This window comes from Lepus europaeus, chromosome 12 (assembly GCF_033115175.1).
Source record: "Lepus europaeus isolate LE1 chromosome 12, mLepTim1.pri, whole genome shotgun sequence".
Taxonomy (NCBI): Eukaryota; Metazoa; Chordata; class Mammalia; order Lagomorpha; family Leporidae; genus Lepus; species Lepus europaeus.
The window spans coordinates 99,205,989-99,490,231 of record NC_084838.1 but is presented as its reverse complement, the minus strand read 5'-3'; the positions used below and the strand labels follow the sequence as shown (position 1 = coordinate 99,490,231).

General features: G+C 54.5%; 1 long non-coding RNA gene, 1 other non-coding gene and 1 pseudogene across 2 annotated transcripts; 1 reads left to right on the top strand and 2 right to left on the bottom strand.

Moving 5' to 3' along the window:
• Positions 1-120,746: 120,746 nt before the first annotated feature.
• LOC133771080 (large ribosomal subunit protein uL10-like) lies at positions 120,747-244,300 on the bottom strand (annotated as a pseudogene).
• On the bottom strand, positions 236,293-236,394 carry LOC133772090 (U6 spliceosomal RNA). Its single transcript, XR_009867717.1, has one exon. It is a non-coding gene; the product is annotated as a U6 spliceosomal RNA (small nuclear RNA).
• Positions 244,301-265,021: 20,721 nt separating the features above from the next.
• LOC133771367 (uncharacterized) lies at positions 265,022-266,815 on the top strand. Its single transcript, XR_009867566.1, has 3 exons — positions 265,022-265,099; positions 265,653-265,799; positions 266,010-266,815. It is a non-coding gene; the product is annotated as an uncharacterized LOC133771367 (long non-coding RNA).
• The last annotated feature ends 17,428 nt before the right edge of the window (positions 266,816-284,243 follow it).

Sequence of the window (284,243 nt, the reverse complement as noted above, 5' to 3'; positions counted from 1 at the left end):
AAGGGCCTAAGTCAAAATGGATTTCCACATTAGTATCAAATCGGCAAGCTTGAAGTGATGGTAAGCATATCATGCAATAGTTTGTGGGTGTGTATTTCCTTGGAGGTACTAAATATTCCCTCCCTTCATGCGTAAACGTGCACTTCCAAGGGTTTTCACCTGCAGGCCACCTAGGCTTGTTCAGAATTAGAGAGTGGACGAGCACTCATCAAACTCAACTCCCAGCCTATCCAAGGTCACGTTCGTAGACAGCTGACAGCTGTCCATCACCATGTTTCAGCTGAAAAGCAGGAGGAAGATAAACATGCAAAATGCCCCATGGACCACAAGGAGTGAACTATTTTGCAGAGCTGGCCTGTGTAGTATTAGAACAGCCCAGTTAGATTTGCAGCCCCTTCAGTGGCCTTATGAAGAACCCTGATGGCAGAGGGGGGTTTTCACCGAGGTGTCGACAGCCTTGACCGCTTCAACAGGAGGCCTGGTTTTGTGCATTTTTGTACCTGACTGCACTGAGACGGATCTTGTTGGAATTAGTGGCTGCACGATGCACAATTTTTGTAAGTAGGTTAGGAGACGCTTGGAAAAATTGTACTACTATCCTCCAGAGAGGCAGTCCAAAAGCATGCCTGTGTATTTATTCTGAATTCCAAGATGGATCTTGGCTGTGTCCTTACCTCTGCTCAGTGCGAGGGGTTTGATTTAAGGTTTTTGTTGCGCAAACGCCATGCTGTGGATGCTTGAGTCTGCAAACAAGGGAATGGGAGCACAGCCATGCGCACTGTGTTTGGATCCTGAATGTTTAGGAGCTTAGGTTTTAATGTTCCTCATAGGAGTTAAGGTTTGCTTCCAAAGCCTTTGACACGTTGTGGGGTTGTGGGTTCCAAGTTTATGATCGTGTTTGCTAGCGTCTTCTGCGGGAGACGGATTCCTTTCTGGCTGGGGCTGGGAGCAGGCTGGGAGCTTTGCTGTTTGCAGAGAGAATGCTTGCTTGTCTCGAGCTCTGGAGGCGGGGGTGGTGGCAGTGATGTCGAGGAGGTTGCCTTGCCCCAACATTTCTTCTTCCTCCACCTCCCTTTCCACGATGTGGGAGTTGTAAAACCAGAGTTAAACACAGTGACAATGCAAAAGCCCACAGCCCGGGCAACAGGGTTTGGAGCAGTGGCTCTGAGACTTCCCTGAGACAGGTGGCCACAGGCCAGGACTTGAGGGGTGCACATGACCAGCGCAATCATTAGGCATGGTCCCCGATTCTGTGAGGGGTGGGGTGTCTTCTTGTCCAAGTGCTTTGTGGCTGCGAATCCTTGACTCTGCCCAACAGCTCAAGGTGCACAGAGGTAAGCCTTGGGCCAGCTGTCTGTGGCTCTGACACTGACTGGCTCCTTGGTTTAGGGGTTTGTTTATGTCTAGGAGACTGAAGCTCAGGTGGGTGGTTCTCAGATGAGGGGATGGAGGGACTTGGGGCGCACTACCCAGGGAAGAAGGCACGGAGGAGAGACTACCCACACCAAGCCCGGCCAGGCACCCTTCTCTTGTCGTCTTAGCCTGCTGTGTGCTGCTCTAACAGGGCATCTGAGGCTTGGGTAATTTACAAAGAACAGAGATTTCTTTCTTACCGTGTTGGAGGCTGGATGCCCAGCGTCCAAAGACAGGCGTCGGATGAGAGTCTCTGTGCGTGTCACCCCATGGCAGAAGGCGCAAGGGTGAGAGACGTGGGACTTGCAGCCCCAAGCCCTTTGATAACCAGCATTCATTCATTCATGAGGGTAGAGCTGAACTCCTTCCCAAAGGGCCCAGCTCCTGACACTGCTGTGTGGGGTTAATTTCCCAATGCTGTACTGTCATGCTAGACTTGCCACCCGCCTTCTACGTCATTCTGTGTGTACTTGTGGGACAACACAACCAGGCGGTCCGCACACGTGGTAGTGTTTGTCTGGGCTCTGTGCGGTCTCAGCCCATCCTGGGCCAGGAGGCGGCCCTGACCAGCGTTTTCCATGACCTGGTGATCCCTGGTTTGTGCTGGGAGCCTGGAGCCAGGCTGTCATACACGGGGTGGAGTGGTGCAGAGCTGAGGGCTTGGGCGCTTCTTCTAGGAAGAGGGAAGACACAGAGTTTAGGGCTCTGTGTGTGCCTCTGGCCCTGTGTCTGCTTTTATGGAATTTGGTATCACAGAGAACCAAGGAAGAAGTGAGCAGAATGTTCCCAAACACGAGGCAAACCAGGTGGAGGGACGTGGGGCGCAAGACGAGCTTGGAGCCGAGTCTGAGAAGGACTCCAAACGCTGGAGCCAAGATGGACCCTGAGGGGAACCAAAGGCAGCCCGAGAGTCTTCCCCCTTGGTCAGCACGTGGAAGCAAAGGCTGGTTATGGAGGCCATGCTGGATGAGACTACACTGTCCATGCAGTTCCTGGAGGCCAAGGGCCAGGGCCAGTGAGCAGGTGGGCAGAGGCAACCTGTGTGAAATGTTCTTCCCGGTACTGTGGCTTGTGTGGGATTCCCAGGAGCAGAGCCCGAGGCAAGCATTTAGCTGCAGGTGGTTTATTTGGGAGGTGACCTTGGGAAGTCCGAGTGGAGGCTGAGGGGAGAAAGCAGCAGGTGAAGAACAGAGCCAATCACAGTTCTGCACTTGAGACCGGGGTGCTGGGGACCTTGGCCAAGGGTGGCCTCTGCATTTGCCCTCCCAGCCCGTCCTGCACCTGCTCATGGCCACCCACGCTACTGCGGGAGGCTCAGCTGAGTCACGCGCCTGGGAGCGTGTGGGACTGTGACAAGGCCAGGTGCCCACGTGGCTGCTCCTGGGGGACTCAGGGCATCCAGAAGCCCCTCTGGGCCAAGACGGGAGACCACATCGTGTGCATTGTCTCCGGGTCTGCAAGGCAGGGAGGAAGGGGCTGATGGGGCGAGGCACTCTCTTCTCCATTTCTGCCTCCATGGTTACAGTCAGGAGGGCTCACGGACCAGGAGGAGGCAGCTCCCGGCTCTGGGCAGCCCCAGCTTGACCATCCCTCCTGAGGCCTGAGGAGATGTGTGGGTTCTGGGCTGCATCCTGCTGGGACCCTCCGGGAGGAAGTGCACAGTCTGCCCAGGATAACACCACCGGGCTTGGTGGCCAAGCAGGCAGGCACATTGCTCCAACAGCATCCTGCCCCACCACAGAGCTCCCGGACTCCCTCTGGAGGAATGCACAGCCGGTCTGGGAATCTCCGGAGCCCCTGAGGATTGTAGGTGTCAGCCGTCACCCGACAGGTGCAGCCTTGTGGGGGATCTGGGGGCAGCTCTGGCTTGGGAAAGGGACCTTGTCCCTCAGGCAACCTCTCATCCCCAAGCTGTACCCACCAGACCACTGCCAGCCTTGGGGACAGGCTCTGGCCAGCAAGGTGGCCTCAGCCAGAATGCCGGCGGGTCCTTTCCCGGCCCTAAATGGTCAACAGCCCAGTTCCCTGTTCCTGTCCTTGCCACTTCTCTGGCCCTGCATGGTTTAGAGCACTTTCCCATGACGTGGCTCAGGAGGGCGGCAGCCGGAGGTTGTAGGTGGGGGACTCGCTCGTTCATGGGAGCAGGTGGGGCGGGACTAGAGGCCTGCACGTTACGTCACTCACAAGACATTCCTGGTGCTCTCTGAATGTGTTGCCCAAAATAGAATCACAGAGGAGTGCTGAGCTGAGTTAGCGCTAGCTACGTCCCTGTGCTTAGGGTGAAGGCATCGACCTTGTCTGCAACTTTCTTTGAGATGAATGAGAAACACAGTGGAGAGGCAGACGGGTGAGGGCAGGGCGGCCTGGGGAATCCAGACACAGTCGGCTCTCTGTGTCCATAGTTCCCAGTGGACCCCTGAAGCCATGCATGTGCTGGATCCTATTTCTTTTTTAATACTTATTTTCTTTATTTGAAAGAAAGAGGTAGAGACAGAGAGAGAGGTCTTCCACCTGCTGGCTCACTCCCCAGATGGCTGCAACGGCCAGAGCTGTGCCGTTTTGAAGCCAAGAGCCAGGAGCTTCCTCTGGGTGTCCCACATGGGCACAGGAGCCCAAGGACTTGGGCCATCTTCCACTGCTATCCCAGGCCATAGCAGAGAGCTGGATCAGAAAAGGAGCAGCTGGGACTAGAACCGGTGCCCATATGGGATGCCAACGCTGCAGTCCAGGGATTTAACTCACTGTGCCACAGCGCTGGCCCCATGAATCCTATGTTTACACACTGTTTTTTCCTCTAGACGTAGACCTACGATAAGCTTTGGTTTATAAATTAGAGCACTCTAGGAGGTTCAGAACAATATGATTTGCTCTGATGATAAAGTAGACCAGTTATAACAATATCCTGTGGCAATCAACCTGGTGATTGGGATGGCTGCTAAGTGACCAGCAGGCGGGCAGTGCATATACTGCAAATACACTGGACAAAGGGATGATCCCCGGGCAGGACGGAGCAGGGCAGCGGGAGATTGCCTCGTGCCACTGCCAAGAGCATGCTGCTTATAACTTGAGAACTGTTGATTGCTGGAACTTTCCAGGTGATATTTTTAGTCTGTTTGTGCATGGGCAACTGAAAATGAAACTACAGAAACGGGAAGCATGGAGAAGGGGGGACGACTAGATAGTGAAATGTGGACAGTGGCCTTCAGGCCATGGGGGTCACTCTGCAGCCGTTGCCACTTCTCTGTAGGTTGGAAACACTCACAGGGACATGTGAGTCTCCCGGTCACCTGCCGCCTTCTGCATCCCGTTGGATGACGTCATCAGAGTGTTGTCCTGGAGGCAGGGCCTGAGTGCAGGCTGGGCCTGTTCTTTCTTTGGCAAGAGCAGCCACGCAGCGCACAGCGGCAGTTCTTTGCAGGGGTCCCACTCAACACGGCTACGTCCTCAGCACGGCTGTGGTGCTGAGTCTGCATACGGAGGGCAAAAAACCCATCCTGGTGTGTGTTGTGAAACTCGGTGCACCAGGGATAAGGAGGCGACAGGAGAGAGAGAGAGAAGAGGGGAAAGAGAGAGAGGAGAGAGGAGAGAGAGAGAGAGGAGAGAGATGTGTGCAAAAAATTTCCATGAATACACTCCCATAATCCCACACAGCCACTCTGGGTGTGGGATGACCATGGAGCGAATGATGGATGCCTGGCACACACCACGAGGGACATGACCTGCACCTAGGGTACTGTGTCCAGCCAAACCAACAGTCAGGTGAAAGCCCACGTGGCCAGTCTGCTGCCAGGAAACCTGGGTGGGTGCACACGAACACGCCCATGTTTCCCTTGTCGTAGGCAATGTGCAGCAGCCCCGGGGCTGCCCGTCCTGAACACGGACAGACTTTTCTCTTGCCCTTATTCCATGAACAGTACGGTATGACACCTGCCTGCATAGCATCGACACGGTAGCAGGGATGATCTCTGATTGAGAGGATGTGCATAGGTTCGGGTGCATTTCATGTAAGGGACTGGAGCGGCTGTAGGTTTTGGTACCTGTTGGTCAGGGAGGGGGCGGGGAGAAATGTCCAGAACCAATCCCCCACGTGGATACTGAGGGACAACTGTGTTTTGCTTTTTCCATGTTTGCAAGGATCTTTCCTCTCCCACCTCTGCTTTCCAAACTTCTTGAAAACACAATGCGCGCCAATGCTTCCAACTTCTTTGGGTCCCTGGGCCACTCTGGGTTGACGTAAGCTTAGAATCGCTTGTAAGGAGGAAAACTCCACGCACGCCTATGGATGTGAGATTTTGCAAAGAACCTCACGGAGGCTCACGGAGACCTGGGGTTACCTATCTGCCTTGCCGTGCTCACTCCCTCTCTTTATGTGCATTGTTTAACTGCTGGTATTAATAATAAGTATTATTATTTTAAAATTATTTTTCAAATTTTCTTTTTCCTTGGTTTTTGAAATTATGACACTGACACAACACAGGAAAATGAAGCAAAGAGGACAATCCCAGTTCATCCACATCCTGTGTGACACCCCCCTCCCCCCGATCTTAAGGGTGGGGTACGGTTGCTGTGGATCCTGCAGCTGTTTTTAATTAATTAATTAATTTATTTTTTGACAGGCAGAGTGGACAGTGAGAGAGAGAGACAGAGAGAAAGGTCTTCCTTTTTGCCGTTGGTTCACCCTCCAATGGCCGCTGCGGCCGGCGCATCGCGCTGATCCGAAGCCAGGAGCCAGGTGCCTCTCCTGGTCTCCCATGGGGTGCAGGGCCCAAGCACTTGGGCCATCCTCCATTGCCTTCCCGGGCCACAGCAGAGAGCTGGCCTGGAAGAGGGGCAACCGGGATAGAATCCGGCGCCCCGACCGGGACTAGAACCCGGTGTGCCGGCGCCGCAAGGCGGAGGATTAGCCTGTTAAGCCATGGCGCCGGCCGCAGCTGTTTTAAATACCGTAACTGCTTGTGTGTCTGTGAGTGCAGGCAGGGGCACGGGTGCACACAGAGTTGCGGACACAGAGTGTCTTAACAACCCTGCATATTTGGGATCATAATATAAATGCCCTGCTGAAGTTGGACATCCCATTTTGAGTGACATGTGCCACGGATGTCTAATGTGTAAGATTTCTTAAAAGGATTTCTATATTTGAGACACGGAGTGAGAATCTATCACGTAGCAATCATCTATTATATATCAGTTGTCTATATCATAGATCAATCATCTATTTCTATTATATTTCAATCATCTCTGTCTATCTTCTATCTAGCCAAATATGAGGGGCTTCAACAAATTCATGGAAAAACAAAATTAAAAGATAATTTTGGCACAAAAATTTTTGAAATCCATTGATATGAGGGATCTTTGAAGAGGTCATGAAAATGCATTTTATGAAAAAGCTATACATGGATTTCAAAAATCTCTTGAGAAGAAAATGTAACAAAAATAAAATAAGCATCTTTTAATTCTGTTTTCCACAAATTTTTTGAAGCACCCTGTACACACACACACACACACACAAAGATATATATGTTTACATCAGTAATAATGTGTCTGTAGAATTACTAATTCAAAGGTGCATGTATTTAAGTTTTACGTTATTCTCCAACAAGACAAAGCTAATTTATACCCATGTTCCCACCAATACTAGATGGTCACAATGCATTAAAAATATGGTGGACGGGACAGAAGCAGTGGCTTTAAATGTAGTTTTGATTGCTAGCAGAGTGAACTTCGTTTATGGCCAGTTCCTCTCCAGATTCACCCGGTGAATTAATGCTCGCTGATGCAATCAGCAGAATCCAGAATCGAGGGGCTGACACGACCATGCTTTACTTCCTCTAGCTCCAGGGTGCTGTGGGATGTGAGGTTGCTGCAGTGGGCACTGGGCACGGAGGGACACGGGGGGGAGGGGTGTCACACATCTCTGAACTGCCCCATGTCACCTGAGCCACAACTGGGTGGGCAGTCCGTGCCACCTTCCAGGAGGGCTGGGAAACACTGGCCACCACCAAAGTTTGTCTTTATTTTTCAGAAGGTTGCCCTGCCAACATTGCACCAAGTTTTGCAATGTTTGACAATTTTTTTTTTTTTTAAACTGGGCCGCCTGCCCTTTGCTTATTAATTCCTAAGGGCTGTTGATATATTGTGGACATTAACCCTTAGTCTGGTGGAGGAAGGTTTAAGTGTTTCCTCCCTCTTCATCGTGTTTTGTTTTACAACTCTGTGTCCTCCTTCGCCATGGAAACGTGCTCAGGTTTCTGCGCCTCGGGGATCAGCCTCTGCCCGGCAGGTGCTGGGTGTTTGGCTTCTGCCTGCGAAGGCAGAGGTTACCATCCACTCCTCCCGATTCCCTTTTGAATTTCCAGTTCTTCTGGCACTGGGTGTGTGTCATCCAACCAGCCTCCATCCCATGCACACCTCGAGGGACGCAGGATTTCGGCTGTCACTCTTTCTCTTCTGTTGTCCCTGCTCCTGGGCGCACTGCTGGCTTCTGAGTGCCCCAGTGCCAGGGGCCTGTGTGCACTGCCTGTGTACCCACTGGGGCATCTGGCTGTGATTAACCTGCTTCCTCACCCACTTCCTGGGCGTCAGCGCCAGGACCAAGCCCCATTGCTGTCCAGGGTCCTCCTCCGCGCCCCCCCACCGCCTCCGGAGGGTCCTATCTGCCTGCACCCCAGCTCACCTCTGCTTGCCCCACCTGCCCTGGCTGCAGTCCGACTCCAGAGGCCACAGTGAGTCCTTGCTGCAAGTGACCGTCCAGCTCCTGCCCTTCCCCTCTGCTCTGGGCCACTCACCCTTCCCAGCTCAGTGACTTTGCAAGGGCCATTCCTTCTGCTCAGCTCTCCCTTCCCCGATTTCTCGTCTGGTCAATGCCTGTTTCCCAGGAGAGCCCAGCGTGACACTACGTCTTCCACAGCGGCCCTTCCTCTCTGCCCCTCACTATCAGGCGGCACCTTTGCACATGGGAGCTCTGTGATGCGGCTTCCTGTATGAGACCTTGAGCTCCTGGGGATGGATGGACCTGGGGAGCTGTCAAGGCTGTGGGAGATGAGGACGGGTTCTGACCAACTTGGAAGGAGAGGAGTGGTCCGAGGTGGGACTGTCAGCCCTGGGTCTACAGCCTATCCACCTGCTGGGAGCCGGGCACTGCTGGAGGAGGTCGGGGCACCCTGCCCGCACTGGTCTCCACCCCGGGTCAACTAAAGGGTTGCAACCAGAACGCTCCTGCTGGCAGCCCTGCCCGGCCTGCTTGCAGCTGCCTTTTAAAATAACCCATTTATTCTTCAAATTCCAGAGCCTCACGCAGCCCTAAAGTCTGCCGTGGGCAGGGCGACCCTCTACTACGTGGAGGGGCCTGGGGGCTCCTGGTGGGAGGGCTGACTGCTGCCCCACTCAGAATCCCACGGCTGGACCCTCTCCACGAGTGCCTGGGAAGAAAGCAATACGACGCCTCCACCTCCTGCCGCGGGAGGTTTTGACTTCCGGCCCTGAGAGAGTGGAATCCCTCGGGGCTGGAGGCTAGCTTGGCCAGGCAGCACGCTGACCTGGTTGGAGGCCGGGGCTGGCTGCAGGCTGGGTCACCCTGGCCTCGGTCCTCCCAGTGCAGCGTGACTGAGGAGGGTCAGCTGCTTTCCAGTCTCATGCGCTGGCTGCTGGCTGGGACGTGCCGCAGGCCCTGTCCCTCGTGACGCGACTTCGCTGTAATGTTGCTGCGTGTCTGTCTCCCAGGGCCCTCCCCACCTCTGGCTTTCTATCAAGCCGGGACGGAAAACATCAGCATGTCAGCCGCCGGCGCTGCCTCGCTCCTGCGTGACAGATACCACTCACTCCCCCTGGGCTGTGTCAGGATGCAGCCAGGATCCCGCTCAACACCGGAGGAGATGCACGCTCTCCACACCTTCCCTGAGCTGCTGGGCTGGCAGTGAGACATCTTGAAAGGGGGCTATCCATGCTGGCCCTTGTCCGCTGCCTCAGTCACAGCCAGCACCAAGTTGGGGGGTCTGTGGATGAGGACATGGAAGCGTGGAGCAGGTGCGTGACGTGACGGCTGGTGGGACCCCGTGCCGTGTGTCAAAGCACACACTGTGGATCAGGGAGCCCTGCCAAGCCGTGGGGAGCACGTGCCCATTGGGGTTCCCTCTCGGGGAATGCTTCAGAGATTGGGGTTTAGGGCTCTGACAAACGTGGCTATGAGAAGCTGGTTTCTCTCTGCTTGAGGGCAGAGCAAGGTGCGGGAGCTGTGTGACAATGCACACTTCCCCGTGTGGTCCTGAGCCCTCAGGGGCCGGCCAAGCTGGTGCACCTGCTTCCTAGGCTGGGCCCCTGAGGCTTGCTCAGGTGATGTACAAAGCAGAAGTGGGCCAGCTCTTCTCTTTCTATAAGAACCACCCCAGGGTGGTAGAGCATAAGTCATCGGCTCATTAAAGAGAGAGAGAGGGATATCTCTTCCATTCACTGGTTCACTCCCCGAACGCCCACAGTGGCCAGGAGGCTGCAACCTGGGAGCCAGAAACACAATCCAGGTCTCCCACATGGTGGCAGGAATTCAATTACTTGTGTGTGCCGCTGGGTCTGCGTTGGCAGGAAGCTGCAGTCAGGAGCCAGAGCCTGGAACTGAACCCAGGAAGTCGGGCATCTTAATTGTTTTGCCAAATGCCCACCCCTGTTGAATCCTTTGAATCTGCTGTATCCACCACGCAGCTGCCAAGTCGTTTGTTTGTTTTCCATCAGAATCCTGCACTTGGGACCATAATGGTCCATGCCAGGTTCCCATTCGTCCCTGTGTGCTCTGGGACTGAAGAATGAGTAATCTCCCCTATGGGGAAAGGTTCTCGGTCATGAGTGAACCAGAGGCACTGCCTGACGCCTATCAAAGCCTCGGAGGTGACAGCTGAAATTTGCTGAAGTTGGATAAATCCACGTGTCGCTCACTGTGCCTCCTGGTCCAAGCCTGAGCCCCTCACCTGCGTGCACTGGGTGTGCGTGAGCACACATTGCACGCCGACACGCAGCCAGGCAGCTTTGCTCCTGCAAAGTCCCACAAGGACCCATGCACAGGTGGACTCGATGCGCCTGGCACCCTGGGCAGAAACTGCAAGCGAGACAGAGCTGTAGGTCCTGGCCACACTGAAGCAGACATCTCCCTGCCACCCTCCCACCTGGAGGTTTACAGACAGTGGCCATTTTATTCTGTCTCCCGATTTTGTGGCTCAGGAATTTGGGCAATGCCCGCCGCTCCTCCAGTGCTCGGAGGTCACTTGGTAAAGCCTGTCTGGCAGGAGGGGATCCCAGACAGTTTCACCCACAAGCCTGGGCCTTGATGAGGGCAGCCCCACAGGTGATTCAGCCAGACGTGTGTCTCTAGAGTGGCTGGCGGGGGGGCGGCCTGGGCTTTCTCTGGGGCTGCTCCCAGAGGGAGGAGGTTCCAGGAGAAGAGGTGGCAGTCTTGGGAGCCAGCCCCACGCCCACAGCAGTGTCTCTTGTTCATCGCCCAGGGAACAGCAGGAAGGAGTCTGGCTCTATGCAGGGGTGGGAAACGCCCGTCTTTGCCACAGGCCGCTGCAGTAGGCATTGGGCTGGAGTCACCCCGGTGCCGGGCACCCCCAGCAGTAGCCTCTTCCTCCCCTCCAGCCACTCCTGCTGGCTCCCGGCACCTCTACATCAGCCCCTTAACCCTTCCATGTGCCTTTCCGACAGGGCCCCACCCACGTGGCGCGTTTACAGAGGATTAAATGGTTCAGCTTTTTATGAGCGAACACAACCAAAACTGTTGAAGCCATCAGAAATAGAACTACTCATGCTAAAAGGGAGCGTGTGAGATTGGCCTCTGCTGGAATGCTGGGGAGGCGACCGGGGCCCCGGGGCAGCTGGGGACACTGGTGTGGGAGAGGTTGCTGTGTGCAAACCGCAGGTCCAGAAGAAGCCCCAGTGCCCAGCAGGAACGTGGCCCACTTGCACAGCTGCAGGTGGGGGGAAGCGCTCTGCTCGGCTCGCTTCCTGTGTGTGTCCTTCTCTGGGCGCTGCGCGTGCCCGTGCTTTCCGTGCACCCTGGGAGGCGTGTGCTTGGTAGACAGTGAGTTCTCCGTCAGCCCCTCGCTCTGAATGCCTGCTCCCCACCAGCACAGGGGAGGGGCTTCGGTGTACCCTCGGTGGTTAATAAGTGCCAGCTCCTCTCTGTGATTCTGTTGCTCCAGGCAGCGGGGGAGGCCAGGGTTCCTGGTTTCCAGGGCCTTGCAGATCACAACCCCTTAGAGCAAAACAGGGTGGGACGGGGGTGGAGCCCTGAGCCTGGGCTCCCCACGTGCAGGTGCAGTGGAGCCTGTGGTCTGATTTGACCCTCACAGCACCCGAGAGCAGGAGCAGCGACCTAGGGTGGATACCACCGCGTGTTTACAGTATAGGAAATGGAGACGCGGGCTGTGAAGCCTCCTGCCCAGAGCCCGCAGCTGGCCAGGGCGAGAACAGGCTGGCCTGAGTTCCTGCCCAGGACAGGCGGTGCTGCCCCCTGCTAACTTCCCCTTGGGCGGCGGAGGGGCTGGGGAGATCCGGGAGCGACTCTCGTGGGGACGTGGTCTGAGGCCCACGTGCTGGAAGCCTGGTCCCCACGGTGCATGTTGAGGTGCGGGACCTGGGAGATGTGGGCGCAGCAGAAGGTGGTTGGGTCCTTGGCAGCATTGATGCTGTCTACATGAGAGGTCTCACGGGAGGGGTCAGGCGCTCTTGGTTCTCACAAGGGCAGGTGGTTGTGAAAGAGCAGGTTGGGCCCTTCCCAAGCCTGGCTCTGTCTCTCGCCCTGTGACACCTATCTCTCTCTCTCTCTCTCTCTCTCTCTCTCTCTCTCTCTCTCTCGTGCTCTCCAGGCAGGCTGGGCAGGTGGGGCTGTCTGATCTTGGACTGAATACCGCTAAGAGCTTGAGCTACACAACCACCTGTTCTGTATAAGCTACCCACGTTGGGTATTTCATTACAGTCAGAGAAAACAGACTAAGGCAGAGGGCCAAGGTCCATCAAGAGAATGGGAATGACATTCCCACCTGGCCTCCCTCTGTTTCACCTCCCCCCACCCCCGGCACTGCAGCTGGCCACCGGACCAGGGGTGGCCTCAGAGCTGGTCAGTGTGCACCCCTGGAAATGCACCCATCTGCTGATTAACAGAGGCCTCGTGTTCAGGGCAGGGAAGTGGAAGCGAGGATTCCAGGATGGGAGGATGTGAGACAGAAGCAGAGCCGCTCCCTCCCCTCAGCCCCTGCAAAACAAAACAGAACCTGGGCTTCTCAGGTGGGTGTGGGGGGCAGCGCTGCCCCTGCTCCCTGCCTCAGGGGCCCTCCAGGCTCGGACAGGGCCAGGGCAGGCAGAGGGAAGCTGCAGGTGTTGCAGCTGGAGTGGTAAGGTGCCTATTTACTGTTCCAAGGTGGGTGGGAGGCCCCCCCCCCCCGGCCTTTGAGAATTTGGTGGGGGCCAGCGTTGTGGTGCAGCAGGTTAAGCCATCATCCGCTATGCCAGCATCCCAGGCAAGCACTGGTTTTTGAGTTTCTGGCTGCTTCGCTTTTGATCCAGCTCCCTGAGAGAGCAGCAAACATGGCCCAAGTGCTTGGATCCCTGCCACTCACGTGGGAGACTTGGATGGAGTTCAGCTTCAGGCTTCAACCTAGCCCAGGCCTGGCTTTGCAGCCATCTGGGGAGTGAACCACTGGATGAAAGATCTCTCTCTCCCTCCCTCCCTCCCTCCCTCTCTCTCTTTCTTCCTCGTTCCGTCACAAGAATTTGATGGACATTAGAAAAACCCCATTGGTTATTGTCTAACGGAATCATCCAAAAGTGATAGGAAGCCTTGTCTTTTCTAGCGACCCCTGGTTATGGTGGCTCTGGGATCTGACCCCTCCCCCCGCCCCCGCCAGCACTGTTCCTTTGGCCTGGCCTCAGGCTGGAAACCAGACTGGCCAGTGTGAGCACGAGGAATTCTTGCCGGCGTGCACGGCCAGCAGCCGTTAAGGCTTTCTTGTTCTGAGACTGCAGCATTGAGGGACGACATTTGGGGTCACAGTGCATAGTCAGATGGAAGTGAGCTGAGAAACATGGCCAGGAAGCGATCATTTCCTCCTTCAATGAGGAGGGCCCAGGCGTTGTGAGCTGCTGAGCCCAGCCGGGCAGCTCTGTCCACCCCAGGCCTCACAGCTGCTGTAGAAAAATCGTGGCCTTGTCCCCCCTCGGTGTGTGCCACGGAGCTTCGAGCACAGTCTGCACCTGGGGGACTCAGGATGGCCAGCATGTGGCCGGCCACCTCTCAGGGACACAATGTCCCCTTCTGCTCTGCTCATGGGCTGTGCAGGACAAAGTGACTTCTGGGTCCCTGGCCTCGTGGGTGGGACACCGTGTAATGCCCGCCCACTCTGGCAGGGCCCCTGCCTGCTCTGACCCCTGTTCATCATTTCCCTGTGCTAAGCCTGATGTTTGTCTTCAGCAAAGGGCTCTCTCGGCTGGCTCGTGTTTGCACATCTGAACAGTGTGCACCCGCCCGGCTGCCTCCTGCATTCCCAGGGGGACGCTGGTCCCGCCTGGCTCCAGGACGGCCCCGGAGTGCTGCTGAGCACCTGCCAAGTGGTGCTGGGCCGCGGCCCGGAGCTGAGAGGGGGCCGCCTGCTTGTGGGTGAGGGCTCGCCAATAACCCCGAGAGCGAGGGGGCGGGAGAGGCCGCTCCCCTGCAGCACCATCGCCTCACGCTAATTGAAAACAGAAAGGGAACGGGCTTGTGAAACCCTCACAGGTCCCAGTGCCACCTCCTGCTTGCTCTGGGGCTGCTCCCCACTGCCAAAGGCCCCCAGGAAAGCAGAGGCGGCCAGCATGGGCGGGAAAGCCATCTGGAGGTGCCCCGAGGTGCCCGCTGCTGCAGGCCTCAGTTTCCCCATCTGCCAGGGGGCCGGGGAGATAGATGGGCATGCCATGGTTAGTTGTCCCCGGAGCTGTCTGCTCTGCCCCGTGGTTTCAGCCACAAGTTTTCTCAACTTGTTCTATGATGGGATGGCATCTTGGAGGGGGGGGGTCCCCGACCGCACTCTGCTCATGGCTGTTCCAGCCACCAGCAGAGGCTGTGGCACGGAGGAGTAAGGGCCATTGAGAGACGCGTCCAGCGGGGCTGTGTGCTCAGATGCAGCAGCTTCGGAATGGGTCCCACCCAGTGCTGCCCTTGGCCTGGCTCCCGGTCCCAGAGCTCCCTGAACGGCTCCCCACCCCTCGCTCCCTCTTGGTACTTCAGCATGGTGACCTGGGGACCCAGGGCCCTGTCCCTGCACAGCCACTGGGCAAACTGTCAGCACTGTGGCTTCCTGCGGTGGTGGGGAACCCCATGTACATTCAAATATGATGATCCTTGCCCACGGAACTGTGCCGGATGTGGTCCCAGAGTGCTGGGAGTGGCGGTTGGGACAAGGAAAACGAGGCCCTCGTGCAACACTTGCAGAGGTGCAGAGACCCCAGGGACTGTCCCTCACTCCCTGAGACAGCACCAAGAGCATAGGCCCAGGGTTGCCCAACACAGGACTCGGACACCCACGCTGTCTCCCCAACCAGCCATGGCTGCAGCTCTGTCTCTTGGATCCACCCGTCACCATCTGGGCTTCCTGGGGCATGCCCCAGCCAAGGTCACCATCGCTACCCCCAGCCTCATGAGTTCCACCTGCTGGCTCAGCATGGCAGCTCCACGGTGCCACGCCCCTCTCCTGTGTGGGAGCCCCCCTGACTGCCTGCTTGGGCCTGGGGTGGGGGTGGGGGGCTCCAGGCCTGACGCCCTGCCCTGTGGCACAAGGCACTGAAGAGATGCGGATTTCTGAAAGCTGAACATTTCTCCTGAATTCCAGGGACCTTGGGTTAAGGACCCAGCTTGTCCGGGGCAGACTGGAGCTGTGTGACCCTGGGCAAAGCATCTGCCCTCTCTGGGCCTCACTCTCTCACTGTGATGACCACTCTCTCCACCTGTTTCATGGCTGTTGGGAGGGACAGCATCCATGAAAGCACCGAGCAGATGCAGGTGGCTTAAAGTACTCAGGTGAACAAGAGGGCGGTGCGGGACCCGAGAACCAGCCCCAGACACACGAGCACCCCCTCTTCCTTCCTCACCTCTGGCAGGTGGGCAGGGTGCTGGCTTCCAGACCAAACCCCCTTCCCCTGCTGCTTCGTGCAGAGTGATGGAACGCCTGGCTGGTTTCTAATTTCTAAATACAGGAATCGGGGTCGGGGTGGGGACCCGGGTGGAGCCAATTTGACTGGCGTGAGTGAGTGGCTTCCTGGGTTCAGGGACTGCCAGCATGGCGTGGCAAGGCAGAGGTGGCGGGGCATGAGCCGGGGCTAGCCCTTGCCAGCTGGCATCCCAGGGCGTGCACAGGCACGGGGAGGAGGATCTGAGAGGTTTGGCCAGAGAGCACTAGGAGATGCACCCTTTCTGCATTTGGCTCCAGAACTCTGTTGGCCAGAGTCAGTATGCAAATTCCCCAGGCTTTGGTTTCCCAGCCCTGGGAATCCCAGCCGGATTCCACGGCTGCTAGGTGTGGGTCCGAGGGGCTGCAGTACCAGAAGCCGCAGCTGCCTCTGATGAACGCAGAGATTCCTGGGATCCTCTGGCAGAGCCCTTGCTTGAGCCGGGGGCTGGGCATCTGCGTGAGCATTGCTGGAGACAGCAAAGCCCGGAGAGGGGCAAGGAGATCTTCTCTCCGCAAGTACTGGGGGCCCAGCTGTCGAGCCCCGTCCATCAGGTGGGGACCTGGGCCTCGTGCCCCTGCAGATGTGCAGGGAGAAGGAACACCTCTGGCCTTTCTCTCTGCTCTTCCTGCTCTGAAAACTCAGCCCCATTTGACCCAGGCAGAGGGTGACTTTCTCTCCAGGTCACGCTTGGGGACACAAGGATACCCCACCCACGCACGGAGCCCAGATCGTGCAGGCAGCCCTCCAGTGCGCTGCCTGGAACAAGCTGTTCCAGGCCCTGCACGCTCAGCTTCCAACACCTGGAGAACCTGTTTGGTCACTCCTGGCGCAGAGGACAGGAGCTGGCCTGGAACACCTTCCTGCTCCAGCGACCCCGGGAGGCCCTGCCTCGCACAGGTGCACCTGGGTGGCCTGCAGTGGCACCGAAGCTGCAGTCCCATGACGTGTCCGGGCCTGAGGGGTCCCACGGGAGAGTCACCTGACACCTCGCCTTCGCCATCCTCGCCTCCCCCCCGGGGGAGTGTGTCTACACTGCACTAATCTTGGTCTCCTGTGAAGACTGCGAAAATCAGATCTCAAAGAGGCACAGGGAGATGAATGTGCTTGCACTTGAGGATTGCTATCAGCAGCCATGGGGGCCAGGGGGCAGCAAGCCCTGGCCAGGTGCGTCAGTCACCAGGCCAGAACACACGCCTGCCGTGGTTCTCACAACCAGTTCTCACTCAGCCTGTCAAGGGGCAGCATTGGGGTGCGGCGGGCTAAGCCGCCCCTTGCGGGGTCTGTATCTCTTATCCGAGTTCCAGTTTACGTCCCCGCTACTCACTTCCGATCCAGCTCCGGCTCCCCGTGCATCCTGGGAGGCGGCGTGTGATGGCTCAAGTGTCTGGGCCCCTACCACCCTTGTGGGAGACCCAAATGGAGTTTCTGGGTCCTGGCTTCGGCTTGGCCCAGCTCTGGCGCTTGCAGGCATTTGGTGAGAAAAGTAGTAGATGGAGGATCTCTCTTTCTCTGCTTATCTCCCTCTCTCTGTCACTCTGCCTTTCTAGTAGATGAAAATAGTTTAAAAACAACAACAAATTTAAATGTTCCTATCTATAGTGTCTATGGAAACCTAGTACAATTTGTTATTTATTTATTTTTTTTTTTGGACAGGCAGAGTGGACAGTGAGAGAGAGACAAAGGTCTTCCTTTTGCCGGTGTTTCACCCTCCAATGGCTGCCGTGGCTGGCGCGCTGCGGCCGGCGCACTGCGCTGATCCGATGGCAGGAACCAGGTGCTTCTCCTGGTCTCCCATGCAGGTGCAGGGCCCAAACACTTGGGCCATCCTCCACTGCAGTCTCTGGCCACAGCAGAGAGCTGGCCTGGAAGAGGGGCAGCCGGGACAGAACCGGCGCCCCGACCGGGACTAGAACCCGGTGTGCCGGCGCTGCAAGGCGGAGGATTAGCCTAGTGAGCCGCGGCGCCGGCCGAAACCTAGTACAATTTGTTACTTGGTATCCTGGGGGGGGGGGGGGGGAGGATACCATACCCCCACACCAAATCCTCGGATGCTCAAGTCCCTGACAAATTGGCACAGTGTTTACAGAGAACCTGTGTCTGTAGATACCTGGTGCCAGGTAAAGCAATTTCTTTCTGGGTGCTTCTGATCTGTGGCTGGCTGAATGTGTGGATCCAGAGGGCTGACTCCACTCCTGTTTTCAGTGTTACGTTCATGGGCAGGTCAAAGGCTGGGCTGTCCCTGGTTCACTTGTCTGCTTTCTGTGTGGCAGGAGGCCTGTGTGCATACCCCGCAACGTGGTATTTCTGTCTGTGTGCTGAACTTGCTAAGGAAGGAGTTTGGATAAGGTTAAGAAGGGCCGGTGGATTGAGTGTATGATTCTGTCTCATAAAGATACCTTATTTGTCCACAGCTACAAGGATATTGACCCTTATTGTTCTTTCTTTTTTCAAGATTTATTTATTTATTTGAAAGGCATAGAGAGAGAGAGAAAATCTTCCATTCACTGGTTCACTCCCCAAATGGCTGCAATGGCTGGGGCTGGGTCAGGCAGAAGCCAGGAGCCAGGATCTTCCTCTGGGTCTCTATGTGGGTAGCAGGGTCCCAAGCACTTGGACCATCCTCCTCTGCTTTCTCTAGGTGAGTTAGCAGGGACCTTGATCAGAAGTGGAGCAGCCGGGACTCGAACCAGTGGTTACATGGGATGCCAGCATCGTTACACCACAGCGCCGGTCCCTGACCTTAATGTTCTCAAATGTGACTGCAATCTTTATTTGCGGGAGGGGTAGACAGAGCGATGGCTGGATTGTGGAAATGCAGGCTGCTTCGTTCCCTGTACAGCCGGAAGGGCTTTTCTTGTTGAAGTCATCAGGTCCTGGCGTTGCAGGGGACTCCAGGAAGGAGACACTCAGATCTGAGTGAGGACCTTGGCGAGGGTGTGAGAAGCTCCCGCAGAGCCGAGTAGAACGTCCCTGGGGAGGGGGTTCTGTCTCTGGAGTCTGACCCTTGTGGACGAGCAGGTGGCTGAGGTCCACGCAGAGCAGCTAGGGCAAGGTCACGGAAATGAGGTCAAGGAGGAGGGCGGGTCTTCTTCCTGCAGGTCTCGCCACCGAGTCAGAGTCAGCTTCTCTCTGCAGCCGAGGGTGGCTGGCGGAGAAGCCTGCAGAGGAGGTGGCCGCCACCATCAGGCCTTCTGCTGGGGTCTCAACTTGTCCTCAGAAGTTCTTTTTTTTTTTTTTTTTAAAGGTTTTATTTATTCATTTGAAAGTCAGAGTTACACAGAGAGAGGAGAGGAAGAGAGAGAGAGAGAGAGAAAGAGAGAGAGAGAGAGAGAGGTCTTCCATCCGCTGGTTCACTCCCTAATTGGCTACAACAGCCAGAGCTGTGCCAATCTGAAGTCAGGAGCCAGGAGCTTCTTCCAGGTCTCCCACAAGGGTGCAGGGGCCCAAGGACTTAGACCATCTTCTGCTGTTTTCCCAGGCCACAGCAGAGAGCTGGATTGGAAGTGGTGCAGCCAGGACTTGAACCAGCGCCCACATGGGATGCCGGCACTGCAGGAGCAGCTTTACCTGCTATGCCACAGTGCTGCCCCCCCCCCCAACCCCCGAAGTTCTCACAGGCGGGTGCTAATGGCTCCTGGAGATGAGACTTCTGGGGACTGATTAACTGAGGTCTTGAGAGTGGGGCCCCCGTGATGGCACTGGTGACCTTGTAACAGGAGGGAGAGAGCCCGGAGCTGGCACATGCTCTGTCTCAGCACGGGCACCCTTCTTGCCGTGAGATGGTGCCTCACATGGTGCGGGCGCCATACTTGGGGACTTCCCAGCCCCCAGATCCGCGAGCTAGATAAACCTGTCGTGTATGAATCACCGGGTCTCAGGGATACAGGTCTATAGTGGCGGGCAGACTCAGACAACCCTGCCATCTGCCAGGGGCCAGGGGCAGCCTGCGCACACAGGTGGCCTTTGGGTGTTACAGTGCAAACCAGTGTGCAGAGAAGGATGCTGGGGACAGGCTAGCTTTGCTCTGATCCCCACTTGTTGGGGCTGTGCTTGCTCACCTGGCTCTGCCCAACATGGCTTGTCCCCTGTGTGCAGTAAGCACCTGCGTGCCCACAGCCGCCCTGTGGTGGGGCGGTGGAATACTCCCTTTCTCATGCGGGGACAGTGTGCCTGAGAGGTGAGGAGGACCCAGGTCTCCTGACCAGCATCGCCAAAGACAAAGCCACAATTCACTTTCAAGGTCTCCACTGGCTTTTACGTGCACACCCGGAGGCAGGCAACACTTCGTTTCCTATCAGAGAGAGTGTGTGTTTCCCTGAGCTGGGTGGAGGAGCTTGGTTTTCTAGACAGGAAGGAGCTGAAGAAAGCAGAAACAAGAAGTGGAAAGCAGGGTGCTTGTTGTCGAGAGAGGGAACTTCCTCATCAGGTTGGCTCGGGGCGGTTGGACCCATCTGACTGGCTGCTGTGTGTCTCCTACTGCGTGGGAAACTGAGCCATCTCAGGGTCCTCCCAGCCTGGGGACCTGCATGCTGGCCTGGTCTGTGGGCCCTGGGGAAGGAGCTCTGTCCACTCCAATGGTCTCCCGGGAACTCTGTCTAATGTGAGGCAATGACAGAGATGGGACATCACGCAGGCCCTGTCTCACCTGCGGGCAAGGTGTGCTGACACCTGCCTCGTGCCTGCCTGGCTCCTGGCTCTTGAATGAGGCAGAGGGAGATGGCTGATGGGCAGGGGCAGGGTGCAGGCAGTGGGGCTTGGGAAGGGCCTCCTGGTTGAGACCCTTGTCGTCCAACGTGCAGCCCGTTGGCACCTAACCCAATGAAGGCAAGGCTGCTGGCTGACTGACAGGTCCTTGGCCGAGATGTGAGGGATTTCCCTGCATGAGATGAGCAGGCTGGAAGCCCCAGGGCTAGCCAAGGAAAGTGGTGCGTCCAGGTCAGGGGCTCACTCACCAGCTACCCACGTGGACTCCAGCCCCTGGGGGGTGTGTGGCCTGAGCATGTCCCCATGCTGGACCGGGGGTTGACAAAGGGGCCTCGGAGGGCGCATGGGAGACCCTGTCCCAGCAGTTCAGGCTTCTGTGTCACTGAAGATAGAGCCTCAAGGGTGGTGAAGGGCTGTGAATGGTGGGAAGCTCACTTGGAGCTTAGGAGTCCATTTCCTGTTACTCTAGCAAACTACCAGAGGCCGTGTGCTTATTGAACTCACAGTTTTGGAGGTCGACAGTTCAGAGAGCCTGGTGCCAACTCTGGCGAGGGCTGCCTGGCCTCATCTCATCATGGCCGATGGCTTCATGGCGGGGGCACCTGGGAGAGAGACTCGTGGGCTGAGACAGGAAGCCAGATGAGGGAAGAGCCTGGGCTCGCTCTGTTCCTGAGAACTAACTCGGGGTTCGTGAGAACCCCCTGAATCTCTTCAGTGAATGATGCCCCACATGACCTAAGCACCTGCTGCGAGGCCACACCTCTTAGAGGTTCTGCCGTCACACCCCCCCCCCCCCCCCCATGGCCACACTGCGGGCAGAGGCTCTGGTCCACGCATCCCCGGGGCACACTCACAGCACAGCCAAACCACAGCGGGGCTGGTCTCTGCTGGCACCATTGGTACTCACAGTGGCGAGTGGGCCTCAGAGGGGCCTGCTGGACATCTGTGGGGATGTTTCTCAGTTGAAAGAATAGGGACTAATGGCCCTGGTGGGAAAGGCCAGAGGAGAGGTTCCCCAAGGCTGAGAGAGAGACCTGTGCCAACAGACGGCACCCTATCACTCCATCAGCTGCTCACTGGGTGGAGGATCTGGGTGCGGGTTCTGCCTGCTCTCGTTCCTGTATCTGGTTACTGCAGTAGACACTGCATTCCTAGAAGTGCATCTATGCTATATATATATATATATATATATATATATATATATATATATATATGCTTATTTGAAAGTCAGAGATACAGAGAGAGAAGGAGAAACAGAGAGAGATTTGCTGGGTCACTCCCCAGATGGCCGCCATGGCCAGGGGTGGGCCAGACCAAAGCCAGGAGTCAGTAGCTTCATCCAGTTCTCCCTTGTGGGTGACAGGGGCCCAAATACTTAGGCCGTCTTCCACTGCTTTACCCAGGCCATTAGCAGGGAGCTGAAGTGAAGCAGCTGGGACACGAACCAGTACCTACACAGGATGCTGGCATCGCAGGAGGCGGCTTTACCCGCTATGCCCCAGAGCCGGCCCCAGCTGTGATGTATATGAAGGGAGGGGGTAGACTCCATGTTATTCAGAGGTTTGTCAAGCTTTGTTTATCACTTCAGAAAATCAGCACAGCAGGTTCCTAGAATCCCCTAGACAGTGCCCGTTGTCAGGGTGCGTCCTCAAATGCAGGTCCCATGAGGACCTACTTTGTCCTAGGGTCCTTGTGCATGGATATTCGCTATGGAAATAGCTGTTGTTGCTTGTCTTTGAGCCTTCGTCTGTGTCACCATTCAGGCACTGCATATACTACCTTTGTACACGTGCGTCCATCTGTCTGCCGTATCTGTCCATCAGCTGTCTTTCTCTACCTATCTGCCTGGCTATCTCTCGTCACCATCTGTCTGCTTGCCTGACTAGCTCTCAGCATTGATCTGTCATGTTGTTGTAGGTACATTATATTACCCAACAATTCCCTTTTGGTGTGGTAAGAGGAGTATTAGCATTACTTGTTACCCAAAGTGGCTGTCTGAGCCAATGCACCTACAAATCGCTAGGACATGGGTCCACAGCGTGACTGCCCTTGCCTAAGACTTCCCACATCCCTGGGCCTTTGGAAAGCTGTCTGGCAACAGACTACCCATGACTCTGCTGGTTGCACCTTGCGACCCCTCCCACCCCCAGGCCCTGAAATCACTGGCTCTGTCTGTGTCGCCTCTCAGCCCGTGGGCCCTTGGAGCCCCTGCACGGAGGCTGACTGCTGGCTTGGCAGGGGCGGCGGGGCCCTGGCCTGGGCGCCTGCTCCCCTTAGCCTCATGCCCAGCAATTTCCTGGAGATGGCTGAGTGTTTGCTTTCGGGACTCCTCTGAGTTCTTGGGCAATGCGTGTTGACACAGGCGATAAGACCGTAGTTCGGGAAATGGGGAACGAGGGCTGGCCCTGCTCAGCAGGTGGCTGAGAGACCTGTCCCCAGGTTTGGGGCTGGATCCACAGCTTCTTCTCAATATTGTGGGGGGAAAACACGAAGCGTGCCCTGAGCCACTCCCGAGGATTCTGGTATCTGTCCATGAAAGCAGGTGTCGCAACTCGGCTGGGATCTTGGATAGCGAAAGGCCAAGTTTCCAGTGCTCCCTTTTCCAGGGTCAGGGACCGTACACTTCCACCCACAGCATGGGGGAGGGGGAGGACACCCTCCCTGCTTTCCACAGAGGTGCCCCAGCCCAACGCAGTGGCCCCACTCCTGGGGATCCCGCTTGGCGAGGGGAGGGCTTTGATGTGTTAGATCTGACACGATCATTTTGGCACTTTGGCAACTGCTTCAAGTTCCTTGTGGCAGGTGCAACATGAGTCAGATTTTTCGTTGACTCCCCAAATGACTTTGAGAACGGTTCGAGAGTCTGCTTGGAGTAGAAGCCAGGAAGGAAGCGCAGGGCCCACCTTGGAGACCCCTGTGCCGGACAAGGCGCCTTTGGCTGTGTGAGTGCTGCTGTTGGGTTCGGGGAATGAGGACATCAAAGTCTGGGTGATGCCAAACTTACAGTCACACCAGGGTCACATGTTGGGCTGCTCTGAGCTGAGCCATGTGAGTGTGTGCTGTGGCTGGTTGCCACGGAGACCTGCAGACAGTTATCTTGGGAAAACATCTGATGTAGAGGATGTGTTTGTGTGAGTGCATGTACAGCTGTGTGCTTGCAGCTCTCCTGCCTGCCCAGGGCCCAGCATACCCAGGCAATGGTGTCTGGGCCGTGGGCCCACACTCAGCCCAGGCTGAGCCCGTGCCTTCCTGGGGAGTGCCATGGCGTGTGCTTTCTGTGCACACAGGATGTGAACACAGACCCAAGGCCTTTTACATACAACCCAGGAGCCACATTGGATCTGGGCTCAGGAGTGCTTTGGGTTGTGCATGCACCACATACCGCACACCACCCCAAGAGAGGCAGGAGCCCTGGCCATATGCAAATGTGGCTGTTTGAGCTCTACTCAAAAGTCACACACGGGGCTTTGCTGGCACACATGTCAGAACACACACATGTGCATGGGCGTCTGTGTGCTCACCAAAGTGTGCATGTGCCCTAGGCTGTGGTGTGGCAGTGAGGTCACAAGCTGAGCCCCTCCCCGGCCCGGCTAAGGTGGCAGCTGCTGCCCTACTTGCTCTCACGGCAGATGGGCCCTGAGGCTCAGGCGAGGGCTGGGTTGGGGGCTGGGAGGCCAGAGCAGGAGCTCTCCGCTCTCTGTCTGCCCACCCCCTCCATGTCCTCCCTCTGACTCCCTCTGGCTTCAAGTGCTCAGGAGCTGCGTCAGGGTAGGCAGGGGGGCAGGTGCCCCTGGGAAGGGGTCTGGGGTTGGGAGGGACCCAGGTGAGCCGGGGAGATGGGAACATGGGACATGCTCAGCTCCTCTCAGGGGTGGGGCACCAGGGCCAGGGAGCCCATGAATCCTCTGAAGCCCCCAGGAGGCCGGATGGCAGGAGGGGAATACATGAGGGAGGCCCAGGATGTGGGCCAGAGGGGACCAGCCTGGAGCAGACGCGCAGGCTCACCTGCACAGGTGCCGGCAAGCCTCTGAAGGATAGGAGTGGGGGCCTTCTTGTGGACAGGGCACAAAGGGGAGGCTGCTCCCCGCACACAGAGGGGTGGGCTGTTTGTCCTGCTCTGCTGGCTGCCCACTGGCTGCACGTCCTGAGTGTGGGTGCTGCAGCGAGTCCTTGTCCCAGCTGGGAGGAGCCGTGCAGGCCCGAGGCTGCTGGAGGCCCTGGTGCCTCTGAGATGCGGTTTCCTATGTGTCCACGTGACAGAGCCCTAGAGTTAGCTTTAAGAGAATTTATTTGTTTTCCAAAACAGCCAAGGCCTGGGCCAGGCCAAATTCAGGAGCCTGGGACTCGATCAGGGTCTGCCACCTGTGTGGCAGGGTCTCAGGAACTTGAGCCATCAGCTAATGCATCCTGTGCATTAGCAGGGCGCTGGGGCAGAAGTCGAGGTGGGCCTCGGCCCCAGACCCTGTGAAATGGGATGTGGGCTTTCCAAACGATGGCATCAAACACCTGCCCCTCTCTCAGTGAGGGTAAACAAAAATGATGAAACTGTACTTGTGGCCCCAGAAGTTTGGGCCCACTGTGGAGAGGAGGCAGAGGCACCCAGTGTCAGAACGTCATCTTGCTGGCTTGGAGCTGTAGGAAGAGCTTGGGATTTAAGACTCCCTCTCTGGCCGTGGTGGAAACATGGAGGGCATAGCAGCAGTAGGGGTGCACCAGCCAGAGGCAGCGCCAGCGACATTCTGCATCCATCCTGTTTTTCTTGTTGGAGATTAAAGCAATTAAAAAAGCAATTTCAAAATACACCAGACACACCAACGAGTATCCACAGTGTACAAGAAACTGCACTGGCCAATCAAGACACGCCCACGCTGCTAGAATGCTCCCCAGACCCCAGAAAGCCCCGGGCATTCGCCTTCCTCTCTCACCTCCACGCTGACAACCACCGGCCTGAGTTCTGCGTTAATGGTTACCGTGTCCCGTTTAAAGTTTTACATGTGAGTCACCAAGCCCTAGCTTGCTACCTTTCGCTTGTTTTTGAACTTTTATAAACACAGTCCCAGGGCTGTGACTTGCTCTTCTTTGCACCTGAGGTGCGTGCGGGTCATTTCACAGTGCTCCCCTGCAGGTGCTCAGCTGAACAGTCCCTTAAGGGCACAGAGCTCCGGCAGGTGTGGCCCTCAGGGCTCCAGGGTCCTCCTGTCGTAAAATGCGGATAATAATTGTGTGTGCATCTGTGGACTGTAGGGAGAACAAATGTGCTAATTTAGATAAAGCATTTAAAATGGCACCTGGGAAGGGGGCGGTTTAACACTTGGATGTAATGAGGGTTATGACGGGGATGGATGGGGATGGATGGTGATGGTGATGGTGGTGGTGATGGGACGCTGATCCTGATGGTGATGGCGTTCGACAGTGGTGATGGTGATGGTGACAGTGGTGACGGTGGTGAGGGTGACAGCTCTGCAGGCACTGATTTGGAAATAGGATGTTTATACACACAATCATGTTTTAAAATGAGATCATCAGGGCTGGTGTTGTGGTGCAGTGGGGTTAAAGCTGCCGCTGCTTATGACACCAGCATCCCATATCAGACAGGGCACAGTTGGAGTCCCAGCTTCTTTGCTGCCAATCCAGCTCCCTGCAAACATGTCTGGGAAAACAGTGGCAGATGGCCCAAGTGCTCGGGACCCTGCACTCATGTGGGAGACCCAGAAGAAGCTCCTGGCTCCTGGCTTTGGCCAGGCCCAGCCCTGACCATTGTGGCCATTTGGGGCGTGAACCATTGGATGGAAGCCTCTCTCTCTCTCTCTCTCTTTGCCTCTCCTTCTCTGTGATTCTGACTTTCAAATAAATAAATAAATAAATAAATAAATAAAATCTTTAAAAAAGAATGGGTTAATAGTGTTAAAAAGGGAGAATTCAGAAGAAATCGTTCTGGGTAGAATTTGAGGGGCAGAGAGCCTGGGCAGAGTTCATCTGGTTCTGTCTGGTGCATGTGGTAGCCCTGAAGTCATGGCACAGACATGGCACAACGGGCTGTCCATTGCCTCCTTTTGCATGGCTAGAGCGAGTAAGATGTCGGAGGACAGCAAGCTGGCTGTCCCCTGTGTTGCGTTTCTGTGGGCACTGAGCCAATGCTTATGGATATGCTGCTGTGTGCGCATAATGGCAGGTGCTGTACCTCGGAGAAGCGGTTCTAAAGCTCCCCCAGGCCGAAGTGCGGTCGGCCTTTGTCGAGAAGAGCACTATCAGTTCTCTGTGACGGCGCCAGCAGGTGTCCAGCGCCTGCGTTCAGCCTGTATCACTTCTTCTTCCTAAGCAACAGGCTGAAACACAACTGGGAAGTCTGCAGAGATGTTTTCTTGCGATGCTGTTTTCCCTGCATGGAGAAGGTGGAAGACTGGACGGCAGCCCTGGCTAGAAGCAGAGGAGCAGGGTGCACACCCTGGTGTGGGCTTGGCACTCCCACGTGGAAGAGGGACAGCTGAATGGAAGCTCAGCGGTGCAGGTCGAGGTGCCCCAATTCTACAAGGCACCCCTAGGTGCCACGGAGACCATCTGGCAGCCGGGACTAGAGAGGTGACTGAGATTTTGAGAGAAGGAAAGGGCTCCCAGCACCCTCCTCAAGCCAGCGCATCCCCCGCAGGGCTGAGGGAGGCTTTTCATGGATGGTGGTGGAGGTGTGCTGGGTGCTGATGGCCTAGCCCTGCATACAACACGGGGAACAGAAGTGGGTCAGCTAGTGCACCCATCTCGGTGTGCACGACCGTGGGGTGTTCACCTGAGTGTGCACGCACTGCCTTGTACGACATCCCCCGGGTGCACGCCTCCAGTGGCGCAGTCTCAGTGTGTGCATCCCCCGGTGTGCACACTTTCCAGTTTGGGTATTCCCAGCATGCACCTTCCCTCCGTATGCTCACACCTCCAATGTGTTCATGCAGTGCAAAGTGCAATGTTTTTTTTCTCCCCCCTTCCCACCCCCTCGCACCTCTCCCAGCACACACATCCTCTGGCTTGGCTGCTCCCCATGTACACACCCCCTCAGTGCACGCACCCTGTTCAAGCCCCCCAGCACGCACGGTCCTCGACTCGCACAATCCCGAGTGCGCATGCCTCCTGGCCAGCCTTTTCCAAAGCAAGTTCGCAGGGTCCACATACAGCAACTCAGCAGGATTAGGAGCTACTTGTGCTGAGGCCATGACAGAAGCGTGAGGGACGTGGCCCCTGCTGGAGTCCCTTCCCATCCGGGTGGTCAGAGCACTTGGGGAATCTCAGCTGAGTGACGAGGTCTTTACATCCACACGCTGAGACAGCACAGGTGCCCCTCTTTCCTGATCAAGGGCTCCTGTGAGTTTGCTGCCAGCCCCAGCCGTGGGTTACTGCTGGGAGGAGCCCTGGGCCACCAGCTCCCGCCTCCCCTGCCCGGCAGTGCGGGTTCTGCCTGGCAACCGGGCCACCCTCCATCTGCCATCTGGGGTAATGAGTGAAGCGGGGGCTGCTGGCACAAGCTGACTTTCCTGCTTCTATTCACTGGGATCGCCCTTTCAGCGCCCCATTGTTCTTTGCTAATGGCCTTAAAGCTTGCCTGCCTGTTACATCCTAACCCTGGCCGCTGGAGGAAAAGCCCTCCATCATCTCCAAGGGCCTCCTCCACTGCAGCCGGGGCTCTGGAGGGGTGGGAGGCTGGCCGCCTGGCCTGCAGCAAGGCCCCAAGTGTCGCAATATTTGATAGGATGCCTGCCCCCTCCCTCAGCACTCAGGGCCGCATGGCCTGTGATGCCCCTGGCTGTCCCTGTGCCTGGACAGATGGCTGAAGTGCTTGCAGTGGCTGGGAGGCGGATGGCCCCAGGGCCCTGGCTCATTCTGCTGTGATCACCGGGTCACCCTGCCGAGGGAAGAGGGGCCAGGCTGTGGTAGCTGGGTTGACTTTTAACCCTTTCTGGGGTTAAGGGCCAGATCTGTGTGTGTGTGTGGCGAGAATTCTTGCAACTTGACCCTTTGCACTTGCCCTGGAGCAGCGAAAGGCAAGCAGCAGGGCTCATAGCACTTCTGCTGCATCTGGTGAAAACCAGAGGTCCCTTCTCTGAGGGCCAAGGGCTGCGCGGTTGCATGAATTAGGGAGAAATGTCATTTGATGGCGTGGGCTGTACGTGCTGATGGTCATTCGCTTCCTGTTTGCTTAGCTACCGAGATGGATTAAGCCAAAGTGATTCTTTGGAAAGGAGCTACGGAAGAACCCGGCTTTTTCCGGGACACTTCTGCTTCTCTCGGGGCTGCAGGCACAGGCTGCCCCCTGGCCACTCTCCCTTGTGACCACCATGTTCCGGCCTTCCCATCGCCCTGGCCCGTGGAATGCACTCTGCGGGCAGTAGTTCACGTCGGGGCCTGCGTGTGCACAAGTGTGTGCCTGCTCCTGGGCGGGGGCCCAGCACGTGTCCCAGATGGGCGGCTGGCTTTGTTGTCTGGGGCGCAGCTTTCTCAGATTCGCTGAGCTTCAAAGCAGTGACATGCCGTGTCAGATCCGCCCGGAGCCCAGGCACGTGGCAGGCGGCCAGCATGCAAATGAGTTGGACGCTCTGCCCGTGGCCCCAAGCGCCCAAGCCAGCCGCCCCACGCCCCTGGGAGGCCCAGCAGGTGCCTGTGCGGGGCAGGTGTGCGCCTCGCCATATGTTCTGGCGAGCATCGGGTTTCTGCCAGCATCTTTCATTGCCCACCAGGTGAGATAAAGCGGGTGGAGAGACCCATGCCAACCTGTGGCTGCGCAAACCCCACCCCCCAACCACCACCACCACCACGGGAGGCAGAGGAGGGACAGATGTCAGTGTAGGGCGTGCCCAAGCGCAAGCCTGGCTCTCAGGAGTCCCCACACTGAGTAATTGATTTTAAAGCCCTCTGCACTTCAGAAAGAGGGAGTGTTGGTAGCTAAGCGGCTTCCAGACACACTGCAGAGCCTGCTGGGGGCCTGAACCTCCCCCACCCCACAAATTTAGACTGGAAAGAGAACCCAGCATCTGCATTTTTTGTTTCTTAAAACTCTGGGGTTTCCAACCTCCCAGTACGGCAGCCAGCAGCCACATGCGGATAATTAAGTTCATTGCAAATAAAGAAACTATTTGGTGGAGTTGCACGGGCTCCATTTCCCAAGCTCCACAGCTGTGTTGATGGTGCAGACGGAGGCCCTTGAACCATCACCGGAAGTTCCGGGCCTTGAAGAGGGCACCTTGGCAGCTCAGGGCATCCACTGGTCTCTCTTAGGTCCTCATTCCCCACTGTCTCAGACAGGTTCCCAAAATCAAGCCTGCACAGCTGTGCAGGCAAAGGTAAAGTGCAAGGACTTGGTGGAGCGCAGGGTCAGGCTAACCTTGGTTGGCCTCAGTAATGTGTATTTCCAGGGGGTCCCCTTGTTCCCCCAAGTCGTGCATGCCCAGGGAGATCCTTACCCTACATCATAGCTACTGCAGCAGTTCCCTGCCCTTCTCCACCCTCCCACCCCCACCGTGGAGGGCCCCCCTCCCAGCCCCATTTGGCACGTGCCAGCAGGCGCAGAGCCTCTGTCTGCCTGGCGGGTCTCACCCTGTAATTTATCAGATGATCGTTTTTGTAGCAAAGGCTCATGCCCCACGCTGGGGCTCTTTGCAAGGGAAAGATGGGTTCTCCGAGAGCCCAAGTGCAAACCCAAGGGTGAGTGGCAGCGAAGGGGTGTGGGTAAGAAGGGCCTGGCGGGGGCCTGCTCTCTGGCTGGACAGCATTTCACAGCACGTGCTGCCAACTGTTGCAAGGGGCGGGGGGAGCCCAGGAGCAGACAGGGGAGCTGAGCTCCGCCCTGCAGCCCTGCAAGCTCCCTGCTTTCTTCCTCATTGTTCTCCGGAGCCGGCAGCAGGCCCGGCCAACAGCTGTGCACTGCTTGGATCACCAACAGCTGCTTATTCCTGGGGTGAAATTAAAAGATTAGGGGGTATGGGCACGTGCTGGCCTCAGGAGCCCAAACAATGCTTGATTTAGGGTGAAACTTGTCTGGGGAAAGCTGACAAAGGAGGAGGCTCCGCGATGGCCAGGGGTCAGAGGGGGGAGCTGGCTTTGACGGAGACAAAAGGAGGGAGCGGGAGGGGGCTGAGGGGAGGGGGGAGCCGCCCCCGTGAAAGGAGGCCTCCGGCAGCAGCTGCTCCTGCCCAGAAATCGGAGACGGGTCTTTTCACCAACACAAATGCGGGAGAAGAATGGGGAGCCCGGCTTAGCTGAAATGGCTCGTTTGCAAATGAAAAGGAGATTGAGAGCCCTTCCATTTTCCAAGTTTTCACCTAAGAGGATGGAAAATGATTAGTGCAGCGAGAAGTGTGCCTCGGAGCAGATGGGCGAGCTGCCCCTGAGCCCCGCTCTGTGTTTACATAACAATCGTGGCCACGGCCAGGGGGGTGCAGGCCAGGGGGGTGCAGGAGCCGGGCTCCCCCGAAACACCCACGGGAGGGAGGTCTTGGCTGCGGCCGTGCAGATATTAATTTAGACGCTGGGCTAAATTAAATACCCTTCATGGTCATGAAGTGGTCGGGGGGGGGGGGGGGAGTGCCAGGAGGAGGCAGCAGGCCGGCGCTGCGCCCGTGCCGCCCTCTGTGTCTGGCTGTCCTGGCTTGGGGTCTTCTCTGGGCAATGGCTGGGAATGGAGATCGGCTCCTTAGGAAGGGGTCTTGTCTCACTTGCTCAGAGTGTGAGGAGACGGGTTTGAACCACTGGAGTACGCACTATGCCTGGCCAGGCCCTCAGGGGAGGTGCTGCCTATAATACAGGCACCTCAGGGAGCTTCCCTTGCACCTGGCCAGGCCCAGGCATTGCTGCCCCCAGGAGGGTGAGGCCTCTCTGCTGGAGGTATTCCTGCCCCAAATGGAAGCCTGAGCTAACAGCAAGGAAGCACCACCTGACCAAGCCACATGGTCCAGGCATGCCAGAAGGAGACAGAGAAGAGGCCGCGGGAGAGGGCTACAGCCTGGCACTCTTTAATTTTAAAGGGCATCCTGGAAACTGCCAGAAAGATCCGAACAGAGTGTGCGGATGGGAGGGTGGAGTTGCGTCCGTGTCAATGCTCGGGTTTTTATGACGGGGGTCAGAGAGTGTCCCTGATGCTGTCAGCATTCTGGAGGGCAAGGCTGTCATGGCTTGCTGGCGACTGATAGTCTGCTGGTTCTGACAAAATTGTTTGTCTGCACAGCTGTGCCCTGGTGCGCTTGGGTGTCTGGTTCCGAACCCCCAGTGGTCCCAATACCAGTGGATGCTCAAGTTCTTGATGTTAAACCGATGTAGCTGGGCACTGGTTCGAGTCCCGGGTGCTCCACTTCCGATCCACCTGGGAGAGCAGTAGAAGATGGCCCGAGTGCTTGGGCCCCTGCACCCATGTGGGAGACCCAGAGGAAGCTCCTGGCTCTGGATTGGCGCAGCTCCGGCCATTGCAGCCATTTGGGGAGAGAGGCAGCAGATGGGAGATGTTTCTCTCTGTCTCTCCCTCTCTCTGTTAACTCTGCCTCTTAAGAGAAAGAAAGAAAGAAAGAGAGAAAGAGGGCGGCACCGCGGCTCATTAGGCTAATCCTCTGCCTGCGGCGCTGGAACCCCAGTTCTAGTCCCGGTCGGGGTGCCGGATTCTGTCCCGGTTGCTCCTCTTCCAGTCCAGCTCTCTGCTGTGGCCCGGGAGGGTAGTGGAGGATGGCCAAGTCCTTGGGCCCTGCACCTGCATGGGAGACCAGGAGAAGCACCTGGCTCCTGGCTTCGGATCAGCGCGGTGCACTGGCTGCAGTGGCCATTGGGGGTGGGTGAACCAACAGAAAAGGAAGACCTTTCTCTCTGTCTCTCTCTCTCTCACTGTCCACTCTGCCTGTCAAAAAAAAGAAAGAAAGAAAGAAAGAAAGAAAGAAAGAAAGAAAGAAAACAGGCGTAGCTGCTGCAGAGCCGTGCACCCCGCCCCCTGCACCCTGAATCATCCCTAGGTGACTTATCCTACCTAACAGCGCACATACTGTGTAAATCAGTAAAATGCTGTACTGTTCAGGGAATAGTAACCAGCAAAAAAAAAAAAAAAAAAAAAAAAAAAAAAAAAAATCTCTGATTATGTTCAGTGTAGATGCGGGTGTTTTTAAAATCTGTGGTTGGCGAGAGAGGAAGGAGGAAGAGAGAGCAAAAGTGGTAAAGTGTTGTTATTTGGGAAATCTGGGTGAAGAATCTACGGTAATTGTATCATGTGTGCAGCTCTTCCCTTAAGTCTGAAATGACGTCAAAATACAAATGTTAAAGGGAAAATGGGGCCACCCCGGGTAGCACCTGAAGACTGCCAGTCCTGGGGCCCAGAGCTGCACTGACTGAGCCCCACAGCCTACCTGGCCCCTGGCACACCTGCTGTGGGGACAAGCTCTGGCCCTGGGGCTCTGTGGCCCTGGTGGGGTTGGGGGATAGGACACAGACACTCCCCAGCCTGAAGGGTGGGGCCCTGCAGAGAGGGCCGGGTTCTGACTGGCCAGGGGAAGTCACTGTGCGTGGGCTGGGTTCAGGGGGCCCACAGCTGCGCCGATGGCACAAAGAGGGTAGGGCTGGGCCAGCAGCCAGGAGGTTGGAGAGTCGGGGCTCAGAGGTGCTCCCAGCTACCCCCAGCAGCGGGCACAGCCTCTGGGTGTCCTTCCTTTACATCCCTGTGTCATCCTTCTGTCCTTGCGTGGAAGTCACCTCCGCTCCCTCGGAGTCTCCGCTGATGTGTTTGCTCTTTGGCTTCTCCCTTCTGCCCACACCTTGGCATCACTTGGAGAGATTACCAAGCGACCTCTGCCCATGCTGGACTCTAGCCTTCAGGACCACGCTGGGCAGGGATGCCATGGGCTGTGGCTCCAGGAGACACCGTGGCCACCCTGATGTTATTAGGTTGGCTTATTTCCCCTTCAAGAATTATTTTATTTATTTGAAAGGCAGAATTACAGAGAGAGGTAGAGACAGAGGGAGAGGTCTTCCATTCCGCTAGTTCACTTCCCAAATGACTGCAACAGCCAGAGCTGAGCTGATCCGAAGCCAGGAGCCAGGAGCTTCTTCCAGGTCTCCTATGTGTATGCAGGGCCCCAAGCACTTGGACCATTCTCTGCTGCTTTCTAGGCACATTAGCAGGGAGCTGGATCAGAAGTGGAGCAGCCAGGCCGGCGCTGCGGCTCAATAGGCTAATCCTCCGCCTGCGGCGCCGGCACACCGGGTTCTAGTCCTGGTCGGGGCGCCGGATTCTGTCCCCGTTGCCCCTCTTCCAGGCCAGCTCTCTGCTGTGGCCCGGGAAGGCAGTGGAGGATGGCCCAAGTGCTTGGGCCCTACACCCGCATGGGAAACCAGGAGAAGCACCTGGCTCCTGGCTTCAGATCAGCGTGATGTGCCGGCCGCAGCGGCCATTGGAGGGTGAACCAATGGCAAAGGAAGACCTTTCTCTCTGTCTCTCTCTCTCTGTCTCTCTCTCTCACTGATCACTCTGCCTGTCAAAAAAAAAAAAAAAAAAAAAGGAAGTGGAGCAGCCAGGACATGAACTGATGCCCATATGGGATGTCATGGTTGCAGGTGGTGGCATAATGTCGGTTCTGGCTACCCGTGGGAAGATGCACATGGATCCACGAATGGCAGGAAGGCGTTGTCTTCTTGGAGAGGAGGCGTGAAGGTGAGGACCCAGAGGTTTCCCAGGCCTCCCTGAGATGTGGGGGCCTCTGGCGAGGAGGGAGGAAGCTGTGGGACCTGTCTTTTGCAGGCGGCTCCCGCCGTCCCATTGCAGTCCCTGTCTTTCAGGATCTGGGGAGCATACCTGTGGCATCTTGGCTTTCTGTTCCCAGCATGTTGGGCTGTGTAAGAAGCCACCCTTGTCCCAAGGGGCAGGACTGATCCCCAGCCCCACACTGGTGCTGGGGGGTGAGGAGCTGGCCTGTCAGTTATTCTGCTCACGTTAGTGGGTGCACACGTCCCGCCCTGTGGAGGATACAAAAGGATGCCCGGGGTACTGGGGACAGCCGTGAGGGCACCACCGTAGAACAGATTATTTAGAAATGAACAGCTCTGCGGGCATCTACAAAAACTCTGCCCCTGATCTGGAACCACCTGTCCCTGGCTCGGAAACTTGCCTAAACGGGCTCCATCATGAGAAAGGACAGACCAGAGGGCCACAGACCCGGAGTGACTGGCACACGAAGACCTGCATCCGTCTTCTGCTTGCTTCCCAGTGGTTCTTTAGGCAAAGAATTTGTATGCGAGGGGTCTTCAAAAGGCTCGAGGAAAGTGTGCATGGTGAAAACATGATGCATGGATTTCAGCCTGGTTTGCAGCAAATTAAGGTTGTCTTTCAATTTCCTTTTCCACAAACTTTCTTTTCTTTTTTAAAAAGATTTATTTATTTATTTGAAAGGCAGAGTTACAGAAAGAGATAGAGAAAGATACAGAGAGAGAGGTCTTCCACCTGCTGGTTCACTCCCCAAGTGGCCACGATAGCTGGAGCTAAGCCAGTCCGAAGCCAGGAGCCAGGAGCTTCTTCTGGGTCTCCCACACAGGTGCAGGGACCTAAGCACTTGGACCATCCTCTGCTGCTTTCCCAGGCCATTAGCAGGGAGCTGGATCGGAAGAGGAGCAGCAAGGACCCGAACCTGCACCCATTTGGGATGCCGACCTTACAGGTGGAGGCTTTACCTGCTATGCCACAGCACAGACTCCTTCCACAGACGTTCTGCAGGCTGCCTGCCTGGTGCAGCCAGCTGCTGGCCCTGCTTTGGGGTCAGGGTGCGGAGGATGAGGGGTGGTAGCGTTTGAACAGGGTGAGGGGCTGACTTGCCCCACAGGACAAACTGCTGGGGTCGCTGTTACTGACCTGGAGATATTACCAAGCACTTGCATGGCTCCCCAGTAAGGTCATCTCCAACCTTCCACAGGACCTCCAACACCTGCCTTCCAATGTCCTAGCTGGCGTTGAGATCTTTGTGGGTTCTCTCGATGTCCCTAGCTTGAGGAAGCGGTGCCTACCCTGCTGGGGGTCCGTGTGACCCTGCAACCATCCACAGAAGGAAATCCTGCCATTTGTGACAACGTGGATGACCTTCCGGGTAAAATAAGCCAGACACAGACAAATCCTGCACTTACACACTCACATGTGCGGCGTAGAGGAGCCGAGATCACAGAAGCAGAGAAGTGTAGGTAGCCGGGGTCGAGGGACACAAACGATCGGTTCGGTGTGGGGCGTGCACTCAGCAGCTCTGTGGCACATCCCGGTGACTATAATTCACAGTAACATCCTGCTGATTGGAAACCCGCGGAGGGAGCAGGCTTCAAGTGTCCTCAATCCAAACTGTGCTGTATGCGAGGCTGCGTGTACGTCAGGGAGCTTCTCTCAGCCAATCTGCCGTGTGTCCGGGCATCACGACCTCACACTGTGCATCATGAATACACACAGTGTTACTGGTCAATTCCATAAATAGGTTAATTTTAAGAAAAGAAAGGGGGAGGGAGCGAGGTGGAAAACACCTTCCCTGGCCCTTCCGCAGGTTTCCGCAGACAGGGTGGCCACGGGGACTTCAAGGTAGCAGGCAGCCAGCTTCCTGGTCACTCAGCGCTAGGGTCTGCCTCCTGCTGGAGGAGTGGGGGAGGGGGAGGGAGGAGGGAGGCAGGGCAGCCTCGGGTCAGGGGCTTTTGCAGGTCGCAGGACACCAGGGGCCTCTGCACAAAGGCCCAGCTGCTGGAGACAGCATGGGCTTGTTAGCGAGGCTGGCTTCTGGCGTCCCCGGGGCAGGTGAAGCCGGCTGCCCCTGAGGCTGCCCTCCCCTGGGGACTGCAGGCAGCCCCAGTGGTGTGGGGCCTGGACCAGAGCACCTGCTTGCAATCCAGATGTGGCCCGGAGGGAGCACCTGTGCAGGGGCCTGTGTTTTCATCAGAGGCTATTTCTGTGCTAATTCTGCTTTTGTGCTGATAGCCTTGGAGCAGGTCTGAATGTGCCATACAGCAATCAAAACTGGAGCTCAGTGAAGAACTGAGAAATGGAGTACCGGCCCACCGGGTGGCCTGAGCAAGGCTGCCCAAGGCTGGGCGTGTGGGCTGACTTGGAGTACTGAAGATCCTTCTCTGAGCCCCACTTTCTTTGTCTTCCAGGAGTTGGGGAGCAGGAATGTCCTTGCCACTCTATGCGAGGAGTGGTGTGCAGGCTGTGTGGAGCCTTGCATAGCTCCCAGTGTCCTCACAGGCTCGTCCCTGCTGAATGTCATGGAAAGAGCTGACCAAAGTCAGCCATCTCCTCCCGGCACATTGCAAGGCGCTGGGGGTTTGCATGTGTGATTCCCTGCATGTAAGCAACTCTGCACCCAGGGGCCTGGGGAAAGCAAGTGAAACTAAGCCAAAAGTATTCTTTCCTGGGGCGCACCGGATGCCACACAGCCTGGAAGGCCCACGTGGCTTGCTCTATGCAGCTCAGTACTCTCGCAGTCCTCCAAATTTCAACCTGATGGGGTCAGCGCCGTAGCATGGTAGGCTAAGCCTCTGCCTACAGTGCCGGCATCCTATATGGGAGTCGGTTCATGTCCCGGCTGCTCTTCTTCCGATCCAGCTCTCTATGTATTGCCTGGGAAAACAGCAGAAAATGGCCCAAGTGCTTGGGTGCCTGCACCCATGTGGGAGACCCGGAAGAAGCTGCTGGTTCCTGGCTTTGGATGGTCCAGCCCCAGACCATTGCAGCCAGTTGGGGAGTGAACCAGCAGCTGGAAGATTTCTCTTTCTCTGTCTGCCCCTCAGTGAATAAATAAAATCTTTTTTTTTTTTAGTTTATTTATTTATTTATTATTTATTTGATAGTTAGAGTTATAGACAGTGAGAGAGAGAGGCAGAGAGAAAGGTCTTCGTTCCGTTGGTTCACTCCCCAAATGGCCGCCACGGCTGGCGTGCTGCGCCAATCTGAAGCCAGGAGCCAGGTGCTTCCTCCTGGTCTCCCACGTGCAGGGGCCCAAGCACTTGGGCCATCCTCCACTGCACTCCCGGGCCAGAGCAGAGGGCTGGCCTGGAAGAGGAGCAGCTGACACTCGAACCTGCTGCCCATATGGGATTCTGGCGCCGCAGGTGGAGGATTAACCAAGTGAGCCACGGCGCTGGCTCCAAAAGCTCTTTTTTTTTAAAAAAAGATTTGTTTTATTTATTTGAAAGACAGAGTTACAGAGAGAGGTAGAGACAGAGAGAGAGGTCTTCCATCTGATGGGTCACTCCCCAGATGGCTGCAACGGCTGGAGCTGTGCCGATCCGAAGCCAGGAGCCAGGAGCTTCTTCTGGGTCTCCTACGTGAATGCAGGGGCCCAAGGACTTGGGCCATCTTCTACTGCTTTCCCAGGCCATAGCAGAGAGCTGGATTGGAAGAGGAGCAGCCGGGACTAGAACCAGCGCCCATATGAGACACCGGCGCTTCAGGCCAGGGCGTTAACCTGCTGCACCACAGCGCTGGCCCCCGAATAAATAAAATCTTAAAAACAAACCCAAATTTCCACCTTCCTGGAGGAAGCAGGGGGCAGATTTGGCACAATGCCAGCGAGGGCCCTCCCAGCTCTGTCTTGGCATCACTCTGAGGTTTCACTTCCAGTTCTGCAGAGATTCAGAGCTGGAAAAACTGGAGTCCTCGCTCTGGACTCCCAGGGTCAGGGAAGTCGTGGGTGCGGGTCGTGGGGACAGGTAGGCTCCCCCTGACATGGAACAGGGAGACTGGGCTGAGATGGCTCTGATGGGGGCCCCCAGCATCACTCTGTTTTACTGCATAGGCCTGTAGCAGAGACCTCTCGGCTGCCGGCCCAGCCAGGCCCTGCAGGAGGTGCCTGGGCTCCCATCTCCACTGTGGGGCCTCACTGAGGCCTCAGGGTGTCGAAGTGAATCCTGCAAACCCAGAGGGCCAGCTGATTTTACGGCGGAGAGGGGCTGGAATGCAGAACGCACTCCCCCTCTCTTCAAACAGTTTATTTATTTATATATTTATACGAGAAAGCACATATTGTGCTGTCGCCTGGCCTCAGAGCCAGAGTCTAATTAGACTCCAGTGTCACCATTGTTCCCAGGGAAAGCAGAAGCCAAACTTGCTCCTGGCAGACGAGGGGCGGGTGGCCCGTTTCCTGGTGGCCCGGCGACGGCAGCCAGCAGCCTGGCATATGCTTGGCCCACGGTGGGGGTGCTGGCTGGGCTCTGGGTTGGGGGGGCTATTCTCACAGCGAGTGTGTATTTCTATTCCGGCTCTGCCCCCCCAAGGAGGCCCGCTTTGCTGGGCCTCGGGACCCGCTCCACCTGGACTGCGGGAGCCCTGGTCCTCCCAGCCAGGGCCTGGTTCCCTTCCAATTCCGGTGGGACCAGCGGTGTTCAGGGGCATGCACTGGGTCTTTAGCACCCTGCCCTCTGAGCACCAACACAGCACCCTCTGAGCCGTCTCCTCCCAGCCCCCTGGTTCCTCTCTCAGAACTGTGCAGCCAACGTGTCCAGCGGCAGGGGTGGTGCTTCCTGCTGGAGCCCTGAGCTAATGGGCTGCAAGTCTGATCCCTGTGAGGCTGCCCAGGCTAGCGTGGGGGGACAGAGGGACCCGAGGCCATGTGATAAGAGGCTGGCCAGTCCCTGGCAGCTGTGTGACCACTGCACAACATCTCAAGCCCTATCCAACCAGTGGAAACAGTGTGTGTATGTGTTCTTAAAACCGTCTTACCTGTGTTTGAAATTTAGAGAGCGAGCGAGCGAGCGAGCACAGGTGGTCTCATCTGCCGATTCACTCCTCACCTACCTATAATGGCTGGGACTGGCCCAGGCTCAGGCCCAAGAAGGGAGCTGAGAGCTCCATCGGGGTGTCCCACGTGGGCGGCAGGGACCCGATTACCTGATCCATCAGCTGTTGCCTCCCAGGGTGTGCGTGAGCAGGAAGCTGGAGTCAGGAGCCAGAGCCGGAACTCCAACCCAGCTACTCCGAATAAGGGTGCGGGTGTCTTAACTGCTAGGCCGAATGCCTGCCTGGGATGTGGTTAGCTTCAGACACGGTGTTTTGGCGTGACTGGCTACAAAGCAGCAGGTAACTGAAGCGCTTGGAGCCGTCTACTAGCACCAACCCTCTGCCATCTCCCCAGATAGCCCATGGGCCCTTGCGTGGTTCACCGCTGCTTCGGCCATTCCCAGCTCTCAGCTCTTGGTGGGGCAGCTTCAGAGTACCGGGAACAAATGCCAGCGCCACCCCACCCCATGCCTGCTCACGGACAAGGACCTATTTCTCATTAGAGATTTATTTATTTATTTAAGAGATAGAATTACAGAGAGAAAGAGGTCTTCCATCCACTAGCTTACTCCCCAAATAGCCACAACGGCTGGAACTGGGCTGATTAGGAGCCAGGAGCTTCTTCCAGGTCTCCCACGCAGGTGCAGGGGCCCAAGGACTTGGGCCATCTTCTACTGCTTTCCCAGGCCATAGCACAGAGCTGGATCGGAAGAGGAGCAGCTGGGACTCGAACCAGTGCCCATCTGGGATGCCAGCACTGCAGGGGAAGACTTAGCCCATAGCACCACAGCACTGGCCCCTCTCGTTTACTTTGAATTCTGCCTTCCGAGGGCTTGCAGGTGAGCTGGTGTGGTCACACACGAGGCTGAAGTGAAATCAAGGTCACTCGCAGACTGGAGCAGAAAAGAGGGACGAGAGCTGAGTACTGTACCCTGGGAGCCTGAGATAACGTGGAGGCTGGCATCAGGCTGACACTGAACTCCCATTTCTTGGCAGCAAAGGGCTGTTTTGAAAGTGCCAGTGGTGATTTGAAAAAGAGGCAAGGGGGGTTATTTTCCCGGCAGCTTCTTGTCTCAGAAAATTAAGTGTTTGAACATAAGGCACAGGAAATAAGACAATCTTTAATATTCTCAACAGCAGTTGCTTTTTTAAGAAGAGAAATCTTAAAAAAAAACACACACACACAGGGTAATTTTTAGAGTCATTGGCTAATAAAAGCCTTGGACAAAATGTTGACTCCCGCCCTGGGCACAGTGTATCTGTGGGCAGCTGGACAGAGCCCAGGAGAGCTGGGAGGCAGAGCGGGCCTGGGCGGGCGCGTCCCTGGTGGACCTCAGCAGTCCTCACTGTGCCTTGGCAGGAACAGGGTGATGTCCGGTGAGTGCCAGGGGCAGCTTTGCTGTGCTGTCGCTGGAGGCCAGGGCCACGTGCTTTGGAGCCGCCGGGGACAGTGGAAGGCTCACGTTCTGTTTGTCCCACAGGCTCCGTCTGGAGCTGGGGCTCAGGCACACGGCCCCTGTCACTGCCTGCTTCTCCTACGGCCTTCCTGGGCTGGAATGTGGAGATGGAGCTCTGTGGGCCTCTTCAGAGCGTGAGCTGGTGTGATCGGAATGGGTGGCTCCCCGAATCCCTGCCTGGGAACCGGGCCACCAGCTGAGGGTCCTGAGAGAGCCTGGCTGCTGTCCTGCCCCAGGCACTGGCCACCCCCACCCCCTACCCCATGGCAGGCCCCCAGGTGGTGACTTTGCATGCTTTTGGTCATGGCGCTGTTGTACTCGTTCCACACAAAGCACAGGCATGGTGGTGCACATGTTCTGGGGCCAGCACTGGGGGGCAGCCGGTTAAGCCATCACCTGCGATGCCAGCATCCCATATGGGCACTGCTTCAAGTCTGGGCTGCTCCATTTCCAGTCCTGCTCCCTGCTAATGCTCCTGGAAAAGCAGCAGAGGATGGCCCAAGTGCTGGGTCCCTGTACCCATGTGGGAGACCTGGAAAAAAACTCCTGGCTCCTGGCTTCAGCCTGGCCTAGCCCTGGCCATTGTGGGCCAAATGGGATGTGAACTCATGGATAGAAAATCTCTCTCTCTGTCTCTTCCTCTCTCTCTGTAACTCTGCCTTTTAAATAAATAAATACATCTTATACACAAATAGGTGGTCTTCCTTGGACCTGACTTCAAGGATGGGTGCAGGTCGGGGGCGTGGCTTGTCTGTGGGGATTTCACTGTGGGATTGATCACACCTGCCTTTGCCTCTGTCTCATTCCTCCCCTCCCGCCTGTCCCCACAGAGAGGGATTGCATGGGGTGACTTCCCGGGGACCCATGACAGGGGCGAGGGTTGTCTGTGTGTCTCCTCCCTCCCTGTCAGGAGGACTGGGCCCTGGCCCTCGGAGGCTCCACTGTGGGTCTCAGTGTCCTCGGAGAGGCTATGCTCACGGCAGAGAATCGGACTTGGGGGAGGGGACACGGGCTGCCCCTGTGACTCCTGGGCAGGTCGCCGTTGGCCTGGCTCTGCATAAGGCCCGGGAATGGGGACAAATTCTGGACAGAGCTGGGGGAGGCAGTTAACACCACCCACGTGGCGTGGAGCACCCGTCTCTTGATTCATGGGGAAGAGGAGGAAGGAGGTGTTTGCTCACCTGAGCTACACACCAGCCCCCAAGGGCGCTGCTGGACAATGAATGTGTCCCTACACGCCAGTTAACTCACACCAAGCTGGCTGCAGACTCGGGCTGCCTCCCACGATACCTGGTCACCCTCAGGTCCGGCCACGGCCTCCTTTCCGGGCCCTACCCCAGGGGGTCTTGCTCTTCCTGCTTTGCCATAAAGGGACGGGACGGCTGCAGGACCTCGGTCTCCCCTTCCTCCGTGCTGACTGGCAGCAGAGCTGGCCACTGCCCAACAGGGCGGACCTGCAGGGCATGCCGAGCTGGGCTTCTGGCTTGCATCTGCTGCCTCGGCTGTGGTCCCAGGGCGGGGCTTCCCCTAACCCTGGGTGCCAACGCTGCTAGCCCCAGAGCTCCCCCTCTGACTTCTCATTCCAGAAGAGGAAGAAGAGGAGCTGACGCTGGGCGTAGCCCTCCCTGCCTCTCGGGGCATCGCACGGTGGCCATGGCGAGCACGCTTGTTCTCCATTGCCGGAAGAAATTGATGGCCCGGGCACCACATCGCGTGCGTGTCACTGGAGTGAAAATACCAGATGGCTATGACGTTGACGGTGTCCAAGCAGAGAGCTGTGAGAAAGGGGTGTTTGGAAGAAGGGACAAAACAAGAGAATCACTGCTCTTGGGTTATAAAGCAAGATGTGAGCAATGCTTTTTGAGAGCCGATGAAAACAAAAGAATAGTCTCAGGGTTCTCAGAGTCATAGATAAAATATTTGCTAAAATCATATACACAGGGGTGGGCACTGAGGCACTTGAGAGGTGCACATCCTACCCCCGAGTACCTGGTTCGAATCCCAGCTACTCCACTCCCAATCCAGCTTCCTGCTGATGCAGGGTGAAAGGGCAATGGCTGATGCCCTATGTGCTGGGCTCCCCAGCACCCTCATGGGAGACCCAGATGGAGCTCCTGGCTTCTGGCTCTGTCCTGGACAAGCCTTGGCTGCTGTGGGCATTTGGGGAGTGAACCAGCTGATAGAAGGACTCTCTCTCTCTCTCTCTCTCTCTCTCACTCTGCATTTCAAATAAACACATGCATAAATAAATCTTTATAAAAATAAAATAAATACAAACACCAGACACTGGGAAGAGCTGGTAGTGTAAATTAGCAAAATCTTCATTTTTCACCTGGCAAGTCAACTGGCCTTGCCCAAAGCAGGTCCCTCGTGAGGACACATGTGCAAGTCATGGTGTTCATGGACACCAGGAGCCGGAAGCAGCTGGAAGGCTGTCCTGTGGTGAGGGAGTCTAGAGGGCTCGTGGCAGCTGCCTTGCTGGTGCAGGCTCTCCTGGGTTTTTGCTATTGAGTGATACATCACCTTGATGAAGGAGATGCAGAGTACTTGGGGAATACCGGAGAGCGCAAAGAGAAACATCCAAGTCATTCATAGCTCTCTGCTACTTGGGGAGAGCCCCTTACAAGGCTCACATGTGTCCTGTGCCACGGTGGGTGTTCTTAAATAATGCTGTGTGTCTATTTTAGGTGCTTTCTTTTCTGAATGCTAGGTCATATTACATGTGCTTGATGAAGACATCAGATTTCTTGTAATGAAATTTCAAACAACTGTATTATACTGCATTGCCTAATACACCATTGTTTATGTAGTTCCTCTACTATTGGGTATTAAGAGTGTTTCCAATATGTGGTGCTGTGACAAATTCCAAAGTAAATTTTTTTTTTACCCAAATATGTGCTATGATTTCCTTAGGGAAGGGATTATGTCAGCCTTGTGTAAACGTTCTTAACGCTCTGTTTTATAAAATTGCTTTCGAGCAGGAAGTTAATGTCCCCCTGCCCGTGCTCCTTTTGGGGGCCTGCTGTTCTCCCCTTGGTCGTGGTGGGCACCATCGGGACCTGTAGAACGCCCCGGAAGCCGATGGCATCCGTGTCTGAGATGCGAGGTTCAGCTGGGAGAAATCCCATTGGCGAGCCGCCGGGTTGGCACGCTGTCAACCCCGACCTTGGTAGCTAGGTGCGAAACCACAGGATGTGTGAATCCAAACCACTAATGAGTCCTGAAAGCAGCAACTCTCGGAGCTGAGTCTGGGGCGGGCTCTGCTCTGCAGACAGCGGGAGGAGAGGCACTGCTGGTGGCAAGCAGCCTGGGTGGCCGGTGCGGGGCCAGGAGCCCGTAGACTAACGCCAACCCCAGCCTGACCACCTCTCTGATTTCCTCCCTGCGTTCTCCCCTCCTCTCTCCCTCCCCTCCCCTCCCGCATCTCCTCCTCCTCCCCCAGCCCGCCCCGCCCCTCCTTCCCCCCCCTCCCGCCCATCCCTCCTCCCCTCCATCCGCTACCCACCCTCACATCAGTGCCCTGAGACTGAGCCCTCTGGGTCACACAATCCCAAAAGCAGTGGCACAAAGCCCACCCCAAGTCATCCGCGACACAGACCAGATTTGTGGGGGCCAGGGACATTCGCCCCACTTGGGAGCAAATTAGCAAAGATAGAATTCAATCCTGGGCGCTTAAGAGAACCATGCCCAGCAGATCTCTTTTTCAGCTTTTTGTGGAGAAGTCCAAGGCTTCTGGAAGCTTCCTACCACTGGGCAGAGCCGGCCTGGATGAAGCGGAAGTCAGCAGCACGGTCCTTCTCGGCCTGCAGCTGCTCCTCCTGGCTCTGGCTTCTCTCTCTCCCATCGCCGACAGCCCTATGGCGGCCATGGCTCCCTTCCCCATCCCGAGAAGGCAACCTCTGCACCGCGGCTGGTTGTTCTGGCAGCTTCATTCCTCTTTGCTTTTGCGAGTCTATCATCCACAGGGAATACTCAGGAGGTCGCTGCCAAGGCCCAGCTCTGCTGTCCTGTGATGAATCTCCCGGGATGTCCGTCCTCTGAATTTGGCACAGGCTCATCCGACATTTATAAACCCAGGGTCTGGTCCAACAGGGCACCTTGTGATTTCACGGTGTGTCCCATGCCTGGGAGGGTGTGCTGGTGCTGAGTCACCAGGACCTTGGAGCCCTTAGAGGTGACGAGATTCCTCGTGCAACGGATGCACGCAGGTGCACACACATAACAGTAGGTGAATCCTATTCCCCCTTCCCTTTGCGCGTAGGGGCCCAGCTGCAGGATGAGGTTCTGCTAGACGTGAGCCACAGGGAGTGTGGTCTGCTGGGATCCTGGGGCAGCACTTTGCTGGAGAGAAGGCGAAGTTCTGTCTGACACCAGGCCGATGGCTACTTCCTTTCTGGATTCCTAGGAAGAGAGGCTGAGATAAAATATCCCAGCACACCGACTGGCGCACAGCTTCATCTGATTGCAGCAGACGTGTGTCAGTGCTGCCAGCGAGGGGCTGCAAGGTCAGCGTGATGGCATGGCCGAGTTGAGCGGTCAGCTCCGCGCCGAGACTTGCAGCCCAGGAGGTCTGCTGGCCGAGCATCCTTTGGGGAGTTCCTTAGACATCTGTGGTCAAAACTGATGGAAAACCAAATAGGAATAAAATGGGCAGTGGCACAGGACAGTGGCCCCAGGGAAACACCCCATGGAGACGCTGGGGAAGGAGCAAGTGACAAAGGTGATGGGTTTGTTAAAAATGGAAAGAAATGGAGAATAAAACAAATGTGCAAGGTGAAGATTACAGGGGTGAAGCTGGAGAGACGTGGGTGCCGGAGGGGAACTGGGCTGGCTTCTCCCGGATCTGGAGCAGTCAGGGGAAAGGAGGGTGAGGAATGGGTGGAGGACTTGGGGGAAAATGAGGACTGGGGGAGAGAAGGGGTGGGGCGGGGGCGGGAGTGGAGCACACCTGGAGCAGCAGGTGTGCCCCGCTGCTGAGGGCCCTCTGTCTCTCCTGCTTCCTCCATCTGCCCAGCTCCAGGTGGCCGGGGAGAAAAGGTAGGGGACAGGGCTGTATCACAGGGAATTGTAGGGTTCAGGCGGTGGATCTGGAGTTGGGATGCTAGAGGGTACCGACAGGGCACCGGGCAACCTGGTGTGAGCTTGAACAGAAAACAAACCTTGAGATGTGAGAGACGTTCAGAAGGTTAATGAGCAGTCGAATGCAAAGATAGGTTGATTATGAAGCACAAGATTTTGAAATCCAGCCATAGTTTCTTTTCTTAAAAGATTTATTTATTTATTTGAAAGGCAGAGTTATAGAGAGAGAAGAGACAGAGAGAGAGAGAGAGAGAGAGAGAGAGAGAGATCTTCCATCTGCTGGTTCACTCCCCCGATGGCTGCAACAGCCAGGCCTGGGCCAGGCTGAAGCCAATGAGCCAGGAGCTCTGTTTCGTTTGCCAACATGCGTGGCAGGACTGAAGTCCTTGGGCCATCTTCTGCTGCTTTCCCAGGCACATTAGCAGGAAGCTGGATCAGAAGCTGAGCAGTGCTTCCATCTGGGATGCCGGCATCACAGGCAGTGGCTGAACCCGCTGCACCATGATGCTGGCCCTGTGTCATTCCTTCATAATACACGTTTTCCATGCAGACCCCTCCTTCGGCTACAGGTGCGTACCTTGGAGGTGCAGAGGGGTGACCTGTGACCAAGCATGGAAGGTCCCCCTCTCATGCTTTGCCAACTTCCTTGCTGGTCTTGGGGAGTGCTGTTTGCTTCAGCAGGAAGGTTGTGGGGCAGGGCAGCATGGGAAGGGTTGGGGTGCGCAACGGGCTGGAAGGAGGGAGAGGCTTCCGGGGTAGGAGTCAGAGGGGACCCCTTCCCGGGCTGTCTGAAGGCTGCAGGTGCCAGGCCCACCAGGCTGTGTGCTCTTCGGACTTTCCATCCCCGGTGAGGCACACACGTCATCACCTGCAGGGTGTTTGCCAATCAGGGACCCAGAATGGAGACTCTCTCGAACCGTCTTTAATGGTCTGCCATCAAAGGACTGGTTCACAGCCGTGCAGCTGGAAGATCTTCATTGGCTTCTTTCTGATTCCAGATTCAGGCCGCGCTCTGGTCCGTGAAACGGGACAAGTGTTCCAACAGACGAAGAAGGGCCATGGAAAACAGGAAGAAAAGGCTGAGTTTCCTTGTAGGGCGTGCACCGGGAGACAGAATGAGAGACAAATCGCCGATGGGTTAGCATCGGCTCGCTTTCCGGGTGAGGCTTCAAGCAGAGGACACTTCGTTATCCTGGGGTTGGCAGGGGCCTGCTAGGGGGATCTCCCACCTCGCCTGCTTTCTGGGCACGTCGGGTAACAGCAGAGGTCAGCTTGGTGACGCGGCACTCTGGTGTGAGTGACTCCGTTTTGACTTTTTGTCTGGTCTGTTGGGGCCCCGGGGCAGGAGTCTGGCTCAAAACTATGGCCTCCTATAATATGACATTTTAAAAAACATCTATTTCTGTGAGAGTCAGAGAGACAGAGATCTCCCATCCACCAGTTCACTCCCTATGCCTGCAATGGCTGGGGCTGAGGCAGGCTGACACTGGGAGCCAGGAATGCAACTGCTCCCATGGGTGGTGGGGACCCAAGTACTTGAGCCATCATCTGCTGTCTCCCAGGTGCTCCGGCAGGAAGCTGGGATGGGGAGTGGAGCTGAGAATTGAGTCCAGACACTGATATGGGGCGCCGGCTTCCTAGCCAGCATTTAACTGCTGCTCCTAATGCCGGCCCCAGCCTCCTTTAACATCAGCAATGCTGAAACTGGAAGAGGACAAGGAGGGCTCGGGAAGCCCTTTGTTGTGGGTCCCTGGGCAGTGAGGGGTGGTTTGTCCGCAGACGGACGTCCTTGACTTTCCTCCCACAGGGTAGCTGGAAGACCCTACAGAGTAAGTCAGATACACGGGTCAGTGGATCTGTTGGGCAGCTGACACAGAGATAGGCACGCTCATAGCTAGACGCTGGCATGGCAGGAGTGCTGGAGACACAGTCTGTCAAATGATCTTGACAGTAACCGGTGGTCACTGAGTACCTCCTCTGACACCATGCCCAGCACCGCACGTGTCACCAGCGTGGTAGCCCTGGGGGGCAGGGACCGTAAGCTGCTTGGTGGCAGGGCATCAGCACCTGCCAGGGTGAGGATGTGGCAGGAGCAGGGCTGAGATGCAGGCTGAGTGCCTGGAATCCGCTGTGCTGGAGCCTCCCCCAGACCAGATGTTGGTCACTTCCAAGGTCAATGCAAGGCCACCCAGGTGGATTGTCTTCAGGGCTAAGTGCAGGTGTGCTTCAGCCACTTGGGGCTCTTGCCACAGTGAGAGTCCTGGCCCCGCGGGTCTGCAGCAGGGAGGTTTTGCATGTCCACCTGGCTCCCTGAGAAGCCGCTGGCCTCCGAGCACAACTGGACTATGGCGATCTACAGGAAGCCCCTCATGACAGAGGCGGGCGCAGCTTTTGAGTTGTGGATGTAGATTACAGTAGCTTTCCAACTCCCATGTGACCAATTTTTATCTCTTTTGGAAAGATTATTTGTTTGAAAGGCAGAGAGAGAGAGAGAAAGAGAGAGAGAGAGAGAGAGAGCGAGCGAGCGCACTGCCATCCACTGGTTCACTCCCCAAATGCCCACGATGGCTAAGGGGGCTTGAAGCTGGGAGCTGGGAACTCAGTTCGGGTCTCCCATGTGGATGGCAGGGACTCAACTGCCGGAGCCATCGCTGCTGCCTCCCAGGGCCTGCTTGAGTTGGAAACTGGAGTCAGGAGCCAGAGCTCGTACCCAGCCCTGGGACTCTGGTATGGCACGTGGGCGTCGGAACCACCCAGCCAAGCATCTGCCCTTGATTATTTTCTTTTCGTGGCAAACGTGAATGTAAGTTGGTCACATCAAGGAGCTGCTGTGGAAATGGAGGGTTCACTGCCAAGTTCTTCACTGGCCCCGACCTGGGCGGCGGCCTGGGCTCCTGGGCTCCTAGGTTGGTTTCTGATAGATTTCCTGCAGTTTCAACATGCACCACACATTTAGCGAAATGAAAATCTACAGCAGTGAATGAGTTGGAAAAACGTTCCCGGTCTTGTGAGTGAAGACGTGTAACTCTGTGTGTGTGTGTGTGTGGGGGGGGTGCAGACATTCAACACGTATGTGGTACACATGACAGAGAAGATATTTCCTTCTTTGTAAGAAAAAAGGGTTTTCAGAGACACACATATGTGTTTTTTGAAATTAAAACGTCATTCCTGCCAAGGTTTTGGTTGCCTTGTTTTTCAGTGTTCCTGGAGCCATCTGGGGAGTGACAGACATTGCGTATTACAGAGGAGGCTCTGGGTGTACCTGTGGCCTGGGCCCCGGCACGGGTCTCCTGGAAGGCTCTGGCCAGCAGTCAGTGCTCTTGCCAGGTGGAAATGGGACTTCAGCCCGCCCTGTGAGTTGCCTCTGGTGTATGTTGGGTGGAATCTTCCTTCCCCAGGGAGGAACCATGGAGGGCAGAACTGGGAAGGGCATGGCAGGTTTCAGGAACGAAGGTGGCCAGGTCTGTGTGGGGCAGCGATGGGGGCGGGGTTGGTTCTGGGAACTCTACCTGCGATGCTTCTGCTCGTGGGTTGGACCCCACTCTCTTGTCAGCCCTGTCTCCTTAGTCCCCTCTGGGGCCAAAACAAAGGGGGACCCCTTGCTCCACCAGAAGGCTGTGACCAGGGCGGGACTCCTTTTTTTTTTAAGTTTATTTATTTATTTATTTGAGAGGTAGAGTTACAGACAGTGAGAGAGCGAGCGAGCAATCTTCCTTCCATTGGTTCACTCCCCAAATGGCCACTACGGCCAGAGCTGCACCCATCCGAAGCCAGGAGCCAGGTGCTTCCTCCTGGTCTCCCATGCGGGTGCAGGGCCCAAGCACTTGGGCCATCCTCCACTGCCTTCCCGGGCCACAGCAGAGAGCTGGACTGGAAGAGGGGCAATCGGGACTCAAACCTGGTGCCCATATGGGATGCCGGCGCTGCAGGCAGAGGAGTGGAGCTGCACTCTGCTGGGGTCACGTCATCTTTGTAGGCAATGGTCAGCAGAAATGTGGCCAGGACTCAGAATCAGCAGAGGCTGCGAAGAGCCTGTGTGATGGGCTGATCTGCTGGTGCCAAGTGTGTTTGTTCTGGGCCAATGCTGACTTCCTATTTCTAAGAAAAGGGCCCCTGGTGGATACAGCATTTCTTACAAAACGACTTTGAGCTGAGCTCAGGGCCTGCGACTCCATGCCTTGTGGATTGCATTTCCTACAGAATACTCCCGGCTGAAAGAGAATCAAGGGTAAAAGTGTTGGACGGAAGCATGGGAAGTGGTAGTCCCCGGTGCAGAGGGGGCAGTCCCCTCCCTGCTGTACAGATGGCGCGGCCAGGCTGAGGGAGCCTCAGTGGGGGTGGGGCAGGCGCCTCTCTCTGTGCCCTGGACTTGCGGGCATTGGCAACGGCCACAGTGCTTGCGTTGCTCTGCGAGGGAGGCCGAGGCAAAACCCTGCAACCTTGAACCATGACGTTGGTTGTCCCAGCTCTGGAGGCTGAAGTCCTAGGTCATAGCAGAGACAGGGTGGGCCCCCACGGAGGCAGCGGGCGCTGGGCATCTGCACGGGTCTCTGGCTTGTAGAAGGGGCCTCCGCCTTCACCTGGGGCTGGCCCTCTGGGTGGGTCTGTTTTGAGCCTGAATTCCCTCTCTGTTTTTGTGAGGATACCCCTGGAGGTCCCCCCTGAGCAACCACGCCCACACCCCTTTGCTGACAGCAGCAGGTGGGCCCAGTGCTGCCTGCAGTCAGGGGGGAGGGCGGCCGGCGCTGGCTTTCCCAGCCTGCAACTGTCTTTGGCACCACCAATCCCCTGTGAGTGGGCAGCATGCATAGAGCTGGGCCAGGATGGTTCTGCGGCCCCTGACCCCCAGCCCGGGGCTGGCTACAGAGGGACTGTCAGGGATAGAAGCTTCCCTGGTGTACCCCCTCCCCACTCTGTGGCTGCTGCTCGTGGCTTCCCCCTGTGGCCATCACCAGGGGAGCCACGGCTGCCTTGTGCATCCCCGTGGAGAGCTGCACGTGGCCAGAGCGGCCTGCAGCCCAAGACTGGCTGCTGTGGTGTCTGAGCCGCTTCCTCGATGGGAGCATGGTCAGCAGGGCGGGGCAGGGCCCAGCTGAAACTGGGGCTCTGCTCAATGGCACCTGGTGCTCCTTCCCCTGTGGCTGCCGCCCGCTAGAGCTGGCGCTTTGGACATCACACGAATCCACGCTGCAGCACAGGGTGAGCATGGAAGAAACGGGCCGAGGGCAGGGAGTCGTGTGGGTAGGCCATGCAGACCAGGGACCTTCAATCTGCACATTGTCCCCAGCTCTGTCCATGCGGGGAGGGACCTTACCTCCCTGTGCCTCAGCTGACACTGGCTGGAGGCAATGGCGTTCTTAAGACAGCTTTTGGCATTTGCCCAGGGTCCCAGGCTCTGAGAGCCCCAGGCCCACTCTGCTGGAGCTGCCTGTGGGAGCGCGCGTGGGACACCCGCACTGCTGTGCGCTGCGGTCCTTGCCCCACTGAAGGCCAACGGGCCAGCCCCTGGCCAGATGCAAGGGTTCCCCGGGGGCCCCGGTGTGGGGCTCTCTCCCCTCTGTGTCTCTCCCACGTGGACACCCCCTCTTTGGCTGGTTACGGGGATAATCGTCAAACACGTAGGAAAACGGCTCCAACCTAGGGATTTTCTAGGCCAGGGAGTGAAAGGCTTTGAGTCCTGCTGCGGCGTCTCAGGAGCTCTGGAGCAGGTGGAAGAACTTCAGCAGCTGCTCCCTCTGCCAGATACAGGTCGGTGCCCCCAACTTCCTGGCACAGACTTACTTTCCGAAACAGAGCCAGGGCAAAGGCTCTCTGGTGCACACACACAGATACATTTACACAGTATAGGGTACAAGATGTGCACAGATGCACACACACACACCACGTAGTACACGGTGCGCACAGATGCACACACACACACCACGTAGTACACGGTGTGCACAGATGCACACACACACAGAGACCACGTAGTACACGGTGCACACAGATGCACACACACACACACCACGTAGTACACGGTGTGCACAGATGCCACACACACACACCACGTAGTACACGGTGCACACAGATGCCACACACACAGAGACCATGTAGTACACGTGTGTACAGATGCCACACACACAGAGACCATGTAGTACACAGTGTGTACAGATGCACTCTCACACATCCACACACACCACGTAGTACACGGTGTGCACAGATGCCACACACACACACACCACGTAGTACACGGTGTGCACAGATGCACACACACACACCACATAGTACACGGTGTGCACAGATGCCACACACACAGAGACCACATAGTACACGGTGTGCACAGATGCACACACACACACCACGTAGTACACGGTGTGCACAGATGCACACACACACCACGTAGTACACGGTGTGCACAGATGCACACACACACACACCACGTAGTACATGGTGTGCACAGATGCACACACACCACGTAGTACACGGTGTGCACAGATGCACACACACACCACGTAGTACACGGTGTGCACAGATGCACACACACAGAGACCACATAGTACACGGTGTGCACAGATGCACACACACACCACGTAGTACACGGTGTGCACAGATGCACACACACACACCACGTAGTACATGGTGTGCACAGATGCACACACACACCACGTAGTACACGGTGTGCACAGATGCACACACACACCACGTAGTACACGGTGTGCACAGATGCACACACACACCACGTAGTACACGGTGTGCACAGATGCACACACACACAGAGACCACGTAGTACATGGTGTGCACAGATGCACACACACACCACGTAGTACACGGTGTGCACAGATGCCACACACACACCACGTAGTACACGGTGTGCACAGATGCACACACACACACACCACGAAGTGCTTGGTGCACACAGATGCACACACAGACACATGAACACACACCACGCAGTATGCCGTGACCACAGATGCATACACACATATGCAACATGCTTCAAAATGAGCATGGAAAATATAATTAAAAAGTGCTTATTTCTGTGTAAAAATTTTTGCAATCCATTCTTTTTTTCCCTCCCAGAAGATGAATTTTCGGTAAATGTGTTGAAGATCCATCATATGCATGGATTTCATTTTTTTCTTCACCAAAATGAATTTATTATTTTTGTTTCCTTTTCCACGAATGTTTTGCAGGCTGCACATACATTCATACATATTCACAGAGGATCCTGGGTGTGAATCCTGGAAGGTGAGAATCCCTGGAGCCTCCCTAGTTGGGAGTTTATGGGAGCAGGAAGCTTCTGGGGGGATGGAGGCCTCGCTGTGCCCGGGCAGCAGCTGTAGAGGCTTTGCAAGGCCTTAGTTCCAGGATGGTGCCCTGGAAGGCGGGGCTGTGGCTCAGGACTCTCCCTCACGTGCCTGGGCCTCTGTGAGCCTTGGACTTCTTCACACCATGGCTACTGGGTTCTCCAAGCATCTGAGCGTGGGAGCCGGGACCGTACCCTGGGAGGTGTGTGGATGAACTTCAGCAAACTCTTGGAATTCAGTTGAGTGCTGATTTTCTATTTTGTCCTTTTCTCTCATTAGCATGGCCTATGGGAAGGACTCTTAAAATCCCACTGGGCTCTGCAGTTCTCTTTGGTAAACTGAGACCACAGCAGGCCCTCTGCCTGCAGAGCTGTGTGGTCAGTGGCAAACCTTCGGTGCCGTGGACACAGTTCACAGTCAGAGCTGGGTATGTCTTAGTACATTTGCAGTTGATGCGGCAAAATACTTGTGGCTGGGTAGGTTATAAAGAAAAGTGGCTGATTTAGCTCCCAGCTTGGAGGCTGAAGTCCAAACAGCACAGTACAGGCTCTGGTGGGGGCCTCATAGCAGTTGGAACTGTGGTGGGACCCCAGGCAGAAGAGGTGAGACAGGAAGCCAGAGGGTAGGGAGGGGACCACTCCTGGGGGAACTAAGCAGGGTCCCCTGGGAGCTACCTTCATCCCAGTGGCAATCCTCCCCAGGACCTAACCACGCCCACCAGGTTCCCGTCTTAAAGGGACCAACACCTTAATACTGCCACACTGCAGCTCCAGCTTCCAGCATGCAAACCACATGGGACAAACCACATGAAAACCACAGCACTTGCCTAACTCCCATGGGGCCCACCCCCATGAAGCCAGCGGCTGCAAGGGCCGGGGAGGGCTGAACGCTGTTATTTCTGTACTTGGTGTGCTGCTGTGCCTCTGAGGCCTGACACCCCGGGCCAGACGTGGGAGCTATTTGGCTCTGTGAGCTTGGCCCACATCACTGTGACCACAGGCTCCTAGCCACCCGTGGGGGCTGCCTGTGAACCCCTCAACGGATGACTCCAGCACCTTACAAGCATTTCTGTCTCCACCAGGGAGCAGGAGGAGAGCAGGCTGCGGCTCAGGTGAACTTCAGGGATTATTGGTGGCAGCTCTTCCTGGGTGATGTGCCTAAGTCCCATGGCTTGCTCTGGCACCAGTCAGGGACAGGTGCTTTGACACAGCAGCTGAGGGGTTCTTCGTGTGGCCGAATCCCATCAGGACCTCCCAGGGGCTGCAGCTTGGGGTGTGCAGTTTTTCACTCTAAGATCCAGTGGACTGGGGCTTGTGCTGTGGTACAGCAGGCGTGTGGGGTACTGGCATCCTGTATAGTTGCTGGTTTGAGGGCCAGCTGCTCCACTTCTGATTCAGCTCCCTGCTAGTGGCCTGGAAAAGCAGTAGAAGATGGCCCAAGTGCTTGGGCCCCTGCATGCATGTGGGGGACCTGGAAGAAGCTCCTGGCTTCAGTGTGGTCCAGCCCTGGCCTTTGCAGAATGAACCAGCTGATGGAGGCTCTCTCTCTCTCTCTCTCTCTCTCCCTCTCTTTCTGCAATGCTTTCAAATAACTAAATATTTAAAACAATAGAACCAGTGGACCCCAAGCTCTGTTGAAGGCAAGTGTAACACGTGTCACACAGTTGCATTTTTCTAAATTATGGTGGAAAGTACATAAACTTGCCCCTCACCCGTTGTTAGGTGTGCGGCTCTGCCATGTACACGCGCACTGCTGTGAAAGAGATCGCTTTGCAAGTCTGGGACTCCACGCCCGTGAGACACAGCTCCCCTTTCTGTTTCCTGGCAGTCCTGGCTCGACTTTCTGTTTCTAGGCGTGTGACGAGTCTGGAGGCCTCCTCCAAGTGCAATTGCACTGCTTTGTTGTTTTGAGTCTGGCTTACCTCACTGGGCACTGGGCCCTGCAGGTTCACCCATGCTACAGGATTTCCTTCCTTTGGAAGGCTGAATAATAGTCTGGTGTGTGTGTGTGTATGTGTGTGCATGGAGGGGTCTTCTAAACATTCAGGGAGAGTGGATATCATGAACAAACCATGCATGTATTCCAAACTTTTTTTTTTCACCAAAATAAATTTATCTTTTCCATCCAATTTCCATGAGGTTTTTGAAATACACTTGTGTGCACCGTGTGTGTGTGTGTGCACACCCTGGGCGGCTTCACAGCTGTCACTTAACATTCATGTCACCTTTCAATTCCAGTTTCCAGCGCTCTTTGAAACCTCCTCCTGTGTACGAGCGTAAACCACATCTTCTTTATCTGTTGTGCTGGGGAACACTTGGCTCTGGTGAGTTACATTGTGGCGAGCCCGGGTATGCAAATGCAGCACATTTTTTTTCCTGCTCTTGTGGGGTATGGTGACGGTCCCTTTCCGCCTGGGCAGGCTCAAGGCACCCGGGCCCCCTAGGAGGACACTCCCGGCCCTCCCTACAGAATCCTGCCAGGGTCAGCATGCACCGGGCCCCTGACCTCCTCCCGGGGCCATCCTGAGCCACCTGGGCAGAAATCAGCTCCGGCAGCTGTCGGATTCCCTCACGTGCAAGGGGCCCAGGTGCCCCCAGATACAGCCCATGAATTCCCTTAACTAGTTTCCTGACAGCCACAGGCGGGGGGCCCACCTGTCGCTGAAAAGGAGTCTCAGGTTTCCCTGGCCAGTCAAGCCCGTGGGGATCCATCACAGCAGCCTGGTATGTGGGGGCCCCGTCTTGGCGTCTGCTACATCTGCCGGGCCAGACCCAGTGGATTTAAACCCCAAACGGAGTCGCCCGAGAGGACGGTGACTGAGGCTGAGTTTATAGCACACAGATAAGCAATCGCCATCCCTGGCCCCGCGGCGCGGCTGGGGCAGCGTTGAGCAGCGGGACCCGGGCTCCTCCGCGAAGAGCTGGTCGTAACATTTGACGGGCTAAGGGGGCTGGCTGGACAGATGGGCTGGGTGGGCTGGGGAAGGCGAGAGAATGGAAGCCAGAGGTCGTGACCTGCTGGCCTGCAGACCTCCCTGGGCAGTCTGCACAGTTGACACACGATAGCCACCCAGAAGTCCCTTCCAGAAAGACACAAAGGAAAAGCCGATGGCAGTGTGGCCGCCGCGATAAACAAGCAAGATGATGGCGAGAGGTTGTAAATCCTGGAGTTTAGGAGGTGTCAGGAGGCAAAGACCAGTGGGAAAGGGAGAAGAGTTTGATGGCATTGCCCGTAAAGGAGATTTTAGCTCCTGACTCAATCTTGCAACGTCTGTGTGTTTGCAATACTTGGGCCTGGAACAGACCCGGAGCCTCCAGGGCCATGGTACAACTGGGAGGTGAGACTCAAAGGCATCTCGGGAGGTGGAGGGAGTGTGTGTGTGTATTGTTGTGTGTATTGTGTGCTCGCGTGTATTTTTGCATGTACATGCATATATATGTGTGTTGCATGCATGTGTGTATTGTATGTGCATTGTGTGTATGGGTGTGTACTATAGATGTACATTTATTACTGTGCATGCACATGTGTATTGTTGCATGTATATGCATAGATTATTGCAGTACGTGTGTGTTGTATGTGTATTATGTATGTGTACATGTATTATTGCACATACATGTGTGTATTGTTGCATGTACATGTATATATCATTACACATGCATGTGTGTATTATGTGTATTGTGTACCTGTGCAGTATTGTTGTGTGTATATGTGTGTATTGTGTGCATGCATGTGTATGCGTGCATGTATTATTGTGTGTATATAGGTGTATTGCTGCATGTATGTGTAAATATTGTGTGTGCATGCATGTGTTGTGTGTGTACTGTGTATTTGTACATGTATTATTGTGTGTACACATGTGCATCATTGCATATATATTGTTGCGTGTACATGTGTATATTGTGTGTATGTCTGTGCTGTGTATATGTGCCTGTATTGTGTGTACATTTATGTATCATTGCATGTATTGTCGCATGTATATGTGTGTATTGTGTGCATGTGTGTGTACTGTGTGTATAGGTGCATGTATTATCACACGCATGTGTGTGTGCACCCACCCCAGCTCTGCCTGCTGCCCCTCACCCTGTGTTGTGTGTTGTGAGTGTCAGCAATACATGAGAGTGAAGAGGATGTGTCTGTGTGGTGCACGTGTGTGTGGGGTGTGAGCATGCTGTGTGTGCATGGTGTGGTGAGTGAGGTGCACATGTGTGTGGGGTGTGGAGCGTGTGGGGTGTGAGCGTGCTGTGTGTGTATGGTGTGGTGAGTGTGGTGCACGTGTATATGGGGTGTGAGCGTGCTGTGTGTGTATGGTGTGGTGAGCGTGGTGCACGTGTGTGTGTGGTGTGGTGTGTGTGGGGTGTGAGTGGCTGTGTGTGTGGGGTGTGGTGCGTGTGGGGTGTGAGCGTGCTGTGTGTGTATGGTGTGGCGCACGTGTGTGCGGGTGTGCACGGGCAGGGAGGAGGCGTGTCCACTGCTGCAGATGTCCAGAGCTCCCATGGCCTGGGAGCCCAGGTCAGGGCAGGTGCGGTGTTGTGTTTGCAGTTGTGTTCTCAGTGTGGCCTCTCAGTAGGGAGAACAAAAGCAGCCTGGACAGTGTTTACACAACAATCCCCTCTTCCAGGGCTTCTTCGAATTTGGGCAGTGGCAGCCGGTCTGGCTTCCTGTGATCTCGTGAGAAGCTGGGGATCTCAGGGTTCCAGCCCGCGTATGTTTATCCAGTGAGCGCGTTTGCACCGTTTGGTCCAGCAGCGGGGGCGTGGTTACGGCCCCCTCTGCGGTCTGGGCTCTGGGAGCAGAGGCCAGGACACTGTTTGCCCTGACCTGCTCCGTGTCAGCGTGGGGACCCTGGTCTGCTGCTGGCCCCCTGGCGAGCGCCTTGGGGGTGCGGAGCTGGGGTGGGGGAGCCCTGGGGAGTTCTTGTAGCCAGCATGTGTGCAGCTCTGGGCGCTGGCTCCTCGTGCCAGCAGCTCAAGTCTGCAACTCTCACCAGGAGCTCACTTATTTTCTCTTATGGTCTCATTTTAATCCATGAAAGTTCCAGTATTGGTGCTTAAGATAGTTTGGAAATTCACGTAAGCTTCATTGCGCAATATCTGAGTCTGCTGTGTTAGGGTTTGAGTTCAGCATCTTTGCATGAGAGAGGATCTCTTTTGTTGTGATATGTAGACACATACTTATAGATTTATTTATTATTCTGAGAAGCAGAGAGAGAAACAGAGAGCCAGAGAGCTCTCATTTGCTGCCTCACTCCCCAAATGCCCACAATGGCTGCAGGGGGAGGTGGGCAAAGCCTGGAGCTGGGGACGCAATCCAGGTTTCCCATGTGGGCGGCAGGAACCAAGTCACTGCAGCCATCACCTGCTGCCTCCCAGGGTCCGCAGTAGCCGGAAGCTGAAGCCGGGTGCCAGAGCTTACATCAAACCTAGGCACTCCACTGTGGGACCCAGGCATCTCTGTTAGGCTGAATGCTGGCTCTTCCTACCTTGACTGATAACATCTACCCATCTTACTGTCACAACCAATCCCCTGTCTTCTGTCTGTCTATCTATCTATCTATCCACCCATCTATCTATCCATATCTACCCATATCTATCTACCCATATCTATCTATCCATCTATCTACCTATCCCTATCTATCTATCTATCTATCTATCTATCTATCTATCTATCTATCTATCTACCTACCTATCTATCCCTATCTATCCACCCATCTATCTATCCATATCTACCCATATCTATCTACCCATATCTATCTATCCATCTATCTACCTATCCCTATCTATCTATCTATCTATCTACCCATATCTATCTATCTACCCATATCTATCTACCCATATCTATCTATCTATCTATCTATCTATCTATCTATCTATCTATCCATCTATCTACCCATATCTATCTATCTATCTATCCATCTATCTACCCATATCTATCTATCTATCTATCTATCTATCTACCTACCTATCCATCCATCTATGCATCTATCTTCCCATATCCGTGCCTAGGTAGACATAGATGATGTGTCAGGTAGGCTTGGTTCCCCAACTGGACATAAACTGAATAACCTGCTCTCTGCTCATTCCTCCATGAAGGTGTCTTCTCCATTTCCACTGTGAAGCCATTCTCATCTGTTCTTCTCACCACCCGATCAATGCTATGTTCCTGCAGCTCCTGTTTTTTTCCGTCTGCAGCGTCTGGTCACCCCCAGATCCCCCCGAACACTCCTTGGTGCCTTCCCCATCTTGTGACTTGGAGCCCAGGCAGGTCCCAGGGGTCCCCGAAGGCACCGTCCCCTCCTGCAGCCACCTGGCCTGTCCTCCTTCTCATGTGGCTGCTCCCCTTGCAGCTCAGCATCACTGTGCGTTCTCTGCTCGGGCCCCCTTCTGGGCTGCCTCTCTAGGAGACGAGGTCTCTTAGGTGGGGACTGACTCTGCAGGCCGGCTGGGCAGCTGCGCATGCCCACTCAGGCAACAGCGTGGAGAGAGTGAGCACACGCTGTGTTCATCTGGATGCTCCAAGAGCCCCCTCGCTCTCCCCACGCGGTGCTCGCCTGCGCCTGTGTCGGGCAGGAGCAGTCTTTGGTGAGCGCTGTGGACAACAGAGGAAGGCAGAGCAGCTGTGGACGTGGTGGGGCAGGTGCTCCCTGGTGGGCTCTGGAAGTTCCCACATCCCCCCCACCCCGTCGCCGCCCATAGCACCCCTCCAAGCAGCTTTGAGAAGGCCCTGTGGGTGGTGGCGTTGTGGCACAGCGGGTTAAAGCTGCCACGCTGGCATCCCATATGGAGTGCACTCACTCAGCTTCTGATCCAGCTCCCTTGGGGGAGCAGCAGAAGATGGTGCAAATGTCTGGGCCCCTGTCACCCAGGCGAGAGCTCCGGGTGGAGTTTCTGGTTCCTGGCCCAGCCCTGGCTGGTGTGGGCATGTGAGGAGTGAACCAGCAGATGGAAGTGCTCCTTCTCTCTCTGTCTCTACCCCTTTCTCTGTCATGCTGCCTTTCAATTATATAAATAAGTCTTTACAAAATGAAAAATGAGAACCCCTGGAAGCCATGGGGCCAGCAGCTTGCGTGAGGTCAGGACGAAGAGGCTCAGGAGCTGGCTCTCCTCTGGGGCTTCTGGAAGCCACTGTCGCACAAGGTTTCCGGTGGAGAAGAAGCGGTCCTGTAGTTCAAGTCTCTTTTCTTTGCCCTTCCTGCTCCCTGTGCTTCCAGGGAACGCAGACGAGAAAGGGATGGTCTTGCCCTGTTTGCCCAGGAAATCTCACTGTGCAGGTGGAGGAAGGCAGCTCCAGGAGCAGGCGGGGGTGTCAGTGGCGCCTGGGTCTGTAACTGAGCCATCTCGGGCTGGGCTCGGGGCTCTAGGCCCGCCTGCTCCAGCAACCAGAGGCTGCCCAATCTCATTTTGCTCCTGGAAATGTTGCAAAAGCAGCTCCTGATCATTTATCCTGCTTTCCCATGCAGCCTTTGGGAGAGGATGGGCGGGGCTTTCTTTGACCCGGATCGCGGCCGATGTGGGACAGGGGTAGTGTGCCAGCCCACTCTCAGGAGCCAGATATGGAGTGGGTGGGGCTCGGCTTCCTGTGAATGCTCCATGCAGGCCCGAGGCCATGCACCCAGGGAGGTCAGGGGGCTCTGCCCCAACCACCGCACAGCTCAGCCTGGCTACAGGCCAACAGCAGGAAAACAGCCGTCATTTATGGGAAAGGGCTGCGCTGTGTGACTGCTGTGTAGGTTGAAGGCAGAATCAGAGCAACATCCTATTTTTTTTTTTTTTTTCTTTCCTGAATCATTTCATGGGAATTTGTTTCCCAGATAGTCCTGCTGTCCTTGGGGCTTTGGGAACGAGGGGAGTAAGTTAGTGCCTTCCAGAGACTTCTCTCTTGTTCCCCGTTCGGGGCCACATTGTGTCTGTGGCTGCTTCCTCTGGCTCTGTGCAGAAAGGGTGGGTGCTGGGAGGAAGGCGGGGATGGCAGCCACTGTGGGCTTTGCGTGGGAACTCAGTCGGAGCTGGGCCGGGCAGGCACGTGGGGTTGCCGGGAGAACCCTGCAGACTTGCCCTCTGATGGTTTGGTGAGGGGTGGGTCCCAGGGCCCGAAGCATCACCAGGGAGGCCTCTGGTCCTGGAGTCTCTGTGGCTCTGCATGTCCTGGACCCGTCGGATCTCCCTTCCTGCTTCTTGATCTCTCATTTACCAAAGTGAGGAGGGGCGGGCTGACACCCTCCAAGGTCTTCCTCCCCCCTCCCCACCTGCCCTCTTCCTCTCTCCTCTGCCATGCGTACAAAGGTGCGTGCACATGGTAGGACTCCCAGTCTCTAGCTTCTCCAGGGGAAGCAGGTGCAGAGGCAGCTGGCCACAGAGCAGTGCCATCTGCTTGGGATGCAGACGAAGCGGGACCCTGGATAAAGCCCAGGGGCTGTGTGCACAAGCCTGGAGGGGATGGGCGTGTGCACCTTCATTTTCGCCAGCCACCACCGGCAGGTCCACATTTTCTTCCCTGGGACTGACCACGCCTCTGACCTCTGACCTCTGACCTGTGGTGGAGTCAAGGCTAACACTTGTCCTTTCAAGGGTGGTTGTTGCAAGGGGCTGGTGTTGTGGCTCAGCGGGTTAAGCTGCTGCCTGTGACCCTGGAATCCCATGCAAGCATTGGCTCAAGTGTTGTCCCTGAGCGCGTGCAGACAGAGGAGCACCACACACTGATAAAACGTGATGGTCCTTTTTTGCCAGCAGCCGAGAGTGGGCTCATGGCCCAAAGAACTCTGACCCTGAAGCCCAAAGCAACAGGGTTTAAAAAGGCAAAAACCACAAAATCGGGAGGGGAATACATGGTTGCTGGGATCCGGGGGGAATACATGGTTACCAGGGTCAAGCTGACCTAAAACCTATGCAAAACTAATATCAATTATAATCTTAACAATACCAGTTACAATCTTAACAATTTCAATTATATTCTTGACATTAATCCAGGTATTGGCTCAAATCATATGTAAGACATAGATAAATCGCATTTTTATCATTAACCCAAGTGCAGCCTATCCACTTCCAAGCGTGAGCTGTGCTAGGGGGGTTCTGTGCTCTGCCAAGTGTGACGTAGTGGACTGCTATTGTCCGACTGCTTTAGATCATAGTTTCAGACCAGAGTCTCACGGTGGGGGGAGGGGAGGTGCCTTCCCAGGATGGGGTCTCAGGTGCTCCAAAATGGAGTCCCGGCTGCTCCACTTTTGATCCAGGTCCCTGCTAATGCACCTGGGAGAGCAGCAGAGATGGCTCAAGTACTTGGGCCTCTGGTACCCACTTGGGAGACTGGGATGGAGTTCCAGGCTCTTGGCTTTGACCTCGCCCAGCCCGGGCCATTGTAGTCATTTGGTGAGTGAACCAGTGGATGGAAGATCTCTCTCCGTCTCTGTCTCTCCCTCTCTCTCTGTAACTCTGCCTTTCCAATAAATCAATAATCTTTGAAAAGGGATGGTTGCCGCAGGCATCTTGACATCTCATCGATGCTTAGCACGGCTTCAATATGGTGGTGTAGACGCTGGCTACGAGTTATTGTTTAGTGTCTTAATGAAGAAGAAGGTTTCCAATTAAAATATTTTTAAGAATTATTTATTGGGGAAGGAGGAAGTGGGGAGAGAGAGGGAGGGAGAGAGGGAGGGAGGGAGAGAGGGAGGGAGGGAGGGAGGGAGAGAAGGAGAGAGAGAGTGAGGGAAGGAGAGAGAGAAGGAGGGAGGGAGGGAGGGAGAGAAGGAGAGAGAGAGGGAGGGAGGGAGAGAGAGAGGGAGGGAGGGGGAGAGAGAGAGCGAGAGAGGGAGACTCCCAAAAGGCCCCAATGAGCAGGGCGCTCAGTGGGGGTCTCCCATGTGTGTGGCAGGGACCTAGCTCCCTGCATCATCAGCCCTCCCAGGGTGTGCACGAGCAGGAAGCCGGGGCTCCAACCCAGGCACCCTGACATGGGACTTGTGTCCTAACTGTCGTCTTAACCACCAGGCCAAAGGCCACTTCCAGACTTTGAATTTTTTTTTTTTTTTTTTTTTGCTCCATTCCTTCATAGTACTGCACATCTCAGTTATTTAAAAGCGTGATTCTCAAATGGGGTTCTTGGCTCTCCCCAGACTGCACTGAGAATCCAAGGCCCAGAAGCTGCTGGGAATCCCGTGGGCGGGACGTGCCAGTGAACAGGAGGAGAAAGTACCAGGTCTTGGGGGAGTTCTGGAAGTTCTATCTTTGCATCCATCTATGGGGCGTGAGGCGCAATTAGTGAGACGTGTACTTCTGTCTCTTTACACCAACACGTTGCCGCCATGGCTGGTGCCGAGCGTCCCTGGGCTTGCGGCTGCAGCAGTATGGCGTTTCTCAGGGGGTTGCCCCCCACTTTGCAAGGACGTAGGTGGTTAGGGGGCAAAGCCGAGTTCAGAATGTGCTTCAAAAGCCCTCATTTAAGACCTGCCTGGTTTGGGAGGCAGTGGAACACGTAGCACCTGTGGATAGGACTCTTTTTTGGTGGCCTGGCTGGTGTTCAAGCTCAGGTTGACCTCTCAGGAGCAGGGGCAGTTTCCTGCCGGAGCTGCTGCCTTGTGTAGTCTACAAGAGAAAGGCACACGCGGTCCCCGCCAGTGCCTGCACTGACCCAGGGCGAGAGCAGCAGGTGCCCTGGGAGGGTCTGCTCGGGGGGGGGGGGGAATCGGCTCCCTCAGGGGGCTCTGTTCCCGCAACAGCCAAAATTTCAGTTTCCGGGATAAAGAATGCTTATCATCTCGATCCTTTCAGATGCCCGTGAGACTGAGGAGCCCTGATCACAAAGTCTGAAATCCAAAACTTGTTAAAGCACCAGTGTGGAGCTCAAAAAAACATCATGTTTCAGAACATTTTGGATTGCAGATTCTCGGATCAGGGATGCTCAACTGGTAAATTCTATGCAAATATTCCACATTCTAACTCCACCCCCAGCAAAACAAGATGGTTCTGGCCCCAAGCATTTCATATGAGAGACACTCAACCTGTTTTATAGATTTTTCTAAAAAATATTTATTTTTATTCGAAAGGCAGAGAGCCAGAGAGAAAGAGATGGAAAGAGAGCAACACACTGAGAGATCTCTCATGCCCTGGCTCACTCCCCAGATACCTGCGACAGCCAGGACTGGAAAGGCTGAAGCCAGGAACCCAGTCTGTCTGGGTCTCCCACATGGGTGGCGTCCACTCAGCACTTGAGCCATCACCGTGTGTCCAGGGTGCACATTAGTAGGAAGCTGGAGTTGGGAGTGGAGCTGGGACTCAAACCCAGACAGGCGTCCCGAACGGTGTTGAGCTGCTCTGCCAGACGCCTGCCCTGTGGGCTTCAAATTGCGTAGCCAGAATGTGATGCACCTGATGTATCAGAAACTTCCGTGTAGCCAACAAGCACAGAGCCGCTTCACCTGCTATGTGACCCCCTCAAAAGCCAGTGTTGGGGGCGGGGACTGACAGGCACTGCCTCTTTTGTTATTTCCCAAGCCTGACAGCTTCTTCCAGGGACAGGGGAAACGAGGAAGGGTCTTGAACACTGCACGGGCCCCATACAAGGGCAGCACGGCATGGTGGCCCGTCCTCCCCACGTCCAGTGCCCTGGGCTGGCAGGTGGCACAGGTGGGTTCTGAGTTGCCCGTCTGCCTTCCCTGTCCTTTGGGAGGTGGCCTTGGCTTTGGAGATCTGCTCAGACATCTCTGGATAATTAACACTCTGCCCCCTGCCCCTTCCATGGCCAGGAGTGTACCTGGGAGCCCGACCCGGCAGGTTGTCCTAGGCTTCTGCAGGGTGCAAAATTGAACCTGGCCCAGAGCTTAGTGTGCTTCCGCTCCAAATCCAACCGCACTCCCATTTGACCTAGTGGGTGCTCAGCCTTTCTTCGTGCCTCTGAGATGCTTCGTTTTGTCTGTGATGGAGGGGACAGAAAGTTCCCGCAGATCAAAGGCAGGGAGGGAACAGAAGGACAAGGCTTGAGTCTGATTCTAGGCTCAGCAACCCGAGCGAAGTTGGACACCCCAGGGATGGAGGGAGGATGTGGTCGGGACACCCATCTGGGCTTGGGGGTGCAGGGGTACCCGTGGTGGTCCGCCACTTCCAACTGCATAGACCTGTGAGCCTGGAAACCACTTGGATCAGTCTGGATTCAACATGGGCTGCATCTGACATGATGAGTGGCAATAAAACAGCAGTGACCAGGGCCTGGCTGGTCTGAGGGTGCCTCTAGGGGCCCAGCACACTCCAGAAGCAACCCCCAGAGCTCCCTTTCTCCAGGGCAAGCTGGAGGCTTTGAGTAGTTACCTGGGCTAGGAAGAACCAGGTGCAATGCTAGATGATATCAACTTAGCAAAGCTGGAGCTAAGTTTTCCAGAAGGCCCTTGGATAGGAGTTTTTCTATTGCTGCAGAACAAAATTAATAGCACGGAGGTGGATCCATTTATAACCTGACAGTTTCCAGGAGTCCAGCATGGGCTTGGTAGGGTCAAGGCCATGACCCGAGTGTAGGCTGGTCTGTGGTCTCATCTGGGGAGTGACGCCTCACCTGGACAAGAGGTTGCTTCCAAGCTCATTCAGGCTGTGAGAGTCCACGGCCCCATGCTGTGGGACTGGCAGCCCCATGTTTTGCTGGCTTCCGGCTGGAGCTGCTCCCAGTTCATGAGGTTTCCTCGCCCATGGCCACCTCCAACCAACGCAGCTCCTTCTGCAAAACACGCAGCAGGGAGTGAGCTCTCTCATCAGGAAGGGGCCTTCTCCCCAGGGCTTTCATCTGCTTAGACAGTCTATTCTAGAATAATCTGTCTTGATAACACAAAACCAGCCCTGCACCGCAGCTCAATAGGCTAATCCTCTGCCTGCGGCGCCAGCACACTGGGTTCTAGTCCCAGTCGGGGCGCCAGATCCTGTCCCGGTTGCCCCTCTTCCAGGCCAGCTCTCTGTTGTGGCCCGGGAGTGCAGTGGAGGATGGCCCAAGTGCTTGGGTCCTGCACCTGCATGGGAGACCAGGAGAAGCACCTGGCCCCTGCCTTCGGATCAGCGCAGTGCGCTGGCTGCAGCAGCCATTGGGGGGTGAACCAACAGAAAAGGAAGACCTTTCTCTCTGTCTCTCTCTCTCTCCCTGATCACTCTGTCAAAAAAAAAAAAAAAAAAAAAAAAAAGATAACACAAAACCAACTGAATTGGGACTTCCATGACAGCTGAGGCCTTTCTTTATCATTGCTGCCTGCTGTTAGCCAGCAGCGAGTCCTGGGGGAAGGGCCCACAAAGGCCTGGACCCCCGAAGGCAGGAGTAAGGGGGGGCTCCCGCTCTGTCTGGTGTCCATTCCCTGGGAGGTACCAGGCTGCAGTTGTCCCCAAGAGAAGCTTATGCAGGATTTGCAGGGCGGCCGCTGTGCGTCGCCTGCCAGCTCCCATAGAGCTCTGGGGCTCGGAGGTTGTGCAAGTTCATGGTGAAGGTGACCTGCTCCTCTTGCAGGTCCCTCTCACCATCAAGGTTGGAGGTGAGGGAGCTGGACGTGGGTTCCTGTCAGTCTGTGTGTGTGGCCTTTTGGGGCATCCGTGGCTTGCTCTCCTCCCTCACGTCTGGGTGGTGGGCTTATGGTGACTCAGGCCCTACCATAGCGACAGGGGCCATAGCCTTGCCTGGATCTGTCAGCTCTCCTTGGTTGGTGGAAGCGCCCGGCCCCGTGTCTCTGGTCACCTTTATTCTCCACCACTCTCGGCCTGTCTCTGAGTGCATCACGCTGGACACACTGGGTCAGCAGGCCAAGGCCAGGGTCTCAGATGGCCAGGCCTGGAGCTGTGTCCTTGTCAGACTACCCTGTTGTCCGATGTCACTGCTGATCACTGCCTATCTTGGGGACCGGCTCTGCACCTGTCTTCTGGCTTCACCATCTGAGGGGAGGAGCTTGCTCCTGATGCTCCACCCAACGCGTGCAGACGCTGGAGCTAGGAGGTTTACGAGGGGGATGAGTGGCCATGTGGGCTGGCTTCACAACCCTTTGTGAGCTCAGGGAGAGACCCCCACCCCCCCACCCCAGGCCGGCGCTTAAGTGGCTGTGGCAAATGGAATCCCTGTGCTATCAATTGGAAGAGACCTTGCAGGCCCCTTCACTAAATACCCTCAGGGCTCCGTCCTCACAAAGACTCTGGATTTGGTCAGAGCTAAGGTTATGCTGTTTGTGCCACCAGCAGAGGTGTGGCCCTGACCTCCATCTGCTCTGCTCTCTGTAGGCCAAGGGCAAGCTGGCTGCTCCTCTGCTCCAGGGGACCTGGCGGGGGTTCAGGCCCCAGCTCCTCCTGTCGGGCTCCTCCTCGCTCCAGGCTGTGTGCTCAGGCACCATGGGGAAGCCACACTCAGGAAGGAAGATGGCGACACAGGTGCTAGCAGTGTAGGGCTGAGCAGCGCCGGCCAGGGGACTCTCAGACCAAGGGCAGCAGGAAGCCCATATTCCCTGCGGGAGTGATGGGGAATCGCAGGAGGAAAGAAAACCCAAAGCTGAAAGCCAGCTAAGTGGTGAGGATACAGATGGAGGGGGGAGTGAGGGCCCGGTGGGGGGGAGCCCAAAGGATGCTCAGCTCCCGCCTCCCCCTGCCACTCATGTATTTATAATCAAGCACAGCTAATCCCATGCTTATGCAACTGTTCCATCCCCAGAGGTCTTTCTCAACTTGAACTTTGCATGAAGGAAAAAAAAAAAAAAACTCTACTTTTTTTTAATGTTGCTTTGAATTTAAAGGTACAGACTCTTTGACGAGTGCACACCTCTGTGTCTGCAGCTCAGTCCTCTCCGTGCAGAACCCCGTTGAGCGAGGGCAGAGTGGGAGGGAGGGCCGGGCCTCGCTGGCCACGCTCTGATCTGCTTGCTTCACCGTCTAAGTCACCTCGTGCTGCCCCTCCCAGCTTTGTCCCTTCAGCCTGCAGAGCAGCCTGCACGCAGGTTCTTGTGGGCAGCGAGGACAGGGCTGGGGACAGATGAAGGAGCCCACAGAAGGGGCAGGCCTGCATTCGGGGAGCAGCTGCCTGCCCTGCTCCCTCTACAGCCACGTGGTCCCGGGGCTTGGTCCTTGGGGGGCTCCAGGGACACCCCCCGGGCTCGAGACTTGCCTGTGCATTGCACTGGGGTCTTGCTGTTTCCTCTTCAGGCCGAAGCTGTCCTGTTGCTGTGCCCCAGTGGCTGACGCCTATGGACTCTGCGGGATTGCTCCCCTACCTTGGCCTCCTTTAGGGGCTCTGCCCACGGGGCACCCCAGCAGCGCACAGGCAGGCTGGAGCATGAGGCTGGGTCCTGGGAGTGGCTGCCACTCTTCTTCACGCAGGTCCACATCCCCTGCTGGGCGGCGTCTCCAGGGCTCCCTGCTTTTCCTTTAGGTTATATTTTTGGTTCCCCTGTTCTCTGTCACCACTTGTCTGTGCTTTGGCAAATGCTGCCTTTGTCAGTCTGTGGCTGATGGGACCCCCACGTGCACTGGGTGTTCATTTGTGTATCAGGCATGCTAGCTTTATGAGACAAGCACAGAGCACCTGCATGAGCCCCAGCACTGTAAGCTGGTCAGTGTGTCTCCCGGGTCTGGTCTGGCCATGCTGCAGGCTCCAGTCCCTTCACTCCATCTCTCCGTGTAAGCGTCCCCCTCCCCCGCCCTTGGCACTTGCCGTTCCTTTCCCAGAAAACTCCCACAACCCCAACCCCGCCCTTACCGGCTCAGGTTGTCCCCAGCCATTTCTCACCTGGCATCGGCCCCATGCAAGCCTCTTTGCGCTCCCGGGAGCTCCATGGCCAGCCACGGGCATGGGGACAATGCCCTCTAGAACACGGGGTGCCCAAGTGACCTGCACGGCCACCAGGTGGCCCCTCCTCCCCCACGCGCATTCCCCTAACTGTGTTACTCTCTGAAATGCACATTCCTTATTGGAATCCCGTCACGTGGTTTGGCTCTTGTCACAGGTAAGGTCAGTGATGAGTGCCCACCCACGACTGGCGGTGCTGCGGCTCACTGAGCACCTGCCCTGGTGGTGAACGAGCAAGGTGCATGTCTTGTTCCACAAATGTGGAGGACGGCGGCCACTGAAGCCAGGGCGCTGGATAAGCAAGCACCACGCCAAGGGCCCTGCCCCTGGAAGTCGCCCCATTTCTGTGCACGTGAGGCCGCTTCCAAGAGCTTGAGTGAAAAGAACCTGTTACATATTTCCTCAGCAAATAGAAGAGAGGAGTTACAGGGTTCCAGTCCGAAAGTGGTGACAAAGAGAGAAAAACTGAGGGTCCGGAGCTGGCCACACCCACTGTGCACATGTAATGAAAACTCACCCTGCACCCCGCAAAAATACGTATGATGATTGTTCATAAAATTATAAATAATATTTGTGTATATATATATATGTAAAAAGAAAAAATATAACTATAAGGTAACTTTAGGGGCCAGTGCTGTGGTGTAGAGGGTAAAGCCACCGCATAGTGCTGGCATCCCATATGAGCAGCAGTTTGAGTCCCAGCTGCTCCACTTCCGATCCAGCTCTCTGCTATGGCCTGGGAAAGCAGTGGAAGATGGCCCAAGTCCTTGGGCCCCTGTACCCACGTGCGAGACCCGGAAGAAGCTCCTGGATCCTGGCTTCGGATCAGCACAGTTCTGGCAGTTTCGGCCACCTGGAGAGTGAACCAGCGGATGGAAGACCTCTCTCTCTCTGCCTCTTCTTCTCCCTCTGTGTAACTCTGACTTTCAAATAAATAAATATTTTTTTTTTACAAAGGTAAGTTCAGGGGCGGGTGTTGGCCTCCGTGGTGAGCACATGGCCGAGAGCGCTCACAGACCACGCTGGAGTACCTGGGTTCCACGCCTGTCTCTGGCTCCTGCCTGCAAGCTTCCTACCAGCGCACACCCTGGGAGGCCATGGTGGCGGCTCAGGTAGCTGGGGTCCTGCCACCCACGTGGGAGACCTGGACTGAGTCCCCGGCTCTCAATCGCTGCCTGGCCTGGCCCTGGCTACTTCGGACACTTTGGAATGAACCAGGAGATGGGATCTCTCTCTCTTTCTGTTTCTCAAATACATAAGCAAAAAAGTTTGTGTGTGTGTGTGTGCAAAAACATTTGGGATCCATGCACAGCGTTCTCACAGCATGCGCTTTCCATGAACGCCTTGAAAGCCCTGGGTGGCGGGGGGGTCTGTTTTTTCTGCTGGGCAAGGGGGTCGTCCCTGTCAGGCCTAAGGAGCAGGTGCAGAGACGCGGAAGGGAAGCGGAGGCCCGACGGCTCCACGGTGGCCAGCCCTGGCCCGCTGGGACCACAGGTTCTCGCCGCCTGGCCCGCTCAGGACACTCCTGTGCAGCGTAAGCACTCCCTCTTCTTCCGGCTTCCTGCTGGCCCCTGCCCCTCCGTGCCTGCCGTGTTCGTGTGTCGCTGGGCCCATGCCGAGTCAGCCGTGGCTTTCCTCCGCGTTTCTAGGATATGCTAATCACATGCACGTTTCTATATGCCGGCTTTTTTTTTTTTTTTTTTTTCAAATAATCTGAGAAAGATGGGAAAAAGCGGGCCATCTCTGTGGAAGCGCTGGTGGCCATTGCTGTCCTTACTGCCACGCGTTCTGACAAGGCGGCCTTGCTGATGCTCCCTGGGCGCGGGAGGACGATGGCGGCAGCTGGTGCTGACCTGCACCCGTGCCTGCGGTGCAGGGAGGCTGGGGACCCAGGCCGCAGGGGGCCCGTATTTTCAGCCTGTGACGGGTTTTACCTGTTGGCCTAGAGCGCAGAGGGCCCCTGCTCAGGGGTCCCTGCCTGCCCCTAAGCAGAGCTACACCACCACATCTTCGTCATTTTCCGCTACAGGAAAGAGAAGACGGCTGGGCGTGGCTATCAGTCTAGACACGAGATTCCTAAATCTTGTGAGCAGGAACATAGGACAAAATGGCCCAAGGGTGAGAATTGAGTGCTAAACACACTCATCTGGTTGACATGATTTCATGTAGCGATTCTTGATTTGTGTGCTACCTCCTTTATTGTTTCTGAAAGAAAAAAATTGGTTTTGAAGGGCATTTTATCTTACTTTTTAAAAAAGATTTATTTACTGAGGCCGGAACTGTGGCATAGTGGGTAAAGCTGCTGCCTTCAGTGCAGGCATCCCATATGGGCTCTGGTTGAGACCTGGCTGCTCCTCTTCTGATCCAGCTCTCTGCTGTGGCCTGGGAAGGCAGTGGAGGATGGCCCAAGTCCTTGGGCCCCTGCACCCGTGTGGGAGACCGGGAAGAAGCTCCTGGCTCCTGGCTTCGGATTTAGCACAGCTCCGACCATTGCAGCCAATTGGGGAGTGAACCAGCGGGTAGAAGATTCTCTCTCTCTCTCTCTCTGCTTTTGCCTCTCTGTAATTTTTCTTTCAATTAAATAAATAAATCTTTAAAAATGTTTTATTTTCTTGAAAGTCAGAATTACAGGGAGAGAGAGGGAGAGACAGAGAGAAATCTTCCAAATCTTCTATGCATTGGTTCACTCCCCAAATGGCCACAACAGCCAGGGTGGGGCCAGTCCAAAGTCAGGAGCCAAGAGCTTCTTCCAGGTCTCCCACATGGGTATAAGGGCCCAAGTACTTGGGCCATCCTCTGCTGATTTCCCAGGTGCATTAGCAGGGAGCTGGATTGGAAGTGGAGCAGCCTGGACTTGAACAGGTGTCCGTATAGGATGCCGGCATTGCAGGCAGCAGCTTAATTCAGTATACCACAATGCCAGCCCCTCAAACTGCATTTTAAAAATGACAAGGACTCAACAGACCCCGGCACGCTGATGTTTGTAGCAGCATTTTCTGTAATTGACCAAAGGCAGCAGCAGCGGGCCTGTCTGGGCACGACTGGACAGGCAAAGTGTGGTCTCCACACGTGCATTAATTGTGGTGGCTGTTTCCTGTATTTTCTGATGATCCGACAGCTGGGGCCTTGCTGCCCGTGGAGATATCACTCTTGCAAAGCTGGTCTTCTGCAAGTGTGCCTTTTGTAGCAAACCACCCAACCCTAGCTCACCCTCAACCCACCGTGGTCAGGCTCCCCAACTCCAGGCCACCATTCACCTGCCCACATGCCCTCAGCCCCAGGGAACAGACATCCAAGGCCCCTCATGCCCCAGAGCCTGAGCCAAAACCTGCTTACCCTGCCATACCTGTCCCTTCCCAGGGACACAACAATACAGGTGCTTGTGTTTTTCACTCTCTCTGCCTCCAAGCCTACTGCTTCCCGGTGTGGGCTTCAGGTGGCATGGCCTGCCAGCTGCTTTAAAACTGTGTGAGCACTGGAGCTGGCATTGTGGTGCCGTGGGTTAAGCCATCACTGTGATGCTGGCGTTCTCTATCAGAGTGCTGGTTCAAGTCCTGGCTGCTCTGCTTCTGGTTCTACTTCCTGCAAATGCACCTGGGAAAGCAGTGGAGGATGGCCGAGGGACTTGTGTCCCTGTGATCCATGTGCGAGACCCGGATGGGTTCAGGGCTCCTGACTTTGGCCTGGTCCAGTCCCCAGGGTCATTGCAGCAATCTGTCTCTACCTTTCAAATAAAACGACAAAAAGTTTTTCGAAAGCAACAACAACAAAAGTTTGTATCATCTTTCTCCATTTCTTTGTGTGTCTCACCCCACCTGATTAAAACAAACCCTGAGCACATTTTGAAACAATATAAAGTGGAGTCTTATTCAGCCATAAAAGGAACAAAGCTACAAAGCCACAACATAGAGGAAACTTGGGGACTTTACGCTAAGCAAAACAAGCCAGGCTCAAGGAGACAAATACTGCAGTTGGGAATACAGTGCGTTGTGTATTTTTTTTTTTTTAAAGAAATATGGCTGGCATAAAATTGTTCATCAACATCCTTAAAAAGATTAACAATAGAGCTACCCAACCATTGAGTAATCCCACTCCCTGGCTCAATTCTAAAAGATATAAAATCAATCTGCCAAAGACATACCTGCCCTCCCGTGTTTGTTGCTGCTCCCATCACCGCAGCCAGGGCAAGGAATCCATCCAGCCCTCACCTGGGGAATGGATGGAGACCAGGTGGTTGGACGTACTCACTCAGTGGAGCGTTGTTCAGCACAGAGGAACTGAAGTCCTGTTGTTTGCTCATCATGCATGAATCTAGAACATGTTGTGTTAGGTGAAGTAAGTCAGGCACAGAAAAACGGATAATGGGTGAGCTCATTCTGGTGTGGACTCTACAAACGTGGATCCCATGGGAGCTGAGATAGAGCAGGGAATGCCAGAGAGTGGAGGGAAGGCAGAGGGCCGAGTCTGTGCACAGCCTTACGGTTAGACGGGAGGAAACAGCTCTGTGTCCTAAGGCTCGAAGGGTGTTTAGTTAATGCTTCTGTATTGTGTATGCCTGACAGCTGGGAGCAGATTTCCGCTGTTCTGACTGTAAAGAAATGGTACGTGTTTGCAGTGGTGGACACGCTAGTCACTCACGTGTCCATGAATGGACATGTCACATTGTACCGGGTGAATACACACGTGTTACTGTGTCAACAATACGATCACGTGGTAAGAAAGAAGAAGCCGTGGGTTCATGCAGTAACTTGAATGATCCTCAAAGGCACCGCGTTGGGTGACAGACACCGGTCTCAAAGGGCTGCCTGCTCACAGCTCCACCTGTGTGAAGCTCCCGGAGAGGTGAGCTGTGGGGGCGAGAACTGTCAGTCATGCAAAGTGGAGCATGTGAATGAATACAAAGTGACAGTGCAGGGGGTGTTCTGGGGAGGCGGGGCCTTCCTCCGCCCCAGCCGCAGTGGTGGGGCCGCCAATCCATCCATAGCTTGCACCTTGCAGAATTGCACACTGAATTAATGATTTTTACTCTAGAGTTAATTGAAATATATAAAGTAAAAAATGTTTGCAACACTTTGTTTGAGATATCTTTAAAATAACCCATCTCAATGCCGCCCAACTGCGCCCTCAGAATTGGGGGAGATGATGCATTCCTGTGCGTTTGGCCGTGGCTACCCCGCCCCCCCAGGAGCACAGCTAGGCTGCAGGCGAGGCCGAGGCTCCCTGAGGGCAGGTGTTGCTGCCTTCCTGTCTCCCCACACTCCTAGTGGGTACCCTGTTTGTGGACAGGCATGAGCAGGGCTTGCCCAGAGACGCCAGCAGTCGGCGTGGCCCTCACGATGGCTGCAGGAGCCTGGGTTACCCAGGGCCCAGGGCTTCGCTGTGGTCCCCTGCGGCTGCTGAGAAGGCCTCCCTTGCACCGAACCAGGCAGCTTTCTGCAAGCAGCCGTGGGAGGGCGAGCGGTCCTAGAGGTGAGGGCAGCTTCCAGCACTCGGTCCCAGGGGGCCAGGCCCCTGCTTGTTAGGGGGTCAGGTCTACACTGGCTTGCTGCTCTCTGCATTTGAAGTCGCCCTCCTCGGAGGCTTCCCAGGCTCAGCTGTGGGACCCAGGAGGCCACACACACACACACACACACGTACACACATACACACAAACAGGCTGGGGGTGCCGGGTGCCTGTCCCGATGATCTGCAGCAGAGTGAGAGATTCGATTTCTAGCAGGCTCCAGATGAAATCAGGACACAGCCCTCCCCCCCTTGCAACCCCCAGGCCCGTGCCGAGCCTGCCCCGCCACATCACAGGCCAGGGGAGCCGGCAGACACCTGTGAGCTTCCTCTTGGGGGTTTGCGGTGGGCTTTTGTCCCCTCCCCAGCATTGCAGGCTCTTTTGAAAACCCCAGTCTCTGGCTTTCAACTCCTTCCTCTGGTCCCTGATAAAAGGCGTGCAGGAATCACTTCTAACAGCTTTCGCTGAGAGCTAAGGTTTGTCTGCAAGGCAGGACATCAAAGCACAGTGCTCAGGTGCACAGGCCCGAGACAGCGGGGGGCGGGGGCAGGTGGGAGCCAGCCCTGGTGGCCCCTGGGGTCCCAACCTTCCTGGGCTGCAGCCCCAGGCTTCCTGCCAATGGCCCAGCTACCTGAGGACAACGCCAAACTGCTGGTGGAGGGCAGTCTGGCTGGAGGGCCCCTCCACCCGGGGCAGGCGAGGTTGGAACTTCAAAGCAGGTCTCGCTGTTTCACAATGTTTACTGCAGCTCAGGAGGCACTGGGTGATCTCCTGTCCTCCAGTAGAGACCTGACAGGGCTCCTGACTCTGCTGCCGTCTCACGGCCCCAGGGGCCTCACGGTGTGTGGGACTCCCCCAGCGCAGCCCTCTCCACCCCAGAAGGCTGCCAGCTCCGCTCTAATGGCACCTGTGCCTCTGCTTCTGGCCCAGGGCGTGTGCTTTAGGGTGGGGTATGGCTGGGCTCGCTGAGCAGCCCCGGGTGCCCTGGGCCTCTGCCTGGTCATGGCTGTGGATGGTGAGCTTGCACCCAGCGGCTGGAAGCCTGGGAGAGCAGCGATGCCCGCAGGTGGAACCCAGGCGTGGATTTTCCCCGGTGCAGACCCACGGTCCCAGGGACCTGATACTGAGTCACCACCCGCGCACACGCAGGGGCAGGAGGCCAAGTCTGTCTCGCTGTGCTTGTGGGTTCTGTGGCTCAGGAGTTCAGGCAGGGACCCTGGAAGACTAGCCCTGAGCGGGGACGCTGGGGACAGGGCTGCCGTCTCCCCAACACAGCTTCCCTTGCACGTCCAGAGGCTGGGCTCAGCGGTGGGGAGTGGCTTGGGCTGCCTCCCAGCGTGGCGGCCTCAGGGTAGCCGACCTGCTTCTGTGGCAGCCTCGCGCTTTGGAGTGCGTGTGGAAGCTGCATGGCCCCTGGGACCCAGCACTCACACCCCTCAGTGACACACTTGCCGCATGTACCCCTGGTGGATGCCATCCACACGCCCCGGTTCCAGAGGAGCCTTGTAGACCCTGCTTGCCACGGGGCCTGGGGGCAGATCCCACCTTGACTCCAGAGGAAACCATTTTTATTCATTTTGTTTTTATTTCTCGAAGGTAGACACTGGGGGTGTGGAATGACACCTTGCTCACATGGCAGGAGACTTAAGTCCTACCGTCAGACCCTGGGGACTTGGGAGCCATTGGGGGTGGGGCAACCCAGGCTCTCAGCGCTGCGGGCACGTCCTGCCCCTTTAAGAAGCCTTCTGTAGGCTTGTGGAGCACGGAGCACCGGCTGTCTCTCCCCCAGGCTCCCGCAGAAAGGGCTTGTGATTTGGGTAAAGGGCACAGGGGAAGCAGCTGCCCGGGGACAGTGGGTCCGCACGGCCTCCAGCTATGACAGGAATGTCAGCGTGTGTGCTTTTGGCCGGGACTGGAGAAACAACCATTTTTAGCACCCGTGTGGCCCAGCCCCGCCTTGGCCAGCTGATGGGCTGATGGCTCCGCGCCACGCACGGGCCCTGGCCGTGACTCTGGAATTTGCTGGGCTCTGCAGGCGAGGGCAGGGGAGGGCTGCTGGCCTCTGCTGGAGAGGGGGCAGGGAGCGTGCACCGGCCTCTGGCTGCTGTCCCTGCCGTCCCAGGTGCGTGGGCCACGGCCAGACGGGTGTCTGGGTGCTATGGGTGGAGCACCCTGAAGCCTGTCCTGCCAGTGGCCTGCAGGGACTCCTGGGGCTGTTCAGGGGCCGAGTCTCCGAGCCGCAGGAGGAGCACCCTGGCGGCCAGCCCTCCCCAGTCCAGCCCGGACTCAGGCCGTGTCTGTGGTGAGCGGCACGAGAGCATTTTTACCTGTACACACAGGTATCCAGCCACATCTCCAGTGTCCTCGTGATTTTACTGTTTAAGAAGGGGCTGCCTGCCTCCCATGGGAAAGAAACCAAGGCAAACAGCTCACGGGTAGTGGGTGGGACCTTCTTGAAGAAGAGGAAGTGAGGGAAGCCGTGCCCTCTGTCCCCAAGGCTGCACATGGGTGCAGGTGCACAAGGACAACCACGTGCCCACAGCCCACACTCGGCTAGTGCAGACTTCTGCACGCACACCAGTATACACATGAGAACACACAGAGGCACACAGGATGGTGGTCTCAGGGGTCTTCTTGAGTCTCTAGGGCTCGAAGTCTCTGTTTTAAAAGGAAGGTGGGCAGGTGGGTGACAAGAAAACTGCAAGAGGACGGCGCCGCGGCTCACTAGGCTAATCCTCCGCCTGTGGTGCCGGCACACCGGGTCTAGTCCCAGTTGGGGCGTCGGATTCTGTCCCGGCTGCCCCTCTTCCAGGCCAGCTCTCTGCTGTGGCCCGGGAGTGCAGTGGAGGATGGCCCAAGTGCTTGGGCCCCTGCACCCACATGGGAGACCAGGAGGAAGCACCTGGCTCCTTGCTTTGGATCAGCGCGGTGCACCGGCCGCAGCGCACGGGCCACAGCGGCCATTAGAGGGTGAACCAATGGAAAAGGAAGACCTTTCTCTCTGTCTGTCTCTCTCACTGTCCACTTTGCCTGTCAAAAAATAAAAATAAAAAAAAATAATAAAAATAATAAAAAAGAAAACTTCAAGAGAGAAAAGGAAACTGCAGGAAGAAAATACACCCCAAAACCTTCTCACTGACAGGACAGGGAAAAAGCTCCAGCTGTTCACACTGTGAACCTGCACCACTGGCTGGGACGGAATCCACCTCCAGGCCCTCGCCCCAGGCCTGCCCTGTCTGCTCGAGCAGACAACAGATGGAAATCTTGGCAGCAGAAAACTCACAGAGGCGCACCTGAGTGTCTGTTGATGGGGTTCACTGTGCTCCCCCAGAAGTTCCCCCATCACCCCATCTTGGGCTGGCACTGCCCATCTGCAGAGTGCCTTGGCCCCCAGAGACACAAAGGCCTGTGGCCACAGGAGTCGGGCTGGGTTTGCCCTAGGAGGCTGCGGCTGGTGTTCCCAGTGCGAGGAAAGGTGGAGATGCTCCTCCTGGCAGACCCTCCTGGGCTGAGGGTGCTGTGAGGCTCACACGGCCCTTGGCCTGTACTGTAGGTGTCCCTGGGGTCATCTAGCCCAGGCCGGCAATGGATTGTCAGGCTGTGCACAGAATGGCTCACTGGGGACGAAGGGCCGTCTGGAAGGTTCTGGGGGCGGGACCACGTCTTTGAAAGCACCTTCAAGGGGGTGTCACCCAAAGTCCCTGCCCTACCATGGAGTTGATGGTCCTCCTGGGAGGGGTCCCGCTGAGGGCCCAGTGTAAGAGCCCAGTGCAGGGCTGATGGGGCCATCCTGACACATACACACACACATGTGCACACACTCACACGTGTGTGTACACACATACCAGGCCCGGTGTCCAGGCCAGCTGGGTACTCCACACATCAGTCACCTTCAGTCCTATGGTGGCCCCCCGGGCTGGTCGGAGCAGGTGCATCTTACAGGGACACGAAGTTTGGTAAGCCCATGTTCCATGAACCCAGACAGTGAGCGGTGGCATTCAGATGGCAAACCAGGTGGCCTTCTCCCCACTGGCTCCCCCAAGGGACATCAGGCTGGTCACTCACCCCTGTCTTCAGGTGAGGAGGCTGTAGCCTGGGACCCCAGGTCCCCTCTCCAGGGACTAGTGGGCTTCCTCACAGTGTGGTGGCTGGGTCTCCAGGATGGGGCCCCAGCTGCCTGCTGCTTCTGCTCTCACCTTGGCCATTCCACAGCACCCCCGCCCCCGCCCCACACTCTCCCCATCCAGACCGCTCAAGTCTGATGTCAGTGGTACTCAGCGGGCAGAAACGTAATCCAATGATGGCGGTTGGAGGCGGGGGCTTGGGGAGGGGATGGGATCGGATGGGGTCATCAGGGTGGTGCAGCTCCCTTAACTGACGCCTGTGACGTTGTGACACATGTGCACTCTCTCACGCCACGTGAGCCACTCCTGCCACCAAGGAGTCACCACCAGCAGGTGCACCACGAGGCTGCCCCCAGAACCGCAAGGCAAGCTCGCCCTCTGTCCTTCCTGTAAAATTAGGCTGCCTCGGGGTACTTCGTTATAGCGACAGAAAGCTGAGTGCTATGTCTGGAGTCCCTGGGTCCAGCGACCCATGACGAGAGACAGGTGTAGAGGATCTCGGGGGAGGGGCAGGGCCGGGCCTAGTCCGGATGCACTTTGCTTCTGCTCACATTGGGTTTGCCAGAATGTTCGCACGGCCCCATGTGCCTGTGCAGGAGGCTGGGAAATGTAGTCCCGTGGAGTGCGGAGGGGCTGGCATTGTCTGGGCCACACCTGGGAAAGCGCAAGGGGGTGAGATCATCGTGGCAGCCCCGCGTGGGTCCCACGAGGGTGCTGAGTCGACGCCCTCACAGGATGGCGCGCACCCTCAACACAGGTGCCTCCCGCTACCATCCCTGAGTCAGGGCACAATTTCCTCCAATGTAAAAATACTTACAAATTCGCACATTAACTCACACAGGGTTCCGTATGCAAAATAGGTTCTGGAAAGTGGTGTCCCACAGCCCACGGTCCCACCTGGAGAGATGCCTGGGGAAGTCCATCCGGGCCATCTGGGGCTGAGCCGCCAGCCAGGGCTCCGGGGCCTGTGTCTCCCCAGGTGGGGACTATGTAGCACTCTACAAACAAAGCTCTGCTGTGCTGTGTACCCCCCCCCCGTCCCCCCAACCCCCCGCCCGAGTCAGCCTGCAGAAAATACGGTCAAGAATCATTCTTAATGAAACAATGAACTTCACGAAGTCAAAGCTGCTCCTGGAAACCTGAGATGCGCAGTTTCTTTTTGTACCAGAGCGGAGGGATGAAGGGGGCGGGGGCCATTCCGTGGGAGAGGACCATTGGGCCTGGCTCAGGAAGGCGGAGCTGGGGCTTGGAGGTGAGGAGGAGTAGCAGATAGGGGCCGCTGGGACCACGGTGAGTTCTAATCAAATCATGGGGCACAGGGCCTACACCTGCGTCCGTGTTTCGCAGGTACGTGGGTTTTCGCTGCCACCAGGAAGTCCCGGAGGCTGGGCCACTGTAGAGGAAAGGTTGATTTAGCTCACGGTTCTGCAGGTTCAAGGGCACGGCGCTGGTGAGCCCTCGTGGCCGATGGTGTCTTGTGGGGGAAGTGAGAGAGACCCCATGGCGAGACAGGAAGCGGAGGGCAAGGAGGGGGCTAGGCCTGCCCGTCCCATAAAAACCCTTTCTGGAGTTTGGCTCACGGGTCCCTGAGCACCACCTTATCCTCTGAGGATTACCGAATGACCTAAGGACCCTGCTAGGCCCTGCCTGTGAAAAAACGCGCTCCCACCTCACAGCCTCCCACCGGGGACCAGGCCTCGAGCACAGGAACAGGACAAGCCACGTGCAAGCCCAGCAGCAGTGCCCTCTGCCCCACACCCCTCCCGCTGTGGGAGGTGGTCTCCGGCTGCGTCTATACCCGGATTCTCCCACGCCTGCCTAGGGCTCCAGGCAGCTTTTGCTCACGGAAAATCCGTAATTCCTTTAACATGGTGAATGATGGGAAAATGAGCAGAACGAAGGACAACTCACTCACATAAGTTTTTTTTTTTTTTTTTTTTTGAGCAGAGGTGATTAAAATGCCAATCATTACCAAAGTGAGCTACTTGCTTCATGAGAAATCTCAGAGATAGTCATTAACCAGCAAGTCCAGGTCTAGGGAAATTGAGGGCGCTTGGGAGACACTCACATACTTTACCTGGAAGGGCAAAGGACACCTTGGGCTGCTTTCTGGCCTCAAGAGGCTTTCTAGAACTTTCTGGAATTCCTTTGCCTTATAACATTCATGCTGAGGTCAGTCCTGCTAAGAGCCCAGTGAGCTTCCATTTGGGACTGAATGTCTGCTCACAGTAAAAAAAAAAAAAAAATCAAGTTGTTGATTCTGTACTCTGGACGTCTCTCGGGTGTCTGGCTCTTAGAGCAGCACGGCAGGTGCCAATCTGGGTGATGGTCGCTGTGTTACTTCCTCCACTTGTCCATGTGCCCAGAACAAAGACAGGTCAGCAGCCAGAACGCTCCCCACCGGCTCGGCAGGGACCAAAGCCTGTTGTGTTTACTTGGTGGCACTGTAATTATTATTTATTCCTTCTGTGCTCAAGGGCTGTGATGACACTTGAACATGGACCGAGAGCTGCATCTCCCGTGACCATCTCTCCACGAGCCAGTGGCCAAACACAAAGGCCGCACGCAGCCGAGCAGTCGTGGACAATCCGTGGCCGACAGCCACGAGGATGTCCACTGCCAGGGAGCAGCCTCAGGAAACGAGATCCCATTTACACCCAAACACTCGAGGTTTTACAGACACACGCTCCTTTTATGTTGGAGCGACCGAGCCAGCCTCTTTCTGGGGAAAGGACTTCAGGAATGAAAATGGCTGGGCAGGCCCCAACAGGGGCAGCAGAGCCCCGGCTGCATGGAGCTCACTGCAGAGTCTGTTGTGGGTTCACGGGTGAGGCCAGCACCCTAGGTGACTCAGGGGCTTAGAAACGAGGGGGCGTGTTATCAGCAGGGCGGCGGCAGCCACTTTTTTCTGCTCTCTGTTGTCCCTGAGGCGGGAGCAACAAGCCTCGGAGGCTGGTGGGTCACGGGGGGGATTGGGTAATCGTGTAGCACGTATTGATTTGGGATCTGCCCAGATCGAGGTTAATGAGTGCTTTGTCTCTTTCCAAAAGCAGTTGCCTTAATGCTGACAAAACAAAGAAAAAAATGATGTGCAACTCCCATGTCTGCAGGCCCTATCGGATGCTGAGTCGAAAGAGGTCGCTGTGACATGAACCCCAGAGCACCACCAGGAGGCTCGCGGGCCCCTGGCTCCACGGCGTCCAGTGTGGCTCTCTGCGGCTGTGAGGCCTCTGAAATGGTCCCTCCCTGGTGGTCCTGCTCCATGCGCTCCGCGGTGCAGCCTGCCTGCCCCCACTTCTCCGTGAGCCAACAGCTGCACAAATGCACAGGACAGATGCGCTGAATAGTAGTGGACAATGACCGACAGAACAGCACAAGGACTTCCGGTGTCTCCAGGCCCCATCTGAGTCCCTGAGTAGCACACCTTTCCCGTGCCAGGGAGCAATTCTGGCTGACGTGGCGTGTGCGAGAGGCACCTTCTTCCATCACACTCCTGTCCTTTGTCACACGGGCCCAGAGAGCTCCTGCACCTGTGGCTCTCGTCCTTTCTCTTTGCATAGAGCTTGGGAGCTGTCAGCCTCCTCCAACATCTCCCTGGGTTCTTGTCCCCAAGTTCCTTCTCCGTCCCATTGGGAGATGGACAAAACCATGCATGCAGAAGCCCCTTCCCACTCCTCCGCTGGCCAGAGTGCAAGTCCCAGTTTGGTTTCAGCTGAGAACCTGTTGGAACGACATCCTTTGACACAGATATCTCATTGCGTCGTCACGGCAATTCTATGAGGATGGTTTTGATTTTGCTCTGAGCACCATCCCCACCCCACATAGCTGAGAATCTGGAAGCATGGAGGGAGGCAAAGCCAAGTGCACATAGCGGTGGTCACAGCGTCCAGAGCTGGTCTGCATGCATCCCATGAACCTTGTTTTCTTTTGATTTTTTTTTTTTTTTTGACAGGCAGAGTGGACAGTGAGAGAGAGAGAGAGACAGAGAGAAAGGTCTTCCTTTTTGCCGTTGGTTCACCCTCCAATGGCCGCTGTGGCCGGTGCATCTCGCTGATCCGAAGCCAGGAGCCAGGTGCTTCTCCTGGTCTCCCATGCGGGTGCAGGGCCCAAGCACTTGGGCCATTCTCCACTGCACTCCCGGGCCACAGCAGAGAGCTGGCCTGGAAGAGAGGCAACCGGGACAGAATCCGGCGCCCCGACCGGGACTAGAACCTGGTGTGCCGGCGCTGCAAGGCGGAGGATTAGCCTGTTAAGCCATGGCGCCGACTTTCTTTGGATTTTTATTAAACGACCACAAGTAGCTCCTTAAGTAACTGTCTTCTGGAAGGGAGATATGTATCGCCTGGGTGGGAAGTCTGTGGCGCAGCTGATTAAGCTGCATGTTGGAATGCTCCCATCCCATAGCAGAGTGCTGGTTTGAGCCCCAGCTACTCCGCTTCTGATCTGGCCTCCTGCTAATGTGCACCCTAGGAGGCAGAAGCTGATGCCGAGTTGTTGGGTGTTTGCCACCCTGTGGAAGACCCAGGCTGAGTTTTAGGCTCTTGGCCTTGGCCTTGTCCAGCCCTGGATATTGCGGGCATTTAGGGAGTGAAGCAGCTGATGGAAGATTAGATGAAAAATAAGTAAATAAAGCTTCTTAAAGAGACTGTCTACTCCGTGATGAGTTTTTGTTCATATCTCCTTTCATAGTTCATCCAACAGAAGAGAAAGCACTGATCCTGCAGGGTTTGGCAAGTTGTCAGCTGCTTTGACCAAAGCACTTGTTGGACCCTGTTTACCCAAAAAGCTGAAATCTGAAATGTTCTAAAATCTGAACTATTTTGAGTGCCCACACGACACCACCAGTGGGAAATTCCACACCTGACTTCACGTGACAGACTGCTGGTCAAATAGCAGGTGCTCTAAAAATATTGCATACAATTATTTTCACCTTGCACGGAGAAGGTGAGTATAAAGTATAAATAAACTTTGTGTTTAGACTTGGGTCCTGTAACTGAGATATCTCATTGTAAAAGTCCCAAATCTGGAAAAATCCAAAATCCAAAGCCACTTCTGGCCCTGGGAATTTTGGATATGAGATTCTCTGGCTGTCTTTGTGAAGAGTCTTTCAGGGCTTCTTAGAAGTGTGAGACTTGAAATTTTTGAAAATGGAAGGAAGTAGATGCTTTGCCTGCTGACCCAACCCCTGCCTCTTTGGATTCCATGTGTGAAGTACTTGGATGTAAGCCCAAGTTAATTCCTCTTTTGATTATTTCCAGAAGCTTTAGAGAAAATCTTCCACTTTTTAAAAAAGATTTATTTATTTTACTTGAAAGTCACAGTTACACACACAGAGAGAAGGAGAGGCAGAGAGAGAGAGAGAGAGAGGGAGAGAGAGAGAGAGGACCTCTATCTGCTGGTTCACTCCCCAGTTGGCTGCAACAGCCGGAGCTGCTCTGATCCGAAGCCAGGAGTCAGGAGCTTCTTCCGGGTCTCCCATACAGGTGCAGGGGCCCAAGGACTTGGGGCGTCTTCTACTGCTTTCCCAGGCCATAGCAGAGAGCTGGATTGGAAGAGGAGCAGCAGGGACTAGAACCAGCGTCCATATGGGATGCCAGACTGCAGGCAGTGGCTTCACCCTCTACGCCATAGTGCAGGCCCCTATCCTCTACTTAAAGTCTTACAGGATAGCGCCCCTGAATGAGGGCCAGGGCCCAGTCCTTATCTGATGCTGAAAAGCCGCTTCTACTCAGGCTGGCCAAGTTTTCTCGCTTTTATCCACTCTCAGCATGCGTCAGCAAGGTCTCAGTTCCATCCACTCAGTCTACACATGTTGATGCCTACTGCATGCAGGCCCTGTGCCACAATGAGGCGACTGTGGTCCTCTCCGTGGACACACTGATGTGCCCGTGGGCCTTGGATGGCACAGAGACGCTCTGTGGGAAGAAACAGCATCGCTGATGCCAAACATGATCATTTGATGGGCAGTAAGAGGGACACACAAGACCAGGGCCTGGTGGTCACTGGATGGATCAGGGGCTATCTCTCTGAGAAGGGGCCGTGGAAATCAGGATGACGAGCCCAGGAGGGACACTCTAAGCAGAAAGACCAGCAGAGAAACAAGCCCCGAGGTGGGAAGGCCTTGCTGTCATCAAGGACCAAAAAGCCCAGGGTGGCAGGAGGCCAATCGTAGCATGGGAGGGTGGGGGCCAGGGCTTGACCTGCACTGGGGACTCGCAGGCCACCGGTGGACTGTAGGTAGGAATGGCCAGCTCTGATTCGCGTTTTAAAAACACTACTCACTGTTGGGTGGAGAATGGGCTGGAGAAAGGAGAGAGTCAACGGTAGGGAGAACAATTTGTCAGCTCCCGTGGGATTTCAGCGGAGACCACGGCCACTGGGCAAAGACAATGTCTGTGCAGGTAGATCCCGGGCTGTGTGTGCTGAAGGATGCGGAGTTGTAGGCTTGAGCCTCGGGAAACTGGGAGAACAGTTTCACTTACTGAGATGAGGATGTGGGGTTAACCGAAACGGGTTTGCAGGGGAAAATCAGGAGATCAGGTGTGGACATTTGCTTCTGGACGTTTGCTGATGCACTAAACAAACAAAAGGCAAACAAACAAACAGAACCCTACTTCAAACTTAGTGGCTCTTAGTGGCCAGCCGCTGCTGCCCCTGCCCGCTGGCACCTGCCGTGAGCCTGTCCGCGGAGTCCCAGGGCCTCCCTTCTGACAGCTCATTGCTCTCATGAGTGAGTGCCTTCATCCTGTTCTCCCCTCCGCTTTCTACAGAGGAACAGCTCCCTGCAGAGTGGCCTCCTTCCTGTAACGAATTCTGAACTTCCGCAGCAGGAAGGGCCGGGCCAGGCCATCTGGGTGTGGGGGTGGACGCGTCTCAGATTGCACCCTCCTCCCCCAACCCGCGGAAGTGCTCCTGCTGCATCCCATGGCTGGGAAGTGAGCTCTCCTTCCGGCCTGCTTCCCACCGTCTGTATCAGCCTCGCTGGTGGTGGTTAGCAGGCGTCATTATCCGGGGGAGAGATGTTGCTTTCTGGAAATCCAGTCCGACCCAGGTACTGGGGTCAGGGATCATTAACCCGTCTCATTCGTCGCCCACCTTCTCAGGTGTCCAAGGTCTCTGGTGATCTCTTGGCCCAAGCTAGTTCACAGCACGCATGGCCAAGCACTCGCAGGAAGGAGCAGAGTGCTGCTGTCAGCAGGTGGTTAGGAGAGATTTACCTGTGTTGGGATGCAGAGCGTGCATGCTCTCTCTGTAACGTAGGAGCCTGGCTTCCTCCTACCCAGAGAGACAACATGGTCATGGACTGCGCCTCTGCTGATGCCTGAGTCAATGTATCCTCCCCCAGAGCCACGGCTCCCACACCTTGGGAAGCAAACAAAACAGTTACAAAATATGAGGAATAGGGCCAGGGCCGTGGCACAGCTTGTGACCCTGGTGTCCCGTATGCGTGCTGGTTTGAGTCCCAGCTGCTCTACTTCTGATCTAGCTCCCTGCTAATGTGCCTTGGAAGGCAGCAGAAAATGGCCCAAGTCCTTGGGTCCCTGCCACCCACGTGGGAGACCCAGATGGAGTTCCAGGTTCCTGGCTTCAGCCTGGGCCAGCTCCAGCTGGTGCAGCCATGTAGGCTGTGAACCAGCGGATGGAAGATATCTCTTTCTCTCTCTCCCTCTTTCTCTGTCACTTTGCCTTTCAAATAAATAAGTAACTGTTCAAAAAATAGTTAAAAGGCCTGTACTGTGGCACAGTAGGTTAATCTTCCACCTGCAGCGCTAGCATCCCATATGAGTGCCTCTTCTGACCCAGCTCTCTGCTGTGGCCTGGGAAAGCAGTAGAAGATGGCCCAGGTCCTTGGGCCCCTGCATCCGCATGGGAGACCTGGAAGAAGCTCCTGGCTCCTGGCTTCGGATTGGAGCAGTTCTGGCCGACGCAGCCAATTAGAGAGTGAACCAGCCTCAGACAACGGAAACCCTATTGTAGTTATTATCTGTTGTGAGTTACTTGGTTCACATAGAATAATATCTTCAAGTTTCATCCATGAGAGAGCAGGTGTCAGAACTCCCTTCCTTTTGCAAGCTGAGTGATATTTCAGCGTATGGATGCTCCACCCCTTATTTACCCATTCATCTCTCAGGAGACCCTGGGGTTGGTTATTATGAATAAGCCTGCCATGAGCATGGGTGCCCAAATCTGTTAGAGTCCCTGACTTCATGTTTTATTTATTCATTTATCTATTTTCTAAGATTTATTTATTTATTTATTTGAAAGGCAGAGCTATAGAGAGATGGGGCTGGGGCGAAGGGGTCTTCCATCCCCTGGTTCACTCCCCAAATGGCCGCAATGGCCAGAGCTGTAAATCCAAAGCCAGGAGCCAGAAGCTTCTTCCAGGTCTCCCACACGGGTGCAGGGGCCCAAGGACTTGGGCCATCTTCTACTGCTTTCCCAGGCCATAGCAGAGAGCTGGATTGGAAGTGGAGTAGCCAGGACGCCAACCGGCGCCCATATGGGATGTCGGCACTGTAGGCAGCGGCTTTACCTGCTACGCCACAGCGCGCAGGCCCCTGGAGTCACTGAGTTTAATCCTCTTGAATACGCACACAGAAGTGGGCTTGCTGGGTCATAGAGTAATTCTATTGCTAATTTATTTTTATTTATTTTATTTTATTTATTTTATTTTATTTATTTTTGACAGGCAGAGTGGACAGTGAGAGAGAGACAGAGAGAAAGGTCTTCCTTTTGCCGCTGGTTCACCCCCCAGTGGCCGCTGCAGCCGGCGCACCGCACTGATCCGATGGCAGGAGCCAGGTGCTTCTCCTGGTCTCCCATGGGGTGCAGGGCCCAAGCACTATGGGCCATCCTCCACTGCACTCCCTGGCCACAGCAGAGAGCTGGCCTGGAAGAGGGGCAACCGGGACAGGATTGGTGCCCCGACCGGGACTAGAACCCGGTGTGCCGGCACCGCAAGGCGGAGGATTAGCCTAGTGAGCCGCGGCACCGGCTCTATTGCTAATTTTTGAGGAGCCAGTTTGGGATGGATTTGAGGGGAGGCTTCAATTTCTGATAGTTTTTTCTGACTGCATTTCCTTCCCATGGTGTGTACTCATTCCGGTACATCTGTACATTTAACCCTTAGAGGGACAACGCCCTCATCATTCTTTGTATTCGGTAGAAATTTTGGCAATGACTGCGGTGATAAATAACATGGGGCACCTGCCATCTCTTTTCCACAATAGTAATGCCTTAAGAAATTTCCTTCTTGGGGCCAGCGTTGTGTCATGGTGGGGAAAACTGCCACCCATGGTGCCGGCATACCGTACGGGCACCGGTTTATTTCTTGGCTGCTCCTCTTCCAGTCCAGCTCTCTGTGTGGCCCGGGAGGGCAGTGGAGGATGGCCCAAGTGCTTGGGCCCTGCACCTGCATGGGAGACCAGGAGGAAGCACCTGGCTCCTGGCTTCGGATCGGTGCAGCTCTGGCCACTGCAGCCATCTGGAAAGTGAATCAGCAGATGGAAGACCTCTCTCTCCCTCTCTCTCTCTGCCTCTCTCTCTGTAGCTCTGACTTTCAAAATAAATAAATAAATCTTTTTAAAAATGGCATTTCCCTCTTGCGGGGTTAAGAGAACATCGTGTTGTCATGCTCTCCTGGATGTCTGCCTTGCACGGCACAGGTGAGGGAGCGATCACAGCCCGGCTCTGGCCTCAATGCTTCTGGAAACCCTTAGGTCCTTGGGCCCAGCGCACGGCGTCCACTGCCGTCGGCATACATAACACCCAGAGAGATTCTCCGGGGCTAACCAAAGCATCTGGGAGCAGCAGGAACACACCTGCCACAGTACGCTGCGAACGTATGAAGCAGATTGAGGCCCGGGGATGTTTGTAAAGGCAGAATGAGGAGAATCAGAGAAATCATTTGGAGGGGCCAGCACTGCGGTGTGGTGGATTACGCTGCCTGCATCGCTGGCATCCATGCAAGCATGGGTTCAAGTCCTGGCTGTTCCACTCCCTCCTATCCAGAGTCTCCCAACACACCTGGGAAAGCAGCAGAAGATGGCCCCCATCTTGGGCCCCTGCCACCCACATGGGAGAGACCCGGATGGAACTCCAGGCTCCCAGCATCCAACTGGCGCAGCTGTGGCCACGGAGAATGAGCCAGTGGATGGAAGATCTCTCTGTCTCTGTCCTTCTCTCTGTAACTCGAACTTTCAAATAAATAAATCTTTGGGAAAAAAAAGTCATTTTGGAGCAGTTATGCTTGGCTATAGGTTCGCTAACAGAGGTGCCAGGCCAGCTGGGCAGTTGGTGGACATGGAGTGTCTCTGTGCCAGGTCATGGAGGAATCTGCAGAATCTCTAGTGACAGGAGCTATTACCAGGCCCGCGGGCGTGACAGCCCCTTCATCACTGCTTCTCTGGTTTGTTTCTCGTATGTGAGGGACTGACCCAGGGACTGCATTTCCATTCTGACAACTCTCCCACGGTGTTCCTGGCTACTTTAGTGTGGAAAGCGCTATGGGAGGCTTGGATCGACTGTCAGGCATGCTTCTCAGAGGGGGACGTGTGGCAGCTGCTAGCACACGCATCCTCCTGGGCCTAGGCTGGGGAGGGGGTGTGACAAGAGGAAGATGTCGTTAACTCGCCAGGAGTCACCGTGTGCTAACGGCAAGGGTTTCTTGACATGCTCCAGTTAACGGAGGCCACACTGTGTGACGACATCCTCTTCTGCTCTGATGGTTGGGGGGCCGAGCCCAGGAAGAGACACACCCCTGGGAAGGGGCACCTGTCTGTGCACTGCAGGTGCTGAGGTGGGAGTGATCCATGCACTCGTGGAGCCTGCACGTGCACAGGTGGACAGCCTGTGTGGCCGGAGCGTGGCTTCCACTTGAGACCATCTGTGCTCAGGTCCCTGGGAGGGCAAAGGTCATCTATGCCATGCCAAGGAGTGGGCAGCATTGCATGTGGTTGACACGCCCTCTCCTGGGTTGCTATGACAACAAAGGGAGTGCAGTGTGTATCAACCTGGCCAGGTGCCTGGGCCAGGCGTCCTTTGCAACTGTGGTCCCAGGCAGGATAGCTCTCTGGAGAGTGGAAGTGCCTGGACAGCTGAGCAGGGTGGGGCCGGAAGGGAGCTGGCAGGGGGCCCTTTGGCCTCTGTCAGCTGACTGCGGCACCTGCAGCATGGCTCAGTAGCATCAGTGCCACGGGGAAAGGCTGTGCACTGGGGCCGTTTTGCTCAGGGCCCACCTCCCTGTGACTGGCAAGTGGGCCTGAGGGTGGCCTTATTCAAGTGTGTATGTGTCTCTGTGTATGTGCAAGTGTAGTTGCGTTTGCAGGTGTCGTAGCTGTGTGGCACCGTGGTGCAGTAGGTTAATCCTCCACCTGTGGTGCTGGCATCCCATATCGGTGCTGGTTCATGCCCTGGCTGCTTCTCTTCCAATCCAGCTCTCTGTTAATGGCCTGGGAAAGCAGTAGAAGATGGCCCAAGTGCTTGGGCTACTGCACCTGCATGGGAGACCCGGAAGAAACTCCAGGCTCCTGGCTTCGGTTCGGCCCAGCTCTGGCAGTTGAGGCCATCTGGGGAGTGAACCAGTGGGTAGAAGATGTCTTTCACTTTCTCTTCCTGTAACTCCGTTTATTAAATAAATAAATAAAGTCTTTTAAAAAAATCTTTAAAAGGAGAACAGTGTGCATGCATGAGGTAGAGTGCACATTCAAGCAGCGTGTGTGAGTCTTGGTCAGGGCTGGAGGGGGCAAGGGAGCAAGCAGCAGGTGTGGACTTGGCCCTGGACACAACAGCTTCAGTCCTGGTAGTGGATGGCCGGGGTCAAGGCCAGGCGGGGGCGGGGCAGACACGCGGAGATCAGGCTAGGGGCAGAAGGCCAGGCTTGTGTACCCACGAGGTTATTGTGTCAGGTCATGCCTGGGGCCTTGCACTGTGGAGTGGGGGCTGAGGAAGCAGGGCGGAGGGCCCAGGGGACCAGCATCAGGCCTGAGGCATGTTTTGTGTCCACAGAGCTTGCTCACCAGCGTTGTCTTGAGAGTCAGGACCCGAGGCCAAAGAACATGGAACTGACTCTGCAAAGTCTCCAACCTCCAGCGTCACCAAGGCAGAGGCTGTGCTGGAAAACCAGTAGATACGTGAGGATGCTCATGGGAGTCTCCAGAGTTGTGCAAACAGCCTGTGACCCTCCCCAGACTCATCCACAGGTGACGTCACTGTGTCCTCTCAACCTCAGAGATGCAGGATCCTTGTTTACATCCCAACCTGCGCTTGGAAGTCAGAAATTCCTGCCCAGCTGTGTTGAGCAGCCATGGAACTCAAGGTCAACAATGGGGACCCTGAGTGACGCCAAGCTGTGCTGGAGTTCCTCCATGTCTGTCCTCACCTGGCAAGAAAAGAAGCGTGGATGGGGGAAGGGGTGCATGTTTGGTCCTCGTCCCACATCCATCAGAGCACCTGGGTTTGAATCCCAGCTCCTGACTCCAGCTTCCTGCTAATGAGAACAGTGGGAGGCGGTGGTAAGGCTGAGTCACTGCCATGCATGTGGGAGAATTGGATTGAGTTCCTAGCTCCTGGCTTTAGCCCTGGCCAAGCTCTGACTGTCGCTGTCATTTGGGAAATGGCCCAGCAGGTGGAAGCTCACTGTGTCAGTCTCTGACGCTCTGCCATTCATATTTTAAAAAGGAGAATTGCTGGAGCCAGCTCTGTGGCATAACAGGTTAAAGCCCTGGCCTGCAGCACCAGCATCCCATATGGGCACCAGTTTGAGTCCCAGCTGCTCCACTTCCGATCCAGCTCTCTGCTATGGCCTGGGAAAGCAGTAGAAGATGGCCAAGTCTTTGGGCCCCTGTACCTATGTTAGAGGACCTGGAAGAAGCCCCTGGCTCCTGGTTTCAGATAAGCACAGCTCCGTCCGTTGTAGCCAACTGGGGAGTGAACCAGCAGATGGAAGACCTCTCTCTCTCTCTCTGGCTCTACCTCTATCTGTAACTCTACCAAATAAATAAAATAAATCTTTCTTAAGAAAAGAGAATCGCCCCTTAGGTCACTGCAGTGGGAAGCAAGTGTGACCTGTGTGTAAGTTAGACAGCTCAGACGGGCAGTCAGGACAGACAGGAACCTGCCTCCCTCTGCGGCATCCCTGCCCAGAGACAGCTGCTTTCTCCCATTTCTTGTCCTTCCTCCTGGGAAATAAGGAGTCCTTTCACCCCACTCCTTGCAGCGCCCTCTCCTCCTGCTCTGTGAGTCTCCGCTGAGCTCCCCAGAGCTGCCTTCTGTCTCTTTTGCATGGGTTCTGTCCCCTCCAGAGCACATCTGTGCCAGAAAACATCCTGAGGACATCCCGCCTCCTCCTCAGCCAGGGCCATACCACGGAGACCTGGGTCCATTCGTGGCGGGGGCACCTTGCTCCCAAAGACGGCGACAGCTTCCTGGAAATCGGCCACTCTCCTGGGATGCCCTACCTGTTTCCTTCCCTTGGATCTGGGCTGTCATGTAAGTGTGGGCACATGGGGTTGTGTGTCTGCTAGGCTAGGTCTTGCTGGCTCTCCTCCGTGCCCCTGGGGTGCTGCCCTCCTGCAGGGAAAGATCACCTGGCAGGGAATGGAGACCTGCTGCCTAAGAAGCAGAATCCAAGCCCAGACGCGTGCGTGAGGCCACCTAGGACCACCCCAGTCTAACTGAGCTGCCCGCCTGAGCCATGTGGAGCAGGTGGCTGACAGGCCCAGCTCTGGGTGCGTCCCTGAGCCATGGCATTGCGTGTTTAGAAATCGCTGATTAAGTTATGTTTGTGACACAATGCTAGATGACTTAAACAACAATGCAGAGAATCCATGTCCAACCGCTGGTGGCCAGAGTCCCACAGACCTTGGGGGGTGTGTGCAAGTCCCTATTTTACATCAGACAGGAGACAGCAGGACGGGCCTGACGAGAGGAAGCATCGTTAGTTCCCTTAGCACAGGCATCAGTGACACAGGCCACCTGCTCCCTCAATGTCAACAGCAAGTTCTGAAAAGGGAAACTTCTCAAAACATCACTGGGATGAGGCCAGTGTTCAGTGTGCAGCTACTCCTTGACTTATGGTGGGGTTGCATCCTATTACACCCATGGGGGGGTTGAACCTTGCTGAGCAAACGCATGGACGACCTTGACCTCCTGCACATGTACGATCAGAGGTGCAGCGCTGTGCCCCGCCTCCTGGTCACTGCCGTTGCCAGAGAGGATGGGACCGAACAGCCCTACCCAGAAAGTTCCAAATCCAGCCTTGGAGGACAGCTGCTACTGAGTGCCTGTTTTTCTCAGGTCATTGTGGAGTTAGAAAATCGTAAATCCACCTGCCTTACGGTGGGGACTCTCTGCGTTGTTTGTTCCAAGTTAGAGGCAACGCTATTCCCTGGGGGCTGTGCTGGGCACTTTGTCTCAAGCCCACAATGCCACTGTAGTTACTATTATTTGCATTTCACAAATGAGAACAGCAAGATTCGGTCACCCACGTTATATTCAAGTCCACACGGCTGGGAGCACCTCGAGGAGGCAACAGTATCCAAACTGCCAACACCAGCATCCAGCACTCTTACCTCTTATACACCAAGGGCCTTCCAAGGGAGTTTGCAACTCGTCTTTTTAAAAAATATTTATTTAGTTTGAAATCAGAGTCTCTTTAAAAGAGAGAGAGATCAATCTTCTATCCGCTGGTTCACTCCCCAGACGGTCGCAATGGCCAGGGCTGGGCCAGGCCAAAGCCAGGAGCTAGGCGCTTCTTTCCGGTCGCCCATGTGGGTGGCGGGATGCTTTAAGGAAGTGTCACTAACACAGCAAGCGCTAGAACGAATGTCTCTGGCCTTGGTTTGGGGAGCCCACGTGGGCTTCCCCGGGGCAGGATGGCTTGGGTTACTCAAGGCGTCTTTTTTCCCAGCATCTGCAGCTTGGAGGGCTCCTGGGAGAGCAGGGAGGGCCCGGCCAGCTTCTGTCGCTGGCTCATTCTGCTGCTCCTCACCAAGTCACCTCCAAGCGTGGTGCCCTAGCTTCCCGCATTCCCAGCTGGCACCGCTGGGACGCCAGGCTGGGCTGCCTGCGTGGTGCGCTCGCAGCACTGTCTCTTTCCTAACATGGGCAGCTCTGGTTATTTTCAGAGCTTTCATTCCGATTTTGCCTGTAATTTTCCATTTTAAGAAGCCCTGGGTGGGTAGACCAGATGGTTCATTAGCCTCCGTTGTGTTTCCTTTTCTGGATGTCATGAGTGTTCAAACCGGCTGGAAGGAGCAACCACAGCCGTAACAGTATTGTTATTAATAAGCTTTTAAAAATTCATTAACTTGATTTATTTGCATGTCAGGGAGACCTCCCTGCATTCCCAGTCTGCCAGGTGTTCTCACCTGGTGTCTCTCCTCTTTCCCTAAGGAGCTCCTCTTAGCCAGAGGGCCTTAGCAAAGACATCGCCACCTTTTGATCTGGGCAGGTTGCAAGCCCTTCTGGTGTGCCAAGGCAACCTGAAATGTCACACACACTGCTTTGGGGGGGGGGCTTCTCCTGATCCCAGGACCAGGTGCCACTGGCTACCGGGGGTCCACTCTCTAGGACAGCAAGCAATCACAAAGGTGAGGGGGCAGCTTTTCCAGGTGGGCAAAAAGACCCTGAGTTTCCACCCCCAAAAAGTGTCAGTGGGTTTACTGGGAGTTTCTGGGAATGCCAGCTCCAGCCCTCGGGGCCCCAGTCGGGGGGTGGGTGCAGGCGGTGCTCTGAGGTCCCCTATCTACCATCTGGGAGAGGATCCAGCACCTGGGAGAGGGTTCCTGCCATTATTCATCATGCAACCGCCTTGAGCTTACCCCTTGCTGGCAAACAGCCTCTGCCTTCCACCCGGGTGCCACCCAGCCTCTCCGCCGGCCTGGATGGCTTTTGAACTCTGCTTTATGGTCCTGCTGCTTCCTGTACTCGCCAGGCTGCAGATTGTCAGAGCTTCTGAGTGAGGCTGGGAGTGTGAGTGAGGAGCCTCTGGGATGACAGGGGTGGCAAGGAGCTGCCTGGGCTCCTTACTCGGTCCCTGGGCATGGCGTTTATTATTGTTGAGCACCTGCTGGCCTGCATCCTGCCTGAGAACCAGGTGGGGCAAGCCGCAGGCTGGCGGGACTCCTGTGTGTGGGCAGGCTGGAGAATTGTGTGCCTCCTTCTCCAGCTGGCCTGCGTACGTGAGCAGAGGGGGGTCCATGTGCGTGTTCGTCGCTCTCTGCTGGTGATGTCCCCATCACGGAACAGGGAAACACACTGGAATTGGCATTCGATCTGGAGGCGCACTAACCCCAGGCTCAGTCTCAGAAGGCACGGGAATTACAGAAAACAGGTCCGTGTGAGGCAGCGACACCTGCCCTATGAGTGGGGCTCACGTACTGGGGTTTTGGGGAGCAGGCGGCTGTGATGTTGGTGCTGCTTGATGGAGCCTGGCAGTGGCGACCGGGCAGAGGCAGCTTTGGGGGGTCCCTCCCTGCTGTCTGGGAGCCCAGCCTCCTCCCTGCCCTCCTCCTGGGAGGGGTGGGAGCCCCCCTCCCCCAAGACACGCAGGAAAAGTCGCTCTGACCTCTCTGGGGTTTCCCCAAGACTTTGTCCAGGTGGGCTGCTTCTGCGCAGGTCCCTGGAGGAGACCTGAGCCGGGTACCCAGCAGGGAAGGGGCTGTGCGGCTGTGGGGGCCCACCTGGAAGGATGGCACCACTTGGGGACTGGCTGGTGGGACCACCTCCTGCCTTTCAGCCCCGGGCTTCGAAGGGCTGTTTGATTTTGTTCTCTGTTGAGAACATCTTTAGAAGGTGTTCAATGGGAAGGAACTCCAGGTAGAAAACAATGAATCACACTTCAATTGAACTTTATAAAGAAAACATGTCATTGCTTCACCAACTCACTCGCTTTCTTAAAAAGGAGCTTCAATGCTCTCCACTCTTAGATGTGCCCGTTCTTTCCACTTGGAGAGCTTTTCCTGCACGAGCCATGTGGGCTTCCCCTTGCACATAGGCTGATCTGTACACCAACTACCAGAACTGCTTTGTATCCCTTGCATATTTTTAAGCGATTTCAGTCTTTGGCTCTTTTACTTAGAGACAGAGAGACAAGCAGACAGACAGACAGACAGAAGAGAGAGCTCCTGTCTTTTGTTGGCTCCCCCAATGCCTGTGATGGCTGGAACTGGGCTGTGGTCCAAGCCAGGAGCTGGCAGCTCGATCCAGGTCTCCCCCGTGGGTGGTAGAACCATCACCTGCTACCTGCCGGGCTCTGCACAGGCAGGAAGTTGGAGTCAGGATTCCTGAGTGTTGAGGTCAGATGCTAGAATTTGGGACCTGGAAGTCTTCATCACCAGGCCAAATGCTAGAGCTGGTGCAGGGAAAGAGCCCTGTTCCTCGTCATGAAAACACTGATGCGCTCGGTTGCCGGTGAGCACCACGCACAGGAAGGAATCTCATGCGTGTGACACGCCAAGCGCTGCTCCCGTGTTCTGTTAAACATGCAAACGTCTCAGAGGATGGCAAGCTATGTCAGGACCGGCTCGAGAGGGTGTCTGCTGGCCACACGCGAGCCATCCACCGTCGTGGGGCTGGAGGCTCAGCCAGGAAGCTTCTCTCAGTCTCAGATACGCGAAAGAGGTGGTGACTGGGAGCCATGTACTGCTACCCAAGCTTACAGCTCGTTGTGATTGACCCAGGGCTCCACCGGCCACTGCTTTTGGAAAACTCAGGAGTGATTCTGAACATGCAGGGGTCCAAATGTGTACGCAGCAGTGCCTTGGAGCTAGGTGGACGGCTCTGTCATTTGACTGCTTTCTTGGGGACGAGCCAGTGTCTGTGCTGCTGCCACCAGGGTCTCACCTGGCAAGAGAATGGAAAGGAGAAACCTCTAGGGATCTGCACGTCCGTCCTGCGCCCCCTTCGCTAGTGCCTTAGGGCTGTACAGATGAGATTGCCAGGACTCTGGGAAAGCACCTCGCTCAGGGATTGGCCTAGGGGAGTCCTGAGGGGCCGAGCCACTGGGACCCACAGGCTCACGGGCAGGGTGCCGGTTGTGCCGCTGGTTGAAGGGCAAGGGATGTGGCTCCTCCTTCTCATTTCTCCAGACGGCGTGCGCAGCGACCAAGGACGTGATGGAAGCTGCGCCTCCCTGTAGACAGGTGGGGCTCGGAGCCAGATCTGATACACTTTGGGAAGGAGAAATCTGCCCTTCGTGCCGTGGACGCAGTGACTTGTTTGGATTTTTGGCGAACGCATGCGCTAGATAAATGGGCACTACAGCCCAACTACGGAGCTGGCTGGTGACCTCCCTAAGTTTCCTAGGTGCCAGGCTGGAAGAAGGGGAAGGGCTTAGCCTATGTCCATGCTTGTGTCGTTCCCTGTGTCTGGTCTGGGTGCTCTCACCGCCAGCCAGCCGGACACGCAGGGCTCCACCTGGGGGCACACCCCTTTCCCTTCTCTTCCCTCCGTCTTCCTGATTGGATCATGCCTCTGCCGTCTGGTGACCCAGCAGTGCCCCAGGATCATGGGGGGGAGGCACATTCTGGCTTTAAAGAGAGAGGTACAGGGTGGAGGTCCCCGATCGTCACTGAGCTGCCATCCAGGGATCGCACCTTGGTCCCAGCTTGGCTGAGGCTTAGGGGATCCCAGGCACGGCTGGTGGATCCGGGTTGTACCCAGGGCATGTGACTATGCAGGGCAAATGGGCGTGGTTATTTTTGGGCATGCTGTCCGCCAGGTTTCCTGCAGGGGCCAGAGCTGAGTGCATGAAGACCCATGATGGATACGCTGCTGTCTTCCATCTCCCTGAGGACTTGTTGTGCTCTGTCCATTCATGCTCTGCCTTGGGCCCCACCTCCATGCCCTTCCCCTGTGAGCTCCCAGAAATCTCTGGGCAGGGGCAGTCGCTGCTGATAACACCTGCCCACAGTCGGCCTTGGCTCCCCGCAGACCTGTCTGTGGGCTCTGCTCGACGGCCTCCCAGGCACACGGTGAACATCTGTGGTCATCAAGTGGCCCTGACCCGTGCAGTGCAGCTTCCGTAGCCACATGCACCCCATTCATCCAGAAACCGAAACTCCCCTTGGCTGGGTGCACAGCCTCGGCGCCTCCCTGTGCGGGGCATGCTTTGACATCCCTTGAAAGGAGAGTTCTCCTTGATCTCCAAGGTTTGTATCAGCCCAGAACGCCTTTGATCCTCAAAGCTGCTTTCAGACCTGCCAGCTGGAGGTGGGAGTGAGGGCAGGTGGAGAGGAGCTGTTGGGTGGGGGGCTTGGGGGAGGGGCCCTGACACCTCCCCAGGGCCCCTAACAGACAAGGAGCATGTCCATGCTTTAGGTTCTTGCACTGGCACCAGCAGGGTTAGGATACCCAGTCCAGGGTGGTTGGTGTGATAACAGCAGCGGGCCCCCGTGCGTGGCAAGATCCACGCCCACCAGGGACTCCCCACCTTGAGCACAAGCCAGGAAGCCCTGGGAAGAGAGGCTTTGCTGCAGGGAAGGGGCTTTCCTCCTCTTGGGAGTCTTAAGACAGTAACAGGTTAACACATCAAAGAGCAGCCACAGGGAGCAGCCCGGGCACCACACCCAGAGGGGGCCCTGGTTGCTTTGAGGTGTCCTAGAGCCTAAAGCAGCCACCTACAGACTGTGCAGGTCGGGGTGGGAGGGCAGCGGAGACCTCCGGGTGCAGGTCGGGTGGGAGGAGTTAGGGCGGGGGGGGACACTTGGTGTGGCTGTTGAGCCACTGCTTGGGAAGCCACCGTAGCAGAGTACCTGGATTCAAGTCCCAGCTCTGTTCCCGATTCCCGCTCCCCGCTAACCCACACCCTGGGAAGCAGCGGGTGACAGCTCCCAGCGCTTGGGTCCCTGTCACCCCCATGGGAGACCTGCGTTGAGTTCTAGGCTCCTGGCTTTGGCCTGGCCCAGCGTCAGTTGTTGTGGGCAGGTATGAGTGGAAGATCTGCCTCTGGCTGTCTTCTCTGTCTGAATTAAAGAATGAATAAATACATTAAAGAAAAGAGAAGTAGAGGAGCGAGGAGGCCGGGGGAGGAGGGACTCCAGGATGGCCATGGGAGGAGGACCTTGGGCTCCTGGTCTGAGTGGACAGATTATGTTCAGACTGGCCTGCTTCTCCCCACCCCCCGCCCCTGTGAGCAGGCCGGAGTGGCTCTCAGTATAATCTGATTGCTGGTGACAACCCCGCTTCTGACCTTGCCAAATGGTGTATCAGCCTAAGTGGGTAACAGATGTGTGCTAGAGACTTCTGGGAAAGCGGGGGGGGGGGGGGAGTTTATATCAGCACCCACCACAGGACTTCCTAAAGCTGTTAAACATGAGCGCACCGCAAAAAGTTCTTGGAAAGTGGAATAAAAATATAAACTTATTTTGGTGCAAAAATTTTTTTGAAATCCACACTCACTAGGATCTTCAGAAAATCCCCACAATGCGCATAGTATAAAAAAGCTACACACAGATTTCCATTTCTTTTTTACCAAAATAAACAGCTTTTTCTTTCGTTTTCCCACACATTTTTGAAGCACCCTCCCACTTCCGTTTTTCAGGAGAGAATTCTCTCTTGTGAGCAACTCTCTCTCTCCTGTCCACCGACACAGGCGCCTTATCTCCAGCCATCCGGAAGTGCTCAGACCCTGCCTTCAGCTTTGCACTCCAGTTGGCAAGACCCAGGGCCTGGGCTGGACAGAAGCCACACCCACGTGGGCTTCTCAAGGAGCTGGCCCAGGGAGACAGCGTCCTCCCCTAATTCAATGAGGTTGTCCTGTTTCTTGCCTGTCACCTTGCTGCATTAGACAATGTATTGGAATAGACATCAGGCACCATAGCTTGTTAATGGTCCCACAGCCCAGGGAGGTTGACCCAGAGGCAGACAGCTGAGGTTCAGAGTCACTAATGGTTGTGTCCAAAGTCACACAGTGCAGACAGCAGAGCCAGACTCAACTCATGTCTGGGCCAAAAGATCTTCACCGATCAGTCTCCTTCTACACTGTGTTCCTATGCGCAGGGTGTTGTTCTGTGCTTAGAACCTTGCATCTGTGAGGGTTCTCTGGTCCTATCTAAGATGCTGCCCACTGAAATGAATACTTCTTTGTGCCATGTCTGGGATGTGAATTAGTGTCATAGTATGCACCCATACACTGCTATAGATGGATTAGGTCTTTGAGCTGGACCATTAGCAGATTTTTAAGTAACTCGAGAAAAGGAGGTTGAACATGATTTCTAACGGCCACTGTTCGTCTCATCCCACATTTAGATATGGTGCTTAGGGCAGGTACTTGCTTCTGATCCAGTTCCCTGCTACCGTGCACCCTGGGGAGCAGCGGGTGATGTCTCACGTGCTTGCGCCCCTGCCGCCCACAAGGGAGACCCAGTCTGAGTTCTGGGCTCTTGGTTTCAGCTTGGCCCGGCTCTGGCTGCTGTTGGCATTTGCAGAGTGAACCAGTGATGGTATATCTCTCTCCGGTGTTCTGTCTATCTCTGTCTCTCTGCCTTTCGAATAACAATAAAAACAATCCCGGATCCTATGGCTCAAATGTGAGTATGTTTGAGAATCTCAACAGTGCCATGATCATATTGATATTTTAAAAAATAATTTTGTAGCCCTTTAAAGTCGCCTAACATTTGTTAGGGCTGGCGCCGCGGCTCACTAGGCTAATCCTCCGCCTATGGCGCCGGCACCCCGGGTTCTTGTCCTGGTTGGGGCACCGGACTCTGTCCCGGTTGCCCCTCTTCCAGGCCCGCTCTCTGCTGTGGCCCGGGAGTGCAGTGGAGGATGGCCCAAGTCCTTGGGCCCTGCACCCGCATGGAAGACCAGGAGAAGCACCTGGCTCCTGGCTTCAGATCAGCGCGGTGCACCAGCTGCAGCGGCCATTGGAGGGTGAACCAACAGTAAAGGAAGACCTTTCTCTCTCTCTCTCTTACTGTCCACTCTGCCTGTCAAAAAAAAATAAAGTGCATGTTAGAAATACGTTTGTACACACCACTGCAAGTTGATCGTGCATCTTGCAATGATACCACGACACGAGACACGAGGAAGTCGGCACTGCCACTCCCGCTGTGCGGCCCAGGCTCACGTATGTTACCAAACGTGCTTAGCATCCCAGCAGCTAAGAAATGAGCAGCGGTCCCCAGTCCTGCATCGCATTCTCCAGCTCGAGCACGCTCATCCATTTGTTCTTCTTCCCCATTTAGAGCACGCTGAGGCTGGCAGTGCTCTGCATCTTGGGTTTAACCAGCCTTGAACATAAAATACTAGGAAGAACAATGTTCACTATGTCCTTATTCTCCAATCAACCCAGTGCCGCACTATTTCATAGCATTTATTGTGTGAAGTCTCACAAATCATCTAAGGGGCTTTAAACTGTATGGAGGATGCATGTAGGCTTAATGCCAATGTTGTGCCATTTTAATTAAAGATTTATTTATTCAAAAATCAGAGTTAGAGAGAGAAGGAGAGGCAGAGAGAGAGAGAGAGAGGTGTCTTCCATCCGCTGGTTCACTCCCCAATTGGCCTCAATGGCTGGAGCTGCACTGATCTGTAGTCAGGAGCCAGGAGCTTCTTCTGGGCCTCCCACGTGGGTTCTTAGGCCCAAGGACTTGGGCCATCTTCTACTGCTTTCCCAGGCCATAGCTGAGAGCTGGATTGGAAGTGGAGCAGCCGGGTCTCGAACTGGTGCCCATATGGAGTGCCGGCACTGCCGGGGGCAGCTTTACCAGCTATGCCACAGAGCCAGCCACTATTGTGCCATTTTATCTAAGGGATTTGAGTGTCTGCAGATTTTAGCGTCTGTGGGGGATCCCGGAACCCATCCCCTTGGGTGCAGAGGGATGACTGGATTTCCTGTCATGTGCAGGCACTGAGAAAATAAAAGCCAAATAAGAAGTGGTTTCGTCCTGGACAGATCTGGCCTCCTAGAGAGAAGAAAGACCCAGGGCTAACCAGACACAGTAGCGGGGATGCTGGGACTGCGTGCGATGCAGCTGCTCCGGACGCAACCCAGAAACCCAGACACTGGGTGTCTCAGTGGGGCTGGGCAAAGGGGAGGGAAAGATCACTTAAAGAGACAGCGTCTACAAACGAACTGGTGGTTGGTGGCTTGGGAACTTTGCAGGAGACTAGACTGTGGATCTTTTCTGAGAGAGAGCGCATGGCCTGCCCTGCGTGGAGCACACCTGCTGACTGCTGACGCAGCGCTGGTGGCCTGGGGGCTGGGGGGAGGTGGGGCCAGGCCTGCATCACTTCCTGGCCCCACCGGGGTCTCTTGTTCTGCCCCTGGGGCCGTGTCAGCACCACGCGAACTGTAGCTCTTAGGAGCAGATCCCTCCACACAGCCTTTTGTCTAATTCAGTGCCCAAAACCACCTGTGAGGCTTCCCCGGTCCCAGAGAGGGCCAAGCTGTTGCGCACAGGTGGAGGCACCTGTCTGAGCTCCCACCTAATGTCTGCTGATCGGCCGGGGATCAGGGTCCAGGCCGGGGGGGGGGGGGGCTCTGAGGGGGCCTTGAGTGGACCCTGATCCAGCCCTGACAGGAGGAGCAGCTGTTCTGGGGGCAAGTGTCTGCGGTCCCAACCTCCTCCCCCATCATCCCCAGCTGCATCAGCACACGCCCCAGGGCACTGGGAGCCCCATCGCTCATGCCAAAATCTCAGGGGGTGTTCTCAATGGCTGGACACGGATCTCCCGCCTGTCCCCTCGCCAGGGGCAGCTCTGTTGTAGGTCAGGGCCAGGGCCAGGCCCCTGGAGGCACCAGGAAGCCCTGTGGCCCCGTCCTGTTCAGGAGCGAGTGTGCAGGGCTGCTTTTCCCACCCCCAGTGCCGGCGGCATGCACGCAGTCGCCAAACCGAGTGCATCCACGAGCTCACAGCAAACAGACTTTGAAAGCATGAGACACACGGCGACGGCATTCATCAAAGGTGGCAGAGGCGTGGTTTGCTGGCATGGGGTGGCAGGTGGTCACAGGGCCCCGGTGCCTCTGTGTGCCATTGTCCTGAGCTGACGAGGTTACGGCTTTGCACCCTAGAGGGGTGGCTCACGCCACTGACCAAGAGTCCTTTGGCCCGGGCAGTGAATGACAGGTCACTGACTTATCACCTTTGCCTCTGGTTCTGTTGACTGTGACCAAGAGTGCTTGTGTCACCTGAGAGTGAATCAGACACAAACACAAACACACCCTCACACAGTGCCCAGGGCTGCTCGCCGAGACCCCATCAAGAACAGGCCTTTAAAAATTTCCCTGTGGGGCTTCATAATTTAAACACTGTGGGGGCCGGTGCTGTGGCATAGCGGGTAAAGCCACCACCTGCAGTGCCAGCATCCCACGTGGGTGCCGATCAAGTCCTGGCTGTTCCACTTCTGATCCAGCTCTCTGCTATGGCCTGGGAAAGCAGTGGAGGATGGCCCAACTCCTTGGGCCTCTGCACCTGCTTGGGAGACCTGGAAAAAGCTCCTGGCTCCTGGCTTCGGATTGGCCCAGCTCCAGCTGTTACGGCCATCTGCGGAATGAACCAGCGGATGGAAGACCTCTCTCTCTCTGCCTCTCTGTAAGTCTGCCTTTCAAATAAACAAATAAATCTTTAATATATGTGTGTGTATGTGTGTGTGTGTACATATACATGTATGTATCCAACATTGGAGCACCTAAATATAAAAAAAAGTAAAATTCATGTAACATGGGAGGCACCGTCTTAACAGTTTTCCAGTGTGTGGATGAGTGGCACTCAGCGTGCACGCACACACACACACACACCTCAACGTCCACCTCCAGGACTTCTTCATCTTCTGGAAGAAGGCGTCCCAGTTCCCACTGAACGCCCGCCCTGGCCACGCCCACTCCCCTCTGCCAGCTCCAGGGACTTCCCAGTGAGTGGGACCAGGGAGCTCTTGTGCTGTGACCAGCTCCCTCGGGCAGCACAGTGTCCTCACCGCTCGTCTGTGTCACGACATGTGCCAGAATTTCCCTCCTTTTTAAGGATGAATAATGTTCCATTGCCTGTATGAGCGTATTTCAAAAAGCTTGCGGAGAATGGAATTAAAAGTATGAGTTTATTTTGGTGCCAAAAAAAATCTCTTGATTCAGTTTTCTTCATCAAGTGGGAAATGTGCATTGTGAAGAAACTGTAAGTGGGTTTCTGAATTTTTTTGCACCAAAGTCAATTCATACTTTTAATTCCATTTTCCCACACATTTTTCGAAGTACCATCGCCTGTATCAGATTTTCTTTAGCCGGTCATCTGTGGGTGCACACTTGGGTTGTTTCCCTATTTTGGCTGTTGTGGGCTGTGAAGCTATGAAAGGGGTGTGGGGGGGTGCAAATATATCTTTGAGACCCCTCCTTTCGATTCATTTGAGCATAGGCCTGGGAGAAGAATTGGGGGTCGTATGTTGACACAAGGCGCTTTTTTAAAAATTATTTTTTAAAGATTTATTTATTTATTTGAAGGTCAGAGTTAGAGAGAGAAAGAGAGGTAGAGAGAGAGAGATCTTCCATCCGTTGGTTCACTCCCCTCAGATGGCCCCAACGGCCGGAGCTGCGCCAATCCAAGCTAGGAGCTTCTTCTGGGTCTCCCATGTGGGAACAGCTGCCCAAGGACTTGGGCCATCTTCTACTGCTTTCCCAGGCCATAGCAGAGAGCTGGATCAGAAGAGGAGCAGCTGGGACTCGAACCAGTGTCCATATAGGATGCCGGCACTGCAGGTGGCGGCTTTACCCGCTACGCCACAACGACAAGGCTCTTGTAAACTTTAAAAATGACTCTCAGAGGAAAACAAATGAGCATTTGGAAAGCACCTGCTGGCTTTTGGGTTGTTTCTGCAGATCTGCAGAGCCAAGGCTGACGGGAGCGAGGGGTCTGTGTGGGGCAGAGGATGAGGCTCCTGGGGGAGGCCACGCTTCCCTCGGTGCCGTGTCCACAGCGCTGGCTAAGCTGTGCTAAGTTCTGCTCCTGCTCGGGGTGAACTGGTGGAGGCGCACGCCCAGGGTGTGGCGGGGCGGGGCTCTGCCTCCCCACGGGCAATGAGGATAGCACCAACCTGGTGTCTGCTGTCGGTTGTCGCTGTGCTTCTGTTGGTCTGAGCTGTACCCGCCGTACAATATCCCCCTCCTTGTCCCCGGAAAAGATACCTGTGTCCCAGACCATGGCTCCAAGGGTTATGGTGGGATTGTTGTAAGCCTCCAACTGACACCTGATGCAACTCACAAATGTTAGTTTGGGGACTATGGCTGATCGTTGGCGGCTGGCACCGTGGATGAGGGAGGTCTTCCGCCCAAGAAGTGAATCTGGAGAACTCCCTGGTGTGCGGCCAGCTGTCTCCAGACAGAGCTCAGAGTGGCCCCGGAGCCTCTCTGTCCACGTCGAGTGTGGTCTGGGACCCCGTCCAGGTCCATGCCTGTCCCTGGGTTTAAACAGGTGTTTTAAAATAGCCAGTGACAACTTGGTGGCTCTAAAGAGACACAGACCTTGAGTTATTGCCGTCCTGCCCTTGTGCAGGCTCTGAGCGGTGCACAGTGCACCCCTACCTTTGTGTGGTCAGTGCCAAGTTCAGACCACAGAGGAAACAGCTCTGTGTCCTTTCCCACTTCCTACCCACAGTTTTTATCCTTGAGGACAGAATCTAAACGTGTTCTGCTCACATCTGCCACATGTCCTCACCCTGGAAAGCGGCTCGTAGCCGTGTCCCCTGCCAGTGCACATGGAGGCCACACCCAGAGCGAGGCTGCTGCTACTGCCTGGAGAAGAGGATGCTGGACAGATTTCACGTGTCTGCCCTAGAGCTGTGGGTCTGACTGTGGAGATGGAGGAGGAGTGCCCGTCTCCGGTGGGTGGGGCCTGTGGGCAGTCTTTTCCATGGCTCAAATGTGGTCTGAGTGGCCATGGGTCTGGTGTACAGCCTCCATTGTGAGGTATTAGGAGGAAGGAAGCTTCATCCAACTGTGGCGCTCCCAGGTGAGGCCTTTGGGAGGGGATCAGGATTCTGTGCTGTCAGCACCACAGAGCCCCTGTGCCTGAATCCTGGTGACTGTGTAAGAAGAGACAGACCGGAAGACAAGTACAGGTGCACACACACACTTCCTGTGTGTCTCCCACAGCCACCTCAGGACTCGGCCACAAGAAAGCCACCACCAGATATGGCTCTGTGACCCTGGACCTGTGCCCTGTGCTGTAATTAACCTCTTTTATTTGCAACGTAGCTTGTCTTGGGCATGTCATTATAATACTGAAAACAGACTAATACACGTCCCCAGACATTTGAACTTGGAGGTGGCTTTTTTTGCACCTGACTTAACCCCAATGTCTTGTTTCTATGAGAATAAACTTCTTCCCTCTCTCAACCAATGTTTACTGAGCAAAGCCTTGTGTTTGCCATCACACCCCACATAAGTATAATGTGCATGTTTGCAATGGAAACACAACTTTATTTTTTCTCCACTGCCTGTTTAAATGTCCCTGTGTTGGGTCCTTCCCTGCTGGGAGGAAGCCACAAGTGCTGCCCCCCACCCTGGCCACCCCCCACCTGGCTGCACCTGCTTGGGTTACAAACAGTTGGCAGGGAGCTGGCACTGTGGTGTAGCAGGTGAAGCCTCCACCTGCAGCACTGGGTTCCCTTATGGGTGCCAGCTCAAGTCCTGGTCACTCCACTTCAGATCCAGCTTCCTGCTAATGCGCCTGGGAAAGCAGCAAAAGATGGTCCCTCAGCCGTTGCACCCGTGTGGGAGGCCTGGAAAAGCTCCTGGCTCCTGGCTTCAGCCCAGCCCAGCTCAGGCTGCTGCAGCCACTTGGGGAGGGAGCCAGCAGATGGAAGACCTCTCTGTCTCTCCCTCTCTCTCTCTAGCTCCGACTCTCAAATAAATAAATAAATCTTAAAAAAAAAAAGACACAAGGACAATCCATCCTGGTTTTCCAGCTGGAGATGGCAATGGGAACCTGGGGATGGGGGGAGAGGGAAGGGGACACCTTTTCTATTTTTCCTTCTTCCTCATCCCCAGCCCTGAGGTTTCCTGGAGAGTTTCGGGGTGGCCGGAGGAGGAGGAGTTGAATGGGAAACCCAGGGCTCTCCTGAGCGGAGCTACTGTCAGAGGCCCAGGCCACACTGGCTTGTGAACCCTGTCTGGTCGTCTGGAATGGCGTGTGGCTGATGCGTCTCTGTCTGATGCTTTGTGCGGGTGCTTCTGTGGCTCACTCTATACATCTCCCTTGGAAGGACGGGGAGTGTTAGCGAGCCTCTAGGCATTATAAGGAAATGCCAGAGATGGCTCCTTTATAAAGAAAGCAAGTTTATTTAGCTCACAGTGCTGGAGGGTCCAGGGTTTGCTGGTGAAGAGGTAGGGAGTGTGTGTGTGTGTGTGTGCACATGTCCTCTGGTCTTACATAAGCACCCGTACTCCATCACGGGACTTCGCCCTGCTGACCTGGTCTAGTCCTCATCACGTGCCAAAGGACCGGCTCCAACGCCACAGCTTGGGGAAGTCTCTTTCTCTTCATCCCACACAAAGGGGATTGCATTTCAGCTCAGGAGGCCCAGACTCAAGCTGCGTCCACACTGTGGCAGGGCGCCTCGTCCACTTAGGTCTGAGCGTTCAATTGGGGTGTGGAAGGAGATGTGGCTGGGTGAAAGGGAGCAGAATCCAGGGTGGACAATGGCCAGCGCCCGGAGGGAACAGTGTGGACACACAAGTATGCCTTCCCTCTGGTCACCAGTAGTGCGGGCCTCAGCATGCAGCTGCCTGTGGCGGGAATGGAAGGCAGCGCTGTGAGGACAAAGAACCCCCCGGGGCGTGCACAGGATCAGGGCTGGCCCCTGTGGCCCTGCTGGCTCCTGGTGTGGCAGAGAGAGAGAGAGACAGATGGAGAGAGAATGCGGGGCGGGGGGGTGGGGGGGAGAGAAGGAAAGAGAGAGGAGAGATATATCTTGCATCTGCTGGTTCACTTCCCAAATGGCCACAATGGTTGGGACTGGGCCAGGCAAAGCCAGAAGACAGGAGTGTTATCTAGGTCTCACATGTGGGTGGCAGCACCCCAAACACTTGGACATGTTCTGCTGCTTTTCTGGGCACAATAGCAGGGGGCTAGATCAGAAGTAGAGCAGCTGGGATTCGAACCGGCGCCTGTAAGAGATGCTGGCATTATAGGTGGCAGCTTAACCCACTATGCCACAATGCCAGCCCCTTTCTGCTCCCATTCTAAGCCTTGCCTTTCCTGAAGGAACAACTGCAACCAACCAACCACACCTTCCTGCCCTTGCAGTTTCCAGACCTGCTGAGCTCCTTGGAGTAGGGAGTTTAGGTAATCACACACAGATTCTGCCTTTATTAAAAGTGGAACAAGAAAGTTGCTTCCTGTGTGGACTCCCCAGAAGCCAGGACGGATCCGACTTCCACAATTTTAATGAAGTGCAACATTTTGCAAAGGAACAAACAAAACCCTTACTCTTGCTCCCCTCCCTCCTTATTCGGTATCCTTTTTATTTATTAATTTCTTTTGCAAAATGGCTTTGAAGTGTCTGGGAGCCTGGAGGTGGGAAGGGGGGAATTCCTGTGTGGGAGAGTGGTGGGTCTCTTGCCCGTGCAGCTGGAAGGAGGGCCTTGGTAACAAAGGCGACAAATGTAGCAGCACTGTGTGCTTTGATGTGTGAAGATTAAACATTGTGTCAAGTGCAAGCTTCCCAGCCAGCTCCACTGAAATGTGATCATATGGAAGCCTCAGACCTTTGTGGCCAAAACCCTATAAAGATAGAAATCAGGTTATTCATGACAGTTTCCAGTTGGGAGGAAAAAAAAAGTTCTAAGGTATGTTTGCTCGACCGCCTTGCACAGGCGCCCTGCTGGCAGACACCTGCACACCACATGCTTGCAAAGTGGGGTTCTGAGCTCTGCGTGAGAACAGAGGCTGTGGTAGCAGACCGGCCCCCCGGGGCTTAGTGTATGCAGACTTCCCACAAGGGGCACAGCCAGAAGCCAATGCCAGCTCCTCTGGGCTTCCCAACTTGTCTGTGTGTTCTGCACGGTGATTCTGCTCTGGCAAGCAGGAACCTGGATGTGAGGTCGGAGTCTGGCTTCAGCCCCTAGGTTGGAGGTTGTGGAGTCGGGGTGGGGAAGTGGCTCATCTCTCTCTCTTGTAGGGTGGGCAAGGGGCTTCAGAAACCACAGCTCCTCATCTGGGTGGGAGGCTGGTGAGTCCTGGTGGACTCATCTCTAGGTGGGGTGGAGAAATGAGGCTTGAGGGGTCCCCAGACTAGGGAGTTCCCATTCCAGATGCATCAGGGAGTGAGCTTTGTCTTCTAATGAGCCAGGTGCAGCCGGGGTGTCGGGCCATTTTCTGTTCCTATACTGAGGCTGGAACTTTACAAAGAAGAGAGGTTTATTGAGCACACAGTTCTACAGGTTCAAGGGCTTGGCACCTGCACGGGCTCAGCTCTGGGGAGGGCCCCAGGGCAGATAGCATCATGTCTCACCAACACCATCTCAACACCACCACACTGGGGACCAAGCTGCCAGCATGTGATGCCCTGGGGAGCATCTAACTACGCCATAGCAGCCAGGTGAAAAAGCAGGCTGGGAGGAGAAATGTCGCAGACGTGACGAGCGACAGATGGAAGGTGCAGCTGGGCATGGGACCGGGGACCAATGCCTTGGTGTTTGGGCCTCAGTCTCCTTAGCTGTAACTGGAGGAGGTGACATTTGACAACCACAGCCTCTGCAGCCTTCAGCCCCGTGTCCGCCGTTAGCACTGGAGTGCATGCAGCCCTGGGGCTCAGAGCGGACGGCAGAGACACAAGAAAGGATGGGAGGAGTTTCCACATTCAGGGTCTGCCTGGGCCAGGGGCTCTTTGGGAACCCAGGTCAGGCTGCAGGAGGGTGCTGAGGGCTTGGGACAGGAGAGGGGCTGGAAGAGACAGCACAGGGATGTGTGTGTGTGTGTGTGTGTGTGTGGTTGGGGAGCTGCAGGTGTCAGCTTTGTCACCATCCACCGGGGTGTTTCTCTGGGCCTTTGGGACATGCAGATCCTGTCTCCATTTGTGTCTGAGCCACAAGCTGAGGCTTCCAGAGGCGAGGATGTCCTAAGTCAGGATGTGGATCCAGGTGTCTTGGCCACAAGCTGGGTGTCGTGACCACGGAGTGTTTTTAATTTGCTACTTGCATGACCTTGACTGCAAAGCCCACCCCCAGCGCAGGGCTAGATGGAAAGGCAGCCCACTTAAGTAAGGGGTCTCTGAAGCTGATGAACAGCACGTTGACCCAGGAGTGATGTGCAGGCCCCCAAAGACACCTTCTGAGAGGCCAGGGACCCCAGCAGCAGCAGCGCAGGAGCTTTGAGGGCGGGTGCAAAGGGTGCTGGGGTTGGCATCAGCGGGGCAGCCTTGGAATCTCTCCCGCTCTCACTGGGGCTCATTGCCCTGTGACTCTGGTCCCCAGGGGTAGAGGGCAAGGACTCCATGTCCCCTGGGAGTCACCGGGTAGGCGAGCACCCTGCCTCGTCCCTGGCCCACAGGAAGTGCTTGCTCAGCGGCTCCTCCTCTCGTTCACGAGCACCCATTGTTGTGCGGTTTGCACGTGGGCCTGCTGCAGAGCCAGGGCAGAGGGTGGAGAAGGCGGAGCTGCTTCCTGAACACAAGGGCCCAGCCTCCTCGTCTCGGCTGTGGCTCTGCGCTGTGCAGGTGGAGCTGCGCACCGCTGAGGCGTAGGGACCCAGAGAGGCAGATCTGAGGCAGGCCTGGGCAGACGTGAGCTCCAGCAGCCGCCTCTCCGCCTCCTACCCCGGCCCACATTCCCAGAGGACAGGGCAGGTCCCCTAGGCAGTGAAGTGCCACTCACTGGGCAGCAGTGACTCATCTGAAGGAGGGAAGAGCCTGGGGGCTGGAGACAGGAAGTGCATCGTTTGTTTTCTCTGAATTGGAGTCCAGCTGGAGCGGAAGCCAGCCTGCTCCTGTCCACTTGCAGGCTGGGCTGGGGTCCCTAAAACCTCCCTGCTGGCGAGCAGTGCAGGTCTAAACGTCTGGCCGCTGGAGCTCCGGTTCACCGCCCAGCACAGCCCAGCACGGCCCCGCCGATTCCCATGTGAGCCGAGCTGGGGCGGCCTCGGCTCTAGACTGGGATCTCACTGTGGAGACACAAACCTCGGACAAGGCGGTTGTGCTAGGGCTGACACCAGTGCGGAGGCCCACGCTCCACGTCAGAGCGACAGGCTTCAGTTCTGCCTCCTGAGTGCGGCTTCCTGCCCGGGGACACGTGCCACACACACCGCACACACACAGCACATACACAGCACACACACAGCATACATACAGCATACATACACCACATACACACATACACACAGCATACACACCACACACACCGTACACACACAGCATACACATAGCATACACACCACACACACCGTACACACACAGCATACACACCACACACACTGTACACACTGTACACACAGCACACATCACATCACACCACACACACACCACACATACATCACACATACATCATACATGCATCACACACAAATCACACACATCACATACAGCATACACACCACACACATCACATACAGCATACACATACCACACACACTGTGCATACACCACACACACAGCATACACACACCGTACACACCACACACACATTGCGCACACCACACATGCAGCATACACACACCACACACACAGCATACATACCACACATATACCATACACATATCACACACATACACAGCACACATACACCATACCCATATCACACACATACACAGCACACATACACCATACCCATATCACACACATACACAGCACACACAGCATACATACACCATACACACCACACACATAGCATACACACACCGTACACACCACATACCACACACACATCACATCACATAGACACCACACATACCACACACACATCACACACCACACTCACACACCACACATACACCATATACACCACATACACATCACACACCACACACACATACAGCATACACACACCATAAACATTACACACACTTTCACACACCATGCACATACACACGCCACACACATCACACAGCACACACACATCATACATACGACACCCCCACACATCATACACATACACACATCACACACCACACAAACAGCATACACACACCACACATCATACATACCTCATACCTCTGCACCACATACCACATACACATACATCACACATCCCACACACATATACATCACACACACCACACACATACACCACACACCATACACACACATACCACATACACACTGCACACACACAGGCCGGCAAGGAGGTGACTGTCCCGCCTGTAGCACAGCGCTCCTTGAGCAGACATTGGTCTGCGAGAGCCGCACACTCCCCACTTGCAGGATGCTTTCCCGCGTCCCTGGGCACTCAGAGCAGAGCACCCCTCAGTCTCTGGCTGCTCATGGCAAATCCTACGTGATCATTCTTCACGGCCAGGAAAGGGCTGGGCTGCACAGCGTCGTCACGGTGTGGCCAGGCTGTGTGTGGATGGAAACGCGGCCGTGCTCGGCCCTGCACAGCTGCCTCGCTCAGCCTGGGCGACACTCGCACGCTGACACCCCACAGCACCCCCGCTGCCTCCTGCTCCGCCGCGTGCCTGTGAATTGCCTCCAGGATGCTCATCGGCAAAGCTGAGCTTCCAGAATTCAGGTCTCGTGGGGATTCTGTGTAGAGGAGCATCTGGAAGCATCCAGAACTCTATGTCCCCCCCAGTCCTCAGCCCCAGGCCTCTCCACTCAGTGCCGCAGCCTCCGTGGCCATCCCGGGGCCAGATCTCCTCGCAGCCATGGGAGAGACCTCCTGGCCCTGGGCTCTCCCCCTCTCCCTTCCCCAACGTGAGCCCAGTGAGTCTGTGGCATTGCCAGCATGGATTAAAAATTTCCCACTTGCCCTTGAACTGGGACAACCCCCTGCCCTAATTTTGGTTTGAAATCTTCTGGCTTTGGCCTTTAATAGTATTTGGTATCAGCCGTGGAACATACCACTTTACGAAAATAACATCCCACGCCCTCCTTTCAAAATAATCAGATTGGCTCTGCTCAGCCAGGTTTCGGGCCAGCTGTGGAACGCGGTCCCCTCTGCCAGGGCTGTCTGGCCCTTCCCTGAGGCAGTCCCCGGTGGTCTTCCTGCCATCATGTGCTGTGCTTTGCATGTGCGTGGGCTCCCATGGAGGCCCATGGCAGGCAGCCTCGCTTGCCATGCAGTCCGTGGTGGGCAGGGGAGATGGGTGGGGCTGGGATGGGTCTGCAGGTGACAGAGCCAAGGACACTGGCCCCAGCAGGGAGGGAGGACAGGGCGGGGGTCGGAATTCCAGGTGAGATGCCGGTGCTCCCCACTGACAGCCACATTTCCTCTCGGAACTCACCCAGGGCGTCCTCGGGCAGCCATACAGTTGGAACGAATGCAACACTGGCTGGAAGTGGACACTCAGGTCCATGCTGGAGTGCAGAGCCTGGGTGGGCACTGCGCAGTTCCTTCCTCTGGGCCATGCCCTGCGTCCTCTGAAAAGCCTGTTAGAGACGCCGGCCCGCTCTGAAAGGCACAGAGCTGTTCAGTGTGCCGTTTTCAATTTGTCCATGACGCTGCTCCGAAGAGCGAGTGCCTGCAAGCCGGTGTGCCCTGTGAAGCCAGAGTGTCCCTGCCTGCCCATCTGGGGACAGGCTCTCGCAGAGCCTGGCACAAAGGAGCCGGGCAGGGCAGGCACAGCAGGCAGACCCTGTTTTTAATCCTGACTTTGCATGTGAATGTGTGTGGCATAGCTCCTACTCTGGGAGGAATAGCAAAGGGCAATTTCGGCACTTTGATGTTGCTTCAAAACCTGGGAGGAGACAAGCAGTGGTGGCGGCCCCTGTGCGTGTGTGTGCATGTGTGTGTGTGCGTGCATGTGTGTGTGTGCATGCATTGTTTGGAGGTTTTGGAGAACACACTCTGGGAAGAGCCGTGATGTGAATATCCCTCGCCTTAAGCTGATTAACATCTCCCTCTCTGCTTCGGCACCAGAAACCCCAGTCTGGCATCTCCACAGCCCCGAGGCTAGGCCGTCTGGGGAGGTGTCTGCAGCTGGGGCTGCGAATTGGACTCCGTCCGTCCGTGTGTGAGTGGTGGAAACTCGGCTCGGCTCCCAGCTTCCCTTTCCCGCCCCCCTGGGGCTCTGACGAGGTGCTGGTGCGTCTGCTTACCTTGGCATCGCAACCACCCAGGCCCCATCTTCCCTGCGTGTGAAAACACTCCCGACAAGCTCCTGCCTGTTGCCACTCTCGGGGGTTGCTCTCGCTCGCCTCTTCTTGGAAAGCCAGAAGCAGTGGCTGTTTTGACCTCGGACAAAGACCTTTGTGCTGGCTGAGGCACGAGGGGACCTGCCAGTGACTGGTTGCATCATCATGTTTTGGGGGCACAGGATAAGCCTGGGAAGCTCCGAGGGGGGCAGGTTCCTAGGGAAAGGTACACAGAGCCGCTGCTGAGACAATACTCTTTTTAGCTCATACCCAGCTTGCACCAGGAGGAAAAAAAAAGGCGGTGCCAAAGAGGAGGAGTGGTGAACTTGGAGAGTGTCACCGCTCTGTGCAGGAGGTCGTAACCCCCAAGGCAGTCACGAGACCGCTGTGTCTCTGGGAATGCTGGCTCCAGAGGGTGGCACAGACTGACCAGGCTCGGCTGCTCCCCTGCTTGCTGTCCTAGTCCGTTTTCTGGTGCTGTAAGAAAGTATCTGAGGCTGGTGCTCTGTAGGGGAAAATGGTTTATTTCAGCTCATGGTGGCGGGGGCCCAAGAGCATGGTGCTGGTGTTGGCTTCTCATGAGGGCCTCACAGTAGACAGCACCATACTAGGGGAGCCTGGAGGAGAGAGAGAGAGAGAGAGAGAGAGAGAGAGAGAGAGAGAGAGAGAGAGATCCACAGTGAGACAGGCAAGACTTGAACTTGCTTTGTAGCTACCTGCCTTGTGGTCTCTAATCCATTCCTGCGAGACCTAATCCTGGGTTACAAGAGAAGTAACCCAGGCTCTGGAGGCAACCATGAACTCATTTATGCAGGCAGATCCTTCCAGAAGCCACAGTCCCCATCACCTGCATGCTGTGACCCGAGGCATGAGGCCTCAACACGCATTTTGGTGAAGACAAACCACGTTCCAAACATAGCTGTTGTCCAGTAAGTGGGGACAAATTAGGTGCCAGAACAGGGAGCCTGGGATGAGGGAGCTGGGGGTGCAGACCACGTGTCCTGGGAGCGAAGGAAGGGAGACAGGCCCTGCCAAAGCCGGTGTGAGTTGAGCAAGGCCACAGGGCCATCCTCTGGGAGAGAAGGGCCTTTAAAAACAGGCTTCCCTGAGGCAGCCTATCTTGTTCTCATTTCCACAGCCCCAGCCCCTGCATCTGGGTGCTGCTCAGGACGTACAACGCCAACGGGAGAGAACAATCGCATCCCTGCTCCTGTAGCTCTCGGACAGCTCCCGAGGCTCCCTGGCTGGACACCTGTCTGACCTCTGACCTGTCATACCTCTGACCCCACAGGTCAAGTGTCTCATGTCTCTCTGCCTGCCTATTTCAGTGTCTACCTTGGCAAGTTCAGGGCCAGTCTCTCCAACGAAGGACAGCTACTTTCATCTGGAAACAAACATTAAAGAATAAACAATGTCTCCATCAGCAGTTACCATTTCTTCCCCTTTACCCTGCGTAAATGCTTTTATCATTCTCTTCCTTGGTCACCCAGCTGTCCTATGGAAGCAGGTGTTCTTCTTAAACCCATTTAATGGGCAAATAAACGGAAGCAGAGAGGTGCACCACCCTCCTGAGCTCTGCCTCACCGTGAGTTTCTGGAAGAATCTGGACTCTAATCCAGAGCGTGCTCCATGCGTCCCAGGCTGGGAGGCTGAAGCTCCCAACAGTCCTTCTAACCGTGTCCTAGTGCTGAAAACAGGGCTCATCTATCCTCCCCCCTGTGCCATGGGCACTTTTTATTTCCATTTTATTTGAAAGGCAGAGAGACAAAGAGACACAGAAAGATCTCCACTCGTTGGTTCACTCCCCAAGTGCCTGCAACAGCCAGGGTTGAGCCAAGCTGAAACCCGGAACTCCATCCAGGTCTCCCGTGTGGGGGCAGGGACCCACGTCCTTGCGCTGTCATCGACTGCCTCCCAGGGTGTGCATTAACGGGCAGCTGGGTTGAAAGCAGAGGAGCCGGGACTCTAACCAGGCACTTGGATGGGGGATACCGGAGTCCCAAATGGCAACGTGACTGCTACCTCGGCTGCCCGTTGCGTTGGGTACTTTGATTAGGCGGTGATCCCAAGGCCTTCTCCCTGATCCTGCAATCCACAACAACCCAGGTAGCATCTGCTGTCAATCACCAGGCATCCCCAGTGGACCGAGGTGGCCTGTGCTGCCCCCACCATTTCAGGAGAGAAGTGAGAGGCAAAGAAGGCGGTCGCCCTAAGAAGAAGGGCCAGGACTGTCCTGAGATCTTGCATGCCCACCCTGACCCCTCAGAGGAGCTAGGGTTGCAAAGCGGGGCTTTGCTATGGCAGTGAAGATGCTGGGAGCCCCTGCCAGGTCTCTGGTGACTCACGGGACGTGTGTTCATTCTCAGAGTCCTCCGCTGGCGGCACACATATTTAATTTGTTATTTTTATTGACACAGAGCAATTATACATCTGAGTAGTTCCAGGGGGCACAGCGATGATGACCTCGATGAGCTTGGAGTTACTTTCAGTAACCAGCGTTGAAATGGAAGGTGTCTCTGCACACAGCTGGCCCTCTACCCCTGTGGGCTCTGCGCCTTGGATTCAACCGTGGATAGAAAGCATTTGGAAACGAAAGTGCGTCAGTACTGAACATGCACAGATCTTTATCTCTTTGGTATTCCCTAAGCAATATAGCACCACAATTACTTGCCTGAGCTTTCCATTGGGTTAACTATTATAGACAACAGAGATTCAAAGTCTACAGGATGGTGCCTGTAGGCTCCATGGAAATGCCATTGCTACCCATGAGGGGTCCATGCCGCGGCCTCTGCAGGTGTCAGGGAGCACTGTAACCACGAACCCCTTTATTTGCAGTTTGCAGGGCAACACATTGACCAGGCTTAGCAATGGCTTGCAGTTAGACTTGGCTCGGTATTGGGTCTCAGGGCACAGGTGTTCTGGGTGACAAGCACAGGGGGCGAGGGCAGACAGTTCGGGAGCCCACCATTTCCAAAACGGGCTGAGGTTGCTGTGTTCCTGCAGCCCGCTCCGCCGACCTGTAGTTCCATGGGTTTTCCAACCCTCGCCAGAGCACGTGGGCATTGCCCCAGGCTTGCTCTGCGGCACTGCCACGCGCTCACTAGACCAATGCACCATGGTGGGTGCCCTGGTAGCTGAAGCTGTTCAGATGCAAAGATCAGGCGGAGAGGCAGGTGCAACCTTACATACTAGAGCACCTGTTTGAGTCCCAGGTCCTCTAGCATCCAGCTTCTTGCTAACGTATCCTGGGAGGCAGCAAGCAGATGGTGACTCCAGTGCTTGAGCCCCTGCCACCCACATGGGAGATCGGATAGAGTTCCCGGCTCCTGCCTTTCAGATAAAATAAAAATAAATAAACATTTAAGAAAGGAGAGGGAATAAAAAAGATCTGGTGGAAAATTTACAGAACAACATATGACTTCTGGTTGATGGCATCTAATTTGAAATGTTGAATTTCATTCAGAGATTCATTGGTGGGAAAAAGTTTAAAAGATGTTTCGAGAAGAAACCGAGTGTCAAAAATAAAAGGAGCTTAAATATCCACCAGAATGAATACTAAGAGACACCTGACACTCTTGTCATGGGGGCAGTTCAATGAGATCATGGGAAAATGGAATTAAAAGATGTTTATTTTTTGCAAAAATGTTGAAGCCTAGGCAGACTGTTTTCCCAACTTGCATTTTCCATGATCCTTTCGAAGCCCTCACATGGATTTTAAAGCATCTCTACATCAGAATAATGTTTTGTTTTAGTGAATTTCCCATGATTTGATTGACATACCCCAGAATGATGTCTGTCACTTCACCCGAGTCTGAGTAACAAGACATGCATGGCACATCCACAGCCACGTAGTGCCACTAGGGAAAATGCCACTCCAGCTTAAGTCACACCCGTAGGTCTGTGTAGCCAGATTCCCCTTGTTTCATTATTTTGTTTCCCTGTCCTTTGGCGATGTTTAACCACAACACGAGGTGCTTCTGCAGCCCACTGAGAACAGATTCATCAATAGCTCCCTGAATGACTTGACCAGGACCCATAATTCAAATCTCATGTCACATCTTTGAGACGGAGGCAACCTTTTGCTCTATTTGATTTTTTGGAGGTGACCCTACTTTTAGGTAGAAACATCCCTAAAGTTCCGAAGAGACCTGGAGTTGTGTAGGAATAAAGAAGTGAGGTTGTCTACGACGTAAGAGCAGCTATCTGCTGAGAGTCACTCTTGGGTACCAGCAGTGTGGAAGGGACTTCCAAGCTAAGAACCGAGACTAACAGCACGTGGGAAGATACAACCTCGCTCTGATGAGATTTCACGAGGAGCTGGGCACTCCCCAGTGCATCCAGACTCCCAAGTGAGTAGGAGGACGCCCACCGCGTGGGGGTGGGGAGTGACTTCAGTGGAGAGAGGAGAGCAGAGGTGAAAGTCATTGAGGTGGGCGGGGCTCTGATGGCCAAACGAAGCCTTCCAGGAGGACTGAGAGAGGGAAGCAGTGACACATGGGTGTGTGTGTGTGGGGGGCGGTCAGTCAGGGCTGACCTCGGCGCCTGGGGGTGACTAAGGCAGAGACTCTGAGTCAGCCCCAGAGCAGGAGCAGAAGCGGGAGTCGCCTCTCAGGAGGTTGAATTTTTGGAAACGGGGGTGTGTGGGTCCAGTGCAGCTGTTTTAGAAGCAGAAGGCCTGGCTCTGGGGGCTGGCAGAGGAGCCCAGCTGTGGCTGTGTGGAGAGTTAGCAGCCACGTGTGACACTGGAGGGGAAGGAGTCAGGAGAGCCGGGGGAGCCCGATGAGAGCCGGCGCCCAGAGGAGTCCGGGAAATCCCCAGTGGGATCCTTCTTAGTGGTCACGGAAGGCGGAGACTGGGAGAGGCTGGGAGAGAAGACCGTGATGTTAGAAATCTCCGAGTCTGAGCCTTTGAGTGGCCTTTGTCTTGGGTTATTGAGAAGTATCTTCTAAATCCTTGGACTCTACTGAGTGATGGGGATAGGGGTGTCTTGGGGGCGGGGCGTTGATCGCACCTGAATTTATGCTGACACAGGAGACTCGGGATGGGGGCTGGTGATCAGCGGGTGGGCTAGTGCCACACCAAGGACCCAATCCAATCACTTCTCCAGGGCCACACCTCCAAACAGGGTAATTGGATTACATTTCTGCCTGATGAGCTCGTTAACATAAGACTTTGGGAACCAAAGCTGTAACACGTGGGCCTCTGCAGGACAGTCAACATCCAAGTTAATATGGAGAAACCCAAGCAGCAGAGGAAGGGCCGGGTTCACCAGTCGTGCCGACCCGTGAGACCCCAGTCGAAACTCGGGGCCCCCTGAAGCTCAGCCAAGCCTCCCCGGTCGGTCACACATCATCGAGCCAGGACACCAACTCATCCCGAGGACGTGGAGGCTTCGTCATTGCCTGGTCCAGAGCTGTGCCCTCGCTGTGGGACTCTGATTGTGAATATGGGGCTTTCCTGGACGCTGGGAGCTATCCTAGACAATGTTGAACCTGGCAGTTCAGAGATGCCCTTGCGTTTGCGGCCAGCTGCTCAGAAGTGCTGGTGACCTGGGGATGAGGGCGGCCCTGCCTCCACCGTGAGCCTGCCCTAACACTGCACCCAGGAGCTGTGGCTCAGTCGTCATGTGGCGCTTGCTCCTCCCTGGATCAGATTGCACGGGGTGCCCGAGGGAACGGGGCCTTCTCTGAGTCAAGCACCCACAGTCTGGTTCTGCTAAGTCTACCAAGGTTAAAAAGGAGTGATCGTGCCGGCGCCGTGGCTCACTAGGCTAATCCTCCGCCTTGCGGCGCCGGCACACCGGGTTCTAGTCCCGGTCAGGGCACCGGTTCAGTCCCGGCTGCCCCTCTTCCAGGCCAGCTCTCTGCTGTGGCCAGGGAGTGCAGTGGAGGATGGCCCAAGTCCTTGGGCCCTGCACCCCATGGGAGACCAGGAGAAGCACCTGGCTCCTGCCATCGGATCAGCGTGGTGCGCCGGCCGCAGTGTGCCTACCGCGGCGGCCATTGGAGGGTGAACCAACGGCAAAAGGAAGACCTTTCTCTCTGTCTCTCTCTCTCTCTCACTATCCACTCTGCCTGTCAAAAAAAAAAAAAGGAGTGATCGTGCAGAGGCCGGTGCTGTACCGCAGCAGGCTAAGCCGCCGTCGGCAGCGCCAGGGTCCCATATGGGCTGCCAGTTGGTGTCCAGCTGCTCCTCTTCCGATTCAGCTCTCTGTTATAGCCTGGGAAAGCAGCAGAAGATGGCCCAGATGCTTGGGCCCCTTCACTCACCTGGGAGAGCCGGTTGGAGCTCCTGGCTCCTGGCTTTGGCCTGGCCTTGTCCTGACCATTGTGGCCATCTGGGGAGTGAACCAGCGGATGCAAGGTCTCTGCTTTTTGAATAAATAAATAAATATTTTTTTTATTTAAATAAAAGAGTGATCGTGACAATAAATAACTAGGAGAAAGCACTGTGACCAAGAGCCATCTCTCTCTCATTCTTTGATGTGTCCAGCTATGTAGCATCAAGGACCAGGTGGCATTTGGGACAGAACTTAGCAAAGCCTCGACTGTTCCCGGTGGAGTTTATTTTCTTCTGCACTTTGCTCATCATACCTGTGTTGGGACACACACGTCACCTGCTCCTCTTAGGGGTTCCCGTTGTGCACAGTACTGGGGGAGGCAAGTCTTGTTTATGTTTGTGTCTCCCCACACCCCTCCACCCCCACAGCAATAAGCTGTGGTTTTCTAAAGACCCCACCCCCAAAGCAATGCCTCCCCAAACCCCTCCAAAGAGAAAAGAGCTGTCCCATCTATAGCAGTGGCGCGATGCAGCTTGTGGGACTTTCACCTGTGGGGGCGGCTCCAGCGTGCTGTCAGCCCCCTTCTCAGAACCCGAGACAGCAGTGGCTCAGCCCCACCGGCCTCTCTCCCCCTATCTCGAGCTTCTGGGTGGCTTTGTCTGCAGCCTGCCCGCATGGGTCCCTTCTGGACAGAGCGCCCAAGGGATTCGTCACTGTGCAGCGCCCGCCAGAACAGAGTGTCTCGGCCCAACCCTGCATCGAGTTCTTACTTCCCGGACTTGTGTTCCTATCAGCTCCGTGCAGAAGCTGAGCGTTCTGGAAGAGAGACGATTAGATAGAAATGTTTTTCCTGCTACTGCCTCTTGGGAAACACTCATGCGTAGCCCACGCCGGCTCACCTCCCTTCTCTGGCTGTGCGGGCTGTTATATTTCCCCAGCTGTAGGGGCTGCAGCTCAAAGCTGTCCTTGGGGGCTCTGCCTCAGGGCTGATGGATGCCTGGCAGCATGTGGGTTCCTCCGGGCGGCGGCCCTGCGGGTTCTTCAAGGTGAATAAGAATCTGCTGGAAAGAAGGCATAAATCCACCCTCGCGCTGTGCCGTCTGCCTCGGGTCTTGTAGACTTGCTTGTGCAGGGTGCAGAGAGTCAAATACTCAGAGTGTTTGGGTGCCCAGAGGGACATGCCTGTGTGATCTCCACAGAGGGGCGGCAGCCGGCTGGCCACCTCGTCATTCCGTGAGGACCCCCCCACCCCGCCCCGGGAAAGGGTCGTGAGCTGCGTGTCTGCGTTACCCGATCCCTCACACCGGTGGGCGAGACGTAAAGAATGACTCCCGTGTTGGAGCTGGGAGACACCGGGTAGTCTGTCTGGATGGAACGCTGCAGTTGTGGCCAGACACAGCTCACTGCACACTGCAATTAGTGGGTAGACACAGGAGCCTCGTCACCCGGGGCCTGGTGTTTTGGGGATTGACTGGGCTGTGCCCATCAGGCGCGGAACATCACAGAGGTATGCATGACTGGGGGCTTAGATCATGGCTGGACACCCACCTGAGGCCCGGCCGCCGGCGGGACAGCCACTGTCACAGCGTCTGGCGGGCTGTGGAGGGTGGCCGCGGGACTCTCCCGCTTGGCTGCAGAGGCGGCTGCCCTGGGCGGGCCGGCCTGCGGTATGCTAAGGCTGTGCTCCGTGGGTGACCCGTCATGAGCCGTCTGCAGCACGCAGACCTGGAGCACGGAGGAGGAGCAGCATGCCAGCGGTTACTCACAGCAGAGCCCGCCGTCTGCTCGGAGGAATTCCTTTTCCTCGTCAGCAGTCAGGAGCCGAGACACGTCTGGGTAACGTTTCAGGAAGGCGCCCCCCGGAAGGTACTGGATGTTTCCCTCCCTTTTAAACTCCTGGACGGGAATCCAAGGGAAAGCACCTGAACCCTGGCAGGAGAGGGCAGACTACACAGAAGCACAGCAGGAATGATTCTTGACACACAGCTGGACTTTGGGTAGAACTGAAGATGGGCAGGCAGTGCAGGGGCAGTGTTGAGTGCAGGGAATGGAGACGGTAGGACCTGCTCGTCCTTGTGGTAGGTGGTGTTTTCCAAAGACAGTCTCATCTCTACGCGTCCCATCTTCCACTGAAGGGGGAGGGGCTGTGTTCCTCCCCCTTGTAACTGTCTCACCCAACACATTAGAGGTGATGGAATGTGACTGCCATAGTCAGATTGTAAAAGTCATTACATGTGCTGCCTTGGTCTCCAGGTTTTCATCCTCTGGTCACTGGCTCTCTCTCTCTTTTTTTTTTTTTGACAGGCAGAATGGACAGTGAGAGAGAGAGACAGAGAGAAAGGTCTTCCTTTTGCCGTTGGTTCACCCTCCAATGGCCGCCGCGGTAGGCGCGCTGCTGCCGGCGCACCGCGCTGATCCGATGGCAGGAGCCAGGTGCCTCTCCTGGTCTCCCATGGAGTGCAGGGCCCAAGCACTTGGGCCATCCTCCACTGCACTCCCTGGCCACAGCAGAGAGCTGGCCTGGAAGAGGGGCAACCGGGACAGAATCCGGCGCCCCAACCGGGACTAGAACCCGGTGTGCCGGCGCTGCAAAGCGGAGGATTAGCCTGTTGAGCCATGGCGCCAGCCATGGTCACTGGCTCTCGAAACCCCTGTGCCGTTCTGTAAGGAAGCCCAGGCCACTAGCAGTAGCTGTGTGGGATGTTCCATCCGAGAGCCAACAGCCAGCATGGACCCCTGGACCTAAGAGGGAACCTTCGGATGGTTTCTATCACTGCTTCAAGTTGGCCAGCGGAGACCCCAGATCCCACGGGGCAGAGACAAGACCCTCTGCTGCTCCTTGTCTGGGTTCCTGCTCCACGGGAGCCGGGGCAGATGGTAAGGGCTGATGTGCCGTCTTAGGCCACTGAGTGTGTGACACAGATGAGATAAGCAAATCAACTGCCCTATCCTGTGAGTGCTGATGGAGCACGTGTCCCAAAGGGCTCCACTGCATGGGCTTTTAAAGGGCGCGTCCAGAACCTAGTGTCCAGCAGGGACCCGGGGAGCAGCAGCAACTGGAGAGCCAAGGTGGGGAGAGGTTGCCTCTGGGGCCGACTACTTTGGCTTGCCTCGGCTCTGTGCCTCCTTGTCAGAAGGTGCAAGGTCTCGGTAGAGACTGGGAAGAAAAAGCACAGGGCTGAAGTGGACAGTGCTGGAGGAAAACGCAGACGTCTGTGCTCCATGGTCACTCAGGAATAAAAGGATCTACGACCCCTCTGTCTCTCGAGTCACTTTCCCTGGGCCCTAGACGCTTCCTGGCTCAACACAGGGATGCAGGGACTGATCGCGCAGCTGCGTTTTCCATTGTTGGCTTTCTCCCCCAGGATGGAGACTGACAGTGCTTTGACATTCTAAGGAGGGCACTGTTGCCCGTGTCCTCTGGGCAGCATGGAGCTTCGTGACCCTCTGGGGTTTCCTTGGAGCGTGTCCTGGAAATTCAAGGAGGCATGTGGGGCAGGTGACTTCCCAGCACCCACAGCCACATGTGTTCCTGGCATTTGGTCCGGGTACCTCCATGTCATCACAGGGTGTGGAGACCAGCCAGGCGCAAAGAGATTAAGCTTTCTTCCCCACCCAGCTGCTGGGGATGTTGCTTGTCCCACGGGCCATGGAGAAAGCTACAACTGTGGAGTGTACTAAGAAATCTGACTTAAAAGAGAGCATCGACCAGGTGGGAGGATGGGGTGCAGGGGTGTGGAAGCCAAACCCAGCAGTGCAGGGGCCGTTCAGGGGCTCTGGGATTCAGCCACACCCGACCCGTCCTGCTGGAAGGAACTAGTGACTCTTGTTGAGCCCTGGGGAGACCTGGCTCTGTCGGGGGTTTTGAGAGATGCCTGCGTGGGCTGCTCTGCCCTCCCGTGCATGTGGTCTTGCCTTCATCTTTGCTGCTTTCTGGCTCTGGACTCCTGCACGCCAGGGGCTCAGTGAAGACTGGAACTGGCAGCTCCCCTCCGTCCGTCTTTATGTGGGAGGGGCTGAAATTCTCTGCAGGGGCAGATGGTCCCCTTGCTGGATGACATCTCCAGGAGCTGTGGGGTGGCAATGCCTGTGCCCAGCCCTGGCGGTCACGGTCAGTGCCTTGGGGAGGTGGCAGGAGCAAGGCGGGAGCAAGGGGCCTTGGAGGTTTCTGGCGGGGAGTCTGAGGGTTGAGAACACAGACAGGAGACACATTCAGGCTCTGGGGGAGCAGCAGCCGAGGCAGGGCAGTGGTCTCCCCAGGGAGGGGAGCCAGTGGCGACCACTGCAGAAGTCCCCAGCCTGTCACAGCCAGGGCTGTGGACACAGGACGGCAGGCAAGTCCAGGTGGCCGCAGGGAAGGCTCCGTTCTGCCCCGTCTCGGAGCACCGGCAAGGCTCGCCTGAGGACAGCCAGGGGCCCCGCGATGTGAGGTGTGGTGCAGTGAGCTTTCATGGCAGCTGCTCTGCTGTGGCTGGTGTGGGACCGAGCAGAGGGAGATGAGGAGGGGGGGTAGGGAAGCAGAAGTGAATGAGGGAAAGGAGCTGGGGGTGGGGCGCCTCTTGGGCCCCCAGTCCTGGGCCAGCCACCTCCGTCCCCCTGTGCACAGTGCTGAGGAGAGACAGCCACCAGCAGGCTGATGTAAAGCCCTCAGGACAATAGGCATGGCAACAAAGATGGGCATGCTGTGACACGGCTGTGTCCCCTCTCTGGGCGCCGCAGGAGGTGGAGGCCAGGTCAGCAGCCGGATGCCCTGGACACCCCACGCACACGCTGGGCTCCACGTGGGCCGGGCTGCACTTGATTTATGGAGGGACGCAGGGGGCTGTATCCCGGTTTTGTTGGCACATTGTTCCTTGTCCCACCCCTCTGTGCACAGGAAACCGTGGGAGGGCTCCTTCAGTTCGCATAATTCTCTCTGGCCATGAGACTTCCCCGCTGGGCGCCAGGGCACCTGCCGATTGTGACAGCCCACGCGTGGCCGGCTCCACCCCTTAGGGGGAAGAAGGGTTGTGCCTGGGCCTCTGATTGCTCCATTATCCAAACAGATGCCTGGGAGGGCCTGCGAAGTTAAGGTTGGGAGAGATCTGGGGAGAAAGGGCCAGGGTCTCAGACCTTCCCAGTCCTGCGGGGGGTGGGGTCTTGCCGACAGGTGGAGGGGCTTCGTGTCCTGCGAGGCTGACCCGTGTCGGGAAGCAGCCGCTAAGGTGGGAGCAGACATCTGACTGCCAAGGTGCGGCCCAGGCCAGGAGCTTGATGCTGACATGTGCTACACCCAGGCCAGACAGAGACTCGCCTCAGAGCATCCCATGGTACGGGCTTCCAGTTGTGCCAGGGCCGGTGCTGGGTGCCGTAGGCAGGCGAAGTTGCTTCCTCCTCAGAGCTTACAGTGTCCTGCTGCCCTGGTGACAGCCCCACGTAGGCACAGTGCTGGGGACATCTTGTGACATCTTACATACTCAGCGTGAGGGTGGGTCTTAGGTGTTGGCTTTACTGGGCCGCTTCATGGTCTTTGCCATCCCTGAGAGTTTTTTCTTTTTTAATTTTTTTTTTAAGATTTATTTATTTACTTGAAAGTTGGAGTTAGAGAGGTCTTCCATCTGCTGGTTCACTCCCCAGATGGCTGCAATGGCCAGAGCTGGACCAGGCTGAAGCCAGGAGCCAGGAGCTTCATCTGGATCTCCCATGTTGGTGGAAGGGGCCCAAAGACTTGGGCTGTTTTCTGCTGACTTCCAAAGCACATTAGCAGGGAGCTGGATCAGAAGTGGAGCAGCCAGGACTGAAACTGGCTCCCATATGGGATGCCGGCGCCGCAGGTGTCGACTTTACCCACTATATCACAGTGCCAGCTCCGCCTTGGACAATCTTAGCAATGTCACCTCTTGAGGCCTGGGGAAAGGACGGGAAGGGCTAGGAGTGGACAGAAATTTTATTTTAAAAGAGATGCTCGTGCACAGTGTGAAAGTGAGATACAAGATCTGTCCAAAGAAGCAAATGAAACGGGAGGAATTCATTACGGAACCCTGATGTTGGGGTGAAGCCACAGCAGACATTGGGGAAGAATGCTTGAAAATCTCTCAGAAGGGGTCACGTAAAAGGTTTACACACACACGACACACACACGTGCTGTCACGTGTTGGTACTAAATCCTTAAGAAGCTTTGGAATTCAGAGGCCTGTGATGTGGCCAGGCCCAGATTTCCGAGGCATCCCCTGGTGGAACCCTGCCTTGGGGTCACAGGCCCCTGAAAGACAAGACCTTGTGAGCTGAGGGTGGGGAGATAAGGGGAGGGACTCACTTAACAGCTGTGATCCACACCGACACAGGAGCGATCAGGGGCCCAGCGGGAAACCTTGACTCAAGCCTTGGCAGGCACCATTGCTTCCTGCTCTTACAACCCCACCAGCCCAGCAGCCCCAGCCTTTCCACGCCTTCCTGTTATCACACCCTCTTATCTGTGCCCAAGGCAGGTTCAGCGTAAACAGCTGCGCCTTCCTCCCCCCAGTTTTTGCTGTAAAAATGCTCTTAGCTTCACGTCTGGCCGATGCTATCTAGGCCTGTTGCTGGAGGGTTGTGGCCCTGTCGCAGGGTCTGGCTGCCATCTGCGACAGCTCAGTGAGCCCTTTTTATTTCCAAGTCCACCCCCACCCCACCCCACCCCCAAGGTTCTTTCCCACAGGGCTTTTGGGGAGAGGATGTGGCACTGGGACACTGGTGCAGGCCCACAGAGAGCCAGCTGCTTGCAATGTGGGATCTCACAGGGACAGCAGAAGGCGCTCCATGCCACCTACCTGCTGGAGGACAGACAGGTCCCAGGCCACCCCTGCCCTGGGCGCAGCCTCCCATCTCCTTGCCTTGTGCCTGGTTCTCTGTGGCTGCTCCAGGGTTGGTTAAAAGGTCTCCTTGCCTTGAACTATCACAAGAGAGAAACGTGACTGTGAACTTGCTTGTTCCCTTCCACCTGCCGCTCCTCACCGAGCCGATGGTTTCTGATCCGGCTGGGTCGCGCTGAGTAGTTGATGAGAAACGGCGGCTTTTATGTCAGCACAAGAGGCCAGTTCCTGGAAAGCTGAGGCCGCCCTTCCTGTCCGGTCATGCACCCTGGGAAACTGCCATGCTGCCCGCCACTGCGGCCACGGAGCCTCTGCCTACGAGGGTTCTGCGGGGACACGTGGCATGCAGAGCCTGGTGCTGGGAAGGGGTGAGCTCATCTCACATCCAGGGCTCCTGGTGCTGCCGTGCGTGGACTTGGGGTGAGGCCTGTTTGCAGCCCTGCCTGGGCCCAGAACAGCGCCCCCTCACCCTCACCTACTGACGGATTTCTGTAAGATGCTTCCATCTGAAGGGCTCTTCTCCCCGGGGTGGTCTTTCAGCACACCCTGTGCGTCCCAGATGGGATTTGTCACAATTTGCAAACATTTCATGTTAATTTCATCCTAGGTTAATATGTTAATTCTTTATGTGTTAATTTCTCCCCTACAGGATGGTCAGTTTCAAGGGCCCAAGGCTGTGTCTCCAGCCCACCAGGGGCAGATTTAGGGTCAATGTCTGCTTTTTGGTTATAAATGAGCCAACAGATTTTCTTCACTCTGAGGTTTCCTGCCTGTAGGCATTTGGAGATAGAAGCCGCTTGTGACCACGGGCAGGGTGTGCAATGTGCCTGGCCAATGTCAGTGTGGGGTCGTCCGTGTCTTCACCCATCCGGGAACACCCCATACCCCAATAATGATTGGGCCTATCTTTGCTTGAGTCATTGGACCATAACAGAGAGGGAAACTCAGAAACCTCCACAGGCAAAGCCACCCTGGGTGACTCTGGGTGGGAGGCGGGCACTTGCTTTTTTTTTTTTTTTTTTTGATTTATTTTATTTATTTGAAAGGCAGAGATACAGAGAGAGAGGGGGAGAGAGAGCTCTTCCATCTGCGGATTCACCCCCAAGATGGCCGCAATGACCAGGGCTAAGAGCCCAATCTCCATCTCCCACATGGGTGGCAGGGACTCGAGAGTCGTCACTGCTGCCTCCCAGGGTGTGCATTAGCAGAGAATCTAGCACTGAAAGCAGACTGACATGGACGTGGCTGTCCCCAGCCCTCTGCTGTGGCCTGGGAAAGCAGTGGAAGATGGCCCAAGGGCTTGGGGCTCTGCACTTCTGGCTCCTGGCTCCTGGCTTTGGATCAGCCCAGCTTTGGCCCTTATGACCATTTGGGGAGTGAGTCAACAGATGGAAGACCTCTCTCTCTCTCTCTCTCTCTCTCTAACTCTGCCTCTGAAATAAATAAATAAACTTAAACGAAACAAACAAAAAGAAGCAGCTGCTTGGGACATACCATGGCCCTTTGGGGAGTGACCCTGAAAATGGAGGATCTCTCTCTCTTTCTCTCTCTCTCTCTCTCTCATGTCTTCCCACCTTTCAGATACATAAATAAAAAAGAAATAATAAAGAATGACTGCATCACTTCCCAGTGACTGCTTCCGTGGCACTTGGCACCCACGCGAGGCACACACATACACACCTTCTTCCCACTGGCCAGGAGAGGGGCAAAGGCCACCACGGCATGAGGCTGCTCATGGCCGGGGCTCGTGGCGTGGTCTCCTGGGGCGCAGAGTGTTTCTTCAGGGGCCCAGAAATGCCAAAAGTTTGGGAGCTCGTACATGCACAGGCTGGTGCTGGCCTCCTGGCTACACAGGATGCTGGAACTTCTGTCCCATTGTCCCCGGTTCTGTAAGTGAGAGAGACCAGGGGCTGCAGCTGGCCACACTGGGGTGGTGGGACCTCGGTTAGGAGAATGCGAACGACAGAACACACACACACACAGTCACCCAGACACACATCCCTACCCACACGCCCCTACACACACACACACCCTGCAACACCCACTCATACTCACACACCCTCTCACCCCTTGGAAAGCAAGCAGCGGGTCCTCCCATGGGTGACAGCTGTGAGCAGTTCCTGGAAGGAGAAGCAGCAGGGGTCCTGGCAGGTGGCTCTGAGGGACTCCACTCTCCTACAGCCCACGTGCTGCCCGTCACCACGTATCTCAGACGTCATCCCCACATGCAGTCCGTTGCAACATTTACGCAGCACCTACATCGCACTGGGTACTGCAAGTCCTCCAGAGGCGACTCAAGCACTCAGAAGGAGTGCATGAAGAAACCAAACACTATGCCATTGCCATTAGGGATGGGAGCAGGTGGATTTTAGCATCCATGAGGGGTCCTGGGCCCCGCCTGAGGATAGCAATGGCCAGTTGCACTTCCAGCAATACTGCGTGGGAATTTGTGTCCCCCTTGTTCTCCTACATGTGGAATGACTATCAGCATTGTCATGCGTGCCACACCCGGTTCCAGCCCCTGGAGTCTCACGTGATTCTTACAACCACCGGGAGACAGGAGCTGTCATTGCCCCCTTCCCGGGGAGGAACTTGCCACTGGGAGAGGTTTGGCTCACACGCTCATGGAGGCTGAGAATGCCCCAATCTGATCAAGTCTGATGGGGTGCTGGAGGCCCAGCAAAGCCAGGGGATCGTGCCCAGTCCCACCCCGGGGGGCCTGAGCAATGGGGCAGCTGCAGCGTGGGTGCCAGGCTGGGTGGAAGGAATGGAGAACCGGAAGCTACAGTGTCCCGGTGCAGGAGGAATGGGGGTCTCAGCCCTGGCAGGAACGGGGACGTTGTCCCTCCTCCCTGGTTCTGTTCTGTGCCAGCAGCCCAGGACGTGGCAGCACCTGACCACACTGGGGAGGGCCGTGGGCTTTACGTCTGCTGACTTCAACGCTGATATCTTCCAGAAAGACCCCCACAGAAATCAGGCTCACCCACTCTCTGGCATCCCCTGGCCCCGGGTGAGAGGCACGGAAAGTTAACCATCACAAGGCAGCAGCCACGGTTTGTGCCAGCCACGTGCTCTCCGCCGTGTGTGTCTGCCGCCGCCGCTGTGCACGGCGGTGCTCACACGTGTGAGATGTGCTGTGCTCACTTGGCGGACGTCGAATATTTGTTCCTAAGTTTCTTGGTTTCCCTTTTCCCCTGAGTAGAACTCTTTGCTAAGTTCCCTGTTACATTCTAGGCTTTAAATTCTTACTGTGAGTATTTTTTCACTTTGTGTTGCTATGTGAGGGCAGACTGTTGAAATATTTACTTAATATATACTAAACTGATCTTCTGTATATAAAGAGAATTGAAAATGAATCTTGATGTGAATGGAAGGGGAGAGGGAGCGGGAGGGGGGAGGGTTGCAGGTGGGAGGGAAGTTATGGGGGGGGGGGAAGCCATTGTAATCCATAAGCTGTACTTTGGAAATTTATATTCATTAAATAAAAGTTTAAAAAAAATTCTTACTGTGATCATTCCTTCACTGAGGAAACCAATACTTTGTCACAGGAGGGAAAACACATTTTCCTTGGCTTATGACAATAGCGCTGAACAGACAGAATCTTTTTTTTTATTTCTGTGTCATTAAATTTATGAATCCGTTCCTTTTTCAGTTCTGGATTTTGGTTCTTGGTTATAACTGTATTCTTTACTAATTAAAATAATTAGTTAGAAATTAGTCAAAAATTAATTTTAAAAAATTTTATTTATTTTGAAGGCAGAGAGAGAGAGAGAGAGAGAGAGAGAGCAAGCTCTCATGTTTTCCAAATGCTTGCAATAGCCAGGCTATGCTGGGCCAAAGCCTGGAGCCAGGGATTCGATCCCTTGGTCTGGGTCTCCCACACATGTGTGGCAGGGACTCGAGTTCTTGAGTCAGCTCCTGCTGCCTCCCAGGAAGCTGGAATCAGGAGAGGAAATGCAGTCAAGAACGTGGAGGACGCGGGGCACGTGGATGCATTGCCCAAGCTCAGGTGCTGCACCTGCGGGACCTGTAATGGCCTCTATTGGGGAGGGGCTCTTCTGCCCTTCCCTTGGGACACCTTGCATGCTGTCCAGGCCCAGAGCTCCCCCTTGCCCCCCGAGCCTGGCCATGTGTGGGGCCACCTGGGAGGCTTCCAACATCCCTGCCCCCTGGGTCCTATCCCAGCCACTCTTAGCTGGGACCTGGGCATCGGCTGCTCCTAAGATCCTTCCAGGTGAGGCTCAGAGTCAGCCCTCACGGCCTAGCCAGACCCAGGGGCAGCAGGAGGTTCTGTTTCCGGGGAAGACAGCCAGAGGCTGGGACGTGGGCTTGGTGCTGCAAGCTCTCTCAGCAGGGCTTTTCTGGTTCCTTCTACTGCTGAACGACCCACCTGCCGGTGGCAGCAGCTCCGCTGAAGTCCCAGGGTGCGGCCTCGCTCCCGTGAGACCTGCCAACCTCGACAGCAGCGGGACTCCATCCATCACGGGAGCTTGGGGTCCCCTCTGGTGGAAGAGACATTGCCTTCTTTTTATTTTATTTTATTTATTTGAAAGGCATAGTTACAGAGAGGGAGAGAGAGAGAGAGCGAGCGAGCGAGCAAGCTTCCTCTGGTTCATTCTCCAAATGGCTGCAGCAGGTGGGGCTGGGCCAGGCCAAAGCCAAGAGCCTAGAACTCCACCCATGTCTCACACATGGGTGGCAGGGTCCCAAGCACTTGGGCCATCTTCCGTGGCCTTCCCAGGTGCACTGGTAGGGAACTGGATCAGAAGTGGAGCAGCTGGCACTCGAACTGGCTCTCATGTGGGATGTCGGCACTGCAGGTGGCGGCTCTACCCATTACACCACAATGCCAGCCTCGAGATATTTCCTTCTGATATGGAAACTCTGTTTGGGTCAGTTTCTGCCACAAGTAGCAGGCGTGGACTTAAAAATGCCTCATTCATGGTCGTGGTGTCCCGTGCAGCATTAGCTATGGCTAAGAGACGACTGCCGGAGGCGTGCGCTGGGGCCCGGAGTGCTGGTCTCGGCACAACTGCAAGCATGAGTCTGTTTCCTGTTGCTGATAGCACCACACCACAGCTGGGGCGAGTTACAAAGCAAGTGGCTGGTTCTGGCTCAAGGCTCCGGAGGTGGAAGGTCAAGGGGCGCAGCTGGGGCTGAGCAGATGTCTACCGCGAGAGACGGGGGGCACTCGGGGGTCACCAGCATTCAGTCGGGAGGGAGGGCTCTCCTCTGATGCCTTTATCTAACCCTCATCACTCTCTAAAGACTCTGCTTTGAAAGAAGCTTTCACCCTTGTTTTCAAAATGTACTTACTTTATTGGAAAAGGAGGTGGGGGGGCGGTTCTCCCATCCATGTGCTCATTTCCCCAAGGCCCGCAGCAGCCAGAGTGGTTGGGTCGGGGAGAGAAGCTGGGGACTCAAGTCCTCCATGCGGGTAACAGGAACTCAACCATGTGAGCCATCACCACTGCGTCCCAGGGTCTGCATTCGCGGGAAGCTGGAGTCAGGAGCAGGAGCAGGAGTGGAACTCAGGAGCTCCAGCGCGGGATGTGGGCCTATCAGCCACTTGGCTCAGTGCCTACTGCTTCACTCTCTCGAAACCTTAGCGGGCAGATTCCATCTCAGCACGTTCAAACCGCAATGATCTATGCCGCCAAGCAACATCTGGCCCCAAGGCGTGGCCAGGTGGTGCACTGAGGACTCGTGGGGACCCCGGAACTCAGGACAGGTCTCTCACATGGGTGGCAGGGACCCTGGCACTTGAGACTTCACTGTTGCCCCCGGGGGTCTGCACTAGCAGGAAGCTGGAGTTGAGAATGGATGTGGGACTTGAATCTAGCTAGGCACTCTGATACGGGGGAAGTGGACACCCCCGGTGGTGTCTTCACCACTACAGCAAATGCCTGGCCCTCAACCAAAAATCTCACACCAAGGAAACTATCCTTCAAAACATGAAGGCCGAACAGATTATCAGATAAAAATCGAGAGCATTCATTCCTCAGGGAAAAGACATGTAAGAAAGACCAAAGGAAGTTATCCAGGCTGAAAGGGGGGACCCCAGGTGACAATTCAAATCTCCCCACAAAAAACAGAGAGCACCAGTAAAGGGGTTGATGCAATCATAAAAGGCAGCTTAAATGTGTATATTTCTTTTCTTTTATTGTCTTAAGTGGTTTAACAAGCATGAACTAGTACATCTGTAGCATATTAGTGGGTCTATGACACGTAGAATTATAATCTATTTGACAATAAAAGTGCAAGGAAGGTGATGGGAACAAAGGCGTCCTGGGAATGCCACCAGATGGAAACTCAAAGATGAGAAGCAGCAATGGGGCATAAGAAGGTTCACAGAATAGCTCCATTAATATCATGCCTGGTCTTCCTTCTTCTTGGTCTCTTTAGAAGACATGAGACAACCCAAAGGACAAATGAGCACAGGATCTGAGCAAACATTTCTCCAACGACGATGTCCATTTGGTCAGCAAACACATGAGAAGACAGTGGCCACCACGATCCAAGAGGGAATTGCGTGGCAACCACCTCGAGCTACCGCTTTAAGCAGAACCAGAGTGCCGACCATCAAAAAGACCCAGAGGCAAACCTGGATGAAGGGGAGGAGAAAGTGGAATTCCTCCCCCTGTGGATGGGGAGGTAAACCCAAGGCAGCTGCTTAGGAAAACAAACTGGCAGCTCCCCAGAAGGTGAAACAAAGTTGCCACAGGACCTAGTAACTCTGCTCCTGGGATACGCTCAGAGGAATGAAAACACACCTGCTCTCTGGCAGCATTGTTCAGAGGACTCGGAAAGTGGCGATGACCTGAATGCCCGCCAACTGGTGAACGGCTGAATACAACATGCCTTCCATCGATAAAGGGATATTACTGAGCAATTAAAAGTAATGGAGCATGGATCTAGTCTACAGCACTGATGAACCTTGAAAACATTATGCTAAGTGAAAGAAGCCAGAAGACCACATAGTAGAAAATTCCATTTCTAGGAAATACCCTGGATGGGCAAAGCTAGCGATGGGAGATAGAACCGTGGTTGGATGGGGCTGGGGACTGTGGGAGTAAAGAGGGAACTGCTGGTGAGGGGTGTGGGGATGCCTTTTGGGTTGTGAAAATGTTCTGCAACTGGTTTATGCTTATGTTTGCCCAGATCTGTACTAAAAATAGGGTAGAACGCACTGAATTGTTTCAAAGTGTGTGAATGATATGGTATGTGAATTCTGTCTCAGTAAGTAGCTACACATATATAAATAATAACAAGCTGGTGTATAGGAGTTTATTATCTATCTACCTACCTACCTACCTACCTACCTATCATGTAGTTCTACCTAACCATCGAATCTGTCTGTCGTCTATCTCATGGCAACAGTGGTCTCTAGAAAACAGCTAACCTTAGCATTGGTTCAGGTACATATTCCCTTATTATCTGGCTTATGTTGCCGTAAAAGCGAATCAGCTCTCCCCTGCTGTCTCTCTTTTTTGCTCTTTTTAAGAGAAGGAAGAATGTATTTTCTCGTTTTGCAAATACAGCTGGCTGCGTTGGTTGCTTTTTGGTGATTAGTTGAAGAAATAAATCCTGTATCCTTGTCCGATTCCTCCAAGTCTTCCTTGGCCTTAACCTTGGCTGGGGTTCCAGCAGCAGCAGGAGCAGCTGGGGGGTGGGGGGGTGGGGCAGCAGCCACGAATGCAGACGGATCAGCCAGGAAGGCCTTGACCTTTTCAGCAAGTGGGAAGTGTACTTAGTTTCCACAGACAAAGCTAGGACCTGCTTGGACCCATTGATGAAGGAACGGGGTACAGATGCAGCAGTCGGATGACCAGTCTGCAAGCAAACAGCGGCAATGTTGCAGTCTCCCTCCAGAAAGCCGGAGTGCAGAGTTTCCTCCGTGATGTCCAGGACTTCGGGATCGCAGAAGCTGCCACTCTGCAGCACCTGCTGCACGGTCAGCCTGGGGAGAAGGGAAGATGTTCAGCCTGTGCGGCGCGGTGGCTTCGTGGGCTCCCACTTTGTCTCCAGTCTTTGTTTTTTAAGATTATTTATTTATTTGAGAGGTAGAGTCATAGAGAGAGATAAAGACAGAGAGAGAGGTCTTCCATCCTCTGGTTCACTCCCCAAATGGCTGCAATGGCCAGAGCTGGGCCAGACTAGTCAGGAGCCAGGAACTCCACTTGGGTCTCCCACATGGGTGCAGGGGCCCAAGGACTTGGGCCATCCTCCACTGCTTTCCCAGGCCATAGAGAGAGATGGATCAGAAGTGGAGCAGCCGGGACTTGAACCAGCGCCCATATGGAATGGCAGCACTGCAGGCAGAGGCTTCAACTGCTACACCACAGAGCCGGTCCCTGTCTCCAGCCTTTATTATCTGCACGTCGCTCAGGACTTCAGTGGTGGCCCTGGAGATTTTCGTGGTGATGCCCGACGCCTGGACAAAGGAGGTGTTCTCAGCCCCAGCCCAGTTTCCGAGCTGGCATGGTGGCCTCACGGGGGGCAGTGGCACCGGCACCGGCAGCAGCTGGCACCTTGCTGGCCAGCAGCATTTCCTTGATCTCAGCCAAGTCTTCCGTGGTGAACCCAAAGCCCAGGTTCCCTCGACTATGAGGCAGGAGCTTCTGCAGGACCGGGCTGCTTTCCCCACGCCTTCGGGTGGCCTCTGCCGACAGCACCACAGCCCCCCCTCGAGGGACCTGCACATCTGCCGGCATCGTCTGCTCCCACAGTGAAGCATACTGGATCAGCTCCCAGCAGCTGGATGCCATTGAGAAGGTGGCTGGACTTCCAGCTGCCCCGTCCTCCCTGGGCATCACAGTGGATTGCCACGCGATGTCACTCGTGAGGACGCCCGGCTAGAGATCCTGCTGTCTCTTGTGGAGGCGCTGCTGTAGGTCAGGGTGCTAACCGAGCCTTTTGGATTTCTGCAGAAGTAGCTGTGGTGTGGGCATCGCTCAGAGATAGTGAGACTTATGGGTGGTGAGTCTTCTCCTGCATGGAGGGAGCTGCCGGCCCATGTGGAAGCGCCGTGGTTGTGGGAGTGGCGGGTGAGGAGGTGGGAAGCCGGAGGGGAGTGGGATGGATGTGACAACTCAGCACCCGCACGCACCCCACCCTGCTGGGCATGGCATGGGAAAGCCACCAGGCACGTCTCGGAGCTCTTTGCAGCCAGGCTTCTGGATTTGATTTAGATTTGAGCAATCCCATGCCTTGGCCTCGAGTGCCGGGGAGGCTGCGCATGCGCGTCACCTTTTCTGCAGCGTGGTGGACGCCCTGACTTGTCTGAGAAGGGCAGAGCGGGGCAGGGTGCAGGCTCCAGACGGTGGCTACCGATGGGCAGGCTGGACAGCACCCGTGGGACCGACCTCAGCAAGGACACGCTGCCCTGCCGCTGGAGCACAGCGCGTCCGAGGGGCGTGGCTTTTTACAACAGGCACCATGCGGGGTGGGGGTGGGGGAGGCAGAGGCTTGCCCTGGCCGGGGAACGTGGGGGCGGAGGGGCACCCCCTCGCTGACCCTGCGCAGAGAGGCTCAGAGCTACAGCTCTACGCCCCCATCCCCGCCCCGGCATCCGGGAGCCATGCACCGCCTGTCTGGAACCCCTCTCTGCCGTGCACTACTGGGCTTTGGTAACTGAACCCTGACCCACACAGTGAGTTACATAAACAGATTTCTTAACCCGGAGCTGATTTTGCATTTCTGGAAGGAGCCCAGCTTGGCCATGGAGTGTTCTCTTTCCAAGGCCCTGTCGGAGCCCATGTGCTGATCCTTTATTGGGATCCTGACACAGCTTTCCTATGGTGCGGCTTCTGTTTCACATTAGTTCACGTTTTGGTCCCAGCCATTCGTTAGCCCTGAGAAAAAAGAATCTGCAAGCTTGCTTTCTTTGTTGGGCTCTCGAAACGTGTGTGTGTGTTGGAATTATTGCTTCCTTGAAAATTTTCAAGATTTTCCACATAAAAACTCTCTGAAGAAGGTATTTGGGGGGGGGGGTCTAGGAAGTTTTTAAATCGCTTCTGCAATTGCTTCTATGGTTATTGAATTATTGGGTTTCCTATTTCTGTCGAAGCCAATGTTTCAAATGTATGCTTACCTAGATAATCCATTCCACAGTCGAGTAGGTCCAACTCTGAAAAATATTAATTTTTGTTTTGTAACGTGAATGTGCAGGACCTATGTATTTTTCCCTAAACACGGCATTCATGTGTTTCTTTTTTTTTTTTCCTTAAAGATTTACTTATTTATTTGAAAGGCAGAGTGACAGAGAGAGAGGGAGACACAGAGAGATCTTCTGTCTGCTGCTGATTCACTCCCCAAATGGCTGCAACAGCCAGGGCTGGACCAGGCCGAAGCCAGGAGCCTGGCACCCCAGCTGGGTCTCTCACGTGGGTGCAGGGGCTCAAATGCTTGGGCCATCTTCTGCTGCTTTCCTAGGTGCATTAGCAGGGAGCTGGATTGGAAGTGAAGTAGATGGGACTCAAATCAGTACCCCTGTAGGATGCTGGTGTCACAGGTGGCCCCAACAAGTGTTTATTGAGCCTTCACTAAAAGGAGTCATCCCATTAGCTGGTCTTTGCTTCTCTGCTGTTTCGTGCACCTGTCTTCATGTGCTGACTTCTGTCCCTGTCTAGCGTGGTCATACACAGTGGGCATGGATTTTGAAAGCATCAAAACTTTTTTTTTTTTTTTGACAGGCAGAGTGGATAGTGAGAGAGAGACAGAGAGAAAGGTCTTCCTTTTTGCCGTTGGTTCACCCTCCAATGGCCACTGCGGCCAGCGCATCTCGCTGATCCGAAGCCAGGAGCCAGGTACTTCTCCTGGTCTCCCATGCGGGTGCAGGGCCCAAGCACTTGGGCCTTCCTCCACTGCACTCCCGGGCCATAGCAGAGAGCTGGCCTGGAAGAGGGGCAACCGGGATAGAATCCGGTGCCCCAACCGGGACTAGAACCCAGTGTGCCGGCGCCGCAAGGCAGAGGATTAGCCTGTTAAGCCACGGCACTGGCCAAAACTTTTTTTTTTTTTTTGACAGGCAGAGTAGACAGTGAGAGAGAGACAGAGAGAAAGGTCTTCCTTTTGCCGTTGGTTCACCTTCCAATGGCCGCCGCGGTAGCGTGCTGTGGCCGGCCCACCGCGCTGATCCGATGGCAAGAGCCAGGTGCTTAGCCTGGTCTCCCATGGGGTGCAGGGCCCAAGGACTTGGGCCATCTTCCACTGCACTCCCTGGCCACAGCAGAGAGCTGGCCTGGAAGAGGGGCAACTGGGCCAAAACTTTTTTTTTAAAGATTTATTTATTTATTTGAAAAGCAGAGTTACAGAGAGGTAGAGAGAGGGAGAGAGAGAGAGACAGAGGTCTTCCATCCGCTGGTTCACTCCCCAAATAGCCACAATGGCCAGAACTGCGCCAATCCGAAGCCAGGAGCCAGGAGCTTCTTCCAGGTCTCCCACATGGGTACAGGGGCCCAAGGACTTGGGCCATCTTCTACTGCTTTCCCAGGCCATAGCAGAGAGCTGGATCAGAAGTGGAGCAGCTGGGACTTGAACTGGTGCCCATATGGGATGCCAGCACTGCAGGTGGTGGCTTTACCTGCTACACCACAGTGCCGGCCCCCAGAACTTTTTATTCCTACCATTAATCATGCTCTCTTGCAGCCTTTACACATTGAAGTGTAGTTATAGAACTTGTTCTCTGGGGAAGGAGAAGATAGCTTCGTTAAAGTCGGTGAGGAGAGAGGGAGGTGATGACACAGAGAAGCTTCCGCGAGCCACGAGGAGGAAGCAGACAGAGCTGGTTCCAAGGCAGCGCGAGGAAGCAGGAAGCAGAGCAGGTGTCGGCCACGGCTCGCCTGGCTCTGTTCTTTCTGTCTGAGCGTGTTGCGGATGGGCTGTGGGGACTGCCCAGAAGAGTGGACTTCAATTCCTTTAGGGTCTCTGAGAGGGGCCTGGCCAAGGAGGGCCTTGGGTAGTGCACAGCGTATGTTGGGTTAGGGGAGATGTCAGTTTATACCCAGAGAGGCGGCCCAGGCTGCTTCTGCCCCCTGCACTGTGCCCGTGGTCCCCACTTCATCCCAGGCTGCAGAAGGTTCCCCATGCTTCTACTTGGGAACAGAGAGGGAAGCTTTGAGTCGGAAGCCCTGCATGGACTGCCACAGCAAATGCAGGGTTACTTGGTCGTATGCATTATCTCAAAATACGCTTTTACATTTCCAGATTAAAGAGAACATCGTGGTTATTGGAGAGAGAGAGAGAGAGAGAGAGAGAGAGAGAGAGAGAGAGAGAGAGAGAGAGAGAAGATCGTCTATCCTCTAGTTCATTTCCCAAATGACTGCAACAAACAGGCAAACAGGGCTGGGTCTGGCTGAAGTGAGGAGCTGGGAACTCCATCCGAGTTTCCTAAGCGCGTCGTGGGTGACCGGATCTCGAGTACGTGGGTCATCACCACTGCTTCCCAGGAACTTCAGCATGAAGATGGGTGGGAAGCAGAGCAGCCAGGACTCGAATGCGCACTCCCATCTGTGACGTCAGCGTGGCAGATGGAGGCCCCTTGTCAATGGTTCCTAATGGCATTATTGTGCAGGCAGAGTATGTGGCCTCCATGAGACTGGCTATGGAATATGGGTTGGGACTCCTTTTGTGGTCGAGTGGGTAGAAACATCTCATGCACACTTGACTGTGCATTTTCCTCTTGTTAGGTGCAGAGCCGTGCATGTTATACAGTGTTCAAAACCGAATCCTAACTCTTTTTTGTCTTACTAATACGATTTTTTTTAGTATGACTGTCTGCTTCTCACTTTCTCTTTGGAAACTATGCTAAATTCCTGGGAAACTTTCCACCTTATCAATAAACAGTACTTGTTTTAAAAAATCAATTTTATTTATATTTATTTACTTGAGGTAGGGGGCAAGAGAGAACCAGACAGAGGGAGAGCCCATCTACTTGTTCACTTTGCAAATGCCTGCAATGGCTGGGAGTGGGCTGAGGCCCGTGCTGGGAGCCAGGGACAGAATCCGGGTCTCCCAGCTGAGTGGCAGGAACTGAGTACTTGAGCCAGCACTGCTGCCTCTGAGGCTCTGTGTTAGCAGGAAGCTGGAGTCAGGAGCGGGAGCTGGGACGCAACCCAGAAACTCTAATGTGGGACGTGGCTGACTTCCACGGCGTGTTAGCCACTCTCGAGCTATGCTGTGTTAGCCCTCCTTTGCTTTGCTGTCTGCTTGGTCTACCAGCCTCGATTTGGTGCCCCTGCTGGTGTGGTTGACGTTACTCAGTTTTGTGCTGCCTAGAGCCTTATCCCTGCTGTATCTCTGAAGCAGTTCTCAGTGTATAAACCTGAGTGGGAGGCAGATCGTACTCCAGATGTAAATGCTGCAAAGTATGATCAGGCTTCCTGCTTTTCTTGCTGCTAGGGTATGGCATCTTGTTTTGCCTAAACAGAAGATATCTCAGTTTTACAACTTGTTTAATTTTATGTAAAAGGAAGAGAGGGAGAGGGAGAGAGAGAGACAGACGGACGACAGGGGAAGGAGGCACACAGACAGAGAGAGAAATCTTCTATCTGTTGATTCATGTCCCAGATGTCTGGGACTGGGCCAGGCTGAAGCCAGGAGCCAGGATCTCGATCCAGGCCTCCCACATGGGTGGCAGGAACCCAACCACTTGAGCCGTCACCTTTGGGTCTCCCAGGGTCTGCTCTGGCAGGAAGCTGGGACTGGGAGTGGAGCTGGGACTGGGCCACAGGCACTCCAGTATGGGTTGTGGGTTTTCCAAGTGACCTCCTAACCACTGTGCCAGACATCTGTCCTTCTCCCAGATTTTGCGAGAGTGGAGCTTCGTGATAGCAGCAGCGGGAGCAAAGCCCACGCCTGGAGGCAGCCGTGGTCCAGTGGTCCAGGTGACAGACGACGCAGCAGCCGCGCTGTGTCCAGATTTGGGAGGGGTGATAGCTGCACTCTCCCCAGCACGGTCCTCGGGCTGAAGGCTGTCTTGACTCTTTTCTTTGGCTTGTTTGATGATTCAAGTTATCCAGGTTTCCCAGGGATTCCCTGAGCTTTCTGACATATGGTAAGCTGTTAGGGTGCTGTGTGTGTAGAGGTGTGGCAAGTGGGGGTTGTTGGCTGTGTCGGCTGCAGTTGCTGTTGGTCCTTAGCTGCTGGAACCCTGTTATTGAAATGATCACACAGACGCTCTTGTCTTTGGTCCATCGCACATGGGTCATTCTGTCCTCCTCCTCTCGCTTACATGCGAGTCCCACTCCAGCTCTGTTCGCTTCCAGGATGAATATACGGCATAGAACCGATCACACACTCCCATGGCGAAAACCTGGTCAGCTGGTGCACCACACTCGTGCCCATTCTTTTCCGCTGGTTTCATAGACTCTGCTCGTTCCCCAGTGACACATTGTGTTGGTCATTTTTTGGTATGTTTGTTTGCCACCTGTGTTCTTTGGTGAGAAGTCTCTTCAGAGCTTCTCCTCATTTTAAATTCAGCAGTTTGTTTTCTTATTGTTGAATTTTAAATGTTTTGCATATTTTGTGTACGAGTCTTTTTTAATAAAAGCTTTGTTTTATTTTTTAAATTTTATTTATTTTTTTAATAAAAGGTTTATTTTATTTAGAAAGCAGAGATAGAAAAAGGAGAAAGAGAGAGAGAGAGAGAGAGAGAGAGATCTCCCATCTGCTGGTTTGTTCTCCAAACGGTTGCAATGACCAAGGCTGGGCCAGGCTGAAGCCAGGAGCCTGAAGGTACATTGGAGTCTCTCACATGGGTGCAGGGGCCAGGCCCCCGGGCCGTCTTCCACTGCATTGCCAGGCACATGAGCAGGGAGCTGGACCAGAAATGGAGCAGCTAGTGGTCGAATGGGTGCTCACAGGGGATGCCAGCATTACGATGGCAACTTAACCCACTGCACCACAGTGCCAGCTCCTGCATATGAGCCTTTTACCAAATACGCATTTCACAATGATTTCCTCCAATGTCTGGCTTATCTGTTATTCTGTTAACAATGTCGTTTGTAGTCTAATATATCTTTTCTTTAATGGATTATGCTTTTGGTATATCTAAAAACTCATTGCCAAACCCAATGTCATCTTGAGTTTCTCGTAAATTTTCTTCTAGATATTGTATAATCTTTTTTTTTTTTTGACAGGCAGAGTGGACAGTGAGAGAGAGAGACAGAGAGAAAGGTCTTCCTTTTGCCGTTGGTTCACCCTCCAATGGCCGCCGTGGCTGGTGCGCTGCGGCCAGCACACCGTGCTGATCCGAAGGCAGGAGCCAGGTGCTTCTCCTGGTCTCCCATGCGGGTGCAGGGCCCAAGCACTTGGGCCATCCTCCACTGCCTTCCTGGGCCACAGCAGAGAGCTGGACTGGAAGAGGGGCAACCGGGACAGAATCCGGCGCCCCGACCGGGACTAGAACCCTGTGTGCTGGTGCCACAGGCGGAGGATTAGCCTGTTGAGCCGTGGCGCCGGCCATAGATATTGTATAATCTTACATTTAGGTCTGTGATGTATTTAGTGTAAGGAGCATAGCTGGTTCACCTTTCAGTGTTAGCTTCCACTGATGAACAGCCAGCTGTTCCTGCATCGCTTGTCCAGGGACATTATGTCTCCGTCGGTCACCTTTGCCTCTTTATCAAGGATCTGGTGACTGTGTTTGTGTTGGTCTGTTCTGGCCCTTTATTCTGTTCCACTGATCTTGTCTCCATCCTGTCGTCAGTACCTTGTATCTTCATTGCTCGAGTTTTATAGCCTTAGAATCAGGAAATGGGCGTCTTCTGACGTCATCATTGTTTTCTTCTTCCTTCTTCTTCCCCCACCCCCCTCCTCCTTGTCCCTGTCGGTCTCCGTCTCCCTCTCTTCCTCCTATTTCTCCCTGCCCCTTCCTTTTCTGCCGTCTTATGTTGGCTATTCTAGGCCTCTTACCTTTACAAATAACCCATGGAATCTGAAAATATGGTTTGTTGAGACTGCGTTGAAATTTCATGAAATCTATCAGTCAAGTTTGGCAGAATTAATATCTTCAAAATATCGAGACTTCCAGCATTATCTTTGATTTCCTTCCTAATAGCTTGTGGTTTTCTGCATTTAGCTCTCATTTTTATTAGGTTTATAGTTAAATACTTTTTGGTGTGATTGCAAGGGTATTTGTGTTATCATAATGGTGTTGTTCATTGCTGATGCATGGGAAATAACTTCCTGTTATATATTTGCCTTCTATCCTGCAACTTTGCTATGTTCTACTCTACTTCTAAGAGCTTTTTGTTAGTAATTTGGGATTTCTGCACAGACAAACATTTCGCTATGAATGCAGGCACTTCAGTTTTTTTCCTTGCTAGTTGGTTGAGCTTTTATTTCCTGTTGCCCCAGTGAGGACTTCCACCGGTGCTGAGTGGGAGTGGTGAGAGACCCTGCCTTTGCCTTCTCCCTCCCTCGTCTGGGGCAAACATGTGCTCTTTCTCACTGTTATGTGTGAAGTTAGTTTTCACAATTCTTTTTTAGCATTCCTTATTCATTTCAGAAAGTCCCTCTGTTTTCTTACTTTGCGTAGAACTTTTATCTTTAGATTTTCTGCCTGTAAAATCGCTTTTTCTGGGTGGAGAGATCATGATGTTTCTGCTTTAACCAGTTGATGTGGTAGATTACATTAATGGCTTTTGAAATGTCCAATCAATCTCGCATAATTTGCTAATCCTGCTTGGGCATGGTGTACAGCGTTTTATCGGTTTTTTGAATGGCTGTTCAAATTGAATGCTCGTGTTGGAAACATTTGCTGTGCATATAGATTCCCCCTCAAGTGTCTTTATCTTCTCTTTAGAATTCTCCGTAGTCTAGAATTTTGCTGATGTCATCCCCATATCTTCATTTGCATTAGTCAGCTTTTTAGTACTTTAACTAAAGCACCCAAAAGATGCTTCTTGGGAAGAAAATGGTTTATTTCCACTTGCGGTTTGGAGGTCACAGATAAGGCTCCATTTGCTCCGTTAGTCTCACATCGTGTGCAGTCTCGCCGCTACGTAGTGGGCATGAAGGAATGATGATACGGTGGTCAGAGAGCTGCTCGGCTGGACTCGGCTGACATAACCAACCCTCTTGCGAGAACTAGCCCGTGAGGATAAGATGGGGCTCCACCTGTAATCCATCAACCTTCACAGTAGGGCATCAGGGTTCAAACACACCCGCACGAGTTCAGGCAGCCAAGCCAAGCAGGACTTGCTCCATCCCTAACACTATTCTGCATTTCCTGTAAGTCAGTAGCCGAGCTTGCAGTCTTGGGTGTATTTAGATTGAATTATTTGATTTGCTTGGGTGCAAGGCTGATTTAGCGATGGTGGCGTGCCCTCCTGTCGGGCTGCGTAGAATGCACACGTGGTGTAAGAAGCCGTCCAGGCCTGCCACTTTGTGGCAGATTGCCACGTTCTGCTTTCAGCATTCCCTGGTCGTTTAGTGGCTGCGGTATTTCTATACAGAGGAAACTTTGTGTCACTAGCCATTTGATACCCAGTGGAACAAGGAATCAGGGAGACAGGATAAATACTTGATGATTTACCAGTTTTCCTTTTTTTAAAAGATTTATTTATATCTTTGAAAGGCAGAGTTACACAGAGAGAGGAGAAGAGAGAGAGAGAGAGAGAGAGAGAGAGGTCTTCCATCTGATGGTTCACTCCCCAGTTGGCCGCAAAGTCCAGAGCTGCTCTGATCCAAAGCCAGGAGCAGGAGCTTCTTCCAGTCTCCCATCTGGGTTCAGGGGCCCAAGGACCTGGGTCATCTTCTACTGCTTTCCCAGGCCATGGCAGAGAGCTGGATCAGAACAGGAGCAGCCGGGTCTCGAACCGGCACCCATATGGGATGCCGGCGCTTCAGGCCAGGGTGTTAACCCACTGCGCCAGAGCGCCGGCCCCTTACCAGTTTTCAAAATAACGAGTTAATTCCTGTAATGAATTCCTCTAATAAGTTTTTTTTTTTTTTTCAAGAACCAGTGTGCCCCGAGGGATTTAAGCATCTCAGATTTTAATCCACTGCTGATACCACTCGTGCCGTTGCTTTTGTCGTCTCTTCTGTAGTTCCTGACTCCTTTGAGTGTCATCTTGAGTTTCTCGCTGTGGAAGCCTCCTTGCCTTCTAAGCGAGCGACCGTTCCCAGTATTTCTGGGAGCCCTGCAGCCCAGGCGTGGAGCCCGTGCTTCCTCGGGGGGCCCTGCTGCTCTCAGCGGGAACTGTGGAGCTGAGCACACTGTGCACAGGAAGTGGACGTGGCTTGCGGGAGACAAGGCTTCAGACATCCTGGAGGCCGGCTGGCGTGTGTCCTGGGTTGCGAAAACGTTCCCACAAAGTGGCTTTGTTTGCCTGTTGCTGGGGGCCCCTGGGACCGTTACTCGTTCAGAACCGGCTTTTACATTCATTTCTTGGCTCCCGGTTTCTTGAACCACATTAATAGTGCAAGCTTGGAGCTCCACATGCATGGGGGACGGCTTGAAGCTTTGATTTCTCGTGGGAAGCCCTGTTCCTCCCATTCGGAGCCCCGGGCAAATGACAATGTTGCTCGCCACATCCCGGGGCTGGCAGCTGGAATCTCTCTGGTTCTCCTTTGTCACAGGGTGGTGCCATTACCTGGGGCTGGCCCGAAGTCCTCCCAGCCAGGGGCGGGCCTCTGTTGTCTGGCAGGGCTCACGGGCACATCTCTAGCCCCCGATGAGCAACCAGCGTCGTCTCCTGTCCATGAGCTGCATCGTGGAACAGGTGGTTTGGGCTCCATTTCTGGCGTAGGACACCCTTCCCTTCTCTTCCTGAGCTTGGCCAGAGGACGGCAAGTGCAGTCATTAGAGCATTTTCCAATCCTTTTTCTCTTCCACTGTCCTGTAGTTAAGAGAGCCCCATAGGGGTGTTCTGGAAGCTTCTTCCATCTCCAGTGGCTTGCTGTTTGTCTGTGATGGTGGGGGGTGTGGATCGTGTCTTTCTCCTCAGCTGCGTCCCTGCATACCATGAGGGGGACGACGTTAGTGACAGGTGCATCAGGTGCTCATGTGTTCTTCCATCTCCGGGGGTCTGGTGAGCAGCTGTGCCTTCCCTTACACATCTGATTGTGCAGCGTGTGGGGTTGTGGGTGCCGTGCCCCCTCCCAGCCACTCTCTGCCCTCCAGGGTCCCACCCCCTCTGCCGTCTTCCCAGTCTGTACCAGAACACTTTTTTTCAAAAGAGATTTTGGGAGGCTCACTGCCAATGAACTCATTCTTCCTTATCAACAAGCTCTACTTCCTGGGAGGGAGATGCAGGCAGTCGAAGCACTGCCTGGGGGTGGTCTGAAATGGGAGTCTCAGCCAGCGGGGAGCTGGGTGCCCAAAGCAGTGACGCTCGCCCTGGAACCCAGCACCTGCCCTCTCCGTGGGATCTCTTCTACCACGTGGTCCTCTTGATGGGGCAGAGGGCCGCCGGTATCCCCTGCTTTTTTGTTCAAAGCTGCTATGGGCAAGTGCTGCATCGTTGTATTTGGTTTTTCCTTCCAAACCTAAGACAGCAGCCGCAGAGGAACCTCTGAAAGTTTTGCCCCCTTGGAAGCACGGTTTGCTTCCCTGGCCTCTCTGGAACCGCTGGTCCTCTTTGTTTTAGTAACATAAAGCATTTCTTCCAAGTAGGTGTAAGGGAACAGTGAGTGACATGTGAGCTGTGGAGGACGCTGACGTCGCCTGTGGTTACACAAGTACGTGGTCACCGGGGAGTCAGCTGGCAGCATGCTGGTCACAAGTCCATGTAAATGGTGCATTTGCAAGAAAAAAGAAACGAGCTGTTTTCTGACCTAGTAACCATTGCTTAGTGACTGCTTACAACACCTCAGATTCAGGCAAGTGTCAGGAACATGGGGCAGACCCTAGAGCTTGAGAAAAAAAAAAAAGATGCAATGAACATGCCGTTTGACGTCCCATCACCTGGGGCTGGCGCTGTGGTGTATCCAGTAAAGCCACTGCCTGCACCAATGGTATCCTAAATAAGCATCGGTTCAAGTCCCGGCTGCTCCACTTCCGATCCAGCTCCCTGCTGCTGTGCCTGGGAAAGCAGCGGAAGATGGCTCACGTGCTATCCTTCTAAACATGTGTCAGTTGTGTTTTCCCCAGGCCCTTTCTCCCTCGCTGGGAGCCCTGGCTGTCTCCCGGGTTCCTCGGTGGGTTCTCAGTGGGGTCCATTGGTGCAGGGTACAGAGCTACCCAGCTCTCACCCAGACTCTTCCTGCAGGCAGAGGCTCCTAGCGCAGCCACCTGCCTGCGAACACGAGCAACTGGAACCTCAGCTCCCAGGAGCAGGTGGAGCTGTGTCTGCGTGCAGCCTTCCATCTGTGCTGCTTCCCGCGTCACCAGGGCCACTCTGACATCCACCAGCCGGGCTGCCAGCACGATCCGTTTCAGCATCACTTTGGGAGGCCGGTGGGAAAGGCGAGGCCGGGGCACGCAGGATGTCACCTGTCAGGAGGGTCCCCCGGCTGCTGTGTGTTCCCAGAATGCTGGATGAGGCATTCTAATGCCTTGAGTGCCTGCCTTCGTGGATGGAGGCGCCTGTGGCTGCCCTGCCGGTTGCCTGCCCAGGCACCATGCTCTCCATGCTCCTGAGCCTGGGTAATTGGTAAGGAGCAGAGATTTGAGTAGCCCACGGTTCTGGAGGCTGGGACGTCAGGGAGTGTGACGCTGGCAGCCTTGGTCTCATCTGGTGAGAGTATCCCGCCGGGAGGCACAGCAAGGGGCCAGCTCAAAGAGAGGGAGAGAGAGAGAGAGAGAGAGAGAGAGAGAGAGAGAGAGAGGTCTTCCATCTGCTGGCTCATTCTCCAAATGATCACAATGGCCGGAGCTGGGCCTATCTGAAGCCAGGAGCCAGGAGCTTCTTCAGGTCTCCCACGTGGGTGCAGGGGCCCAAGCACTTGGGCCATCTCCCGCTGCTTTCCCAGGCCATTAGAAAGGAGCTGAATCAGCAGTGGAGCAGCCGGGACTCGAACTGGCGCCCATTTGGGCTGTGCCTTCCCTGTGTGGGAGTCCCCACAGGCACTGCCCTGGCCAGCCCCCTTGCTATTGCCCTTTAGTTTCCTCCTGTTTCCCCTCCTTCTTCTCTTCTGTGTGATATTCACCTCCCAGACCTGCATCCACGTACTAAGTTCCTCCTCTTTTCTCCAGTCTCCCTTAAATGTCACCCTCTCTGTGACGTTCGTCCGCATTGCCAGGGCACAAAGTCCTTGCCAGCCCTGTGCTCCTGCCACAGGCGTCGGTTGCTGCACCGCCCTGCACTGAGCATCTGTCTTCCTGCTCCCACACGTGATCCAGCGCGCTCAGAGCTCGGTGCTGGCGGACACGCCTTCCGGCTCCTCTGCTTCCCGTCTCCCACCCTGAGGTTCCTGTCCCTCCTTTTCTTCCTCAAGCCTCTGCACCCTCTTCTGAAGGCATAGCATCTATTTTCCTTGGAGGAAATGCAGGCACCTGGAGCTGGCTTTGGGACAGTGGGTTATGCTTATGACGCCAGCGTCCCTCATTGTAGCGTTGATCTAAGCCTCAAAGCTGCTCCGTTTCTGATCCAGCTTGCCGCTAATGTGCGTCCCGGAAGGCAGCGGGTGATGGACCGAGTGCTCGGGCCCCTATCACTCATGTGGGAGACCAGATGGAGTTCCTGGCTCCTGGCTTCAGCGTGGCCCAGATGTGGCTGTTGCAGCAATTTGGGGAGTGAACCAGTGGACGAAAGATATTTCTCTCTCTCTCTCTCTCTCTCTCTCTCTCTCCCCCTCCCTCTTTCTCTGTTACTCTGCCTTTCAAATACATAAATAATTAATTCTTTTAAAGTAAAATACAGACATGAACTGGGATCCAGCGCGAGCTCCCTGGCCATGTCCAGCAGCCTCTGGTCTGTGTAGTGGGCACCGCCCTCCCCTGGGGGGAGGAGCACCTTCCTTATTAGAGTGTCTAGAGCTTCCAACATTTCCCATGCACCTTTGCTCATTCCAGAATTTTCTGGAGCCATTGTCCCTTCTCTCTTGTGTCATCCATTTCCCTCACTCCACTGACGCTTCCATCAGCATAGAAACACGTCCTCACAGCCCACCCAGCCCACCTGCCGCCTCCCTTCTCTGCTGCCTGTTTGCTCCCAGTACCCTTCCCTGGACTCCCGACTCCCGCGCCATGCACCTCCACAGCAGGAGCCCGCCACATGTGGCACCCACCACCTGTGGTGTCCGCCACGTGTGGCCTTGGCTCCTTCCTCTCCCGTCAACAGCTCCTTCCCATCACCTGCCCCAGGCTCGGGGCTGAGTGGTGCCTGAGTGTCCAGGGCTGGGGCAGGTTGGCTGGGGGCGGGGGCTGTCCTGAAGACCTACTGTATTTCCAGGCAAGCATGCGGCTCCCTCTGCAGAGCCGGCTGCACCCCTGGGTGGGAAGACCCCGTGCCTGGTAGTACTGCTGCCCCACCCCCCCAGCACAGCCCTCGGGGTGAACTGCCCCAAAGGCTGGTGCTGCCAGGCCCCTTGAGCAGACTGGGCCACCGCCTGTGGCTGTGGGCTTTGGAATAGGAAGTGTCACTTCTGGTCCTGGAAGTGTTTAATGACCAGCCCTGCCTCTCCCCTCCTTCCCCACCTCCCTGATCCAGGAAGTGTGTGTTTACTTGAAGACGCTGTGGGTGATACAGGAGAGAATCCTGCCCTCAAAGAAATGCCCAGGCCTGGGGCAGCTGGCGATGCATGAAAAACAACCTGTGGCTATGCTAAGGGCCTGAGATTCAGGGCTGACGGTGACTACAGCAAACAAGCCACCGGTCGGATGGAACACCGAATTGCATTTTTCAGAAAAAGTAGGGCAAATGCCTTTTTTTTTATGTCCCCAGTCAAAGCACTGCCCTTCCCAACGCCAAGTATGGGAAAACAAAGATGGGAGACGCGGACTCTGAAGCCTGAGCATTGTACCTGTGTCTTCTCAAAGTCTGCAGCGTTCGCTGTGTGTGCAGCCAGGGCATCGCCCGGGAGGCTGGCGGCGGAGGGCCAAGGCCAGCCAGGCCTCCAGCGGTGACAACAAGAGCCCAGCGTGGTGATGGCGTGGTGAGCTAAGAGCTGCGCTCAGTCCAGTCCAAGTGAGCGTCCATGCTCACCGGCCAGGCAACGACTGGCGATGGAGAAGACGGCGCCTGCTTCCAGGAGCTCAGGGCACGGGGGTGTGGGAAGATCACGGGCGCTTCCTGAGTGCCTGCCGCGTGCCGCTGTCTTCACAAGCAGGCAGCAGGAGCTGCGGGGTGGGGTCTGACTTCCTGGTAGGATGTAGGACCCCCTCAGTCCGCAGTGGGGAGGGCCCGAGTGCTTCCAGAGCAAGGGGGAAGAGGTGTGACCCGAGGGTCCTGGTCTCAGCTAAGCCAGGCACCGGGAGGTGCAGTGACTGATACAGACTCGCAGGTTCCAGGGAAGGAGTCCTTCAATGCCCACAGCTAAGGCCAAGGCCGCGAGATGGGCGCTCACGAAGATGGTGGGAGAGACAGAGTCTCTCTGGGACCCTGTGGCGTGGTCGCTGGGGCAGAAGGAGTTGAGGCCGGAGAGGTGTGGGGAGCCTGCCCAGTGGCGGGGGCGGGGCCATCCTGCTGCGGAAGCCACGTGGCGGTCGAGGTGGCTCGCGGTGGACTGTGAGGGTCCCAGGGCGCTGGCCCATTGCGTGTGCGTGGAGACGGCTGCTGCCTGCGGTGCACAGGTGCTTTCCAAAGCCTGGAAGCGCCGGCAGCCCCAGACTCCTGGGCCAGAGCGAAGGAAGCGCCTTATCTCGCGCTCAGTGGCTCAGTCACGTCGCGGTGCCTCATATCCTCCAATACTGAAACAGAGTCTAAGAGACTGGAACCCATTTGTCTTCTGAGAGCATCCAGGACCTGCCGGTCCCTGCTCTGCTCAGGCGGCGCTCTCCCGTGGACGTGTTTTTTCTTCTCTCGCTTCCTGGAACGGGTTTGCTTAGGGAGACGGGTTTGGAGAGCTCGATGGGGAAGCCCGGCACAGGCGGGCGGCCGTGTGTCCTGCAGGTGCCCGAACTGCGTTGCGATGACCCTGACCCGAACCCTGGCCCCTTCTCGGGACCTGGTGCTTCCTCCTCTGTTTGGCAGGCATGGGCACCTGCAGGCTGTGTCCTGGCTTACCTACCAGGGCCATGGGTTGCAAAGGAAAGCCATCAGTGGGAAAAGGTAGATGCACCAGAGCCCGTTCCCCATTCCTGCTGCGCTGCCGGCTTTACGTGGGGTTGTCTGAGGAGGTCGTGTTGAAGGTCCGCTCGACATCCAGTCAGCACGGTGAAATGAGACCCGGTACAGAGGGAGCGGGGGCAGGAGCAGCTGGGCCCGCCTTTTCCATCTGGGTTCAAGTTCAAGTTCAAGTTCCAGGAAACTTGAAGGAAATCTGAAATGCCGTCCTCAGAGTGTACCGTGATTGCTTCCTGGGGAGTGCGCGCGTCCCTCGCAGACAGCAAGCACTCCTGAGTTTATTGCCTTCCCTGTGCCCTTCGCTGGCCTCCCCTCACCTGGCTTGGGTTGCGAGAAGGTAGGGAGGGCGCCCCACACAGGGCAGTCCGGGTACAGCCCTGGCAGTGATGCCTGAGGCAAGGGGTGCTGGGGGGACAGCCCCACCCAACCGGGGTCCTGGCCACACCAGGAAGCCCAGCCTCACTGCACGGAGCCAACCCAAAACCCTGGTGGGAGGGGCCAGGCTTAACCGCTGCTTGTGGAGCTGGTGTCCTCTGGTTCGAGTGCTCTGCTTCTGATCCAGTTTCCTGCCACGGTGTCTGGGGGGGTGGTGGAGGAGAGCCCAGGTGCTTGGACCCCTGGCACTCACATGGGAGACCAGGATGGGGGTCCTGGATCCTGACTTCTGCCTGTCCCAGTGCTGGCCTGTGAGTCATTTGGGAACTGAGCCAGTGGATGGAAGATTCTCTGTGTGTGTGTGTCACTCTGCCTCTCAAATAAATAAGATACATATTAAGATAGCAACCTTGGTGGAGGGGACAGAGCAGACCCCAGCCCTCTCCAGGAAGGTGGGCTCAGCATTCCTGCTCCTGCCTCGCTCTCCCCTGGGCTCTCCCCTGGGAGGGCTGGGGAGTGCGTCACAGTGTCCCCCAGGGAGCTCCCTTCTACCTGGAAGGAGGTTTTAGGAGGAAGAGGGAGAGAGCGGCCCCTCCCTGTTCCAGAAATAGAAGAGGAACCGGTCAAACAGGAAATAGAGGTCAGGGGCCAGTGAGGACCACAGCCCAGAGCAGGGGCTGAGGGCTGAGGGCGGTGGAGAGGTCCTGGAGGTGGGGTGGGGGCTTCCTGCACCGCAGGGGGACCCGGAGGACAAGGCCCTTGGACGGGGAAGCAGACAGACAGCTGGAGATGGCAGGGTGGTAAGGAAGCAGAGAGGAGGCAGGAGAAGAGGCTGGGGGTGAGGGGGGGGGGGGCGCTGCACCTCCTGGGGTTTAGGAAAGGCAGCCTGGGTTCCACAGCACAGGCCCAGGGGAGGGCTGTGCGGCTGCGGGTCCTGGTTTGAAGGAGGCATTGGCCGGCTTGGCTGCTCAGCGTTGAATTTGGAGCAGGAGACGGTCAGGGCCAGGGAGGACGAGACGCTGGAGCTCTGTGTTGTGGCCAGGGTGATTGTTCCTGTGGATAGTGGCCACACATGTTCACAGACATTCACTGCTGCTTCAGGGCCATGTAACGCCTGCGAGGTTCAGGAGGCGTTTAAACTCCCTGGGCGGTGGGAGGAAGGTTAAGTGGAAGGTTCCAGAAGGGGTATCTCCTGCTATGACTTTATCTTCTTGCTGCTCCGCAGGGTCCAGTGGCTTAGGTCTGGAGTCCATTAGAAAATATTATTAGGCTCGCGTTTCTTTCCACTCGCCTCTTCTGGAAATATCTATTTTAAGGAAGACTTGAGAAGCTTCCAAATCTGTGCAAATCCAGTCGCTCCTTTATGCACCAGGCAGGTGCAAGCCGAGCAGCTGCGGAGAGAGTGTTTCCATGGCGCCCAGCCAGCCAGCTCGGCTGGGATCCACAAGGGGCCTTGTCCCAACCCTTTGCTGCCGTTCACTGCCCTGAGGTTAAAATACGGATGTTTCACTCCATCGGGAGTCCCTCAGGGGTTTTCGGGGAGACACTATTGATCTCTGACAAATGTGCACATGGATCCAAACGGCGCTGGTATTTCTCAAGTGCGATCAGCCGAGTAACGGTCCCCTTACCTGTGTCCTAATACCTGGAGCCTATGACCCCACTACCTGTCTTAATTGCTACGGTATTGCTATAACGAAACACCTGAGTCTCGGTGGTTGTGGATCTGGTGGCTCTGCAGATCAGGCCTCACGGCAGAGGGCACCACGCAGTGCCAGTGCGTGCTAAGAGAGGGCACAGGGCCGCAGAGGCAGCAAGAGAGCAAGCTGGGAAAGCTGACTCGCTTTGGAACAGCCTGCTGCTGCACTAGCTCAGCCGGTCTCGTAGGATCTAACCCATTCCTGGGAGATGGGCATTAATCCCTTCCAAGGGTGGAGTCCCCATGACTTAACAGCCTCCCAGTGTCACCTCCCAGGGACCAAGCTTCCCATGCATGAACCTTGGGGGACAAACCACTTCTGAACCTCAGCATCACCTTATGGAGCCAAGATCCCCTGGCAGGTGGAATTAATCTCCGGATTGGGACAGAGAGGGATTGTCTCGGATCACCCAGGCATCTCCGTGCAAGACCAGGTCCTTTGAAGAAGCAGGCAGTTGAGTTGGGATGAGAGTTGAGAGAGACAAGTTGCCAGGGCTGAAGCAGAGGCTGGGATGATGCCGACCATGAGCCCAGAAGTGGATCCTGTCGGGTTGGGAAAGATGGGAAGCCAGCTGCCCTTGGAACCATCAGAAAGAGCACCTGCTGCCCACCTGTGAGTCTCGCCCTAGTGAAATGAATGCAGGCCTTCTGACCTCTGGAACTACAATAAACCCGTGTTGTCCTAAGCTGACTCAAGGCTCTGGCTGGTCTTCTTGTCCTTAGGAGCAAGAGCCCAGGGATAGAGGCTGGGGTGGCCATTCCTTCCCGAGGGAGGCAGGAGAAGCTGGGGACGGACCAGAGCAAGGGTGTGCAGCATCACCGACCCCGTGGCTCTGCCTTCTTGATGCTCCTGCACGCCTGCAGCGTGCGTGTGCACAGCTGAGTGCACATGTGAGCACACGTGTGTAGGTGAGAAAATGCAGACGCATGAGTGTGTGAGGCCGTGTACACGCGCATGTGCATCCGTGGATTCGAGGGAGTGCTTACATGTAAATGCAAGTATACATGTGTTTGTGGGTGAGTGTACATACATGTGTTGACTATGTATGTATGCATGTGTGTTTGTATGTTGAATGTGTGCATGCACGAGTGTGAGAGTGTTTCATGTTGAGTATGGGCATACACATAAGTATGTATTTTAAATAGGCTTGTTCGTTGGCTGCTCGCACCAGCGGTGTAGACCTTCTGTGACCTCTGGGGTTCCACTCTGGTGTGGCTGTCCTCAGCCTGGACTCCGGCCACATCCTTTGCTTCTGCAGGAATGACCACTGTGGCAGGGCAGGAGCCCCGCTCAGGTGTCCACAAGAACCGCTGGCCCTCCCTGGTCTTAGCTTTGTTCTCTGCATTGGTCACTGGGAGGCCGAGGAAGAGGAGGCCTCCCTCCACTTCTGTGGCCCCGCCACGGGCCCTGGACAGTCCCTGTGGCCTCTGCACGTGGCGACCACATCCACCTGTCCCCTCTCATCCCTCTTCAGGCCTCATTTATGGGAGGTCACAGGAGGGGGTCTGGGATCTCTGTACCCCCTTAGCATTCTCACGGTCAGCAGCACACAGCCTTTCGGAGCCCAGGCCGCTGTGCGGCGAGGCCGTCAGCTCTGGGTATCTGAGCTGTTGGACCTGCCTGCCAGACCGTGGCTTCTTGAGCCTGAGACAGCGTGTGTTTTCCCCGGGGTGCTATCCCCAGGGTGCAACCTTACATCCTTGATGAGTGAGTACTTCCTGAACGAGTATGACGTCACACATGTGGGAAATAAGACTGCTTTCTTTTTTTTGTTGTTCATTGACAAATAAGGATTGTATTGACTGATGACATACACCGTGGTATTTTGATATCTGGATACAGTGTGCAATGGCTAAATGAAGCTAATTAACATACATATTCCCTCATATGTAATTTTTTGGTGGCAAGAACACTTGAAATCTGCTCTTTTAGTAAATACCCAAAGCTCTGTTGTTAACTATGGTCCCTGCGATGTAGATGGGTCTCTTGAACTTACTCCTCCCCATGTCTCTCCCCGCCGCCGAGACCGAGAACTACCGTTCTACTCTCTGTTGCTCTGAATCTGACATTTTTGGGGCTCCTCATATGAGTGAGATCATGCAGTATTTTGCTAATTTCACTTACATCCAGATTCATCCATGCTGTTGCAATATGGCTTTTTTTCTACCCCATTATTCAAATAAAAGGACCATTATGGAGGATCAGGAGAGACAGACAGATAGATAAACAGACAGGATATATAGATACATAATAAATAGCTAAACAGACAGGTATCGATGTATACATAACAAATAGTGATAGATCAATAGATCATAAATCGATGGTAGGGGCCGGCACTGTGGCATAGTGGGTAAAGCCACTGCCTCCAGTGCTGACATCCCATATGGGCACCAGTTCAAATACCGGCTGTTCAACTTCTGATCCAGCTCCCAGCTATGGCCTGGGACAGCAGTAGAAGATGGCCCAAGCGCTTGGGCCCCTGCACCTGCGTGGGAGACCCAGAAGAATCTCATGGTTCCTGGCTTCAGATCAGCACAGCTCTGGCTGTTGAGGCCATCTGGGGAATGAAACAGTGGATGGAAAATCTCTCTCTCTCTGACTCTGCCTCTCTCTAACTCTGCCTTTTAAATAAATAAATAAATAAATAAATAAATCTTTAGTAAATAAATAAATGGTAGACAGGTGGATTGATGGGCAGATAGGTGATAAGTGATGGCTGGCTGGATGATACGTTGACGATGGACAGATGGATAGAGAGACAGGTGGATAGAAAGATGACAGGTAGAAGGAAGGATGGATTGTTAGACAGGCAGAGAGACTGAACATAGAGACCACACATGGCGTTATAACTGCTGAGCCCACAAGCTTCAGTTGGAGCCGGTGACCCAGAACAGTGAGGAATTTTTGCCCCAACTTCTGAGGGAGAACCAGCCAGAGAGAGTCCAATATGCTTCCCTGACCAGTCTCACAGGACGTCCCCTCCTGGCCAGCCAGCCCAGCCTCCCCAGGCCAGCAGCCTCTTTCCCCATGCAGAAGCTGCCCACTCCCTGGGCTGCCCGGAAGGCTCTAGCAAAGCTCTACACACATCTCTGCTCACATCTGAGTGAGCTTCATGGACGTGTATTATACTTGCCACAACAGATACGTGCACACTCTTGGTCAAAGTCTAGCATTAACACACCAGGTGATCATGGTGTCTGTCACACAAACACTGACATGATGTCCACACAAGCTTGCATGGAGGTTTCTGGCATTTTTCCCACCAAATGGGGGCTGAAGGCCAAGTGTATGAGTGGTTGCTAGAAACTGGGGAATATAGTCTTCCACGGTGTACACACTGTACTCATTCAGACCCCTGCTGTGTCCATCGCCCCTCCCTCTGGCGTGGCTGAGAGCCAAGTGGTACAGGTGGGAGGACCCTGGACCCCTGAGTCACCGTGAGGAGGAGATCCGCCTGCCCACCGGGAACACTCCTCTTTGATTTTTCTTGGGTGCAATGCTAACTTGAATTATGTCTTGTGGAGCCTAGGGTTGGAGGTTTGTCTGTTACAGCATCTTCAATACCTAAACTTATATTTTAAAGCAGCAAAGAGATAAAGGCGAACAATTGCATATGGTAGCTCATGCCAGGTAGACCACAGAGGCTGGGCAGGCGGCCGGCTAGTCAGATGCTGCCATAGCCTCTCTGAGGAGACGCATGAGCCAGTGGGAGGGAGTCAAGGATGAGCAAACGGAGAAGGTGCACTTGCACGGTGACCTGAGCTGTGCAGAGCCTGGGCACTTGAGAGCTGCAAAGGAGGCCATGGGAGCAGCACCCGCGCATGCTGGAGGAGCAGGCAGCGGCCAGATCACGTGGCGGGCATTGGATGGAACCAAGGACAGAGGAGACTGCATAAAATGCAATGGGAATTCCAGGAAAGGTGAAGCAATGGAGTCGCATGGTTTGAGCGCTTGGGGATGCACGCATTGCATGAGGGGTGCAGGAAAACCCAGGTCAGAACTCTGTGGTTGCTGGAGAAGTGTTTGCAATGAGGGATGCACCCAGGGTCATTCTGAGCCAGCAGACAAAGCCTCCCGGTTATTAACATCCCTGGAGTGGCGGAGTTAGGGGACTGGCATTCTTTGTATTTCTTTTATTGAAATTAAAATCCAGAATCATTGTCTATAAAACCAGCCCTGAGGCGCCAGCTTCCTGCTCTGAACCCAATCTTGGCAAATTAGTTTTTGCCAAACAGCGTTACCTGTCACATGACATTAACGGGGCTTATTTGAATTTCACTGGGTTTGCAGTTTTATGGTACTTAATTGGAAAATCACTTTGGTTTTATGGTTGCATAAAAGCCAGAAGACTACAGAATTCGTGCCCGATTTTGGGATGCTGTGTACTGAAGTTGCATTACAGGGGGAAGAGTCAGGCTAGCATGGAGATCCGCGATGGATGGCTTCCACTCTTCCAGAGGGCGTGGCATTTGTTAGATTTGAGGAATGCTGCTGCAAGCCGCCGCTAGGGCTTCACAAAGATGGCTCATAGTGTCCATGTGTGGCGAGCACAGGATGTGGCCGAAGGCTGTGTGCCCCCTGTCCTGCCCCCTTGGGAACAGCCGAGCACCCTGGCAAGGCGTCATCCCTGTGGAAGAGCAGCAGCTCCTGGCCTTGGCTGCCCTTGGCCATTGCTTGGAGAGCTTCCAGGGTGCTGGTCTTGATGCTAAGCCTAGAGGCTCGGATTTAGTGGCTGAGTAAGGCCTGGGCGTTATGCACCTGTCCAGGTGATGCGAATGAGCAGGCCAGGTGAGCAGGCTGGGGAAGAGAGCCCATGGCCCAGCAGGTGATGGAGCCTCAGGAACAACTGCTCGTCAGAGGTAGCAGAGGGAAGTCAGAAGCCCCTTAGCAATAAGCACGCAAAACGCAAGGCTGTGCCCCCTCCGCTCCGTGCATTCTCACAGAGGAAAAGCAAGGGCGTGAGGACCCCAGGAGGGATTTTAAAACAGATAGGGAATAGGAAATTCCCCTTCCTGGCTTTTCAAAGAGATGTTTAAAATAAATGCCAAAGCCAGGTGGGTTCCTCAACACGAATTCTGCTTCCAGGAAGATGGCAAAACGGGCGGACAGTTGAGGCACGGAAGCCAGGCTGACGGTGCTGGAGTGGTGCAGGCTGTGAGCTGGTGGAGGGCTGGTGTGGCGTCACCAGCATCCCAGGCCTCCTGTGCCAGGCTGGCCACCACGCTGCTCAAACTCTTTGGGGAAACCCAGTGATAAATTTCCTATTCCTCTGTCTTATTACACCTTAATGCTGACAGCCTGGCGACCTCTGGAGCATGCCTGCTGGCATTGTCCCTCCCTCGTGGACTGGTGTCCCCTCAAGACCAACATGCCCCTCTCTAGAGCCCTTAATCCTCGGGCCGGTATGGACACACAGCGAGCATTTAGCCAATGTCAGTGAGTCAGACATGGCACTGTCTCGGGGCTCATGCCTTCCTGACCCCAGGGAGTCTCTGCTTTGCTTTCTCCTTCGACATCAGCACTGTGAGAACAGGTGGTGGCTCCTCTAAGAGGACAGTGATGACAGCAGCCAGTGCTGGAAAGTGGGGTCATGGCCAGGGATCACGGCCTGCTCCTCCCTTCCCAACCCTGGGTCTTCCTTGGTGCAGGCTCTCCTGGGACTGAGCCCGGGACGGGGGTTGGTTTGCAGGATTTCATCTGGGAAGTGGCTGCAGGAGTGGAGAGGCCAGAGGGTGGCCCATGGGTGCCAGGGCCTCCCTGGCGTGGTCTTTCTCATGCCCACGCCTCAGAGGGTTTGCTCCTGTCCTGTGGCATTTAGTCCCTGGGCCCTGCTGGGCATGCAGGGTGGCCTGGTGGCTTCCCTGGTAGCAGTGGAGCCTCTGGGTCAGGAAGCCAAGACATGCACGTTTGGTTGGGACCTGCACTGCACAAAGAGGCTCTGAGCTTTCTTGAAGCAGCCACTGTGGCCACAGCAGAAGGCAGAGGTGGGCTGGCAGAACGTGGTCCCGTGCACCTGCCAGGTCAGCTACAGTGTTGTTACCAAGATTTCTTAATATCCTCTCCTCTCCTTTTCAGCATCTGTCCCATGGGGCATGGAACAGGAACTCCTCAGAGCAGAGCCTGCCAAGACAGGAGGGGGGACCAGCAGCAGCCATTCAAGATCACTATTGAGCAGGAAATGTGTGTTTAGCCAAGATTTTGGGACACCTGGAAGCAAGGAGAGCTGGGGAACCACCGGCAGAGGATGGCCTCCATTCCTGACACTGCTCTCCCCATCAACCCTTGAGCACAAGGCCTGGGGCAACAGCTCTGTGCTGGGCTGTATGTGGGGTGTCTGCGTCTCTGCCCACACAGCCCTGCAGCCACTGGGAGGCAGGGGACAGGGAGCTGTGTAAGGAGTAAATCCGCCTAATGTAAACCCTGATACTCACCAGTGTAAACAGAGCAGACCAGGTGGCCAGACCCTGGGAAGCATTGGCGGCATCACCCGCTGACTGCAAGCTGGCTGCTCTCTGGGCTCCCAGCACCTCGGGGTGACCCCTCCTTTTCCCCCTATATCAGAGGCTCCCATTGTGCGTTGCTGGAGCAGCAGCGCCAGCATCCCTGGGAGCTTGTGAGGTGCGCACCTTCTCACCACTGCCTGCACCTGCTGGATGCACGTCCCTGGTGGCCCACACCCGCGTCCAGCAGCTCGCCAGCCTTCCTGACACAGCTGAATGTCAGGGAACCCTGACCTCTAGGCTCACTCCCACTGTCCTCTCTCCCCAGTTCCTGGCCACCACCCTCCTTACTTTGAGTCTGCACAAATGTAACTCCTCCAGGGCCGCCCTGCAGTTGGAACCAGGCAGTATTTGCACACTGTGGCCAGCTCCTCTCACTTAGCACAGTGCCCTCCAGGTTCACCCATGCTGCGTCAGGTGTCAGAATCTTCTGTGCTTTCCAAAGCCTAGCAGCATTCTAGCCCATGTGATGTCAAATCTTGTTCATTATCAGTGGACACTGGGTGGTTATCGTATAGAATACTGCTATGATCTCAGTCACAAAAACATCTCTTTCTCAATGCTCTCCTCTCAGTTCTTGTGGGCATAAACCCAGAAGCAGGATTGCTGGATCCTATGTTCATTTCACTTATAATTGTTTGAGGTTCTGCCATGGTGGAGACCGACCACCTAGGGAATCCATCCCTGCATCCCAGAAACCAGTGCCCCTTGGTCCTGAGGTGCAGTCCTTCCGTGTGCTACAGAATCCCGTTTGCTAGCATCTTGGTGAGGACTTTGGCTCCAGGGTCCATCTGCGGTGCTGGGCTGAGCTCTCCTTAGCGGCTTGCTCTGGCTTTGCTATCAGCGTAGCGCTGGTCTCACATCTTCACTGTGAAAGCGCTCCCTCCTCATCAGGCTTCCAGACAGCTTCAGCAGGAGCGCTTCTGTTCTCTACAGACGTTGTAGAGGTCCCCAGAGAGACCACCAGACCCTGGGCTTTCCTAGGCTGGCAGATTTTTGGTTAGTGATCAACTCCCTTCTCAGTCTGCTCAGATGGTGTATTTCTTCACGGTTCCATGTTGGTAGGTTGCATGTTTCTGGGAATTTATCTGTCCCTCCTAATTCATCCGATGTATTGTCATACAGTGGTTCCTAGCAGCTTCATGATATTTCATGTTTCTGGGGTGTCTGTTGTCATGTCCCTTCTTTCATTTCTGATTTTATTTTCTTGAAATTTTTCTCTTTCAGAGCTGAGCTGGCCAATGGTTTCTCCACTTTGCTTATATTCTCACAAAGTAACTTTTCTGATCCCCGCTATGAGCTTGCTGACCTCTGTCCACTGATCTGTGCTCTGATCCTTGCTGTTGGCTTCTCTCGGCTGACTTTGAGCTGCACGTGTTCTTTTTCATGTAGCCCCCAAGTTGAAATGTGGGTGCTTCTGCACTGGCTGCCGAGCGCTCTTCTCCTGGGAACACCCCCAGCTCCAAGCTCCCAGCTCCCAGCTGCAGGTCTCCAAAGACCTCTCTTCTGAACTACACTCCTGTGCACCTGCTCTCTGTTTCTCCTTGGATGCTCTGTGACACACTCAGCTCAGGGGCATGGGGCTGGGCTCATTGTCCTCCCCAGAGCTGCTTTCTTTCAGCTCCTGCCCCATTATCTAAGCGGGTTTCCAACAAGACCTGTCTATAGTCTCAGTCTCTGAAAGCTCTTCTTGGTCCTACAGACCCTAAAAAGTGTCCCAAACGTGGAACGGTGCTTAAACGATAAGTTTATTTTGGTGCAAATTAATTTGCATTCCCTCTGCCACCCACCTCCTCTTCCCTTTCCCATTCCCGGTCCCATTCTCCATTAAGATTCATTTTCAAGGTGTCAGCTTTATGGCATAGTGGGTAAAGCTGCTGCCTGCAGTGCTGGTATCCCATATGGGCACCAGTTTGAGTCCCAGCTGCTCCATTTCTGATCCAGCTCTCTGCTATGGCCTGGGAAATCAGTACAAGATGACCCAAGTCCTTGGGCCCCTGCACCTGCATGAGAGATCTGGAAGAAGCTCCTGGCTCCTGGCTTTGGATTGGCATAGCTCCGGCTGTTGCAGCCATCTGGGGATTGAACCAGTGGATCGAAGACCTCTCTCTCTCTCTCTCTCTCTCTGTTCTGCTTCTCTGTGTAACTCATTTTCAAATAAATAAATCTTAAAAAAGATTAATTTTCAATTAACTTTATATACAGAAGACCAACTCTATACTAAGCAAAAATTTCAACAATTTGCGCACACACACACACACAAACTGTTTGAGAACAAGATTTACAGTTAACTCTCATAATATAACTCATTGAGGATAGAGGACCTGGATAGGAAGTAAGTGCACAGTGACTCCTGTTGTTAATTTAATAATTGACACTCTTATGTATGACGTCAGTGATCACCTGAGACTCTTGACATGAGCTGCCAAGGCTATGGAAGCTTTTGAATCCTCAGTCTCTGTCAGTATTTAGACAAGGCCATAAGCAAAGTGGAAGTTCTCTCCTCCATTCTGAGAAAAGTACATCCTTCTTTGATGGCCTCTTCTTTGCACTGGGGTCTCACTCACAGAGATCCTTCATGTAGGACATTTTTTTTTGCCACTGTCTTGGCTTTTCATGCCTGAAATGCTCTTGTGGGTTTTTCAGCCAGATCTTAATGCCTAAAGGGCTGATTCTGAGGTCAGAGTACAAGTTAAAGCGATTGTCATTCTGTGAGTCTGCTTCCCATGTTGGAACATTCTCTCCTTTTTAATTCTATTTATTATTATTACCAGATACTTGATTTTATTTATATGATTCCTTTAACACTTAACCTATCTGTGCGATCACTTTAACACTTAAGATGGCATTTTTACCACCCAGCTTAATGGGATTTGGAGTCCCATGACAGGTTTTTAAACTTAGAAGTAATTAGTAGGAATGTATGCAGAACTATACAACTTTATAGTTACAAACTTCCTCCTCCTTCTCTTATTCCCACACTTACTTTTCACTGAGATCTATTATCAGTTGACTTTATACCCATATGATTAACTCTATAGTACTTTTACGTTACATGTTTTCTACAGATGGATCAAGCCCAAAACCAGGGAAATCCAAGGCAGGGGTGGGCATTGTGTGGCCACGGGGGATGTGGAATGGTGATTTTGTGGGTACAGAGAGTATGGGGTGGAGGAAGGCCTGTCTGGAAGCAGGGACACCAGGCAGGAGTCAGCCTAGAGGTCAGGGGTTCCCCAACGTTCATCTGTGTCAAGAAGGCTGGGGAACTGCTGGACATGGGTGTGGGCCGCCAGGGACCTGCATCCAGCAGGTGTGGGCAGTGGTGAGAAAGTATGCATCTCACAAGCCCTCACAAGCTCCCGGGGCTGCAGGCCCTTCAGCTCCAGTGACCGCACAATGGGAATCCCTGGTATAGGGGAAAAAGCAGGGGTCACCCCGAGGTGCCGGGAGCCCAGAGAGCAGCCAGCTCGCAGTCAGCGGGTGATGCCTCTGATGCTTCCCGGGGTCTGGCCACCTGGTCTGCTCTGTTTACACTGGTGAGCTTCAGGGTTTACAAGAAACCATACGAGGTGGATTTTTTCCCCACTCACAAGGACAACATCGGTGCATAAACAACTCTCAATGATCCACTTCCTGGAAGCCCCCTTCCTGTGCACCCCCGTTCTGCAGAACTGTAGCCACCTGGCCTCCTGGTGCGGAGCGGCTGCTTCTACTTTATTACCCACTTTTATGGGCCTGGCGATAGTGGTTGTGACCTCAGGAGCTGCCTTCCCGCCAGTCACGTGACCTGGCACCATAGCTGTCCGCGCCCTCTGGGCCTCAAGCCTTTGATGCCTGGCGGCTGCCTCTAAAACCCCGGAGTTAATCATTCTCTTAGGTAGAAGTCGGCATTGCACCCAGGGGAAGGACGGTTCCACAGAGCGCACCAGGAAACCCGCGCGACATCTGGCCCTCGGCGGGGTTTCCGGGAGGTGCAGGCACTTCCTTCTTTCCTGGCTGTGATCACTTAGGCCTCCTGGGAGACTGGGGGCAGGGCGGACTGTGTGTGCCCTGCAGTCATCCATCTACAGAACGCACGTTGGCTAGCACTCAGGGACACTGGGGTTCTGGGGCCAGTGGAGCCCTGGCTGGGATCAGGCGCCTCGGGCCCGCGCCTCTCTTGGGAGCATCCACAGGGCAGGAAGATGGGCTTTCTGGCTGGCAGCTCTCCAGGGAGCACTGGTCTCCTCGGCTCTCAGCTTTGGGGAGCCGAGGGAGCTGCCATCTCTTTCCCCAGGCAAGATCAGATTCATAGGGGTGGATGCTGGACGAGAAACATCCAGAGAATGGTGCCAAGGGCCTCTTGGCTCTGGCCGGTGGGTGCTCTGGCCGCTGTGGTGTCAGCCTGGGGATCCCACCTCCCCAGGGTTCTGGCTCTCCCTGCTCTGCTCCAGCTCCCTGTGGGTGCTATGCACCGTGCCACTGCTCAGGGGATGTCCTTCCTCATCCCGACAAGAACATTTTTGGCTTCACGGACGTGTCTCCGTGTGGCCCTCTGGTGGTGCGGGTGCCAGAGAGGTGGCCAATCAGGAGGGGTTTGGCTCTGGGAAGTCTCTTGCACACAGGACTCATGCTAGAAGCGTCCTTCTCCCCATATGAATAGCACCTGCCCTGCAGGCTGGAGCAGAGAAGCATGGTTGTGTACTCAGGGCCTGGCACCCAGAGACAACCTACTGTCACTGTCACAATCCCTACAGAGGTCATGGGTTCTTTGTGGGCTACGAGAGACCTCTGTGGCTCCCAGAAGCACAACGGCCTTGTTACTTCTCTCTTTCTCTCTCTCTCTCTCTTATTTATTTGAAAATCATAGTTACCCAGAGAGAGGACAGGCAGAGAGAGAGAGAGAGAGAGAGAGAGAGAATCTTCCAGCTGCTGGTTCACTCCCCATTTGACCTCAACGGCTGGTGCTGCACCGATCCAAAGCCAGGAGCCAGGAGCTTCTCCCAGGTCTCCCACACGGGTGCAGGGGCCTAAGGACTTGAGCCATCTTCTACTGCTTCCCCAGGCCGTGGCAGAGAGCTGGATCAGAAGTGAAGCAGCCGGAACTGGAACCGGCGCCCATATGGGATGCCAGCGCCACAGGTGGTGGCTTTACCCACTATGCCACAGCACCGGCCCCCTGCATTGTTGCTTTTCAGGAGAGTCCCAGAAGTTCTTACGCTGGACAGTGAGGGGATCTGGGAGGGGGGGTGCCATGAAGAGGAGCAGGGGGCTTTGCTTCCTGTGGGTGGGTCCGGTTCCCTGGTGGCACCAGAAACCAGCATTCATTTGCTTAGCAAGAAGCAAGTAGCCCCTCGTGGCTGGGAGAGGGCATGGCTGCAGCAGCTACCGCCCCTGTAAGAGAACGGGGCTTTCTCGTCCTGCTGGGTTGGAAGTGAAGAGAGACAGACACGGCAGCTCTGCTGCTTCCAGAGGCGGGTGTGTGCCACAAGGCCCTGGGGAGCAGAGCCAGTGTCTCCCACCCAGGAATCTGTCCCCAGCTGCACGAGGGTCCACGTGGAGGAGGAGCAGGGATAGTAGCCGGCATGGCGCCTGGCTTCGGGGGCAGGGGTGGACTGCACATGGCTGTCCCCGGCGCCCTCCATGGAGGTGTCTGTGCAGCAGCCCTACCCTGGACAGACCCACCTGTTGGGATGGGGAGAAGGACAGACCCTTCCTCCCTGAGGACTGTCCTCAGCCTCCTTGTGAGGGTGTGAGATGACGTCTCCATGGGGAGCTGAGGTGACATGGATGACGCTGGTGTCATGCGCTGTAACACGTGAACACAGTACTGTGACAGGCTAACGGGATGGTAGTGTATAGAGTGTGGATGCGCTGGTCAAAGGGCCAATTCAGGGCCCGAGCTGGATGGCAGGGCAGCATGAGCTCTCATCATACCACTTAGAACGGCAGGCAAGTTAAAGATTATGGATGTTATATTTTGGACGGGGCTTTCAGGTACCCAAGAGGAACCACAGATGAGGGCTGCTCCCTGCCTTCACCTGCCTTCCCCATGCCTCTCCCATCCCTTGCTCATTGCCCCTCAGACTTCTTGAGAGAATGCACTTTGCTCTCACCCCAGCTCACACTGGCATCCAAACAGACACCTGCAGCACTTACCCCCACCCTAGGGCCCCCTGTCTCTTCACCATGTTAGGCCACCGTGAGCTCCCCTCCTGCAGGCCGTGCCTCTTCCTGGGTCCTGGGAGGTGGGATGCACTCCCTCAGCGGGGCTGGGGTATGACTTGGTGGTTGACATCCGTGGGGAGGACCTAGCCCAGCATCCCCTAGGCTGGGGACATCGGGGCTCCCAGGCTTAGATGGGCCAGGCAGGTGGAAGCATCCAGGCTGGGGCTGGTTTGCAAGTTTTTCCTCCTACTGTATCTGCAGCCTCCCTCACAGCTCGGAGAGCACAGGGGCAGCCTGGGGTGGGTGAGCCTGAGTCATCTCAGACCCTGGCTCTACCCAGGGGGTGGAGGCCCAGCCCTTCCGGCTTCCGTAGGGGAGGTCACTGGGAATTCCTCTGCGTGGAGGACCACACAGAGAGGGAAGGGGAGTGGGTGGGTATCACCAGGCAACCCAAGCAAGACAAATGTTCCCAAGGGCTGAGCGCGAGGGGACGGGTTTTGTGGGACTCGATTCTGCCAGTGTTGTAAGTTAGCAGAGTCAGGGATTGTTTTCCTGGCAAAGCCAAAACACACCAGGGCAGACCTTCTCAAAGACAAGGGCGATTTTGTCTGCAGGGGACATCTGGCCATGTCTGGAGACGCTTTGGGAGGGAGGACAGAAGCCAGGAAAGCTACTCAATGCCTTGCCCGGCCCGGGATGGCCCCCACGACAAAGATTTAACCAGCCCCAAATGTCCATGGTGCTGAGGTTGGGAAACCCTGTCCTGCGGCCACAGACGGGAGGGCTGCTCTGTTTCGTGCGCTGGGGACTCTGCACACGGCCAGCCTCAAGCCCAAGGCTCCCGCCCAGGCGGTGGGGTTGCCATTGGTCCCAGTTGCCTCCCCAATGGCTGCAGCTCCTGAAGACTTAGCCCCAAGCATGACATCCAGGCAGCTGCACAGGCACTGCTGGTGGCAACACCTCGTCTCGTCTGAAGTGGGCCAGGGGAGCCTCATGGTCAATCCCGAGAGACCCTGGAAATGGCGTCTCTGTCGCGAGGACGCTGTGGCGACACATCAGGCTGTCTCTCGGACAACACAGAACTCAGTGGCAGGGGCCGGTTTGCTAGGTCTTGGGATTCTTGTGGGTCAGAGCTCAGCGGGGCACCAGGTAGCACGGGTGGAGCCAGCGTGGCATCCGCTGTTGTGTGCATACTGTTCCCGTGGTTGCCATGGCTACCGCACAGCTCACAGCGCTTCAGTGCAGCACCTGATGGTGGCCAGTTTCCCAAGCGAGCCACCTGAGGTCCCTGTGCCCGCTGCCACCTGAGCCAACCCCGTGCCTTCCTGCAGGTGCCCGAGACTTTGCAGGCTTTGTGCGGTGTTGACTGCACGGTCCCACAGGCACGCAAGTATCAAGGAGGAGCCCTCAGAAGGCAGACCGTGTCCTGTTGACTTTACATTCGGCCACAGCCTGCTTGACTCGGTCAGGGCCGTGGCCTTCTTGGGTGTCAGTGACAAATGGCTGTGGTCTGGCAGGAAGCCATGCCCCAGGGCACTCCTGCCTTCTTCCTGTCCTTGCACCCCTACGCAGGTGCTGTGTTTACACAGCAATTTTCTCCCCCAGCGGAAAGTGCACCCAAGGCCACTGATTTATTTGCTTAAGAGCTACCAAAGAAATCGTGCAGAAAACACCTGGAGAGCTACGCCGCCCTCTGTGAAGTACATCTGTTTTCATGGAGGCAGGACCCAGAGGGCTGCACTCTTAGGGTGCGGGGGAACGAGTGGCCACACAGTGGGGGTGTGGCTCTCGGGCTACAGCACGGCCTGCCCGGTGGGGAGACCGGTGCCCGCTTCTCCCCCTCCCCAGCGCTCCACGTGGGTGTCCACTGCCAAGCTCAGAGCCACCCCAGAAAGCTGTGCACAGCCAGGGCCATGGAGCAGCAATAGGAGGACTTTGTCCAGCCCTTAGCAGTGGCCATTTCCCTGCTTCAGTGGCCAGGACGCGGGCCCTGCCTGGACTCTGGGTTGGCTGTGAGGGATGCTGTGCTGGCCCTTGAAGCTTCAGGCAGCTGCGAGGCTGATGACTGCTCTTCTGTTCCCAGGCTGTGGGGTCTCTTCATCAATGATGCACCTGGGGCCCCTTGCTGTGACTATGGGAGGTGGCAGGTGCCGAGAGCTGGGGGCGGGGGAAGGGGGAAGTTCCGTGACCCCAGGTTCATTCTAAGCTTTGCAGAGAGACATGGAGCTGAGACTGTCTCCCAGGGTGGGTGCATGGAGCCAGGCTGCAGGGTGGCCCCTGTACCATGCTGTGACCTCAGGGGTCCCAGCCAGCACCCGCAGTCACCTGCTGCACAACTCAGCACCTGCCCATGTGCCTGCAGGAGCCCCGAACCTGCAACAGGACTGGATTGGCAGTGCCTTCTTGTCCAGGGGCAGTGGCCTCTTGGCCTTGTTCAGCCTATAGCCTCCCCTCTTGGCTCATTCCACAGTGCCTGTGTGCTGAGGCTTTGGCCTCCGGGTTAGTCCTGTGGGGGCCTCAGCCCCACCACTGGGCTTATGGACAGGCATATGGGGGCCTTGGAGCTGGGCTTCTCCTTCTTGACACCAGGTCACCCCTTGAGCCAGGGATACACAGTGCTGCTTCACAGGGGTCCAGAGAGGCCCGGGGATGGGGCATTTTTCCAAAGCCCTTGGAGCTGCTGGCTCCTGGCCCATAGGCTGTGCTTCAAGTAGGGCGCGTTGGGAGGGAGGGCCTGGGCCACAGGCGTGTAGTGAACTCCTGCAGGCACACAGAGGATGCAGCATTTGGAGAGCCCTCAGGGAGCGAGCAGCTCGAGGCTCTCGGGAACCACCTTGCAGCTGGCATCCCCGGCAGCCCCCACACTTTCCTTATTGTCATCCACCCACCCCTGGCGGCCGGCTGGGGTCAGCCCAGGGTTCTGCCTGCGAATTGTCAGGCCCCAGAACTTTCCGGGCCGGGCCCCGAGCCCCGCCTGGCAGTTTCGCCAGGGCTATTTTTAGGGTGCTATTTTTGTCCTGTTTGAAGTTCCTGCTGGCTGACTTCAGTGCCTAATTAGAAAGGGCACCTCCCTGGAATTATCTGTGCCACATTCCACCGCGAGTACTGTACAGCACCGAGGTGATCCGATGGCTCCAGCTGGGGCTGGACACCTGCAAGATTGTTCCTCCAGGGGCTCCAGGTGGGCATCGGAGCCACCCCAGTGGCCAGGCAGAGGCAAGCGCCACCGCTCACCTGTGCTGACCCCTCCTCACTGCCCTCGCTTCTGGGTCAGCAGACCCTGCAGGTGGTCACTGCCGCCCCCCACCCACCCCCCCCGCCATGGCCTGCAGTGAGGGGAAGGTGGGCTTGGGCGGGGCCTGCTCCACCAGGACTATTCCTCTCCCCTCCAAGGGCGGGCTGGGCTGCCTCTCCTAGGCCTTCTCACCTGCATCTGTTGGGATCCCCAGTGGGCTGTGGCCACGCTGCAGGGTCCCTGGCTCTGCAGAGTCTCCGTTCCGTGGGATTGATGGTCCAGCCTGATGCTGTGGGTTCCTGTGGGGAAGTGCCTGGCCTCTGGGACATCAGGTGCCCAGGCGCCCTAAGCAGTGTCGGTAGCGTGGATGGTGCTCCCTGGCGGTTCTGGCTTCCACTCTCCTACCCATCACTTTCCATGCCATGACCGTGGGCTGTGCCATTCCTAGAAGCCCGTTTCCCACGACTGACACTACCCATCTTCTGAGGGTGGTGGGATGGCCAAGCAAGGTGGTACGCATAAAGACGGGCAGAAGGTAGTCAGGTAAACCTGAGTGTTCTGCCCTGCCACTCCCAGAACGGCTGGCGGGACCGCGTTCTGGGTGCGGTGCCAGCGGGCAGGAGTTCCCGGCCAGTGTGTCCTCCCGAGCTCTGTCCTGGTTTCTCAGGGCAGGGCTGAGCACAGGTGCCGGCTGTGGGCCCCATGCCCTCATCTCTCCCTGCTCTCTGGTGTCCCTGAGCCGTGCCTGGATGGCTGCGCCTCTGTTTTCCTATCTGTAAAGTGGGAGAGCAGCTCTTCCCGGGACTTTTCCTGCTGCTCGGAGAACTCTTGATGGGGGAAGCTGAGCGAGTGCCTGGGGGGCTCTTTGGGGCCCGGTCCCCCTCACTCCCATGAAAGTCATGAGGCTGAACCCCACGTCCTGAGGTGTGAGTACAGCTGCGCCCAAGCTGAGTGACCTGGGCAGCCCCCCCATTTATCCCCCGGGGAATGTGCTCTGCACAGAGGGCCAAGAACTGGCCTGAGGTGCCTACTTTGGGAGAATCACTCGTTCACCTGGGCACTAAGGGTGGCTCAGGTCACCCTTTGGAGCTGCCAGCCTGGTTTCCCTGGGCATGCGGCAGACTCCTCCCCCGCGGGCTGGGTGCTCCAGCATCCCGGGCAGGGAGACCCTGGCTCCACTGTGGGTGGAAGATTAAACGACAGAGACGGTCGCCCGGCCAGGTTCCGGCAGCCCTGGTGTTGTGCAAATCTCCGAGTTGGGGTTCACAGTGCCCAGGCTCCTGAGGACTGGACGTGACCTCTCTTGACCTCAGGCTGGGTTGGGTTCACTCTGTTGTAGAAGTCCAGCAGCCGTGGGATCGGTCGGGGCCCCCTGCAGTCTCCTGTCGGCCCTGCGTCCTGGCTCCTGGCCTGGAGGGAGGACAGAAGCCAGGAGGACAGAAGCTGAGGGACTCCCAGCTGATGCTGGTGTCCACAGCCACCGAGAGTTCCTCCCCTGGGCCCTGAGCCCTGCTCCTTGCTGGAAACCAGTTTCCTTTCCTACTTGTGCAAACACAGAGAACCACCTGGGCTCTGCCCAGGTGTCTGGCTGGGCCCCGCCCTCTTCTTTCCTCTCTTCTACTGGTCTTTTTTTTTTGACAGGCAGAGTGGACAGTGAGAGAGAGAGACAGAGAGAAAGGTCTTCCTTTTGCCGTTGGTTCACCCTCCAATGGCTGCTGTGGCTGGCGCGCTGCGGCCGGCACACCGCGCTGATCCGAAGGCAGGAGCCAGGTGCTTCTCCTGGTCTCCCATGGGGTGCAGGGCCCAAGCACTTGGGCCATCCTCCACTGCTCTCCCGGGCCACAGCAGAGAGCTGGACTGGAAGAGGGGCAACTGGGACAGAATCCGGCGCCCCGACCGGGACTAGAACTCGGGGTGCCGGCACTGCAGGCAGAGGATTAGCCTAGTGAGCCACAGCGCCAGCCACTTCTACTCATTTTCATGCGAGGCATCAGCAGTGCACGGGGCTCTCCTGCCTCCAGAGATTCACAAGTGCAAGTTTAAGGCCAGCAGCCTCCAGGCTTCCCAGACCTGCTAACAGCGGGTGAGCAAGGCCAGCTCAGCATCTCCCAAGGCAGGATGCCCTTTGGTGTGTGTGTGTGTGTGTGTGTGTTTTCTCTCTTTGGTTCGCTGGGGATCCTCTCGACTGTACGGCAGCAAAACTCCAGCAGAGGCCGGCGCCGCGGCTCAATAAGCTAATCCTCCGCCTTGCGGCGCTAGCACACCGGGTTCTAGTCCCGGTTGGGGCACCAGATTCTGTCCTGGTTGCCCCTCTTCCAGGTCAGCTCTCTGCTGTGGCCCAGGAGTGCAGTGGAGGATGGCCCAGGTGCTTGGGCCCTGCACCCCATGGGAGACCAGGAGAAGCACCTGGCTCCTGCCTTCGGAGCAGCGCGGTGCGCCGGCCGCGGCGGCCATTAGAGGGTGAACCAATGGCGAAAAGGAAGACCTTTCTCTCTGTCTCTCTCTTTCACTGTCCACTCTGCCTGTCAAAAACAAAAACAAAAACAAAAAAACTCCAGCAGAGACCCGCCGCCCAGTCTGACCCAGGATGGGGACCCGTGACAGCGGAGAAATGAGTCCTGGTTTGGGCTTCGGGGTCCCAGTGCTGCTGGGACAGTGTGGGTGGGACACAGAGTCATGGGCCCTGAGGACCCCAGCGAAGCAGCCCTTTGTGGGCCAGGGGGCGGGGGGGGGGGTCAAGGGGATTTTGTCTGCCTTGCAGGGAGCACAAAGCTCCCCACCTGCCAGGGATGAATATTGGCAAGAACAAGGTGCAACCAGCAAGACAATGGGAAGTAAAAATGAAGCCACTTTTGCATGAAAAAAGAAAGAAAAACTCACAAGTTCTCTCCAAGAGAAAGCACAGGGTGACCTTGTCCTTGGAGGAATCTCCAGCTTTCCTGTTTTCTGCCCCACGGATGTGGTGGTCCCCAGGGAGGTGTTTGCTTTGTGAGTGGCACCAGGTGCAGTCACACCATCTGGGGACAGCCCAGCACCTCTCCCATTCAGCCACACAGTGCTTGCCTGCCTCAGTCTCCCCCATCTTTCAAATGGAGATGAACAGAGCACCTGACGCAGGGGGGTGCTGGGGACACTACATGGACGATTCTAGAAGGTGGTGCATGATAGGCTAATTCCCGGGAGCTGAGGATGGGTGCACGCCCAGGGCTGCACCAGCCCACCCCCGCCCCCAGCCTCCTGCTGTCCTGCATGTCTGTCAATCCTCCAGTCTCAGCTCACGACTTCCTTTGTCCTTTCTCTCCCTCTGCAGGCTGTGTGGCTCTGAGTCTCTCTAAGCTTGCTTGCTTTAAAGTGGAAGACGGGGCCAGCCTTGGGCCACCGCTCCTGGATTCTGCTCCATCAGCACTTCTGCCTCTCCCTAGAGTCCCCTGGGCTGCTCACAGCAGGGAGCACAGGGATCTCACTTGCAGTTTTGGCAAATCTTCAGATTTGGGCTGAGACCCCCCCCCCCATACACACATGCACTCACACACACACCTCCCCCAGATCCCGATATTGAAGTCTTAACCACCCAGGACCTCAGAATGGGACTAGCTGGAGACAGCGCCTTCAAAGAGGGGATTGGGGTTGAATGAGGTCCTTGCTGCGGTTGGGAGCCCTAATCCCACCTGACTGGTGTCTGCACAGGAAGAGAGGCTTGGGCCACAGACACACTCACAGAGGGACACAGGGAGGAGACGCCATCTGCAAACCAAGGAGAGAGAATGCTCCGTGACCCACGCTGTGACCTCAGCCGGCAGTGTGCGGAGCTGGAGAGACAATGCCTTTCCATTGTGTTGGCTGCTCGGCCTGGGGCGTTTTGCTATGGTAGCTGGAGCTGAGGACTACAGAGACCCCTGGCTTGCTGAGACTGTCCCTCCTAGCCCACCACCCCGTGCTGTGAGGCTGTCAGAGGAGCGGACAGGCCCCTCCCCAGGCCTGAGCACCCAGCGGCCACCTTAGCTGGGGGACTGGGGCTCCTCGGCTTGAGGTTGTAATATTTGTCACTCTCTCACGGAGGACGCTCATTGGAGGAAGCCCAGGCCCCTAACCCCAGGTCCCAGCTGGGCTTTGGGCCTGGCTTGTTGACCTGTCAGTTCCTTTATCAAAAGTAAATTTTTTTGGAAGGTGCCCGAGAGCGTTGCAAATGTCGGTGCAAATGCATACGGAAGGAAGGATGTGCACCTGCTCTGGGTCTGGTCCTGCCTGGCCCTCGCTGTGGGCTTTGCAGCAGGAGCCTGGGCGTCTCTGCATTTTGACTTCACCATAGACCAGTGTGTGGTCCCTGCAGGGGCCTGGCGAGTGTCCCACACCAGAGAAACAGAGACCGAAGCTGGTTCTGCTTCCTGTCTGAGTACACGTGGCTTTGGGCCTGGCAGAGGAACCGGAGGAGGGAGACATGCGTCTCCCAGGCACCAAGTCCACCTCCCATGGGAGGCCTTTTACCTTCTGTTTTTCTCCAAGTGGTGGTTGAAGCAAAAACGGAAGGGTGGACCTGCTCTCGGCACAGGGCTGTCTTCCCAGCAGAGAAGGGATCTAGTCCGAGGGCTGTCGGGAAGAGTCATCACCACTGAGAAAGGTGAGTGGGGCATTCTGGGAAACACTCGACTTAGCTTTGTGCACGCTGAGTGTGCTCCTGAAACAGGGATTCAACAACACTCCTGGCAGAAGCTTCATTCATGGAGGACTTGGGCTGCGAGAACAAAGAGGAGGCCTTGGGTGGGTGGCGGATGTGCAAACGGCTTGATTAGGGCTCTGGCTGTGAGAGGGGGAGCAGAGAGTAGACAGGACGGGGCAGGAGTGACCTTGGAGCACAGTTTTGCAGGACGCGTCAGTGGGACTGGAACCATCCAGGGCACAGGGACTCGGTGTACACAGCCGCGGGAGCCAGCTGGGGCGGTGCCTGCCATGCTGTGCCATGCCGGCTGTGCAGACATCAGCGATTTGTTCTGCAGGCCCTGGCTGGAAGGCATGACAGCCCCTGTGTGTGACAGCACTGGCCGGCACCGTGTCAGGCTTCCTTGCATGGCAGTTAGGGCCTCGTTTATTCCACACGGCCCCCATGCAGCTGTAGAGACACACAGTTCTGCAGGACGCACTGAGCGGCCACACACAGGTATGCACCAGGTGGTCTCGGGGTGGGGGGGTCTTAGACTTTTGCACCTTGCATTCTGCAATGGCCCCAGCCCAGGTGTGCAGGGATGCCGGTGGTGAGCGGCGGTGGGCGCCCACTGGGCCATTCCTGACCGCTGTTCAGATAGGGAGCAGGATCCAAAGAACCCGGAGAGGTTAGTAAAACATAGCCTGCCGGTTGGACGCTGGCCTTGGCTTTGCTCACAGAAGTCCAGGTCGGGTGGATGGGGCTGGTCTGGGGGCTGCACTCTGACAGCTGCTGCCCAGAGCAGGACACACTGCCACATGGGTGTCTGTTTTCATTTGCTAGGGCTGCTGTCACCAAGGACCGCATGTGGGTGGCTTAAAGCAAGAGAATTGTGTTCCCCCCAGTCCCTGAGGTCAAGGTGTCTGTGGGCCAAGCCCCCACCCTCATAATGGCCCAGTGGGAGCAGCGATGGGTTGTGGCCATAGGCACAACTGCCCTTGGACTCAGGCAAGTTCTCGCCATTCTCACCACCTCTGCCACACCCTGCTGGCCAGCCGCACCCCTGCAAAGACCCACCCATGTCACATAGGAACCAGCAGAGGCCTGAGCTGGCCTGGAAGCGGCCCCAGTGTGCTGCCACAGAGATCTGGGCAGTCTTTCCCTGGAAGGAGGAGTGTTGGTCCCATGTCGCAGGGGCGTGGCCTGCACAGGGCCCAGGTGGAGGCCACTCCCGCTCTGATCTAAGGAAAAGGAGAAGCAGCCCTGTAGCCAGCTCTGGGGTTTGCTGAGTGTCCAGGCAATTCCAGGGGATTTCAGTCCCCGCTCCACTTTGGATCCAGCTTCCTGCTAATGCACACCCTGGGAGGCAGCAGGTCGTGGCTCAAATACGTGGGTCCCCTCCACTGACGTGGACATCTGCATTGATTTCCGGGTTCCTAGTTCCTGGCTTTGGTCTGGTCCAGCCCTGACGTGTGCAGGTGTTTTGGGAGTGAACCAGCCGATGGGTGAACCAGCAGGTAGAAGATCCCTTTCTCTCTCTCTCTTTCTTAAATTAACAAAAATAAATTAATAAATAAAAAATCTGGCCATGGGACTGGGACGCCCCCTTGTACAGCACGTGTTTTTTGTCCAAGAGAAGCTGCTCTCAGGCTGTGACCGGTTTTCGTGTTGCTGACCACGGGAGTTAGGGCGTGACTGGTCAGAGCTGTGGAGGAGGCCGGAGCAGGTGGGGCTGAGGTGCCCTGGTGGGGCGCACAGACAATGAAGGCTGCTTTGTACTCCTCTGTGTCCCGCCCTGAGCTGATGGCTTCAACCTGGTGGCTTCTTGGGCCACCCAGGGGTCCAGAGAAGCGGCTTAGCGACTCACCTACACATATGTGTGCACATACCACACACAGCCACACACACACCCCACATATGTATACACACTACACTCAACAGACACTCCCCCACATATATACACACAACACATACACATATGTATACACACACCACACATATATATATATACCATGTATGCAAACCACACATACAACAATATACTACACACACAACACACATACCCCATTTGTACATGACACACATAACATACAGGCACACATACACTACAGATATACCACAGATACCCATTGCTCCTGTACATACACCTCATGTACTACACAAATAATACATACCCGCAAGACACAAACCATACGCACATCACACACACTGCACGCCACCCCACATATCCATATACACACATGTGTATGGCACACACATGCCGTCACTGGACGCTTTGGAGGCGTCACACACAAGGTCTCCCCGTGTTTCCACTGTGCATGCGTGCACAGGTACAAATATGTAAAACCAAGCGGGATCCTGATCCGTGTATTGCCTGCCCACATTTGTAACATACACACACAGAGACCCCTGGAAATTCAGTCCACATTGTGTGGGTTGCACCTGTATTTGGTGTCTGAGAACCCCCTTGTGGCTCAGAGCCTGCAATGAATGAACTTACTAAATAAGTGGGGGGAAGGAATAGAAAAGGAGTTCTTCCGAGACAACTCGGTAGGCCCTGCGCAGTGTCACCAACACCGAGAAGCTGAGCCTGCAGCAGCCGGATGACAGCCCCAGCGTGGGTGGCGTGGCGGGGCTGGCAGCTGCAGAGACGGTGCACCTGCTGCTCTGTCCTGTGTCTCGGCAGCCTCCCCTACGACGGGTGGGCTGTGTGGGCTCGTGCTTCCCCACTCAGGGGCTTTTTGATCACCCATTGCATTTTTAACTGGGACAGCAACTACTGTACATTTTAAGGGGTACTGTGGGAGGTTTCTATGTATGTATACACAGAGTAATGTCCACTTTGGGCAAACGCATCCCTTTGTTCGAACACTGAACCTATCTCTATGCTGAAAACATCCCACATCCTTTCTTCCAATCTTACTTTTAGAGAAACATAGAGTGCGTTATTATCAGCTCTGGTCTCCGTACCCTGCAATGCAGAACGTCTTGCTCTGATTTAGCTATAACGTAGTCCCCATGAATCATCCCTTCCCCACCCCTCCCTCTCCCCTACTCCTCCCAGCCTCTGGTAATCACTGATCCACTCTTAACTTCTATGAGGTCACCTTTTCCAGATTCCACACATGAGAGCCATCGTGCGGTGCTTGTCTCTCTGTGCTCGGCTTCTCCCACTGAGCGGCGTGCGAATGATAAGACTGCTCCCTCTCCCCACGGCCCGATAGCGTTCCCTCGTGTCTAGCGACCACACTTCTCTTTATCCAGCTGTCAGCTGATGGGCACTCCCCACCTGAACCCATGCCGTCTTCTTTATTCTGCAGTCGCCTTGCCTTGCATGTGGAATTGGCCGGGAAATTTCCAGTCACTGGACTTTCTGGGGCTGTGGGAGAGCAGGATGTGGTGGGGACACCCTCTGCTCACCCCCCAGACCGTGCCACTCACCACCGGGGCGCCCTCCCAGGGTGCTCCAGTCACTCGCTGCCCACCCATAGTCTCAGGGCAAGACGGATGCAAGGGTGTTGCATGCAGAACGGGCCCTCCAAGGGGTGCAGCTCCCAGGGGAAGGTTTGTCTAGAGCCCCAGCATGGGGGCGGTGACCACTGTGGGCCCTGAGCCACCCCTGGAGGCAGTGACGGGGCAGTGATGGCTGACGTACCTGCAGGAGAGCGGGTCTGTCCCCAGGCTGCTTCCTGGCCCTCCCACACCTGGTCACCCCTGGACAAGGGTGAGACCAGATGTGACCAAGTGCCTCTGGGGAGGCCCTGGCTGAGCAGACTTCATAGGAGCCAGTGGGTGGGTCCACAGTTCCTCTGAACCCGACCCAAAGACTCCATGTCACTCATAGGAGATGTGAGGGCCATTTGTTTTGGAAAGGGGCAGGGGTGGTGCACCTGCTTCCATTTCCAGAGAGAGTTCTAGGAGATAGTGCCAAACCCCAGGCAGCCCCGGGAGCGGTACAGCGGGGGTCCTGTCTGCAGACTGTGCCTGCCTGCTCCAGCGAGCACTTAGGCATGATCCCCGTGGCAGCTCAGGGCCCAGGCCACGACTTTCCACCATCTGCTAGCTCCCAGGGCTTTGGTGAATGGCAGGCATGGAGAGGAATGCCAACTTGAGATAAGAAGAGCTGCCACAAGCCACCCGGAACTGGAGATGTAGGACTCACGGGAGTCTGATATCCTGTAAAGTGCCTAGAGATCCAAATCCCTCTGTCCCGTCTCTGGGGCTGGTGCCAACACATGCCCTGCATTGCAGGAACCGGAGGTGGTGGCTTTCACAGTCAGCTGCCTTCTGGTGACTGGTGAGGGCTAGCTGACAGCTCACGGCACCTTGGCAAGGCTGGCCGGCCCTGCTGTTCTGCCATACATGGGCCTCCTGGGCCTGAGCCTTCCAACTGCAAGATAACGAGCCTACGAGGTAACACCTGTAAGGGTTGGGTTGCTATTCGGTTTCATTACCTGGATCCCTCTGTAGTCTGTTCTTCTGCCTGCATAGAGACAACAAACGGGCTGGGTCTCTTGCCTAAGGCCCATATTTTTTTAAAAAAGATTATTTATTTATTTATTTATTTGAAAGGTGGAATTACAGAGAGAGAGAGAGAGAGAGAGACAGAGACAGAGACAGAGAGAGAGATCTTCCATTTGGCTGGTTCACTCCCCAATTGGCCACAATGGCTGGAGCTGCGCTGATCCGAAGCCAGGAGCCAGGAGCTTCTTCCAGGTCTCCCACTTGGGTGCAGGGGCCCAAGCACTTGGGCCATCTTCCGTTGCTTTCCTAGGCCATAGCAGAGAGCTGGATCGGAAGTGGAGCAGCTAGGACACGGACCAGTGCCCATATGGGATGCCAGCATTGCAGGTGGAGGCTTAACCTACTATGCCATGGCGCCGGCCCCAAACCTCCACATTTTGATGAGGATAATTCAGAGGCGAGGTTTACACACCACAGTGTGTGGCTTTCAAACTGGATGTTGATCATTGCATTTAGAGATTATGAAATTGGTTTCTTGGTACATGGTCAGCATTTTGCAAGAAAAGTGAAAGAGGACAAGACTGAAGGTACCAGCATGCACTGTACCCTCTGGGTTTATAACCCTTGCAAAGGGAGGCCCAGATGCCCTGTATCCCCACTAAGCCCTGACAGTGGCCCTGAAGGCTTCTTCCATGTGCACCTGCCCTGCCCTGGCCCTTCCACCCAGAATCCTCCTCCCTCTAACTCGAGGCACAGGCAGTGCAAAGCTTGCCCCGACCTGGACTGGCTGTCCCTCCATCTCTCAGGTCCACGTCTGAATGTCCCCCCCCCCCCAAGACCTTGTCCCCTTCACCTGGATTCCTGAACCCTGGTTCAGTTTTCTCCGAGACACTCACCACTACCCGGCATGGTTTTATGGTTGTGTAGCCTTGGCCGTGCCTCCTTCTTAGATGATCAGCCCCGGTGGGGGAGGGGCGTGGTCTGGTCTCTGCCAGATGTCCAGCAGCTGGAACCGTGCTTGGTGCACAGGGTAGGCCTGCAGTGAAATTTGTTGCCATGGAAGGAGTGGGTGCAGATTGAGACTGGTGCCCGGCCTACGGCACTGGTGTGTGTTAGCTAGAATTAGACTATCCGAGTCCGGGGGCCAGAGCACAGAAGGAACTCTGCAAATACTACACAGTGCACCGTTTTAATTTCTCTGAACTTTTAGGGCATGGACTGCTTTTGAAATTGTAAAATGAATCTTCCTGGAAGAGACACTTGTGTATCCTGCGTTCCTCGGGGAACTAGAGGGGTGAGGGGTGGGGAGTGTGCAGCCCGTGGATCGCGTGAGGCCCACGAAATCACTGGGTCTGGCCCTGCCAAGGCAGCCGCAGCTGGGATCCGAAATTCATCAAGTCTGCAGCGGGCTAAGGGTTAAGCTGATAATTTTGTGCCGCCCACGAATGATGGGAAATAAAACATCAAAGTGGCCCTGGGCCGAACAAAGGTTCCCCACCCCTGTTAGTTTCCAAGCTGACAGTGAAGGCGGAAGTGCTCCAGTGTGAGAGTGGCTGAGTCCAGGGTCCGGGGTGGACTGAGGGAGGTGCCAGTGCAGTTTCGGGAAGTGCCTGGCCGGAGCCGGCACTCTTTTGTGGTCATAAGACCGTCCTATCTCACAGTCCAGGCTTCTTTCCAAATTCCTCAGGGGAATGGTATCTCAAGAATGTGCCGAATGCTTTCAAATCCACAGATTCTTTGGGATGCCCTCAGCTCCTTTTTAAGAGAGCTGTGAGCTTCCCTATTTGGAAAGGATTTTGAGAAAGAAGTCCTGGATGCCAGGAGTGGCTGCATGTCATTGGGGAAATATTTCTCTCTCTCCCTCCTGTGGGCTTGATAATAGAACCAGTGTGCACTCAGGAGCACACAGCTAAACTGGACCCCTGGCTGGAGGAGGGGCTCCTTTACCTGCAAGGGAGCTGTGGCAGAGACCAAGGCATCTGAGGAATGCCTTTTGGGGGTCCCAGCATACTCTTGGGAGAGCCAAGCATTTGTCCCTTTTGTCATCAGGCCAAAACCTGTGCTAAGATAAGCTCCCTGGGTGGCTCTTTCTGAAGGTGGAAGCAGCCCGAGCTGTCAAGACAGAAAGCGGCTCTCAGGTTCGCCTCTTAGGCAACAGGGCTTCCATCCACCAGGTCTACTAGTTCATTCCCCAGATGCCCACAGGGGCTGGGCTGGGGCTGGGCTAAGCCAGGGTTGGGCTGGGCTGAAGCTGGAAACTGGGACCACAATCCCGATCTGCCGTGTGGGTGGCAGGGACCTAACCCCTTGAGCCCATGTCTGTCTGTCTCCCATGATGCACAGTAGCAGGCAGCTAGAATCCAGAGTGAAGCCGGGACTTGAGTTCGAGTATTCTTGATACAGGACACAGGGAACTTAACTGATCCTTAACCGCTAGGTCAGATGTCTGCCCCTGTCTTCTCTCTTAACTCCATGTTCTGCAAATTTTTGCAAGTCCCTTCGTATGCTCAGGAGTGAGCAGTCTCTTCTGTGTGCTAGCGCCTGTGCTAAGGGCTCACATTCCTGTGCCTATGGCTGACGACTCTCAGAAGTTCCAGAGAGTTCTTCGACTGCAGTCTGTTGTACAAAAGCAGCGAGCGAGACTTCCCCACTCCACAACCTGGACGAATGAGAACCGATTTCCCAGCTCCAGTCTGACTCTGCAGGGCCCTCTGCCCAGTGGAGTGGGAGGCCCTGCAGGGGCCCTGGGGCTCATCCAGGTCACCCCCAGCACTGGGTGTCGACACTCCCCAGGGAACTGCCTCCTCCGTCTCCTCTTGCTTCTTCCTCTCATTGCTCAAGTTCAAGAGCATGGCCAAAGGCTTCTGGAACCAAGGTATATTTTGCAATTACACTATGTGGAGTTGTGGGATGCCCAAGGCCATTCCTGGGAATTGGTTTACGTCTATGCCTCGTGACCCAGAGCCGAGCTGCGAGGAGGCCAGCCGGTGCTGCAGGGGAGTCCCTGGCTACCTGGAGGCTGAAGAACCATGGGGCCAGCCTCGGGATGCTGAGCCCATCTGGGATCGGGAGGTGAGGACCACTCAAACTCTGCGAGTATGGACCAGACGGAGGGGAGTGCTGTGTCTCGCGGGCCCTGTGTTTCTCTGGAGTGGTGAGAGTCCTAAGGATGCTATGACTCCAGAGGAACACAGAGGATTTTACTCTTCAGTGTCCACCCGTGGATTCAGAGTGGAAGGAGCTTGCTTAGGCTGCTGGCTTGCAAGTACTTAACTTGGCTGATGCTGTGGCCAATTTCCCCTTTCATTTAGGCGCTAAGTGGTGTCTTAGGGCGAATCAGAACTGTTGGTGCCCTGGTGTACCGGCAGCGAGGAAAGCAGTGACCACTGTGGTGTGCCCATGACCTTGGGCAGCACAAGACCCTCTATCAGTAATGAACAAAAGAATCCCAGCCAATTGATTCGGTGTATAGAAGCCCAGAGGCTCACTGGGGGAAGTTGGGAGAGGGCGGAGCTATAGCCAGGTCCTTTCGGACAGAAAGGAGAGCTTGTGACAGCAGTGTCGTTGTTATGGCCAAGACGCAATGCACACAATCACCCACCCATTGGACAAGGATTGCTTGGGCCTCTGACGTGTGCCACACAGAGCTGCAGGTGTGCGTAGAGCCAGATCCCTGCCTGCAGGAGCCCTAGTCCGTTTGCTGCAGCTGTAACCGGGTGTCACACACTGGGTGGTTGATGAAGAACAAGAATTCACGTGGTTCATTCTGGAGGCCGGGAGGCCCGAGAGCGTGGCACTGGCATTTGGCGAGGGCCTTCGTCCTAGCACCATAACAAGGCAGAAGGTGGAAGGGCAAGGAGCACGCAGGAGACGCTGGGGGCGGGGCCCACTCCTGCAGTAACGGCCCTAGCGCACTTGGGAGGGCAGTTGCCCCGTGACCCCCTCACCTCTTAAAAGTCCCATCTCTCAACACCGCTGCACTGGGGGGTTAGGTTTCAGCGTGCATTTGGAGGCGATGTTCAAATTTTGGCAGCCTTTTTTCCATCAGTGTTTTAAGCTGTGCAGGCCACGAGTTTCTCTTGCAGCTCCAAGACTCTGCAGAAGCAGCCGCAACCAATATGTTCACGGAGGGCACAGGGATCACGCCAAACAGCTTCATACACAAGACTGGAGGCTTATTTGAGCGGGGACCTGCATAGCAGGTGGTGTCTTTGGCAGTGGAAAGGAAAGGGGTGACTTCAAGCACTGTTGTCCTTTAAAAAGCATGACTGGGCATTCTCAACTATCTCGCTGAGAATTGAAATACAAGCTTTCCTAATTGAAAATGTAATCGTTGGAGTAAGAACTACGAGCACCTGATTTGGCTCCGTGGGGGTGGTGGTAGCCAAGTCCCAGCCTCTGACAGCTCATGGTGCCTGCTGGGCTGGGTACGAGGACAGGGGAGAGGTGTGTGGTCCTCAGGCCTGGCCGGAGCCGGAGAAGGCTGGCCAGGAGGAGGGGCATGGGCTCCTGGGCCCACCCAGCTCTGGTCACTCCCAAGACTTGGGTTGCGTGTGTGGTCTGTTTGGTCAATTCATGGGCGATCGGGGCGCCAGGGGGGTGGGTGGGGATGCGAGGGCTGGTGATTTTGAAAAGGCTCTCACAGGATCCATGCCCAGAACTGCTTGACAATGGTCTTCTGGAAAAGTAAGACGCTAAAGGCAGCGAGTTGTCAAGGCTTGGGCGGATCTGTGGCCGAGGCAGGCCAGGAGCCCAAGTTCAAGGGCTGGGTGGGCAGCGTGTGGGTGCTGGGTCTGCAGCCCCTCCCAGGGGGGTCCTCCTCGGTCACGGTGCCCTGCGTGCCTCACTGCACTTGGCTGAGAACCGTGCACTGTTTTTGCAGCCTATTCCTCCAGGGTTTTATGGAAATAACTTTTTGCAGACAGACCTCGGCCAGGGACAGAGGCGTGATTTGTGCAAAAACAATGGTTGCATTTTCCCCAGGAAACAACATGGGGTTAGCAACGGCTTTGCTTTGGCAGTGACTCCTATCCCCGAGGCGGCTGGCGGCCCTGCATGCCCTCGACTCCACCACCCCGACACAGCCAGGAAAGGAAAACAGGTCCACGCCACGCAGCAGGCTTCCCTGCTCCATCTGGGTCCTGCCCACCGCCCCAAACACACACACACACGCACACGCCACACACCAGCCCCCTGACACCTGGCTCCTTGCCTGGAGAGAAGGAGCATCAGGAGAGAGCTGGAGAAGCAGAGCCGTGGGCGGGATCCAGGAAGCCGCAGGTTCCAGCATCCAGCAGGTAGCTATTCTCCACCTGACTGCAGGAGGTAGGGCCAAGGTGAGGCCTCCCTGTGCTAGCACTCTGGTCCTGAGAGCAGGGGCAGGTCCAGGCACGGCCGGCCTAATCCTGTGAGTCAGACCAGCTCTCAGGGCCTGCATTCCCTGAAGGTGTTTGTCCCTTCTCTCTTGTCTAGTTTTATTAAAGTAATACACACTCATGGATAAAAGAAAGACACAGAGAAGAAAGCAAGAGAAAAGAAGGGACTTAGGAGCGGTGCCTGGGCTGCTCCCTGCACCCACCTGTACAGGGAGACAAACTCCGGGGAGACCTCACTCCTCCCCCTGCTTCTGCGCAGTAGCCGTGCGTGATCTCCTCACCACTTACAGGCTAAGACACCCACATTTTCATTGATCTGCACAAAAGCTTTTTTTTTTTTTATTTCATTGGCGAACCCGTGTATTTCCGATCTTCTACTTCTGTTTCAACCCCATTTCCAAGAGGCACACAATCTCATACGTTGCATCTTAGAAATTTAAATGTCCGTGCAGTGTTGCTTTATGTGACTGTGCCTGTTTTAACCCAAGGAGCATAGGGGTGGTGTCTCTCGTTCCGTATCTTCTGTGACGTCGCTTTCTGGGTACCTTTGGTCCACAGAGGTCTGAACGTGTTACGTGGAAAATTCCAGAAATAAGCAGGTTCTATGTTTTAAATCGTGTGCTGCACAGAGCCTGATGCCGTCTGCTCTGCTTATCTCTGGACATGGATCACCCTTTGTCCAGCGTATCCTCGCTCTGTACGTTACCCTCCTGTTAGTCGCTCGGTACCTGCTCAGCTGTGCAGTGGTTAGGATCCAGTGCCCCCCACTTTTGTTTTCTTCTTAACTTAATGAAGGTTCCTTAGTGGAAGGGCAATGATGCTGGTCATTCAGGTATGCCAAAGGGAAGCCGTGTTTATGTGAAAAGGTGGACGTTCTCAAGGTCGTGGGTGCGTGGGTCTTGGAACCTGCCCCCTGGATGTCAGGGCTCTGCTGTAGCTGCTGTGTGTGGGAGCCTTGTTCTCAGCTCCCTGTACGTGCAGCTGTTGCTTGAGGTGCAGACCAAGTCCTCCACATCTCCCTGGCGCACACAACACAGCCATGGCAATCCTGAGTCACCCCATCCGGCCCTGTCTTGGCCGTCTCCAGGTGTGAGGTAGAAGTACAGCTGCTCGTAAACAAGCCTGGTTTGCTAAGCAATGCCTGACTGCATTTAGCAACTGTGCAACCCCACGGCCTAGCCTGAGTTGCATCTCGGTAGCTTTATGTATCCATAGCTCATTAGTGTTCGGTAGCATGGATGGACCACCATTTGCTCCCTCATTCACCCAGGGTTTGGCTATTCAACCAGAGCTGCTGGGATCCTTTGTGCGTAGATTTCAGTGTGCATGTCAGTTTCCGTCTGTTTGTGCAGCATGTTAACTGCCTGCTCTTTCTAGCGAGGATGCAGCGAACTATGTCCTCGCTGGCCAAGTGTAGAGCATCCAGTTTCTCTACATCTCCACTGGCATTTGGTGTTATCTGTCTATCTAATCTGTCTGTCTGTCTATCATCTTCATTTTACCTACTCTACTCTCATCGGCATACACTGATATCCCTCATGGTGAATGCTGCTGTGTGTTTGTGCCTCGTTTGCTTTGCGGCTCTGCAGTTTGGGGCCTGTGTGTGTGAGTCTCCAGTGCGCCGATGCTTTTATTGTGTTGGCCCTATTTGTCCCTACTCCCTGGAGGCTACTTTCTCGGACGTTGATGTAGCCACTTGTGCTTTTTTATTGTTTTCATACTATAGCTTTTTCCACCTTTTCGTTTTCAGTCTAACCTATTTGTTCGTATCCGAAGCGAATTCTCTCTGCAGTCTCCTTTTACGGCTGTCTCTATGATGTTTGTACTTTGGGTAGTTGTCGCTTTGTTGGGGCTTCCATTTTTAGTACATGTTTTCTCCTCCGTCTATCTTTATTTTGTTTCCTTCTATTGTGTTACCTGCACATTTTTTAGGTCATGGTCTTGGTTTATTAATGGTGTTGTTCAGTAGGGCTCTAGGTATGGTTTTCTTAGTGGTTACTATAGATGCCACACTACATATATACAACATATAAACTTCTTAGGTGTACTGTCTTTACTACTTTGTCTGACATGTATAAATTTGACTTAAATCCCTATACCCTGCCCATTTTTCAAAAAAAAAATTAAAAGAAATAAAAAGAAAACATAATTGTCTTCTATCCTAGAGACATCGGTGATATTAGGTTGTGTTTTATCAATTTCAACTATTAAACATAGTTTAGGAAATTCACCAGAAAGATGGTTTATCATTTTTAACTGTATTTTCACCCGTTCTTACATTCTTTTCTTTTTTCTGAAGTTCCAGTCTTCCTTCTTTTATTTTTCCTTCCTGTCTAGAGAAACTCTGCAGTCATTCTTTAAGGGAAGGGGTGTGACAGTATTCTGTTGGTTTGCTCGGGCCTGATGCTACCCCTCATTACTGTAAGGCGTTTCAGCAGATGCAGAATTCAGACTTGACCAATCATTTTTTTTTTCACGTCTTAGAAAACTTGGTCCCATTCTTTCTTGTCTCTGTGGTTTCCTATGGGAAATCCTCTGTCATTTAATTGCTGTCACCCAGGATTAATGTTGTTTTCCGCAGACTTCTTTAATGGTTTTTTTCTTTGTCTTCAGTTTTTCAAAGTTGAATTGTGCTGTGTCTGACTGTGGCCCTCTTCAGGAGAGGTCTATCTTATCTGGGCTTGTTCTCGATCTCTTGTATGTGTAGACTTCAGTAGGCTGAGAGATTTTTAGCCACGATTACCTCAAGCACCCTTTCCGTCCCATTCGCTCTCTCCTCTCCTTCTGGAACCCTGATGATATTGTTGTTGGTCCCTGCGCTGCTGCTCTGCCAGCCTCAAGACCCTGCTGGTTTCTTTTCAGTCTATTTTTTTTTCTTGTTGTTCAGATTGGGTAAATTCTTTGGATCTGCCCTCGACTTCCCTGATTCCACCCTTTGTCATTTCCACTCTACTGACGAGTTCACCAATTGAGTTTTAAAATAGATTTTATTTGCTCAATTCCAATATCAGGTTTATAATTTCTAGATGATTCTTTTTTTATATATACCATCTGTTGCTTTGTTGATGGTTACTGGTTTTTTTTTTTTTTTTCATTTATTTTGAGAGAATTCTTTTTCTTAAGATGTCTTTATTTGGGGGCTGGCATTGTAGCATAGCAGGTTAAGCCACCACCTGCAGTGCCGGCATCTTTGAGTTCCAGCTGCTTCACTTCCCATCCAGCTCTCTGCTATGGCCTGAGAAAACAGTGGAAGATGGCCCAAGTGCTTGGGCCCCTGCACCCACACGGGAGACCCAGAAGAAGCTCTTGGCTCCTGGCTTCAGACTGGCTCAGCTCTGGCCATTGTGACTGTTTGGGAAGTGAACCAGCAAATGGAAGATCTCTCTCTCTCACTCCCTCTCTCTCTCTCTGCCTCTGCCTCTACTTCTCCTTCACTGTAACTCCACCTTTCAAGAAGTGATTAACTCCTCTCAATATTTTTGGAGATTTTCTTTGCTAAATAGAACCATAGTGTTTCTAGAATGGATTTTTCCTCACTATTTCTTCGGTCCATGGTTAGGCCTTTCAACTCTTATCCTTCCTCAATTTAGTAAAATTTCATCTTTAGTTCTCCCAATAATTCTCCCTCTCTGTTTGCATTCTATCCTCATTAGAGTCTCAGTATGTGAGTATGGGTATTGCTAGCTCTACTCATCACTGTCATACACTTGTCATTTATATTTCCTATCCTGTTCATTCTTTCTGACGCCTTCTAGAAGTTCTTCTCCCAATATTTCAGGCCTCTTGAACGTTATCCATTCAACCACGGATCTGTACTGAGGGTGTTTTCCTCGTGTTGCCGGCCACACACTCCCTCTCCAGCTCTGTTTGTTCATTGAGGAATCCCATGTATCGAAGGTGTTTTCCCTCGGACTTTCCAAGCCTAGTATTTGTAGCTGATTCTTCCTTAGACAGGCTTCTGTCTCTGGTTCCTGTCGTTACTACCAATATCCTCTCACATTTCCAAGAATATTGACTGTATGTCGGTCCTTTATGTGCCTCGGTCTATCAGCTCCTCGTCTGGCACCGAGTGTGCAATGCATTTTTACAGTGCTGGCTCTTTTCTATTGTCTCCTCTGCCCATCTTGTGAGCTTCACTGCCGTGGGCCGGTCAGCCCTGCTAATCACCTTTGTCCATGAGAATGGACGGAAGCCCAAGAGGGAGGATTGGCCTGTCCAAAGTGGAAAGGCACTAGCATCCAAACCCTGACTTGAGTTTAGGGTAATCCCGCCCATCAGGGAAACCCCCTTCTACCCTCGCCCATGGATCTGCTTTCTCCAAGTGGCTTTCTTTGTTTTGATTTTTACCCAACAACCCTCAAGATGTCCTGAGAAGGACAGGGCCAAGGAAGTCCCTGGGGTCATCTGGTCTACCTGTCCCTGGCACCATAAACTCCTCACCTTGTAGCACTTGCTGCAGCCTGCATGTCACCCTCCACTGTCCTTGGCACGCATCGGGAGCTGCCATTTTTGTGACTCATGACTTGAACAAAACAGTGATTCACTGCAGACTGATTATTCTCTGAGCCCAGTGCCCGGTTCTCTGCCGTAGATGTTGTGTCCTCGTACACCAGGTGTCTGCCACCTTCTGAGCCCCAGGGATTTCTCATAGTTTTTGCATTAGTATCTCTTGCTGCCTCTCCAAACACCATGCACAGGGTCCTGAACGAATATGCATTCCAAACCACACTTTAAGAGACGAGAGCAAAATTGGCATCATGGGCTTTGTTCCTCTGGACTGTTTGAGTCACCCCTGGCCATACTGCCTCAGTCTGTTGCAGTGGCCCTCCCAGAACTAGGGTGGATAGGACACAGGAAGGTGGTGTCCCTGAGTCCTGACCACACTGCTCTTGTCCAGTCGGGGTGGAGGGGTGCTCCGCACCATCTAGTAGGTGTGCAATGCCAATGCTGACACACACACTGTGAGGACGGCAGTGTGGGGGTGGGTCAGAAAGGAAGGAAGCAATGGGGCTCTATCCCGACTCCCACCTCCGTATACCTTCCCTTGTGTTCTGGAATGCCTTTGAATTTCTCCTCTGAAGGGCAGGGGAGCTCTCCCAGCTTAGGGCCAAAGCACACTGGCAACAAAGCAAAGCCTTTCCTCTTTCCTCTGATTTATCAGGTGGCAACTGTTTGCTTCCTCTGGTACATTCCACAGATGCCAGAGAGCAGCACGCGCTGTCCTCGGGCCACTGGGCACACGGGACTCCATGCTGGTCCTCTCAGGAAGCCTGCACATGCTGTCCCAAGTGGCGCTGGCATGCCTGCCGTATCTTCCCCCACACTCACCGCAGTGAGGCCGTTTGGGCCCTAGCAAACTTGGTAAAGCAGCTGACTTATGGAGAGTTAGCCTAAGTTTGCACTGTGAGATCTTATCTTAGGAAAATGTCTTCATGCATGTATGCATTCAGCAACAATTTCATAAGCACAGGGACCTTGTTGGACCTGGGGAAACACTTCAATGGCTTAGGAGGGAGACTCATGATGACGTCAGACTCTCATGGGAGAAGGAGTTAAGCCTAACGGCTAAGATGGCCACGTCCCACATCAAAAGTGACTGGATTTGATTCCTGGCTCTGGCTCCTGACTCCAGCTTCCTGCTACTGTGCATCTTGGAAGGCTCAAGCAGTTGGGCCCTTGCCAACCACATGGGAGACCTGGACTGAGTTCCTGGGTCCTGGTTTCAGCCCTGGCCCGGTTCCAGCGATTGTAGGCATTTGGCAAGTGAATTAGTCGATGGGGGTTCTCAGTCTCTGTCGCTGTGCCTCTAAAAAATACCCTAAATAAAGATGATTGAGATACTGAGCTGCGATGCAGGATTGGGCTTGGTGCCTGTCAACACAGATCAGCAACTTTCTCCCTAGAAAGTTATGTACTCTCTGAAGAAGGACAGGCCACTCAAAAAGCCAGAGAGAAACATTCCTGGCAGAGACTACAGTGAGCCCCGGGTTTCCAAGCTGTGATCAGCCATGGCAGTTGAGGGGGTCAGTGTTTGGAACCAGGTAAGCAGTAGGTAAGAGTTTGAGATCCGGCCGGCACCGTGGCTTAACAGGCTAATCCTCCGCCTTGCGGTGCCGGCACACCGGGTTCTAGTCCCGGTTGGGGCACTGGATCCTGTCCCGGTTGCCCCTCTTCCAGGCCAGCTCTCTGCTATGGCCCAGGAGTGCAGTGGAGGATGGCCCAAGTGCTTGGGCCCTGCACCCGCATGGGAGACCAGGAGAAGCACCTGGCTCCTGGCTTCGGATCAGCGCGGTGCGCCGGCTGCAGCAGCCATTGGAGAGTGAACCAACGGCAAAAAGGAAGACCTTTCTCTCTGTCTCTCTCTCTCTCTCACTATCCACTCTGCCTGTCAAAAAAAAAAAAGAGTTTGAGATCCAAGAAATGAACAGCAGAAAATCATGCAAGAACAGGATTTCACACAATTTCCAAGTGCAATGAAATTCCACTGGAGGGGTTTGGTCAGGCTCTGGTTCTGCTTTGGTTTTAAGCTTCTCCTGGGTCATGTGCAGAAGGCAGGGTGAAGACGTTAGGAGGTTCCTGCAGTCTTGCAAATAAGGAATGGTGCTTGCTGGGATGCTGATGATGGTAGTCAAGGTAGGTGGAAGGAAATGCAAGAACCCAAAATAGGATTTGGAGCTGTGGTTGACAAGACTCTCCATAGAGGAGTGAGCGGGATGCCTGCAGAGTTGGGGTATGAGCTAATGGACGGGTATTGGCATTTCCTGAGACGGTAAGGGCCTTGGAACAACAGGTGTGGTGGGTGGAAACGCAGAGTTTCCATTACGTTTCACTTGACATTGCTGTTCGACCCTGAAGTGGAGATGCACGTTCTCTAGAGATCTGTCCATGGGTCTAGGATGTGGGATAACTCTGGGGGGAAGGCAACCAGAGGAAAATGGAGAACGCGTGTCTTGACCTCCTGCTGCGGGCCAGGATGGAGGAGATGGGGTAGGGTTGGACGTGGGATGGGAGTGAGCGTGTATGGCAGCTGCAGGTGAAGACAGAGGAGGGGCTGAGGGCTACGTTAGGGTGCTGCACTGGGTGAGGCTGCAGGGCGGGGAGTGTTTCAACCTGCGTAACTCACGGGTGGGAGGATGACTGAGGTGGAGAAGAACGGGAGCAGCCAGGTCTGGGAGGAAAGGTGTCAGTCCGACTTCGGATGAGTTGCGTGGATTGCCTCTGTCTTCTGCTCTTTTGTGTGTCCCATCTGATTACGGCACTAAGCTCAAACTGAGAGGGGAGGTCTGCTATTTTAATGTAGTCTTTTACGAAATGGCATTTATTACCTCTCCTAATTACAGAATCATTTTATTGTATTACACTTGATTAAAAAAAAAACTCAAAATCTGACTACCTAGAGACAAGGAATAGTAGTATTTGATATCTGCTATGCACACCACCCCCTTCCCATACACACAGGCATTAGGTTTGCGTTTATAATTTTTTTAAAGATTTATTTTATTTATTTGAAAGTCAGAGTTACACAGAGAGAGAAGGAGAAGGAGAAGGAGAAGGAGAAGGAGAGAGAGAGAGAGAGAGAGAGAGAGAGGTCTTCCATCCACTGGTTCACTCCCCAATTGGCTACAACGGCCAGAGCTGCACTGATCCGAAGCCAGGAGCCAGGAGCTTCCTCCAGGTCTCCCACGTGGGTGCAGGGGCTCAAGGACCTGGGCCATCATTCACTGTTTTCCCAGGCCACAGCAGAGAGCTGGATTGGAAGTGGAGCAGCCAGGACGGGATGGGGGCCACTGCAGGCGGTGGCTTTACCCGCTATGCCACAGCGCCACCTCCATCATTTATAATTTTTATAATGCAGCACTTTTCAATCACATTTTTACACTGACATACACAGCATCTGATTGCTGGTGTCACCAAACAGCGCTCCACAAAACCCTGCTCAGCGGTCTTAACGCTTGGGAAACTGCAACTCAAGTGGTTTCCCATGTCTGGGGCCACGCCCTGCTGTTCCTGGCCTCTTACACGCGGTTCGCGGGAGGAAATGGCCCTTCTCAAGTATCCAGGTCAGGCAGCCCAAGTCACATTCAAGAAAACTGAGAGCGGGAGCGAGGGTTCTGGAAGGGGGCTGAGCGCGGGAGAGCAGCATAGGGCTGTGCACTCCGGAGGGCCCTCGCGCCGCACACCCTCCTCGCTCACTCTCATTTCTTCCCTAAACGTGTGCAGCCTTCAGAGCCGGCAAGGACCAGCGAGCATGCGACAGAAACTGGAGTTGCCCAGGAAAAAGCAGGCCGTTCCGTCGGCACCTGGGCCCGACCTGCAGGGCCGTGGTGTCGCATCTTCCCTGGCCACCTGTGGATGGAGGGTGCTCATCTGGTTCCCAGGGAGGCGGTGAGCCGGGTGGGAGAGGGGTGGGGGGAAAGGATGGAGCGCTCATGCCGAAGTCATCCCTCTGCTGGGTCCTTCCGCCCCAGGGGCCAGGCGGGCCCTAGGCAGTGGGAAGTATCCATCTTCACGGCACAGCGGGGAGAGACATTGTCGTGTTCGCAGCTGTTGTAAATCTCACAGGTCTTCCAAACGTTCAAGGCAAATGGGCATTAGGAACGAACGTGCACGAACTTCAAATTGTTTTTGCACCAAAACCAACATAGCTTAATTTGTTTTCATGATATTGTAAGATTTTTTAGAAAGTTATTTTATTTATGTGTGTGTGTGTGTGTGTGTGTGGAGAGAGAGAGAGACCTTTGATGATTGACTCCCACATGGCCACAACAGCCGGGGCTGGGCCAGGTGGGGGCCAGGCGGACGCCAGGCGACAAGAGCTCAATCCGGGTCTCCTATGTAGCCAACTGGAGCCCGAGTCCTCAAACCATATGTATCTCTGTGTGTTCATTCAGTGAGAACTGCACCTTGGACAATGGTGGGAGAAGCTGAGGGAGTAACAGCTGGGGAGGGTCTGGTTGGAGGCTCCCCGACTGCGGGGAGATGGCTGAGCTCCTTGCTGCTCCTGATGCTGGCAGAAGGCCTGAGGTCACCATCGGTTCACTGACAGCTCGAGGACAACGTGAAACCTAAGAGGGGAAACTCGGGGACCCTGAGAATGAACTCGGTGCCCCCAGGGCTAGGGGCACACGTGTGCCTCTCTCTCTTAACACCTCTCCCCCCAGTCACAGGTGACCTGTAGAAGATGCTGGACTCCTTGGCCATCAGTGGCCTGCTGCCTTGCCCAGGTGTCAGAGGGCTCAAGAGGCAAACTGGCAGGAACTTGAGGGGCCCACAGCCCGACTTCTGCTGCACCCGGGAGGAGCCGCCAGGCCATAGCCCAGCTTTCAGAAGCCCAGGCTGTGGCCTGAGCCTCCCTATGGAAGAACGTGCCTCACAGAGAACATGGAGACCATGCATAAAATAATTGCCTCGGACTTTGAGAACCCCGGCAGGTGGAAGATGCTTGGTCCGTGTGTGCTACTTACTGTGATTGCATCTGGGAGGCGGTGATGGGAGACGGTGTGGAATATTTCCAAGAGAAGAGAATCGGTGAGCGAGGTTGTTTACAGAGGTGATTTGCCTTGTTATATAGGATCGATTAATATTGACCGGGTTGACTAATATTCTTGAGTTAAGGAACAAGGGAAGCCATGTGTCAAAGGACACTATGTCGTAGGAGTGGACGGCTATGGAATAATCGAGTCCCTCTGGCCGACCCCAGGAGAAGTCCCATGGCAGTGAGACAGAAAAATAAAATCCTCTCCAAGTGGGCAAAAGTCTGAGTTGAGATTCCTTAAAAACCCATCTTTTTAGAGGCTGGCACTGTGGCACAGCGGGTTAAGCTGCTGTCTGCAGTGCCAGCATCCCGTACGTGCCCTGGTTCAAGTCCCAGCTGCCCCACTTCTGATCCAGCTTCCCATGAATGTGCCTGGGAAGGCATGGGAAGAGGAGTGCGTGGGCCCCTGCCATCCACGTGGGAAACCCTGAGGAAGGTACCCTGGCCCTTGCAGCCATCTGGGGAGTGAACCAGCGGATGGATCTCTCTCTGTCTCTGTGACTCTGACTTTCAAATAAATAACTATTTAATAAATCCGCACAACCTTTTAAAGGGGGAGGAGAAATGGAATCAAGAGTTCTGTGCCAAGTCAACAGATATAAGCGGACTTCAAAATGTTCATGGAAAACTGGAATTAAAAAAACGAGTTTGGGGCCGGCACTGTGGCATAGTGGGTTAATGCCCTATCCTGAAGCGCTGGCATCCCATATGGGCACCGGGTTCTAGTCCTGGCTGCTCCTCTTCCAATCCAGCTCTCTGCTGTGGCCTGGGAAAGCAGTGGAGGATGGCCCAAGTGCTTGGGCCCCTGCACCCATGTGGGAGACCAGGAGGAGGCACCTGGCTCCTGGCTTTGAATCGGCACAGCTCCGGCCATTGTGGCCATCTGGGGAGTGAACCAACGATGGAAGACCTCTCTCTCTGTCTCTACCTCTCTCTGTAACTCTGTCTTTCAAATAAATAAAACAAATCTTTAAAAAAATTAAAAAAACAAGTTTATTTTGGTGCAAAACAATATTTGAAATCCATGTGCACTTTTTTCATACTATGCACTTTCTCTGAACTTTTTGAAGACCCCTGGTATATGATGGCATTTTCCAACATGTAAATCACACGGATGAATACATGACTGGAACAGAAAATCCTATCAATAGCTTAACAACAACAACAACAACAAAAGAACCAAACTCAGCAAAGGTAGAGGCTTTGCATTCTGAAGGGGTGCTGGGTGGCAATTTCATTCACACAGAGAGAACCAAATCCAAATGAAAGAGACCATGATCATGCTTGAATTACCAGGCAGAGACGGATTTATTTTCTGGTTGACTGTGTGGTGGGTTTCTCCCTGAGGCCCAGGGAGGCTGAGCCGCTGGAGGAGGGCGCAGGTTGGTGCTTGGTGAGGTTGAGGCACACACTTTCACCTGCTGGATCCACTCCCTGGCCCCCAGCGGAGCTTCAGCACCTTGCCCGTGGACAGTGTGAAATGGCCCAGCTTGGCTCACTCCAGATCGGACACGTGGATGGAGGGGGTAAGGTGGGCTCAGGGATGACCTCAGTGACTCCATCACTTGATGGTCTGATCACGTTCAGGTGATAGAGAGGATCCAAAGTAAGGAATCAGAAGCAGTTTTTGGACTGACTTGAGGTGATAAATGCAGTCACGGGAGTGTGCGTCTCTCAAGCTTGGAGAAACACCGAGACACACACACACACACACACATGGATTCTACAAGGCTGAGCCATATCCCACCAGATTTTCTTCAGGTGGTGCCAAAATGCCATTTAAGAGGAAATGCATGCCGCCACTAAATAGCTAAAGAGCTGCTTCTTAAAGTAAAAGCACATGATATGGAAGTGTAAGATGGAATTCATTACATTTCCGAACAGCATTCTTCAACAGCACATTGAAGGATGCATACGACTTAATCTTGCAGAGCTGTGATTTAGATATATTTAACCCCTGCAAATCCCTCTCCCCTCAAAACCATACAGTTACGTGTGAGTGCCTCCCTGCATTGCTGTGCGAAAGATTGAACTTTTAGAAACAATCTAAATGTTTGTCTCCAAATGACTGATTCAGCAAATTGTTATATCCATAAAACAAAGTATTAGCCAACTATAAAAAAAGAGAAGTGTACATATGTTTGTATTGATTGGGAAAAATAGTAAGATGCATTATTAATTTTTTAAAAGATTTGTTTATTAACTTGAAAGTCAGAGTTAGACAGAGAGAGACAGAGAGAGAGAAAGAGAGAGGGGTCTTCCATCTGCTGATTCACTCCCCAATTGGCTGCAATGGCTGGAGCTATGCTAGTCCAAAGCTAGGAGCTTCTAGGAGTCCCATGTGGGTGCAGGGGCCCCAAGGACTTGGGCCATCTTCTACTGCTTTCCCAGGTCATAGCAGAGAGCTGGATAGGAAGAGGAGCAGCCGGGACTCAAAGCAGTGCCCATATGGGATGCCAGTGCTGCAGGTGGCGGCTTTACCAGCTATGCCACAGAGCCTGCCCCAAGACGTATTATTAATTAAAATAGAAGGCTGGACACTGGATTGTATGTAAGCACATACGTCTTAAGTTATAACAAGCGTGGCCAGAAGTAAGGTTTAGATGAATGTGTATTTTACAAAAAGGCAAGGAAGCGTTAATGATACTTTCACCTAGGAATAAAGGAGAATTTTATCTTTCATTGTACAATCTACTGCTCCTTTTGCATTTTTGATGGCCAGTTTTCAAACTTTAAAAAATCAGAAGCAGTAACAACGGTAGGAAAATGTAAGTTATAGGGAAATGATTAAAATCAGTGAAAATTTCCACTTCACACCATCTGTTGTTCTAGCTCCCTCCATGAAGAGTTTGATGAATGCTTCTTCATTCTTCCTAAACACATTAAATCTGTCTATCCTCTGTCTGCCTGTCTATCCACCTTTCATCTATTCGCTATTATCTGTCTGCCCATGCATCCACCCACCCACCCACCCATCCATCATGGATGATACTCCCTGTGCTGTTTCCTCAAAGAACACTGTACCTGGCGTTCTCTCCTGTCAGTCTGAGCACACCCATCTCTGTCTGTGTCGACCTGAGGTTTCCCCCACGAGCCAGGAGCTTGCATTCTTCTCAGTGAGAGCATCCTGCCCTGGTGGGGTCCCGTGCGGAGTGGAGAGCATGGAGGCTATGGAACACACCCAGCCTGCTGCCCACCACAGGCACCTCCTCTTCTCCCCTGGGCCCCTCCAGGAGCTCAGAAGAGCAGGAGTGAAGGGGAAGGAGGAATCGCTGTTGGCTCGATGCTGGGGAGGCCTTTCACAGAGTCCTCTTGCCCCGTGGGTTGGTGGGGAGGGACAGGTGGACTGCACAGGGCCCTAGGAGGAGGCTGGCTCTGCAGCCGTGGGAGTGTTACTCTTGCTTCAGCTGCCCCAGTCTGCTGCTGTAGTGACAGATGCTTGGGCATTGCTGCTGCGGGTGTATGACCATGGAGAGATTGTGTCCTGGGGCCCAAGGCCCCCACGTGGAACCCTGCAACCCCTGGGTTGCACTAGGCAGTTCCAGCGGGACACCCTGTGCGAGCCGGACTGGATATCTCAGGGGACACAGGCCAGGCTCCCCTCCTGGGGCGCGCACCACGCGGCAGCACACCGGCCCTTCCTGCTTCTGACCAGGCCCACTGGGGTCACTTGGGTACTCTGATGAGCTCCTGCTTCTGTCCGTGCCCCGTCCATCCTTGAAATGACGACACTGCAGTTAACTGACAGCCGTTTTGTGTTCTGTTTGGAAGGGAGACAGTGAGAGGGTCTTGTCTGGGGCTCAGAGGAGCCCGGAGCCGGGGAGCCGCAAGTGCGGTGAGGAGGGCAGGACCACCCACCTCTCCACCCGCATTTCCTAGGGACCAGGTCTCTGGGTGGTTGTGCAGGGCAGCCTGTCTTGTTTGTTCGGTTGTGATATTATAGCTAAGAAGTTGGTATTTTACTTGTTTATATGATTGCATTTTCATTTTTTATTACGCATTGTTCAGGGATGACTTTCTTGCTCTATTTCCTATTTCCCCTGCGCAGTTCTTCCTTTAATGATGTTTGGACGGCCTTGGTCGGGCCCTCGGCCATGGCATCCCTGAGCCCTCCCTGGGTGGCTGTGGGCTCGTCCTCCCGTCTGAGACCCCTGCTGCCCCGGGAACGGCCGAGTCAGCCTCCTCTGGTTCTGCAGTTGGAGCCGCTCCCGTAAACGCACTGCCGCTTCTTCTGCCACCCACGTCGTGTGGCCAAAACGCGTCATGTGGAAAGAATGCACAGTTGGCCTCTGTATCCGCAGAATCTGAATAGAAAATATTAAAAAAAAAGAGACCATGTCTGTTCTACACATGTATGGACATTTTTCCTTGTCATTATCCTCTAATCAATATGGTCTAACCAGTGTTGACACAGCATTTCCGTGGCACCAGGTGCTACAAGTCACCCAGAGACGCTTCAAGTGTACGGGTGATTGCGTTGGGTTTCATGAAATTCTGCACCATTTTACATAAGGCTCTGGACCCGTGGGGACTCCTGAAACGTGGCCCTGCCCATGCCCAGTGACACTGGGCTTCAGTAGAGCCCGTGGGTCCCCACAATGCTCTGGGTCAGCGGTTCGAGGCAGATGCTATGTTAGGAGGAAGTCTGTGTGGTCCGGGGGAAGTGGCCTGGCGTTTGCTGTGGGTGGGAAAAGGCCAATCCCCAGGGCCAGTGTCAAGGCCACAGAGCACGTCTCTGCCCCAGGAAGCTGGGCCCGGCGTCTGCCCGTGCAGAGCTCAACACCATGCACAATCAGGTTTGCAAAGGAGGCAGGGAAGCGGCCCAGCTCTGGGGCCAGGCAAGAGTGCCCCTCCCGTGGCTGCAGAGCCGGCCACTTCCTTCCAGGTCCCTGTCCAGTGGACTCTCCAGAGCTGGGTGTCCATGTGGCTCAGCCCCTTTGCTTGGGCTGTGTTTCTCCCACTCCCAGGTCTTCTTCCTTAGGCAGCCACCTGTGGGGTGGGGGGGACTGGACGGGAGCCCCAGGGCCATTCCCGCTTCTGCTCCTTCTTGGGCAGTGGTGAAATTGCTCTCCCCCGCCGAGCCTGCAGCTTTCTGGGCAGAGAGGAGGCTCCCTAATCTGGTGCAGACTTGAGCCGGCCCGAGCAAGCCATGGGGCAGCCACAAGAAGCACAGGTGCCTGTGCCTGATGGGGAAGAGAAGCGGAGGAGTCTGGGAGCTCAGCTGCCCATGGCAGGGCTGTGCGTACCCTTTGGCAGCCCTAGAAATGCCCAGGGTGAGTCCAGAGTGAGGCCGCCCGCCTTCGCCACACTTCATCCTGACGGACGGCAAAGGCTGGGGGCAGCAGGTAGCTCCACTCACCAGCACCAGGAAGCGGCCGCCATGCCGCCTTCCAGTGCAGAACTGAGTGATGAACCCGCATCGCCTTCTTTTCCCAACGGCAGTGTAGCTTTATTGCAGAAATGTTTGCATAAGGGGTTCTCACAAAGCCCAGGGGAAATGTGTGTTCCGAATAACTGATGCATGCCTTGCAAAACTTTTAGCACCAAAACAAACTTATCTTGTAATTCCATTATTCTACAAACTTTTTGAAGTTCAATGGTAAATCCACATAGATAGAAAAAGAAAGAATAACATCCAACACCTAGTTTTTCTATGCATGTGTATCAGTGGTTGCTTTCCCAGGTGCATTAGCAGGAAGCTGGATCGGAAGTAGAACAACTGGGACTTGAATGGAGCGCATGTGGGGTGCAGGCCCGGCAGGTTGCAGCTTAACCCGCTGCGCCGCAGCGCTGGCCTCTCATACATTTTAATTTACTCATTTTAGAGGCATAGAGAGAGTCAGCCCACCTTCTCTGGTTCACTCTGTAAATCCTAGCCTGCAATAGATCAGGGAGTCCAAGCCAGGTTCCAGGAACTCCACCCAGGTCTGCCCCATCTACTTGAGCCATCCCTGCTGCCTCCCAGGGTCTGCATTAACAAGAAGTCAGAGTCAAGAAATGGAGCAAGGAGTTAAACCAGCCACTGCAGGTGTCTCACCGGCTAGTCCAACATCGGCCCCCACAACGTGTTCTATAAACCTGCCCAGAAGACACCTGTGGGACAGCCAAGGCTCTTCTCCACATCTGTGCTGTGCACGGCTGGGCAGTGGAGATCCAGCGCCCAGTGGGATCCCCAAGCATCCTCGCTGGGATGGCAGGTCCCCGGGACATGCACCTGCATGGCTATTCACCCTGCAGCCCCCACATCCGGGACTGTGCACGGCGCCTCCCTCCTTCCTGTCTTTCCCTGGGAACAAGTCCTTGGGTGTGGCTGCTCTGCTCCAGCATTGAGTTTCCCAGAGTTTGCAAAAGTAAAAGAACTCCTGCAGCAGATTCCTGCCCTAGGGCTGTTTGGAAACATTCAGACTTTTTGGGGGGGAGGGGGTGGGAAACATCCTGGTTTTTATCTAAATAAGGAGAAAAATGACAAAATGATTAATCCAGGAGAGGAGTCCCGTCATCTGCGAATCGATTCTTGCCAATTTCCCTTGTGGTGTAGCAGTGTGGAGTTGGTGACAACATGAAACCAAGCCTGGATTTCTTATGGATTCTTCCAGAAGAGTTCCCTGCTCAGCGATGGGTTTTCCTTAACACCTGATCGCAGGGTTGGATGGGACAAGGCGAGGTCCCACCTACCTCTGCTCTCCCGTGGTGCAAGAAATGTACTCCCACAGGCCCCTCCTGGTCCTGCTCCCCAAGGCACAGGTGGGGTGACAGCAAGGGAGGCTGTGTCCTGGGAACAAGCGTGGACAGAGGCCAGAGGCACCACGCTCCCCCAGTCGAATCTTGGAACCAAGTTGTCAGCAGTTCAGGTTTTCTGCTTCGATACGGCATCCCTTGCTGTCATGTGGTCAGCAGTCACACGCTGGCCTGTTTGGGGTTCTCCTACAAAGGGCTTGTGGCAGGACGGGCATCGTCACAGCTGGGCTCAGCAACAGCTTCAGCCATATCCTTTACCTCTGTCACCACTCACATCACTTGTCACTTGGCATTCATAATGACCCCCGCCCCCAGTGTACTCTTTTATGCCCCAAGCTGCATCCAGGGTAACCATGGTAGAAACAGCAATGTGGAGCATGAGAACTATTTTCCGGGGGTGCAATTCTCCCGTAGTTCTCCCCAGACTTCCCCCAGAGACGAGCACCACCAATGGTTTGCCGCTTATTCTTGTCACGCTCTAAATTCCAAAAGAATTTAATTGTGTTGTAGTTAATACACTCCAAGGAATCTGTATCAGGTGGATGAATGTGTGAAAGTAATATTCAGTGGCTGGCGCCGCGGCTCACTAGGCTAATCCTCCGCCTTGCGGTGCCGGCACACCGGGTTCTAGTCCCGGTCGGGGCACCAGATTTTGTCCCGGTGGCCCCTCTTCCAGGCCAGCTCTCTGCTGTGGCCCAGGAGTGCAGTGGAGGATGGCCCAAGTCCTTGGGCCCTGCACCCGCATGGGAGACCAGGAGAAGCACCTGGCTCCTGCCTTTGGATCAGCACAGTGCACCGGCCGTGGCGGCCATTGGAGGGTGAACCAATGGCAAAGGAAGACCTTTCTCTCTGTCTCTCTCTCTCACTGTCCACTCTGCCTGTCCAAAAAAAAAAAAAAAAAAAGAAAAGAAAAGGAAAGAAAAGAAAGTAATATTCAGAGACAGCTTATACTATGGCTGTGGAGCTCAGAGAAAAGTGGTGATGAGAATTGGTAAGACCAACCCCAGGAATATGCCAGGACCCAAACACGAATCCCCTCTGCCCCGTCCCCAACCCCTGCCCCAGGCTGCAAGTCTTCACCCCCCACCAGCCTCTGAAACCTCTCCCAGCCTGTCCTGGTTCCCACCTTGAATGCCACGCACTTCATTGCAGCAATTAACCGCTGCTCGCCTGGGATGCTGGGCGCTCTGCTGCCTAACCAGTCTCTTGCTGGCTTCTGTCCAATCAGATCTGCCTGTGGGTTACACCTACCAGGGCTTCCTATCAACCAAGCAGCAGAATCCAGCTGCAAGCCCTGCTGCTGCCCCCCCCCCCCCCCCCCCCGCACCGAGCCCCGGCCCTGCAGCCTGCCTCCTGCTTTCTCTCGGCACCCGAGCCCGGGCTCCGCTGCTCTCTCTGTGCCCCCCGCCTCTGTGGGCTCTGTGAGACGGTGCCTGCTCAGGGCCTTTGCCGAGGAAAGAGGAAAACACGTGGACTGCCCTTCCTACAGCATCTTCAATGGCTGCCTTCTTCCCTCCTCTGGCCTCATGTTGCACATTCCTGCTCAGAGAGCCTTCTGAGGATCCTACGCCTCCGATCCCTCTCTGTCCACTCGTGCTCATGGTTGCAAGCTCCCTGGGTCTGCTTTGTCCGCCTCCCTGCTCCTGACCCTGCAGCTAATCACGCACAGCCCACGGCACCACAGGGACATGGGGCAGGCAAGCAAACGGTCGCTGGGACTCTTCTGAAGTAAAAATGAATGGAGGGGCCGGCGCTGTGGCATAGTGGGTAAAGCTGCTGCCTGCAGTGCCGGCATCCCATATAGACGCTGATTCTAGTCCCGGCTGCTCCACTTCTCATCTAGCTCTCTGCTGTGGCCTGGGAAAGCAGTGGAAGATGGCCCAAGTCCTTGGGCCCCTGCACCCATGTGGGAGACCTGGAAGAAGCTCCTGACTCCTGGCTTCAGATCGGCGTATCTCTGGCCGTTGTGGCCGATTGGGGAGTGAACCATTAGATGGAAGACCTCTCTCTCTCTTTCTCTCTCTCTCTCCTCTCTCTGTGTAACTCTGACTTTTAAATAAATAAGTCTTTAAAAAAAATGAATGGAGTCACTCACAGATTTGACTACATTTGCCTTCTTCATACTATTTTTCTTTAAAAACTGCATTTTAGTCAAAACAGAAAGTGCAAGATATATTAATTTCCAATCATGGACAAGAGCTTTCAAATACTGAATCATCTGCTTTTTTTTTTTTTTTTTTGCTTTCTGCTTTTGAAAATAAAAAATAAAACCTTCCTTAAGAACTAAGTTTTCTGTTTTCAAGGGGCATTATCACAGCAATATTTTATTTGCAAGAGATAAACCACTTTGGGCCTCTTTTACAAATGCATGTTGTGGTTACCAAGTCATTACCACGTGCTCCGTGTGTCCAGGAATGTCTGTCTTTGTGCATGGTGTCCCTGATCGTGCACTTCTGTTGTTACAAGGCCTGAGGATGCTTCTGAGTGATAAGAAGGTTGCATAGCATCAGGACACTGCTCTGTAAATGCCATTGAATTTCACTGTGCTTTGCAAATGCGGCCAGCACGTTCCGTAGCTGAGTTATCTTTGCACTACCCTGAGTGTCCACCATCGAGATAATTCCACAGAGGCAATTGGCAGTTAACGAGCAGGACGTGAGTTATCAGTGTGTCTGAGAAAAGCCATTCTACCGGGATGTCTCCAGCTCTTTCCCCTCCAAGCAGGAAGTACTGGGAGGGCTCCCGCAGGCTGTGCAGATGGCCCCTCTGCTCCTCCTCCCCCGCCCTCGTGCCGGCCCGTGCCGGAGCCATCTCCAATCCAGCTGGAAGAGGGGGACACAAAGGTTTGCTTTGCTGGAGCTCGTCCCATGTCTGCTCACCCAGCGAGCCACCCTGGTGGCCCCTCGTGGTGCCTGGGGAGCCACAGCCTCCTTCATTTCCAGGTCCTCTTCTTTGAGAACCAGAGACTTGTGTGAGTGCATCTGTAGCACCTGGGGGACCCACGCCCAGGAGCAGAGGCAATGAGGGGTGCACCGCCCCCCGCCTGCCTCTTTGTGTCCCTCACACCCCCATCTGCAGGGAGATGGAGCGGGGTGTGGAGCCCAGGGAAGACAGGGGGTGCCCATCACTCTGGGCCAGGCCCTGTGACGGGATGGCGGTCCGTGTGGCGGGAGGAAGACCTAAAGGTCTTGCCTAGACATGTGGCTCCTCTGACTTGGAGATGGGCCACGAGGGGAGTAGGGGCTCCCGGCAGCTCCAAGCATGGGAAGATAAGTGGTTCCTTGTGGGCGGGGAGGCGTCAGGGGAGAGGCTGGTGGGTCGACGCTGGCTTGCAGCAGTACCAGCTCCTCAGGCTAGAGCAGTGTTGAGAGCTGGAGCCCAGCCTTGCCTTTCTAACCGACGCTTTGGGATAATTTGGGGTTTCTGGGAGAGTTGCCAGGTTGGAGTCTGCCTGCAGGCTTTGCTGTGCTGGTCTTGCTTAAGGCCTCGCGTGACCCTGCTGCGGTTGCCAGAACTGAGACACCGGCACTGAGAAAACACGAGAGCGCCCCAGAAAGCTGCAGGAAGTGGGATGAAAAGATAAGTTCATCCAGGCAGAAAAAAAACTTGAAATTCACGCAGATGAGAAATGTCGGCGGAAAACGGGTGTTCCGGAAAAGCTAGGCATGGATTTCAGAGTCCTTTTGAACCCAAATAAACTTTTTAATTCCATTTGCCATGAAGCTTTCCTAGTGGCCCCTCTCACCTGAAGTGCAGACTTGGCCTGCCGGTCCCCATTCTCCCATGAACTCCGCGTCCCTTCCAGGATCCTGCACTGTACGGAGCCACCATGACCCTTTGGTCTCCTCTACCCCGTGGCAGGGGGTTCCCCGCTCCTCCCTGGTGGTTGATGACCTTGACGCTTTGGCTATGGTGTGGTTGGTTCCCTCCAGCTGAGTCTGCTGGGCTGGCCTTCCTCTGCTTGGCTGTGTTGTGGATCTGGGAGAGAATCACGCAGAAGGGGAGGGCACTTCTCCCGGCTTCACCCTGGGGCAGGCGCGATGCTGACCTGACTCATCTTGGGGATGCTGACTCCCATTGCTTGGTCTGCCAGCTTTCTCCCTGGTCAAGTGTTTCCCCATACATTGGTTGGAAGAAAGCCACTGGGTCCTGTCACACTCGGAGTGGGGCGGGGCGATGGAACTGCACCTGCTGGAGCATCTAAGCGGGTTTGAGCCACCCAAGCGATTACAGATTACAAACGTTGCTGAAACCATGCTTTTGATGATTACGCTGGCATCCTGTAGGAAGGATCCCTAGCGCCTCCAGCACTCAGAGAAGTTGTCTCTGTCCCCATGTAGAATGAGGGCGGCTTCTTCCCTTGAGCTGCTTCGTTTTGAAAAGACTAGAGATCTTCCTGCTGGGCGAGGAGGCCGACTCTGCATACGGACCTCCACTCTCTCCGTGCGTCCCACTGGGATGACAGGAACGGAGTAACGGCTTCTTTACTTACAGTTTGATTTAGTTCTTTATTTGGAAGGCAGATGAGAGAAGGGAGGAAGGGAGGAGGGAGGGAGAGAGAGCGGGGCGGGGGGGCGGTTTCCATTTGTTGGTTTACTCTTCACATGCCCACAACAGTTGCACTAGGCTAGTCTGGAGCTAGGAGCCTGGAACTCCATCTGGGTTTCCCATGAGAGTGGCAGGGACTCAAGTACTTAAACTTACATCATCTGCTGATTCCTAAGTGCATTAGCATGGAGCTGGGGGAGAAGCAGAGGTGGGAATTGATACCTGTCACTTCAGTATGGAATGCAGGGGACCCAGGCAGCGGTTTAATCCAGGTATACAGAAGAAATAGAAATAATCAGGGAATGACAAAACACATACAACAGCCCGTCTTCTCAGAGGTCAAAGATGCTTCTAGGCTGGCGCCGCGGCTCAATAGGCTAATCCTCCACCTGTGGCACCGGCACCCAGGGTTCTAGTCCCGGTCAGGGTGCCGGATTCTGTCCCGGTTGCTCCTCTTCCAGTCCAGCTCACTGCTGTGGCCCAGGAGTGCAGTGGAGGATGGCCCAAGTGCTTGGACCCTGCACCCGCATGGGAGACCAGGAGGAAGCACCTGGCTCCTGGCTTTGGATCAGTGCTTTGTGCCAGCCACAGCGCGCCAACCAGAGCGGTCACTGGGGGGTGAACCAATGGAAAAGGAAGACCTTTCTCTCTGTCTCTCTCTCTCACTGTCCGCTCTGCCTGTCAAAACAAAAAAGATGCTTCTATGCCCATAGAAAAATAACAACGTGCAATTAAAAATGGGTTACTGAATAGTGGTCGAGAGATAAAGGAGAATACATTTTCAGACAAGCTCTATCTATCTATCTATCTATCTCATTCATCCATTCATTGTTGATCTGTCCATCTGTCTGTCTGTTTACCCATCATGTGTCATCTCTCTCTCCCTCTCCATCCATCATCCACCCATCCGTCATCTGTCTCTCCATCTGTCTGCTCCTCTGTCGTCTGTCGTCTGTCTGTCTGTCTATCTATCATGTATTGTTCTTCTCTTCCATCTTCTATAAACTTCTCTATAAACTGCTGCACAATGCACTTCCATGGAGCAGGAGAGAAAACTCGTTCACGTGCGATTCTGGAAACAGAGGACCTAGTGGAGGAAGTGAAGATGGCTTAGAAGTCGCTAAGAAAGCAAAACTACTTGAATCCTTGGAAACATTTCGTGGCATTTAGCAAACGTGTTAACACTTTCAGAAATGTTAGCAGAAACTGAGCAAATCAAAGTCCCAGGCAACCTGTTACTCCTGGAAAAACAGAGAATTGTGTGAGAAAGGAGGTGTGGTCAGGGCAGGCTGTGGGGACCGCTCTCACCAGCTCTGGCGGGGTGGGGGCAGGGCAGGCAGGGAGCTGTGGGGGGGTGATGTAAGGGGGCCGACTTCTCAGCTGCCTTAATGGCAAGTCTTAGCAGGGAGCTGCTCCAGCTCACACGAGGAAGAGACCACAGAGCCGTGTATCCTACACGGAAATCGAGGTTGCACGGCAGCCCTTAGACAAGACTTTCCTCTCTGAAGCAAGCAAGCCTTGGGCATTGGGGCCAACATTGTTTTTAAACATAAGCCACTCAGAACTCTGGGATTTCACTGTGTGGATGTACCTTGCTAAAAATAGCGAAGCGTCTTAGGGTAGAAAGGCCCAGGAGGGGAGCGGGTACACAGCTCCCGGGGCTGGGGAACAGTGGCAGGTTCCTGGCAGGGTGTGTGTTGACTTTTGATTAGTGGGCGGGGCCTGTGGAGCTTTTTGCTCATGCTGTCTGGCTGGGAGGAAGCTCTTCTCACTGCTGGGAGCTGTTCCAGGCAGCCGTGGCCATCTCTCTGAAAAGGCCTCTAAATTGTGAAGCCCATGGTGTCGACACCTTGATGGACAGGATGGCTGTGCTACCCTCCCCCGCAGAGCAGGGAGGCTCCCGTGGTCCTGGGGGCACCTCTGTGCCTGGGTGGCAGGCACAGTGTTCTCTGTTGGTTTAGAGGAAGCGGCCACTCGCCGCAAAGGCACTTGAAGACAGCGGCTGTGCGAAAACCTGCGTTCGGAGCGTAACCCACGATGGGGCCATTCGCTTCCCCATCTATGGAGACCTCGTGGCTCTACCCCTACTCCTCCCTCACCTCTCCTTTGCTCCTCTGCCTGTCTGCAGATTCCCCCTGGAAGTCCTCCTGCTGAGTGTCCGTGGCTGTGACATCCTCCACGCGTGGACACAGCCAAAGGGGCCAGGCCTGGAGGGACCCCCGTGGGAACACGAGGCCTCCCCACACGGGAGTACTGGTTTGGGAAAACTGGACAATCCTACAAAGCCTCCTCTCTCCCAGCTCCTTTGATGGTCTTCGGTCTGACTGTGGCCCCCAAGTTTGTGCGACAGACACTTAATCCCTAGTGCAGTGGTGTTGGGACGTGGCTTCACGCTCGAGCGTGGAGTAGCGCCGTTATCGTGGAAGCTAGGAGAGGTATCCATCTGGCCCTTCCCCGGCCTGCCGCTGGCTGACACAGTGAGGTTACCCTCACCAGACGCCTGCACCGAGTCCTTGAAGTCTCAGCCTCCAGAACCACACGTGCACACATTTCTAGCTTTGCTGTGTTTTTGTGAGTTTCCCAGTCTCTGGTGTTCTGTGACAGCAGCAGTCATGGACGACGGCAGAGGGGTTGGACCTGCACCAGTCAGGATTCAGTCAGGAAAGCACAGCTCCCACGAGAACCCTGGACTAAGGTTGCTCAGGAGAGTCAGGGCTCGCACAGTTGGGGGAGAAGCTGGGAGAACAAAGGCACAGAGGGCATGATGGGAGGTTAGGGGACTCTCCAATCAGGCCTCTCACACTGGTGCTGGTGGCTGAGTGACAGCTTGCACAGAAACCTGGGCAGTGGGAGCCCACAGGGGGCAGTGGGTGGGGAGCCCATGGAGAGCAGGTGCTTCTGTGCAGCTGTCACTGTGGGGAGACAGATGTCTGTGGGGGCCTGGGGCTGAGGGAGGAGAGTGAGGCCCAACTGGACCCCCAGCCTTCTCCCAGGCTCTGCCCCAAGCACATCCTGCCTCCCTTCTGCCTTCAGACCTCAGGTCAGTGTTATGTGGGAAAAGGGATCATGGTAGACCCGTTTCCAGCTTAACCTAACAGCGGAGGGTCGCCAGGTCCTCACGATGCAAACCCAACCTCAGAGAGCAAGGTGCCCTGGCACCAAGGGCCTGGCCCAGCACAGCGTTTCCCACCTGTTCCGGTTTGGACCCGGTTTGTCTCTTGTGTGTTGGAAGCCCAGTGTGGCAGTGTTGGGAGGTGGGGGGCCTTTAAGAGGCGGGGCCTGGCCAGAGAGGCTTGGGTCCTTGGTGCCCCACCTTCATAGACTGTAAACTTGGAACTCTTGAAGTGAGTTAGTCCTCAAGAGAGCTAGTTGTCGCAAAAGAGCAAGCCTGGCCCCTGCATGCCTGTGGCTTCCCCTCTCGCCACGTGACAGCTTCCTTGTACATGTTCCTGCCGTGATGCCATCTGCCCTGCTGTGACATAGCCGGAGGGCCCCCACCGGAGGCTGAACCAATGTGGCTGCTCAACCCTGGATTTTGAGCCTCCAAAACCATGAGCTAAGCCAGTTTCCCACGTCAGGTGCCCAACCCCTGGTTTTTGTTGTAGCTGCAGAAAACACATGAAGGCACCGCCCTGGTCCGCTCAGCAGTGAGATGGTAGCATAGGGGCCGGCAAAGGGGTCAGGGATCTTGGCCATTGGTTAAACTCAGTCCCAGGGCAATGAAGAACAGAGATTTGCTGTCAACTCCACCTCCCCGCCCCGGCCCGGCCTCAGGGACATTTTGTTACAGTGGGGAGGTCCGTGTCCTGGCTCCTGCTTTGATCCCAGGCAAAGGCTCCCAGGCTGCTCCCTGCAGAAGCAACTGATTTATTTCCTCCAGGTCTCCAGTGCCAGGACAGGGGCTGGGGAGGGAGAAGGGCTGCTCCAGCCACTGCTCAGCTTTCCCACGGCCTGGGGTGCCCTTGCCCCGAGACGTCCGTCCCGAGACACCGGATCTCTGAATTCGGTCGTGAATTGGCAACATTTGCTTGATTCACGATGACGTGAGTTCATGTGCCGAAATAGTAACACCTTGAGGTCTTCCTTGAGGGAAAAGCTTGGGTGGAAATGGACGTCAGGTGCGCGCCCCTCTGGCCACTGGGGTCGGAGAAAATGGACCATCTAAGGAAGGGAGAGTGCCAGGCCCCTAGGTCAGTCACAACACACAGGACACACATGCACAGATGTGCACACACACACACACACTCTCTGTCGGCTGGCCCTTCCTTCCCCAGCCTTCAGTGGGTCCGCCCCTGCTGCTGCACAGGACCGGGCGGCTGTGTCCCATGGGAGCTATTTTTAGACTCACTTCCTGTTCCGGCCATCTTCCTTTGTGATTTCCTTTTTGTCTGTGTTTGTGGTGCCTTAGTCCATAAAGTGTCCGGCCCCGAGGGCAGCGGGGACCCTGCGTCATAACACTCAACACAGACACTACTCCAGCTGTCTCTGCCCCAGGCCTGCCTTTAGAGACCCGCTGGCTCCTCCTCCACCCTTCTGTGCTGTTAACAAGGGCCCTGCTGGCTCCTGGTACAATCAGGTGCCTCTTCTCTTTCCTTTGTTTTGTTTTTTAAATGTTTTTTTGTGTTTAAGATTTTATTTATCTGAAATGCAGAAGGATAGACAGAGAGAAAGAGAGAGAGAGAGAGAGAGAGAGAGAGAGAGAGAGATCTTCCAATTGCTGGTTCACTTCCCAAGTGGTTGCAAGGACCAGAAGCAGGCCAGGCTGAAGCCAGGAGCCCAGAGCTCCGTCCGGGTCTACTACGTGGGTGGCAGGGCCCCAGGTACTTGGGTCACTTCTTGCTGGGCTCCCAGGGGCATTAGTGGGGAGCTGGATTGGAAGCAGAGCATCCGGGACTCGGACTGGTGCTCCAGTGTGGGATGCCTGTGTCGCATGCAGGTGGCGGTTTACCCTGCCATGCCACAGTCACCGCTTTCTTTAGGCAGAGCTCCCTGGGCATAAGGTCTGACTGGGGAGGCCCTGCAGGTCGAGGAGACTTGACCTGAGCTACTCCAGTGGGTCGTTGGCCATTCCGTCATACACTATTTCTCGCATGTCTGCTGTGCCTTAGGGGTGTTCTTGGAGGAAAAGACAACAAAGCTCAGAAACCTAGTCCCAGCCCTCACGGGACACACAGTGAGCAGGCTGCACCACGTGGGTAGGAGAGGGGCCTGGAGGAGGCAGAGACCCCTCCGGGAGGCTGGGTGTGGACCGGGAGCTGCTGGGGAGCCGTGCTGGGTAGAGAAGGTGGTCTCGCCAAGGTCCCAGGTGAGGGCCCCAGAGTCCAGAGTGTGGGGGTAGGTGTGGGAAGCTGAGACCCGCCGAGCCATAAGAGTCACGCCCATGTCACTGAGATGGTGGTGATGGTGGGGTGGGGGTGGTTAAGGTATTTCGCAGTCTATGAATGCAATGAGGTTCTGCTTAGAAAACTCTCTGAGGTCCCAACTGTGGGGAATGGGACAGGGGGACAGGTCTGCAGCAGAGGGGAGGGGAGCAGGACACAGAGGCTGGTGATGCCCATAGGGCAAGTGGACAGAGCCACACCACGGGTTGGCAGCCTGGACTCAAGGCTGGGTGGGGTGAGTGGGGGGGGGTAAGGGAGGCCAGGTCACGGCTGGACCTCTTGTTTTGGGGGCCTTGGAGTCCGGTGCATTTCCTCTTCTATAACACCTCCCCAGGTGTTGCAGTCTCACCTGGGCATGGGGCCAGCAGTGAAGCCCGCGCCAGTTCCACATCTGTCCTGATTTGTTTTTGAGTGACAGCTTCTCTGTCCACGTGACCTTCCTCCAAGGCTGGGATGGACCACAATCCTTTGCCCACAAAGCATGGTGCCCCCAGCCAGCAGAGCCCCTGCAGAATGGCTTTCCTTGTGACCACTGTGGGACTAGAATTTGGGCTGCTGTAAGAGGGGTTGAGAGGCGATGATGGGATCCAGCCGTGAAAGAGCACAGCCAGTACGATGGATGGATGGATCGTGCTTATGTAAAGCGCAGGACAGCACAGCTTGTCCTGCTGTTTGACCCTTGGGCTTGGTGGCTGGAGGGCCACAGGAGGCTACCGGGAGCTCTGGTTCTCGTGCGCCCTGCTCTGGTGCTGGCTGCTCTCATGCACTCCCTTTGTGAACAGTCAGGGCCAGACCCTGCCACGGTCAGTCTCCCTCAGCATCCATGGGGGCTTGATTCTAGGATCCCTGCTCGAGTCCCTCATATAAAACCGGGTAGCATTGGCACAGAGCCTACAAACACCTTCCTCTGTGCTGTAACTTGCTAGATGATGACCAATACATAAATCAATATGGACACTACGTAAAGAGCTTTTGTACACATAGAGTTCGATATCGCTTTGGGAATCCTGACCACAAGAATGCTCCAGGCTCCTTCAGTCCAGAAGCTAGTCCTGGTTTTTTGTTTTTGTTTTTGTTTTTTTTTTTTTAAGATTTATTTTTATTTGTTTGAAAGACAGAGTTACAGAGAGAGGTAGAGAGAAGTCTTCCATCCATCATCCATTGGTTCACTCCCCAGATGGCCACAATGGCTGGAGCTGAGCCAATCAGAAGCCAGGAGACAGGAGCTTCTTCCAGGTCTCCCGCGTGGGTGCAGGGACCCAAGCACTTAGGCCATCTTCCACTGCTTTCCCAGGCCACAGCAGAGAGCTGGATAGGAAGTGGAGCAGCTGGGACTAGAACTGGTGCCCATATGGGATGCCAGTATTGCAGGCTGGGGCTTTAACCTGCTGCACCACAGTGCTGGCCCCAGCCCTGTTTTGATTATTGTTGATCCATAGCTAGTTGACTCTGTGGGTGCTGTGGATTTCAGAGGGCACCCCCCCACACATGATTTCTATAAGATGGCTTTGTCACAAGACCACATGGGTATGTATCTGAAACACTCACCTTGCACTCTGCCTGCATGGGTCGGGGACCAGGCCTGAGTGAGGATGTCAGTGCATGTCCCATGGGTCTGTGGACACAACCGAGGTGGTGGCAGGGCCGGGCTCTGGGAGACCGCAGGTGCAGGTGGCCTGCTCTGGGCTTAGAGAGCCTACTTCCCTGTTCTTCCCCCGCCCCCCGCCCCAACCCCAGGATGCTCACTGAGCAGTCCCTGTTGACTCAGCATCCAGAGATTACAGGTTTAAGCCTCATAAAGAGATAGTCAAATGGCCTCATCACTGTTTCCCAAACAGGAGTCGGAAGTTGCAGTCCTTCTAAAACAACAGGGCTCTTGGGTAAAGTCTCCTCCTGTCCCCACTCCCACAGAGCTCCCCGGCATGGGCAGCCAGGGCTGTGAAGGGTTTCTGGCTGGAAGCAGTCAGGACCCCCTCCTTGTTAGCTCCTCTCCTTCCCTCTTCTTAGTCTTCATTCTGGTAAACGTCTCTCTCATTTAAACTTCTCCCGTCTCCACTGCCTCTGCTCCAGGACCACTGACTTCTCCTGCTCCCTGATGCAGTGTTTGTTCTTTTTTTCTTTTGTCAGGCAGAGTGGATAGTGAGAGAGAGAGAGACAGAGAGAAAGGTCTTCCTTTTTGCCGTTGGTTCACTCTCCAATGGCCGCTGCAGCCAGCACATCATGCTGATCCGAAGCCAGGAGCCAGGTGCTTCTCCTGGTCTCCCATGCGGGTCCGGGGCCCAAAGACTTGGGCCATCCTCCACTGCCTTCCCGGACAATAGCAGAGAGCTGGCCTGGAAGAGAGGCAACCGGGACAGAATCCGGCGCCCCGACCGGGACTAGAACCCAGTGTGCCGGCGCTGCAAGGCGGAGGATTAGCCTGTTAAGCCACGGCGCCGGCCCAGTGTTTGTTCTTAATGCTGGCCTTTCCTCCTGGTTAGAAATTGCCCAGGAAACCATACCTGCTCTCATTCGCCATTATGTCTCCGGGACCCAAGGAATTCGTTTTCCTGCTGATGAGACTTAGACCCAAAGCCAAGGTCTTCATTCTTTGAAGTGTTCCAGGAAGGACTGACAAGCCTGCATGCTTCATGGTCTGGAATCCAATCTCTGTCATTCCTTTCAAAGAGCAGGCCTAGCCTTTCCCTGCAACCAGGGTAGGCTCAGGTGCAAGGTGCACCTTTAGGGTGGAGCCGTTCCCTCCTGGAGTGTGTGCATCCTGGAGAAGCCTCCAAAGAGACTAATTCCAAACCATGCGCTGATCTGAAAAGACTACTGGGTATTTTGCCCCACGATGCATTCCCTGTGTGTGTGATGGCTATCAGGCACTCTGGGCATGTAGAGGAAAAAGAATCCATATACCTGCCATCAGTGGTGAAAGGGGACACAACCAAAGGTAAGGAGACAAGGAAATGCTGCATGGTGCAGCTGCATAACAGGACAAAGGGAGTGCAGAGGAGAAGCCACGTCTCTCAGACAACACGAGATTGGGAAGGGGACTCTGTGCAAAGGGGATGACATCCACAGAGGCCTGGAGGCATCAAGGGCATGGCAGGTGCAGGGAGGCGGCAGCGTCCATAGAAGGTAATGCGAGGTCAGGACACACACATCAGAGCTCGCCAGGCTACAGATCTGGATTCATCCTATGGGAAGGGAGAGCCCTGTATTCAATTTCTTGCTTTTGGAAACAGCAATTGGCCAGAAGACCAGCACTGGCTGCTCCGCCATGGGTGTGGGCTGTTCTGCAGATACTGGCTTGGGTCTCTGGGCACAGAGATGGCCTAGGGCTGCTCCTTAATGTCCCCTACTTTTGTCTTGCTTTGTGGAATCATGCTGACCAGACCAGTTGGGAACAAGTGGGCCGTAGTGTCTACTCTCCGGACAGATGTGGCTTCTGGGCAACAGTGCATGGTTTTGCCATTGCCATAAAATCCTCCACTCTTCTACAAACGGCTGAAGTCATGGTGGGAGATATCTTTTAGGCGCAGTGCAGAGCTGACCGGAGCAGCGTGCCTGGCCCCAGATCGGGTGAATGTGGAAATTAAGGGAGTGTGAACGAATCCTGCTGCATGGGGGGGAGGGGGCAGCAGGGGAGTGGGCTTGAGGCTCCTTCAGTCTGGCTGTAAACCAGGAAGAGCAAGCGCAGACCCATGGATCCCACTGCCCTGCTCACCCAAGGGAAGCCTCACCTTCTGAATCCATCGATGGGCACCGTGACTCCAGCAGCCTTAGCACAGGCCCTGGACAGCCACTGTCTGTTGGTCAGCAGTGACTTGCAAAGTGAATCCTGTGCCTTATCCCTGCACCCATGTCCATGGCAGCATGTTAATGGACAGGCATTTTGTGCACGTGCCATAGATGGTTACACATTTTGCCTTCATTGCCTTTTTTTTTTTTTGACAGGCAGAGTGGACAGTGAGAGAGAGACAGAGAGAAAGGTCTTCCTTTGCTGTTGGTTCACCCTCCAATGGCCGCCGCGGCCGGTGCGCTGCGCTGATCCGAAGGCAGGAGCCAGGTGCCTATCCTGGTCTCCCATGAAGTGCAGGACCCAAGCACTTGGGCCATCCTCCACTGCACTCCCGGGCCACAGCAGACAGCTGGCCTGGAAGAGGAGCCACTGGGACAGAATCCGGTGCCCCGACCAGGACTAGAACCTGGTGTGCCGGCGCCGCAAGGCGGAGGATTAGTCTATTGAGCTGTGGCGCTGGCCACCTTCATTGCCTTTGATTGGGTGGTTGGGGAAATCAACTCTTTCTGAGGGATTTCTGGGGTGGGAGGAGCTCTGGGGTGGGAGTGGGGTTCCTGTCCAACAGAGGGGAACATGACTGCACCCAGTGGGATCTAAGCCAGACACAGAAAGAACAAGTCACTGCCATCGTTTGTTGATGCAATCAGGGAATGGTGTCTGCCTCCCCCCGCCCCCCGCCCACCCCGGGGAGGCAGGGAGGGTGGTAGAGAAGAATGTGCTGGATGTCAAAGGGTGGATGGTTGGAGGTCAAGGCTCAGCACCTGCAGGAGCTGCCTGGACACCAATGTCGGGTCAGGCTCGGAGGTAAGGGGTGGGGAAGCAGAGCGGCACAGCCAACTGCAGGTGGCAGTAGGACAAGTGGGTTCCCCAGGGAGCAGCAGTGCAAAGGGGAACAAGCTCACAGAGGTGAGAAGCGTGGTGGTGAGGACGCGAACACGGGGGTTTGGAAGGAAGGGAGGGAAGCTGGGTGGCAGCAAGGATGTCTCTGCTCTCTGGTGCTTTGTGGCACTGCAGCAGGCATGGGCCTGAGATAGATGGCGCAGCCCGGAGCTCCTCCTTGGTTCCCAGCTATGGCACATTTCTAGTGATGCGGTATCCACAGAAGCCAGGAATTTGCTCACTGATCACATTGTCCCCACAGCAGGGCAGTGCACTGCCCCGACCTCAGCACGTGCCGGTACAGCATGTTTCTGCTGTCTCACAGCACGGGTCACTGACCACAGATGCTTGCCCTTGTCAAAGTGGCACACATGCACTCGTGAGCTTGTTCCCGCTTTTCTTGTTATTGCCACAATAAAAAAAAAATAAATAAAAAAAAACAACGAAATTCACGTAGCATTCTTGCTTGAGATGAAAATTCACTTTCTGACTGCTGACAAGTGGCCAGGCGTGGGGACACATTTCTGAGAAGGATGTGTCAAGAGGGGACGATGTCTTTGGTACTTTTCCTGTCCAAACAGCAGAGGCGGAATCCTGTTCTCATGCTACACTAGGAGGGGACTGGGTCCAGCCTTTGCTAGGTACAGGAACGTCTCTGCGCTCCGGGAAACACTGTTGTTACACAAACCTTTGACTGGCAACAGATTGGTCTCAGAACCCCAGTGTACAGAATGAAATTCGGAGTTTATTTTTCTTAGGGAACCTTGAGAAATCCAAGAGCATGCCGTGACTGGACTGTGTGTCCTGCTCCATGTGACCTGACCCTGGCAAGAGGCACTGGGTCAAGGGCACACCTTCCCAGGAGGGCTGGCTAACTCTGCAAAGCCCACCACATCACACATCCCATTCTGTCTCCCGGCCACTGGCTGTTTAACTTGAGACGCCTATGGGTCCTTCGCTCCATTGAAAGGAAGAAGCCTTCAATTCTTGGGCACAAAGAAACAAACAGCATCTGGAGGGCGGAAGAGGCAGAGGGTGGGGAGCAGCTGTAACGCAGGATGGCTGCTGGTACGGATATCCCGGGGTATCTTGGAGATGCCATTCTCCAAACTCCTGACTCAAGGTCATCTGTGCTCGAGGTTTTAGGTCCCACGCAGCTGAACCCTGACTTTTTCCAGCTTGCTTGTCATGGAGCCATTCCCTGCTCAACGCTCCCAGGAACTCAGCCTACTCTGGGGGTACCCTGGCCCCAGCTCTCCTGGCTCTCACATCCCTCTAGGCAGCAAGGCCTTTCTTTCCCCCAGGGGCTCTGTCACATTGGCTAGAATTCCCATGGAGGCTGCTTTTTCCCCTTCTCCACGTCATCGATATATATGTGGGCTGTGTGTTGCCACATGTGGCAGGAAGTTGTGTGCTTTGAGGGTTGGTAGCTGCCCTATTTGGTAAAAGGATGAGTTGTAGGAGGTAAGAGACCTATGGGGCCTGGGTGAATTGTGCACTAATGGGAAGCCTGGATGGGACAAGAGCGCCCCACTCAATGCCTGCTTCCAGACCAAAAGGACAGCTGCAATCAACAGAAACAGTCTTTGAATGACTCTTCCCTTTGATACGGCTTCCTGTCTTGCCCCTCGTGGAGATGGCCAAGAACACTGGGAACAGAGCCGCACCCACCTGGGCGCACCATGCCCTGCCGTCCCTGGCACTCTGACAGCTTCTTTGATGAGCACCACTTGTCTGGATGGATCCTGTAGCTGGAACACGGCAACGGCTCAGAACTCGAGAGCCAAAGCCAAGAGGAGTGGAGAGCCCACTTGAGAGAGACGAATCATGGGAGGTGTGGTGGAGCCGAGAGAATCAAGCGCCGAGAAGCCTCTAGCCCCAGCGCTTCCGGAACCTGGTCGCTGCGTTCCCATTTTAGCTCTTATTTCCGGTCTGCTTGTTCATTTCCCAGGTGCTTTCCGAGTTGAACCGATCAGAGTGACAGAAGCTGACCAAGTGCCGGCACGGATATTCCTACCTGCCGACTGCACGCTGATTTCTTCCCTGGACTTGTCTTCAGAGTGTCTGGGGGTGGTGTGCAGTAGCTCCCCCCATACTGGGGGTGATGACGGAAGCGTGTGTCACCTCTCGTGGCCCAAATGAGTGGCTCAGAGCTGTGATGCCAGCTGTCTCTTTGGACTCTGCAAAAATGTGTGAACTAAGACTAGACAGGGTAGGAGGAGACAGGCACTCGCCATCCTGGGCATTGGGCATCTCGCACGGTCAAGTTCCCTCTCCTTGCAATGAGCAACAAGGCACCTCTGCCGTAAACCGGCGCTGTCCGAGAGCCAGGGACTGGTCCTCAGATGACCCACTTCCACTGCAGATGGGACTCTCACTCCGGAATCTTCCGCTGTGACTTGTTGGACAAAGTACAGTGCACATGTGGAACTAATTTTTCAGCAACTTAAAACTGGAACGACTCTAGGGTTCCTATTTGGAGGACGGCAAGCACTCTGATGAACAGAAGAAGTGGAAATTGGGCACAATCTGTTAAAAAGCAGATAAAGCCGTGATAGGATGCCTTCAGGCTTTTAGAAGAGCCGCTGGTCTGGATCCAGGGGACAGAGGAGTGTGGCAGGAGGAGGGAGCCGAGAGCTTGCTAGCTCCTCAGAGAAAGCACCAGTGCCTTGGACCATGAGAAGACCCGATATTCTGGGCGACCCATCTCCTGCGAGGAAGGCACATGTCAGAACTCACTGGGAACCTGACTATACCAATGTTGGATCTCTGTTGAGAATTCCTAAGACGTTCACAACGCAGGAGGCTTACGTCTCCGGGAAAAGTGGGAGCCTCACTGGAGCCTGCAGATTGAGGGAAGATGTGTGCTCTTGCATTGATGACAATTTATCGTCTTAACAATTCGAAAGTTTAGTGGGGCTGGTGCTGGCGTAGCGGGTAAAGCTACCACCTGCAATGACAGCATCCCATATGGGCACAGGTTCGAGTCCTGGCTATGCCACTTCCAATCCCACTCTCTGCTATGACCTGGGAAAGCAGTAGAAGATGGCCCAAGTCCTTGGGCCCATGCACCCGCTTGGGAGACCCGGAGGAAGCTCTTGGCTCCTGGCTTCGGATCGGTGCAGCTCCGGCAGTTGTGGCCATCTAGGGAATGAACCAGCAGATGGAAGACCTCTCTCTCTCTCTCTCTCTCTCTCTCCCTGCCTCTCCTCTCTGTAACTCTGCTTTTCAAATAAATACATAAACAAATCTTTAAAAAAAAGAAAGTTTAGTAAGATCGATGTCTTTGCCTTATGTTTTCTCACCTGCTTTTCCTATGGTGCAGGCACATCACCGTGGCACTGGTGGCACTGTCTCAATCCATTTGTGTCGCTATCACAAAATACCCATGGCTGAATAATTCACACGTGAAGAGGTTTATTTGGCTCCAGGTTGGTGACTGGCAGGTCCAGTTGGCACTCTGCCGGGGGCTCCCTGGCTGAGGGAGGGAAGTGATGCGTGCACAAGGGTGGGTCTGTGGTCTGCTCAGGGTGCAAGAGACCAGCGAGCAGCCAAGCTTGCTGTTTCATGGCAATTTGCTTTCTTGGGAGCTAATCCACTCCTATGAGACCCCAACATTAATCCTGTCCAAGGCGCTGTCCCCTCCCCATGACCTAACGACCTTCCACAGGGCCCCTCCTTTGCCCCGGCACCACCCGCACTGGGGCTCACGCTTCCAGCACATGAACCTTCGGAGGATGCTCTCAAACCACTTGCAAGCCCCAGCAGGGACCAGGAGCCACAAGCCTCTGCAAGCGAGGCGGTGTGAAGTGTTCTCACAGTCTCCTATCACTTGGGTTCCAAAGGGATGCTCACGGAGCCCATCTCTTCCTCCCCAGGGCCCTTGTGTGAGCTTGAACAGGCAGTGACCAGCATGCATCAAGGCTTTGTCCTCTCTGTCCCCTGTGGCAGGTTCAGTGGGCTGGGCTCACATGATCACCTGTCCCCATCACACGAGTTCTTATTTATCTCCCTGACTGTCCCTGACACAGGGTTGTGTGTTCACTGAATGCGCATTGTGTTAGATACAATTCTGGTGCACTTAATGGGACAGAATCATTTCTTTGAAAGTAAGAGCAAACTTCATATTTGCAGATCTGCACCAGAAGGTTGCCTAAGAACCACTCAGGTTTATCTCTGTTTTCCCGGTGCTATTCCATTTTCTCTGCTGTGACCCGGCCGGCACACAGGGACTCCTGGGGAAGAGGAGCCTCGGCTTGTGTCCTGACACGATGCATTCACTCCTCCAGGTCCTCGTGTCTTTCTTTACCTCCTTTTTTTTCTTTTAAGATTTATTTATTTATCGGAGAGGTAGAGTTATAGACAGAGGCAGAAACAGAGAGAGAGAGAATCTTCTATCTGCTGATTCACTCCCCAAATGGCTGCAATGGCCAGAGCTGGGCCAATCCGAAGCCAGGAGCCAGCAGCTTCTTCTGGGTCTCCTGCAGGTGCAGGGGCCCAAGCACTTTGGCCATCTTCCACTGCTTTCCTGGGCATGTTAGCATGATCTGGATAGGAAGTGGAGCAGCCGGGACCTGAACCGGCGCCCATATGGGATGCCGGCTCCGCAGGTGGAGGCTTAGCCCACTAGGCCACAGTGCGGGTCCCTCTTTACCCTCTGTTGGTGCCCTTCCTTGCCATTGGAGCTCGCTGTTCCAGGTCCCTGAGTGCCTAATGCTGTGAGCTCAGCAAGCCTCTTGCCCTCAGCGCCAGAATTTAAATCTTCCCAAGAACAGAAATTAGCTTACAGTGCTTGGCTCTGTTTTCTGGATTCTAGACTCTGAATTTCGGTCAAATGATTCCTCACCACATTCTTAGATCTTCGATGCCTTTATGTCTTTATGGGAGACAGATACTGTTACAGATAGGCATTGTGGATATAGATGTAGACATATGCAGGTTCATGGACAAATGGAGTTGAACACTGAGCTTATATTGTTGCACGAACTGTGAAATACACACGTAGTCTTTTCTTAATACACATTTCTATGAACTTTTAGAAGATCTTTTGTGTATATCTCTGTATAGAGATGCACAGATAAAACATACTTTGGCCTTTTTTTGTTATTTGAGGCAGAAGCATCGACCCAACTTACCTGGTCTTCCATTACTCCCAAATGGAAATCCCATCATTCCTGAAGTCGAATGTATACTGTTTATTCATTACTTCTGTTTATGGCTGTGGATTCATCATCAATCTCCAACTTCTCCCATCCTTTAAAAAGGAGCCGTGGGGCCAGCGTTGTGGCATAGTAGGTTAAGCTGCTGCCTGCAATGCCGGCATCCCAGATGGGCGCCAGTTCGTGTCCATGGTACTCCCCTTCAGATTCAGCTGCCAGCTAAGGCACCTGGGAAAGCAGCAGAAGATGGCCTAAGTCCTCGGGCCCCTGCCATCCACATGGGAGCCCTGGATGAAGCTCTGGGATCCTGGCTTTGGCTTGGTCCAGTCCTGGCTGTTGTGGCCATTTGGGGAGTGGACCAGTGAATGGAAGCTCTCTCTTTCTCTCGCTCTTTGTGTGTGTGTTATACTTTGAGTTTCAAATAGATAAATGCATTTTTGGGGAAAAAATCTTGTCTTTGAAGCTTCTTTTTAGCATTCTTGAACCTTCTTCTTCTGCGGTCCAGAGCACTGGAAGGCTCTTCCTCTACGATGTGCACTTCCTTCCTGAGGAGTTGTTTGGGTTCTGCGGTGCTTTCCTTCTTTCTCCCCGCCCTTCCTCGTGCTCTTGACCTACCCTTTTCTGCAGAAATTTTGCATAAATGGCCCGTGGCCCCACTTCTTTCCCATTGTGGGGTTATAGTCATATTTTTCATGATGCTGTTGGTTCAGAGTAGAGTTTTGCTGAACACACATCAAAGCCAACAGACACTGGAAACCTCATCATGTTTGCTCCCCATCCCCGTCTCTCTGTCTGTCTCCCTCTATTTTCTCTCTGAAGCTCCTTGGTTTTCATTGTGTTAGCTTAGGATGTCAGGTCAGATTTGTGTTTGACTTTCTTTTACTACTGCATAAGAGTAAGCTACCAATAGGGCAATTTCAGGATGTGAAGGAAACGGATATTTGGGGAAGGGCAGCACTGTGGTGTAGTGAGTTAAGCTGCAGCCTGCAACACTTGAATCCCATATGAGCACTGGCTGCTCCACTTGCGATCCAGCTCTCTGCTGTGGCCTGGGAAAGCAGTAAAGATGGCCCAAGTCCTTGGGCCCCTGCACCCATGTGGGAGACCCAGAAAAAGCTCCTGGCTCCTGGCCTTGGATTGGTGCAGCTCTGGCCATTGCAGCCAATTGGGGAGTGAACCAGCAGAAGGAAGACCTCTCTCTCTCTCTCTCTCTCTCTCTCTCTCTGCCTCTCCTCTCTCTGTGTAACTCTGCCTTTCAAATAAATAAATAAATCTTTAAAAAAATGGAAAAAAAAGAAAGTCCGTGAGTGAGAGCTCCCCCTCCCCGGCCCTCCCAGAATTCCTGGCTCTCTGGTTAGGAGCAACACAATCCAGTGTTTTAAGTCCTTTTTCCCACAGCCATAAGCAGAATGCCACAGGTGAAGGCTGTGTTCTCTGCTCTTGGCTTCATGACTGAGCCTTGCAAAAAACATTACAATGGAAGGAGAAAGTGACCATGAGATTCACGGTAGCACGCACAAAGTTCTGAGGCACAGAGGAGAAGGGTCCTGGAGTCGATTCTTGAGTAGGGTGACAGGTAGGGGTCTTCTTGCAGACTTCTGTAGGTGGGACTCCAGCTTTCCAGAACCATGTATGTAAGAGACAGGAGTGCTGTTAGCAGCTTTGTGAAAGACAAGTTGGTTGTAAATGCACGAATTTATTTCCTAGGTTTGTATTGTGTTCCACTAGTCCACATATCTGTTTTTATGCCAGTGCTATGATGTCGTGGTGATAATGGCTCCATAGTGTATCTCATGATGCCTCCAGTTTTGCACGTACTATTCAAGTTTGCTTTGGCTATTTGGGGTCTTTGATGTTTCCACTGGAATTTTAGTATTTTTTTTTTTAATTCTGTGAAGAATGTCATTGATACTTTGATGGGGATTGAATTGAATCTGTACATCACCTTGGGAAGTTTGAATACTTTAATAGTATTAGTTCTTCTAATCCATGAACATGGGAAGTCTTTCTATTTTAGGAAGGCTGGGTTTTTCATAACACATTTTCCATGAACATTTTGAAGGCACTTATATGTATAGATTTTAAGATTTTTGCATCAAAATAAACTTACCTTTTAATTCCATTTCCCACAAACTTTTTGAAAGGAAAAAGAAAAAAGAGAGAAAGAGCAGACTGTAACCTCGAACTGAGGTTGGAGACAGAGTGGAACTTGTTGCACTCCTAAGATGTGGCAGGCAAACCCAACCACAGTTCTAAGAACTCGGACTTCAGCTTCAGGGGAGAGGCCTCAGGGTGGTGGAGGGGCTGGAGAGAGAGGCCAGGCCACAGGCAGCTGTGATACTCCCTGTGATGCATGCCTGGCCTGGTCCCGGGGGGTGAACTACTGAAGACCTTAGAGCAGCTTATCTGGGGTGGTATAAGTGTCAGTCCGTTTGTTGATTGGGGGGAAAAACAACTCTTTGCCAATCAACTGAGAGGGAAACGGATCCGCGTCACACCCAAGTCATTTCTATTTGGGCCGTAGCAGTGACTCACCCTCTGATCTTGAAGAGACGGCTGAGGGCCCGTGCCCTTTCTGTAAACACCTGCCGCCTGTCTGGTTTGCAGAGATGCCGTGGGCTAATGAGATCACACATGTGGAATGTATGTGAGCTTCTTCAGGGAGAGAAACCAGATACATTTAAGATATTATTATCATCACCCCGGCCATCTGGAAGTCAGCTTTCTAACAAACCCAGGGGTTCAGAGCAGGGCAGCGTCCAGAAAGTGGAAAATTCAGGGAAAAGAAAGAAAGGCACTCGGCTCCCTCCAAAGCACGATGCGGATACGGGGGTGACCAAGGAGTCAAAGATAACAGCACATAGGATACTCCTGGCTGCAAAGGAAGCCCCAGTTCTCTCTGGCCATGAGCGACAGACACCAAGCCATCGTGAGCAGCACCCCAGCAGGTGAGGGGTCCTGAGGAAGATGAGGCAGGAGAGAGTGGGCGTCGGACTGCTGGGGTGGGGCAGGGGCGGGGCAGGCAGGAGGAGGGCGAATCTGGCTCGCGATGACATCTGGAGCCCTATGTCAGCCTGGGTGGAAATGCGAGGTGGAGTGGAAGTGAGGAGCTGGGAGATTCTCACTGTACACGCCAGGCGAGTGCTTCTTCATGCAACACTTGCACAGTGACACCCCACACTGGGCACAGAGATCCCATTCTTGGCCTCAGAGTTGATGTGAGAGGCCCACGTTCTGGTGCAGTGAGTTGAGTACCACCTGGGACACTGGCTTCTCATTTGAGCTCTGGTTCAAGTCCCACCTGCTCCACTTCCAACCCAGGTCCCTGCCAATGCGCCTGTGAAGGTAGTGGAAGATCGCCCAAGTGCTTGGGTCCCTATCACCTACATGGGAGACCTGGATGGAGTCCCAAGCTCCTAGCCTTGGCTTGGCCCAGCCCAAATGTGCAGCCAGTTGGGGAATGAATCTGCACATAAAAGATCTCTCTTTCTCTGTCTTTCAAATAAATAAGTAAATATTTTAAAAAATAATGGAAAAGGCATATTATGAAAAAAGCTGCATGGATTTCAACTTTTTTTGCAGCCAAATAAACTTATCTTTTAGTTCCACCTTCCACACACTTTTTGGAAGGCCTTTACATCAAGGTGGAAAGCCTTTGTCTTTGAGAGTTGTCTACACAAGACCCCAGAGTCATGAGCCCAATGAGATGTAGCACAGGCACATTGCAAAGCCCGTGCAAGTACACGAGGAAGGTGTCCTCAGAGTTCAGTGGAGACTGACGATGGTTGACCCGTTGGGGATATCGAGAGCAATCTGTAAATGGAGACAGAACTGGCTGGGGTGCGGGGCAGGGGGTGTCACTGTTGCTTTGGGCAGAATTGACTTGCATGTCTAGAAATAATTATTTGCATTTAATTAATTAATTATTAATTCTATTAATCTATGAATCGCACACGGATGTGGCTGGCAGTGAGCCCACACCTCTAGGGCATTCTGGGCAGCCCAGTGGGAGCGGCTGTGACCCCAGCGTGTCCACATCCTCCCTTGGGAGGACGTCCGGGGGATGTCTGGGCGTGTGCCCAACTCTTAGATTTTCCGCGGGGCCACAGTTAGGGCTGGGATTCTGGAACTCTGCAAGCGTGCATGAGAACACTGCCGCGGACCCGGGAAGGGACCGAGGACGCACTGGGGGTGTGGACGACCCCCTGCACACGAGACACCACCAGAGGACTCACGGGGATGGGCACATCAATCAAGCCCAAGGGTCTGACACGCTCTGGCTTTGTTGCAGGATTCTGGTGCACGGTCCTCCTTCAGTAAAGCTGTCAGTGATTGAAACGGTGGTGACTCACCCAGCGGGCAGCGCGTCGAGGTCACCAGCCTCGTCGGTGGCTTCAGCCGGTGACCAAGGTCTCTTTGGAAAGAATGAGTTGGAGGCACTTCAGAGAGGCGCTTGGTCTTCCCAGGTAGTGGTGAGGATTTGAAATCAACGCTGTCTAACTAGTCAGGTCCGTGACGCATCGGGGCGCCTTTGTCGGGGCAGAGTCTTGTTTCCCTGGTCTGGGGTGGTCCCTGGCACTCTGCATCTCTGCAAGGGCCCAGGAAGTACCCCCAGGGGTGCCCTCTGCCGAGCTCCGGGGAGCTGACCTTCCGCTCCCGCTAGCGTCAGCGGCTGTCTCAGTCTGTCTGCTGTTGCTGCTGACGTAAGACCGCAGACTGGGTGCGCTGAGAAGAAAGGAAGTTTATTTAGTCTCACAGTTCAAGTCCAGGGTCGCGGGGGCTGTGACATGATGGCCTTCCTGCTGGCAGAGCTGAGGCAGCACAGGGCATCACGTGGTGAGAGGCAGGCAGCATTTGTGCATCTTCCTGGATCTCTCGCGCTCTCTCCTTCTTCCCCACCCCACCCCCGACAGGTGAGAGAGAGAGAGAGAGAGAGAGAGAGAGAGAGAGAGAGAGATCTTTCATCTGCTGGTTTACTCCCCAGATAGCCACAGAGGCCAGGGCTGGGTCAGGAGCCGGGAGCTTCTTCCAGGTCTCCCATGTGCGTAGCAGGGGCCAAAGCACTTGGGCCATCTGCAGCTTTTCCCAGGCCATTAACCAGGAGCTAGACAGGAAGTGGAGCAGCTGGGGCATGAGCTGGTGTCCATATGGGATGCCTGCATTCCAGGCAGCAGCTTTACCCAATGTGCCACAAGGCCAGCCCTTTCTTCTTCTTTTCTTTAAATTATTTATTTATTTGAATATCAGAGTTACAGAGAGAGAGAGAGGGAGACACACACACACACACATCGAGATTTCCCACCCACTGGTTCACTACCCAAGTGGCTGCAATAGCCAGGGCTTGAGCCAGGCTAAAACCAGGAGCCAAGGACTTCATCTGGGTCTGCCACGTGGGTGGCAGTGGCCCAAGAACTTGACCATCTTCCGTGGCTTTTCCCAGGCCACTAGCAGGGAGCTGGATCAGAAGTAGAGCAACCAGAACTTGGACTGGCACCCACGGGGGTTGTGGCTTAACCCGCTACTCCACCACGCTGACTCCGCACTGTCTCATCTTATGAAATCGTTGGGATCAACTTCCCTAATCCTAATCAGCTCCCAGAGGTGCCACCTGGAAACCCCAAGGTCAGATGAAGTGTCCTAAGTTTCCACCCAGCTAATACTTCAGAGTGGGGAATCATCTCCAACTGAGCTTTGGAGGTGGTGGTGGTGGGGGGGAGATAGTATTCAGAACGTAGCAGTGAGGCAGAAGAGGTTGGTGGAATGTGAGGCGGGTTGACATTCTATTTCCCTGTCCCCTCCCTGGTGGCAGCAGTGACCAGTGGGTAGCTGAGCTGATTCTCTCAGACAGTATAAGCTGCTACCCGCGTTCATAGGAGAGGGATCAGCAGGATGGGGGAGGGGCCAGTGGTGATTCCCCCAACCCTTGTACCAGCAGAGGCCCAGAGGGAACCTGGGCACACACACCTGGACCTTATGCTACGTCTCAACTAGGGGCTCCTGGCTCATAAAACAAGATCCCAGCAGATCACGAGTGGGCGGGATCCAATGAGAAATCACTCATTGCACCAAGAACAAGGGAAACAACTCAAATGAGAACCCAAGTCCCAGGGGGAGTTAGATATTAGAGTCTCTGAGCAGCCAGTGTAACAATGCTTCATCCAGCAATGACAAATTCCCTTGAAACAAACAATGACAATATCAGCAAAGAATTAGATGGTATCAGAAATGTATGAAAATTATAAAAGACCCCAGTAAACACACAATAGCAATGATGCAAACTTGAAACTTGCTGGAGGGGTTGAGTGCAGGGGAGATGGCGGGGTGGGGTGGGCAAGCTTGAGGACACAGTGACAGAATGCACACAGCCTGACCAACAGGGAGGAAACAGCCCGGTGTGCAGGGCAGAGATGCAAATGATCTCGGGGACCTGTAGGGCGAAAGAGGGGACGTGGCAATCAATAGGGCTGCAAAAGGAGAGAAGAGAAAGAGTGAGACTGAAAACATATTGGGAGAAATCATGGCTTTAAGCCTCCCAAGTTTGCCAAATGGGATAGATCCAAAGAAGCTTGGGCTGAGACACTTGATAGTTTTTTTTCTTTAATCTTTTTTTTTTATAATTTATTTTATTTTCATTTTATTTGAGAGAGAAAGAGAGAGACTCCCCAAATGCCCACAACAGCCAGGGCAGGGTCAGATTGAAGCCAGGAGCCTGAAATTCCAACTAGGCCTTCCACCTGGGTGACAGGAACCCATGCACAACCCAGCCATCACCTGCTGCCTCTCAGGGTGTTAGCAGGAGCTGGGACTCGAACCAGGCACTCCAACACGGGATGCAGCTGTCCCAGTTGGTGAACTATATGCCTTCCCCAAAGACACTTGGTAGTTACGTGTAAACTTACTCCCATTGAATCTGGAGTGGGATGGAGGAGTGGGGGGTGGAACGTTGAGGAAGGCCTTGTGACAAAGGCACTTGTGAGCAGGTGCACCGTTCCCTGGGTCCCTTGGGAGTCCTTCCTGACTTTCAGATCAGGGCCTGGGGCTGCGAGATGGGTAGATCTGGTCCCTGTCCCAGTATGGTCAGAGGCGAGCTGAGGAGGTGGACACACAACCTGCAGTGGTTTGCACATGCTCATTGTCCTGAGGCCTGCCTTGACTTGAGGGAACCCCCCCTACCTTGCGCATCTGTAAAATGGGTGTAGAAGCTCACATGCTCTCTGAGTGTGCGATGCCACTGATATATAAAAGAGAGACGTGGGAAAAAAAAGTCTTTTGTTTTCAGTTTTAAGGACTTGGAGCCAGGCTGCTGAGTGTGGAGTCCCAGCTGTCAGGTGCTTGGAGTGGCCGTCCTTTCTCCTGTGCCGTGCATGCGAGAGACTGTTCAGGAAAATGATCTGCATCGGCGCAGTGTGCCGAGGCGCCCTGCACGGCTTCTGGCTCCCCCCGTGCGGCTGGGGGCGTGCAGTGACCTGGTGACATTATTTCCTGAAGCTGAGTTTCGTTTTCCCTGATGCTGGAAGAGTGCCCTGGTGAACCAGAACCTCACGGGCTGCATACACAGTTTCCAGCCCTCGATGCTTTCCTGTAGGTCAGCTGGGACCTCACACGTGCTTTCTAGGAAAGGGAGAGCCGAAGCTTTGACCTTGATGTTGCTTTGTTCCTGCTCCAGGCTCCCGGGTGAGGAAAGTGGGCAGGTGAGAAGGGTAAGCTGAGTGAGACGACTCCAGAAAGACCCGCACGGTCTTTCTGCCCGGGGTCGCTCCCCAGCAGAGACTGGGAGGCCCGGCAGGAAGCTATCAAATCCCTTGGGTGCTTCCAGCACCTGAGAGCAGGCATGGGCTCCTGTGGGCAGCTCCCCGGCAGAGACACTCAGATGCTAATGAAAGCGGGGGTCGCCGCGGTCCTGCCAACACCGCCATTTCTCCTGAGTCACCTGCTCGAGCCAGAGCTCCCGGGCTCTCACTGGATGGCCGCATCCCTTCCCCTGGACACCCTCTGGCCACATCTGCAGCCCACCCCCTCCCTTCCCTCATCTCCTCGTCAGATCCTCAAAGCCCTCCTGCTCCGCCTGCTGCAATGGCCTGGCCGGAACGCAATTCCTCTTCTCTTCCTACGTTCTCCAGAATTTCAGCTCTCCCCAGGTGGGGCTATCTCCCACCCCTGGCCATGTAACAGTGTCCTGACTTCCGACGCCTCCTCCTCCCAGTCCACACTGCCTGTGGCCTCCCACTCTCTCCTTCCATCCCTGGGCCACCAGGAAGACTTCCAAAATCATAAACCTAATCATGTTTAGGGGATTCCGGCAATTTCTCTCCTTGCTCCAGATACACAGTCTGAACTCCTGCACCTGACCTTACCCGCTCTGCACGGCCTGTTGCTCGCCCCCTCCCTCTCCCCCCAGACCCTCTGCCCTGTGTCCACCGCACTGCAGCCCCTGATCTTTTGGGGGTGGCTTGAGGCCCCGCTCAGTTCTGCCTTAGAAACCTCACCCATACGTGCTGCAGAAATGTATGGCTATTTGAGCTATGACACCCTTGTAAAGGGGTGGACCAGCCCAAACTCATTCACAACGTCTTCCTGCGCGGTGTTCACCCGAACCATGCCCACAGATCCAGGCTGGACTTCTTGCAGAGCCTGCGTGGGGGCCGTGTACAGCGTCGGCCCCTTCACCAGCGCCCACGGAGGTGCTTTCCAGCCCTCTCAGCTCTGGCTGCTGTGCAGATCACGGGTGAATTCACTTTGTGCGAGAGAAGCAAAATCAGCCAGCATTGTTCCAAGGTGGATGTTGTTATCTGTAGCAGGCTTTTCTCTAAGGGTTCTACAGGGGAAATCAGTGAAGGATGCATGACAAGATGAGGGATTTTAGGAGTATTCAGAGTGGGCTAATGGCTTTGACCGACACCCCCAGGTTGCAGGGGATTGCTGAAATAAAAATGTAGCTGCCACTCAGAGCACTGTGCAGTGGGTGGAGGCATTCTTGGCTCTACACGATCATTCTGGAGCCCAGACTCCTCCTTAGAGAAGGTTCTAGGAGCCCTCTTCACCCCCACTGCAGATGGGCAGAGATGCTTGGCAGGGGTTTGTGGACAGGTCTAGGGTTGGAGCTACAATTTCTATTTGCACTCAATGGGCAGAACTTAGCCACACGGCTTCACGTGGCCCCGAGGGAGGCTGGTGAGTGTGTACAGGTGTGTGCTGGGAAGAAAGGCGTGCGCAGGTATGGGTGAGGACTGGCCGCTCCTCACACAGCAGCCTGGGCTCTGACCTCGAGAAAGCACCGCCTGTGTAGCTGTCAATCATGTCAGTGTGTGGTGACGAAACATGAGGAAACACCAGCGTGCACAAACAGCTCGAAGTCAGCGTCGTTGGGAGACAGAAAACATGGCTTCAAAAGTGATTTCCAAGCTCCTCTATTTCCAACAGGCTCTGCCGTGACATGATCCAAAGCCCGCGGACAGCCCAGGGGAGGGTGGGCAGGTGTCCAGTGCTGCCAGCTGGGAGTGGTGCCCATGGCAAGTGCATCCAGTCACCGCTCATGGCTGCTGGCCACCCCCATCCCGCCCATCTGCTCGGTGGCCCTGCCATGGGCACAGTCCCTCCTGCAGGGCACAGGTGCACACCAAAGGGGGGGGGGAATCCCAGATTGGACAGCTGCTCTTTCTGCAAGCGCTCTGGGTCAGGCCCACAGCCCAGGCATCCCCCCTTCTTCTCAACAATAGAAGAAAGGATACTCCCACACGCCGTGGCTGCCAAGGCCTTTTCTGAGGGCCTTGGATACCCCTGAGGCCAAATCGGGAGCCAAAATTGTACCTTCCAAGAGTGCAGCCTGGGCCTTCTGGGTGGAAGCGATGGTCTCCCAGGAGACAAACAGGCCCCCATAAGGAGAGGGCAGATGCTGCCAGATACGCCTGGGCTGTGCTCAGGGCAAGGTTGGCACGGGGCGGCTTTGCATACGGCGCAGAAGCCGGTAAAGGGACACGTGTCCCCACCGTGGCCGCTGTGTGCTGCCAGAGAAAGTGACCGGACTGCCTCAGTGCTCTTGCCCAGGGGAAGGGCGTGCCAACTCTCAGGATGGCTCTGACAACAAGGTGAGTTGTGTGAGACATCTAGAGCAGACCATACCTGGAGTGGGTGCCCCAGGATGTCACGGCTGCTCCTTGTCACTGGGAGAAACCTCAACCCAGGAGTCCCTGGGTGCACACCCCGACGCTCAGTGCATGCCTGCGTGGCGGGGCGGAGTACACACGTGGCGCCCAGGACCTTGTGCTAACCAGCATGGTGGTCACGAGCCATGTGGGCCATGCACATTTGCATTCGTTAGAACAAAATAAACTAAAAAACAGAGGTTCTTGATACTCAGAAGACACAGGAGGCCACTTGCTACCCGTTGAGCATCCACTATCTTTCAAATCCAAAACCTGAGTCATTCTGAGCGTGGGAGTGACAGAACAAGCAGAAAGTTCCATACCAGGAGAATCTATTTCATGCACAAAGTTATTCTTTTAAATGGTATAAGATTATCTCCAGGCTGTGGAAGAAGATGTATATGAAACATAAGTGAATTTTATCTTCAGACTTTGGCCTCATTTCCGATATACGTCATTACGGAGTTGCAAATATTTCAATGTCCGAAGAATCCCAAATTCACAACCCTTCTGGTCGCAAGCATTTTGGAATAGGGTTGGCAGAGCACCGTCCGCCCTCGTGGACAGCTCTGTTGGAGACAGCTGTTCCAGACAGAAGCCAGTGCGTGGGAAGTGCCGGCTGTCCTGCCTGCGGGCCCCGGGCAGGTGAGAGTGCTTCCAGATCTTGTCCGGCCACCAGAGTGGGGACAAGGTGCCCAGCTGTCTCTATCACTCGGGCACAGATGAGGCGGGGCCCTGAAAACACTGACAAATCATTCGGCCACCGGGGGAGGTGCCCTTGCCATTGTCTGATTCCTAGGGGGTGTGCTGGGGACCCAGCTGATGGCCCCGTGGCTTTGGCTAACGGATGAACAATATGTGCCTAGGATAAGACTTGCCAAGGAGGCTCATTTGTGTATGGCACTCAGTTCCAGTGTTCTCTCCAACCCTTGGGATTCAGCCTGCCAGGGTGGTTATAGCCATGGTGAGCCAAAACATAAAGTAAGCACCAGAAAGCCAGCCCACACTCAGCCAATGCATGCTCACCAAGAGCCAGGGCTTAGCCATCCCAGAAGGGCATTTTCCGCCTCATTTAATGCTGCTTTTTTAGGATGTCAGAGCAGAGGGAAAGGACAACGTAGCACTTTCTTGGGGGTTGGGGAGGGACGGGGTAAAGCCTGCATGAAGAAATTAATAGCAATCATAATAGAGCAAAGTTGGGTCACAACGTGCACCTGTGAGGGGGGTCTGGCAGGTGTCCAACAGGCAGGTGTGAACGGGTTCGGAACTGTGAACTGACAGTGACCCCACGGGACAGGTAGGAGGATTATCTGCGTTTAGGGGAGGAAGCTGAGACACAGAGAGGGCGGGGCGCTTGCTCCAGGTCACACAGCTCCCTAGAAACAGCACAGGAATTTGAACCCAGGCATTTGGCTTCTGGGACTTGTGACTCGTCCACTCTGCTCTCCAGCCTGCGACTTAGTCTCCTGCCTCTGAGAATCTGTGGTGGGGACTGAGGCTGAGCGGTGCGTGTGTCAGTATCTTTTCCGGCCTTAATATCTCCACCAGATGTCACAGACAGCTGAATGCTGGCCCCTTACTTTCTTTTATTTTTTTTTTTTAAATTAGCCTTGCAGCATTTGGGGGAAAAACAACAATCATTTAAAAGAGGTATATATTACATGAAAAAGACCTATTTATTTATTTGAAAGGCAGAGTGACAGAGATAGATACACACACACACACACACACCACACACGGGGTAGAATGGGGAGGGAGCTCTTCTATTTATTGGTTTACTCCTCCAAATGCCTCCAAGCTAGGTCTAGGCCAGGCCGAAGTCAGGAGCCAGGAACTCCAACATGGTCTCCCATGTGGGTGCAGGGGCCCAAGCACTTGTGCCATAATCTACTGCTTTCCCAGGTGCATTAGCAAGAAGCTCGATAGGAACCAGAGCAACTGAGGCTTGAACCAATGCTCTGATAGAGAATGCTGGAGCCCTAGAGGTTACTTAACCTGCTGCCACTGTACGCTGGCCCGTATACTATTTGTCTTAAAGATTTATTTTATTTAATTGAAAGTCAGAGTTACACAGAGAGAGAAGGAGAGGCAGAGAGAGAGAGGGGGGGGGGGGGTCTTCCATCCGATGGTTCACTCCCCAGTTGGCCACAATATTAGGAGCTACGCTGATCTGAAGCCAGGAGCCAGGAGCTTCTTCTGGGTCTCCCACGCGGGTGCAGGGGCCCAAGGACTTGGGCCATCTTCTGCTGTTTTCCCAGGCCATAGCTGAGAGCTGAATCAAAGAGGCGCAGCTGGGACTGGAACCGCCACCCGTATGGGATGCCGGTGCTTCAGGCCAGGGCTTTAACCTGCTGTGCCACAGCGCCAGCCCCCCCCCCCCCCCATACTATTATAAAAAAAAGAAAAAAACCCTCCCTGGTTTTTAAGAAAATGAAATGCTTTAGCGCCCTGTGCTGTGTGGAGTATCCATCATCTGGACCTAAACAGCAGGGCTGTGTTTGACCAGGTGCCGCCTCCCCCTGCACCCCCATCATCCACTTACATATTTCTCTGCTGGCATTTTTGGGGGCTTTGAAGAAATAGACTCACGTACAAATCATCACACATACCTGAGGGTAGAGAATTTGGTGAGTTTTGATACCTGTGTCCCTCGTCAAATCGTCACTCTGCTCAAGGTACTGAACGCAACCACCCCCAGGCAGCCCCTGCTCTCCTTTTGGCCATGGCAGATTAGTTTGCCTTTTGTACAGGTTTATATAAAAAATTCATATGTATACCAGACATCCGCGGAAAGTTTCAAAGACGATGCATATTACAAATCTCTACGCATGGATTTCAAAAATCGTTGGCACCACAATCAGCTTAGCTTGAGACACAATGTGACTAACACAGATCTGTCTTCAGGAACACCCACCTTCAAGGTGACAGACACGTGAGTAGGTCTTTGTCCATGAGGGAAGACTGTCCTGCAACAGGCCCAGCTCTGGCAGGCTTCCCAGAGGAGGTGAGATCTGCTTGAGGTCTAACCACGCTAAGAATTAGCTGGGGTCAGGTGAGAGGGGCTCAGAGGGACAGGGAGGAGGGTGTGCCTGGCAGGGGAGCCCTGGGTCAAAGGCTCAGGGTCAGAATGGGATGTGCGTATTACTGAAAGTTCAGGATGCTGCGGCATCAAACGTGTGTGTGTGTGTGCATATGCACACGGGTGTGTGCTGAGTTTATTCCAATCCCCAATGAAAGCACAGGCCTCAGGAGGCATGGTGATGCGAGGGGCTGAATCCCCGGGGTCTTGGGCGGGAGCCTCTGCTCAGGTGGGGGCCTCCCTGCTCCAGGGTGTCTGGAAGCCTGCAGCTGTTCCCACATCTGCATTGCAGGTTGATGAATGCCTGCAAGCCATCAGCGGCCAGTGGCCCTTTAAAAGTTGGTTATAACCACATAGAATATAAACACCAGCCCTGTGGCCAGCACCTGGATTCACAGGAACTCCCGTATTGCCCTGTTTGCTCTCGGATGCTTTGAGAAACAAAACCGGACAGGCAGCCCTGGTGCTCCTGTGGAGGGCCCTGTTCATGAGCTCTTTGCTCCTCCACATGGAGCAGGTGCGCCCCCCACCAAGGGTTTGATACTTTCCCTGGAGAGGAGGGCACTGCGGATAATGTATCAAACTGCGGGTAAAAGGTAAGTTCATGTCCGCCCAGAAGCATAGACACAACAGTGTTGTCGAAATCCGTGCATCTGTAGAATAGTGCGCCTCATGTCCAGCAAATGTCACACAAATGACATTGAACTGCGCGGGTCATTGCTCCACGTGTTTTCCCACTGAGCACAGCGTTGTAGAGGCTTCTCCAGGTTGGTGATGATTGCTGATACAGAGTCTGCTACACAAGGAGAAAAGCTTTGCCCGGTGCAATACTTCCCAGATCCTCATTGTAACCCGGACTGTGACTGGATCTCCTTAGAAAGGGGACCTGAGTGGTTCTCACCTGTGGCTGGGAACTTTACCAATACCCATGCTGGATCCTTGTCCGAGTGTCGAGTGTCAAGGGTGTCCTCCAAGGGTGTGTATTGGGGGGGTGGTGGCCAGGGTGTAGGCAAGTCTCTTGAACGATTTAGAATACTGAGTGCTCAGCCTTCTTCTTTGACAAACTCCTCATTCCAGCCCTGTGCATGTTTTCCCATGCAACATTTACATTTTCAATAGGGGCTTGCGAGAGTGATTCTGTATGTGAATGTTCGCTGAACCTGTTATAGAACTCTTACTGTGGCTTATCTTGAAGAGAATTACGTGGTTTCCGTGACATCGTGCCTTGTGTTTGTAATACAGCTGGGCGACCGAAAAACACAGTGATTTGGGATTTACCGTGTCGTCTTCCAGCCCTCCCCATAAGCACTGACCTGGATACTGTCCACGCCACCTCATCAAGGGACTCCCTCTGTTCACAGTCATCACAGTGCAACCATGGGGAGGTGTTCCCACAGCACGTCAGACTCCCAACAGGAGGCGCTGGCACACCCGGCATTCGATCCCTGGGTCCAGTCCTGATCCTGGACGCAGCCGAGGCATGCTATCCTTTGCAGCAGCCCTCGCTAACTGCGGGGTTCCCTGGATGTTTTAGGATCCCAAGACCGAGGCAAATGCCTTGGTGCTGCCAGCGATGCAAGGCCAAGGTCGTGTTTGGGAACAACTGCACCATGTGCCAGGTGAAGCCGACATCCGTGGCTTAGAGCGTGGCCCCTGCGCCAGTCTCCTTTCTCTCCTTCTCTTGACCTCTCTGGGCCAGAGTCTGGAGCCCAGGCACAAGGACCCGCCCCTGTCGCTATGTGGCCATGGATGCCATGGGCCCTTCCTCTGGATCCTGGAAAATGGAAAAAAAAAGACCCCTGCACTGTCCTAGAGCTGAGGGGAGCCAGCTCTGCGGTGAACTCCGAAGCCACCAAGGAGGAGGAAGCCCCTGCTGTGGGCCCAGCCTGTGCTTGCTTCGGATTGGCCTCGGGCAAGCACAGCGCACTGGGAGTCCTGTGCGGTGTGTATCCAAACTCTGAGTTCAAAGGCACGCTGCAAACCAGCTTGCCCAGTCTCGCCGTTCAGGAGAGAATGGAAAACCATTGAGGAGCTCTTGGGCGCTGGGCAGCATGTGGTCCACCAGGGCCTCTGCTCAGGCTGTGCTGCTTTGGTTAGCCCAGGAGAGAACAGATGGGTGGGAGGCGACCCTCGTTCCTCCCGGCACATCCCTGCTCTTGGGGCTGAGCCCGTGGACCTGGTGTCCACGCCACAGGCAGATGATGACGCTGGGCTCACTGCCAGTGGAGCGCACAGCGGTGGCTGTGCCAGCGTCCCCAGGCTCAGCGGCAGCTGGGAGCTCTTTCCCCAGCGCCCACCCTCTCTGGATGGACTCTGCATGGCAGGATTTTACCTGGTGCTTTAAGATCCTACCTTGGGGGATAGGACTTGGTTACACCCATCTGCACAGACACGCGTTCACACACATGTGAATGTGCACACATACCACTCACACACACACACCCCACATCACACACAACATACACACATCACACATGTGCACAACACACACACACACCATCCACACTACACACACTACACCACCCCACACACCTTACACATACGCACACTGCACACACCAGTGTACACAACACACACCTACTATACACAAACACTTCATATACATACACACATGCACACAGCTTTCTTCTTTCCACCAAAGGAAAAACAAATCCAGTGACTAACAGAGATGCAGGTGTGTGTGTACCAATGTCTGGGCATATGTGTATCTTTTAATGACTGACACTATTCGCATGAAAAGGGTTTCACCATTTCAGTGAACTGCATCGAAGAAGTGAGCTAATTAGCCCAAAGATTCAAAAAATTAGAAAGTACTCATTTAAATTTAGTTTCTTTAAAACTTTGCTTTATAACATGTTATAAGAGTACTTAAAATGTTTGTACACAGTTGAATCAAAAGATAAGTTTATCTTGGTACCAAAAAATTTGAAATACATGCTCAGAGGGGTGTTCCAATGTTCATGGAAACGTATTATGAAAAAGTATCCATGGGATTAAGAAATGCTTTTTTTTTTTTAAAAAAAGACTTATTTATTTATTTGAAAGACAGAGTTACAGAGAGGCAGAGCCAGAAAGAGAGAGGAAGAAAGGTCTTCCATCCACTGGTTCATTCCCCAAATAGTCGCAACAATCAGAGCTGTGTTGATCCGAATCCAGGAGCCAGGAGCTTTCTCTAGGTCTCCAAGGTGGGTGCAGGGGCCCAAGGACTTGGGCCATCTTCTACTGCTTTCCCAGGCCTTAGCAGAGAGCTGGATCAGAAGTGGAGCAGCCGGGACTTGCAGCGGCACCCACTTGGGATGCCAGCGCTTCAGGCCAGGGCGTTAACCCACTGTGTCACAGTGCCGGCCCCTGAATATATCACATTTAACAGGTCTTCACTGATGGCTGCCTAGATGTTTCTTACTTTGCTTTGCATTGGCCATTAGCTGCAAGACAAGGAAGAGCTTTTCTCCATGCTTATTGCGGCATACGTTTGTGACCCTACGTGTGGGTTCAACTCCCAACAGACATTTGAGTCAAAGGCCAATTTCTTGAACAATTTTAATAAGGCTTGCCAAATCGCTCTCCAGACAATTGCACCCATTTCTATTCCCACAGGCAGGTAATGTATGTAATTCCCTATAGCATCACCCACGCATTGGGTGTTATTCAACACTTGGTCACAGCCCCTCTGATAGGTAGGACATGCCAGCTTGTTGTTACGACGTGCTTGTCTTGAATTAGGAAGGAGGTTGAGTCTGTCCGCTGGTCAATTTCGCATGTCTTTTGCAAACATCCTTGGCTCAATTTTCCTTATGAGTGCTCATCTTTATCTTAGGGATTTGTGTCATCCTCTTGGGGAAAAAGGAGTCAATTGTCCAATATGTCAGATCACTGTGGGTTTTTTTGCTAATCTTCTCTGTATTGTTCCAATTTTAGTATATGTGCTGCCGAAGCGAGCACAAAACACTTTTTTTTTTTTTGACAGGCAGAGTGGATAGTGAGAGAGAGAGACAGAGAGAAAGGTCTTCCTTTTTGCCGTTGGTTCACCCTCCAATGGCCGCCGTGGCTGGCACAACGTGCTGATCCGAAGCCAGGAGCCAGGTGCTTCTCCTGGTCTCCCATGGGGTACAGGGCCCAAGCACTTGGGCCATCCTCCACTGCACTCCTGGGCCACAGCAGAGAGCTGGCCTGGAAGAGGGGCAACCGGGACAGAACCCGGTGCCCCGACCGGGACTAGAACCTGGTGTGCCGGTGCTGCAAGGCGGAGGATTAGCCTAGTGAGCCACGGCGCCGGCCCACTGTGGTTTTTTTTTTTTGTGTGTGTGAAACTGACTATAGAAAATTAATTTTTCACATGGTTCAATTTTTTTTTTTAAAAAAAGATGTATTTCTTTATTTGAAAGAGTGACGGGGGAAGGGGGAGAGGGAGAGAGAAGTGAGGTCTTCCATCTGCTGGTTTACTCCCCAAATGGCTGCAACAGCCGGGCCTAGGCCAAGCCAAAGCCAGGAGCCAGGGACTCCACCTGGGTTTCCTAAGAGGGTGGTATCCGCTGCCTTCCCAGGCACATTAGCTCGGTGGGAAGAGGGCATTCAGAAGTCCACCTGGGGCTGTGATGTGGGATGCCAGGGTCGGAAATGGAGGCTAACCCTGCTGGGCCACAGTGCCGGCCCCTAGCCCAGTGTTTTTACATTTTCCACATCATTTTGAGGATATTACTTTTAAAAGTGGGAGAACTTGCTGCGCAACGAACACGTCCTTGATGCCAGCAAAGCCATCTGGAAGCGCATAGCAGGCGACTTCCTCTGTGATGCCGATGTCAGGGGCTCACCGAAAAAAAAGCAGGGGACGGACAATCTGCAAACTTCTGGGGGACAGAAAACACTCGATCTGGTTTATAGATGCATCCTGGGAGACGGGGGCTGTTTCTTCTATTTTTCTCTGATTCCACCTGATCATTGTTAGAAGTCCAAGAAGACCTTAATAAGCAAAAGGCACCGTGCCGTGGCTAGGGCGATGGTGCCCACACGTCCACCCCACACACTCAGCGCAGCCCCTGTCAACATGCAAATGACCTCTTCTGCAGAAACGGACAAGCTGATTTCAAATTCACACAGAATTGCAAGGGTCCCCCTGAACAGCCAGAACAATCTTTAAAAGAAAAAAAAAAAAAAATGAGAGGCTTCTCGCTTCCGACTAGCAAAACTGAGTACAGAGCTACTGTGAGCTGCACAAATGGGACAGAATCGGGGGTTCAGAAACAAACTCAGATACCCACGATCAGCTGGTGTTCAACAAGGCAGACAGGGCCATCCGGTGCGGGAAGAAAGCACTCTCCAAAAGGCAGTGTTGGGGCTGCAGCCTGTGATGCTGGCATCCCACATCAGTGTTGACTGGCGTCCTGACAGCTCGGCTTTTGATCCTGCTTCCTGCTAATATGCCTGGGAAAGTAGTTGAAGATGGCCTAGGTGCTTGGGGCCCTCCACTCCTGCGGGAAACCCAGATGGAGGTCCAGGCTCCTGGTTTCCACCTGGCCCAGTTCTACCTGTGTGTGGCCATTTGGGGCATGAATCAGCAAATGGAAGGTCTCTCCCCACCACCCCCCTACACACACTTTGAGCTCTCTCTGTCTCTCTTTTTAATTCTACCTTTCAAATAAAATCAACAAATCTTTAAAAAAAAACATGGACAGTGCTAGGAAAATCAGATTTCTACATGCAAAACACTGAAGTTAGCACTCCCTCCCTCACATTTTATATATATATATAACAAAGACAATATCAACAAACTAATTATAAGAGTTAAAACGGGGCTGGCACTGTGGTATAGTGGGTAGAGCCGCCTCCTGCAGTGCCAGCGTCCCATGTGGGCACTGGTTCGAGTCCTGGCTGCTCCTCTTCTGATCTAACTCTCTGCTATGGCCTGGGAAAGCAGTAGAAGATGGCCCATGTCCTTGGGCCCCTGCACCCTCGTGGGTGACCTGGCGGAAGCTCCTGGCTCCTGGCTTCAGATCTGTGCAGCTCCGGCCATTGCAGACAATTGGGGAGTGAACCAGCGGATGGAGGGCTACGAGCGCTGTGAAAAAAACTGTTTGATGTTTTTTTATAACATTAAATAGAATTACAGCAATTCTGGGTGTAGACCCACAGGATTGAAACCAGGGCCTGGGGTAGGGACATGCATGTCAATGGTTATTGTGTCATTATTTATAATAGATTTATCATAGCTGAAAGGTGGGAGCAACCCAAGTGTGCATGAGAAATGGATAAACAAAATGTGATCCCTCTCTCTGTGTCACACACACACACGCACACATACACATTTGCACAGGGATATTATTCAATCACAAAAGAAATTAGATTGTGATACAGTCAGCAACATAGATGAACCTTGAAACAACACTGCGTAGAACAAGCCAGATGCAAAAGAAACAGTTTTGTGCAACTCCATGAGTAAGAAATATCTAGAAGAAGCAAATTCATAGAGCCAGAAAGTAGGCCAAAGGTTGCCAGGGGCTGGGAGGAGGAGGGGATGGGGCTGATTGCCTAATGGGTACAGAGTTTCTGTTTGGGGCAATGAAAATGTTTTGTAAATAGACAGTGGTGAAGGTTACACAACACTGAGAATGAACTTAACACCACTGAATTGTACACTTAAAAAGGGTTAAAGTGGAAAGTTTTTACAGACATTTGTAAAAGTGATAAGGTAATCTACCCAAGCCTCTGATTTATACTTTACAGGGAGGACCTTTATGACATGTGGGTCGTATCTCAACAATTCTGTTAAAAAAAAAAAAAATGGTTGGTCTGGCTGACCACTAGTTCTTCACCATTTTAGCCATCGTAACTTCCTTGCAGAGATATTTAGCAAAAACAACCATCTTTTGAAAACAAGCAGAGAAAGAGGTCGGGCCCAGGGTTAAACAAAACCTCAGGCAGCCTCCCTGGCACTTGCAACGGGGCTTCGGGGTGCAGAGGCTGGCGTGTGGGTTCTGTTGGTGCCTTGAACTCCAGGTCAGCTTCCAGGGCCTCAATCCTGTCATCGCGCAGTCAGCGGCTGGGAGCAGGGTCTCTGTGCCTCCGTGATTCCATGCTGCAGCAGCAGGCAGGGGACCCAGGCTCCCAGCCTCCAGCATCTCCTCCATTCCTGGAGTCGGCTTTCCCTCTTTCCCTTCCAGTGACAGGCGCTCAGGGGCGAGCACCTTGGGCAGTGAGTGAGCCTGCTGGCTCTTCCCACAACATGGCTCTCCCAGAAGAAGCACCTGGTGTGCCCACCCAAGCCAGGCTCTTAGGAGGGAGTGGCACACTTCATGCACACGCACACGAACAGGTGCACACTGTCCTGCACGGTGAAGGAAGCTAAGGCGGCCCTGTGACAGCTAGGTTGTTGGATTTGGGAGAGAAGGTCCATAAATAGCTCCATTTTCTCTATCGTGGCCCGGTGTTGGTATATGCAGGATATATATATCTGTTCTTATATGCAGGATAAATTGGATGTCTCTTCCACGTTAGCCAGCAATGCTAAATGCCAACCAAAAAGCAGGGGTAGAGAAAGCAAATCCTGGTTGTTCCTAAGAAAAAGAGAACAGAGAAGGCTTCTGTCCAGGCCACTTTGTCCACGTGAGGGTGGTAGCAGCCAGCACCTAGTACACTCAGCAACTTTGGTTAACCCTTCCTTCCCCACTTTTTTTTTAAGTTTGAGAGGCAGAGAGAGAGAGAGAGAGAGATCCCATGCATTGGTCCACTGCCCAAATCCCTCAGTGGCTGGCTGGGACTGGGTCAGGACCAAGCTGGAAAGCAGGAACTCGATCCAGGTCTCCCATGTGGGTGGCAGAGACCCAGTGACTTGAGCCACCCCCTGCTGCCTCCCAGGGTGTGCATTAGCAGGAAGCTGGGGACAGGAGGCAGAGCTGGGCGTTAAACCCAGGCACTCCGATGTCGCATGCTGACGTCTTAACTAGTGTCCAAAACCAGGAGGCCAGACGCCAACCCCTAACCATGTTTTTGAGATGTAATTCACAGACCCATACAATTCACCCATCTGTAGGGCTCAATTCAATGGCTCTTAGTATATTCACTAGGTGGTCCATCTGCCATTACAATTGATTTTAGAAGATGCTCGTTACCTTAAAACAAAACCCCACGCCCCTTTAACAGCCACCTTGTCACATCCCCCATCTGTGCCCCAGGTCGTCATTATGTTCCCTCCGGAGACGACACATGTATGGAGTTAGGCAGTAATACGTGGTGGTTGGTGCCTGGCTTCTTTCCTTAGCATAAGGCTTTCCAGGTTCATCCGGGATGTTGCAGGCATTAGTACTTCATTGCTTTGTATTGTCAGCCATTTTCCCATTGCGTGGATCGATCCCATTGGATTTGTCACCTTCTGAACTATGCAGCTGTGAGCATTTGTGTACAGTTTTCATGGACATGCACTGTCGTCTCTCTGGGAGTGGAGTTGCTTAGTCCCGTGATCATTCTGCACCGACCCGAGAGACAGCCACGGTTTTCCATACAGGCTGCACCATTTGGCAAGTGCGCTGGCAGGGTGTGAGGATTCCACCTCAAGCTAAGTAAAAAGCCACTTTGAGAAACAGCAGGGCAGCTCCTCAGCAGGCTAAACATGGGGTTAGCGCATGACTCAGCAATTGCACTTCTACGTAGTTATGCAAAAGCAAGGAAAACATGCATTCACAGGAGAAACCGAAAATGAACATCAACAGAAGCATTGTCCATAGTAGCTGGGAAGGGGAGAGGTGAGCCCCGAAGGTCAGATGAGGTGTGATTCCACACTGCGGCAGAGGGGCTGGGGGTGCCTGGGCTGGGGCATGGGTGCTACAGGCAGGGGGAGGGCGGGCTGCTTCATGGCCCAGGGGTTCCTGTGCGGGTGATATAAATGTTCTAAGATTAGATTCTGGTGGCAACAGCACAGCTTTGTAAATACACTGCCACCCACTGAACTGTACACTTTAAGTGAGCGAACTTTATGGTGTGTCAATAATAAATCAACAAAACTGTTTGGAGAGAGAGAGTTGAGTTTTGTTAATTTGTTATCCTAGCACTACGCTTCTTGGATGCACACTTACACACCACACACACACACACAAGTACCCTACTCCCACCACACACACCACACACAAATTCAATCACACCTACACACTCATGCCACACCCATTCATAAACACACCTGCACCATACACGCAAACCTCACATTCACATTCAATCACACCCCACAGGTCCACTCAGACACACACATGCCTGCAGACAACATGCACACACCCTCACACGTGTGTTTTGCTTTTTTTTGTTCCTCTCCATCCCTTAAATACACCCAAGGGGAAACTGCGTGAGGGACACCAGCCACCCTCCTGACATCTCAAAGAGCTGGGCGGAGGCAGAGCAGCTGGCCATTTGTGATTCAGGCTCAGCGAACCCCGTGGCACAAGGGACTCACACAGACTAGCCCCTCATGTCAGAAACTCATGAAGATGCGGGTCAAATGTAGGCACGTTGCAGAATGAGCCAATGGATGGAGACCTCCCTTTTTCTTCCCCTCAAAAACAAACAAACAAAAAAAAAACAAAAACAAAAAAAACCTGAAAAACCTCACCAACCTGAAGATTTTGGACATGAGGACTGTGAGGAAAGCCAGGATCTATAGAGAGCAGGTGGGGTCTTATTTTCCTTCCTCTAAGACCATCCCTTGTGCCTTCCTGCGCCTTCCATCCCGGGTCATTGAAAGAAAAGTGCAGGCCAGACCTCCTGCTTTAGATCTGTTATTCCTGCTGTGTCTGGAGAAAACTCAGAGCCAGGCTGCTTGGGGTCCTCAGGCTGGCAGGCTGTGAATTCAGGTGGGCTTCCCTCTCTCCTTTGTGTTTTAAGTCATCTCTAGATGGCTTTAAATACCCGACACAATGTGTAAGCTGTGTACACAGTTTTCATGCTGTGTTGTTTAGGGAATAATGACAAGAACAACAAAAAAAAAAGTCTATACACGTTCAGCTCCTGTGCAGATTTTTTTTCCTAAACGTGTTCAGCCCATGGTCGGTGGAATCCTCCAGCTGTGCACAGAACTGTGAGAGGAGCAGCACAGGCTGTGCCCCTCGTTGTTGTGCAGTGGCCGTGAGAGACTCCTGCTCCTCAACGCTTCCCTGTTTTCCAGTTTCACCACCGGAGTCCGAAGCCTTAGCATTGCATAGAGCTGCTCTGAACACTGACCACGTATGGAGTAAGCCAGACAATTACCACCTTACTTGCAGCTTCTTCAGCTTCTGCTTTCTGGTTCTATTGCTATAGCATTATTCTTAAATTGCCAAGTTCTTTTGTTTTTAAATTTTTTTTTAATTTATGTGAAAGGCAGAGTTACAGAGAGGCAGAAGCAGAGAGATACAGAGAGAGAGAGGTCTTCCATCCGATGGTTCACTACCCAATTGGCTGCAATGGCTGGAGCCACACCAATCCGAAGCCAGGAGCCAGGAGCTTCTTCTGGGTCTCCCATGTGGGTGCTGGGGCCCAAGTACTCGGGCCATCTTCTACTGCTTTCCCAGGCCACAGCAACGATCTGGATTGGAAGTGGAGCAGCAGGAGACTAGAACCAGCGCCCATATGGGATGCCAGCACTGCAAGTGGTGGCTTTACCCGCTACACCACAGCGCCGGGCCCTAAATCGCCAAGTTCTAAGAAAATCAGGTGTGAGGGAAAGAAAGCCAGGTTTCACACAAAAGCTCACCTAAAGGCAGAGAAAGCTACACCCGGAGGGCATATCAGCCGCTCCTTCTGAGGTGACAGGAAGTGGCCAGGTGGGAAGCGGGCGCTGGGGCAGGAGTCTGGCTCACTGGTGGGAGCAGCTGGGAGCATCTGCTGCCCATCTCAGATGTCCTGATTCAAGTCCGGGCCACGTTGCTTCCATCCCAGCTTCCTGCTGATGTGTGCCCTGGGAGGCAGCAGGTGGTGGCTCAGGCACCTGGGCCCCTGCCACCCAAACAGGAGACCTGCAAGGAGTTCCCAGCTCCTGGCTTCAGCCTGGCGCAGTTTTGGCTGCTGTGGGCATCTGGGGGCTGAAGGTGAACCAGTGGGTGGAAAACCTCTTTTTGCATGTTTGTCTCTCTCTACCTTTTAAGTGAAATGAAAACAAATACATTAAACTAAAGGTAAGCGTAGAGAGAACAGGCGTAAGAAAGGCAGGGGTTACTTGGAACCCGTCAGCCAGAGCTTCGCATCACCAGGGGCTCCTGAGGACAGAGGGGGGGCCATACCCCACAGCCTGCATCAACCTGGGCACCCCCCTTGGGCCATGCGTTTCAGGGAGAAGCCTCGCGGATGCACCCTGCATGCAAACGCATGGACCCCACCTGTCCCCCGAAACGCCTCCCTCTGCTCCCGTCCGTCCCCGCAGGCTCCAGCTCTGAACTCTCTCATGGCCTGGCATCTGGCCCACAACGCACCCTCCACTCCTGCCCCGCTTTGCTGGGCCCTGCGCCCTCAGGTTCGCCTCCCTTGCTCTCACCACTGCCACCTGGCTGTTCTCCAGGTGGTTTTTGACTTACCCGCTGCCTAGCCAGGACCAGAAAGTGGCAGCTGGCGCCTCCTTCTTCCTGTTCCTTATCCAAGCCTTCCTCTTCCCTCTCTCCTGACCAAGTCCCTGGGCCCTGAGAATTCACCCCTGCCATCTTCCACTTGGATCCTGCCAGGTTGTTTTTGACTCGGTCGCCTGTAGTTGTGGACAACAGCTTGGAGCCCACCTCTTCCCGTCGCCGCCACCCTTGGGGACGGCCGGGGCGCTCTGGGTTAGTGCCACGGCGTTTGCATGATGCTTCATGCTGGTCATCTCGTGGCTGGCCTGCATATCCCTCTCCTGTCGGGCCTTCATCTTTATCTACTTTCTCCTCTCCCTGCCTCTGCCCATCATAAGGGGAGGCCTATGTATAAGGTTTCAGCTGTGAGCTTCCCAAAATACGAATGCTGCCTCTTCTTCTTGCAGGTGCAAAACAATTGAATCTCCATGGAAACCCTCCACTCACCGATCCCTTCATGCTGTCCAGGGACTCGCATGACAACCAATCCTCTGCTACTTTCCCCCGTTACGGTTGTCTGTCAAAACCCTACCCTGCTTCAACTTAACTGCTTTTCCTCTTTCTGTGTGCGTTCAAGCAGACCTCAGCCACAAAAGTATCACCCAACTGGACTGACAGGTCGCCGTCTCAATCATGACCACAAATCCGAAACGGGCGTTACTTCTTTGGGCCAACCCTGTTTGCTTTGCGTCTTCTGCAGTTTTCCAGTGCACCGGACCTGAACTCAGAGCAATCACACTAACCTCTCCCGAGCCACAGAAAGGAACAGGTTAGAAAACCAATGGGCAGCCTCAGAACCTGCGAGGCTCTAGCAGACAATCCAACACTGGCATGATTAGGGTGCCAAAGGGAAGAGGCATGGAGCTGAGAAAGGGTGCAGAGGAACAATGGCTGGAAATCGCCGCAGTTTGGCGAAAGACACTACTAGCCTCTAGGTGCAGGAAGCTGATCAATCTCACATAGGAACGTAGGCTACACCCAAAGAAAGTCACGCCAAGACATGCCGTCGTTAAACTTTTGAACTGTACAGACAAAAAAAATCTTGAAAGCAAAAAGAGAGGCGTGACACCTTAGTTACAAGGGAACACCAATCCACATGACAGCAGCTTTTTTTTTTTTTTTTTTTTTGCAAGAAACCATGGGGGCCACATGAAAATGACACAACATTTTTCCAGTGTTGTCAGGTGATAGTTAGCTACTGTGAAGTCTAAACCCACTGAAATTACCATTCAGAAAGCAACATTTTTTTTTAAATAACAGTGAAAGAACAGAATTAAAGACTGCTAGCTGCAGCTCTCCAGAGAGTGAGGGGAGGCTAAGGGAGCACTCTCGGAGCGTCAGGAAGGAGGAAGGGGAATGACAACAGCAGAATTGTGGCTGCACAAACCGAACCGGACATGGGGTCTCAAAAACTGCTTGGGTGGGCTGTCATTGTGGTGTAGCGGGTAAAGCTGCCACTTGCCATGCTGCCATCCCATATGGGCACAGGTTCGAGTCCCAGCTGCTCCACTTCCGATCCAGCTCTCTGCTATGGCCTGGGAAAGCAGCAGAAGATGGCCCAAGTCCTTGGGCCCCTGCACTCATGTGGGAGACCTGGAAGAAGCTCCTGGATCCTGGCTTCCGATTGGCGCAGCTCCGGCTGTTGCCACCAATTGGGGAGTGAACCAGCAGATGGAAGACCTCTCTCTCTCTCTCTCTCTCTCTCTCTGCCTCTCCTCTCCCTGTGTAACTCTGACTTTCAAATAAATAAATAAATCTTTAAAAAAAAACCTGCTTGGAAAATCTGCTTCCTCTACCTAATTTTTCTGTGTGGATCCAAAGCCCTCTTTTTCGCCTGTGAGTTTTTAAGTGAAACAAACATTAGAACACTCTCTGGTACCGAGACAAAGGTACTGAAGACGGTGTAAAGGGAAGAGACCTCCACGGCGGGAGGTTGTCGGGATCCCATCTCCCTTGAAGTTGTCACATGCAAGGTCAGGTGTCACTCACTGAAGAAATCCCCCCCCCACACCTTCCCTCTTTGTCACTTTGCCATTGCACTGTCATCTCACAGCTACGCTTCTTAAGACACCTGCCCTCATCAACCCAGCCAATTTGCTTTCCCCTGACACAAGTCCATCAAAACTGATGTGCTCAAAATCATTTGCAATTTTGGCAAGAGCAGAGCGCGGCCCCGGTCCCAGGTGTCTCCGAGGAATCACAGGCGTCTTCCGTCAGCTTTCTCTGCTGTCGGGATTGCTCACAAGATTGGCTTTCTGAGTCACCCTCTCTCATGCCTTTTTCTTTCCTCCTCTTGACAACAGAGCTGAGTACATTGAAGCACAAATCCTCAACACACAGCACACCGGGGGCGGGGCGGGGCGGGGGGGGGGGAGTCATCCTCTGGCTGTCCCCTCACCCCTCCTGATGTCTCAGCGTTGACACACCGCTCCTGCTGGGGGAGTGACAGCACTGCCGGCCGCCGTTCCAAAAGCAAAGCACTCACCCACGCATGTCTTACCGAACATGCAGTGAGCGCTTAACAGGAGGCAAGCACTGTCCGACTTCCAGCCTGGCGCGGCCGTGCTAAACTCAACACACGCTCAGGCTTTGCGTTGTTCTTTCTGCTGGTAGCACTCGGGACTGAACTGCTTGACTTCGGTGTTTTGAGTCTTCTCTGTGTCACTGTGTGACGGTGCGCGGCTCTGCAGAGAACCATCTCCAGAGGAAGGAACGCTGCCTACGTGCAGGAATCCTATTTTGCTCAAACACTCCTTTTTTCATAGATTTATTTATTTATTTGAAAGGCAGAGTTACACACACACACACACACAGAGAGAGAGAGAGAGAGAGAGAGGTCTCCCATCTGCTGGTTCACTCCTCAAATGGCCGCAATGGCCGGAGCTGTGCCGATCCAAAGCCAGGAACCAGGAGCTTCTTCCAGGTCTCCTACTCAGGTTCAGGAGCCCAAGGACTTGGGGAAGAGGTATATGCATGAAGTGTGTTTGTGTGTATGTGTGCAAGTACAAAAGAGAGAGAAGAGGCGGGGAGAGGGGAAAGCAGAGGGAGGATGGGGAGGGAGAGAGAGGGAGAGAGAGGCAGAAAAGAAGGGGGCAGGTGTGGGAGGGAGGAGTGGCAGAGAGAGAAGATGGTGGGAAGTGAATGAGGGTGAAAAAACATGCCCTTTAGAATCAGGTGCTGAGTTTGGGTCTTCTCCCAGGCATACCTGGTGAGCTCTCCGAGCCTCCTGCTTGGACTAGGAGACCAGTGTCAGTCTTGCAGGATCATGGTACGCCACCAGTGAACGCTGCTTCGTGTTGCCCTCTGCTCTCCGTGTCGAAGAATCAGAGACTGGTTCTAGCTCTTTCCACTCCCTTGAGTTTTGGGCATGTCGTGTGACCGGTGTGGTTGGACATAAGGACCAGATGGACTCATGTCACCTCCAGGCTCAACGTTTGAGTTGCTGCCCTTCTCCATGGCAGCTGGTGGTGTCCAAGCAGGTGCCTGTCCCACTGGCTGGCCTCCGAGCCCCGGAGATCCTGAGTTCTCAGGGCTGAAAACATATCGTGATTGTTCATAGGGTTCAGTTGTGTGTCCCCATGGCACAGCCAAGTACCAGCTCCATCGAGGGCCTTCTACAGTAGCAGAGCTCAGGGGCTCACTGGGGCAGAAGCCACAGGCTGCTGCTGCTGCTCTTGCAGCGAGCGCGATTCTCTCTGGTTCTTCCACCTGTAGGGGAAGAGCGCAAGCTCTCTCATATCACCGCCTGTCCCGACATCCTCCTCTCCCTGAAGTCTCGGGGGGACTCGGTTCATGGAGGAGAGAACAGAGGTGATTTTCTAAGATCAGTGGGGTTCCACTGCAATTCCTTGGTTACTGGATGGAGGCAAGCTCCCGAGAGCCTGAGCCGATGCAAAAACATGGAAAAAACCACGGCGGTGGGCATCTCCCTCCTCATCCCACTGAGCTTGCAATAGAGCTGTCCTGACTCCTGTGTTGCCGAAGCCAGGGGCCGTCCCATCCGCTGGCACTGTAGACGAGTTAGGGTGGTCCTCATCACCAGATCCACAGAGGGACAACTGGAGCCCGAGAGCTGATGGCTGTCATGTCACTGATGCCACCTTCTAAAGTCTTCTCCCGTTGGCTGTGAATATCACCACGGCTAGCTATTCCTTTTTTGAGGGTGGCCACGAGCTAGGAGGAGAAGCACATTCAGGCAGAATTTTTTTTTTTTTTTTTTGGACAGGCAGAGTGGACAGTGAGAGAGAGTGACAGAGAGAAAGGTCTTCCTTTGCCGTTGGTTCACCCTCCAATGCCAATGGCCACTGTGGCCGGCGCACCGCGCTGATCTAAAGCCAGGAGCCAGGTGCTTCTCCTGGTCTCCCACGCGGGTGCAAGGCCCAAGCACTTGGGCCATCCTCCACTGTACTCCCGGGCCACAGCAGAGAGCTGGCCTGGAAGAGGAGCAACCAGGACAGAATCTGGCGCCCTGACTGGGACTAGAACCCGGTGTGCTGGCGCCACAGGCGGAGGATTAGCCTAGTGAGCCGCGGTGCCGGCCATCAGGCGGAATTCTCATTGCCCATTGTCTGCATTCACACGCACCAGCGTCCAGAGATCCAAGGAGCTGCTTTGGTGAACTGCAGAGAGATCAGCCCCCAACCACGGCCAATGGCCACCACACCCCCTCCTGCTGGTTCACACCTGCCACCCTCATCTTTCCAGGACAGAGCTTTTGTCGTGTGTCCTCCCTGCTCCCAGGCTCCTCCACCCTCTGCAAACTACAGACAACCTCCTGGGATCGGTTTGCTAAGGTCACCGCAACGCCGTGCCACGGACTGGGGGTGTCAACAACATTTATTGTCTTGGCGCCCTGGAGCCTGGAGGTCTGAGATCAAGGTGTTGGCAGGGTGGGTTCCTTCTGAGGCTGGGACAGGGCGGCTGCTCCAGGTGGCTCTCCTTGCTTCTGGAGGTTTCTAGTAATTCCTTGGCTGATGGATCCATCACGCTCGTGTCTGCCTTTCGATTTCACATTTCCATCTCAATGTCAAAACTCACCCCTCGGGGCCGGCGCCGTGGCTCACTTGGCTAATCCTCTGCCTGCAGTGCCGGCATCCCATATGGGAGCCGGGGTCTAGTCCCGGTTGCTCCTCTTCCAGTCTAGCTCTGCTGTGGCCCAGGAGGGCAGTGGAGGATGGCCCAAGTGCTTGGGCCCTGCACCCGCATATGAGACCAGGAGGAAACACTTGGCTCCTGGCTTCGGATTGGCACAGCGCTGGCCGTAGTGGCCATTTGAGGGGTGAACCAATGGAAGGAAGACCTTTCTCTCTGTCTCTCTCTCTCACTGTCTATAACTCTACCTGTCAAATAAAAAAAAAAAAAAGCCTCACTCCTTTTTATAAAGATGCCAATTGTATTGAATTGGCCTCCTCCCTACTCGCGCTGCAGACCTTATTCCCGATGGACTCTATTGACAAAGACCCTATTTCCAAATGAGGTCATAGTCTCAGATTCTGGGAATTCAGACTTCAACATATGTGTCTTAGAGAACATACACTTTAACCCACAGCACTCCCACAACTGAGCAGTTAAAGCACTCCACCATCTTGCCCAACCTCTGGGCACCACTGCACATTCCAAATTCCAATGCTCACTCCTCTCATGCCTACTCCGACCAGACCGCTCTCTATTCCCAAGTTGCCTGGGAAGTGCAGCCTTCCTTCTCACGTCTCTCCAGCCTTAAAGACCAGGCTAGGGGCAGAGGTTTGACACCGCAGTTAAGATGCTGCGTGGGATGCCCACATGCTGCAGGGGCTAGGCCACGTCCTCGCTCTTCCTTCTGATGCCAGCTTCCTGCTTCTGTGCCCTGTGGGAGCAGCGGGCGATGACTCCAGTCCTTGGGTCCCTACCACCCACATGGGAGATCCACATTGACTTCCAGGCTCTTGGCTTCAGCCTGTCCTAGTTTTCTGGCTGTTGTAGGCCTTTGGGAAGTGAACCAGTAGACAGAAGTTCTCCCTGTGTCTCTCTGTCTTTTGGATAAAATGAAAAGAAATAAACCTAAGCCATTTAAGGCCATGCTAAATCACTTTTATGGGGGTTTTCCTGGAGAGTGCCAGCCTGTGTGATGTACGTGCAAATATCAAAACCATTTTTGTCACATATGTGAAATTTTGGTATTATTCTGTCTTGTAGGGTAGATAGTACCAATCCTAGACCTGGTTAGCAGATACCAAAGGCCCCTGAACCCCATGGGGTGAGGCACCCACAAAGCCAAGGGAGCAAACCTGTGAAGACTGTAGCCACGTTCTAGACTATTCTCCATAGCCCAGTGGCTCTCAGCCACTTCCAAGACCTGCTTAGCCCATCCTCCCCAGGAATGACCTCACCCAAAGGGTCTGTACCCCAGGCTGGAGGGGTGGACAGGTACAGATAACACAACACAGAGCCAGCAGTGGAGACAGGAGGGGTATGGACTCTCCAGAGTTGGGGCTTGGCTTTTTCCATGTTGACACTTCCAGGGGAAGGGGCATTCTAGAACATTCTAGATTCTTCCCTGGCCTTCCAAGTCATGATGGGGGGAGGATACTGGAAAAGGTGGAAGGCTAGGGCACATTCTGTTTAGCAGTGTGTAAGCTTGATTCCCAGCTCTGAAGACCAGTTGTGCATGAGCTACCATGTGACTCTTGCCACGACCAGACAGGAGTCAGGCTTACTGACCACAATCCCTCCCACACCGTTTCCACTTGTCTATTTCAGCGTGGGCTCTTTTGAAGGTGAGTGGACACTGAGCTGGTCCGTCCTGACCCTGCAGTAGTATTGTTAGCTGTTCCTTTTTGGGTTGGCTCTCATTATACTCTCCTCTCCATTTCTGAAGTGGGAATAAGCCCCCTTGGGAGTGCACCATCATCCTAAGAAAAGACCTCGAATGAAGCAGTGGGGTAGGGATGGAGGATCAGTAAAACCCACCTTCAGGTTACCATGATGTCCTCCAAGGGAAGAGGAGGATGGGGAGATATGACGGGATAAGGGCTCTGGCCCCAGCCGGCACACCCTTGTGAGAATCACTTTCAATGCCTCCTCACTGTTTTCATGCCTTGCCCTTTCTCTTGTAGCCTCTTTTCCGCACAGAATGAAAATATGATGGCTGGGATCCAGCAGTCAGTATGGACCAGGAGGTAGCCTTGGGGTTGGAGGTCACTCACTCAGGGGTCATTAGCCTGCTGTTTCCCTGGGCAGGTGACATTCAGCCACCTGCTGATCTGATGGCCATGGGGGGTGGGCAAGCCTTGCAGAGCTCTCAGTGGCGAAGAAGGGGCCCCCAGCTCTCGCTGTCCTTGCGTGAGTAGAAGGGGAGAGATTTCTATCTGCCTTGGATCTATTTGGAGACTTTCACAGGTAGCTCTGATGCCTGCAAGTTCATGCAAAGAGCCTAAGCTGGCAGGCAGAAAGCACATCTGGATTTTTCCTTTCGGTCCGTGGGAAGGCAGCGTGGCTTTTCCTTCTTCCTGCTGTGCGGCTGCTTTCTCACGTGGGAGTCCCTGAACCTTCCTGGTGGCCACACCACATCCGGGTGCCGGCAGCGCAGCAGGGCCTCTGCCTGGGGGCTCCCCGCCCTCTTCCTCCCTCCCCTCTCTGGGACACAATGAATGAGTCCCTGTCTCCCTGTGATTAGCTTTATTTCCAAAAATACCCTTTTTAATCCTTGTCTCCGCCCCTTTAGTCTCCTTTGAAACCACTAGCAAATGCTTCAGCAAAACCTCTCTGCTGCTTCTCGCTCCGTTGCATCCAGGAATCAAACTACCACTGCTTTCCTGGTTGAAGTGGAAGACAGAGGGGCGAGGACTGTCAGGGCTGGAGTGTACCTTCTTTTATCTGTTGGGTACAAACTGTGTCTTGACCAGGCTCTCCACTCTGGCTCTGTGCTGCTTAAATGGCAAGTGAACTGATGGGGACACGGAGTCCAGGACGGCTTTGGGAGGAGAGTTTAATCGTTTTCCCAGTCAATAGCTAAGCAAAAGTTGTGATTGTTTTTTTGTGCTACATCCCACCTTTACGTACAAGGTTTTGAAATAGAAATCGAGTAAGGTGATGCAGAACTATCGATCGCGGGCGGAGTCCGGAGCCTCTAATCCAAGGCACCTTGGGGTGTCTGACATTGGACGCAAATATTCCAGGGTCAGCTTACAGCATTGCCGTTCGTTTTACTCCGTGTCCCAGAGAGATCGTAGTTGGCACACCTAGGACTCGTTTCCTTGTCTTCCTTAGCCACAGGACACAGCAATGAATTAGACACAGCAATGAATCCATCTATAAAAGCCCAGTTTCTCAGTCTGTCCCACAGGTAATGTGGTGAAGCCTACATTCTGGCCGATGCCGGCTGGGGCTTCCTGGAAGGTACCTTAAGAGAAGGATGACATTTGGTATGTTTCCCCTTACTCTTTCACCCACATCCTTCTTCCTGCCTGGAATGCAGGCATGAAGGCTGGGCTCCAGCAGTCATCCTGAGCCCCAAGGTGGCCTTGCCCTTAAAAGACACTAAGGATGGTGAAACAGAAATGCAGAGACTTCTGGGGACTTCTGGATGTGAGATACAGAGAACCCCGTCTCCTGTTTTGTGCAGAATTTGATCTGAGCTCCCACATTCCGCTGTGCTCAGAGCAAGAAACGCCACATTCTCTTTCTCACTCAACTAAACACGAGTGTCAAGTCCCACTGAGCCAAGTGGTGAGGAATCTGATCTCTGCCACACGCCAGGGATCCCATGCATACTCCTGGGACTCACACGGTGTCCAGAACGTGCGGCGAGAGCCTCCGATACTTGTCTCATCAGGATGGTTGCAAAGATGCCCAACACAGGGAGGCAGACACGTCCCAGAGAGTCTGGGCTTGGCTGACACTGGGGTCTTCGGCCAGACACGCAGAGAGGGGCAGGCACCAGCTACCAAGTCCCCAGGGAACCACCAGGCAGCCAAGTCTCTCCCTATGGGGTTCTGAGGGCTCCAACAACGACCCCCTACTAACCCCTGATCCCTCATGCTCACCTCCCCCTACATCCGGGGACAGCCCCTGCCTCCAGGCAGCCCCTCTGCCTCTACCTCTCACCCGCCCCCTCTGGGCGCTATCTGAGGGCAGTGGCCCTTGTCCATAGGTGGTCTCTTTGCTGGGGAAGAGTGGGCAGGGGGCAGGCATGGGTCCTGTGCCCACCGGTTCACTTTCCCTGGAGGAGCCCCCTCCCCTCTCCCAGATCCACACAGGTCTCTCTGACCACGGGGCCGGCGGCCAAGTCTTTTCCAGAATTTCCACCTCCTTGGCTTTTGGACACACCTGTTCTTGTTTGGACAGAAAGTGGGAGGGGCCTAAAAGCTAAAATCTGAGGACGTAGAAAGGCCAAGCCGGAAGGTGAGAGGGGCTATGGTGGGAGGCTGCGATCTTCATGTGGCCGACAAATGGCAGCCAGAAAGAATGGGCAGGTCCAGCTCCTTGACAGGTGTGGCATGAGAGCGCGACTCCAAAGTACTCGTTTGGATGAACCACGAATGCGTTCCGTTAAAACAATAATCGGTATAGATTTTTCCCTATTATAGCTGTATATAAAAATAGCCATGCCATATAAACTGGTCAGGTCTCTTACCATCCGAAATCAGGGACCACATAGAGATTGATGGTAGCAAGAGGGAGCTTCAAAAAGAGCGGAAATGAAAAGATAAATTGCTTTTGGTGCAAAAAAGAGTCTTTAAAATGTCCCTGGAGGGGTGGGCACTGTGGGCAGTGGGTTAAGCTGCCACTTGGACCCCTGCATCCAATAGCACAGTGCGTGGGATGGAGTCCCACCTCCACATCTCTCCAGCTTCCTGCTGAGGCACACCCTGGGTGGCAACAGCGATGGGCCACGGCCTTGGGTCCCTGCCACCCACGTGAGACACCGGGATGGAGCTCCTGGCTCCTGGCTTTGGCCTGGCTCAGCCCCGGCCATTTTGAGTAACTGGGCAGTGAACCAACAGATAGAAGATCTCTCTCCTTCCGCCCCCTCCCCGTGCATGTGCGTGTGTGTGTGTGTATGTGTATGTGTGTGTCCTATGCCTTTCAAATAACTAAAAATAAATAAACTTTCTAAAAAACTCATGGAAAATGAGTATCATGGAAAAGCTATGCATGCATTTGAAACAATTTTTGCAACAGAATAAACTTTGTTTAAAAATTATGTGTGTATGTGTGTGTGAGAGAGAGAGAGAGAGAGAGAGCGAGAGAGAGCGAGAGAGCCTCTCTGCTAGTTTGGTCCCCAGATGCCCACAATTATTGGGGTGGGGGTGCTGGATCTAGGCTGGAACCCAGAACTCAATCTGGCTCTCCCACATGGTAGGCAAGGACCCAACCACTTGGAATTGGGAGGAAGCTAGACTTGGGAACGGGAACCGGAAATAGAGCCCAGAAACTTGGACAAGGGACATGGGCATGGTCACCAGCGTCTAACCCTGAACTTGCCTTCTAATTTCAATTTCCCTTAAACTTTTTGGAATCCTCTCATACACTCACATTAGTCCTGATGGAATTCTAGCTCCAGCCACCAGTTTGAAATAAAGAAAGGTATTTTCCTTTCCAAATATTTTAAGTCACTGCTGAATTTAGTCTTGGGTTTCTCACTTTGAATGTATTTTTTTGTTTTAAAATAATTATGTATTTTATTTGAAAGAGTTAGAGAGAGAAAGAGAAAGAGAGAGAGAGAGGTTTTTTTTTTTTATTTTTAAAGCTTTATTCTATTTATTTGAAAAAGTTACAGAGAGAGGTAGAGACAGAAAGGTCTTCCATCCGCTGGTTCACTCCCCAGATGGCTGCGATGGCTAGAGCTGTGCCGATCCGAAGCCAGGAGCCAGGAGCCTCCTCCGGGTCTCCCATGTGGGTGCAGAGGCCCAAGGACTTGGGCCATCTTTACTGCTTTCCCAGGCCACAGCAGAGAGCTGGATCAAAGAGGAGCAGCTGGGACTAGAACCAGTGCTCATATGGGATGCTGGCGCTTCAGGCCAGGGTGTTAACCCGCTACACCACAGTGCCGGCCCTGAGAGTTTCTCCATCTGCTTGTTCACTCCCCAAATGGCTGCAACAGCTGGAGCTGGGCTGATCCGAAGCCAGGAGTCAAGAGCTCCTTCTACATCTCCCACATGGTTGCAGGGGCCCAAGCGCTTGGGCCATCCTCCACTGCTTTCCCAGGCGCGTTAGTAAGGAGCTGGATCCGAAGTGGAACAGCTGGGATGCAACCCCAGGAGGTGGCTTTACCTGCTAGGAATTTACCCACTTTGAATTTATAATCATTGTCATGCAATCAACAACATGCTTTTCAGAAAACCCCACCTCTATTTTCCCATCTGCAAAATGGGAGGCCTTGTTAGCACTGCCAATTTCATCAACATCCGTGCTGGGTAGAGGAGCAGCCTGCAGGGTCTGCCTGTGCTGTTGCTGCTACATAATGCCAGTGATTGTGTCTGGGTGTCTGGGAGGTCACCCTCGGGCAGGCTGGTTCTCTGGAACTTTCTGCCAGGTTCTTGTGCCTGCCCGGGGAGCAGGTTACTGGGTTCAGGCCTGTTTGGGTCTGCTTCAGGTAATGACAGTGTCACGGCATCTGGCGGGGTTGAACTCAGAGCTGGATCTTGGGCGTGCACCCTCTGATTCATTGGCTCCTCTGACTCACTCGCCTGCCTGGAGAGCCAAGAACCCAGTGTGCAACCTGAGCAAGGGGCCTCGCTCGCGGCGGGCCAGTCCGTCCCAGGGCCTTATTTTCCCAAGGTGCTGCCGGTGGCTACACCCTGCGGTGGAGACGGTGGAGACCTTGTGGAGAGGCGGTGCGAGGGGCGATTTCTGAGTCAACCGCTTCTTTGTTTCTTGGTGCAAAAAGAAACCAGTTGATGGGATGGGCTCCCTAACATGGTGCACCGGGGGGTTCCCAGAAGGGGCACAGATGATCAGACAGCCATCTCCAATGTGTGTTTTAGGAGAGAGAGAGAGAGAGAGAGAGAGAGAGAGAGAGAGAGAGAGAGAAGCATTCAAAGGGAACTCACTTGATCCCTGCAGACCCAGACAGCCTGGGCCCTGGGCTCCTGGCCAATGAGACAGGAGGCTTTGTGGGCCTGTGCTGCACCCAGAGTTGTCAGGAAACACCGCCTGCTCCCGATCCTCTGCAGACCTGCCATGTGCTGGCCTCTGAAAGCCAAGTTCGGGAGCCTGTTTAGCTGCAGCCCATGCTTCTCCACCCCGCCCTGTCTGATGGGGGCTGTGCCGAGGCCTCAATGCCCAGAAGGATGCTGGGACGGCAGGTGTGGGGGAGAGACGAGCAGATGTGGTGGTCCCCTGAGTGTGCGCAGGGACCAGGCTCCCGAGGGCAGGGCGGGATGCCTGCAGAAGGGGTAAGCAAGAGCACGCGGGGAAGTCCAGGCTGAGCTGGCCTGGCTGAGCCTGCACCACCACCCCTGCCCCTCCCCACCTCCACCACCCTGCCCTGCCATGCGCTGTCCAGGCGGCCTGAGCTAACCCAGGCCTGGCCTTTGATGACTTCGGGATGCAAATCCACCCACTGGCCATGGAGCTGGGAGGGGGGCTGAGGCCAAACACATGCCTCCACACGCGCTGGAGGCCGCCCCCTGGGGAGCAGGTGCACAGCAAGGTGGGCAGAGGCGTTAGGGAGTGAGAAGCATGGCCATCGCCTCTGTGTTAATATAGCTTATGTATGGGAAGTGACTGCGACTTATTTTTTAAGTAAAATATTCATTTATTCTTTGAAAAGCAGAGTTAGAGAGAGAGGGAGTTACCGTCTGTTCTTGGGCTCACTCCCCAATGGCCACAATGAATCCCAGAGCCTGAACTCCATCTGGGTCATGCAGTGTGGGTGGGCAGGGGCCATCTTCCACTGCTTTCCCAGGCACATCAGCAGGGAGCTGGATGGGAAAGGGAGCAGCCGGGATTTGAACCGCTGCCCACATGGGATGCTGGCACCACAGGTGGTGGCTTCACTGTGTGCAGCACAGCGCCAGCCCTGTGTGTTGTGATTTAACAGCCAAGTGTCCAAATCAGCTCACAAAAACCCCGACAATGTGACAAAGGGGCTCTCTGCATCCGGCCCTTTCGGCATCTTCCCCACTCCTCCTGGACCTAAGGAGTTCTTCAGGGCGCACCTCCACGTGCACCTGTCTCAGGGTTGGCCACAGGGCAAGTGAGGCCTGGACAGTCTTGCTGCCGAGAGTAACCTCCCAGCAGGGGCCTCCGTGTCCAGCTGCCATGCCCAGCTCCTGCTGCCTGCATCCGGGGACCTCCTGCTGCCTGCATCCGGGGACTTCCCGCGCCTGCTTGTGCTGGCCCCATGCCTCCCGCCGCTCTCCTCTCCTGGAAACAAGCAGTGCCCCCTGCAGGCCAGGCCATGCTCCGGGGGCTCCTGACCGTGCCCACGGCAGGCAAGGCTGGGGCAGGGGGGGGGTTGCAGTAGTGGTGTGTGTGTGTGTGAATGAATGTCTTCCTGAACATAGGTTTTGGTCTGTTTGCAGGTGTTGATAGCACAGTTATCAAGCTATCAAGAACAGAGGCTTATTTGGGCTCAAGGTTCTGACCCAAGGTCAAGGCCAGCATCCGGTGGAGGCCTTCTTGCTGGCAGAGTGCCAGGGCAGAGCAGGCACTGTGCAGCGGGACAGGGAGCTGTGTCTGGGTCTCTGCTAGTAGTTCCTTCTTCTTGTAGCCAGGAACCAATCAGGGGGTCCCCCTGGTGACCTCCCGACCGCCACCGACAGCACCTCCCCCCAAATAGCACAGTTGGATTAACTTTGCCCCTTCTTGGTATTGTGTAATGGGGATGAAATCTCAACACCTGAACCTTCAAATCACACCAGCAGTGTGTGTGTGTGTGTGACAGAGTGTGTAGTGGTGTGTGATTGTGTATACCTGAGTGCATGTGTGTGTGAGGGCTGTGCCTGTGTTAGGGTGTGTGTAGAGGTATGTGGGGGGTGTGTGACTATGTATATGTGACTGTTCTGGTGTGGGTAGTGGTGTGTGTGTTTGTGTGATTGTGTACATGTGAGTGTATGTGAGGGCTGTGCCTGTGTTAGGGTGTGTGTAGATGTATATTGTGTGTGTGACTATGTACATGTGTGTGTGAGGACTGTGACTGTTAGGGCATGGGTCGTGGTGTGTGTGTTATAAGTGTGTGATTGTGTATATGTGAGGGCTGTGACAGGGTGTGTGTAGTGGTGTGTGATTGTGTGTACCTGAGTGCATATGGGTGTGAGGGCTGTGCCTGTGTTAGGGTGTGTGTAGAGGTATGTGGGGTGTGTGTGACTATGTATATGTGACTGTGTTCGGGTGTGGGTAGTGGTGTGTGTGTTTGTGTGATTGTGTACATGTGAGTGCGTGTGAGGGCTGTGACTGTGTCAGGGTATGGGTAGTGGTGTGTGTTGTAAGTGTGTGATTGTGTCTATGTGAGGGCTGTGACTCTTGTGTGTGTAGAGGTGTGTGTGGTGTGTGTGTGAGCGTGTGATTGTGTATCTGTGAGTGCATGAGTGTATGTGAGGGCTGTGACTTGTGTCACAGTGGGGTGTGTGTGTGTGACTGTATATATGTGAGTGTGAGGGCTGTGACTTGTGTCACAGTGGGGTGTGTGTGGGTGTGGGTGTGTGACTGTATATATGTGAGTGTGAGGGCTGTGACTTGTGTCACAGTGGGGTGTGTGTGGGTGTGGGTGTGTGACTGTATATATGTGAGTGTGAGGGCTGTGACTTGTGTCACAGTGGGGTGTGTGTGGGTGTGGGTGTGTGACTGTATATATGTGAGTGTGAGGGCTGTGACTTGTGTCACAGTGGGGTGTGTGTGTGTGTGGGTGTGTGACTCTATATATGTGAGTGTGAGGGCTGTGACCTAGGGTATGTGCAGAGGTGTGTGAGTGTGAGTGTGAGTGTGTGCCTGTGTGTGTCCTGGCACCTCTCCCTCCTGTCTCACACACCGGCCACAGTTGCTGTGGAGATGCCAGTGAAGATGGCCTGGTCCCCTGGGAGAAGCAGGAGCTCTGCCCCCCGCCCCCGCCCTGGACAGCACTGGCGGAGGTGGGAGTGGGGATTCCTGCCCCTGGGCCACCTATGGCCCCCATAACCTGGGCCCAGAGCTTCCTCCTTGGGCTCTCAGGCCCTTCCGGAACCAGCTTCCTAAACTCATTGTGTAAATGCGTTTCCTGCTGCAGTCAGCTCGGGAGAGGTGGGCTGCTGGCAGCTGCAGGCCGTGTGGGGGCAGATGAGGTGGAGTCACTGGGGGCTTGTTGCTAAGAGACAAGAGACGGCAAAGGCAAGGCTGCGCCAGACTCCCCCCCAGATCTGCATATGGGGCCAGCGCCGCAGCCAGGGCAGTGCCGGAGAGGGTACACACATACGATCCAAGATCCACGGAATCTGCAGAGCCCACGGCACCAAGTTCCATGGAGCAAGCGAGGAGTGCTGAGCTGATGGGAAAGGCCCTGGGTGTCCCACGGCCCAGACGACACCCCTGACTCAGGCCACCTCAGGGGCACGGAAGCCGCACCGCGGCCAGCGGGGCAGAAGCCCAGCCAAGCACTGCACACATGGGCAGCCCCTCTTCTGAGCCACCGAGGCCTGATCTCGGAGCAGGGGCCTGGGCATCTGCATCCTTACAGCCACTGCAGGGGCGCCTTGCCCACCAGCTTGAGAAGCCCTGTGGTATGCAGGGAGTCCAGTCGCGGTGCTGTAACACAGGGTTTGCTTTCGTGTGTGTTCCGCATCTGGCTTCCACGGCACGCGCGTGGAATAATAAGCAGACTCCAGGGAGCTCTCCGGCCTTGTGGACCAGGGGAGGCCTGGCAGGGGCTGGCAGGCCCCTGGGGGACCAGGGCTGGATGTCCTCAGCCTCCTCTGCCCCTGGGGGCTCACGTGGGCCGCCTGCCTGCGGAAACATCCCTGCGATCCCCGTGCACTGGGCCTCGTCCAGAATCAATGAGGACGAACTGGTGTCCCCTGCGAGAGCCATTCTGTTGGCAGAGAGGACACTCGTCAGAGGTGCGTTGGCACCCGTGGACATCGTGTGTTTTGCCTCCCGATGGAAAGGAACAGACAGGGCAGGACGGACAGATCTGGCAGGGGCAGCGATGTCACTCCAGACCCAAACAGGCTGTTTCTGGAGCCCTCAGACGCAGGACGGTTGTGACTTCCAGGGACAGTGTGGCCCTCCCCCTGTCTGCAAATGTCCCCACTGTCCAGAGGCCACCTGCATGCTTGACCGGTCCTTGGCCAGCAAAATTGCTCACGGGGAGAAAACACATGTGCGGGTTTCATGCCCACTTCACAGATGGTAAAACAAAGGCAGGGTCATTGAGGACTCTGCGGTGTGAATACTGCTGTGCTTCTAACTACCTCCCTTTCAGCAAGGGGCTCCCTTGGCCCCTGAACTCGGGCAGGTGTTTGAAGGCCGGGGGCATAGATGGTGGTGCCGAGTGTGCCGAGTGGTGCTCCCACTGTGTTGAGGAGGGGGCCTGGAGGGAGCCCCAACATCCCCAAGGTGTAGCCACGAAGGGATGCTGTCCTCGGCCCTCACCACAGGCCAACTGTTGGGGTCACCTGATCTTAGACTTGGCGCCCCCAAAGCCCTGAGCCAGAACCAAACACTGCTGTTTGTAAGCAGGGCCGCCTCGAGGGCTTGGTTCGAGTGACGCAAAGCAGACCCACACGGCCCTCTGTGGACCACGTCCTCTCCTCTCTGCTGGTTCTCAATTATTTTGGGTCCTGTTTCATCTCTTTCTTTTTTTTAAAAGACTTATTTATTTGTTTGAAAGGCAGAGTTACAGAGCGAGAGATTTTCCACCTGCTGGTTCACTCCCTAAATGGCCACAATGACCAGGGCTGGGCCAGGTCAGTCAGGAGCCAGGAACTCTCTCTTGGTCTCCCTGATGGGTGGTAGAGGTTCAAACACTTGGGCCATCTTCTGCTGCTTTCCCAGGTGCATTAGCAGGGAGCTGGATTGGAAGTGGAGCAGCCGGGACTCGAACTGGCGCCCATATGGGATGCTGGTGTCACAGGTGGCAGCTTCACCCATTATACCACAATGCTGGTTACCTCTACTTCATTTCTGCTTTTACACTGTCTACTGCTTCTGACCAGCATCTCTGGATGCTACAGGGGTCTCTCAAGGTGTTCCCAGCTGTGAGGACAGCCCACGTCCCCAGGAGGTCTCACCCTTCCTCGGGCATGTCCATCACACAGAGGGCTCCTGTGTTATCCTCACAAGAATGAGTTTGCATTATCTCTATTTTATTTATTATTTTTAAAAAGATGTATTTATTTATTTGAAAGGCAGAGTGACAGAGAGAAGGAGACACACACACACACACACAGATCCTCCATCTGCTGGTTCACGTCCCAAATGACCGCAATGGCCAGGACTGGGCCAGGCTGAAGTAAGGAGCCTGCAACTGTATCCATGTCTCTGTCATGTGGAACCCAGGCACTTGGGCCATCCTCCAGTGCTTTCCCAGGTGCACTAGCAGGGAGCTGGATTACAAGTGGAACCGCTGGGACTCGAACCGACATTCATATGGATGTCGGTGCTGCTGGTGGAGCTTGGGTGGGTTAATCTGCCTTGCACAGGAAAACAGTGGTGCCCTTAACTCGAGGCCTGAGTTTCTGGTCCTGGCTTCAGAATGGCTCAGCCCTGGCTGTTGCCAGCATTTGGAGAGTGGACCAGCACATGGGCAGGTGCTCTCTCTCTCTCTCTCTCTCTCTCTCTCTCTCTCTGTCACCTTGCCTTTATTCTAAAGGCAAATGAATTTTTTTTTTTCGAAGTGAGTTTGATTTCCTTGGTTTGCTGCCCTGTGTGACCCCTCCCCTCTCCGTCCTCCCCCACTGCTGCCCCCCTCACACTCACTCCTATGATGCGATGCCATCTGCCACAAGGCCCTGGCCAGAGCCCAAGCCAGCACCATGCCCTTGAACCTCCAGAATGGTGAGATAAGTAGATTTCTCTTCTCTAGAAAGTATCCAGCCGCGGGTAATTTATGAAGGCAACAAAAAACGGACAAGGACACCCACCCTTCTGCGTGCACTGCCCCTGGCGTGCAGAGGCGGGTCCACCCTATAGCTCCCCAAAGCCCATCATTCAGGGTTTTAATGGGGGTTCCAGCCCACTGGCATGGTAGCTTCTGGTGCATGTTTGGCCGCTAGTGACCAGCTCCATCTCCTGCCTCTCTCCCATGCTCGGGGTGTGGCTGAGACTCCCACCTCGCTATCCCCATGGTTGCCCCCCAGCGCCCTCCGAAGACCACCTGGGGCCCAGCCAGCAGTTAGGCGTCTCATTAGCGCACAGGAGACGGTAGCTGCCCAGGTTTCGGGGTTCTGTGCCAGGAGCCCAGGACAGAGATCAAGTGCATCTTAATTAATTATGCCTGGCACGGGGTCCAAAGGCACCCGGGGAAGCAAATGAGCAGGCAGCAATTCCTGCTCCACCCCAGCACCAGGCTGGGAAGCTGGGGTGAGGCTTGCGCTATGAGTGCATGAAAAACATTTGCGTGGTGTGCATGCATGTGTGGCGTGTGTACCCTATGTGCATGTGCCGTGTGTGTCTTTATGAGGTGTGTATTTATGCATCCCATGTGTGTGTGGTGTGTATGGGATGTCTGGAGTGTGTGCGTGTGTATGTAATGTGTGTGGGGCCTGTGTGTTTGTGCTAGGCGTATTTGTGTATATGAGATATGCACATAGACGTTTATTTTTGTGGTGAGTGGGGTGTGAGGTATGTTTATGTGTGTGGAGCGTATGTGTACGTGTGTGTGGCCTTTGTATAAATGTGTGGTGTGTACGAAGTGTGTGTATATATTGGGTGTGTGTGTGGTGTGTGTGTGTGTAGCCTTTGTATAAATGTGTGGTGTGTACGAAGCGTGTGTATATATTGGGTGTGTGTGTGGTATGTGTGTGGCCTTTGTATAAATGTGTGGTGTGTACGAAGCGTGTGTATATATTGGGTGTGTGTGTGGAGTACGTGTTTGCATGTGTGGTGTGTATGTGTTTATTTGTGTGGTGTGTGGTAGGTACATTCTATTCCTGGGTGTGTGTTACATGTGTGTATGTGTGTGCATACACGGGGTGTGTGCAGTTCCATTTGTGGTGCATGTAGATGTGGTGTGCATTTGTTTGTTGTGTGTATGTGTGTGTGGTGGGTATTTGTGTATGGTGTGTGGACACATGTGGATGTGCGTCCCGTGGATGTGTGTGTGTGTGCACCTGGCCGGTAGTGAGTGTGAGTTTCCTTGCTGTGCAGCCTCCACGGTCTCAGCTGATGTGCAGCTCAGCACCCATCCCGGCAGAGCGTTGGAGCCCCCGTCCTGCCACACTCCTGTGACATGGGCACAGCACACACAGACCAGCACTGGAGCACTGATAACAGCTCAGTGCGGTTGAGTAGGAAGAGATGAGTGTAGAATTTCTTTCCTTGGATTTTAACAAAACTAATCTGATTTCAAGTTTGTGCATATTCACTTTCAGCCATGGCTGCTTCTAACAACGGGTCCCCATATTTGTATTTGCAGTTTGCTCCCACACGCAGCCACAAGTCGGCCCACGCAACCCTGGGATCCCCCTGCTGGCTGCGCCCAGTGGCATGGAGGGCCCTCGCCATGTCCCTTCCTGGAGAAGCTGAGAGCTAAGGTGGATGGCGAGGGTGTCAGGCAATTGCGAGGGAGTGACGGACCGGGCCATGTGCAGGGATGGCCTGGCTCTGGGTGCGACGTGGGCCTTTTTCGGGGAATCGGTACCAGAGGCACAGGCTTGAGGTACTCCATGCAGGTTCAGGTTTTCACAGTCATAGCATTAATTAGTACTTGTCACTCTTCAGAACGGCATCAGGAGGTACAGGGCGCTGTGGGACAGAAGCTCTCATGGTGCTCCCGACGAGTGGCAGCACGCGTACACGCACTCCGGGGTACACGCATGTGTCATGGATGTTCACCGTGCACCATGTCCGTGTCTGATGAGGGAGCTTACTTGCTTACAAAGCATATCACTCCTCGCCCCGCCCCCACCAAAGCACAACAAGGCCCCCTGGTGTGCAAACACTTGGGTGCCTGGTGGGGTGACAAGGAGAGGGAGGGGGGGCTCGCACACACTCAGCCCTGTGGTTACCTGGAGGAGGGGACGTGGGGCGGACTGGCGCAGGTGGCAAGGTTCTCTCGTGGGTTCGGAGGTGACGGCACCTTTGTTTACATGTCTGCGGTGAGCGTCACGCCTGCTCGATTTGGCTTCGTGTGCTTGCTTGTCGGATGTTTCATAGTAAAGTTAAATACATTTGCAAGCAAGTCGAAGAGAACACGGAAAATGGAATTCGAAGGGGGGGGGTAGTTTGGTGTAAAAACTGCTGAAATTCATAGTTTTTTCATAATACACATTTCCATGAAATGTACATGCACATGAGGGTATGTGTGGATTTCCAGGTTGTGGTTTTTTTTTTTTTTTTTTTTGCATCCAAATCCACTTCTCTTTGAAGGCCATTTCCCGCTGGCCCCTCGCAGTGGCCTCGTGTGTGAGTGTGCAGGAGTGAGTGTATGAGGGCACGTGTGTACGTCCACACACGCGGAGACGCTCCAAGCACACGCGGTCTCTTCCAGCTGCGTGGGCGGAAGCTGGCGCTGCTGGGGCCTGCAGGATAACCGGTCTGTCCAGCGGCTTCCAGGCTGTGCCCTGCTTGTTCTTTGATGCTGGGTTGGTGCCGCAGGGGCTGGAACTGGTGCCTGTGCCCGAGTTGCAAAGGGAACTGGGGTGACGCTGGCCCAGGGCCCGAGCTGTCCTCCCTGGCCCTCACTCTACGAGCTAGGGAGCAGGTCCCCGCGGGAAGCAGCTCTGAAAAGCTTCTGACCCAGAAAATCAGGGTGAACAGCGGTTGTGCACTGCCCTGCTGACAGCGGCTGATTCCTGGGAGGCACACAGGAGCTGGCAGAGGGACAGCCTCCCCAGGCGCCCCCCCCCCCCCCCCCCCGGGCAGAAGGCACTCCTCGCCGGGGAGGCACCCTGCAGGGCAGGCGCAGGGCCCACACACGGCTCTGCAGCCACTTCCAGTCAAGGCCTGGGTCACGGAAACCACACGGCGCCTTCCTGTAGGTCGGTATCCACGGTTCTCAGAAGCACACTTTCACTTTCCGGGCCTGGTGGCCGAGGGGTGGGGGAGCAGCTAGCTGTGTGTGTGGGGCCAGGGAGATAGCCCACCTGGTCTTCTGCAAGTAGAAGTCCTTGCTGGTCGCACAGTCGCACGGGGATCAGGGCTGGGTGTCAGATCCCCAGGGGGGAAGACAGAGGGGCACACGTGGCACACCTGGGGGTGTCAGGATCCCCACCGCACAGCTGAAAGTCACCCCCGGGACCTGGCCAGCAGCAGAGAGCCAGGCTCTCCTCTCTCCCTGCCGGATCCTCTACCAACGGAGCTGCCAAGGCCACTGCTGGGCACTGGCGGCTCACAGAGGCCTGTTTGGATTCGTTTCCGAAGGAGAAGTGAATGACACGCTTGTTGTTGTAATCAGTCACAATATTTACAAGTTCGTTCCTTTGAATTCTTTGGTGGAGGGGCTGGTTTATTTTGTCTGCAGTCCTGAAGGTGAGTAACTGTAGGCTGTTTCCCCGTCGCTACAGCCAGATGTTTGTTTGCTTTGGATTTCAGAAGCAAGAGAAGGGAGCTGGCTTCCTCGAGATGCCTGTTACTTCGGCGACGGTGCGTGCACTATCTTATTTAATCACTCGACACGAGGGTGTTCGCAAAAAGAAGAGGGCTGGATGGTGGGTCTGCATGTCTCTCTGCAGATAAAAAGTAATGTCTTGCTTGATTTGTGGTTCAGTCAGGACAGTTACGGGGCAATGCAATTTATGGGTAAGCTCCAAACCTTTTAGCCGGCATCACGTCTGGCTTTGGGAACGTCAAGTGTCCTGTGTGGAAGAAAAATGCAGAGAGCAAATTCCTATGTACAGAATCAGCGAATGGTCAACGTTTTTTTCCTATGAATACTACTTTATCTTTCAGGTTGGAATCCACTGCCCCACATTACACTTTGAGTTACTCTATGAAGGTTTGTTGATGTCAATATCAGGAACTCAAAGAATTGCCTGCCGCAGGAAACTTGACCCCCAAAACACATCATGCTACAACAGCCACTTGGCCACGGGCCAGAGCAGCTTCCTGGAACACGCTTGCTCAAAAACAGGGAGAGACGTCAGCTTGACCTCTGCTTTGTGCGCAGGAAAGCTGACCTTCAACCAGCGAACCTCAGCCCCAGCGCCCCTCCCTCTTGTCATAGTCTCGCCTGTCGTCAGGCCCTGGGCCAGCCAGAGAGGCTGGGCGCAACGCCTGGCTCCTGCTGCCCGGGCCGCGCGGGGACGCGGACTGCTCGTTCTGCCTGGAGACCTGCTGAGTTTCGTTCTGAACAACGGCTCTGCCAAAGTAAACCGAGACAGAGAGTTAAAGAAATAACAAAATGACAAAACAGCTCCTTTTTCTGTACAGGACTCAAGATTCATGGTGAGAAGGAGCCATTTAATTTCAAAACCAAGGCTCTGGAGCCAGTGTTGTGGCACAGTGGGAAAAGCTGCTGCCAGCGACACAGGCATCCCGTACGGGTGCTGGTTCACGTCCCAGCTAAGCCACTTCTGATCCAGCTCCCTGCTCATGACCTGGGAAGAGCAGTGGAAGATGGCCCAAGTGCTTGGGCCCCTGCCACCCACGTGGGAGACCTGGATGCAGCTTCTGGCTCCCAGCTTCTGCCCGCCCCACTGACCATCTGTGGAGTGAACCAGCAGGTGGAAGCTCTCATTCTCTCCCCCACCCTCTGTAACTCTTTCAAAAATAATAATTCTTTCAAGAACAAACAAGCTGCCATTGGTGTTGATATTAACGCAGTACCAGTGACGATAACACGGGTAGGATTCCGGAGGAAGTCAGGCAGCTCTGTCCTTGACTGGCCTGGGTAGAGGTCTCTAACCGAGCAGAAGCCCCCTGGTGGCAGGGGCGCTGGGCACGTGCTGAGCTGCCTGGCTGACACCGGGGTGCCGGGAGTCACCCACTCGGTGGTTAGCCAATGCCGTGAGCACGCGGGGCTGCTGCCGGGATGTCTCCAGCGGGCCAGGCCGTCTGGTTCTTGCTGCCAAAAAGGCTGCCCCCCTAGGCTTTTCCCTGTCCGTCTTCAAGCGGCAGACGCCACGGGTGAGAATCCATGTGCTGCCTCTTGGCGGCTTTGCCCAGGGATCGCTCAACGCCTACGCAGAAACAGCTCACACATTCTTTTTCTGGAATAAAACTTCTCCATCAGGAACCGTAATGTAGCCCAAACGCTGGCGGTGGTGGGAAAGACAAAAATACCGCCGGGATCCCAAGACAGGCGGAACTGCGGTTCCCACCATTGATTTGGGTCCAGACTCAGGCCCCCGAGCCACACCCTGGCGGCTTGGCTCCAGATGCGCATGCGCTCCTGGCAGGGTGTGCGGAGAATGCCAAGTGCCTAAATGCTCAGCGATTTTGTCCCAGGCTCTGTTCCCAGCATCTGGGTCGCGGATGCCAGAGAAGAGCGCAGGGCGCGCGCAGAGGGGGCTGGCGGTCATGGTCGGGAGGCTGGGACCTGGTGTTTATTCCCCACGTGCTAGGGACATCGTAACCGTGGGCATCTGGGCAAAGGCCTGGGTCCCTGGGGCCCACTCAGAATGAACGCTTGGTGCAGGGACCCTGTCGAATCCTGCGGGGGTATCTCTCTGCTGCGGCGGCAGGAGCAGTAACAAAACGCATTCATCACGAGCTTCACCCTGCGGCCTGACAAAGCACCGTGTGTGTGTGTGTGTGTGTGTGCAAACCGCACCTCGCAGCTGCAGGCCCTTTGCAAACGCCTGCTTGCAACAGGTGCGCTGTTTGAAGGCCCCGCCCCCAGAACCTGGACTGACAGGGGGTCCAGCTGCGCCGTGGTCTTTAGCTGGCGGGTTTTGAGCCTGCACACGGGTATCCCTCAGGGAGACACGGCGCCTTAGAAACCCTATCCTACCCCCAAAAAAAGACAGTCATAATTTTCCTTTTGCTGAAGGCTGCAAATGCCAGAGAGAGTGAGAGTGAGCGAGCGAGAGAGATCAGAAGAGGATTGGGGCCATTTGCCCCAGCTTTAAGACCCAAATGCCAAACCACCCCGGCCAGCGCGTGCACGGCTGGCATTCCAGGAATTTCCACGCTAACAGTCCAAGTGTCGGAGGCCTTTGACTAGAAAAACGTGTCTTCATCCCAGTTGGCAGAGTTTGCGTAACAAAACACGAAATGGCAAATAGGGGACGGCTTTTTGTGTCGTGCTTGGCATAGGAGTGTAGCAGCCCAAACCCGTCCACAGGGAAGTTGCCAGACAAATGTTCTCCCAAGAAAAATACTGTGGGCAGTTTCTATTCTGGGAGAGACTTTTGGTGAACAAAACCGGCATTTGGGAGCAATGCATCAGCGCGCTGGGGAGATGGGGGCGGGGAGATCGTTTCGATGGCACAGAGGAGGTGGTTTGTAACTTTTCCACCAGCTCAACGTCTACATTCTCGCGCAAGGGCTTGGGGCCACTGTGACTGGCTCTTAGGCTCCTTGACAACGGAGTGGCTGTGCAGCTCAAGTTATGCATTTTTCTTCTGCAGATGTAAAAATGACCCATATTCATAGAAATCCAAGAAAGCTCAGCAAGGGATTTGACAACACACATGACTGATACCTAACCTCCCAATCTAAAAATAACGACTCTACTTATTTTGGGGTGTTGGCTCCTCTCAGAAGAGAGACTCAGGAAGCAAGGGGTACACCCAAGAAGCTGGGGTCCCATCTGAGCTGGGGAGACCGTCTAGGTCAGGAGGAGCCGGCCGTACACTGCACAAGCAGCCAATGCTGGAAGAGCCTGTGTTTATCAAAGGAGCCCGGGAAAAGCCATAAGGAACATGTGGAGGTGGGCATTTGGTGCAGAGGGTAAGACACTGCTTGGGAAGCCCCCATCATATCAGGGTGTCTGGGCTCCAGTCTTGTCTTTGCTTCTGATTTCAGCACCCTGGGAGGCAACAGGTAAAGACTCAAGTCCTTGGGTCCCCACCACCTATGTGGGAGACCCAGATGGAGTTCTCTATTCCTGGCTTCAGCCTGGCCCGGCTCCAGGTGTTGCGGAAATTTGGATAGTAAACCATTAGATGCAAGATCTCCCTCTCTCTCCCTCTGTCTCCTCTCTCTCTCTCTCTGCTTAAAAAAAATTAAATGAGTAGGCAAAAAAGTAGAACTTGCCTGAGTAGGTGGATCTGATCTCCCAGGAGCTGGGGCTGGAATCTCAGAGTCTCTGTCTCCCCAGAGACCACCTCCCCTTTGGAGCTCAAAGCTTCCAGAGTTCCCCAAAACCATGCAGCCAGAGGGATGCAGAAGGGTGTGTGTGCTGGCAGATGAAGACAGAAGGCAGGAAAGGCAGGAGAGCTGGAGAAGGGACAGAGATGGCTGTGTCCACCCCAAGGGCAGCAGGCAGGCAGGGCTTCCAGCTCAAGACCTGTCTCTGCCTGCACCCGTCAGAGGCTCCCATGCTCACACAAGAGGAGCACCACACTGGGCCACTGACTGGACAGGTCTATCACCTACACAAGCGAAGGTGCAAGCAGTATCCTGTGGCCTTATTTACTTCTGAAGGACATGCGTGTCCTAGTTCTGAGATGCACCTCAGCCAGTACTGGATGTCTCTGCATGTGCTGCCTTCCATTCTTGGGCAGAGCAGAGTGTCTGGGGGCTCCCAGTCCTGAGAACATACTGGGCACCCTAGTACTCCTGACTCTGCACCCTCAGGGGGTTGAAGTCCTCCTCCAGGGATACTGTTGTTCAGTCCCAGAAAAGAGCCCTAATAAATGATGGCAGACGTGATGCTTCGTTCACTCTGGGCTTCATCCTGTAGGACTGACAGCTTTGCTTCCTTCTTCATGGCAGCTTTGTGCTGAGACCTAGCTGCCATCCCAGCCATCATTCCATGGGAAGAAGTTTAAGCCTCACAGAGAGGCCACGTGTGTGTGCTCCCTTTCCCGTCCCCAGCTGAGCACCCAGGAGACTGCAGGCATCAGCTGGCAGGTCTGTGATTCACTCATGCAGACATCCCAATCCCAGCAAGCCCAGACACCTGCAGTGTCAGCGGATGCAACATGGAGCAGAAGAACCGCCCAGCTGAGCCCAGCTGGCCCACAGACTCACGAGTGGCTTTTGTTGGAGGGTGTTCGGTAGGCAGCAATGGGTAACTGATACCCCAACTCTGTCAGTGTTAGGTTTACTTTGCTCCCCGTGACCCCATGACCTCCCCCACCCTGATTAGAATGTGCTCTCTGCAGGGGAGCCACCTGGCCTGCTTCTTCATGTACCCTGAGTGCCCAGAATTGTACCTGAGCTCAACATGTTTTATGAAATGAGTGGATCACCGCTAGTTCGAGTTATTTATTGTTGATTGATATTTTAAGGGACAGTCCCCAAAGTTATAATTCATTCCATTTTTTAAAAAAAGATTTTATTTTTTTCTTTGAGAGATAGTTATGGAAAGAGGGGCATACAGAGAGAAGGAGAGACAGACAGAGAGAGAGAGGTCTTTCATATGCTGGTTCACTCCTCAGATGGCTGCAATGGCTGGAACTGGACCAATCCAAAGCCAGGAGCCAGGAGCTTCTTCTGGGTCTCCCACGTGGGTGCAGGGGCCCAAGCACTTGCGCCATCTTCTACTGCTTTCCCAGGCCAGAGCAGGGAGCTGGGTGGGAAGTGGAGCAGCCAGGAAACAAACCAGTGCCCATAAGGGGACGCCAGTGCCCAGGCAGAGGCTTAGTCTACTATGCCACAGTGCCAGCCCCCTTCACTCCATATTTAAAATAGGGTTGAATACCATTATTTTTCAGAATTTATCATATCAATGTGCTATTTTACTTATTGACATGGAGTATTATATTAATATGTTTTCTGATCTTGTATTTCTAGTTCATATTCAACTTAATCTTAGGAGTTTTTGTTTTTATTTTTATTTTTTGGAGATTTATTTATTTTATTTGAAAGGCAGAACAGAGAGAGAGAGAGAGAAAGAGAGAGAGAGAGAGAGAGAGAGAGAGGTCTTCCATCCGCTGGTTCACTCCCCAGATGGCTGCAACAGCCAGAGCTGGGCCAGACCGAAGCCAGGAGCCAGGAGCTTCTTCTAAGTCTCCCATGTGTGTGCAGGGGCCCAAGGACTTGGGCCATCTTCCACTGCTTTCCCAGGCCATAACAGAGAGCTGGATCAGAAGTGGAGCAGCCGGGATGAGAACCGGCACCCATGTGGGATGCCAGCACTGCAGGCGGCGGCTTTACCCACTGTGCCACAGCACCAGCCCAGGAGTTACTTTTATGAGATATGTGGTTTGCTTTCCCCCTCTTCTGAAAGGACTTACACCTTCATGTTCTTTATGAAAAGGGGCTGACATTCATCTCCTCTTTCCAAATACTGTGGTTTCTGGGTCTTACACTTTTTAAAATGAATGAACTGATTTTCTTAACTTTTTATATTGCGGGAAAAACCACACAGATGGCGCTGGCGTGATAATAATAATACAAAGAATAAAAAAAAAGAGCAGCAAAGCTGAGGGGCGGCCCAGCGCCAGCCCGTGCATACAGAGCAGAGGCAGGATTGGATGCTTCCTTGAAGCAGCTCTTCTGGGAATGAGCTATTCCTTGAAGATGAGTTTTAAGAAAGGCCAGACATACGCCAACCGGCACACATTTGCAGAATAAACCCATTCCATTCACAGAACTGTGAAGAACAACACAGAGCAGAATGGAGGAGACGCACTCTCCCGGACAATGGCCTGCCCTGTCTTTCTCGTTTCAGAGGAAGGCACAGGGGGGCACCTCCCCTGAACCTGTGCCTGTGTCCGCACCGGGGAACCGTCTCTCCCGGGATGCGGCAGGCTGGGTGGATGCCATGTACACCTGCTCGCCTGGGGATTCATCTTGGAAATGGCCCACTGCATAACCCCAGGGAAAGCAACCTCCAAGGCTCTTCCCCAGAACGGCAATGGTGATGGCACCTTCGCCTTGTCCCAGGCAAGGTTAGCAGGGTCTCCCAGGGGAGGAGCAGGTTTGAGGTCCTGGAGTCCCGTGATGATTTCATAGGCATTTGCTTTCTCTGCCTAGGGAATACAAGCGTGTGTGGACACAGGCTTCCAAATCCATTTAGCAAATTCAAATTCTGCGTTAAGAGCCGGCGCTGAGGGCAACGCACGGCATGCCTGCATCCAGAGAAGTGGTCTCGGATTGCAGAGTGAGTGGGCTGCTGGGACCCCACTTCCAGGGGACCCCGAGTTTGCAACCAAGATAGCATGGGCTCCCATGCAGTTCAGTGCAGCTGCTTCGGCTGCTGACCGCACGCCTCACGTCTCCTTACGCCCCTGCCCGATTTCCCTTCTGCTTTGTTTATGCTGCCTACTTTTTATTTTATTCTCACTGCCTTGTTGGTAAGCTAGCTTAAATCCCTGTGGGGACGGAGAGCCACCGCGGGGAGCATTAAACAAAGCGCTCACACAGCCCGCACATCTGCCAGCAGGCCAGGTGGGAACCGCAGCTGTTCCTGCTACGTCGAGGCTCTGGAGCGCCTCTTCCTGCCCACCCCGCTGACGGCTTCACTTGAGCCCAACGGACAGGAGCCACCGTGGGTTCTCTCTGCTGCCTGTTTGCCTCTCATGTTGGATGTGGGATTTGTGCCCCAATCTCTTCAGAGCCCAGCACCTGCTGCCTCACTCCTACACCGGTTTCTGGTTCTTCCATCTGTCAAGGACTTGTGTCCTGTGATCAGTGTTCACCAGTCAAGCCAGGCGGGAGACCCACGTGGGCTGTGGCATTTTCTGGTCATAGAGAATCCAAGCCTATCAGTCCTTAGATTTCAGGTAAGGCTCTTCACAGAAACAGTACCAGCAGGGTATAAGTGTTCCATATATATATACATAAAAAGGATGTATATATATGGGTGCACCATATATTTTATATATATATATATATATTAGGGGAATAGCATATGTGTATACTATATATATAAATATATCTCAATATATATATCTTGTAGTATTGGTTTTCCACATTTGTACATTTAATCTATCAAAGATCGAAAATATTAACAAAAAGAATTCCATTTATACTGACTGTATACAGACTATACTTGTCATTATTCTGTACACAGTACAGCATAAAACTCATTTTGTTTTTATTTATTTATTTGCAAGATAGAGCAACACACAGGAGAGACAGAGATCTTGCAATCTACTGGTTCACTCCCCAAATGCCCACAAAACAGGGGAGGGGCTCTGCCAAAGTCCAAAGCCCAGAACTCACTGTGGGTGTCTCACATGGGTGGCAGGGATCCGGGTACTTGAGCCACTTTGTACCACCTCCTCGAGTGCACTCTGCAGAGCCAGGACTTGCACCCAGGTATGCTGAGTGGTGGCTTAACCATGGCACCACAATGCCCACTGCAGTCTAACAACTATTTGCATATCATTTACATTTCAGGAGGTATTATAAGTTCCCAAGGGTTGATTTAAAGTATTTGAGGGTGTGTGTTATTTGAGGGTATATGCAAATACAGCAGCATTTTATATGTGGAACTTGAGTGTCCACTGATTCTGGTATCCGAGTGGGGTTCTGAAGAGAGAGAGAAAGAGAGAGAGAGAGAGAGAGAGAGAGAGAGAGAGAGAGAGAGACTTATTCTGAAGGGCTGGTTGGCATGGTCGAGGAGGCTGAGCAGTCCGCTGATTTGCGCTCTGTGTGCTGGAGACCCAGGAGAGCTGGAGGCACAGTTCACCTGAGTCCAAAGGCCTGAGAACCAGGAAGCCATTGGTGTGAATCCCAATCTAAGGGCAGAAGAACAGTGTCCCAGAGGAAGCAGGCAGACAGGAAGCAGAGACGAAGAGGGGATTCCTCCCTCCCCTGCTTTTTTGTTCTATGTGGGCCCTTAGTGGATTGGAGATGCCTGGCCATGAAAGGGAGGGCCACCTGCTTAACCCAGTGCATTCTCCCAGATGCTATTCTCTTCCAGACACATCCAGAATAATCTTTAGCCAACTATGTGGGCATTCTGTGATCCCGCCGAGTTGACCCGAGACGTTAATCCCCACACCTCCTAACTGACTTCTCCCTCCAGGCTCTGGAAGCACGGCTTGGATTCTCTGTGGCTGAAAAACCTTGAATGACTCTCCTTGTCTGGCACACCAAGTACTAATTGAATACATATCCAGTTTGCTGTTTGAGACTGGATGTGGCTCTGGCCTTACTGTCGTCTCCTGTACGCATTCCTGGTCCGTCTGGTGTCCGCTCAGCTTTCTGGGCTGGTTCTTACTCTGTTCCAGTCCCTTTCAATCTGGGGGTGGAAGTGGGGGTGGGGTGGGGAGTGCCTCCCTTGAAATAGGGCAGCTGGCTCCCCTCTGTTCTCTCTGTCCCCATCCTGCCCCCGCCCTGACTCTCTGCTGTCTTCATCTAGGTGGGAAATGCTTAAACAGCCCTCGGAGACATTCTCTAGGGACGTTTCTCTCGCATAACCTGCATCAACCCAGCCACAGACTGCGCATAGTTTCTCTCCCGAGCCAATTCCTCCTACAGGAGCCAGCCCTTCCTCGGGATCCGCTTTAGGCTGCCGCTTCCAGGGGCAGACAGATGGCAAATGGATTTGGAAAGCGCCCCGTGGAGTACCAGCCCTTTTCTTCCCACGGGGGCTGCTGCGTGATCCAGGAGGGGCTTGGGAACACAAGGTCGCAGCCTGGGAGCCGTGGGGTCACGGAAGACAGCCAGACAAGCTGCTGCAGGGGAGCGTGCTCTGAGCCCAGCCTGCAGAAGCTCGGCCCCAGTAAAACACACGCAGATGCCCTCATGCCAGAAGAGGGGAGCTGGGCGCTCCCCCAGACAGTCTGCCTTGGATCAAACAGTTCCTGTGGAGTTTGAAACTGTAGAAACTGCTCCTTCTGGCCAGGGGAGGGGGCGCCCGCAGCCCACCTCCCCACCTCCCTGACATCTGTGAGCCAAGTGGCTGCTCTGTGTCGTTTGGATCTCCATGCGTACACTTTGCATCCTTTGCTTTGGTCTTTTGAGATGGAACGTCTTGTGGGTGTCATTATCAGAGGTGAACCAGGAGAGCAGGAGGAGGTGAGCCCAAGTGGAGACAGTTGATGGGGAAGAAGATTGACGGCACCAGTGGAATGCGGCTCTGAGACGATCCGTGTCCTTCGTTTCCCACGTTCCTACAGAGCATTCCAAATTGGCCCATGTAATTCCTTGCACATAATTTTAAGTGGATAAATATTTGTTGCCTAAGTGAATGATGCTTTCAGAATTCAAGAATTTGCTTAACATGTGGTTAGCATTAAAATAGTGCGAACATTTGCTGTCATTAGCTTGTGCCAAAAAAATAGAGTTTCTTTTTTAAAATAGGGAGTGTGGATTCAAGTCCTGGCGCTTCAGCTTCTGATCCGGCTTCCTGCTAATGTGCACCCTGAGAGGCCGTGGATGATGGTTCAAATGCCTGGGCCCCTGCCACCCATTGTGGGAGACTCAGATTCAGTTCTGGGCTCCCAGATTCAGCCTGGCCCAGCTTGGGTTGTTGTTGGCATTTGGGGAGTGAACCAGAGGATGGAAATCTCTCTTTCTTGCAGATGAAAATAAATAAAAAAGAATGTTTAAAAAGTGGATCCGAGCCTCCTTGAGGCTTCCCACCTTACTGGGGGGAGAGGAGGAGGGATCAACCATCTTCAGGTGCTTGCCCAGATCAACACCAGGAAACAAGGATGTAGACGAATAGCTTCTCTGCCAGGGGATCCCAGATGAATGTGTGTAACTGAACAATGTAGGCACCATAGGCCACTGGGGACCAATTCCTCTGGTGGTCTCAGGGAACCAGTGTAGAACCTGTTCCAGAATTACTCCCCTGAATAAGAGCAGCTAGGGTGCTCATAACCCAGGCCCACCTGTCCCTAGTTGCATTGATTATTCTGGCACGGGCCACCTGGCCACCTGCTTCACAGGTGGCAGAAATGGGCTCAAGCTCCCAGGGCGCTGTGGGGTCTGGGCACCAAAGACACAGCCCTGCACGTTTGAATTGTTGCTCTCTGCCCAGAGGTACATCTCAGAGCTTTTTGGTGGCATGGTGTCTGTCATGCAAGTGCTCCGTGTTCCATGTCCCTTCTTCCGCTGCTGCCTGGCCGAACGAACCGCGAGGGTGGGGCAGGATGGGCTTTCAAGGCCTCCCGGATATCAGCAGATGGGCATCCTGGAAAGCCCACCTGGCTCTCCTCACGCGGCTTGTCTGTGCTGAAACGGGTGGCCTCCTTCCGCCTCCTTGTGTCTACACCTCCCGCGGAGGCCCTAGCCTCCAGCCTCTTGCCAGTAGTCCCAAGGCCCCTATGTCCTTAAGCATGGCTGCCTTATTGCCGACATCATCTGCACATCACGACCTCCCTCCTCGCCTCCTGGGGCTCTCTCCAGAGCCCTTGGGGACTACTTCTGGATCCCAAAGAAGCCCCCGGTGTGTGTGGGAGGGGAGCAGGGGGGCATTTTAGGGGTTCTATATTAATATAGAATATAATGTAGAATATAATATGCCTATATTCCCCCAACAGCTGCGTGAGCCACACCCAGATTCCAAATGCAGAGAGTGTTTGTGTTGAGCTCTCTGTGGGTGTCCACCTCAATGCCTGCTGGGCTGGCTTCTCCCAGCAGCCCGACCTCACCTCCTGGAGGGGCAGCAGAGCACCTGTGTCTCTGCTCCATTCCTTTCCCGCCCTCTCCCTCTACATCTGTCTCCCTGCCCATGTGTCTCTCTGGGCACCTCTGTCAGTTCGGCATTTATCTCTTCTCTCTCTCTGTCTCCCCCCCCCCCCCCCCCCCGTCACAGAGCCCCAGGAGGACAGATTTTACTTTATATCATATCCTTCTCTCGCCAGCCTTATCTAATGCGAAACTTCAATGTTGCATTTTCCAGGCAGAGCTATTAATGTAAACTTAAAAAAAAATGGCATCCTTGGCTCACAACACGAATGGCTTGCTGCAGATTGGAAAATTCTTATTCTCAATGTCAGAGTGTAATATTGAATCTTTTCTCCTTTTCATAGAGTAGCAACCCTGAATATCCTTGAGTAATTGAATGCCTCCGGCAGACTTGGAGGGAGGTCAGAACAAACGCATGCAGAAGTGGGAAGGACCTTAATAGATTTCAACAATATTGTCCCCATTTCATTACAGCCTATATTTTTCTTTGAAGAGCAGGGCTGTGGTCAGAAAAAAAAAATCCAATCAATCTTGGTTATTCTCTCTTCCGCTTCCTCCGTGTATCGCTTGTATTTTCTGTAAATTCAATTGCCAAAGGGCAAGTATCAGTCACAATGCTCTCCTCTTTAAGAAAGAGAAAACCAATTCAGACAGACTCAGACGGGGCCTTCCAGCCTCCGCAGTGTGGATTGAACAGCAAGAGGATGGCTGGGGGTGGGGTCGCCCCATCTCTCTGCCCTCAGAGCTTCTCTGTGCGTGTGTGTGTGTGGGGGGGGGCAGCAAGGCCCAGGTCACATCCACCGGCAGCAGCTCCCAGAGGAAGGGAGGGGCCTTGTGGGCCTCTGGGCACTGAGGAAGGGCAGCAGGCACAGGGGAACCCCCGGTGCTGCTCCCCAGGTGGGAGCCTTCATCTCGCAGCTGGCAGGGCTGAGGGCTGGTGGCTCACCACAGAGTCCCTCCCAGGAGTGGCTCCCTCCCCGATCCGAGCCCTGGGGTGGACCACAGCCAGCGCCTGCTCAAAGGCTGTGCTTTGCATGCTCAGCAGGGCCCGTGCAATGCCACCAGACAGGCTGTGGCCACGGATGCACCTGTGTGGAGCTCAGCGTGCCCCTGTGCCCCTGGGCCCCAGCCTGCTCCCTCCCCCCTTCCACACCGCGTCCTCTGGGGCACTCCCTCACGACTCTTGTGTGTAAAACCCTGCTCCAGAGTCTTTCTCTCCAGGAACGCTTTAAAATATAGCTCACCTTAGGGGTGACCCTAATGTGCAGACTGCAAAGTGGCGTGTTGGATAGACACACACACACATACACACACTGCCAGGAAGGCTGCTGTGGTTGTACCGGCTGGGTCATGGGCCGCTCTTGCCAACCTGCGAGTGCAGTTGTTAAAGCTCTGGCCAGTGCCAGAGTGAAAGGAGATATCAGAGAGCGAAAATGCAGGGGAGCACACCACCTCTCAGTATCTGCCGCCCTGTCCTCCTGGCTGCCTGGTCAAGTCACAGCCCGTGGTGTCTAGGGAAGTCCTGGGCTGCGGAAGGAGGCAACAGACTGTGGGCTGCAGCATGTGGGCTTCCAGCCCGTGGGCACCATCAAGAAACAGAGGAGCACATGCAATGCGTGGGCCTACGGCATTGGCTCAAGCAGGGGCCTCCTGAAGTTGGGTGATGGAGAGCTTGCTGACCTAGAAATATCATCCGCCCCATCCAAGGCCTATGAGCCTGACGGAGGACCCTAGCACATGGCCTTGACCCTCTGTAGGATTCTGCTGGAAACTTGGCAAACACGGTGGTCCACGCTGAGTGACGTGACCATGCTGGAGCTGCCATGGCCGGAGAAGAAGGGAGCAGTCAGCCCTGAGAAGTGGACGTGTGGAGGAAGCCTGGAAAAGTCTCTAGCTAAGGACACTCCACGGAAGAGTCTGGAAGGAACTCCTTTGTCAGCAGCAATAAGAATGCCCCCCAGGTGGAAGGCATCATTGAGGAGATGTGAGGGGGCCGTCCCTGGTCACCCAAGGATCAGCAGAGGATGCACTGCACCTCCTGAGAGCAGTGGGAATGACGGATTCAGGAATAATCTAGATCGGGGAGTGGTGGTGCTCATGTAGCCAAAGCAAGGTGGGTGCCATTGTCATGCTGAATGACAAGGCTGGGCTGGCAGCTGCTGGAGACCCAACCTGCAGAGAACCGTAGAGGAGATGCACAGAGCACCCTGCTCCCAGGGACGGATAAACGGGACACCAAGAGGCAGAGTGCTTCATTTCAAAAGCCCAAAGCAACCAAGGATCAGAAGGACTTGACTGAGGACAGCCGGCCAATAAAAAGTCATGATTTCTGGTAAGCTTCAGGATCCGAACCACATCTTGCCCTAGATCCATCAGCAGAGGGAAACATCAAATCTCCAAGTGCAGATAGAGCAATAGTTCCCTTAGTCCAGGAGTTGGCCCGCGAGGGCCAATAGGCCAAGCCCAGCCTACTGCCCCCTTTCATCCATAACACAAGACACAGCTCCTGCCCATCATCTGTGTGTTGTCTGGGGCGGCTTAGGCTCTGTAACTGCAGAGGTGAACACTTCCAGCAGACGTGGGATGGCTTGCAAGGCCGGAAGTATCCACTACTCAGATCTTTCCAGAAAAAGCCAGCTGACCCCTGTGCTAATCTTTTCCCAGAAAGATCCCTGGCACGTGACACAGGAGACTCCAACCTGGGGAAGTTACATACTTGTCCACTTCAAGGACTGCTGGACACCGATAACCCAAATCTGCAGTTTCTGTATACCCCTCCCATTAGAGCGGACACAACATGGTCAGTGCATGGGATCTGGCCTGAATCAGTCTAATCGGGGCTGCAGATTCGTCAGAAGGGCACTCACGGGCCCCAGGGTAGGACCAGGGTAGGTGCTCGGCAGGATTCTAGCAGGAGGTCTCCGGTCTGTGGTGTGAGAGCCCTCAAGTTGGAGGTCTCTTCAAGGCTGAAGCCCCGCAATCAAGCCCCCTGTTTTGGGTAAGACAGCGAGTGCCCCAGGCCTGGTGAGAAGACAGGCTGCTAGTATCCTTAGGAACCTAAAGGTGATGGGCCCTGAATTTCCATTTAACTCACCAGCCTGTCCTCTGCAAAAATCAGGTAGTTTCTGGTGGATGAAACAAAAATATCCCCAATTCCACCAAACCGTAGGCCCCATCAAAACCGCTACACTAGATGTAGCATCTTTCCAAGATTGGATTAAATTGGCACCAAGCACCCTGTTCGTAGCCGTTGTTCTATAAGTGCGTTTTGTCTCGATTCCAATGAAGAAGGAAAGTCAGGAGCAGTGTCCACTCACTCAGGATGGAGAACAGATACGTAAGCGATGTTGCTCCAAGGCTGGGCTGACTCTCTCTCCCTCTGGCAGAATGTAGTCCAGAACAGAGGGGCCAGCCCAGGTGAACCTGTGCAAAGCTGCACGCTGGCCATGGCACGGCTCACATCGAGCTGGCCGGACTGGCTGAGCAAGAAGCAAGCTATGTTGGAGAACTTGCACGACTTGTGCTGCAGAGGACCCAGTGCAGATCCAAGGCTCCGTGTGGCTGAGCGATGTGAAGATATCCTCAGGGTGGAGATCTGATACTGGGGGTAGTGGTTAGGGTGCTCTCGGGACGCCCACACGCCGTCTTGGACTGTCTGGGTCTGAGTCCCAGCTCTGCCTTTGATTCCAGCTTCCTGCTGGTGCACGCTCCGGAAGGTGGCAAGCAAGAGCTCCGTGGTGGGATCCCTGCCACCCAGGAGGGAGACCTGGATTGAGTTTCTGGCTCCTGGCTTTAACCTGGCCCAGCCGCAGCTGTTGTGGGCAGCTGAGGAGCGCTCTGGCTGTCTCTCTGTCTCTCTGCCTGTCAAGTAAAGTGCGTAAGTAACTTTAAACATTTGGAAGTTTCCTTAAAGGACCGATTGTTGTCTCCAGCACAGGGTCTGAGGGTCCTCTGTGGCGTTTAGTGGTAGCACATACCACATCCAGGGATGATCATCCAGGAGTGACTTTGCTGACTGCATACTGAGTAACAACATAGCTGCCTGCTCTGAGTGAAGGCCAAAGCAGAAAACTGTTTGTGGTTGGCCCAGGATGAGACACAAATGGCCTGTGCCTGTGCCACACAACCCTCCATGCAGATGGCACTGGATACATCTGTCGGCAAGGGGGAAAGACATCCTGTGGCGTTTACGGCAGGCTGCAGGTCAAGAACCCTGACATAGAAGTCCTAGGGTTCCGGGGCACAGCCTTGCTATCTACAGCAGAGAACTGTATCAGCCAAAATCCAGCTTCCTAGACACTAGGTGGCCCTGGTGTAGGTGGGATTCTGGACCATGCGGCCAACACTGCCTGTTAGAAGCTTGGCTTTCTCAGACCTGCCAAGCCAAGAGGTTGAGTGGGCCAAACAACACGCCACTTGCAAGAGTAAGGTGGAGTTTCTGGCATTGGCACAGTCTGGGCCAGAGGGCAAAAGCAGGTGTCACAAGCATGGAGTACAGATCCCTGCATCCCCCAGCAGCCGTGTGCCCCCCACAGCTCCCCATCAGGTCCCAGCCTTGCCCAAGGGGGTTCCTGCAATCAGCGGATGGAGGAGGAAAAGGTTGAGTCAATGACCAGACTCATGTGACGTGTGGATTCAGGCCCAAATGGACGGCCACACTACAGCATCTCAGGGTGGCCCCCAAGCCGGGGCAGGCCAGCGGTACTCCAGTGGCCTGAGTTCTAAGTAATTTACTTGGAAATCTACCTGGTGTGGAGAAGGAAGCAGGTACACACCTTCTTCTGCTTCTTGGTCCCCACCTGTTGGGACCCAGGACCATAAAGTAGTAAGAATGTGCAGGACTCTGTGGGCAATGCTGGGTGGCTGGCTTGTTGATCAGGAGTCCCAAGGAGGCGGATTGGAAGACTGGGTAGAAGGAAGGAGGCGAGGAGACAGCTGGGTGGATCTAGGGAACGGGCATGCAGTGTTATATCTCCGTCATCTGGTAACACCAACCGCTGGGTGTTCACCACGCCACAGGAAGTAAACAGCCTGTTAGGCAGCAGGATGTGCTGGTTGGCAGCAGGTGTCCTCTGACATGGACCTTCCTGGTATAGGCACTCTGGGTGCACGAATGGAGTAGCCATGGTTGCAGGGATGGGATTTACTTGTGTCCTTGCCCAAAGCCAACCTTACACAAAATGTATAGCAGAAACGCTCAGGTAGACCAGCAAGCCACTTGATGCCAAGTTGATTGCAGTGGATCCCTTTCCTAGGAGGAAATTCTCTTACATTCTACCTATGGTTTGACTTCCCTACCTGCAAAGCCTCACCCAGCAAGACAATCCGATAACTTCCAGCAAATACTCTGCAATATCCCGTCAGGCCAGGGGACGTGCTTTACATCAAAGAAGGGTGGCACTGGACATGTGACTGGGCTGCCCCTGGCCTTTGTTCTCATGTCACCTGGAAGCTGGTGGCCTAACAGAATAGCTGAACAGACTCAATAAGGCTCCCAGCGGAGTCCGTTTGGAGATGATGCTTGGCCAGGGTGGGGCACCACCTCCCAGAGTCAGCAGACACCCTAAGTCCATGATCTCTTTATGGTCCCGGGTCCCAGCAGGTGGGGACCAAGAAGCAGAAGAAGGTGTGTACCTGCTTACCATCCTTTCCATGACCCACTGTGGTAACATTCGTGTCTCCCCTTCCAGCAGCCTGAGCACTGCTTCTACCAGCAGTTGTAGCAAGAGTCCCATTAAACTTGAACTTTGCTTGCTGCCTGGCCCATTTGCATTTTTCATGCCAACAGATGAGGAGGCAAGAGGAGGAGTCCCAAGCCCTGGAGGGGCCGCTTGTCTCTGACTGCCAGAGGAGGAGGGGCTGATTTCCACCTCCTGGTCTGGAGGCGGCTGCTTGGCGCTCAGGAGACCGACCCTGGCCTCCCTTGGCTCTGCTTTGTCTAACTGTGGTGGTGAATGGGCCGGTGCTGCGGGCAGAGTCCAAGAAGGACATGGTGAGCAGGAGCTGGGGCCGCAGGGGCAAGCTTATGGGTCACTGCCAGAGGCGCTGGCCCAGAGAGTGGAGGGAGTGCAGTGAGAAGCCTGACTGTGGCCCGGAGACAGGAGACAGCAGCCACTAAGTTCACTTTGGGTTTGTCCCTGGGAAGACCAACAAGAGTACTGAGGGAGCTGTCCCCAGGTGGAGTGAGCCAAACACGGAAGGCAAACAAATGCTGGCAGTGCAGACAGGCAGCACAAGGCATGGCATGGCAGTGCCCAGAGCACCCCATCAGGACCAAGCTTTACCTCCCCGGGCTGCTGGTGGCACTGGCGGCTGAGGGCTCACAGGGGAGCCCTCTAAGGGCGGAGGCTCACGCAGGGGGGTGATGCCTGCTCCCCAGCGTGAGCAGACACAGGAGCAAATGTCCACTGCCTGGTTTCCACTGTGACAGCCCCTGATGGGCCACCTTGGGTTGGTCAGTGTCTTTGGGTCAGCAGAAGTCTCTGTGAACACCACATCTCACTTGGACTTCTCTGCCCACTTTTACTTCTTCACTTTCTCGCAGTCGCTGTTCCCAGGAAACCACTTGCACATGAACTTCTACCTCTGAGTTCTTCCTTAGGGAATCCACCTGGATCCCAAGTCCCACCAGGAACGTCCCCAAGGCGACTTCTCCCCTTCTCATGGGAGACTCACACTTGCCTCTGCCTCAGCTGATGACCCAGGAGAGGAGAGAGTTTCCACGCTTGGTCCCAACTGATCATGTGGCAGGGGTACAGAAGTTAGGAGGGAGGCCGAAATGACCAACGTCTTGGGGAATGTCGGGAAGTCAGCGATCAGCACGTCCACCTCTCCAGAAACGCCTGTGGAGCTGCATCATCACAGCCGGCGTGGACTGCACCTGTCCTCCTGACCACGGCTGGCACCCAGCAGGAGGGTGTGCCGCCTGCTGCCCGGCGCACCTGCCTCCCAGTGCAACAGAGCAGCTGCTCCGGCAGTCAGATACCCAGCAGGCCCTGGTGCATGCACACTGACATCTATGTGTATGCATATTTGCACTGGTAAACGCTACCACCATGCTCTATAAGAATAAATCAGAATGTTTAGTGCTTTCTCTTAAAAATACTTTTTTAAAAAGGGAGATTTCGGGGGCAGGCCTTCCTGTTCCATGACATCCTACAAGTCAGGTTTCGAAGAATGCCAGACTGGAAGGAGGGGGTGGGCAGCCAGTCCCATTGTATATTCCCTGGGAGTTGGTGCAGAAAACGGGACAGGTGCCGTAGGAAAATAGATACAGTCAGCCATGCTGGATGACAGGTTTCTTGGCCAGGGCTCTCCTGAGAGGCTCTTCCCTCTAAGACACCACCCCCGTGGCCTCAGAGCGCTTCTCAGTAAGGGCTGTGTGCTTCTCTCTCGTTTGCAGGTGTGTGGTGCAAACGGCTCGCTGCAGCCGTCAAGGTTCCCATGTGATGACAAACATCCCAGGGTTACATAAGCACGCACCAA